Consider the following 248592-nt stretch of genomic DNA (forward strand, 5'->3'; position numbering starts at 1 on the left):
AAATGATTTGCTAATTATTTCAATTTATGCTGAGCTGTGCCTCGCAAGTGCTACACCAACTTAATTTCTTTTTATTTAACCTTTTTAACTAGGTAAGTCAGTTAAGAACATATTCTTATTCACAATGACGGCCTACCAAAAGGCCTGCGGGGACGAGAGCTGGGATTAACAAAAATAAAATAAAAATATAGGACAAAACACATCACGACAAGAGTGACAACACTACATAGAGACGTAAGACAACAACATAGCAAGGCAGCAACACAAGATGGTACACACATTATTGGGCACAGACGAAGGGCAATAAGGTAGAGACAAAAATACATCACGCAAAACTGTCAGTAAGTGTCCATGATTGAGTATTTGAATGAAGAGACTGAGATAAAACTGTCCAGTTTGAGTGTTTTTTGTAGCTCGTTCCAGTCGCTAGCTGCAGCGAAAAGCTCCCTCAAGCACTTTCAGAATGTGACTGGCAGAACGGGTGTTGTATGTGTCTCAGATAGGAGGGGGGAGTGAGGCCTAAGAGGGTTTTTATAAATAAGCATCAACAAGTGGGTCTTGCGACGGGTGTACAGAGATGAAAGAGGACCTATTACGATAGAGGAAACCAAGTCTAGATTTAACTTTAGCCTGCAGCTTTGATATGTGCTGAAAGAAGGACAGTGTACCGTCTAGCCATACTCCCAAGTACTTGTATGAGGTGACTACCTCAATCTCTCAACCCTCAGAGGTAGTAATCATACCTGTGGGGAGAGGGTCATTCTTCTTACCAAACCACATGACCTTTGTTTTGGAGGTGTTCAGAACAAGTTTAAGGGCAGAGAAAGCTAGACTAATAAAGCTTTGTTGTAGAGCGTTTAACACAACATCTGGGGAGAGGCCAGCTGAGTATAATTATTATTCGATTTTTTATTTAACCTTTAACTAGGCAAGTCAGTTAAAAACAAATTTGTATTTACAACAGCTTACACTGGCCAAACCCAGACGACCCAGCCCTATGGGACTCCCAATCACGTCCGGTTGTGATACAGCCTAGATCTGAACCAGGGTGTCTGTAGTGACGCCTCTAGCACTGAGATTAAAAATAAATAAATGTATTTAACCTTTATTTAACTCGACAAGTCAGTTTAGAACAACTTCTTATTTACAATTACGGCCTACCAAAAGGCAAAAGGCCTTTTGGTAAAAACAATTAAATAATATAAATATAGGACAAAACACACATCATGACAAGAGAGACAACGCAACACTACATAAAGAGAGACCTAAGACAACAACATAGCAAGGCAGCAACACATGACAACACAGCATGGTAGCAACACAACATGATAACAACATGGTAGCAACACAACATGGGAGCAGCACAAAACATGGTACAAACATTATTGGGCACAGACAACAGCACAAAGGGCAAGAAGGTAGAGACAACAATACATCACACATAGCAGTCACAACTGTCAGTAAGAGTGTCCATGATTGAGTCTTTGAATGAAGAGATTGAGATACAATTGTCCTGTTTGAGTGTTTGTTGCAGCTTGTTCCAGTTGCTAGCTGCAGCAAACTGAAAAGAGGAGCGACCCAGGGATGTGTGTGCTTTGGGGACCTTTAACAGAATGTGACTGGCAGAATGGGTGTATGTGGAGGATGAGGGCTACAGTAGATATCTCAGATAGGGGGGAGTGAGGCCTAAGAGGGTTTTATAAATATGACCAGTTGACCAGTTTACAGAGTATAGAGTGCAGTGGTGTGTCCTATAAGGAAGATTGGTGGCAAATCTGATGGCCGAATGGTAAAGAACATCTAGCCGCTCGAGAGCACCCTTACCTGCTGATCTATAAATGATGTCTCCATAATCTAGCATGGGTAGGATGGTCATCTGAATCAGGGTTAGTTTGGCAGCTGGGGTGAAAGAGTGATAACGATAGAGGAAACCAAGTCTAGATTTATCTTTAGCCTGCGGCTTTGATATGTGCTGAAAGAAGGACAGTGTACCGTCTAGCCATACTCCCAAGTACTTGTATGAGGTGACTACCTCAATCTCTAAACCCTCAGAGGTAGTAATCACACCTGTGGGGAGAGGGTCATTCTTCTTACCAAACCACATGACCTTTGTTTTGGAGATGTTCAGAACAGGTTTAAGGGCAGAGAAAACTTGATGGACACTAAGACAGCTTTGTTGTAGAGCATTTAAAACAAAATTCGGGGGGAGGCCAGCTGAGTATAAGACTATCATCTGCATATAAATGGATGAGAGAGCTTCCTACTACCTGAGCTATGTTGTTGATGTAAGTTGAGAAGAGCAGGTGACAGGCAGTGGCTGAGACAGCAGATTTTCTGACTTTATACACTGCACTCTTTGAGAGAGGTAGTTAGCAAACCAGGCCAAAGACCCCTCAGAGACACCTATACTCCCACAAGAATGGAATGGTCTACCGAATCAAAAGCTTTGGCCAAGTCAATAAAAATAGCAGCACAACATTGCTTAGAATCAAGGGCAATGGTGACATAATTAAGGACCTTTAAGGTTGCAGTGACACATCCATAACCTGAGCGCGGTGCCTTTGATCGCTGCGCCACTTGGGAGCCTGTATCATCTGCATATAAATTGATGAGAGAGCTTCCTAATGTTTGAGCTATGTTGTTGATGTAAATTGTGAAGAGCAACTGATCTATATTGTTATCAAAGCTCGAGTTTTGAAATATAATATGGTCTGAGAAGGACAATATTGGCAGGCTAATACACTATCTATGATAGTGTATTAGGCCTACTGCACAAACCTCATTCCTACAGAACATGTTTTATTAGGTTAATGTTAAAAACATTTTTAATCATGTTTTTAAAAAAAATCTGAGCGGTAGTTCTTGGCTTGCTTTTTGATTGCGAAAGTGATCTTGACTCAAGAGGTTGGTGACCACTGGAATAGATTATTGTTGAGTTGCGACTGTCATTGAAAGCAGAGAGCCAGCCAAGCATATCACAATATTTTAAAACACTATCGTGGGAAAACTGTTTGGAAAGCAAATGGTTATTGCTGTAAAGATATGACAATGAAAAGACTCCAATCTGTCTTTTTAGTGATCAAAATTCTTAACTTAATTGAGCAAATAGTAGCCTCTCTTATTGGCACCAGCGGAGAACAAAGGCCATATCTACGGTGATTGTGCATATTCACTGTCTTTATCATTGGGTCAGTGCCACTTTTAGATGTTTTTGGACAATAATTTTCTCCTTGAGGTTAGATGGGTGTCATATTGTATTTGTGTCACCCCTTTTCGTAGGCCGATTATATGGATCAGACAACATTGTTTTTATTGATCTGTTTGTCAGTGTCAGCAGATTAGGCCACCCTGTAATTTTTGTAGTATTAACAAAAAATGTCCTGTACCGGTAAGAAATTAAATCTACTTTCACCCCTGGTTTTACATGGAACCCATAAATGTTCTACCTGGATGTGACCAAAAGGGTTATTTCTACCTGAAACCAAAAAGGGGTCTCTTATGTGAATAGCTGAAGAACCCTTTTAGGTTCTACATTGAACAAAAATATAAATGCAAACTGTAAAGTGTTGGTTTCATGAGCTGAAATAAAAGATCCCAGAAATGTTCCATATGCACAAAAAGCTTATTTCTCTCAAATATTGTGCACAAATTTCTCCTTTGCCAATATAATCCATCCACCTGACAGGTGTGGCATATCAAGAAGCTGATTAAACAGCATGATCATTACACAGGTGCACCTTGTGCTGGAGACAATCACATAACACAATTCCACAGATGTCTCAAGTTTTGAGGGAGCATGCTGACTGCAGGAATGTAAACCAGAGCTGTTGCTAGATAATTGAAGGTTCATTTCTCTACCGTAAATCACCTCCAATGTCGCTTTAGAGAATTTGGCAGCACATCCAACTAGCCTTACAACCGCAGACTATGTGTATGGCGTTGTGTGGGCGAGGGGGTTGCTGATGTCAACGCTGTGAACAGAGTGCCCCATGGTGGCGGTGGGGTTATGGTATGGGCAGGCATAAGCTACAGACAATGAACACAATTGCATTTTATCATAGCAATTTCAATGCACAAAAAAACGACATGAGATGCTGGGACCCTTGTGAGACCCATTTTTATTAAAGTATCTGTGACCAACAGATGCATATCTGTATTCCCATTCATGTCAAATCCATAGATTAGGATCTAATGAATTTATTTCAATGGACTGATTTCCTCATATGACCTGTAACTTTTTTTGTTAAAGAGTGTAGTAGGCTATTCATGTGTCTATGAATAGCAAGTCGAGCGGAATGTTTCAGATATTCTACTGGAACAAATAAAGAAAGAAAGGGGTTTAGACCTATGGGGTCAAAATGTGGATTTGAGAAACAATACACAGCATACAACAATTATTTTACAACTGTTAAACGATACAGTGGCAAAATTCACCAATGAGTTGTGCCCATACAACGATTTTCAGTCGAACAAAACGTACATAGGCTCTGATTGGCTAAGCGTCGCCTCGCCAGCCGGGTGTACCACCGACTTGCCATCCTCCAAGACGCATGGTCAATATCACAACGTTGGCGCGCTGCAAAGGTAGGTGGTCGTTGTTTTCTATGTCGTGTTTTTACGATAGATTACTTCAGAAAGCTATTAATGCTTCATAGATGAGACTATTCAACGCCTTTATCTAACTTGAAATACCGGTATGCCTCAATGACTAAATGGAAACGCTGTTCAGCAAATGTATGCAAATATTAATAATGCCAAAAATATACAATGGAATAAACGTTGTTTATAATTGTAGCTAGGAATGATGGCAGATTGTAATCGCCTCATTATATGCATTTGTTGATTTATGGCTTGAATGGATCGGATCCATACGTAATGTAATAGCTAGATAGAGCTACACACGCTAGCGACAAAGCCACGTCTTGGTAACAGTTGTTCATAATGCTATGTCAATGTGTTAGTTAATAGTAGGCTTGCTACTCCTATCCAGATTAATTAGCAGCAAAAACAATGTACTTCGCTATTTATCAATTAAGCGTGTCTCACACTAGATTAAACCAAATCAATGGGCTAAAGTGTATGTGCCTTGGCGGTTATAGCAGTTTTTCTGATTGTAGTTAAACTTGGTAACTAGCAGTAGCTAGCATTTCCTAATGTATTTCGGTTGTGCATTCCCTACTGTGAGTTTTAAAAGTGACAGCACGCCCTTGCCTGCTCACCCCATGGCTGCATCGGAAGCAGTCGGTCTTTTCTCTCCTCTCTCTACGATAGGTATTGAGGTGAAAGGTGACACTCCCTCATTGGATGGCTCAACATGTCCCAGCTCAGCTGTCACTTTGGTTCTTGCACGCCCCATTAATCCTCCCTTTCCCCTTTGTGTCTCCACACACACACACACACACACACACACACACACTTGCAATGTCTTGTCATTTCACTCAGTGCTCTAGGAGAAGTTTTAGTGAGACCAGTTAAACTCCTTTACGGTGACATTGGAGCATCATGTTGATTGTTTTCATTGTGCTCAGGTACAAAAACCCCCCGAAGCCTATTATTGTGAGGACATTGTTTTCCCCATTGCACTTGCCAAGTTGCTGGGTGTATTGTTTCCAATATACCTATGTTTGCGTATTGAAATCTGTACAACCTGCACATTTGAACAAATTCTTGGTCAATAACAAGTTGCCTGGCCTGGTTGCCTGTCTTGAGACAATGTAAGGAACAGATGTCAAACTCGTTCCATGGTGGGCCGAGTGCCTGCGGGTTTTCGCTCCTCACTTGTACGTGATTTATGAATTAAGGTCACTATTTAGTTAGGAACTCCCCACACCTGGTTGTCTAGGTCTTGATTGAAAGGAAAAAGCAAAAACCTTCAGACAATAGACCCTCCATGGAATGAGTTGGACACCCCTGGTGTAAAGGGAAAGGTCTCTGAGAGGTCTGTTCTGCTGCAACCTTTGGCCAAGTGAACCTAGTTCACCTGGGTGGGCAAAGGTAATCCAAGCTTATCCAGTGTGACCACAAGTAGCCGAGACTGATCAATGGGGTTGCTTCATTAACCAATAAAGGGGCGGCAAGTAGCCTAGTACAGGCGGCAGGTAGCCTAGTGATTAGGGCGTTGGGCCAGTAACCAAAAGGTTGTTCGATAGAATCCCTGAGCTGACAAGGTAAAAATGTGTCTTTCTTCCCCTGAAGACGGCAGTTAACCCATTGTTCCTAGGCCGTCATTGTAAATAAGAATTTGTTCTTAACTGACTTGCCTAGTTAAGTAAAGATGCTTTGGAGTGGTTTCTACACTGTCCAATCTATGGCATTCATGATTTAGGGGTCTAGCTGATGAGATGACATTCTGGGTGTTAATGACATTGTAGAACAGGAACAGATGCATTCATTCTGTCATTTGAAAGCCATTAACCTAGGTTGTATTTATAATGTAGATTCTTCTGTTGCTAAATGTTTTGCAACAGAAACGGTTTACTCCAAACAGAAACCAAAATGTTTCTATTGGACAAATTCAGGTAGGTCCCGTTTCGTTCTGTTTGGTTGGTAAACGGTCTCCGTTGCAAGACATACTGAATACACCCCTGGACATACTGACGGTGTCCTAAACCTCCTAGAATGTAGCTTAACACGTAGCATAACTAGGACTCTGAGTTTAGAGGGCACTTCTTCCACTCATCCCCCCCCCCATTACTGCATACAGAGCTGTCCAGAGACATTGGCCTCCGTTGTTGTGACCTTGCTGAAATTATTTTCATTCATGTTGTTACTACTTTAGTCCATTTGGCATGTATACAAAGGGGCCTCATGTTATGAAACACATACAGTTGTGACAATAGAGTAATGATCATAGTGCTGTAATTCCTCTAATAGAGTAATGATCATAGTGCTGTAATTCCTCTAATAGAGTAATGATCATAGTGCTGTAATTCCTCTAATAGAGTAATGATCATAGTGCTGTAATTCCTCTAATAGAGTAATGATCATTGTGCTGTAATTCCTCTAATAGAGTAATGATCATAGTGCTGTAATTCCTCTAATAGAGTAATGATCATAGTATTATACTGTAACGCCTCCAAGTTTTGGATGTGTTCAGGTGTTGCATTATTGTAAACACTGCAGTTTAGGAGGAGCTTTTGAGTGAACCAAATGCAGTGAGTTTGTCCCCCTTCTTAATCCTTAGGTTAGCTGCCTGAAGGGGGGTCTGTCAACCCCAGACACTCTGCTGCTGCTTAGACTTGGCCACAAGTAGTGAAGTGAGTATGTGTTTTGAGAGTGACTGTGATATAATCTGAGCCTGAGGTGTAGAATTTACCATGTAGATAAGCCCAGTCAGTGAATGAAAAGATTTGGCTTGAAGGACGCACACATCACTCACCACCAGTCACGTATGAGTCACAACGCCTCTGAAACAAGCATTGCTCTGGATATATGTCCAGAAGTAAAGAAGATGATGTAAATGACTGATGAGATTAACCAGGACTCCATAACTGTGGGGTTGTAGATTAACCCATGTGTTTATGCAAAGGCTTTGACATGAGTCTCCAGTTGAACTTCAGTGTCTCTCTGTCTTGACGTCTGATGGCTCACACTCCATAAATTGTTCTGCGTGTTAATGGGAGTTGCTCCCCCTATCCAACACACACTAACACACAACATACCCCCTGCCCAGTATTTTCCGTTCAAACATCATTTTGTTTTAAATAGCTGCACTCCCGCTCCTCCCTCCCTTCCCTCAGTCTGCTTGGCTGATAGGGCATGGGGTGATCCTTTACTACCCAGTCTTGCCAAGTTTAGAGGTCGGGCGGGCTGCTGTAGTAGGTTTCAGGTTACCTTTTGGTTGGAAGGCAGAAAAACCTGGGAGGGCAAGCAAGGCTATGATGTGACTGGATGCATGGCTTCCCTGGCCAGACCTTGACTGGTGTTCTTGGCCTGGTAGTGGTACTACTTGATCTATGTCCTCTGTCACCATCAGGATGTATCAGATTATTCAAAGTTCTTGTTACCTCGAGTAACCTCACAATAATATGCCTACACATAGTGGTACATGGCTGATTAACCTGCCCATCCATTGAACAGCAGCACATTCCTTCTGTCCTTTCCACTAATATTTTCCCAGTAAAAGTTGCTGTTAAAAGATATATTTAACCATATCTTCACCCACTCAATCACCACTTCCTGTAATCATTCAGCGGATATCTGAGGGGCTTCTGGCCAATGGGGTTGGACCATTGAGTCTGACCATTGAGTCTGACCTTTGAGACATTACATATTACCTGTCCTCTGGTCACTGTGAACTGTCACCTTATCAGATAGACTCCTGCAATATTGTCCACTGGCCAGCCACCTGTGAGGACAGACATATTGACCTGCTAAGAAGACCTTTGTCATTCCCTCATTCTGGTTAGCTAGAGACGTGTGTGTGTGTGTGTTTTAATTTATTATTTAACCTTTATTTAACTAGGCAAGTCAGTTAAAAACAAATTCTTATTTACAATGACAGCCTAGGAACAGTGGGTTAACTGTCTTGTTCAGGGGCAGAACAACAGATTTTTACCTTGTCAGCTCGGGGATTCGATCTAGAAACCTTTCGGTTACTGGCCCAACGCTCTAACCTTTGTGTGTTGTACAGTGACACATTTGTTGTTCTTTTGGCTCTGTACTCCAGCACTTTTGAAATTATACAATGACTATGAGGTTAAAGTGCAGACTCGCTGTCAGATTTAATTTGAGGGTATTTTCATCCATATCGGGAGAACCATTTAGAAATTACAGCACTTTTTGTACATAGTCCCCCCCCCCACTTTAGGGAACAAAAGTATTTGGAAAAGTTCACTTATGTGTATTTAAAGTAGTCAAAAGTTTTGTATTTTGTCCCATATTCCTAGCACGCAATGACTACAAAGCTTGTGACTGCAAACTTGTTGGATGCATTTGCAGTTTGTTTTGGTTGTGTTTCAGGTCATTTTGTGCCCAATAGAAATGAATGATAAATAATGTATTGTGTCATTTCAGAGTCACATTTATTGTAAATAAGAACATAATATTGTCTGAACACTTCTACATTTATGTGGATGCTACCATGATTACGGATCATCCTGAATGAATCATGAATAATGATGAGTTAGATAATAAAAACATGTAAAGATCACTGTTGAAATATGTTTGGGCCAGTATGCCACTGGCTAGCCACCATTATGTTGCTGTTATCTCTGCTATTTATAGGCAACATGTGGCTTCTCTGAATCAGTGACACTTTGGATCAGCTAGCTACTCTTGGAGGCACTAGCCTTGTAGCTCACTACAGTACACTTCCGTTTGCTGAAAGTGCAGTAGTTTTGACCAGTTTTGAGACCCCAGTATTGTCTACCTGTTTTGTTTGGTGGCGGGTTGTGGATCAGAAGGACACTCTTGGTTGCATATCTGCTGTGGAGAAAGACACCTGAAGGACGTCTGAGAGTACATCACACTATGGTGCTTTCTTTAAACCTCTCCACGCTGCTTGTGAAACCTGGGGAAGGGAAGCATGTAGACAGAGCAGAGGTTTATGTTTGTTAGGCTTTTTACTGAAATTAAAGTACTTGAGTAAGGCTTGGTTATAAATTGGTCAGTTTGTTATTGTGCCACTTCCACCACACTGTCTCCAAATTCTATCAAATAGCCTAGTTGACAGGAAATTGTGGGGCCTGACGTAAGACTTGTCCTCTTGTGTTGTGTATCTTTCTAGCAGCAGGTGATGTGTCTGCGTGTAATAGTCTGAGAATAAATGCATGGGACAGTAATAGACAGAAGAACTAGGTGAGAAGTCACGTTGGTCCTATAGGGTTACGTCAAAGGCCCACATTTCTCCTGCCTGCTAGGCATGGTCCACTGCTGGCACTGCATGGGGGACATCACCTCCATATCTTCAACCCAGGGCTTTAGCAGGAAACATCTTTATCTAGATAAAGCAGTTATCTATCTAACTGATGTGGATTTAATCACTTATTTGACTCGATATGATGTGTAGGCCAGAGGTTGGCAACAGGTGGCCCACAATTTATTATAATTTTTTTTGGCCCCCCAAAGTTAAGTAAATATGTGTGTGTGCAGTGCAGTGCATTCGGAAAGTATTCAGACCCCTTGACTTTTTCCACATTTTGTTACGTTACAGCCCCCCTCATCAATCTACACGCACTACCCCATAATGACAAAGCGAAAACAGGTTTTAGAAATGTTTGCAAATGTATTTAAACCCTCCCCCTCCGGAAATATCACATTTACATAAGTATTCTGACCCTTTACTCAGTACTTTGTTGAAGCACCTTTGACAGCGATTACAGCCTAGAGTCTTCTTGGGTATGATGCTACAAGCTTGGCACACCTGTATTTGGTGGGTTTCTCCCATTCTTCTCTGCAGATCCTCTCAAGCTCTGTCAGGTTGGATGGGGAGCATCGCTGCACAGCTATTTTCAGGTCTCTCCACAGATGTCCGATCGGGTTCAAGTCCGGGCTCTGGCTGGGCCACTCAGGACATTCAGAGACTTGTCCCTAAGCCACTCCTGCATTGTCTTGGCTGTGTGCTTAGGGTCGTTGTCCTGTTGGAAGGTGAACCTTCGAGGTCCTGAGCACTCTGGAGCAGGTTTTCATCAAGGATCTCTCTGTACTTTGCTCAGTTAATCTTTCCATCGATCCTGACTAGTCTCCCAGTACCTGCAGCTGAAAAACATCCCCACAGCATGATGCTACCACCACCATGCTTCACCGTAGGGATGCTGACAGTTTTCCTCCAGACGTGACACTTGGCATTCAGGCCATAGAGTTCAATCTTTGTTCCATCAGACCAGAGAAACTTGTTTCTCATGGTCTGAGAGTCCTTTAGGTGCCTTTTGGCAAACTCCAAGCAGGCTGTCATGCCTATTACTGAGGAGTGGATTCTGTCTGGCCACTCTACCATCAAAGCCTGATTGGTGGAGTTGTGCAGAGATGGTTGTCCTTCTGGAAGTTTCTCCCATCTCCACAGAGGATCTCTGGTGCTCTGTCAGTGTGACCATCGGGTTCTTGGTCACCTCCCCGACCAAGGCCCTTCTCTCCTGCTTGCTCAGTTTGGCCGAGGTGGCCAGCTATAAGAAGAGTCTTGGTGGTTCCAAACTAATTCCATTTAAGAATGATGGAGGCCACTGTGTTCTTGGGGACCTTTTGGTACCCTTCCCCAGATCTGTGCCTCAACACAACCCTGTCTCGGAGCTCTACGGACAATTCCTTCAACCTCATTGCTTGGCTTTTGCAATGACATGCACTGTCAACTGTGGGAACTTATATAGACAGGTGTGTGCCTTTCAAAATCATGTCCAATCAATTGAATTTACCACAGATGAACTACAATCAAGTTGTAGAAACATCTCAAGGATGATCAATGGGAACAGGATGAACCTGAGCTCAATTTCGAATCTCATAGCAAAGGGTCTGAATACTTAGAAATACCTTATTTACATTATTTTTTTCTTTTGTAATACATTTTTGCTTTATCATCATGGGGTGTTGTGTGTAGATTGATTAGGGGGAAAAAATAATTTAATTCATTTTAGAATAAGGCTGTAACGTAACAAAATGTGGAAAAAGTCAAGGGGTCTGAATACCCCCCCTCCCCCAGTCAGGCAGGCTTAGACTCTAGAGGGTTAATCTACCTTTGTCAAAGACCAAGACACTGGGATGTAGGCTAAAGAAAGACCACTATCTGGTCCAAAGTTCAATAGAGCCACAACCTTACACTCACTATTACTAGAGAAAGAAAGAGAGTGGGTAATTGGAGAGCATAGTCAATCCATTGTTCTACAGACTAGTAGTTCACACAGAGGATAAGACTAGCTATTAGTGAATGAATGCTGAAATCATGCCATGGGAATTTCAAACCTGAGAATGTTTACAGCAACAGTATGATCTTTTAAATATAGAGAGCAACATATGGATATCTACATGTACATACTACCTCAATCAGCCCGACTAACCCGGTGCCTGAATGTAGCCTCGCTACTGTTATTTTTTTACAGTTAAAAAAAATAAATAATAATCTTTACTTACCTATTGTTCACCTAATACCTTTTTTGCACTATTGGTTAGAGCCTGTAAGTAAGCATTTCACTGTAAGGTCTACACCTGTTGTATTCGGTGCACGTGACAAATAAACTTTGATTTGATTTCACAACCAATGTTCCCTGCTTAGTACTTGTTAAGCTAGTAGCTAACTAACATAGAAAATCACCTTTTTAGGATACAGGTTATGATTTGATTTATTAATGATTTGATTTCCCACCAGGAGGAAATTCGTTTGATGGTTTAGGACATAGTCACGTACTATGTTCATTTAACAATGCCTCTTTTTCCCAACAGACAGACAGAGACGCTAGCAAAGGCCCAACCATGCAAGCCCAGCAGCTCCTGAATCAGCTGCGCTTCCCCGAGCTGGATGAGGTGCGGCAGTACCTGCGCAGCCTGTCCACACACACGTTGGTGGGTATGGGGGCATTCGCTGCTCTCACAACCTACTGGTACACCACCCGGCCCAAGGCCCTGAAGCCACCATGCGACCTGAGAATGCAGTCCGTTGAGGTTCCGGTAAGGAGGGTCGGCACCGACCTGCTATGATAAAGGACATGGCATGCTTTCTGTATGACGTGGCAATGCCTGAAAGTATTGTTATGTGTAAATAGGTACACGTTTTTTCTCGTTACTTTCAGTCCTGCCTCTTCAAGTAAAACCTCACTTCATGAGTCATAGTAAGGGCTGTATATGCCAGCTAAAGATATAGGCTACTATCCTTAGTGCAGGGCTGTATATGCCAGCTAAAGATATAGGCTACTATCCTTAGTGCAGGGCTGTATATGCCAGCTAAAGATATAGGCTACTATCCTTAGTGCAGGGCTGTATATGCCAGCTTAAGATATAGTACTATCCTTAGTGCAGGGCTGTATATGCCAGCTAAAGATATAGTACTATCCTTAGTGCAGGGCTGTATATGCCAGCTAAAGATATAGTACTATCCTTAGTGCAGGGCTGTATATGCCAGCTAAAGATATAGTACTATCCTTAGTGCAGGGCTGTACTATACTCCCACAGTGAGGTGCCTGAGGCTGTTTGAGTAGTGGCCTGCCTAGTCTCTAGTGCCCTTGGTTTCACATTTGTGGCCTGAGAGTGGCATTATGTTATGGGTGGAGCGTACCCACCACACTTGGCCCAGAAAAGGCGTTGGCCAGCTAAGTTAGATGCATGTGTAGCTATACTTGAGTGAGTAAACACAATGCCTCACACAAACAGAAATGACTCGGAAAAGAACAGGATGGATGAGCACAATGAACAACCCTGTTGAAATGGCTTCTCCACAGCTAGTCATTAAACCATTAGCACACAGAGGACTTCCTCACTTTTAAATCTTGGTGTTTGTGCCGACGTCTTTGGGTCATACCTATTGTAGTCAGACCGTGAGCTAGTCGCCTGTATGATGGCTGTTTACTGTATTTCCTGTCAGGGAGGAGAGTATGCCCGCCGGTCAGCGCTGATGGACAGCGACAAACACATGACCCACCTGTACAACGACGCCAAGACCATGTATGAGTTCTTCCTCAGGGGCGCACGGGTCTCCAGTGAGTGTCTCGCTAAGCACCTTATGTAGACTTGACGTACTAGGACATTGAGGTGATTTGAAATGTTCATTGTGTGTTTTCCACTAGACAATGGTCCCTGTCTTGGAGCAAGACAACCAAGCCAGCCCTATGAGTGGCTGTCATACTCCGAGGTAGGACAACAACATTAATCTGTCACTTTCTCTTTTTCTAGTATGATTAATATATTTCTGCTTAGATGTTATACCAAATGTAGTTTTAGGCAGTAAAATATTGTTTGGTGCACTATTCTATCATAATTAGACAGTCTACAAGGCCACGTGGTGTGTCTGAGTGCTCTATTTAAACAGAAAGCCAGCCACTCCCATCTAAACCACAAGGGATTCCCCTCCCCCTCCCCCAGTGAGGAACTTCTAGTCCTCTGTCACTCTTCCTAGTGTTCCCCCTCTCCTCTGAGACCGCAGGGTCGTATTCACTAGACACCAAACGGAGGGAAACGGAGAGGCACTACCTGAACTTGTCCAATAAGAAACTGTTCTTGCAAAATAATTTTCCGCTGCAAAATGTTTTGCTACAGTGTGTACTAATGAATATGTCCCAGGTGTTCTGCTGAGTCATCCATCCTGGAGTGTGTATCACTAACGAGCAGTTTGCCCTCCACCCCACCCTCCCCTGGGGCGGCAGGTAGCCTAGTGGTTAGAGCGTTGGACTAGTAACCGAAAGGTTGCAAGATCGAATCCCCGAGCTGACAAGATAAAAATCTGTCATTCTGCCCCTGAACAAGGCAGTTAACCCACTGTTCCCAGGCTGTCATTGAAAATAAGAATTTGTTCTTAACTGACTTGCCTAGTTAAATAACGAGCTGTGTCCCCTCCACCCCCAGGTAGCAGAGAAGGCAGAGAACCTGGGCTCAGCGCTGCTCCACAGGGGACACAGTCAAACCAAAGACCAGTTCATTGGCATCTTCGCTCAGAACCGACCAGAGGTGAGCAGCACGTCATAAACCGACTTGAAGAGCAGCACGTCATGAAATAGGACACAGTCACATACAATGTTAACCACGTTGAACTGGTTCATTCTGAATCTGCTACTTGTGGGGTAAATACTACACAGGCACACAGCTCTTTCTATAGAAGTGATATAAGACTGGTTTGAGTCTTGTGCTCTGTGTGTCTGCAGTGGACCATCGCTGAGCTGGCCTGCTATACCTTCTCCCTGGTGGCTGTGCCCCTGTATGACACTCTGGGCACTGAGGCCATTGCCTACGTCATCGACAAGGGTGAGCAACAACCAAGAGAAGCTCTCAAATAAGAATACATTTAAATTTAACTGCTTTTATATGCCCAGCTTATCTCATTGAGACAGAATTTCTTGTGGGTTTGGTGGTTGACCCTATTTACCTCACTTTGTCTCTCTCTCTCCTCTCTGTGTGTGTACGCGTGCGCACAGCCACCATTTCCAGCATACTGTGTGACGTCCCTGAGAAGGCCAGGCTGGTCCTGGAGTGTGTCTCTGGCAGGGAGCACAGTGTCAGAACCATCATCCTCATGGAGCCCTTTGACGATGAGCTGGTGGCCAAGGGGAAGGACTGTGGCATCGACATTCTCAGCCTGAGCCAAGTGGAGGTGAGGGGAGAAACTCTGACTTATAACTGGGCTGTCTGTTTTACCACTTTCGTAACTAAACTCGCTTCAAATTCTCAGAGCTTTTGTTTTTGTGTGCTAAACCGCAGACTTTAGGTAGGTGCAGTCTAGAATTGCGCTGTTTTGCGTCTGTCTTTACCACAAGTGAAGTCCTAAAATCTGGTGTTGTCCCATGAGACTAGCTAGTGCTACTACATATTCATGCTACGTTCATGTTGTCTTCTTCTAGACTATCGGCAAGGCCCACCACCACCAACCAGTTGTGAGTAAAGATACCTCTCTGTCCCTCCCTCATGCCCCATATTGATTGGAGTTGATTTTGCCTTAATTCATGCAGTTCTTTGACCTGTGACCCTTTGCTCTCTGCAGCCTCCCGGTCCTGAAGACATGGCTGTCGTCTGCTTCACCAGTGGAACCACAGGTACGCCATTGTATGATCCAATGCCAAACGGAGCACTGTGCTAAGATGGCCTCTATGGCCCTCTTGTGTGGCTCTATCTGTAGAGTGCTGTTTAATGTGTCCACATGTATGAGGCTAGTCTCTCATTTTTGTGTTGTCTTCCTCAGGGAACCCAAAGGGAGCCATGCTGACACATGGGAATGTCGCTTCCAACTGCTCTGCCTTTATCAAAGTCATTGAGGTAAAACGATAGAACAGTGTTGTTTTACGACTAACACATGATGAACAAACCTATTTGCTCACATGTCTTCTCCACAGTTGAACTCCCACAGTTCAGGATAGAGTCACTTCAGCCCCTTGGTATTCAAATGTTTCCTGTAGTTGTGAACCATACGAGCTAATGATTGTAAGGAAAGATGGTGTCAAATATCATGTTTACACCCAACCTAGTCACGTATAAACACTGTCTTGCCATCTAATGTGATACCCACATGCTCATGAGGACTGTCTGTTGCTGTCTGAAAAATTGTGCTGTGAAACCTTGTCTCTATTGTGTCTGTCTTACTCAAATCTCCTTTCTGCAAGTGCCAAGATTTACTGCTAAGCTATTTGTGCTGTAACTTATTTCTGAACCTCTTTCTCTCCTCTCCGCTAATGCCAGTGTATCTGTTTCAGCGCTAACATGCTAACCGGTGTGTCTCTGTCTTTCTGTGCTGCTCTGGCCCGCCTGCCTCTGTCCTCTCGTCTACTCGCCTCTGGTTCTGTGGGCTCCAGGCCTGTTGCCTGCCTAACCACGAGGATGTACTGCTGCCATACCTGCCTCTGACACACATGTTTGAGCAGGTGGTGGTTGTAGGGGGTCTCATAATCATTATCTCCCCTTGTTCTGTATGTGTTTGTCGTGCGTATGTATCCTTTAGGATCACCTCATATTAGACCACCACGATGTTCATATATCCTACCTGCCCCTTGCTCATATGTTCGAGAGGGTTGTAGAGGTATGTCTCCATGCTTTTCTATCTTTGTGCTACTGTAAGTCCTCTGACCTTCAAATTCTTCTCCTACAATGTAAATGCGTGATGCTTTTTTGCCAGATATGGTCCCATATCTACAGACCTGTTTGAGTTTTTACACATCATTTGTCCTCTCCACCTCTGTGCTATTCTGACCTCTCACCCCAGGGGGTCATTCTGGTGCATGGGGGTCGGATTGGTTTCTTCCAGGGAGACATCCGCCTGCTGATGGATGACCTCACCACCCTGAGGCCTACAGTGTTTCCTGTGGTGCCACGCCTCCTCAACAGGATGTTCGACAAGGTGAGAAACACTGACTCTCCGAACTACGTTTCCTGTAATGCCCTGCTGCCTGCTACAGCTCTCGTGTTGACTACAGTTGTTGCTTTATTTTGACCTCATAATGCCCTGTCTTCAGATCTATGGGCAGGCTAACACCTCTCTGAAGAGGTGGGTGCTGGACTTTGCCTTTAAAAGGAAAGAGGCTGAGCTGCTGAGTGGCATCATTAGGAGGGACAGCATCTGGGACAAACTCATCTTTAGGAAAGTGCAGGTACTGTATCTCCTCCCTGACTGAGAGAACCACTGTGCTCCACAGATCACTGAATGGCACATAGTAAAACATGTCCAAAACTTGTCCAGCCATCTTAATGACCTCCTGATTCTTGTCTCTCTGGTGCCCCCTGTAGGCCAGTCTGGGAGGACGGGTGCGTCTGATGATAACAGGTGCTGCCCCTGTGTCTGCCACGGTGCTGACGTTCCTGCGAGCCGCTCTGGGCTGCCAAGTGAGTCTGTCTTAGGGTCTCCACTTGTGCATTCTGGGATTGGGTAGCTCCAGCGGAGGTTGTAGTGTGGTGGTATACTGATGCCCAGCTGTAGGATCTCATGAGTGTTCCAGGCCAGTAAAGTAGATTGTAGGGGCTATATGTTTGTGTCGGACTAGTTAGTGCAAGGTCCAGGCTCTGAAAGTCACGTGATGGGTAAATGGTTAACATACCATTCAAGACTATTAAAGTTTCTCAGGTAGAAATTTGCCTGTCAGTTTGGTATTGATATGATTGAAATCCAGCTGTATATTATCAATATAAGACTCCCATGCAATGTCTAGGACAGACCCAGTCCTGCATCATACATAAAAATCATGGAAACAGTGCAAAAAAAGTATATTTTCCTTTAACAGTTGTATGAGGGGTATGGACAGACTGAATGCACAGCGGGCTGCACAATGACAGTACCAGGGGATTGGACAGCAGGTAATGAACACACTGCCCCACCGATGCATTAACCGTCACACATTAGTCATCTCGTTTATAGAGAGAGGTTGTATACTATAGCCAGTCACTAACTCCCCCTGGGGGTCCTGTGAGGGATGGCACCATATTCCTTAAGCCTCTGGTCAAAGGTAGTGCACTATATAGGGAGTAGGGTGCCATTTGGGACATAGCCTAGTTGTGTTTATGGAGGCTAACTCTGCTGTTTCTGTGCTTCCCTCCCCAGGTCATGTTGGAGCGCCCCTGCCATGTAACTCGGTGAAGCTGGTGGATGTGGCTGAGATGAACTACCTGGCTGCCAATGGAGAGGGAGAGGTGGGTGGGTGGGAGCCTTGCATTGCCCTTGGTACCCAGTGGTGTTGTTTAACATGAAGCTGTTACTCTACTGAAGTCTGTCACAAATGGCACCTTACTCCCTTTATAGTGAACTACTTTTGACCAGGCCCTCTGGTCATAAGTAGTGCACTATAAAGGGAATAGTGCCATTTAGGATCCATCCAGAATGTTATGTAAAGATTGTGTTTTTGCAGTGTTTACCTCATCAACATTGAAATAGGTCATATCCCCTTTACACTCCATGCACTAAGTCTATAGGATGTGTGTGTGTGTTTTTCCAGGTGTGTGTGAAAGGAGCTAACGTGTTTCTGGGCTACTTGAAGGACCCAGAGAAGACTGAGGAGACCATTGATGCTAACGGCTGGGTCCACACAGGGGACATTGGCAAGTGGTTACCGGTGAGTGTGTAACTCACTCACACACCGGCCAGTTTATTAGGTACCTATCTAGTACCGGTCGGACCTCCCTTTGCATCCAGAACGTCCTGAATTCTTCGGGTCTTGGATTCTACAAGCCGGAAATGTTCCACAGGGATGTTGGTCCATGCTGACGCAATGGCATTACGCAGTTTCTGCAGATTGGAAAGTGGTACACCGTCACCAGCCTGTACCATTGACACCAGGCAGGATGGTCCATGGACTCATGCTGCTTACACCAAATTCTGACTCTGCCATCAGCATGACGCAACAGCAACCGGGATTCGTCAGACCAGGCAATGTTCTTCCACTCCTCAACTGTCCAGTGTTGGTGATGGCGTGCCCACTGGAGGGGCTCTTCTTGTTTTTAGCTGAGTGGAACCCGCTGTGGTCGTCTGCTGCAATAGTCCGTCTGTGACAAAGACCGACGAGTTGTGCGTTCCGAGATGCCGCTCTACACACCACTGTTGTAATGCTCCGTTATTTGTCCGCCTGTTAGCTTGCACAATACTTGCCATGCTCCTTCAACCTCTCATCAACAAGCGGTTTACGTCCACAGGACTGCTGCTGAATGGATGTTTTTTGTTTGTCGCACCATTCTCGGTAAACCCTAGACATTGTCCTGGGTGAAAAGCCCATGAAGGCGGCCGTTTCTGAGATACTGGATCTGGCACGCCTGGCACCGACTATCATAGCACGCTCAAAGCCGCTTGAATTTCTGTTTTGCCCATGCTAACGTTCAATCAAGCAGTAAGTGGATGCCGGTATGCCTGCTTTTATATATAGCAAGCCATGACCACATGACTCACTGTAGGAGCGATCCATTTTTGTGTACCTAATAAACTGGCCAATGACTGTGTATACAGCCTCTATATCCGCCTACTGTTTCTTAACACTCTTATTATGATCTCTCATCTGTGTGTACAGAACGGCACTTTGAAAATTGTGGACAGGAAGAAGCACATCTTTAAGCTGGCCCAGGGAGAGTACATTGCACCGGAGAAGATTGAGAATATCTACACCAGGAGTGACGCAGTGGCACAGGTCTTTGTGCACGGGGACAGCCTACAGGTAAGGAAGGATTGATACTGTGTCCATAAGGAAAATGGATATACTACTGGGTCATATTCATTAGAAAGTTAATGGACTGAAACTGGGAGGTACTACCTGCGCTGTCCAATAAGAAACACCCTTTTATTGAATTGTTTTAGATGCAAAACGTTTTGCTACCTTTAGTCCTAATGAATACAACCCTGGTATCCACCTCATTTTTGAACGCTTTTAAAACACTGCAGCCATACGCAGAACCTATGGATACAACTTTCTCCGCGCTTGAGCATTATCATAATTAATATGTGACCCGCTAGAACCCTGCATTAGCATGTTTCTGTTAGGTGATACATCATGACAAAATACACCATATTACTGTCCTGCTAATGTGCCTGGACCTTGTAGGCTAAACTGATGAGAAAAAAAACATGAATTGTTCCCAATAGTTGCCCAATCAGGCAGGCTAGATGCAGTTATTTCTAAATGAATAGGAATTTAAAATGCCAGGCTTTTGTCGTGGTTATTCAAATAACATAGGCTAGTCACTGCAGTTTACAGCCTAGACTACAGTTTGGCACTCACTTGAAAACAATAACGTTCTTCATTACATTGTGTTGTAGTCTAGGTAGGATAGATTTCTTGTCCCTAAAAAACTGAAACAATAAGGTAGCTTTTCAAGCTGATTACCCGGCACGCCGCAGCCTCGGCGCCGAACATAGGTTAGATAGCCTACACTATGATTTCGTTATCCGATAAAGTATTTTTTTATTTTGCTGTGTAAATCGACTGGATATTCACTGCAGTATTAATCTTAACATTGAGTTTATGAATTATGGGCTAATATGTATATGCTTCTAATTTAGGCGAGAGGCTACATCTCTAGCTTGTCTGTCTTCATTGTTCTGTAGTGCAGTTACGCACCTGGCCTCTCCGCTGCCATGGCGAATCCTCTTACATCTTGTGGGGTCCCAGGAAAACCCACACTAAAAAAGCTTGTTAGACACTTATATCGACTTATTTTCTTCAGCCTGTTGGAGGAGAGATGCAGGCTATTCTGTAGTAGGCCATATTATCCTATAGTAGGCCTATCTTAACACTGGGCTGAATCCTGACAACATACACCTTATGAGTGTCCTAATGTACCTTTCTGACCTTCTAAACTGTCCAGAATAGATCAAAACTGATCCAAATGGTTACATGACCAGGTCTAAGCTGTTTGCCTATGCCTTTATTTTGACATGAAACATAACAGGAGGTGTGAGCGGTTATTCAAGTTAGGCTGTAAACAGAAGTGAGGTAGGCTATGGACAATACATAATGACAAAGCGAAAACAGGTTTTAGAAATGTTTGCAAATGTATTTAACCCCCCCCTCTGGAAATATCACATTTACATAAGTATTCAGACCCTTTACTCAGTACTTTGTTGAAGCAACTTTGTTAACGATTACAGCCTCGAGTCTTCTTGGGTATGATGCTACAAGCTTGGCACACCTGTATTTGGGGAGTTTCTCCAGTTCTTCTCTGCAGATCCTCTCAAGCTCTGTCAGGTTGGATGGGGAGCATCACTGCAGAGCTATTTTCATCCCCACTGTATGATGCTGCCACCACCATGCTTCACCGTAGGAATGGTGCCAGGTTTCCTCCAGACGTGACGCTTGGCATTCAGGCCAAAGTGTTCAATCTTGGTTCTCATGATCTAAGTCCTTTAGGTAACTTTTGGCAGAATCCAAGCGGGCTGTCATGTGCCTTTTACTGAGGAGTGGCTTCCGTCTGGCCACTCTACCATAAAGGCCTGATTGGTTGAATTCTGCAGAGACGGTTGTCCTTCTGGAAGGTTCTCCCATCTCCACAGAGGAACTCTGAAGCTCTGTCAGAGTGACAATCGGGTTCTTGGTCACCTGTTTGGCCGGGTGGCCAGCTCTTTGAAGAGTCTTGGTGGTTCCAAAAGTCTTCCATTTAAGAATGAGGGAGGTCACTGTGTTCTTGGGGACCTTCAGTGCTGCAGACATTTTTTGATACCCTTCCCCAGATCTGTGCTTCGACACAATCCTGTCTCGGAGCTCTACAGAAAATTCCTTCGACCTCGTGGCTTGGCTTTTGCTCTGACATGCACTGTCAACAGTGGGACCTTATATAGACGTGTGTGCCTTTCCAAATCATGTCCAATCAATTGAATTTACCACCGGTGGACTCCCAAGTTGTAGAAACATCTCAAGGATGATCAATGGAAACAGGATCCACCTTAGCTCAATTTTGAGTCTCATATCAAAGGGTCTGAATACTTGTGTAAATTAAAAATGTCTGAACCTGTTTTTGATTTGTCATTATGAGGTATTGTGTGTAGATTGAAGAGGGAACCAATTATTTAATACATTTTAGAATAAGGCTGTAATGTAACAAAATGTGGAAAAAGTCAATGTCTGAATTCTTTCCTAATGCACTGTACATTGAAGTATTATTTGCAGTTGTCACTGACAATGAACACACCATGAAAGCACTGAAGGGTCTGAACCAGTATCTGTGGTTCAGACCTCATGAATGGTCTGTTACCACCGTATTAATAGGAAGTGTGCAGTAGGATGCGTTGATCAGTTGATTGACCGGTGTAGGAATGTAAAAGGATAAACCTTCCTCAAGTGTGGATGCTCACCAAAGTTTTATAGTTATGTAGCCTGTAGTTTAACGTTAGTTATCGTTATTACCTTGGTGGATGGCCCGGGCCTTAACTCTGACACAACTTACGTTATCACAACAGAACTAGCCTACTAGTAGGTCTAGCTAACGTTAACGAACTTGAATTAAAAAAATATGAATTTACACTTGTTTACTTTTATACTCTATAAATTGACTCTTTCAAATAACTTACTCTGGCAAGTTTGCCACTGGCGCACTGCAGTAGGGAAGTAAAGTGGGAGTTGAATCCTTCACTTCCGTGTTTGGCTGTGCTCATGGCAACATTGGGAAATGAGGTGGACAGAGTGAGAATGCACAGCCCTCAGCTATAATGTTGTGTTCTCCTCCAGGCATGCCTAGTAGCCATCATTGTACCAGATCCTGACTTCCTTCCTGGCTGGGCCAAGAAGAGAGGACTGGAGGGATCCTACGGAGACCTATGCAACAACATGGTAGGACCACTGACCATCTGCACCGATTCACAATTTAGACTTGATATATTTTCAAGAGGGATGTCAATGTGGGCCCCCCGGTCTGTAGTTGGACCATGATAGCTGGCTAGACTAACTTAACAATCAAAAAATGTTAGCTGACATGGGCTAATTGAGTGACTGTCCGTGACTGACATGGGCTAATTGAGTGACTGTCAGTGACTGACATGGGCTAATTGAGTGACTGTCAGTGACTGACATGGGCTAATTGAGTGACTGACATGGGCTAATTGAGTGACTGTCAGTAACTGACATGGGCTAATTGAGTGACTGTCCGTGACTGACATGGGCTAATTGAGTGACTGTCGGTGACTGACAGAAGAGAAACTTCAGATTTCTTAATTTCTTTCAGGGGGGGGGTTGAGCTGCGGACCGACAAAAGGGAGGGTTGCAGGCCGCTAGTTGCCCATCCCTGATATAGAACATCGACTTGAATATGTTGGAGAATTCACACCATTTGAAATGAAGTGTTTTTGTCTCTGTAGGATGTAAAGAAGGCCATCTTGGAAGACATCTTGAAACTAGGAAAAGATAGTGGTCTGAAATCTTTTGAGCAGGTAAAGGGTTAATCTTAGACAAAATATTTGAGAGAATATTGACAGTCTGTTTGATTACATATCAGGTCTTAACTAGAGAACATAACTATTATCTGTTTCATGTCTCTTGTTTTGATCAGGTGAAGGACATCACCCTGTTCACAGAGATGTTTTCTATCCAAAATGGACTTCTCACTCCCACCCTGAAAGCCAAGAGAGCAGAACTCAGGAACTACTTCAGGGAGCAGATCGACAAACTGTACTCCAAGATCAAGATGTGAACAGTGGGAAGACGGTAGGGTGTAACCAGAGCTGGTAGAAGAGATCTTCTATGAAACTGATTGAGGACATGTCTGTGAGGCCTGGTCTATGGATACACTTTACCCTGTATGACCAGTTGCTCTCTGTCTGAATAGGAACAAAACACAATAGGATCATTTGGGAAGAAGAAACTGTTCTTTATGTCACTCTCAACTGTCAGTAAATGATACCACATTGCATCAGTACTGTAAATAATTCCATATACTGGTATATAGCAACTGTCAGTAATTGATACCATACCTCATTAGTCTTCTCATGTACAGAACAAACGACACACCCAGCTCTCATTTTTCAGGGCTTCCTTTTCCAAAGCTTGTCTATCTATCCTGCTACTAGTTGAGTATTGTGAGCACGTCAATCATCTTAGTTGTCAATTGGTGACGTTCAATAGGTCAAGTGAATGAGGTACCAGTAAACCACCACCGTCCAGTGCCATCATGTATATTACGAATCAAATCACGTTTTACATGCGTCAAATACAACAGGTGTAGCTAGATCTTACTGTGAAATGCTTACTTACGAGCCCTTAACCAATAATGCTACGTTTTTTTTAAAGTATGAAAACTTTGCTAAATAAACTAAAGGAAAAATAGTAACACAATAAAAATAACAATAACATGGCTATGTACAAGGAGTACGGGTACCGAGTCAATGTACAGGGTTAGTCCAGGTAATTAAGGTAATAGGTATGTTTAGGTAGGGGTAAAGTGACTATGCATAGATAATAAACAGAGTAGCAGCAGCATGTGTGCGCGTGTGGCGTCTCTGTGTTTGTGTGTGTGTTGTAGTGTGTGTGTGTGTGTGTGTGTGTGTGTGGATAGTCTCGTGAGTGTACATGGAGCCTGTGCAAGAGAGTCAGTGCAAAAATAGTAATAAATAAGGGGGTCAATGCATATTGTCCAGGTAGTCATTTGATTGAACTGTTTAGCAGTCTTATGGCTTGGGGGTAGGATCTGTTAAGGAGTCTTTAGGTCCCAGACTTGGCGCTCCAGTACCGCTTGCCGTGCGGTAGCAGAGATAAGTCTATGACTTGGGTGGCTGGAGTCTTTGGCAATTTTTAGGGCCTTTTATTTATATATATATATATATATATATATATATATACTGCAAACATACAATGTATTCCAATGAAGACTTTTGGATGTTATCATAGGTTTTAAGGGATGGTGAAACCGTGTAAAGGGGAACTATATCTTAGGATACATGCCTGCCTGTAGAAAATCTACCACTCTATAGGGCTGGGTAACCCCAATAGGCGGCCCGCCAAGTTTTCTGAGCAAACAAATACACATTTCTACAATTTTATTTTTGGGAGTGGGGTGGGGGGCAGAATCATCTCCAAAGTGATTTTAATTTAGAAAAGCCATCTCGGTGATTTGAATTTTTTTTTAGAACAGCTGTTTCTAAGTATTACCATGAATGAATGAATAAATAAAGGAATATGTGATCATATTCCTATGTAATTAAGGGTTTAATTTTTTTTTTTTTTTGTCTGTTTGGGATTCTCCCAGTCAATTTGCATTTTACTAATTATTTGTAATTATGTTCTGGCACCCCAACCATCCGCTCAAGAAAAAAATTGGCATGTGGATGAATGTAATTGGAGACCCCTGCTATAGGGTAATGATTTGTATTGCATAATAAATATTTTCAGGAATGTTTTTTTCAGGTTAAGATGTATCAATACATGAATGTGTGTAATCCTAAGGAGTTTTTTTTTTTTTTTTATTGACTCCTGCAACTATTGCAGAATGAAGCATCAGCATCAAATGAAGTAGTGGTTTGTGCTGAGTTCTCAGGCATCTCCTCCTTTTGTACTGCAACTCTCAGGGCTACATGTTCTCACTTTCCACAACACCCTCAAAACACAAATACCTAAACACTAAAGCCTAAATGTGATTTTTTTTTTCTTAAATGGATATATATATATAGGCAATGTGTTTTTGTTTGCACTGTTCTTCAGTGGTTCAATGATGTGAAAGCTTGAGATCGAGAACCATGATTGTGAAAATGTTCAATGTAATCTTGGGAAGGACTATAGCATCTTATTTCATTCAACACCATTACTTTAGATGCATTTGAATTTAGACTTTCTACAGACAATCTTTGTAAGGTATAGAATATGTGTAAATTATTTGTGTGGGGGAAAAGTCATTCAAATTAATTATTTTATTGAATTGTTAGCTGTTTTTATTAGGTTGTGGTGTTATTTGATTCATGTGCACAACTTGTTTCACATGTATAATCAGATGATATGTGATTTACAGTTTTCAATCAATTTGGCCAATTTTTTAGATGTAAGTGGTCTATTTTCAAAACACTTGTAAGGTTACCTATCTTATGTTCAGAACCTTTGATTTTGCATTCATTGGGGGTTCACACATCTTTCACCACTGACTCATTTATGCAAAATCAAAGTTTTCCATTAAATAGTATGAGCACATTTAGTTTAGTCTCCAATACATCAGATAATGATATACTCACAATTGAATCATTTTAACAACCATTTAATCAAATGGCAAAAAATACAAGATACACATTTCTAATTTTAACCAGTTATCAAACTATATATGTTAACTACACATTTTTGGTTCAGTTGTTTGTGATCGTTTGTTAACGAATGACAAAAAAATCTGATCAAAAGTAAAGTGAATATTGCATTTTGAAAAGCAGATGCTTAGATTGAATATGTATCTCAATTGAAAGAGTGATTTGGTACAGTGAACAAGTAACTTTGGTAATGTTTGTTCTACTCAGTCAGTTGAAAATGTTCTCAGAGTTTTCAAAATGTACCACATAATTGTGAAAATTGCACGAGTGATACATTTTTTTTTTAAAGTGTCGCTAATATGAAATATTGCATAGTTTAAACTTGGTGTTGATGTGTTATTTCGACTACTATGTTGTCTTGGATTTGTTTGTTTTGTAAAAAATAAATACAGATTTTCGGAGGAAAACTGTTCCCCATAAACAGATTTGTGTATTCATTTAAAATGGCAGAGAGTAGTTCTCTCCATCCGTATATGAGTGTGTTGTGTGATGGATCCAGTCATCCGACCCAGCAGAGGGCACCATCCGTACATGAGTGTGTTGTGTGATGGATCCAGTCATCCGATCCAGCAGAGGGCACCATCCCATCAAGGTCATATGAGTATGGAGTTGTCTGACTAGTCTCGCGAGAATGTTCGAATACATTTTTTTGCGGGAAAGAAATTCAGCTGATCCGCTAAAAAAACATCACAAGCAGCTGGCGTGCAAACTCGTCGTTTGCTACTCTTGCATAGCCATTTACTATGTTTTGAGTGTTATTTTGCAAATTGTATGTATACAACTAGCTAATAGCTTACATTTTCATCTTGGAACGATCAATCATCATGAGGTAACAAATAGTAATCAAGCTACAAAAAAAAGCAATGACGTTAACGATATCAAGTTCACATGTTTCACATGTCTGCTCTCCTCCACACAGTAAGAAGAGCCAAATGGCGAAGATGCTCAAACTTGTGCAACACGAGCTTGTTGAGGTTTGTTACAGTACCCATTTGCAAATGTCTCACTAAGTTGTATGTTAAATGTCAAAGACATACCTAGGTAACTAACGTTAGCTCGCTACAAGGGATTGAAAAGGGGCAACATTGGGTACTGTAACGTTAGCTAGCTATCTTCTATGTTTTCACCTCAGAAGGGTCCATCAAAAGATACACAGAAATCTAAAGCAACGGACAGTCATATTTCCCCAAATGTTTCTACCATTGAGAAAGCCAGTTTCTTTGATGAGTGCGATACTTATGGTGAGTTGAAAACAAACCTAAATCGTTTTTTATGGGTATGAAAAATCATTAATGGCAAGATGTTTTACAACAAATCACTATATTTGACCACCCAGGTAACCCTCTGCACAGTACTGCCCTTGAGGAAGATTTCAGCCCAAACTTGGATCAAAACAAAGAGGAAGTGGTGAAGGAGGGGGCAGCTAAGAGAAGATGGGGCCCATCCAAAAAGGTTAATAGTGCGACCCCAAAAAGACCCACACTGTCTGGGAGAGGTCAGACCAAACGGAGAGCTAGCAAAGTGGTCCAACCAAAGGGATCTCAACAGAAAAATGTCAAACCAAAAGCCAGGTAAACCTGCTTGTCACAATGTGGGATCTTACAAGCCCCTTTGCTCTCATTCCTTTATGAAGTGATGGAGAGGGGAAATAAGAAAATATCCACTAACGATGGAGCACAAGTTCTAATTGTAAAGTTATTCTGTTCCTTTTCCTCCATTTTTATAATGGTCAGGCCCCAAAAAGAAATTGCAGAAGGGACAGGAGAAGAGGATTTAACAGAAGCTCAGAGCGGGCCTTCTGCATCACAGAAAAAGGCACCAGTCAGAAAGGAACAGGACACAGAAGTGGATGACTCGGTATGACATTATCCCCTCTCTCAGTAACATAAGACAGGGCACTGTTGCTAAGAGCAGTGTTACATTATGTTGCCTATGATGAGCTTAATGTCCTCTAATCACTGCTTACTAACAGAGGTCATCGGGCGAGGAGGAGGAAATTGAAGTGTCTGCTCCGGGCTCCAGTCCTCAACCTATTCATAAGAAACGTAGAACATCCCTGTCTTCAGAGAATCTGACGGATGAGGACATTAGTTGGGTAAGAACAGCCACTGCTCTTCCCAATGAGTGACTAAATGTGAGATGTTTGGCACCTTTTCCTTACATTTTTTGACATATAATCCTTCCTTGTCATCTGTGACTTTTTGTTTGGATATGTTGCCTTTTTCCTGACCACATCAACCCTTCAGATTACAAAGGAAAAGGGGAAACTCAACCAGTTCTCTCACCCACAGAATCCAAGTCAGAAGAAGGCCAAACCAGTCGATGTGCGAAAGCAAAGGAAGTCCTCAGTTGAGATGGGTTCGCAGGGTCTGAGGGGGAGTTCGCAGGGTACGAGGGGGAAGTCCTCTTCAGGTAACAGCTAGATCTCTATTCAGCACCACATCCTCCCAGACAGACATATATATATATATATATGAGTCTCTCTCAAAACCACCAGAGTGAATTACCACACTGCATGACTTAATTAATTTGTGTAAAATATACACCACAGAAATTAATCCATGTGTTGTTTTTCCAGGAAGTGCTGGTCCTTCCAAAAGAGACGAGCAGAAACGAAGGAATGTAAAAAATCCCACTGATCTTGATGTGGTGTTGGACTCATTTTTGGAATTCGTGTCAGAGTATACGTGAGTTCCCATCAGTTTAGCATGGATAGACACATCTTTAAAGTAATCATTATCTCAAGTAAAAAATGTTCTCCCTGTTTTTATTCAGGGATGCAGTGGATTCTGTTGCAGTATTGGAGGCTATAGATGCTCTCTCAAGCTCTTTTGAAGATCAACTCACAGAGAAGGTAACTCATTTTGGGTGACCAGTTGTCATACTTTGCAAAACCAATATTGGAAAAAAAAAAACATATTTATTTGATTATTATAGTGTTGTGCATCTTCAGGATGCCCAGGCCACATGGGCTTATAAGACACTTTATTTGCTGTAGCAAAATAAAATTGTGTGTATATATACAGTACCAGTCAAAAGTTTGGACACACCTACTCATTCCAGGGTTTTTCTTTATTTTTACTCTTCTACATTATATAATAATAGTGAAGACATCAATGCTATGAAATAAAACATGTAATCATGTAATAACCAAAAAAGTGTTACACAAATCAAAATATATTTTATGTTTGAGATTCTTCAAAGTAGCCACCCTTTGCCTTGACAGCTTTGCACACTCTTGGCATTCTCTCAACCAGCTTCATGAAGTAGTCACCTGGAATGCATTTCAATTAATGTGTGCCTTGTTAAGTTAATTTGTGGAATTGATTTCCTTAATGGTTTGAGCCAATCAGTTGTGTTGTGACAGGGTAGGGGTGGTATACTGAAGATGGCCCTATTTGGTAAAAGACCAAGTCCATATTATGGCAAGCACAGCTCAAATAAGCAAAGAGAAACAACAGTCCATCATTACTTTAAGACATGAAGGTCAGTCAATCTGGAAAATTTCAAGAACTTTGTGCAGTCGCAATAACCATCAAGCGCTATGATGAAACTGGCTCTCATGAGGACCGCCACAGGAAAGGAAGACCCAGAGTTACCTCTGCTGCAGAGGATAAGTTCATTAGAGTTGCCAGCCTCAGAAATTGCAGCCCAAATAAATGCTTCAGAGTTCAAGTAACAGACACATCTCAACATCAACTGTTGAGAGGAGACTGTGTGAATCAGGCCTTCATGGTGAAATTGCTGTAAAGAAACAACTACTAAAGGACACCAATAAGAGAGACTTGTTTGGGCCAAGAAACACAAGCAATGGACATTAGACCGGTGGCAATCTACTTTGGTCTGATGAGTCCAAATTTGAGATTTCTGGTTATAACCGCCGTGTCTTTGTGAGACGCAGAGTAGGTGAATGGATGATTTCCACATGTGGTTCCCACCGTGAATCGTGGAGGTGTGATGGTGTGGGGGTGCTTTGCTGGTGACACTGATTTATTCAGAATTCAAGGCACACTTAACCAGCATGGCTACCATAGCATTCTGCAGCGATACGCCATCACATCTGGTTGGCGCTTATTTGCTTTTCAACAGGACAAGGAATCAACACACCTCCAGGCTGTGTAAGGGCTATTTGACCAAGGAGAGTGATGGAGTGCTGCATCAGATGACCTGGCCTCCACAATCACCCGACCTCAACCCAATTGAGATAGTTGGACAGCAGAGTCAAGAAAGAGCATGAGTAGAAAAGAATGAGTAGGTGTGTCCAAGCTTTTGACAGGTACTAATATATAAAGTTGAAGTCGGAAGTTTACATACACTTAGGTTGGAGTCATTAAAACTCGTTTTTCAACCACTCCACAAATTCCTTGTTAACAAACTATAGTTTTGGCAAGTCGGTTAGGACATCTACTTTTCACATGACGCAAGTAATTTTTCCAACAATTGTTTTGACAGATTATTTCAGTTAACAATTACTGTATCACAATTCCAGTGGGTCAGAAGTTTACATACACTAAGTTGACTGTGCCTTTAAACAGCTTGGAAAATTCCAGAAAATTATGCCATGGCTTTAGAAGCTTCTGATGATAGGCTAATTGACATCATTTGAGTCAATTGAAGGTGTACCTGTGGATGTATTTCAATGCCTACCTTCAAACTCAGTGCCTCTTTGCTTGACATCATGGGAAAATCAAAAGAAATCAGCCAAGACCTCAGAAAACAATTGTGGGCCTTCACAAGTCTGGTTCATCCTTGGGAGCAATTTCCAAACTCCAGAAGGTGCCACGTTCATCTGTACAAACAGTAGCACGCAAGTATAAACACCATGGGACCACGCATCCGTCATACCGCTCAGGAAGGAGACGCATTCTGTCTCCTAGAGATTAACGTACTTTGGGGTGAAAAGTGCAAATCAATCCCAGAACAACAGCAAAGAACCTTGTGAAGATGCTGGAGGAAATGGGTACAAAAGTATCTATATCCACAGTAAAACGAGTCCTATATCGACATAACCTGAAAGGACGCTCAGCAAGGAAGGAACCACTGCTCTAAAACCGCCATAGAAAAAGCCAGACTACGTTTTGCAACTGCACATGGGGGCAAAGGTTGTACTTTTTGGAGAAATGTCCTCTGATCTGATGAGACAAAAATAGAACTGTTTGGCCATAATGACCATCGTTATGTTTGGAGAAAAAAGGGGGAGGCTTGCAAGCCGAAGAAAACCATCCCAACTGTAAAGCATGGGGGTGGCAGCATCATGTTGTGGGGGTGCTTCCCTGTGGCTCAGATGGTAGAGCATGGTGTTTGCAACGCCAGCATGGTGTGTGCAATGCCAGGGTTGTGGGTTCGATTCCCACGGGGGACCAGTACAAAAACAAAATGTATGAAATGTATGCATTCGCTACTGTAAGTCGCTCTGGATAAGAGCGTCTGCTAAATGACTAAAATGTAAGTGTGCTTTGCTGCAGGAGGGACTGGTGCACTTCACAAAATAGATGGCATCATGAGGTAGGAAAATTATGTGGATATATATTGAAGCAACATCTCAAGACATCAGTGAGAAAGTTGAAGCTTTGTCGCAAATGGGTCTTCCAAATGAACAATGACCTCAAGCATACTTCCAAAGTTGTGGCAAAATGGCTTAAGGACAATGAAATCAAGGTATTGGAGTGGCCATCACAAAGCCCTGACCTCAATCCTACAGAGAATTTGTGGGCAGAACTGATAAAGCGTGTGTGAGCAAGGAGGCCTACAAACCTGACTCAGTTACACCAGACCTGTCAGGAGGAATGGGCCAAAATTCACCCAACTTATTGTGGGAAGCTTGTGGAAGGCTACCCGGAACGTTTGACCCAAGCTAAACAATTTAAAGGCAATGCTACCAAATACTAATTGAGTGTATGTCAACTTCTGACTCACTGGGAATGTGATGAAAGATATAAAAGCTGAAATAAATAATTCTCTCTGCTATTATTCTGACATTTCACATTCTTAAAATAAAGTGGTGATCCTAACTGACCTCAGACAAGGTATTTTTACTTGGATTAAATGTCAGGAATTGTGAAAAACTGAGTTTAAAAATATTTGGCTTTGCTGTATGTAAACTTCCGACTTCAAGTGTATGTATGTGTATGTATATATATGCTTGTACAGTTTATAAGATGCTTGTTTAAAAAAATACAAGTAATATGATTATTGTGGCAGATGTTTATGTATATAGCACATTTTATGTTTCGGTTTTCAATATACCACAAACTGTTTCTGCTTATATATATTTATTTATTATTACGTTCATACGGCAGTGAAAGACTATAGAAAACAAAAACCTTTCAAGTATACAACTTATCTTGTGTATGTTGAAAATATTAACGTTTTACATAAACACATTTTCTTAATTTTTTATTTCCTTAGATAACTGCTTCAAAGGAGCTAAAATTCCTGAAAAGGGACAACGCAAAGGTAAGCTTTTCTTTAGATATGAACACTACAAACACTAGATCTCAGGAAGCCTGTGGGCATGAGTGTCTGTGGTTATACACTCGTCTCATGTTCTGTAGTTCTTCTAGGACGACTAGGATATTCACTGTGTCCATCATAATAATTTAATGATATCAGCCTATTGTTGTTTTCTCAGATGAATGCTGCCATTAACCGTAAGAGAGCCAGGCTGCTCGAGGCCAAAAATGAACTTATAAGGTATGAGGTTTTTTTTCTTGCCAATGGGGCTAAAGCAAGGTTAACTGCTGAAGTAACGCAACGATTACTGTGATGTGTTTTATTTCTATATTATATGGCATGTTTCTCAAACCCAACAACACTACATCACAAAACAGAATAGAGAATGTGAAACATCCCCTTGTTCTCTGCCAGGAGTGAGGCCCAATTGAGGGCCCTGCAGAAGGACCAGTCTCGACTTGAGCAGAGGCTAACAGACATACGGAAGGGAACCACTTTCTTGAAAGATCTGGGTCACCTGCACAAGAGCTACCTGGACCATAGAAAAGCCCACCCTAACCAGGTGGAGGAGGTGAGGACGTCAACAACAAGCCTTCTGTTCTTGTTCATCTAGTTACAGTTTAGGATTTAACCTAATGCTGACATCCAGTCACTTACAATGTTTCTTAGTTATGGCCAAAGACTTATGGATGTGTCTTCAGAGGGCATGAATCAAATAAAATGTTATTTGTCACATGCGCCGAATACGGCTGGTGTTGTCTTTACTATGAAATGCTTGCTAACAAGCCCTTCCCAACAATGCAGTTAAAAAAAGAAAAAAAGAATAGCAACACTAGAGGAATAAAATACACAGGAATTGAGCTATAAACTATGAACAGAAGAGGCAGTGATAATAATCTATTATAGTAGCTTAAAGTGAGTTAAAGCACTGTTCTGTTGACATCCGTTTCCATTCCACAGTATGGCCCCTCCAGTCTACCAGCTCTTCTCCTGGAGGCCCGTGATGTGTTGGGGACTGAAGATCAGCTGAAGACTGTCAACGAGAGGCTGCAACACGCTCTGGACAGAGTGGCTCACAACAAGTGAGCTCCAAGTTGAGAATTATGCTACACTCTTTTAAAGTGTTGATCAAAGGTCCTTTTGAGATTTGTATATTAAATCTCAAGTAAGGTATGCGTTTCAAAATAAATGTTTCAGTAATGAGTACCTTTTCTGGAAGTTATTTGTTGATCAGCACCTTGCTGGAGGGTTATGTTGTCTGGTGGAAAAACTGCCATTTTAACTTACATTAATGCTTATACAGTGAGCTCAAAGTATTGGGACAGTGACATTTTTTTGCGGGTGCTTTGTACTGTTTGAGGATATTTTCATCCATATCAGGTGAACCGTTCAGAAATTCTAGCACTTTTTGTACGTAGTCCCTCTATTTCAGGGGACCAAAAGTGTTGGGACAAATTCACTTGTTTATTAAAGTAGTAAAAAGGGAAGTATTTGGTCCCATATTCTTAGCAGACAATTATTAAATTAAGCTTGTGACTCAAGACGTGTTGGAAGCGTTTGCTGTTTGTTTATGTTTCAGATTATTTTGTGCCCAATAGAAATTAATGGTAAATAATGTATTGTGTCACTATTGTAAATCGGAATAGAATGTTCCTTAACATTACAGATAATCCTGAATGAATTGTAAATAATGACTGAGAAAGTAAGACGCACAAACATCATACCCCCAAAACCTCTTACCATTACAATAACGGGAGGTTAGCATTTTTTGGGGGGTACGATACTTGTGCGTCTAACTTTCTCACTCAGATTTGTAGTCACAAGCTTGAAGTCATTGCGTGCTATGAATATGGGACCAAATACGTAACTTTTCTACTTTAATACACAGGTGAATTTGTCCCAACACTTTTGGTCCCCTAAAATGGGGAGGGGGGCACAGAAAGTGCTGTAATTTCTAAACGGTTCACCCGATATGGATGAAAATGCCCTCAAATTAAATCTCAGTCTGCACTGTATCATTTGAAATCCAAAGTGCTGGAGTATAGAGCCAAAATAACAAAAAATGTGTCACTGTCCCAATTCTTTGAGTTCACTGTACATGTATTTCTGAGAAATCACATGGTGGCCAATCCCTATTCATAAATGTATGCCTTTCCTACCCAGTTCTCAGTATTTGGTATCAACCTTATTTAGTCATGTAATGTGTTCTGCAGGTGTGGCAACCTGGTCAAACCTGCTCACTTGCTGGCCAACGGAGTTTTCATTCAATGGGGGTTTCAGTTAATGTATTTTAAATCATCCCTTTAAATACGGTGCACCTTTTTTATTTATAATTGTGTAGACAGACTCAATAAAATACATCGCGAGAAGGGGTTCAGAATATAGGGATCAATGAAAGAAAGCCATCTATGTATTTTTGTCTGTTTCAGCAGCAACTGGTATTTTCAAAAAAAAAAAAAAACTCTGATCTTGTAGATTATTTAGGCACATTTTAGGGTTAGGAAAAGTATGAATCATTAAAAGTGTTTTGATTCATCCTGCAAGTTGTCATATTGGAAGGTGGAAAAAAGTGAGAAGACGCTTTTTCCACTTGGAACCGGTAGGTTCGCAAGACATTAATGTTTCCTCTCGCTTAAAGGTTTTTTAATTATTAGGGAATTACGCCATATTCTGATCTTGATTTATCTGTAGACCCCTCTGCCACATCATTTATTCGACCACCTCAAACGAATAGGGGGCGAATAACATGCTATGATCGTGCTTAAATTCAATGTTACAAAGAACACCATAAAATAAGGGAATTACGTTCCATTTTCACGCGCATAACTCCGGTTTCAATTTGGAGAATAGCTTTTACAGGAAAGTATATATTTTTTATTTTATTGCAGAAACACCAGTATACATACAATAAGTATACAAACAGACAATGATAACATATGCTAGGGGGTACAACAAATTACAGATTATACAATGACCTTAAAAGATACATGTATTGATTGTTTTAACAGCTTTCTTTTTGGGAGAATGTAGAATGTTCTTAATGTATTGCTACAATTCCTAATAGAAAACATGGAAGAGTGTTTATTTATTAGTGAATTTACATTTATGAATCTGAAATTTGGTTTCTAAGGAAACCGAGCAGCACATTCTCCCATAATAAACAAAAGTCATAAAGAATATTAACAATGATAAAACTATAAATATCTTTCCATAATTTCTTTACATGTAGACAATGCCAAAATAAAAGCAAAACTGCTTCTGGATGTTCAACACAAAAAGTACAGTTAATGTATTCTTTTGAGTTTCTTCAGGTAATGATTCGCTGGGAAATACTGATCAGGTATTTATTTGTGTGGTAATAACCAGACTTTTTTCCAACCGATATTATTGACAAACTTATTCCAGTAAATGGTGAGGTAAGGAATAGAAATAAAGCACATATATATGTCTGTTGTTCTGAGGGAGCAAGGATAAATGCATTTTTTTTCTATTGAAAAGTAAACTGGATTAAGAGAGGGTAGCTCAAGAAGGTGAGGTCTGGTTACACCTCTAAACAACATGAGAGTTCAAGATGGAATAGTATCTAGGACTTGGTGTAACAGGGATATTGTTACGAGATAATTGCGTAACAATCCTTCTGCATTAAAAAGTTGACTCACCAGCAGGATATGATTATTAAACCAGTTCATAAAAAATAAAATCACTGGAAGTTTCTCTGTAGGCTTCTTTGGAAATCCCGTCCTTAGTCAAGGTGTGTACTTTAGGCCCGCCCACACGGGTCGTCACTAGTTACCACAGACACAAAGTCATAAACCCCGCCTATTTCTACAATTTATCTTCTAAACATCTGATTTCAACCTTAACCACACTACTAGTCTTACGCCCAACCTTAAATTAAGACCAAAAAGCACATTGTTGTTTTCATGAATTGTTACGATATTGCCAATGTTGACTTTGGGGTTGTGGTAACAAGTGGGGAAACCTGCCCACATACTAAACTACGGCGTTTGATTGGCTGCGTTTGCCAAATGACGCGGAAACTAGTTTTTTTAATTGAACACTTCTCAATCTCATGAACAAGTCGCAGTGAAATTGGGAAATCTTGGCGTTTACGCTGTCACCTGTGTATTTCAACGGTCTAACGCAAGTAAGTTTGTTTTACCCTTAACATTGATAAGGTATGTATTTCCATTTATCAATCAAACTAGCTAGCTAACTATAGAACCAAGCTTGGCTCCTGTGTGGATTAAACTTTGGAAGCAACCACCGGTGTGTGTGTAATAAACTACTTTTATTTTTCACTTTCAGTACAACTATAACGCTAGGCGTTGTAAAGGGTGATTGTACAACTGAGATTGGCACCATGTCTGATTTGGTGGATGCCAAATGCATAGCTGCACAAGGGTAAGGCACTGCATTTCTCCTGTCAACCCTATCAGCTTCACAAAGAATATAGAATAGCAAGCGACAAAATGAGATGTAGGCATATTGAATGTAGGCCTACTCTATGATTTTTAATTTATAACCCCATTGGGACGGTATGAGCTGGGCCATTTATAACCCCATTGGGACGGTATGAGCTGGGCCATTTATAACCCCATTGGGACGGTATGAGCTGGGCCATTTATAACCCCATTGGGACGGTATGAGCTGGGCCATTTATAACCCCATTGGGACGGTATGAGTTGGACCATTTATAACCCCATTGGGACGGTATGAGCTGGGCCATTTATAACCCCATTGGGACGGTATGAGTTGGACCATTTATAACCCCATTGGGACGGTATGAGTTGGACCATTTATAACCCCATTGGGACGGTATGAGCTGGGCCATTTATAACCCCATTGGGACGGTATGAGTTGGACCATTTATAACCCCATTGGGACGGTATGAGCTGGGCCATTTATAACCCCATTGGGACGGTATGAGTTGGACCATTTATAACCCCATTGGGACGGTATGAGCTGGGCCATTTATAACCCCATTGGGACGGTATGAGCTGGGCCATTTATAACCCCATTGGGACGGTATGAGTTGGACCATTTATAAACCCCATTGAGATGAGTTGGGCCAGTGAGCCTCTTTTTACATAGTTATATCAGCTCTCACATACCGACACAGTATATTTTAATGCTATAATTTGCCCATGAATCGTGTTGGACAAATGATTATCTCAGCTCCATGAGCATGCAGCGTGACGTCTGATCATAAACCAAAAACATTCTGGTCGTATTCCTCTGATTAGACGTTGCTGACGCATGCCAGATCTTACAACGCCAGGATAGGTATTTTATGTATCAGCTAAACACATATGTTATAGCAATCTGGTGCCCGACGCCACAGTCGATGACATGGCATATAACCGTTGGTTGATGCATGCATTTAAGCATGTCATCTGTACAGTCTAGTCGGTATGGTTTCGACTTGAGGTTCACTACATTCTCCTTTTAGTATAAATGATGCGGTGCCATTTGGTTTGAAAATGTACCTCAATCCAGGTATGAAGGTGTCGCTGTACTCCTCGATTACGCAGCTGGCATAATGGGATATTTAGAAGATTGAAATACTGCAATTTTTTTTCATAAAACTGCCCTTTTTGACAGCAGGTTAGGTTATCTCATTCTAAAGCTGCAAAATCCAGTTACTTACCCCAATGCTAGGTGTTGCATTTGAATTGAATCCAATGTGGTGCTTTATTCAAATAAAAAAACTGGCAATATTTCAATCTTTGCGACTAAGATAATGGAATAATTAGGAGTACAGCGACACTGTCCATCCCTGCATTAAGGTACGTTTTCAAGCCATATCCCTCATTCGTCACCGTGGTGCAATATATTGGCCTAGTATCATTTCAACTTTAAAGAGATTTCAGTGAACCTCAAGTCGAAACCATTCTGGCTAATGTTCAGTCATGTTAGAGGTTTCAACCCCCTGGCTCTATTAGCCAAACAACATGGATTTTCAACATGGGCTACCTGTGGAACCAGATTAACATGGACAATGAAAATTGCACTTTTAAATGTTAAAAGGAACTTCTTGGTCTTTGTTCCAGGCCAGGGAACCCCTCAGTGCCAAGGTTTACTATTGAGCATCATAAAGTAGATGCTAGGCCTCCAGCTGACATGTTCACATATAAAATGAACTATCCCAGCCTTGGACAATGTGTCATCATCAACAACAAGAACTTTGACAGGAGAACAGGTAGGCCTAAGTGTGTATTATAGAAGTTTTATTTTTTTCCCCTGTTCAGGTTATGATGATATTTCAGATGTTATCTGCACTTAATTGGTAATTTCCCTTTTAAAGGAATGAGTTCTCGCGAGGGAACCGATGTGGACGCTGGCTATGCAAGGAAAGTGTTTGAACGTTTGGGGTACAACGTGAAAGTTGCCAATGACCAGACGGTGCAGCAGATCCGACAGCTGCTTTACACTGGTAAGTTCACCAGTCTGGATGTGAGTGTGTTAGATTTTTCTTCCGTTCCGGAAGCTTTTGAGAAGTTCTTCTGATCGTCTACAAATAAATTGCAATAATCATGGTAGTAGTGATGTGACATCTGGCTAACTTTGATAAACTTTAGGAAGTCTCTCTGAATAAAAAATGTTGATAGACTTTAAGTTTAAACTACATGTGGGTGTATGACATTTTTCAGTGTCTCAAGTTGACCACAGCCAGTCGGCCTCCTTTGTGTGTGTGATGCTGAGCCATGGAGGCGAGGGGGTGTTCTATGGCACAGATGGACATGTGGAGCTCCAGAAGCTCACCGGACTCTTCAGGGGCGACCGCTGCAAAACGCTGGTGGGAAAGCCCAAACTCTTCTTCATCCAGGTACTGTAAGGTTTTAGCTGCCTGCTCTAAATTTCCCCTTCCACAGCTCAATGATTCTGTAGGTATGTTTGTTGAATCAACTATAAAGACTGAGGAATGAGGATGCAGTGTAACTACATGACTTTGTAAATATGTTGTGTACTAAAGTGATGAACGTGTATTCTGAATGACTGATATTCAGTTATACAGTGTTAAGAGTAGCCTCTCTTCCCCTGACCCTTGACCCCTAATCCTTCCTGTGGACCTGGTGAGTAGGCGTGCCGTGGCACTGATCTGGACTGTGGAATAGAGACAGACAGTGTTGCTGGTGGAATAGAGACGGACAGCTTTGCTGGTGACTATCCAGTGAGGATTCCAGTGGAGGCAGACTTTCTCTATGCTTACTCTACAGCCCCAGGTAATAAACCCTGTTTATTAATAGTTGTTTTTTTCCCCCGCCCTCTCCTTACATACTTAACATATTTAAAGCTAGAATCCTTAGTTGCTACATTATAATTTTTTTAATTCTAAATGAAATATATGTGTGTCTGTGTTTACATACACTTAGGTTGGAGTCATTAAAACTCGTTTTTCAACCACTCCCCAAATTTCTTGTTAACAAACTATAGTTTTGGCTAGTCGGTTAGGACATCTACATTGTGCATGACACACAAGTAATTTTTCCAACGATTGTTTACAGACAGATTATTTCACTTATAATTCACTGTATCACAATTCCAGTGGGTCAGAAGTTTGCATACACTAAGTTGACTGTGCCTTTAAACAGCTCAGAAAATTCCAGAAAATGATGTCATGGCTTTAGAAGCTTCTGATAGGCTAATTGACATCATTTGAGTCAATTGGAGGTGTACCTGTGGATATATTTCAATGCCTACCTTCAAATTCAGTGCCTCTTTGCTTGACATCATGGGAAAATCAAGAGAAATCAGCCAAGACCTTAGAAAAACATGTGTAGACCTTCAAGTGTGGTTCATCCTTTGGAGCAATTTCCAAACGCCTGACGGTACCACGTTCATCTGTACGCAAGTATAAACACCATGGGACCACGCATCCGTCATACCGCTCAGGAAGGAGACGCGTTCTGTCTCCTAGAGATGAACATACTTTGGTGCGGAATGTGCAAGTCAATCCCAGAACAACAGCAAAGGACCTTGTGTAGATGCTGGAGGAAACAGGTACAGAAGTATCAATATCCACAGTAAAACGAGTCCAATATCGGCATAACCTGAAAGGCCGCTCAGCAAGGAAGAAGCCACTGCTCCAAAACCGCCATAAAAAAGCCAGACTACGGTTTGCAACTGCACATGGGGACAAAGATTGTACTTTTTGGAGAAATGTCCTCTGATCTGATGAAACAAAAATGGAACTGTTTGGCCATAATGACCATCGTCATGTTTGGAGGAAAAAGGGGGAGGCTTGCAAGCCGAAGAACACCATCCCATCCGTGAAGCACGGGGGTGGCAGCATCATGTTGTGGGGGTGCTTTGCTGCAGGAGGGACTGGTGCACTTCACAAAATAGATGGCACCATGAGTATGGAAAATGATGTGGATATATTGAAGAAACATCTCAAGACATCAGTCAGGAAGTTAAAGCTTGGTCGCAAATGGGTCTTCCAAATGGACAATGACCCCAAGCATACTTCCAAAGTTGTGGCAAAATGGCTTAAGGACAATTAAGTCAAGGTCTTGGAGTGGCCATCACAAAGCCCTGACCTCAATTCTATAGAACAATTGTGGGCAGAACTGATAAAGCGTGTGTGAGCAAGGAGGCCTACAAACCTAACTCGGTTACACCAGCTCTGTCAGGAGAAATGGGCCAAAATTCACCCAACTTATTGTGGGAAGCTTGTGGGAGGCTACCCGGAACGTTTGACCCAAGTTAAACAATTTAAAGGCAATGCTACCAAATACTAATTGAGTGTATGTAAACTTCTGACCCACTGGGAATGTGATGAAAGAAATAAAAGCAGAAATAAATAATTCTCTCTGCTATTATTCTGACATGTCACATTCTTAAAATAAAGTGGTGATCCTAACTGACCTCAGACAAGGTATTTTTACTTGGATTAAATGTACGGATTTGTGAAACACCTTTGCCAAACACATTTAAACCTAGTTTATGTTAACTTCTGACTTCATCTGTATATACCTGTTGATTCTTGAGGCATTTAGAAGTTAACTGTCGTACCCCATTAGAACCCAACATTGTTATACTCCAATGTTTGTAAACTAAATGTAAACCAACACTGTATAGCCTCTCAACATGGTTAAAACTGTCATTATAATATCATGGATGGTCAGTCCTTGCATACATATCCTTGCTTTGAATTTGAGTGGTTAGGTTTCTCCAGGCCCATCCCTCAGCTTTTCACAAACTCAGGCAGGGTGTCCGCTTTGTTTCAATGAAGGTTTCCAGCTTTTAATACTATACGTAATTTATTCATGCATACTACATACGTTACCTTTACATGGTACAATGTAGGCACCCATTGTTACATAGTACTTACAACTGATATGTCTGAACTTTCACCCATTTGCAGTTTGTGTGTATCACAGACTATAGGCCTACTAAAATAAAAGTATGGTAATTGCACTGCACCTATGTACAAAAATGACCATGTACCACTTTAGAAGTTTTAGCAATGGTTATCACTGCTATAGTGTTTGACTGATTTGGTTTGTGAACTCCATAGGCTACTACTCCTGGAGGAACATCGACAAGGGCTCCTGGTTCATCCAGGCCCTCTGTGAGATGTTACAAAGGTACGGAAAACAGCTGGACATTATGCACATCATGACACGTGTCAACCACAAGGTGGCACATGACTTCGAGGTTTCTGTCAATGCCCACAAGCAGATCCCTTGCATTGTGTCTATGTTGACCAAACATCTCTACTTTCCACATTGATTCTATATCCTGTGGGACCATTTGACATATTTGCAGTGTCTGCTGGGGTTCTAAAGACCATTAAATAATATAGAGGGATTCTCTGCACTGGACCAAATACCACTGTGGATAATCACTTATTCAAATATTTCTGTTTGGGGAAAGTCTAAAAGCGAAAAGGTATGAGATGTTTACCCTTGAGGCCTAAAGGGCATTATGTTGGATCACAGAAAATGGCTTTTTAATGGGGAAAGGCTGGCATTAAGTAATGACTGCAATAGCAGTACTTGCTATTGATTTGTTGTTCGTGTATTTGGGATGGAACTAAGAATTAAAATGCCCTGAAATGTAGGGTAAACACATTTTTAGATAACATGGAATGAAAGTCACTCAGGCTTTGAAAGTATTGTAAAGTTGTGCCATGTCTCTATATAAATAATCTCTCACCTGAGAGGGTTTTTTACGTCATTTGCACATTGTACATTCAAAGAGGGTACTACATGAAATATGAATAAAGGAGCTTTTATCCATGGTAAATTGTGTTCCCAAGAAACAACATTTTATGTAAATAGGATTGTGAGAAAATACCAAAAAATTCTGTTGATTCATGGTGCAATTTCTTGCATCCCATTGTTAACTAACTGTAAAATGTTTGCAATTTCATTGTGATAGTATTCCATATGAAAATCTAACATACCATGGTTATTCAAAAGTTGAAAACTGTCTTTATCCAACACATGATGGACATCTGAATGGGTGGGACTTGCAGAGTGTTTACCCTCAGATAAGATGTCTGTTCTGCACGGCCAAGGCCCTTGCATTTCCTGTGTTAGGGGCCAGGGAAACCACACTGCCTCTGCTTTGCCTTTCTGACATTACTGACGAGAAACTACGAGGTTTTACTTTCATCAAGTTAAAATAACAAAGACGGATCATTAATAATGGGCAAAAATTACATTGTTTTCTCATATTGTATGTAGGGTTTACAGTACACTAGTTGTCTGTCCACATTGTCAGAAATCAACTATGCAAAAAACACTGTAGCAAGTTTGGAAACAGAGAAACTGGTTTCGTTTCAAGCAGGAAAGGCAAGCTGGAATCCAACCAGATGGGTGTTGAGGAAGTGAAAATGAAATTGAGTTGTCCGTTGTAGAGGCGTAGACCAATGAGAAGACTTCCGTGCTCTCCAGAACCCTGTGCAACGCCATCTAGGCTCAGGGGACGTGAGACAAACAAATCGGGAGGGGATTTCCACGCCAAGCACTTCCTTTACTTGTTTTGCTTTCGATCTGGACACTGAAATAGGCTAAATTCACTTTTCGTTTGATATACAGAAACTCGAACTACACGAGAATATTGTGCAACTGACAAGAGGACTGTCGATTAATCAAGCTGAATAGAACACTTTATCGCAGGTAACGTTTCCGCATGTTATTATCGCTGAAGTTCTGTATCTATAGAATCACGAAGCGACATTGTAAACCCTAATCGAAAGTAATAGAATGTTGATCCATTGGCCAACCGACTTGGAATGAAGTTTATTTTCACTTTTGGGTTGATATGTCTGGCAGCTTTCTTGTGAACTTGAATTAGCACAGCTGTCAGTTTAGACGACAACGTGACTTGACAAGACGGAGCGAAATGTTTCTTTGTGGCGCATTGCGCACCAAAATGTCTACAGGCAATTGTTGCGGTATAAACATTTACAGGTAGTTGTCTGTTATGTTGTGTATGTTATCAGACTAAGACAGAAATGGGCAGTATAATGGAATTGGAACACGCTTGGTAAATTACATGACTACTAGGCTACAACTGCAGGGTTTATTAAATGATAACTAAGTTATTTTACTGCTTAATTTTTAAAGCAAACCAGAATATGTATGATAAACCCAAGATGCATGCATATATATTAAAGTAACATTCTAATATCCTGTTACTGAATATTGGTTTAGGAGTTAGTTGCATTTTGTTGAAGTGGACTTTGATCACTACTTGATTACTCTACCTCTACCTGTAGCCAATCATTCTCAACTCTACGATACCGGATGAAGTTTGGTGGCGATGAGATGACTTGGCGGAGTGTAGCCTACCTCCGACTACATCGAGTCGGTATCTGTAGATGGTGGTAAAAATGTCAATTATTTCATGCATACCTTGTACGTATGTTTGTCCTGTGTAACTGGGTTATTTTCTTTGGGTGCTGCAATCACTCGTGTATGAAAAATAGCATTTTACGCAACCTCCGCCAAGAGAGCCATTGTTTGTTAAAGTAGGAGCAGCCCTGCACCGCGCAATTTGACAGTCACATAGAATTACGTTTTTATCAAGACCTTCGGATTGCAGCAACTGAAAGAAAAGAACACAGTCACACATGACAAACAAGTACAAGGTACGCATGAAAGAATGGACATTTTTACTAGTATCGACTGATACTGACTCGATGTAGTCGGAAGTAGGCTACACTGCCAAAACTCAGCGCCTCGCTGCTCAACTCCATCGGGAAACGTGGATTTGAGAATTCTTGGCTGCCGTTGCATGCAGCAATAACTAAGCAGCTTGCATGGTCATCACAAGCTTATGTGCACCTTTAACCATTAACACCTTATTACACATCAACAAAGTAAAGCTTGACGTGTGCTAAAACACAACTGCGCCTTTTCGCGTTTTGTTGTAATCCCTCTAAAATATTTGTTGTGGCGCAGGGTTTCTGCTCTGTTGTAAGAGAATGAAATCAGATGTTGCTGATGGGCTCAGGGAATGATGTCATCCCCTAATGGGCCTCTTTGCCACAGAGATTTTCTGACCTGTTGCTGTCTACAGGAAGCTAAGGAAAGGGATAATTCATTACATTTACTGTTTATCTCCTCCTTGCTCTGTGTCTGCAGGCGACCATGCCCGTGGAGAGGATGCGAATGCGGCCATGGCTGGTGGAACAGATAAACTCTTCCCTAATCCCTGGCCTGATATGGATTAATAGAGTGAGTGAAATGTGTCTTTTATTGAGACATTCAGTTTTCTTCAGTATGGAAAATCAACACATTCTAAGATTATTCTGTACCAGGTTTTCAGTCTTTGCTCAAGTAATTTGCTACCAAACCCAACAACTTAACCCCTCCGTCACACAAACAGGTTTACACTCCTATCTAAACAGTCAACCATATTCTGTCAAACTTCTGTGTTTTTAAGTTGTGTGTGTTTTTGTTTGCTTGTTATATTCTCTAAATCCTCACTGGCAAGTACTGTATGTAGAAACAGCAACCACACACGTATGTGCTGATGATGTGTTAGCCAAGTTATAAAGTATGTCTGAATCATTGTTGTGATGAACCTGCAGGAGAAGAGGATCTTCCAGATTCCATGGATGCATGCTGCAAGGCATGGCTGGGATTTGGAGAAAGATGCTCCTTTATTTATGAACTGGGCCATTCATACAGGTACAGTAATGAACATGTGAAATGATAATGGCCAACAATACACAGTTCTACATGACCAATGCTACTGTTGTGTTATGACTTAAGTTGATGCAGCAGTATGGCCTTCCCATAATAAGTGATTTTGTCTAATCAGGAAAATACCAACTAGGGATCGACAAACCAGACCCGAAAACATGGAAGGCCAATTTCCGCTGTGCTATGAACTCTCTGCCTGATATTGAGGAGGTGAAAGACAAGAGCATCAAGAAGGGGACTAACGCTTTCAGAGTATACAAGATGCTGTCTGCTTCAGAGCGCCAGACCAAGAAAGGCAAGTGGTTCTCTGAGTCTCTGGCTGCAGGTAGACAGGCAGCCTAATTCTGATATTTTTTTTCACTAATCGTTTTTTTGACCAATCAGATCAGTTCAGAAAAATATCTGAAAAGATCTGATGTGATTGGTCAAAAGACCAATTTAGTTTAAAAAAAAGAAAAATAAGACCGAATTGGGCTGCCTGTGTAAACGCAGTCTCTGGCTCAGCGAGAACAGTGGTTGAATTCAAATCACATTTTATTTGTAACGTGCTTAGTCTACACCTGTGGTTTACCAACAGTGAACTGCTTGGTAAACAACAGGTTTTGGCTAACAGTGAAATTCTTACTGACGGGTCCTTTTCCCAAATGTAGAGTTTAAGATAAATAGAAATAGTGACGCAAGGAATAAATACAGTGAATAACAATAACAGGTAAAACTAACATGGCTATATACAGGGAGTACCAGGTAGTAACATGGCTATATACAGGGAGTACCAGGTAGTCACATGGCTATATATAGGCAGTACCAGGTAGTAACATGGCTATATACAGGGAGTACCAGGTAGTAACATGGCTATATACAGGGAGTACCAGGTAGTCACATGGCTATATATAGGCAGTACCAGGTAGTAACATGGCTATATACAGGGAGTACCAGGTAGTAACATGGCTATATACAGGGAGTACCAGGTAGTCACATGGCTATATACAGGGAGTACCAGGTAGTCACATGGCTATATACAGGGAGTACCAGGTAGTCACATGGCTATATACAGGGAGTACCAGGTAGTCACATGGCTATATACAGGGAGTACCAGGTAGTCACATGGCTATATACAGGGAGTACCAGGTAGTCACATGGCTATATACAGGGAGTACCAGGTAGTCACATGGCTATATACAGGGAGTACCAGGTAGTCACATGGCTATATACAGGGAGTACCAGGTAGTCACATGGCTATATACAGGGAGTACCAGGTAGTCACATGGCTATATACAGGGAGTACCAGGTAGTCACATGGCTATATACAGGGAGTACCAGGTAGTCACATGGCTATATACAGGGAGTACCAGGTAGTCACATTATAAATGGCAGACTGAAGGATATCCGCTTTCAGAGGGTCACACTTATGACTGTATTAAGGCATTATGATGTGGCCAGTTTTGCATTCAACTTCAATTCATGTGTAATATGTGCTCTGAGTATTCATTTGGTATATGATGTAATAACATGTAGAAAACTGATCCACATTTGACACACTGAAATAGATTGTGTGTAACAATGGACTGTCTATTAACAATGCACTGTGTGTGTTTTCTAGGAAAGAAGAGGACTGAGAAAGGAGGAAAGAACAAGGTAATAACCATCATCAAATTGTTATGTTGTCACAACACCTCCGTGTGTAAGTCTATAATCAATTTCACATTCAAACTATTATTTTAATTGAATAATTTGCATGTAAAATGGTATGAGCATGGATAACAGACCTTCAATGAGGATGGAGAGAGATGCCCACACCCCTCTATCTCTGTCACCCGAGCAGCAGGTGGAGCCCGGGTTCCCAGCCATGGAGAGCATGAATGGGTCTGTTGGAGACCATCGTGGGCCGGTGTTGAAGGTGGAGGTGAAGGAGGAGGTGAAAGAGGATTACTTTACAGACTGCACAGGTAATAGCTGGCATTAGTGTGTTTTTTTTGTGTCCCCAATTGCACACGAATCCCTATATACTTCACTTCTTTTGATCACTTTCCATAGGGCTCTGATCAAAAGTAGTGCACTTTACAGGGAACACAATGCCATTTGTGACCACCTTGTGTCTACAACATACCTCAATCAATGTAATTGATGTTGATTTTGAAGGTGTGTGGTAAACATGCAAGACTGCACAGCTATAGTAGTTAATTATGCTCTTACTAATGTCTTATATGCGTACATCTTGTTTTGTTCGTGTATTTATTATGGATCCCCATTAGTTCTGCCAAGGCAGCAGCTACTCTTCCTGGGGTTTATTATGGATCCCCGTTAGTTCTGCCAAGGCAGCAGCTACTCTTCCTGGGGTTTATTATGGATCCCCGTTAGTTCTGCCAAGGCAGCAGCTACTCTTCCTGGGGTTTATTATGGATCCCCGTTAGTTCTGCCAAGGCAGCAGCTACTCTTCCTGGGGTTTATTATGGATCCCCGTTAGTTCTGCCAAGGCAGCAGCTACTCTTCCTGGGGTTTATTAAGGATTAGAGGTCTACCGATTACGATTTTACAACAGCGAAAAAAAGCCGATATTGATTAATATCTCTCTCTCTCTCTCTCTCTCTCTCTCTCTCTCTAGAGAATTACAACAATACTGAATGAACACTTATTTTAACTTAATATAATACATAAATAAAATCCATTTAGTCGCAAATAAATAATGTAACATTCAATTTGGTTTAAATAATGCAAAAACACAGTGTTGGAGAAGAAAGTAAAAGTGCAATATGTGCCATGTAAAAAAGCTAACGTTTAAGTTCCTTGCTCAGAACATGAGAACATATGAAAGCTGGTGGTTCCTTCTAACACGAGTCTTCAATATTCCCAGTTAAGTTTTAGGTTGTAGTTATTATAGGACTATTTCTCTCTATACCATTTATATTTCATATACCTTTGACTATTGGATGTTCTTATAGGCACTATAGTATTGCCAGCCTAATCTCGGGAGTTGATAGGCTTGAAGTCATAAACGGCGTAATGCTTGAAGCACAGCGAAGAGCTGCTGGCAAACGCAGGAAAGTGCTGTTTAAATGAATGCTTACGAGCCTGCTGCTGCCTACCACCGCTCAGTCAGACTGCTCTATCAAATCATAGACTTAATTATAATAACACACAGAAATACGAGCCTTAGGTCATTAATATGGTCAAATCCGGAAACTATCATTTCGAAAACAAAACGTTTATTCTTTCAGTGAAATACGGAACCGTTCTGTATTTTATCTAACGGGTGGCATCCATAAATCTAAATATTCCTGTTACATTGCACAACCTTCAATGTTATGTCATAATTATGTACAATTCTGGCAAATTAATTACGGTCTTTGTTAGGAAGAAATGATCTTCACACAGTTCGCAACGAGCCAGGCGGCAAACTGCTGCATATACCCTGACTCTGCTTGCACAGAACACAAGAGAAGTGACACAATTTCCCTAGTTAAAAGAAATTCATGTTAATAGGCAATATTAACTAAATATGCAGGTTTAAAAATATATACTTGTGTATTGATTTTAAGAAAGGCATTGATGGTTAGGTACATTGGTGCAACGACAGTGCTTTTTTCGCGAATGCGCTTGTTAAATCATCACCCGTTTGGAGAAGTAGGCTGTGATTCGATGATAAATGAACACATACCGCACTTATTATATGAAACGCAGGACCAGCTAGATAAACTAGTAATATCATCAACCATGTGTAGTTAACTAGTGATTATGTTAAGATTGATAGTTTTTTTATAAGATAAGTTTAATGCTAGCTAGCAACCTACCTTGGCTCCTTGCTGCACTCGCGTAACAGGTAGTCAGCCTGCCACGCAGTCTCCTCGTGGAGTGCAATGTAATCGGCCATAATCGGAGTCCAAAAATGCTGATTACCGACTGTTATGAAAACTGGGGCCGATTTCAAGTTAATCGGTCGACCTCTATTATGGATCCACATTAGTCACTACCAAGGCACCGGCTACTCTTCCTGGTATTTCTTATGGATCTCCGTTAGTTCTGCCAAGGCAGCAGCTACTCTTCCTGGGGTTTATTATGGATCCCCATTAGTTCTGCCAAGTCAGCAGCTACTCTTCCTGGGGTCCAAACACATTAAGACACTTACATTACATTTAAAACAAAATATAAAACATTACATCATATAACATTATTACACCACAACATATCTACAATACAAAATGTATAATACCAACATACAACAATATTACAATGTATGTGTGTGTAGAGTGCTTGTGTGCGTATGCGTGTCTTTCCTCTGGATGACCGTTTAATAACCAGGGATCATCCTCTCTTCCTCAGAATATCTTCATCAGAGCAGTCACAGTCCTGGGTACGACCAGTTGATCGTCGACGACCTGCCTTGTGTCTGCCAGACCATCGAGGTGACCACGGAGAATGAGGAGCAGTCAGTCAGCTCCAGCCACCCATACCCACTCCAGATCTCCCCTGTGTCCTCGTATGGAGGTCAGTCCACCCCCCCACCCCCTAAACACTCCCATCCCAACCCATGCCTTAACACAACAGACATGGGTGCTTGCCCTTGAATTTGGTATCCCAATTGGCATGTAGAATTGTGCCTTCAACTCCTCCACCCACGGTGAGGACATTGGCAGCTACAATCTTTCCTGCAGAAGACCTGCAAGTCACATCAGTACCCATCATAGGTTTTAATAGAGTGATAGAATCCTTGTCAGCCACATCAAAGTTAAGCTAGAGTTGAATGAGATCTACAATCAAATAAGACTGATAGGTGAATCATTTATTTGGTGATTGGAGGTATTAATTACTAGATTTTCAACACCATTCTATGCTTGTGGCTTCAAAGGGACAGTATCAGCTCCATTTCAAAATACAAGGTAAAATGGAAACCTTTGAACATTTATTTGAGCCAGGTAGTGTAGTACTGTGTTGTATTGCTTAATGTATATTAGGGTTTATGGCTTTGCTGTTGCAAGCTCAAGGCCAGTGTGTCATCATAAAGATGGCTACATCTCCACTGTCATTCAACCTGCTTCTGTTATTACTGTAGAGTAAGTTAACGTGTTGTAAAGTGACATACAGTACAACTACTAGTCCTGCATGTTTAGTATTTGGTGAAGCATTAAACGATCAATGATTGTTTAGCGGCTGCCGAGAGTATGTCACTGATAGTAGCAGATCATCATCCCTCTCTAACCTGTTAGTCTGGAAATCCCTGACTGTGTTTCATGCTTCTTCTTCCTGGTCTGCTTAACAGAGAGTGACCCAGACAGTGTGCACAGTGAAGAGGACTCCAAGGAGGTAAGGCCTGAGCTCTGTCTACACGTATTATACCAGTCTGTGTACACACTAAAGGACTCTGAACAATAGAATACATATCTGTATCAGAAGCAAAGCACATCATTTAAAACTGGTTGTCCTGGTAATTTAGTAATCACTCAAGACAGACAGATTATTTTGTAAGATTGTAAAGGTACCCAGAAGCCTTTGATTTTAAGCCTGTGCATTAGAGCTGGCCGACACTGATAAAAATCCATATCATGATAAATGTAGTGAATTATCTCGATAAAGATAAATTGAACACTAAGTTCATAACATGAATGCACCAGTTACTCTTTTATATTACCCTTAACTACTGCTGCTACTTTGAAAGTTGTAGCTATCAATTGTCCCATCAACAATCAGCAATATAAGCAAACTTATCCCGTGCCAAACTTAACATTTCTCTAGTAGGGCCCTATAGGTTATTTATCTTAATGAAAGATATCAGCAAAATTTCCACGCTAAGTGGTCGTTAATTTTCAGCACCTTTAAGGAGCGGTTGTAACACGGAGCGATAGCTTTGTTTTATGGTGCCACTGTAGATGGCCTGTTTATGGTGCCATTGTAGCTGGCCTGTTCGCTAAGGCAAGGGAAGGGCACTTCGCTAGCAACATTCGCTTATTCCAATAGGGCTGAGCGGCATGGCTGGGCCTGCCTGGGAACACAGACACATACAGCTGAAACATCTGATAAACAAGCCTTAACTTGAAGCCCACCATTTTGAATTCATGACATTAGCCAGTTCTACTGCTTAACAGCTGAGTACAGTAACTGTAGCATGGTAATACTGTCACTCTACCTCTACCTGTACCACTACCTCTAGCTTATATTGTCAGTTCCTGTTCTAGAGTGCTCTGATGTAAAGAAAGACAAAACAACAGAAGGCAGCTCTCTGGTGAATACTGGATTCACTTGTTTCCCATGGCTAATGATTCACCCTAATTTAATATCTTGAATTGTCCTCAAAACAAGCCCAATCACAAATCAAACACGAACAGTGTGTTTGATTTGTGATTGGTAAGTATTTGTAATTGGAAAGTATTCATACCCCTTCACCTGTTCCACATTTTGTTGTTAGCCTGAATACAATTTTTATTAAATATATATCCCTCACCCATCTACACACAGTACCCCATAATGACAAAGTGAAAAGATGTATTTAGAAATGTTTTATGTTTTTGGGGGAAAATTAAATACAGAAATATCTCTTACATATGTATTCATACACCTGAGTCAATACTTTGTAGAAGCACCTTTGGCAGCGATTACAGCTGTGAGTCTTTCTGGGTAAGTTTGTAAGAGCTTTCCACACCTGGATTGTGCAACATTTGCCAAGTTTCTTTCTTTAAAAAAATCTTCAAGTTCTGTCAAATTGGTAGTGGTTACTTGCTAGACAACCATTTTCAGGGCTTGCCATAGATTTTCAAGCAGATTTAAGTCAAAACTGTGTCTCGGCCATTCCTTGGTAAGCAACTCCATTGTAGGTTTGGCCTTTTGTTTTAGGTTATTGTCCTGCTGGAAGGTGAATTCATCTCCCAGTGTCTGGTGGAAAGCAGACTACCAGGTTTTCCACTAGGATTTTGCCTGTGCTTAGCTCCATTCTGTTTATTTTTTTATCCTGAAAAACTCTCCAGTCCTTAACAATTACAAGCATACCCATAACATAATGCAGCCACCACAATGCTTGAAAATATGGAGAGTGGTACTCAGTAATGTGCTGTGTTGTGTTTGACACAAACATAACACTTTGTATTCAGGACAAAAAGTTAATTTCTTTGCCACATTTTTTGCAGTATTACTTTAGTGCGTTGTTGCAAACAGGATGCACGTTTTGAAATATTTTATTCTGTACAGGCTTCCTCCTTTTCACTCTGTCAATTAGGTTAGTATTGTGGAGTAACTACGTTGTTGATCCATCCTCAGTTTTCTCTTATCATAGCCATTAAACTCTGTAACTGTTTTAAAGTCACTATTGGCCTCATGGTGAAATCCCTGAGTAGTTTCCTTCCTCTCTCTGGTAACTGAGTTAGGAAGAACACCTGTATCTTTGTAGTGACTTGGTGTATTTATACGCCATCCAAAGTGTAATTAATAACTGCACCATGCTCAAAAGGATATTTAATGTCTACCAATAGGTGCCCTTTGCGAGGCATTGGAAAACCTCCCTGGTCTTTGTGGTTGAATCTGTTTGAAATTCACTGCTTGACTGGGGGACCTTACAGATAAGTGGATGTGTGGGGTACAGAGATGAGGATGTCATTAAAAAAAATCATGTTAATCTCTATTATTGCGCACTGAGTGAGTCCATGCAACTTATTATGTGACTTGTTAAGCAATCTTTACTCCTGAACTTATTTAGGCTTGCCATAAAGGGGTTGAATACTTGTTGACTCAAGACATTTCGGCTTTTAATTGTTAAACTTTTGAAAAAAAACCCATTCCACTTTCATATTATGGGGTATTGTGTGTTGGCCAGTGACACAAAAAAAAAAATCTCAATTGAATCCATTTTAAATTTGGCCTGAAAAAGTCAAGGTGTGTGAACCATTTCTGAAGGCAATGTACATACCGTTACAAAACAAGGCCAATAGCAAATCAAGCACATGCATATCGTTACAGAATGCATTATTTATATCTTAAATGTTGCCTTTGTGTTGTTTGAATACATATTGACATGCCCACTGGAGGAACAGAGAACTAGTATAACACCAGGCTGTTTTTCTGTGTCCAATGAAGCCCTGGGTGGAGAGATGAGGTCCCTTTTTAGTATGAGATCCCTTAGTATAGCTAAATCATGCAGAGCTCAACAGCAGGAGGACAAGCATGTTAGAAAGTATTAAGAACAAGTTTGACAGTGCTCATAAACATGACAATATATGTGAATGTCAATGTGTTTCAGCCACGTTTTGCTAGACTTGCTATGTCAATGAAATTCCCTCTTCTAATGCTTTAAATTATTTATGAAGATTCTGCAAACAGACCACTATACATGTTGAGAAATATGCTAGTAGCCAAGTCTATATTCATGTATATCCTGAAATGAGTGTTTGAATGGTTATGGTGTTGGCTGAGTTAAACCTACCTTCTGTGTGACTTGCAGGATCTTCGTGGCGGGCTGTGGGAATCAAGTTTCACTTCCTCTGTGCTGAGAGTTCCCTCGTGCTCACTACCCAGCATGGCCACCTTTGTCACTGGTGGAAAGGTAACCAACTTCAAAGTGACCAGCACCAGGGACCCCATGCCCCTCATTAGCTACAGCAACAGCCCCTGGACCAGGGACATGCCAGCAGCCCAGCACCCTCCCTCAGAGGAGGCTTCCTCCAGCCAAGCCTCTGCTGCCGAGACCAGAGCCAGCGTTATCATGAAGACACCAGACGTCTCCTCTGTCAAGACCTGCTGAAGCCCTGGCAGTGCAGTGACTCAAGACCAGATACAGGCCAGTCAGTGGCAGGCTTGGCGTTGAAAAGCATTGATCACTGCTGGGCTTGTTGTTCGACCAGAGTGCCTACTCATAGGAATGACTGGGACTATGTCAATTGGACATTCAGTATAGGGGCTCTGTGAGCTGTAGAATATGAATCGATGCCCAAACTGAACCTGCCAAGATCTCAGGGCCTTTTAGATGGGATGGGAGTGAGGGGATGAATCTACAAACTGTTGGGCATATGTCCCACTCTCCACCCACTGTTAATAATGTATATACTGATATGTCTGTGTAATGGCATACCGCTTCTGCACCTTATGGAAAACACTGATGGGGATGTGTGTGGCCACCCTGGCTGTGTGTTTACACTGACAGCAAGGCTGAAGCCTGGGAAAGGCCTTAAGAGGCCTTGCTGATCTAACTTTCCAACCTTGTCTTTGACCTTCAAGGTGATGCCATCCATTGGTTAGAAGGATGAAGTGAGTAAATGCACCTGGTCATTTATCTTGATGCCTTTTAAGCACGCTTATATATATATTTTTATATAAAGGGACATTTTAATCTAAGGTGGACAATTTATTTGATTTGTATATTTTTTACTCAATGAAAGATTTGATTCTTTGTTAGATTTGTTTTTATTGTTATTTACATGACACATTATGAAGAAAAAAAATCATTTTTATCAACAAGTCTGCATTTGTGACATCTCATGTGTGTGAATTTGTATAGGCTTGTTGCTTATGTGTGTCTAAATGTAATGGTGTGTTTTTAAATTAGTTACTAAATCCATTTACACACGTTTGAGTGTGTCACACATTCATGGCCAACTCTTAATCCTGTGGATCAACATGCAAATCTTAATAAAAATCTTGTTTTGTAATCTTGTGGTACTACAGTGTAGTAGACGGTTTTTCAAGTGACAGATTACCAGAGGTCAGCAATGTCTGTTTCTGACCATGTGTGAAACGTTTATGTAGTTGTTTGTTCAGCTGTTGGATTCAAGAAATTTGTTTCACTGTTCTTTTCCTGCTGTCCTTTCTCAACTCTGGAAGATTTTTAAAGAAAATGGTGCCAACAGTGAGTGTTTTGCCTCTGTATGTTGACTCATAGTATTACTTGTTTCAACAGGCATGAATGCAGTGATATTCCAGCTATTGCATAATGGCTCTTAAAAGTCTACAAATACTAGTGATTTGTAAACTGAAAATTGAGGGGTTTTTCTTCTTCCTTTTTTATTTTATTTTTATTTTATTTTTTATTTTTTTTAAACCTGGTTTCCTCTTAACAATCCTTTCACATTCTATTGGGGGGGAGCTCTTCAGCAGCACACCAAATGGGCCTGCTTTGGCTCATGCTCTGGCTGCCTTTTAGTTTCGGTTGCTGTTCTTAGCCTCTTAACTTCCTGTTTGTGCCTGAACACACAGCCAATTGGTGCCCGGGTTGCTGTGACAACCACACACCAGATAGGTCATTAATCAATCCCAGAGTAAACAGTCTCAACCACTCCACAGGATAGTCCAGACAGAGCAAATAACAGCACGCAAATGCCAAGCATTATGAATTGGCAATGCTAAAGGACTGGACCATCAGACATCTGCAGATCTTAAAATGCATTGTCCAGCCCAAGGACTACATGCACTTTTGTTTGAATGAAAAGCGGTATATAATACAACTATTACATTTTCATTTTGTTTCATTCATGTCCTTGGTTTGGTTGAATAGTCTCTGGGCAAATGGTCAAGTTCATGACTACTGTAGTTACAGTGCCTTCAGAAAGTATTCAAACCCCTTGACATACCACATTTTGTTATGTACAGCCTGAATTCAAAATGTATTAAATATATTCATTTTCTCAGCCATCTACACACAATACCCCATAATGACAAAGTGAAAACATATTACAAATGTTTGCAAATTTATTGAAAATGAAATGCATTAATATATTACATTTGCATAAGTATTCACAACCCTTGGCTTTGACACTACCAACTGAGCTGAGGTGCATCCAATTTCCTTTGATCATCATCCTTGAGATATCACTACAACTTGATTGGAGTCCACCTGTGACCAATTCAATTCTTTGGATGTGATTTAGAAACACACCTGTCTATATAAGGTCCCAAAGTTGATGGTGTATGTCAGAGCAAAAACTATACCATTAAGTCCAGGGAACTGTCCACAGATCGCCGAGATTGAATTGTGTTGAGGCGTATATCTGGGGAAGGGTATAAAACAATTTCTAGAGTGTTGAAAGTTTCCAAGTGCACAGTGTTCTCCATCAAGTGGAAAAAAATATGGAACTACCCAGAGCTGGCCGTCGAACCAAACTGAGCAACCAGGCAAGAAGGACATGGCTCAGGGAGGTGACCAAGAACCCAATAACCACTCCAAGAGAACTACAGAGTTCCTTGGCTGAGATGGGAGAATCTGGCAGAGGGACAACAGTCTCTACAGCACTTTACCTATCTGGGGCTTTATGGGAGAGGGGCCAGACAGAAGCCAGTCCTGAGAAAGTTCTGGAGTTTGCAAAAGGCCTGTGAAAATTTTAGACCATAAGGCAAAAGATTCTGGTCTGATGAGACATAAATGTAACTCGGGCTTGAATCCGAAGTGCTTTGTCTGGATAAAAACCAGGCACAGCTCATTACCCATCTAACACCATCCCTACCGTGAAGCATGGTAGTGACAGCATCATGCTATGGGGATGCTTTTCAGTGTCAGAGACTGGTAAGGATAAAGGGAACAATGAATGGAGGCAAATCCTTGATGAGAACCTGCTTGACTGCAAATGACCTTAGACTGGGGGCGAAGATTTATGACCCCAAGCATACAGCCAAAGCAATGTTGGAATGGCTTCAGAACAAGAATGTTAAAGTCCTTGAGTGGTCCAGACTTGAATCCCATTGAAAATCTGTGGAAAGGCTTTAAGATTGCTGTTCACTGCTGTTCCCCATCTAATTTGACAGAGCTTGAGAAAATCTACAAGGAATAATAGGAGAAAATCCCCAAATCCAGATGTGCAAAGCTGATACAGACATACCCAAGACAACTCAAAGCTGTAATCGCCACCAAAGGTGCTTCTACAAAGTATTGACAGGGGTGTGAATACTTATGCAAATGAGATTTCTATATTTCATTATCAATAAATTAGCAAACATTTTTACAAATATGATTTTACTTTTTCATTATGGGGTATTGTGTGTAGATGGGTGAGGGGTAAAATGTATCTTCAATCCATTTAGAATTCAGGCTGTAACAAAATGTGGAATAAGTCAACGGTTATGAATACTTTCTGAAGGCACTGTATCTCTGGTGAATCATGCAAAGTCTGAATACATTGCACCATCTAGTGGCTGTAGTAATAACTGAAATATAAATCAAAGTATTCAATAGTTTAGTGTGTGAGCTCTCAAAGCAATTAAGTGGGTAGGAATGTAGCAGTTTTGTGAACAATGTAAAAACATCACATTTTTCTTCTCTGTGTCTTCTCTGTGTCTACATCACAATACTAAGTTCAAGTATAATTTTTTACCATGCATCATGAAAGTTATTTTTATTCAGTTGGACTATGAGCCTGGATATTTGGGTAAATTGATGATTATTATGATACTGTGTGTACCAAAAGGCCAGTTACCTGTAAGGTTCCTAGTTCAAATCCCCGAGCAGACACGGTGAAAAATCTGTCATTCTGTCCACGAGCAAGATAACAACAGCTCCGCGGACGCCTAATGTGGAAGCCCCCCGCACGTCTCCAATTCAGAGGGGTTGGGTTAAAAGCAGTAGTCAAGTTTCAGTTGAAGCTTGTGTGAATTGACAATAAAAATAAATGCAATCCTTTAATTGAATCCCCTTGTCTGTAGAAATGGTTGTCTTCGAGATGAACACATAGTGGCAGTAGAATACTGTAACATTTTTGCATTGGAATTTCAGAAAAAGTCCTTAATATTTTTACAGTAATGGTGGAATGATAGTGCTTCACAATATTTTTCCACGCCCAAAATGATTGGGCCCAAACAAAATTGCATTTGAATGGTATAATAATATAATAATATATAATTATAATAATTATATATAATTAAAAGACAAAAGTGTATTATCCCCTTATAATATCTTAATGATTATCTCCTTTTTCACTTTGTTTAACCTTGTGGAATGTTGAAAGGTCACTGACTGATTGTTCCACAGTGACCCCTCTGACAACTTCCCCTGGGGGCTATTCGTTACGTCGATTCTGTTGTAAAACTACCAGAATTTGTTCTATAGAAACTTGTTTTAATTTGAAACTGTTTGGACTAATGAATACACCCCTGGGGTTCATTATGCCGATTGTTTTGCAAAATGTTTCGTTTGTTGCAAAACGTTTTGCAACAGTTAACTCCAAACGCTGTTGAGTTCCGTTTTGTTCTTAAACGGAAGTTGTAGTTCAGTTGTGTCTCGCCCCCCAAAAATATTAAATAAAATAAATGGCTGGAAGAAGTTAACTCCAATTTAGAGCATGGTATAATTGTTAATTTATTGATGTGCAGATTGGAAAGGCAAACTGTAGAATCCATAACATTTAAATGAACTAGAACTTCCGTTGAGGAACCCAACAGCGTTTATGTCACGCTGAAGAGCGGTTGGAGTTAACGGTTTCTGTTGCAAAACGTTTTTCAACAGACAAAACATTTAACAACAGAACGTAATGAATACACCCCTGATTTGGTTTGTGCGGTTGACACCGCCACGTTGATTGGTCGGCAGATTTCACGTGTAGAAAGAAATGTGTCAGTCAAGTTAATAACAGGAAACAAGACACTCAGCTGAAGATAGAGGGCAATCGATAACAAAACGGCCTGCCATCGCCTCGCCTACACAGGTGTCATCATCAGCTGTGTCGATGCATACTCAGGAATACGAATTTTCCAACCAGAGGCATTTTGCTATTTATTTTCTTTAGAGATAAAATATTGAGAAAGGTCTGTTTCAGGTAGCACGTAAGCTAGTTAGCTAACTAAAGCTAGCTTGCATTTACCTGCACATAGTTGGCTGCTAGCTAGCTAGCTAATTGCTGATGGAGTTTGTTAGCAATTAGCAAGCTTGCTAACGTTAGCTGCGGACAGAGCCTGTTGGCTATATAATGTAACGTTAGCTATTTAGCCAAAGAAGCCTTATCCACCTTTCGGATTTTGTCGAGTAAACGTAACGTTAGCTGGCCTGCTAAGTAGCTAGTTAGGTAATTGAACTGTAATGAACTTACATGCTCGCTGCTTTCTTGCGTTTGGTATCTAGCTTACCAACCCAGCTAGCTAGTTGTGAGATATTGTTTACATGGAACACCGGAAACTTGCTTGCTTTGCGATGCAAATCTGATGGCACGAGAAACATAGACTAGTTAGGTTCATAGGATGACGTCAATGCCCAGACCTTTACATGGACATAGGAAGCTAACAACAGCAAGGGAATGTTTTTTTTTTCATCTCTAAGGTCCAATATCCCATGTCAATATTTGGGTGCCGTCTCTCCCAAAATATGGTAAATGCGTTTGAATGAAGATCCAACTGCGAGGAACACAAAGCCTGTTCTCTTGTCGGTGTTGAGGAGATGTCATTGACAGCAGCATGCATTTTGCTGGCAGGAGCAGCAGCAGCACCGATGCCCCCATGTCTAGCGCCGCCTCCATCGGTTCCTCTTTTCGTTTCTTGCCCGTCATCTGCTTGGGAATCGCCGCAGCATTACTTTTTCAGTTTGGATATGGGGGGCTCACCATAACGTCATTTTTTCTGAAGCTTTTTATTTATATCTCCTTTGCATTGTTCTGCTTCTTGTTGGGAAGCTTTGGTCTCCTCGTTAAAAAGGGTCCTCCTAAAATCAGCCGATTTGAAACTTCAAAGAGACAGTCTACTTACCTGTTGGACTTGTTTAACAAATTAATGGTAAGCATCCTGAATAGTTTTTATTCATGTTAATGTCATGGACCTTTTCATTGTTCTCCATGTCATCCTTGTTATGACCACTGAGTTGTGTGTCAGTGAGACATTTTAAATTCAATACAGTAGACCTCTATAGGCATTCATTATTGTGCTCTTCAGTCCTGCGTGATGACACATTATCATGTTGTGTTATAGCCTATAGCTTCAACAGTCTGCCAGACCTTTGAAGCATAGGCAGTGTTTATCTCAGTCTTGTATCTCCTGCATGACACTGTGTGGGTGTTGCTCAATACTACCTCAGTCACTTCCCTGTCTGGGTTGGACAACACTGCCCATTCAACTATTCCATTATTTATGAATTTCTGTTTTGAGGTTGTTAGATTATGTCCTTTGTCAATGATCTTGTTTGTATGCATGCAATGGGCTGAGAGAGCGTTATTGACCTTCAGCTGGGACTCCATCCTTTGTACTTGTGTTATGTTTGCAGGGAAGGTTCACCGTGCCACTTTTGGAGTCTGCGCAGACAAGAAGAGTGGTGGTATCACACAATGTGGACAAGGCCCTTAAAGAAGGTTAGTGTTTGGTGGTTAAAACCCCAAATATAATGCTGCACAAACATCATCATTTGTGTGGAGTTGGCAGTCCTAGAATAGGCCTACCTTTTCTCAGGAAGAGCTTGTGAGATCAGCAGCTTCCTTTCACTTGGTGTAAGAAACATGGAAAAGATTTCAATTGCATACTCCTCGATCCTCGTCTCCTTCGCAGAACCCATTGGATGAGAAAGCCAGAGGTCCCTCCCCTCTGACCTCCTCCAATGGGGTTTAAGGAAATGAGGAGAGAGCACGCAAGGAGTATGTAGTTGAGATCACTACATTGTCATTCACTAAGCACCACGTCTGCTCACATCCCAAACAACATCTCTCATTTACATTTTACATGGTGAAGATAGCCTTTCAAATAACTTTCCCTACTGGCAAACAAAAGCTATCCCCTGGTAATGAGATCACAATTACATGTGTATTACTGTATTTAACAAGCTGCTGTGTGTTACTGTATTTAACAAGCTGCTGTGTGTTACTGTATTTAACAAGCTGCTGTGTGTTACTGTATTTAACAAGCTGCTGTGTGTTACTGTATTTAACAAGCTGCTGTGTGTTAATGTATTTAACAAGCTGCTGTGTGTTACTGTATTTAACAACCTGCTGTGTGTTACTGTATTTAACAACCTGCTGTGTGTTACTGTATTTAACAAGCTGCTGTGTGTTACTCTATTTAACAAGCTGCTGTGTGTTACTGTATTTAACAAGCTGCTGTGTGTTACTGTATTTAACAAGCTGCTGTGTGTTAATGTATTTAACAAGCTGCTGTGTGTTACTGTATTTAACAACCTGCTGTGTGTTACTGTATTTAACAACCTGCTGTGTGTTACTGTATTTAACAAGCTGCTGTGTGTTACTCTATTTAACAAGCTGCTGTGTGTTACTCTATTTAACAAGCTGCTGTGTGTTACTCTATTTAACAAGCTGCTGTGTGTTACTCTATTTAACAAGCTGCTGTGTGTTGCTGTATTTAACAAGCTGCTGTGTGTTACTGCATGGATGGTTAATCACAAGCCCCTTATCGAAGATAGCATTAGCCCTAATGACTGGCACTTATTATACCCACCAGGCAGAAACCAATCAGAAATGGTATTATTGAAATGTTGATTACAGAAAGGAACAACGTGGGAAGTCTGACCCAACCTCCCCCACCTTGTTCAGCCCATGTTGGATAGGATTACTGAATCTGTTGAAGCAGTGTGATGGAGGGTCTCACATGATTGGAGGGGAAGAAAGGCCCAGTGTTCCCTTTATAGTGCATTTTGACCAGGGTCCATGGAGGAGAGCATGGTGGCCCTTGTAAAAAGTAGCGCACTATAAAGGGAACATGGTGCCATTTGGGACAGGGCCAGAGATGTTTGCTGTCCTCCCTGGCCCTGCGTTTAACCAACATGCTGTTTACTTTACACACCACTCCTTTCATTCATACAGCAGGAGATTGTTCTCAGGCAATTTAGATTTATCAATACACTCGTCTCTTGCAGCTATTAGCCTCGCTTGAGCATTGAACTGCTTACTTCATGGCTGGGATTTGGTAGCCTACACTTTGGCTCTACAGTGATATATTGTCATGTATTTGCAGTAAGTCATGCAGAAAGGCATTACTGTCTTGTCTACCCCCTCTGGTATTGTGATGAAAATGTTATATCATATCAGAGATCTGTATATACTGACAAGATGGCCAGGTCCCCGCCCTAACAATAAGAGTTGTTGTTCCAAAGGCGGGAAGACAGGCGGTCTGCTTATTGTGGACAGATTTTGACTGGAGTGAACTCTCTCGCTTCACCTCTTCCAGTATATACAGATCTCAAGACGTCCGCAGGGAGTCGCTAGAGCGCGATGAGCCAAGTAAAGCCCCTCCGGCCAAACCCGGATGACCCTGGGCCAATTGTGCGCTGCCCTATGGAACTCCCGGTCACTGCCGGTTGTGACACTGGGATTGAACCCCAGGCTGTAGTGATGGACCTTAGGCCGCTGCGCCACTCAGGAGGCCCCGCCTCTTCCCTTCTGATCATTTCTGAGCAGCGCCATAGCAAGGTCCATGCTGCCCTCTGACCTGTCACATGTTGGGTAAGGATGGGTCATTGAGGAGGAGCTCACTAGGCTTAATGCAAATGAATTACCAAGGTGGTTGGCAGGTCACCCCATCACTGGCATTACCATCATGTGGTTCTTATGTAGGGATTGATTGAAGCCATCCAGGAGATATAAACTGATCTTCTTCACTGACTGTTAGCGTTTTCAACAAGAGCTCAACCAACCTCCCACTTCTCGCCACACTAAGGGAGTTTAAGTTATTCACAATATCCTGTAGAGGGCTCACTGTGGAGTCGGGCACTGTCAGTCTGAAGCAAAGCAAATTAAAGGCCTTTTTTGGGATATGTCTGACTAGGCTATAGCGCCCGACTCTACCTGGGTTTGTGCTCCCTACAGTGCTGTCTGGCTCTCTATAGAAACACAGAAATGTAGCTGCAGTCAGACATTGGCATGCTTTGGGTTTAGTGTCTTGAGACAAGTCTTTCCATACAGTATGTTCTCATTGATATGGAAGAGGTTCTGTATCATGGCAGACAGTGGCACTGTCTGTATGGAGTGGCTGCCATCTGTTACCTGGCAGCCAGCATTGGTACTGTGCTGAGGTCCTCCCAGAAGAAGGGTCTTTACTGTCTGTATGGCTACTGCCTTATGCTGATGTCACAGAGAGAGTACCACTGAAGAAGTACATCTCCCCAACCAGGAGAGTAAACTGTAGCCTAGATGGCTAGGACACAACTGGCTTAAGGAGCAATCAGAAAGGGTATAGGGTTGGCTTAGGCACCATAGAGGTTAGTCTGTTGGACCAGACAGGTGATATAACAAGCAGATCCACTGTCTGGGAGAACCCAGTGTTTAATTTAGGTCCTTTCAGGCCCTCTACAAGCTGGAATGTTGAATACAATTTGAATCTACTCTACTGGTTGTCTGCGGGGTTGGTCCTTATGATACTCTGAGGTTTAGATTATATATCCACAAGAAAGTGTTATTAAACTAACTTTTCAATATGTTGCTAGTGGATTAAGGTTTTGTCACCTGAAGCATTCGCACAGCCATGACCTCGGCTAGTGTGCATGACCTCGGCTAGTGTGCATGCATCACTATTTACATGGTTGTGCGTATGCTTCAGGTGCTAGAAATTAGAGGTTGACAGATTCAACTTTTTATGACAATCGGTAATCGGCATTTTTGGACGCCGATTACATTGCACTCCACGAGGAGACTGCGTGGCAGGCTGACTACCTGTTACGCGAGTGCAGCAAGGAGCCAAGGTAGGTTGCTAGCTAGCATTAAACTTATCTTATAAAAAAACTATCAATCTTAACATAATCACTAGTTAACTACACATGGTTGATGATATTACTAGTTTATCTAGCTGGTCCTGCGTTTCATATAATCAGTGCGGTATGTGTTCATTTATCATCGAATCACAGCCTACTTCTCCAAACGGGTGATGATTTAACAAGCGCATTCGTGAAAAAAGCACTGTCGTTGCACCAATGTACCTAACCATAAACATCAATGCCTTTCTTAAAATCAATACACAAGTATATATTTTTAAACCTGCATATTTAGTTAATATTGCCTATTAACATGAATTTCTTTTAACTAGGGAAATTGTGTCACTTCTCTTGTGTTCTGTGCAAGCTGAGTCAGGGTATATGCAGCAGTTTGCCGCCTGGCTCGTTGCGAACTGTGTGAAGATAATTTCTTCCTAACAAAGACCGTAATTAATTTGCCAGAATTGTACATAATTATGACATAACATTGAAGGTTGTGCAATGTAACAGGAATATTTACATTTATGGATGCCACCCGTTAGATAAAATACGGAACGGTTCTGTATTTCACTGAAAGAATAAACGTTTTGTTTTCGAAATGATAGTTTCCGGATTTGACCATATTAATGACCTAAGGCTCGTATTTCTGTGTGTTATTATAATTAAGTCTATGATTTGATAGAGCAGTCTGACTGAGCGGTGGTAGGCAGCAGCAGGCTCGTAAGCATTCATTTAAACAGCACTTTCCTGCGTTTGCCAGCAGCTCTTCGCTGTGCTTCAAGCATTACGCCGTTTATGACTTCAAGCCTATCAACTCCCGAGATTAGGCTGGCAATACTATAGTGCCTATAAGAACATCCAATAGTCAAAGGTATATAAAACACAAATGGTATAGAGAGAAATAGTCCTATAATAACTACAACCTAAAACTTAACTGGGACTATTGAAGACTCGTGTTAGAAGGAACCACCAGCTTTCATATGTTCTCATGTTCTGAGCAAGGAACTTAAACGTTAGCTTTTTTACATGGCACATATTGCACTTTTACTTTCTTCTCCAACACTGTGGTTTTGCATTATTTAAACCAAATTGAATGTTACATTATTTATTTGCGACTAAATGGATTTTATTTATGTATTATATTAAGTTAAAATAAGTGTTCATTCAGTATTGTTGAACTTTAATCGGAAACTGCTTTTTTTGGTCCTCCAATAATCAGTATCGGCCGTTGAAAAATCACAATTGGTCGACCTCTACTAGAAATGTGAACCCACTACCAACGTGTTGAAAAGTTGGTTTAACCAGAGGAACCGAGAGTAATGTCAAATGTAATTTTATTTAACATTACGGCTTGGCGAGGCTCTGAAAGGACCATATCCAAATGAGCACACAGCAATGTTTCCAATAGTACCTAGTAAGCATTAGTTAGCTATTAGTGGCTGATGCATTAGGCTAGGATTGAGTAAGAATAGGAGGTGGGGCTGATGGTCCAACATGCTCAAGTCTTAATGTTAACCTACACCGTGAAATAAAGACGGATTGTGGCTGAACAGAGAATTCAGAGTTTTGCTACTCTTTACCTGCAGAGATTTCTATTGATGCTTCTGCTTAAATTTACCCTTTATTTTGCCAAGCAGTGTACCAACCACGTCTTGTTCTCTGTGTCTCCAGTGTTTGACTACAGCTACAGGGACTATGTCCTGTCGTGGTATGTGCCGCTGAGCCGCGACGAGGGACAGCTCTACCAGATGCTGTCGGAGGACTTCTGGGAGATGGCCAAGCAGCTGCGGGGCCGCCTGGCAGACGTCGACATGGTCAACGTGGTCTGCAATGACACCGTCAAGACCCTCCATGCACACTTCTGTGACCTCAAGACGGCCAATACCAGGTACAGGAGGGTGTGGGAGGAGGAGATCTGTTTGTGCTGTCTTGACAACCATAGGAGTTAGGACAACACAAACCAATTGGGGAGCAGGCAGCAGGCTAGAGGAGAGGTTCAGGGGCCCTAACGTGGGCCTCTCTGGTCTGGTGAGGATGTAGAGGTGGTCATCATCACTCTGTAATACTCGGTATTACCCAGCTTCCCCCTTTCCTCGAGAGGAGAGCAGCCTTGCTTATTTTAGTCTGTGGCCATGGAGCAAAGCTTGGGACAGGGTTCGTAATTTAACTTATGCTACTGGACTGGAGAGGATGCTCCTTCACTGTCTGACTGTTTTAGCTGTTTACCCCTTTTGGAAATTGGATATTGTCACCAACCGGCTCGAAGTCCGTAACAAAAAGGGAGACGACGTGGAGATTAGGAATAATACAAATATTTTTCGTTAACTGAAGTAACGTAAATACAATTAACAATGGTGTGTGTAGTCAGTAATCAGTAGCGTAAGTGAGTGGTTGCGTGCATTAATATGATAATGAGGGGTGTTGAAAGGTGCCAAAGCAAACAAACAAAACGGCCACAAAGATGCCACAACCAAAATCCATCAGTGTGTCTGCATGGAGAGAATCCAACAGTGTGTCTGCATGGAGAGAATCCAACAGTGTGTCTGCATGGAGAGAATCCAACAGTGTGTCTGCATGGAGAGAATCCAACAGTGTGTCTGCATGGAGAGAATCCAACAGTGTGTCTGCATGGAGAGAATCCAACAGTGTGTCTGCATGGAGAGAATCCAACAGTGTGTCTGCATGGAGAGAATCCAACAGTGTGTCTGCATGGAGAGAATCCAACAGTGTGTCTGCATGGAGAGAATCCAACAGTGTGTCTGCATGGACAGAATCCAACAGTGTGTCTGCATGGACAGAATCCAACAGTGTGTCTGCATGGACAGAATCCAACAGTGTGTCTGCATGGAGAGAATCTCCTCAATGGGCCCAGGTGTGTCCCATGTCGCTGACGACCTTCCCAGCTCCCTCCGCCGACATCCTAATAAGGAAAACGAGCAAAGAGAGAATACGGAAGACAGAGTGGGAGGGTAGTCACAATATGGATGGGGCCAGATGTAAATATTTCTAACAGAACAACTATAAAAAGCATATGCATGACCATGGTAGCAATTGAAAGAGAACACTTTGGACATTATGGGGAAATGATCAGGACACAGCAGTTCACGTCACAAGACTTTAACCAAACATTACACTGATTTTATGTGCATTTTACATTTACTGTACTTTTCACAGCATTTGTCAACAAAATATGAAAGTACGTTTTGGAGTAGGTGCAAGATGAGAAAAAAACGATGACAAGGGTTTGCGTGTGAGGTCTAACTGGTTGCCACACACCTCTTCAAACTGAACAGTTCCTAAGTCATTTCAATGAGCTTTAATGACTCAAGGAAAGAGCTCTCAGCTATCAGGTGCTTTTTTTAAGCTCTACTAGTTTTGCCATTGATGAACAGAAGCAAACGCACGTGTAGTTTTTTGTTTGGAACACAGCCCTGCATCCCCACTGTCACACAATTACTGTTGATTCTGTCAGTCAAACCCCATGCAGCCCTGTGAAGCAGAGAACGTGACCTCTGGCTTCATGTATAGCATGTTACTTTACAGCCACTGTGTTCCAATTTTGGCGCTTATCAATGACAAAATCTGCCGTTTTCAACCGTAAGGGATGACGGGCTGTGAGCGGAAAGAGCTACTGATCAGTGTTTACGATGCTGTAAAGTCTCTGTTCCATTTGCCCCGGACATGTACACGTAGAAGTGGAGCTCACTCGTAGGAAAGCAAGGACAGACAGGGAAATGGGGAAAGTATTCAGACCCATTGACTTTTTCCACGTTTTGTTACGTTACAGCCTTATTCTAAAATGGATTGAATATTTTTTTTTTAAATGTCCTCTTCAATCTACACACAATATCCCATAATGACAAAGTGATAACAAGTTGTTTGACATTTTTAGAAAATGTATTACAAAAAAAAAAAATGCCTTATTTACATAAGTATTCAGACCCTTTGCTATGAGACTTGAAATTGAGCTCAGGTGCATCCTGTTTCCATTGATCATCCTTAAGATGTTTCTACAACTTGATTGGAGTCCACCTGTGGTAAATTTTAATTGATTGGATATGATTTGGAAAGGCACACACCTGTCTATATAAGGTCCCACAGTTGACAGTGCACGTCAGAGCCAAAACCAAGCTATGAGGTCGGTAGAGCTCCGAGACAGGATTGTGTCGAGGCACAGATCTGGGGAAGGGTACAAAACAAATTCTTCGGCATTGAAGATCCCCAAGAACACAGTGGCCTCCATCATTCTTAAATGGAAGACGCTTGGAACCACCAATACTCTTCCTAGAGCTGGCCGCCCAGGCAAACTGGGCTATCAGGGAGGTGACCAAGAACCCGATGGCCACTGACAGAGCTCCAGAGAACCTTCCAGAAGGACAACCATCTCTGCAGATCTCCACCAATCAGGCCTTTATGGTAGACTGGCCAGACGGAAGCAACTCCTCAGTAAAAGGCACATGACAGCCCGTTTGGAGTTTGCCAAAAGGCACCTAAAGGACTCTGACCAAGAGAAACAAGATTCTCTGCTCTGATGAAACCAACATTGGACTCTTTGGCCTGAATGCCAAGCATCTCCTCTGGAAGAAACCTGGCACCATCCCTAAGGTGAAGCATGGTGGTGGCAGCATCATGCTGTGGGAATGTTTTTCAGTGGCAGGAACTGGGAGACTAGTCAGGATCAAGAGAAAGATGAACAGAGCAAAGTACAGAGAGATCCTTGATGAAAATCTGCTCCAGAGCTCTCAGGTCCTCAGACTGGGGCGAAGGTTCACCTTCCAACAGGACAACGACCCGACGCACATAGCCAAGGCAAAGCAGGAGTGGCTTCGGGACAAGTCTCTGAATGTCCTTGAGTGGCCCAGCCTGGACTTTAACCGGATCCAACTGTAGGAAGAGTCTGTAGAGACCAGAAAATAGCTGTGCTGCGACGCTCCCCATCCAACCTGACAGAGCTTGAGAGGAACTGCAGAGGAGAATGGGAGAAACTCACAAAATACAGGTGTGCCATGCTTGCAGCGTCATACCCAAGTAATCGTTGCCAAAGGTGTTTCAACAAAGTACTGAGTAAAGGGTCTGCATTCTTATGTAAATGTGATATTTCATCGTTTTGTTTTGCTTTGTCATTATGGAGTATTGTGTGTAGATTTGAGGGGGGGGCAATTTGATCAATTGTAGAATACGGCTGTAACGTAACAAAAGTCAAGTGGTCTGAATACTTTCTGAATGCCCTGCACTGTCTGAGCAGCGGAAGTCAGAAAAAACACAATTTAAATGTGTTCATTATGCCTTTTTAAAATAAGTTACTCACTGTGTGACTGTCTGTTAGTTCATTTTTCTCCTGTAATGCATAGTGTTACTTACTATACAGTGAAGCAACCAATTAAAATAGAATTTTCTATAAGCAATCCATTAGATACATTTTAACAGTAGGCCAGTTCCAAACAGTCAACATTGAAGCAGGATCTCTGCTCTCAGCTAGGTAACCAGTTGAAATGTACAGCAAAATGTCACTATTTTGAAACCCTGAAAGACTTTCAGCAGGTATGTCCTCACAGTGAGCAAGCTGCTTCCCTTGGTTTTTATACTGTGTGTCTCTGGCTCTGCATCCCACATTGACTTTGAAAGAAGAAAGAAAGAGGTCCTCATCCATCAACTGATAGTTTTATTGGATGCTTCCCAAATGCCGTTTGGGATGCATCCATTGTGTAATCTTCCTGTGCTAGATTAATATTGTGTATTATGGGGTTTAATAATGTATGTTGCCAGTGCCATATTCTGTGCTCAGACAGAGCTAATCTAGCAGTCTGTGTAATGTCAGAGGTCCCTCTTGAACTTTAAATGAGGCTTTTCAGAAGTTCAGTCAGTCCTTCTCTCCCGAAGACTTCCAGCTGGAGATGCTGCTCATTATTTAGCACAGATTCAGATGCACTCGACCAGAACTGCTGGGCTACCTCTGCCCCCCCTCAGAGCTCTCTGCCCCCCCCCCCAGAGCTCCCATGACGTTGTTCTATGATGGGTTTGTCACCTTTAAGACTGCAGCTTTATTTACACAAAGATGATGCTCACTTTGACAAACCCATCATAGTGAATGGATAGTCTTCAGTAGGGTTGAGTGTATTTTGTTCAAAGCACACGTCTGAATTGTAGGCTTTCCAGTAAATGCACACTTCCTCTGTCATGCCTGCTGTCATATCTCAGAAGCCATGATGTCATGCCTGCTGTCATGCCTCATTAAAATGAAAGAGCTGTGACTGCAGTATGGATCAGTATCAGTTATGTTCTCTCCAGCCCCTCTGTACAGAGATCTGTCATGAGGACAGATTGCCGTCTAAAGCTGAATACCACATCTCTGATGTCTGGACTGCCTTTATCCTGCCTGGAGTCTGACTGGGAAAAAAACTAAGCACTACAATTAATTCCATTGATTTGACTTTAAGTTTATCAGCAGTAATCAGCTTACACAAAGATACTGGCATTGCCTGTGCAGTGAGGAATCGCTCCTCTGTAGCGTGCAGAACAAAAAAGTAAATGTAGGAGCCCCACCCTTCTCTCACTCTCTAACCCCTCTCCCAGGCAGGAGGAGTTGCCCAAGCCCTTCCCCCTGCACCAGTGTCTGCAGAGCCCTGAGGAGGAGCTACGGTTCCTGCGCTGCTGTGCCCGCCTGCTCATGCTGTGCCTGCTGCCCACACGAGACGCCCGCTCCTACAGCCTGCGCGTGGTTCTAGTGGAGGTTATCACCACCAAAGGTACACACACAGCCAGGGACACACCGTCCTCTCTAAAGCTCATCCATTATTCGTTCAACACAGGGACTGACTCACCATGTGTTCCAAATTGCACCCTATACCCTTTATTGTGCACTACTTTTGACCAGGGCCCAAAACCTATCGGAAATTGTGTCCCAAATGGCACCCTTACTCAGTGAATTGGAAATCTATTTCATGTAACACTGGCATGATGAGCAATGATGTGGGCTGGATGATGTGACAGCTCCAACTGAATGACTTGTCAGCTACTGTATTTATGCTGTTAGGAGGGGGGAAAATGCTCTCGCATGCTCCTCGCTGTACTAACCAAAAAACAACGGGGAACAACCAGATATTTGCTGGTGTTAAAATATGAATGACTATGGACTGTCTCTGAAGACGCCAAATGGAAAAGCAAAAGGCAACACCAATCAGAAAAGGGCTGTGTTTCACAACAGGGTTTTACTTCCTTGTGAACTGACTTGCTGTGCCATCACAGATGTGGTGCTGTTAATAGCAGTGAAGGAAGGCTGCCTGACTGCAGACCAAGGAGGCAGAGCTAAATGGGCTGTCAACAAGGTGTGTGGGCGATTTGTTTATCTTGCAGGCACAGATGGATGACAAAAATATACTTCCACACCCCTAATTATATCTTCATTACAACCGTTACTTAGCAACATCCCTCCTTCAAGGTACTGAACATGTTAGATTTGCTCAGTTTTACCCCCACTCTCCTGTCATGGTGTTGGGGAGGTTCAGTTATACCTCCACTCTCCAGTCATGGTGTTGGGGAGGTTCTGTTATACCTCCACTCTCCTGTCATGGTGTTGGGGAGGTTCTGTTATACCTCCACTCTCCTGTCATGGTGTTGGGGAGGTTCTGTTATACCTCCACTCTCCTGTCATGGTGTTGGGGAGGTTCTGTTATACCTCCACTCTCCTGTCATGGTGTTGGGGAGGTTCTGTTATACCTCCACTCTCCTGTCATGGTGTTGGGGAGGTTCTGTTATACCTCCACTCTCCTGTCATGGTGTTGGGGAGGTTCTGTTATACCTCCACTCTCCTGTCATGGTGTTGGGGAGGTTCTGTTATACCTCCACTCTCCTGTCATGGTGTTGGGGAGGTTCTGTTATACCTCCACTCTCCTGTCATGGTGTTGGGGAGGTTCTGTTATACCGCCACTCTCCTGTCATGGTGTTGGGGAGGTTCTGTTATACCGCCACTCTCCTGTCATGGTGTTGGGGAGGTTCAGTTATACCTCCACTCTCCTGTCATGGTGTTGGGGAGGTTCAGTTATACCTCCACTCTCCTGTCATGGTGTTGGGGAGGTTCAGTTATACCTCCACTCTCCTGTCATGGTATTGGGGAGGTTCAGTTATACCTCCACTCTCCTGTCATGGTGTTGGGGAGGTTCTGTTATACCTCCACTCTCCTGTCATGGTGTTGGGGAGGTTCAGTTATACCTCCACTCTCCTGTCATGGTGTTGGGGAGGTTCAGTTATACCTCCACTCTCCTGTCATGGTGTTGGGGAGGTTCAGTTATACCTCCACTCTCCTGTCATGGTGTTGGGGAGGTTCTGTTATACCTCCACTCTCCTGTCATGGTGTTGGGGAGGTTCTGTTATACCTCCACTCTCCTGTCATGGTGTTGGGGAGGTTCTGTTATACCTCCACTCTCCTGTCATGGTGTTGGGGAGGTTCTGTTATACCTCCACTCTCCTGTCATGGTGTTGGGGAGGTTCTGTTATACCTCCACTCTCCAGTCATGGTGTTGGGGAGGTTCTGTTATACCTCCACTCTCCAGTCATGGTGTTGGGGAGGTTCTGTTATACCTCCACTCTCCAGTCATGGTGTTGGGGAGGTTCTGTTATACCTCCACTCTCCTGTCATGGTGTTGGGGAGGTTCTGTTATACCTCCACTCTCCTGTCATGGTGTTGGGGAGGTTCTGTTATACCTCCACTCTCCTGTCATGGTGTTGGGGAGGTTTTGTTTTAAGAGCATCCAAAATGCTCAATGTTATTGTTTCATGTTATCAGTTTTTTGGGGGGGCATTTGTTCATATTTTGTAATTTGTTTATTTGATTTGATCTCACAACAAAGTAATGCGATTTGAGGATAGATTTGATTTCTTGAACAATGGGCCGTTGTTTTCTAACTGAGCTCAACCTGAGGCCAGGCTGTAGTACTTCTATGGGTTTCCATGGAGGACTGACTGGGTGGAGAGAGGTGGGCCTCCCAAATGGCACCCTATTTCCAATGTAGTGCACTACTTTTGAACAGGGCATTGTTCAAAAGTAGTGTACTCTGTAGGAAACGGGGTGCCATTTGGGACACAACCAGAGAGGGTGAAGTCTGGGGAAATGTACTGCCCTCAGTACCAAGGCTGGGTGCTGCCTGGAGTGGCCAGTCTCTGATTCCATTTGCCAGAGATTATCTATGAAATCGCCATTAGAAAGCCATTCCACCAGCTATGTGTGAGGAATCTGATAGTTTGCTTTGCATCACAGCAGCACAGCGCTCGGAAATGTTTGAAGTCACACATAAAGCATATCAGATCTTTCAGTGTTTGGCTGAAAAACCTGTGAAATGGAATAGAATCCAGCCCTCTAAGCCACACACTCAAATGCTCCCAACACACATCAGCAAAGCTTTCGTCTAGTGCACAACGTCTAGCTCGGTGCAGATGCCTGCTCTCAGTATTAATCAGAAGCAAGCAAAAACACAGGGATGTCTGCAGCTCTTTCCGCTCTAAATATTAGGGCCTTGAAGGAAATATGTGGGGGGGGTGTAGCAGCAAGAGTGGAGGATGAGGGGAGTGGTTCTTGTACCAGCCCATAGACCCCCCCCCCGGTGCTGTAGCCATCCAACCAGCTGTCAGAATGATGAAACCCCTGAGGCACCCTATTCTATACATCAGGGTTTCCCAAACTCCATGACCCCATGTTTTGTTTTTTGCCCTAGCGCTACACAGCTGATTCAAATAATCAAAGCTTAATTATGAGTTGATTATTTGAATCACTTCTGTAGTGTTAGGGCAAAAACCAAAATGTGCGCCCAGGTGGGGCCCCAGGACCCAGTTTGGGAAACCCTGCTCTACAAAGTGCACTCCTTATGGGCCCTGGTCAAAAGCAATGCATTATATATTGAAAAGGGAGCCATTTTGGACATAGCCCTGGCCTACTGCCTGCCAGCCTCAGCTTTTACCAGTTCAGCTGTTTACGGCTTCTTGTGTAAGCATGTATGAGTCACCCCTTCCCTTATAAAACATTTATCTCCTCCATAAAAATGAAATGTGAAGAAGCCCACTAAGAGCCAGTGACATCTGAAGGCAGCCCAGAAATGCCACACTATAAGCCTGTTTTCTACTGTGTGTGTGTGTGTGTCTAAATGAATAAGCTGGAGCATGCCACACTATAAGCCTGTTTTCTACTGTGTGTGTGTGTGTGTCTAAATGAATAAGCTGGAGCATGCCACACTATAAGCCTGTTTTCTACTGTGTGTGTGTGTGTGTGTCTAAATGAATAAGCTGGAGCATGCCACACTATAAGCCTGTTTTCTACTGTGTGTGTGTGTGTCTAAATGAATAAGCTGGAGCATGCCACACTATAAGCCTGTTTTCTACTGTGTGTGTGTGTGTCTAAATGAATAAGCTGGAGCATGCCACACTATAAGCCTGTTTTCTACTGTGTGTGTGTCTAAATGAATAAGCTGGAGCATGCCACACTATAAGCCTGTTTTTTACTGTGTGTGTGCAGTGCTGAAGCCGCTGGTGGAGGTGCTGAGTGACCCAGACTTCCTGAACCTCATGCTGCTGTCTCAGCTGGAGCACCGCGAGCAGCTCAACGAGCACCACAAGAAGGCCTATACCTACGCCCCGTCGTACGAGGAGTTCATCAAGCTCATCAGCTCCTCCTCAGACATCGACTTCCTCAAACAGCTCAGGTACAGACAGAGCAGCCTAACCCTAGTCCTACTAGTGCTTCTGCGTGCGGGTCGTCTGTGTGTCCATGTCCTGACTGACACAGAAGATCTCCAGTTTTCTCATTAGCCATGCCGACACGTACACCTCAACCACTCTGTCCATGTCATACCAACACGTCACACCGTCTCTCCCCTTTAGTGCTGAGAGATGAGTGCTTTTTGTAGCCCGTCGGGTTTTGATTCGGTTTAAAAAATATATATATATATATATATATATATATATATATATAAGTGTTTTAAACAATACATGCATTATGTAGGTTCAATGCTGTAACAGCACAAAACAAGATGGTAGTGAGTGACTGCGCTTTACTATCACTTATTAGGCTCTAACCATCATTTATTCACATTACTTTAATAAAATATTTCAGTTGTGTATGTTATTTTATTCCAAGTCATCATCTCATCTCTGCTCAGGCAGTATCAGCCAGACAGCCTTTTATCTCAGTGCTCCCAAAAGAGTCATCAATAGAGTCATCCTGGCTAGCTGCCTGCTGTCTGACAATCACTATTTCAGTAGTACTTCAAAGTAGATAAGTCATACTTTTTAAAACTGCTAAATAACAACTATCAATCAATTAGATGTATTGTCGGGTAGAGATGCCTAACAACCGCTCTCTATCCGTATCTATCTTTCTTCCTCTGTCTGCCAGCCCCACGGGCATGCTTGCCCAGCAAGAACCAATGAGAACAGGCAGCTATAGGCACAATGGATTCTGGTCATTGTAGTTAATTACCATGTTTTCTGCTCTTAACTATGATGAGTTGGACAACATGTCCCAGAGAGATCTCTCTAGAGAAAAGGCGCATTGAGCGCACAGAAAAAAGGCCAAACTAAATGGAATTCAAATAATTGAACCGACTTCAGTCAATTAGTTATTAAAAAACCTCTATCATTTAATCGCTGAGCATTACTCACCTTAAGCCACCCTGAGTGACAAACCTGTGTGTTTGTGAGCCTCTCTGTACCTGCTTCTGTGTCCTGAAGAATAGATAGCTCTCCTGTCTGACAGCCTCATTCGTGATTTTCTCTCCCCTTGTCACTGCCCTGTGTTTCTCTGTCATTGACATGCATCGCAGCTTTTCATGAAATGACACTAGGACCCAAACAATCCCTGGCTGCTGCCTCTGATCAGGGTGCTTTACCTCTTGGTGTTGGGCCGTGCTGTGTTCAGCTCTCCTGCAGGCTACAGTCATTACTCCCTCCCTCTCTCCCTCCAGTGCCACACTCTTATGAGCCATGCCAACCTGACGAAGATCCTTGTAGGATCTAAACATTGTTTGTTAGTGAATAAAGGTACGTGGTGGAGCTTGTGAGTGTGCAGACTTTATTAAGTCAGCCTGTAGACCTAACACCACGACGCTGACTGGGTCAGCCTGTAGACCTAACACCACGACGCTGACTGGGTCAGCCTGTAGACCTAACACCACGACGCTGACTGGGTCAGCCTGTAGACCTAACACCACGACGCTGACTGGGTCAGCCTGTAGACCTAGCAGGTGTTCCTAATGTTTTGTACACTCGGTGTACGTACATACACTACCGTTCAAAGGTTTGGGGCCACTTATAAATGTCCTTGTTTTTGAAAGAAAAGCACTCTTTTTATTTTAATTTTTTTTTTTTTTTTTTTGTCCATTTAAAATAACGTCAAATTGATCAGAAATACAGTGTAGACATTGTTAATGTTGTAAATGACTATTGTAGCTGGAAACGGCAGATTTTTTTTTATGGAATATCTACATAGGTGTACAGAGGCCCATTATCAGCAACCATCACTCCTGTGTTCCAATGGCACGTTGTTCACTAATCCAAGTTTATCATTTTAAAACGATAATTGATCATTTAGAAAACCCTTTTGCAATTATGTTAGCACAGCTGAAATGGTTGTTCTGATTTAAAGAAGCAATAAAAGTGGCCTACTTTAGACTAGTTGAGTATCTGGAGCATCAGCATTTATGGTTTCGATTACAGGCTCAAAATGGCCAGAAACAAATAACTTTCTTCTGAAACTCGTCAGTCTATTCTTGTTCTGAGAAATGATGGCTATTCCATGCGAGAAATTGCAAAGAAACTGAAGATCTTGTACAACGCTGTGTACTACTCCCTTCACAGAACAGCGCAAACTGGCTCTAACCAGAATAGAAAGCGGAGTGGGAGGCCCCGGTGCACAACTGAGTAAGAGGACAAGTACATTAGAGTGTCTAGTTTGAGAAACAGTTGCCTCACAAGTCCTCAACTGGCAGCTTCATTAAATAGTACCCGCAAAACACCAGTCTCAACGTCAACAGTGAAGAGGCGACTCCGGGATGCTGGCCTTCTAGGCAGAGTTGCAAAGAAAAAGCCATATCTCAGACTGGCCAATAAAAAGAAAAGATTAAGATGGGCGAAAGAACAGACACTGGACAGAGGGACTCTGTCCTGCTTGATTTTTGCTCTGACGTGCACTGTCAACTGTGGGATTTTATAAAGACAGGTGTGTGCCTTTCTACAGGTTGACTCCAAGTTGTAGAAACATCTTAAGGATGATCAATGGAAACAGGATACACCTCAGCTCAATTTCAAGTCTCAAAGCAAAGGGTTTGAATACTTACGTAAATAAGGTGTTTTTGTTGTATTTCTATACATTTGCAAAAATGTCTGAACCTGTTTTTCGCTTTGTCATTATGGGGTATTGTGTGTAGATTTGACGAGGACATATTTTTTTAATCGATTTTAGAATAAGGCTGTACCGTAACAAAAAGATAAGAGGTCTGAATACTGTCTGGCCCATACACCGGTTAAATCATTATTTTTAAGCCTTGAGACAATTTGAGAGCTATATTGTATGTGTGCCATTCAGAGGGTGAATGGGCCAGACAAAATATTTAAGTGCCTTTTGAACAGAGTATGGTAGAAGGTGCCAGGCGCACTGGTTTGTAATCAAGAACTGCAATGCTGCTGAGTTTTTCACACTCGCACACGGGAAACTTATCAAGAAGGGTCCACCACCCAAATGACAACCAGCCAACTTGACACAACTGTGGGAAGTATTGTAGTCAACATGGGCCAGCATCCCTGTGGAACACTTTCGACACCTTGTAGAGTCCATGTCCCGACGAATTGAGGCTGTTCTGAGGGCAAACGGGTGGGTGAAGCTCAATATTAGGAAGGTGTTCCTGATGTTTTATACACTCAGTGTACATGCATACATACAGTGCCTTCAGAAAGTATTCATGCCGCTTGACTTATTCCAGATTTTGTTACAGCCTGAATTCAAGTTTTATTAAAGCACTTCTCACCCATTTACACATAATACTCCATGATAAAGAAGTGTAAGTATTCACACCCCTTTTCTATGACACTTCAAATTGAGCTCAGGTGCATCTAATACATTTTTTAAAATCATCCTTGATGTCGCTGCAACTGAATTGGAGTCCACCTGTGACCAATTAAATTGTTTGGACATGATTAAGAAAGGAACACACCGGTCTACACAAGGTCCCACAGTTGACAGTGCATGTCAGAGTAAAAACTAGACCATGAAGTCCAAGAAACTGTCCGTAGTTCTGAGAGAATTGTGATGAGGCATATATCTGGGGAAGGTTTTAAAATAATTTGTAAAGTGTTGAACGTTTCCAAGAGCATGGTCTCCATCATTGGGAAATTGAAAAAAGAAATATGGAACTACCCAAACTCTGACTAGAGCTGGCCGTCTGACCAAACTGAGCAACCGGGCAATAAGACCTTGGTCAGGGATGTGACCAAGAACCCAATGACCACTCTGACAGAACTAAAGAGTTCCTTGGCTGAGAGACCTGCCAGAAGGACAACAGTCTCCACAGCACTGCACGTGACCGCTGCTCCCCATCTAACTTAACAGAGCTTGAGAAAATATGCAATGAAGAATGGGGGAAAATCCAGACATACCCAAGGCGACTCAAAGCTTATACAGACATACCCAAGGCGACTCAAAGCTGTAATCACCACCAAAGGTATTCTACAAAGTATTGACTCTGGTGTGAATACTTATGCAAATGATTTTTGTATTTGATTTTAATTAAGTTTGCAAACATTTCTAAACATGTTTTTACTTTGTCATAATGGGGTGTTGTGTGTAGATGGGTGAGAAAAAAATCTATTGAATCCATGTTGAATTCAGGCTATAATACAAGATGTGGAACAAGTCAAGGGGTATAAATACTTTCTGAAGGCACTGTGCATGCAGCTGGTGTTCAGCCTGCCGTGTGCCTGACGATCAGAAACTGCGTTAGAGGACGGCTGAATGCATCCCAAATGGCACCCTATTCCCTATAGTGCGCTACTTTTGACCAGAGCCCTATGGTAGTGAACTATATAGGGATCAGGGTGCCATTTGGGATGCAACCATTGAATGCCCTGTAGTTACTAGTGTATGATGAATCAGCAAAGCATCTTATAATACCAGATCCATCGCAACTGTGGATCAGTCCAATCTTTCTGTATGGCACTCTCAAAGGCAACGGTTTCATACGCTTTAATTGTTAAAACCAGTCATGTTCTCCACATCGATCAAAAGATAGACCCTTTTGTATTTTTTTCATTGCTAATTTGAAGCTATATTGATCCAACTGTAAACAATTTTTTTCTTAAGCTCTCTGAGCCTTGGCAATGTTCCCTTGTATTAAGCATCTGGCTAAAATGTTGCAAGGACATTATCTAAGTATGACTCTTATGTATCTACTGTTGATAGTCTGTTTACCAGAGGTGTCTGATCTGATTCTCAGTTACGGAAAACATTTTGGCTGAAGTGTTTGTTCTCTTGCCGTGTCCAACAGTTAAAACCTGTGGATTTACTTTTTAGGCATTTAAGAGGCTCTTATCAGAGTCGACTTACAGGAGCAATTAGGGTTAAGTGCGTTGCATAAGGGCACATTGACAGATTTTTTACCTAGTCGACTCAGGGATTCGAACCAGCAACCTTTATGTTACTGGCCCAACGCTCTTAACTGCTAGGCTACCTGCCGGATATAAGGCTTTTCACTTGCGAGATAATTGCAGTATCCAGACAGCTAAATGAGCTAGCTTAGCATGGTAGATGTAACCATAGTTAAGCCCACTGATGACGAAGACCTCTAGCTTAAATTACACCGAACCTGCCCTGTCCGTATACCTTAATGCTGGGTTTCCATGGGAACTGAGCTTCAGTAAGATGACATGTACTGTAGCAGAGCACTTTATCAGGGAATCAAGAACAGGCTTTTATATCAGTATAACAGGTCTCTAAAACAGGGGTGTTTTATATCACTGTAACGGGGGTTTTATATCACTGTAACAGGGGTTTATATCACTAACAGGTCTTTAAAATGGGGGGGTTTTATATCACTGTAATGGGGTTTTTATCACTGTAACAGGTCTCTAAAACACGGGGGTTTTATATCACTGTAACGGGGGTTTTATATCACTGTAACGGGGGTTTTATATCACTAACGGGGATTTATATCACTAACAGGGGGGGGTTTATATCACTGTAACGGGGGTTTTATATCAGTATAACAGGTCTCTAAAACAGGGGTGTTTTATATCACTGTAACGGGGGTTTTATATCACTGTAACGGAGGTTTTATATCACTGTAACGGGGGTTTTATATCACTGTAACGGGGGTTTTATATCACTAACGGGGGTTTATATCACTAACAGGTCTCTAAAATGGGGGGGGTTTATATCACTGTAACGGGGGTTTTATATCAGTATAACAGGTCTCTAAAACAGGGGTGTTTTATATCACTGTAACGGGGGTTTTATATCACTGTAACAGGGGTTTATATCACTAACAGGTCTTTAAAATGGGGGGGTTTTATATCACTGTAATGGGGTTTTTATATCACTGTAACAGGTCTCTAAAACACGGGGGTTTTATATCACTGTAACGGGGGTTTTATATCACTAACGGGGATTTATATCACTAACAGGTCTCTAAAATGGGGGGGGTTTTATATCACTGTAACGGGGGTTTTATATCACTGTAACGGGGTTTTTATATCACTGTAACAGGTCTCTAAAACACGGGGTTTTATATCACTGTAACGGGGGTTTATATCACTAACAGGTCTCTAAAATGGGGGGTTTTATATCACTGTAACGGGGGTTTTATATCACTGTAACGGGGGTTTTATATCACTAACGGGGGTTTATATCACTAACAGGTCTTTAAAATGGGGGGTTTTTATATCACTGTAACGGGGGTTTATATCACTAACAGGTCTCTAAAACACGGGGGTTTTATATCACTGTAACGGGGGTTTTATATCACTGTAACGGGGGTTTTATATCACTGTAACGGGGGTTTTATATCACTGTAACGGGGGTTTTATATCACTGTAACGGGGGGGTTTTATATCACTAACAGGGGTTTTATATCACTAACAGGTCTCTAAAATGGGGGGTTTATATCACTGTAACAGGGGGTTTTATATCACTAACAGGTCTCTAAAACGGGGGTTTTATATCACTGTAACAGGGGGGTTTTATATCACTAACAGGTCTCTAAAACGGGGGTTTTATATCACTGTAACAGGGGGGTTTTATATCACTAACAGGTCTCTAAAACGGGGGTTTTATATCACTAACATTTTTTTTTTTTTTTATATCACTGTTAACGGGGGGGGTTTTATATCACTGTAATAGATCTCTAAAACAGGGGGGTTTTATATCACAATTTTTTTATTTATTGTCCAAGTGTTTTAATGGCCTTGATTGTTTATTCAAATATGTAATACAAATCTCAACTTCTTTTGGTTATGTTTTATACCGCTATAATGCTCCAGGGCTAATTTTGTTAACATTTTGGCATGTTTTTATAGAATTGGAAAATAAAACATTTATAAAGCTGACATCCCTTATCACTACAACATGTCTCTAAAACAGGGGTGTTTATATCACTGTAATACACAACAAATACTTCAATTGTTTAAGCATATGTTGCAGAACAGTGAATATTGACAAAACATTGCTCTTAAATGGGTCAGGGGTTAGCCAACATACTCAAAACAGACATATTTTCAAGTTCAATGCAAACATTTATAAAATAAGGTAAATGATTCATTTAAATCAGCCTATTCCCTATATAGTGCACTACTTTTGACAAGAGACATGGGCCCTGGTTAAATGTAGTTTACTATATAGGGAATAGTGTTCCCATACAGGCAGTGGTTGATGATGCCTTCACTGACTATTTTGTGCTGTATTGTGTCAATACCCCGTAATTACAAATCAAAAACTGTTTTTTAGAAATTTTAGCTAATGTATTAAGTGATTACAGCCTTGAGTCCTCTTGGGTATGATGCTACAAGCTTGGCACACCTGTATTTGGGGAGTTTCTCCCATTCTTCTCTGCAGATTCTCTCATGCTCTGTCAGCTTGGATGGGGAGTGTTGCTGCACAGTTATTTTCAGGTCTCGCCAGAGATGTTCAAGTCCGGGCTCTGGCTGGGCCACTCAAGGACGCCCCAGTCTGAGGTCCTGAGTCCTCTGGAGCAGGTTTTCATCAAGGTTCTCTCTGTACTTTGCTCCGTTCATCTTTCCCTCGATCCTGACTAGTCTCCCAGTCCCTGCTGATGGAAAAACATCCCCACAGCATGGTGCTTCCACCACCATGCTTCACCGTAGGGGTGGTGCCAGCTTTCCTCCAGACGTGACGCGTGACATGGAAGGTTCTCCTATTTCCACAGAGAAACTCTAGAGCTCTGTCAGAGTGGCCACTGGGTTCTTGATCACCTCCCTGACCAAAGCCCTTCTCCCCCAATTGCTCAGTTTGCCTGGGCGGTCAGAATCTTGGTGATTCCAAAGGAAGAATCTTGGTGGTTCCAAACTTCCTCCAGTTAAGAATGATGGAGGCCACTGTGTTCTTGGGACCTTCAGTGCTGCAGAAGTCTTTTGGTACCCTTCCCCATATCTGTGCCTCGACACAATCCTCTCTCAGAGCTCTACGGACAATTCCTTCGATCTCATGGCTTGGTTTTTGCTCTTTTTATGCAATATCATCTGTGGGACCTTTTATATAGACAGATGTGTGCCTTTCCAAATCATATCCAATCCATTTGAATTTACCACAGGTGGACTCCTGTTGTAGAAACAGATGAAGGATGATCAATAGAAACAGGGTGCACCTGAGCTCAATTTCGAGTTTCATAGCAAAGGGAATGATGTAAATAAGGTATTTCTAAAAACCTGTTTTTGCTTTGTCATTATGGGGTAATGTGCATAGATTGAGAAATGTTTTATTTAATCAATTTTAGAATAAGGCTGTAACGGAACAAAATGTGGAAAAAGTCAAGGGGTCTGAATACTTTCTGAATGCACTGTATGTATGAAGCACTATGTCTAATGCTCTATGTAATGTTAGTGACGTGTTGCATGTGTGTCTACATCAGTCTTAAGATGACATGCTGTATGACGCAAATATTATTTCCTAATGGATACAATGGTTATCATCCCAAACATCATATTTACCCATAGCCAAGGTCACATGGCCTTGAACTACCATCTGCATTACTTGTAGTTGACTGCAATGAGGTAATTACATGCAAACCAGTCTGTCTGTGAGTGCCGGAGGGAGCAATATTCCATGCTAAATATTCAACACCATTCTATGGGGCCCTGCCGTCTCTTGCATTTATTTGACGTCTCTGGTCATTTGAGGCGAGGCATGGTATGAGGCAGTGAGAACGCAAAATGATTGCAATTGGTGTCATCTCCACTTGGTTGGAGTCATCGTTTCATTGGCACTTAAATGGCTTATTTCACCTGTAATTGGGATGTGAAATTCAAACTAAATGTTCTCTGAACCACCATGGCTTTCCTACCTTCTGATACTTAACCATACATTACATACATCTTACTGTTGTGACGTCCTGTTTTCAATTATACTAATGGTACGGTAGTCCAGCTGAAACAACTCCTTTTTGTTCTTTCCGTCTCTTGTCCCTTCCTAACTTCTTCCTCTCTCTCCTTCTGTAGGTACCAGATCGTGGTGGAGATCATTCAGGCCACCACTATCAGCAGCCTCCCCCAGCTGAAGAAACAGAAAGGTATGCCATGAACAACTCCTCCACTGCCTCTTGTGAACAACCTTTAGCTACAGGCTGTGTTCTAGACCGTATTCACAAAGCGTCAAGAGTAGGAGTGCTGATCTAGGATCAGGTCCCCCCCTGTCCATGTAATCTTATTTAATGTGAACTAAAAAGGAAAACTGATTCTAGATCAGCACTCCTACTCTGAGATGCTTTATGCGTACGGGTCCAGGCCTATAACATCTCTGACATCAATGGAGTTTGATGTTGCATCTATGACTAAGAGCTATGATTGACAGCTGGGCAGTTACCAAGGCGTCGTCACAGTGATTACCCAGAGAAATTAACCGGAAATTTCCCATGAGGCAAAGGTTCTTTATGAGCCAGTGAATGCATTAAAATGTTTCTCTCTCAGCAAGCTGCGACACTTTAATATTCTCTCTTTCTCAGCGAGCTGCGATGGGCAGTGGACTGGAAACTGACAGGCTAGAAGCTAAATGTCATTCACTGACTGATCTCTCACACAGCAGAAAGGAGAGGCTGCCGTTGTCAGTCTTCACCTTTTCTCATGAATTGAGCGATACGATTCAGAGAAAGAGGGGGGATGATTTGTATGTGATGAATGAGAAAGACATTGTGGCAACTCCAATGTGAGCTAAGAGCTGTTCACTTGATCCTCTGTCTCACCCCATCTGCCTCCCAGCCAGGCTTTCATTACCTCTGTACAGGGGGGAAATTGAGTTATGTTTGGAGAAGGGCAGATGATGTTTCCTCCACAACGTAGTGCGTCATGTTCTCATTCACCCTCCTCTGGTCCATCCAGAGACGTCATGTTGAAAATGGATGTAACATGAGTTGTCTGAATCATCCTAACACAGTAATGGGGATGGTGTGGAACTCAATAGTGTCAATTTGTCTGAAGGATTCATGTCCCATCTCCTGTCTGTCTGAGACCTGCAGGGTTCTCTTGTTCTCTGTCTGAGGGAGCTAGTTTTATTGGTCTCAATACAAGGTTGATAAAGAATCTATTCTCTCATCACTATGTGAAGGGCTGTGTCTTTGGTGTTCGCTTTGATTAACCTATCAAATCTTTGGATTAAAGTGTCTGTGTCCTCGGTGGTGGTGGTATTTAACTGGTCAACCGTATAAATATACTAAGATGTCCTCCAACAACTCGTCCCTACAGACAGTAAAGGGAAGGAGACTGCAGCCATGAAGGCTGACCTGCTCAGAGCACGCAACATGAAGCGCTACATCAACCAGCTGACTGTGGCCAAGAAGCAGTGTGAAAAACGCATCCGTCTCCTGGGGGGCCCCAACTACGAACAGCAGGAGGAGGGCTGCACGGACGAGGGAGAGGGACCCCAGAGTCAGAGGGTATGACTACACACACACAGTGCCCAGTGTTGATGTTTGGCTGGGGTTTATGTCAGTCTGTCTGCAGTCCTTCTGCTCTAAACCCTCTAAATCTAAAAAATCCTCAACTCTCTAATCACAAAAAAATGATATTGCTACGTGCGCTGAATACAACAGGTATAGACCTTATGGTGAAATGCTTACTTACAACCCCTTAACAAAGTTTTTTTTAAAAAGCAACACAATAAAATAACAGTAACGAGGCTATTTACAGGGAGTACCGAGTCAGTGTACAGGTTAGTCGAGGTAATATGTACATGTAGGTAGGGGTGCATAGATAATAAACAAAGAGTAGCAGCAGTGTAAAAAAAAAGGGGGGGGGGGTCAATGATAATAGTCTGGGTAGCCATTTGATTAACTGTTCAGCAGTCTTAGAGCTTGGGGATAGAAGCTGATCAGAAGCCTTTTGGACCTAGACTTGGCGCTCCGGTACCCCTTGCCATGCGGTAGCAGAGAGAACTATCTATGACTAGGGTGGCTGGAGTCTTTGGCAATTTTTAGGGCCTTCCTCTGACACCGCCTGGTATAGAGGTCCTAGATGGCAGGAAGCTTGGCCACAGTGATGTACTGAGCCGTACGCTCTACCCTCTGTAGTGCCTTGCGGTCGGATGCGGAGCAGTTGCCATACCAGGTGGTGACGCAACCAGTTAGGATGCTCTCAATGGTGCAGCTGTAGAACAGTATTCTCACCTATGTGTTCCTTTTGTCCAGGTGGGAAAGGGCAGTGTGGAGTGCAGTAGAGATTGTGTCATCTGTGGATGTGTCGGGGTGGTATGCTAATTGGAGTGGGTCTAGGGTTTCTGAGATAATGTTGTTGATGTGAGCCATGACCAGCCTTTCAAAGCACTTCATGGCTACAGACGTGAGTGCTACGGGTTGATAGTCATTTAAGCAGGTTACATTGGTGTTCTTGGGCACAGGGACTATGGTGGTCTGCTTGAAACATGTAGGTATTACAGACTCAGTCAGAGACCGTTTGAAAATGTCAGTGAAGACACTTGCCAGTTGGTCAGCCATGCTTGGAGTACACGTCCTGGTAATCCCTCTAAACCAGGCGTGTCAAACTCATTCCATGTAGTGTCGGCTGGTCTTTGATTTTTTTACTTTCAATTAAGAACTCGACAACCAGGTCTGGGGAGTTCCTTACTAATTTGTGACCTTACTTCATCAATCAAGTAGAAGGGAGGAGTGAAAACGTGCAGACAGTCGGCCCTCCGAGGAATGAGTTTGAGTCATGCTCTAAACACTCTAAACTCTGACAAAGTGCCAGTAGCAGATCAAATCCTGTTTTATCACACGGCAGAACAGCCAAGACGGCAGAACAGCCAAGACGGCAGAACAGCCAAGACGGCAGAACAGCCAAGACGGCAGAACAGCCAAGACGGCAGAACAGCCAAGACGGCAGAACAGCCATGTGTTTGTTTGACAGTGTAATATCTACAGCACACACATACACTGAGCCCTTTGGCATTTCACAGTGAGGACTGTGTTGACATGCCCAGAGGTTCCCTATAGAGGATAATTACAGCAGGGAGAGGAAGACCTTATTGCCTCCCAGTTCATTACATTAGTTCATATTGTAACTGTATTTGAGTGTCATTAAACATTACTTTGACTCCTTTGCAGTCCCAGATGACTGAGCTTTAATGAATGTGGGCCTGGCATTCCCTTATCTGGAGTTCAGTGACTGATCGGATGGGGCTCTGGTCAAAGTAGTGCACTATGTAGAAAATGGGGTGGCATTTGGGATGCAGTCTGTGTCAGCCCACCCTGAACACCCCGTTGGAACATTGGCCCATTAGTCCCGTAACGACATGATGGCTGAGCTCGCAATGTTTTTGACGAGCACAGTGTCTGTATCTGGCAGTGCTGAATAACCCCAGGTCTCCTCACCACATTGAGTGATGCTCCACTCTGTACATTTTTGTTGTCACCTTTAAATTGGCTGGCTAACCTTCAAATCAATGGCATTTATTGACTGGCTGCCACCCTATTCTGATTGAGGGGTTGAGTTAAATGCGGAAGACACATTTCAGTTGAATGCATTGATGTACAACTGACTAGGTATCCCCCTTTCCCTATTCCCTACATAGTGGACTACTTTTGACCTTAGCCCTGTGTTTAAAGGTAGTGACCTATATAGGCAATTGGGTGCCATTTGGGATGCAGAGTCTGCTGTACTCTGGGGCCAGTATACAGGGTCCCTATGGTCATGAAAATCCTGGAAAAGTCATGACATTTTACAATTGCGTTTTCCAGCCCTCAGTTTTGGAATTTTATTTGAAGTATTTGTTAATGTAATTTATTTAGGCACAGTTTAAAAATGTATTTTATCAATCAAATAAAAATCTACATATCGGCATGATGCTTTGGCGCATGTGTGTTTAAGCGCATCACTTGCATGTGTGCACTACGAGTGGGATGTTTCCCAAGGACAGAGAGACTGCAACAGGTAGGCCTATCCTGTAAAATATGATCGAGAACAAACTAATAACTAATTAGGTAGCCAATTCAAAACATATTGTACCCTCTAGTTAATTTGAGCTATTATTATTATCATGTTTTAATGTTTTTGTCATATCCCCAAAAACCTTCCACAGACACTCGCGACTAAGGCCATACAAAGTTGATTAACATTTTTGAATGATTCATATGATTCTTTTCAACTGTTCTTTTTGACGAAACAAAGGATTCACTTCGCCGTTGTATTAGTTGGGATTCAGTTCAATCGAATCATGCGTCCCAAAATATTAATTTGTGAATCGCAAACAGTAATTTTAGGGGAGGTTGTTTTTATGTATCCTTTTGAATTATGTCACTTCAACTTGTTTTGTAGATACTTCTAGTCGATTTAGGCATCCAATGTAAGGGACATTGCAACAGAATACATTGCTAGTCAGCCTGCAAAGTAAACGTATCTAAGACTATGGTAGAAAATTTTAAATTAAATTTTTTTTATTTAACCATTATTTAACTAGGCAAGTCAGTTAAGAACAAATTGTTATTTACAATGTAAGCCTACCAAAAGGCCTCCTGTGGGGATGGGGCCTGGGATAGAGATATATATATAACGTTTTAATACAATATAAATATAGGACAGAACACACATCACAACAAGAAAGAGAACAACAACATAGCAAGGTAGCAGCACAACTTGGTAGTAGCACAAAACATGGTACAAACATTATTGGGCACAGACAACAGCACAAAGGTCAAGAAGGTAGAGACAACAATACACCACACATAAGAGTAAGAGTGTCCATGATTGAGTCTTTGAATTAAGAGATTGAGATAAAATTGTCCAGTTTGAGTGTTTGTTGCAGCTCGTTCTAGCTGCAGCGAACTGAAAAGAGGGGCGACCCAGGGATGTGTGTGTTTTGGGGACCTTTAACAGAATGTGACTGGCAGAACGGGTGTTGTATGTGGAGGATGAGGGCTGCAGTAGAGATCTCCAGATTTACATTTACATTTTAGTAATTTAGCAGACGCTCTTATCCAGAGCGACTTATAGTAGTGAATGCATACATTTCATACATTTTCTTCCTCCGTACTGGTCCCCCGTGGGAAACGAACCCACAACCCTGGCGTTGCAAACACCATGCTCTACCAACTGAGCCACACGGGACCAGATAGGGGGGAGTGAGGCCTAAGAGGGTTTTATAAATAAGCATCAACCAGTGGGTCTTGTGACGGGTTTATAGAGGAGTATTGAGTGCAGTGATGTGTCCTATAAGGAGCATTGGTGGCAAATCTGATGGCCGAATGGTAAAGAACATCTAGCCGCTCGAGAGCACACTTGCCTGCTGAGTTATAAATTATGTCTCTGTAATCTAGGATGGTCATCTGAATCAGGGTTAGTTTGGCAGCTGGGGTGAAAGAGGAGCAATTACGATAAACCAAGTCTAGATTTAACTTTAGCCTACAGCTTTAATATGTGCTGAGAGAAGGACAGTGCACTGTCTAGCCATACTCCCAAGTACTTGTATGAGGTGACTACCTCAATCTCTCAACCCTCAGAGGTAGTAATCACACCGTGGGGAGAGGGTCATTCTTCTTACCAAACCACATGACCTTTTGTTTTGGAGGTGTTCAGAACAAGGTTAAGGGTAGAGAACTTGTTGGACACTAAGAAAGCTTTGTTGTAGAGCATTTAACACAAAATTTGGAGATGCCAGCTGAGTTTAAGACTGTATCATCTGCATATAAATGGATGAGAGAGCTTCCTACTGCCTGAGCTATGTTGTTGTGAATTGAGAAGAGCGTGGGGCCTAGGATTGAGCCTTGGGGTACTCCCCTGGTGACAGGCAGTGGCTGAGACAGCAGATTTTCTGACATTATACACTGCACTCTTTGAGCGCGTTAGTTAGCAAACCAGGCCAAAGACCCCTCGGAGACACCAATACTCCTTAGCCGGCCCACAAGAATGGAATGGTCTTCCGAATCAAAAGCTTTGGCCAAGTCAATAAATGGTCAGACAGCGACACATTCTTCCCTGCATTTAGCTGATATAGGGTGTAATCAGTTTCTATTGGACAACTTCAGGTATGTTTATCCCAGTTTCGCTCCATTTGCTTCCGTTTAAGAAACTTTTTCAACAGAATCGTTGGAATGAATACACCCCTGATCACACGTAAACACAGTTCACTTTTGTAGCAGCCACGTTGGATTCCTTTTTGCACCTATACACACTCCTCTCACCTTGTCCCTTCGCTTGTGGACTTCAAATAATGAAAATGTCTCTTGCTTCTCCATTTTGAGAAAAAATGAATTTGTTCAAAACTGTTGTCTTTCTCTCTGAGACAACTACTCACCACATTTTATGCGCTACAGTGCTAGCTAGCTGTAGCTTATGCTTTTCAGTACTAGATTCATTCTCTGATCCTTTTATTGGCTGGACAACATGTCAGTTCATGCTGCAAGAGCTCTGATAGGTTGGAGGACGTACTCCGGAAGTTGTCATAATTACTGTGTAAGTCTATGGAAGGGGGTGAGAACCATGAGCCTCCTATTTTTTTTATTGAAGTCAATGTACCCAGAGGAGGACGAAAGCTAGCTGTCGTCTGGCTACACCATGGCGCTACCCTACAGTGCTGTTGCAGCTACTGTAGCCCATCATTGCAAAATAGTGTGTTTAAATCAATTATTTGGTGACAAGATTATATTTAGTGTAGTTTTATCTAAAATGTTTGAGCAGGGCTGGATCAAAAGCCTCTATGTAAACCCCCTGTGTTCTGTCTGTTCACTGTAGATCCTCCAATTTGAAGAGATCATGTCTAACCCAGGGTTCCGGGAGCACTTCCGTGTCTACATGGAGCGAGTGGACAAGAGAGCTCTCATCAGCTTCTGGGAGCTAGTGGAGATGCTCAAGACTGCCAACAAGGTAAAGTTGTCACATCCTCCAAAAGCAAACGTTAAGCCAGTGTTAGTGACAACTGACATCATGTAAAATATCTCCGACAGGTAACATTACTCTGAGACTTGTGGTGAAACTGAATCTGTCTATTAAAGCTGAAAACCCAGTGCACATCCTGACTCGTTTTTTCCCAGAACGAGGTTCCCCAGCTGGTGGGGGAGATCTACCAGAACTTCTTTGTGGAGAGCAGGGAGATCCCGGTGGAGAAAGCCCTGTACAAGGAGATCCAGCAGACCCTGGTGGGGAACAAGGGCACGGACGTGTTCCACCGGATCCAGGGGGATGTGTATGAGACCATGAAGGAGCGCTACTACCCGTCCTTCCTGGTCTCTGACCTCTACGAGAGGCTCATCAGGAGAGAGGAGCAGCAGTGCAGCTCCCAGTCCAGCAGCGAGGACAAGGACGAAGGGGTAAGCTGGGAAGGGGACACACACTGGCGCAGATGTACACATACCAGCCAGCATATACGCCTGTGTGCTACAGTGTTGTCCGCAGAGTACCACAGTACGAGTCATAACCATAAAACCTAGCGGTCAAACAGGGAAATGGTTCCAATCATTTTTTGCACCATAAATGTTTTCTATAGGGAATTTTAGAAACACTTCAAATAAGAGCTGTGTTTCATGTAGGCTTACCCTGGCGTGACGTTTTGATAACCGTGTTAATCTCTCTAGGACAAAGTGACTTATCAATACATTCACATGTATTTACCACCCAAAAATGAAATGCTAATTATCAGCTAATATGGCTATCATAAAGAACTACAAATGCCATAATGATCTGGACGAGACTGCCGAATTGAGGCAAAGTTAAAAAAATATATATCTGGATTAACTATCTAATGTTAGCTAAATTTAGTAATGAATAAATTGGGAACATTTCTTTAAATAGACAATTCTGTGAACTGTCTTGTGCAAGTTTTAAATTGACACAATAACTGTTAGCAAAGGTGTCAGCTAGAGAGGATGTGCAGGAGCTTGCAGGGATTTGTAGTTTTACGTGATGTCTACTCTGCTAATTTGCTATTTCGAATCTGAGAGTAAATACAGGTGAATATATTGATAAGTCACCTTGTCTGAGAGAGATTTACATGGTTATCAAAACGTCACGCCAGGGTGAGCCTACACAAAACACAGCCCTTTTTTTAAGTGTAAAGTCCCCTATGGGTAGAATTTGTGCTGGAAAAACAATTGGAACCATTTCCCTGTTTGACTGCTAGGTTTCTTGGGGTATTATGACACCTCCACTGTGGGGCTCTATTAGCATTGTGGCAAATTCATCCACGTATTATCACCATCATCTAAACCTCCACCTCTGCACAGCTCCAGGTTCTGGAGGGAGGGGAGGAGGCGCTGGACGAGGGCACTAAAGGCATCAATGAGCAGGCCAGCTACGCTGTCAACAAGCTGCGCCAGCTCTACGACAAGCTGGAGTACAAACGTCAGGCCCTGGGCTCCATCCAAAATGCCCCCAAGCCAGACAAAAAGGTATCCCACTACACCGTTCAGCTGCTATTGTTTCAATGCATGGTGAATGTGTTTTGGAAGGTGTGTTTTTATGAAATCTGATATTGAGTGTACCCTCAAGGTTGCATCCTCTCTATTTATGGTTACTTGACGAATACAAAAGCCCATCATTGACTGTGCTGCTGTCATTTACCTGCAGGCCAAGCACACTTTTTCTACCTCTCTGTCTGTGTGTTGGCATTCATAAAGAACCCATAAATTTTTCCCTGAAAGAATGTCTGCCCCTGCCTGTAAAACAAGCAGCCCTTGACAACTGACATTGATTGAACAGCCACCTTTAAATCAAATGTATTTGTCACATGCTTCATAAACAACATGTGTAGACTAACAATGAAATGCTTACTTACGGGTCCATCCCAACAATGCAGAGAGGGAAAAAAATAAAGATAAATAATATATCTTGTATTAAATCAAACTTTATTTGCCACATGCCCCGAATACAGCAAGCGTAGACTTTACCGTGAAATGCTTACTTACAAGCCCTTAACCAACAGTGCAGTTCAAGAACATATTTACCAAGTAGGCTAAAATAACAATAACAATAACGAGGCTATATACAGGGGGCACCGGTACCGAGTCAGTGTGCAGGGGTACAGGCTAGTTGAGGTAATCTGTACATGTAGGTGGGGGCGAAGTGACTATGCATAGGTAACAAACAAACAATGAGTAGCAGCAGTGTACGAGAGGGGGGATGTGTCAATGTAAATTGTCCGGTGGTGATTTTTATGAATTGTTCAGCAGTCTAATGGCTTGGGGGTAGAAGCTGTTGAGGAGCCTTTTGGTCCTAGACTTGGCGCTCTGGGACCGCTTACCGTGCGGTAGCAGAGAAAACAGTCTATGACTTGGGTGACTGGAGTCTGACAATTTTATGGGCTTTCCTCTGACACCGCCTATTATATAGGTCCTGGATGGCAGGAAGCTTGGCCCCAGTGATGTACTGGGCCGTTCGCACTACCCTCTGTGGTGCCTTACGGTCAGATGCCGAGCAGTTGCCATACCAGGCGGTGATGCAACCTGTCAGGATGCTCTCGATGGTGCAGCTGTAGAACCTTTTGAGGATCTGAGGACCCATGCCAAATCTTTTCAGTCTCCTGAGGGGGAAAAGTTTTTGTCGTGCCCTCTTCACAACTGTCTTGGTGTGTTTGGACCATGATAGTTCGTTGGTGATGTGGACACCAAGGAACTTGAAACTCTCGACCTGCTCCACTACAGACCCGTCGATGTTAATGGAGGCCTGTTCGACCCGGCCTTTTCCTGTAGTCCACGATCAGCTCCTTTGTCTTGCTCACATTGAGGGAGAAGTTGTTGTCCTGGCACCACACTGCCACTTCTCTGACCTCCTCCCTATAGGCCATCTCATCGTTGTCGGTGATCAGGCCTACAACTGTTTTGTCGTCAGCAAACTTAATGATAGTGTTGGAATCGTGTTTGGCCACGCTGTCGTGGGTCAACAGGGTATCTGGGAGGATGCTGTTGATGTGAGCCATGACCAGCCTTTCAAAGCACTTCATGGCTACTGAAGTGAGTGCCACGGCGGTAATCATTTAGGCAGGTAACCTCCGCTTCCTTGGGCACAGGGACTATGGTGGTCTGCTTGAAACATGTCTGTATTACAGACTCGGTCAGGGAGAGGTTGAAAATGTCAGTGAAGACACTTGACAGTTGGTCCGTGCATGCTTTGAGTAGATGTCCTGGTAATCCGTCTGGCCCAGCGGCTTTGTGAATGTTGACCTGTTTTAAAGATTTTGTTCACATCGGCTACCAAGAGCGTTATCACACAGTCATCCAGAACAGCTGGTGCTTTCGTGCATGCTTCAGTGTTGCTTGCCTCAAAACGAGCATAAAAGGCATTTAGCTCGTCTGGTAGGCTCGCGTCACTGGGCAACTCGAGTCTGGGTTTCCCTTTTGTAGTGCATAATAGTTTGCAAGTCCTGCCACATCCGATGAGCGTCAGTGCCGGTGTAGTAGGATTCAATCTTAATCCTGTATTGACGCTTTGCCTGTTTGATGGTTCGTCTGAGGGCATAGCGGGACTTCTTATAAGCGTCCGGATTAGTCTCCCGCTCCTTGGTACTGTGCATGAGACACAGTTGGTACTCTGTTTGGGTTAGATCCATCTTTTGAGGTGTGTGTGTGTGCGCGCTGTCCTCTCTCAGATTGTGTGTAAACTGAAGGAGGAGATTGGGGCCATGGAGAAGGAGCACAGTGACCTGCAGCTGCACATCTCCCGCACAGACTGGTGGTGTGAGAACTTGGGCTCCTGGAGGGCCCTCATCACAACAGCTGAGGTGAGTGAGACAAACACACACACAGCTCCATCCCAACTCTTAGTCATTGACTGTGTTCCAGTGATATGGCAGCAGTGAGCTCTCTGGTCTCCTGTGTCCAGGGCTCCAGTACCTCAGGCCAAACTCGAAACAGATAAAACCCTGATCTGAGAGCAACGAGCCAGAGAGAAATGATAGCATCTGCACCTTCCGGAACCTTTATTACACACCACACTAATGACAAAGCTTATGTCTAGTCTAGATGGATGAGAGAGAGGTAGGAGCTCAGACTGAGGAAGAAAATACAAAACTGAAAGGAGGGATAAAATGGTCCCAGTCATCATTTGTATGGTGTTATTGATTGGACTACAGATGTAGGATCTTAATTTGATCATCCGGTTGCAGAAGAACTGGCCTGCAATGCAGGAAATGTAAAACGTTTAGTGTATTTGAGGTTTAAAAAGGCTTCTGAAGTTTTTAATTTCCACTATGACATTTGAGACTTAATTTTTTTCCCCTTAGGAAAAAATATATGAACCCCTACAAAAATCTCCACGAATGATATTATTATTCACATTACCTGTTGCTGTAGGATTATTTTCCCGCTGTAGCAAACTGGCTCAAATATAAGGTCCTACATCTGTACATTGTATGAGATGAGATCGCCTTTTATCGCCTTCAAATCACATTGTATTTCTCACATGCGCCGAATACAACAGGTATACAACAACCTTACTGTGAAATCCTTACCAACAATGCAATTTTAAGAAGGTGAGAAACGTGCTAAAAGGAAAAATGGCAACACAATAAAATAACAATGACGAGGCTATATACAATTTAAGCTGTTCGGGTATGTGGAAGGACGAGGGCCTCATTTGCATATTACTCCTCACGCTTCATTTAGTCTGGGAGACACGCTTTGATTAATGCTTTGTCTGTTAATTGGCTGTGAAATGTCTAAACACAGGAGGACGGAAAGAACACCACTCTCCAAAGTTCACTCTGAACAATCCCCCTCCAAGGCCTAATGCTATGCTGCTAAGCTAATAGCCATGTCGGATTCTGCTCAGCCAAAAGCAAATTTGTGTTTGTAGTGACGTTCAATTAAGCATGGTAGTATTGTCTCCAATTCTTCATTATGGTAATGAGCTAGTCAGCCAACCTTTTAAAGATGTCCTTTAGTCAGAGTTAATTTGTTCTTATCATTGGAGTGTTTTCTTAGCATGCCCTCACTGATACAGTATATTAAATTGTATTTGTCACATGCGCCGAATACAACAGATGTACACCTTACAGTGAAATGCTTACTTACAAGCCCTTAAACAACAATGCCGTTTAAAAAATACAAAAATAATTAAGAATAACAAATAATTAAAGAGCAGCAGTAAAATGGCAATAGCGAGGCTATATACAGAGGGTACCGGTTACTCGAGGTAATATGTAGGTGGAGTTATTAAAGTGACCTATGCATAGATAATAAGAGTAGTATACTAATTGATACAGTGACTGTTCTTTAGGGATGGGAATTGCCTGGGACCTCAAGATACAACATTATCACCATACTTAGGTGCCGATACGATATGTATTGCGATTCTCCCGAAAGTGTGGAGGCGGCAGGTAACCTAGTTGTTAAGAGCGTTTGAATCACCAAGCCGGCAAGGTGGAAAAATCTGCCCTTGAAAGGCAGTTAGTCCCCAAAAACTCCGCCCCATCTCTGATTCAGAGGGTTTGGGTTAAATGCGAAAGATACATTTGGGTTGAATGCATTGTTGTGCAACTGACTAGGTATTCCCTTTCCCTTCACTATTCAATATGTATTGACAACTGACTAGCTATCCCCTCTCTCTTCACGATTCAATTTGTATTGACAACTGACTTGCTATCCCCTGTCCCGTCATAATTTCAATATGTATTGCGATTTGATACTGCTATTTCTAGTTCCAAACATGTTGCTCACTATATGTCGTCTGCAGAGAGACGAGAGCCATGATAAAAACAAGTTTTGATCGTCATCCAAAAACATGACAGACATTGGATGAGTATAAAATTGTAATATCTTCGGCTGTGAGTGATGGGGAAAAAATCTGCCTCACCTACAATTATTTGAATAACTCAATGGATGTTTTGTGCATTAAAGTGAGGACTAAAGTGTCTGATTGGGAATTTTCAAATCTGACATCTATGTGACAGTGTATGGAAATGGTGTTTCTTGGCTGGGCGTCAGTTAAACTGCAGTACCGAAGCAAAACTGTAGGAGCTTCTAGACCAGAACCCTGGCCCCTTGGTTCAGACAGATCCATCTCAGAGAGGCTCAGCTCATGAGTTACATGAGCAGAAGATTTTAATTTAGAATGGAAAATTAATATGTTTATGAAACAAATGTTGGTACATCGATTCGTTCTCTAATCAAATTGCATCTCACCGAATCGTTTCAAACTAAAACGTATCGTTCCTGTATTGGAGCTCATGTTTCTAGATATTTATCGAATCATCTTGAAAGGGAAAGATGCACATCACTAGAACACTGGTTCCCAACCTTTTCAACTGTGACACACCTTGATGTGATAAAAGATTCTCTGGTGCAATTTATTTGATTTTTTTTGAACATTTTATTTAACTAGGCAAGTCAACTTCTTTGGGATCGGTGTCCCTTCCACAGGACGGTTGAGCTAACGTAGGCTAATGCGATTAGCATGAGGTTGTAAGTAACAAGAAAATATCCCAGGACATAGACATATCTGATATTGGCAGAAAGCTTAAAGTCTTGTTAATCTAACTGCACTGTCCAATTTACAGTAGCTATTACAGTGAAAGAATACCATGCTATTGTTTGAGGAGAGTGCACAATTTTGAACATGAAAAGTTATTAATAAACAAATTAGGCACATTTGGGCAGTCTTGATACAATTTTTTTTAACAGAAATGCAATGGTTCATTGAATCAGTCTAACACTTTGCATATATACTGATGCCATCTAGTGGCCAAAATCTAATTTGCACCTGGGCTGTAATAATATATTACGACCTTTCTCTTGCATTTCAAAGAAGATGGTACAAAATAACTTTTTTTTTTTTTTTCTCTTTGTATTATCTTTTACCAGATCTATTGTGTTATATTCTACTACATTCCTTTCACATTTCCATAAACTTCCGTGTTTCCTTTCAAATGGTACCAAGAATATGCATATCCTTGCTTCAGGGTCTGAGCTACAGGCAGTTAGATTTGGGTATGTCATTTTAGGCGAAAATTGAAAAAAAATGGGCTAATCCTTAAGAGCGTCCCGCAAATATCCAATAGAAAGAAAAACATAAAATAGGTCTTACTTTTGAATGGAAAGGTCTAGAAATAAGCAGTTTTCTACTTTGTAAAGTTGGAAGCCACTCCGTTTGTTTCTATTGCAGAGGTTGGGGTACTGCTAACACTAATCCGAATTGCCTGTGCTAATGGAAAAGTAAAATTGTACAAATTACTTTACTCATGATGCACACCCCTCAAATGTAACAACAGCTGGAGCGCACCTGACTTGAAGCAACCATCCAGATGTAACCATGTGCCATTCAATGTATGATTTGATTTTCTTTCTGCACGGGTGTTTCTAAGTCAACCCAGCACACTGGTTCAAAAACCACTGCCCTAGAGAACAAGCTATAGGAGGAAAAATATTGGAGTTTTGGCTCAGGTACAGCCGACTAACGCTACCTACCAAAAAGTCTTGATTTTTTTTTTTCACATTTTGTTCAGTTAGACTTTTTCTAAAATGGATTACATGTGTTTTTTTTCTCATCAATCTACACACAATAGCCCAATAATGACAAAGCGAAAACATGTTTTTATACATTTTTGCCAATGTATTAAAAATATAAACATCTATTCAGACCGTTTACTATGAGACTCAGAATTGAACACCGGTGCATCCTGTTTCCATTGATCATCCTTGATGTTTCTAAACTTGATTGGAGTCCACCTGTGGTAAATTCAATTGGATTGCACATGATTTGGAAAGGCACACACCTGTCTGTATAAAGTCCCACAGTTGACCGTGCACATCAGAGCAAAAATCAAGCCATGAGGTCCCCTGCCCCCCCAAACAAAAATAAAAAGCACCATTCTGCACTAACTGTAATTTTTATTCTGACATTTGGAACAACACAAATAAATAATTATAACATTTAAAACTATGTAACAAAGACAAATAGAAACAGATTTGTGTTGATTTGGTACTCGAGCATCAATACATTACCCATCCCCCAACACTGTCAACCAAGAGTCAAGACTAAACCAATTCACCTTGGTGGTGTGCAGACTGGTTTTATATTATTCTTAACAATTTCGCACAAACCAGAAAAAAATGCAACAATATGTCTGTGAAACTACATATTCACAGTATTATGAATGAATTGTGGTTTATTTGGTAGAATTTCGTAGTGTGACTGATTTTTACTAGTACTGCATTAGTTGCATTAGTAGTGTACAAAGTTAGAGGTGCGCTATTTGATAGATTCCCTACCTCAGGCTTCCATTGGGGAGACCTGTGGTCAACCTACCCCGCCCCCTCGCCATCTCATACTTCTGAGTGGGAGACCTTCCCAGGAAGTAGCCTGCCTAGCTCACAAACTAGAAACAGGGCGCCCACTCCGACAAGGTTAATTGACCCACAGTCCCACATGGTGACATGATATTATTGACGTGACGTGCAAAGTACACCTTGCTTTCAGTACACCTTGCTCTCACCCTACTGTAACCATTGACCATTGTCTTGGAATTATTCTTACCATAAGATAGACTTTTAGATTTCTTTAATTATTACAATAATGGAGCATTAACGGTCACTCAATGGTGATTGTTGAAAGCCCAACGAGCAGAGTTGGGTTACAACCTTTATAGCAAAGTACATCCTCCTGAGTCTTCGTGACAAACAACAGATGTGTGGATTGGCTCTGGAGGTGAAGTTTTGTATGTCAGAAAGGAGTAACCCCCCAGCCAGATTGCATTTGCTGTGAAGACTGTTCTAATTGTATAGGATCCAGGGTTTGGCCCCAAAGACAAGGTTATTCTTATCAGCTGTGCGTACCGGAGACCTCTCCTCCCTGGTACCTCATAGTACACAAACACCAATTCATTCTTTGGAATGCAGGCTGTAGGTTTTTTCACCAAGACATCATAAATCAATTGCCAGTGCCAAGCCCCAGAGGCCCAACTCCACAGATGAGAGAGTACTGAGAAACCTTATTCGATGCATAAACAATATTAAAACATAATCTTGTAATTTTCTACCATACCACACTCTGACCACTTGGTCTCACTCTACTGTAGCCATTGACCATACTCTCTGACCATGTTGTGACTCTGTGTCCACAACTCATTCTTTGCAGTGAAATAAAGGGAAATGATTCCCACTGTGCCCCCTATCCCCCACCAGGCAGTAGAGGAGAATGGAGAGCAGATGCCTTGCTACTGCGTCTCAGTGAGCCTGCTGGAGGGAGATGACTCTAAGAACAGCCGCTGGAGCGTCACCAGGAAGCTCATAGAGTTCCAGGCCCTGCACCGAAAACTGACTGAGGTAAAGGATCCTCCATGCTAATGTTGCTGCCTGCCTAGCTAGCGTCTCTGACTCACCCTCTGTCTGTCCCCCAACAGCCTTTTAATTACCACAGTCCTGCATTGCTACATCACAGCTGTTTGTTTCAAATATCACTGCCTGCCATCAGATAATCACCCTAACAATGCTTCCACCGGCCGGTTGCCGTGGAGATGGAGTGAGTCACCATGCCACTGCATTTCATGAGGTGCTACAAACAACGAGACTTGAAGACTGAACATAACCCCTCTTGTTCTCTCTCTCTCTTTGATTTTATATTCTTTATGCAGTGTTTCCCTACCTTGAAAAAAGTCCAGCTTCCCTCCGTCAGTAAACTGCCATTCAAGTCAATTGACCAAAAATTCCTTGAAAAGTCCAAAAACCAGCTCAACAGCTTTTTACAAGTAAGTCACTCTCTGCCAACACGGGTTCAACCACACATCATAGTGAAAACGTCACTCAAATCAGTGTTTTGTTTATGTGGAAGGCATTTCTCCGTATCGGTCTCCTAAGGGCATAATTTTTCAGAACAGGAGATGTAATTTGAATTGATGATGTCACATATAGCTACCATTGGGAGCTCAGGTAGTTTGTTTCCTCATTTCAAAATTGTTCTGTCTGATAGGAAATGAAAATGTATTATTGGAATGGCTCGTTTCTGCTGTTCTCACGGCATGTCGATTGGCCATCAGGATTTCAAGCTAGGCTCTTTCAATGTCGGGAGACTGAAAAATGAGACAACCACAATGTACTCAGTTTGGAGATGAGTTTGAGATGAAATTGAGCACATTCTTTAGAAGCTTTTACAACAATGTTAGTTATGATGGTGATGGAAAGGCTTTACTATTACAAGAATGATGAGGATTTTGTTTGTTTGTCTCATTGATTTGCACTAGTCAGGTTCCAATGTTGTTAGTATCGATTGTGTCTCAAATGGCACCCTATTCCCAAGATATATACTTTTTAAGCGTTGTTTCCATTGAACGTGCCATACAAATGAAGACATTTTAATTCATTATATGAAGAGTGCCTTGGTCCTCCTTTCTTTTTGATGACCAATATAGTGCACTACTTTTGACCAGAGCCTTTGGGAATAGTATGCCTTTTGGGATGTAGCCCAGACTCCAACTCTGGCCCTGTCATTTGGGACACAGCTGTTTTCTCCACCGTGTATAGAAAATGCTGACAGACGAGCGGATGTGTCAGAGTGAGGCGCTTTATGCCTTCCTCAGCCCCTCCCCAGAGCACCTGAAGGTCATGGACATCCACAAGAAATCCTCCTTCTCCCTGGCCTCCTTCCTGGAGAGACTGTCTGGAGACTTCTTCTCACACACCGAGGTTAGTAAGCACCATCACATCAGGTGACCTGGCTGGCTTGGGTGGTGGGACTAACACGGTGTGTGTGTGTGTGTGTGTGTCTACAAACATGTCTATATCCTTTTAGTCTCTCTCACAAAGCGAGACACACACACACTAACTCCTTTTTCCCCACCAGGAGGAGGCGGAGGATGACAGTGACCTATCTGACTATGGAGACGAGGCTGATGGGAAGAAAGACGCTCTGGCTGAACCCTGCTTCATGCTCATAGGAGAGATCTTTGAGCTCAGAGGAAGTGAGTGGAACCTCTACGCTATGGCTGCATCCCAAATGACACCCTATTCCCTTTATAGTGCACTATTTTTGAGAGGGCCCTGGTCAAAAGCAGTGCACTGTAAAAGGAATAGAGTGCCATTTGGGGGACACTACACTGTAATTTTCACCTCAGTAGACTGAGTGTGTGGTTTGTGTATGTTATGAGGAGTTATGTCTGTGTTTTTTAAATCAAATGAATTGCCCAAAGCAATTTTGAAAGGGATAGATTATATCCTTGTTTGTTGTTATTGGAAACTAACTTTGTTAATGGATCTGTTATTTAATCCAGTCACCTCTTGCTATCAGCCTGGCACTCTGTGATATTGTTTGTCTTCCTTTATTCTCAGTGTTTAAATGGGTACGAAAAACTCTAATTGCACTAGTTCAAGTCACGTTTGGAAGGACCATAAACAAGTAAGCATCACTTTCTTTTTATAAAAATGTTTTCAGATTTCTGCTCTTATTTCCTGCCAGTGTGTGAAGCAAAGAGCACACACAGATCTGGGAAGAGGCTAGGTTTGTTAAGGTCTATATCAGTGGGCCCCACGGACCGGTCTCATATAGACAAAATTTTCCCGGACCGGCTGTCGGAATATCAATTAGGCCTAGAAGTTTAGTATAGCCGCTTTTTCATAACATATTAGTTTAAGTAGAAACATAAAAACATAAAGTGCATATTTTTCTCTAATCATATAATAAAAACATTGCAACTCACCATGTTGCTGAATCAGTGGGAGCCCTGAGCTTGTTTCCCAGCAACAAGATGGTCCCATCTAGGGGTGATGGGAGACAGTGACACCCGAAGGGTGTTCCATATGTCCAGTCTACTCCGTAATTTTGTTTGTTGCCATCATTGCGGAAAACCCCGCTTCGCAGAGATTGGATGTTGGAAATGGAAGGAACGTTTTCAGTGCTTTTGTGGCTCTCTCAGGATATTCAGCCTTGATTTTAATCCAGGAGGTCGGCAGAGATGAAGTTATCTCAAACATACTTTTAAGGCCACCGTCATTTACAACCTCAAGGATTTGATCTACTTCCTGCACGGACATGGACGATTCACCTGGGACGTTCATAAATGGGTCGCTGATCCATTCCTTCGCACTTCGTGGGTCTTTGGTGGTTGGGAAGTAACGCTCAAACTCCATTGACAGCAAAGCTAGGTGATCTCGCACCAGCTGGGAGAAAGACGTCTCAGTCGCTCCCAAAATCCCTGCTAATGTTTGGAACATGTTAAATATGCCCCTGTCCACTCGCCGTCCCCACAGTTCCAGTTTGGCTTTGAATGCAGCCACTTTATCTGCGAACTTCAAGACAGTTGTCCTTCTCCCCTGAAGTGACAGATTGAGCAAGTTGAATATGTCGCACAGGTAAGCCAGTTTTGCGACCCATTCCTTGTCATTGAAATGTGCTGCCAGTGGTGACTTTTGTTTTCTAAAAGAAATCTCTGCAGCGGCTCTCGTAACTCAAACACTGGCAAGCGATCTCCCCCTGGATAGCCATCTGACTTGTGTATAAGAAAAGGCATTTGTGCTCTGCGTCTATTTCTTCACAAAGCTGCCCAAACAGATGTGAGTTAAGGGCGTGTGATTTGATAACTTGAATAACATAATTCAGTACGACATTAAATTCAGGTGCCATTTTTCAGCTAGCCAGCATTTCTCTGTGAATGGCACAGTGCGTAGACTCACATTCAGGCGTAACCTCTTTAACACGGGTAGTGAAACCAGACAGCTGTCCAGTCCCATCCGTGTGTACGCCAACACAGAATGACCAATCAAATTTTCCTGACATGTACAGTCGTGACCAAAAGTTTTGAGAATGACACAAATATTAATTTTCAGTCTGCTGCCTCCGTTTGTATGATGGCAATTTGCATATACTCCAGAATGTTATGAAGAGTGATCAGATGAATTGCAATTAATTGCAAAGTCCCCATTTGCCATGCAAATGAACTGAATCCTGTATTTCAGCCCTGCCACAAAAGGACCAGCTGACATCATGTCAGTGACTCTCTCGTTAACACAGGTGTGAGTGTTGACGAGGACAAGGCTGGAGATCACTCTGTCATGCTGATTGAATTCGAATAACAGACTGGAAGCTTCAAAAGGAGGGTAGTGCTTGGTATCATTGTTCTTCCTCTGTCAGCCATGGTTACTTGCAAGGAAACGCGTGCCGTCATCATTGCTTTGGACAAAAAGGGCATCACAGGCAAGGATATTGCTGACAGTAAGATTGCACCTAAATAAACCATTTATCGGATCATCAACAACTTTGAGGAGAGTGGTTCAATTGTTGTGAAGAAGGCTTCAGGGTGCCCAAGAAAGTCCAGCAAGCGCCAGGACCGTCTCCTAAAGTTGATTCAGCTGCGGGATCGGGGCACCACCAGTACAGAGCTTGCTCAAGAATGGCAGCAGGCAGGTGTGAGTGCATCTCCACGCATAGTGAGGCGAAGACTTTTGGAGGATGGCCTGGTGTCAAGAAGGGCAGCAAAGAAGTCACTTCTCTCCAGGAAAAACATCAGGGACAGACTGATATTCTGCAAAAGGTACAGGGATTGGACTGCTGAGGACTGGGGTAAAGTCATTTTCTCTGATGAATCCCCCTTTCCGATTGTTTGGGGCATCCGGAAAAAGCTTGTCCGGAGAAGACAAGGTGAGTGCTACCATCAGTCCTGTGTCATGCCAACAGTAAAGCATCCTGAGACCATTCATGTGTGGGGTTGCTTCTCAGCCAAGGGACTGGGCTCACTCACAATTTTGCCTAAGAACACAGCCATGAATAAAGAATTCTCCAACTTTTGGCCACGACTGTAATCATCCAAAGGCTTGAATAGTTCTGTGGCCGTTGTTAGTCGGCAGGGACAGCACACACAACATATCCTCATGCACAACATCCTGAAATGTATATTGCACATAAACAAGCAGTATTGCCTTGTTAACATCGGTAGATTCGTCAACCTGGATTGCATACCACGGTGACTCGTTAAGCCTCTAACAATTGTGCCTCAACGTCCTCCGCTATTTCATCAATTCACCTAGTGACGGTGGTAGCCCGAATGAGGAACCTGCTATCTTTTTAGCTGCAGCCTCTCCCAAGAGTTCACGGCAAATGTCCTTAGCAGCAGGTAGAATCAACTCCTCGCCAAGAGTGAAAGGCTTCTTGGCCTTAGCAATACGGCTAGCCACTAAGTATGACGCTCTGTGCAGCCACGTTTGTTGACGTGGCTTTCAAGACTTGCTTCTGTTCTTGTTCATGTTTTCTTTGCTCAAAGAATTCAACGGGTATTTTATTTTACCGATTTAAAAACAAAAACAAATATTTATATTTATCCTTTCCGTGCGGCCCGGTTTTTGGGGACCGCTGGTCTAAATGACAGCGAGTGGTATTGTACTAAAACACCCCAGCGATCTGTAGAGCGAGAGCTCATCAGTTGGTGAGTGACAGGACTGGGAGTGGTCTCATCAGAGGACAGGCAGGGCTCTGTTATTGTCTTATTCTGTTATTGTCTTGTTCTGTTATTGTCTTGTTCTTTTATTGTCTTGTTCTGTTATGCTGTTATTGTCTTTTTCTGTTATCATGTTATTGTCTTATTCTGCACCCTAACCCATGGCTCTAAATGGTGCGTAGACACTCCCAGGCTGTGTCCCAAATGGCACCCTTTTCACCCATAGGGCTCTGGTCAAAAGTAATAATAATAATTAGGTGGGGGATTTTATATTTGTCATATTATATGCACGTGTGAATTGGAAATTTGTGTTTTTCATATCCCAACTCCCCCTGAGATGTCCTCTGAGTAATGTCACAGCCAGGGTCTGCCATTATCAACGGTGACCCTGGAGTATTTAGGTTTAAGTGCCTTGCTCAAGGGCATTTCAGCAGATTGTTCACCTCGTTGGCTTGGGGATTCAAACTAAACCTTTCAGTTACTGGCCTAACTCTAACCGCTAGGCTACCTGCCGCCGTATGTAGGGAATAGTGTGTCATTTGGGAAGCTGACTCTGACCCTGCCACGTTTCACACACTGATGCAAGGGGCTTGTAGACTCTTGGATCAGTCTCCTTCTCTCTGTGATATCCCTCTGGTTGAGATCGTTGAGCTTATTTAACAAGTCAAACTGCACAACTAGGGTTACTTTTACCACTGCTATCAGACTGGGTGTTCCAGATATGCACTGCAATGCGTTGTTGTGGCTGTGCTCTGAACATGTGTGGAGTAATGTTAGCTAGTACTGTAATGTAGAGGCTTTTGTCAAAACGTTCCCTCCCTACCCCCTCAGGCAGATTCGAGACACTGTCAACTGGATCTTCAGTGAGCAGATGATTGTTTGCTACATCAACATTTTCCGCGACACATTCTGGCCCAACGGAAAACTGGCCCCCCAAATCAAGGCTCGGTCCGACACAGAACGCCGGGAGACCAAGGAGAGAGCTCAACAGAAGCTGCTAGACAATATCCCAGGTAGGTCTTCCCTCCTGCCATACAGGTGTCATCTCTGCACATTTATTAACAATGTTTTGGTCAGACCTTTTTCTTCAAATACATGTTATAATTCGTTTGCAGAGGTAAAATCGTGTGTGCAGGAGTTAATTGTATTTATTTTACATTTTAGCAGACGCTCTTATCCAGAACGACTTACAGTAGTGAATGCATACATTTCATTTCATGCATTTAAAAAAAAAAAAAATTGTACTGGCCCCCCGTGGGAATCGAACCCACAACCCTGGCGTTGCACACACCATGCTCTACCAACTGAGCCACAGGGAAGATTTATTCTACAATGTTGATTTTGGGGCTGTAACTCCCTGTTCCACAAGGGTGTGCACGTTAACCCTGCTAGAGATGATTGATATCTGACATGGATCAGTACTCTAGGATGGGGGGTGGAGTCTGGCGTTGGTCTGGAAACAAAAGTTTCTGGTTCAATTGGATTATTGGATCCCTTAGTTTTAGTTTAGTTTATTCATTCGACCATTTTAAAAAACAAGCACACATACAACTTAAAAGCCATACATACACATGAATAAAATTATGGAGGATAACACACAAAGTCTGGGACTTATTTCCATTGTGGTCCTCTTGACACAAGATGTCTAGACAAGATCGAACACAGTATGGCAGTGAAATAATAAAACATAGAAGTTCATCTATCTCATCATTCCAGTTACATCATAGGGGTTATTCATATGGGCACAGAATACATCAAACATATTTTTACTTCATTTTTAAAGCTGTCCAGAGAGGACATTGTTTTTATAGGCAGAGGCAACTCATTCCATTCTGAGGCTCCAGTATACAAGAAAGTACCTTTCCCAGCGTTACTCCTGAACCTGTATAAGCATACATCAGCAACACCTGATCTGGTGCTGTGATTGTGTGCATCCCTAACACAAGGAAAGTAATCACTTAGATATCTGGGTGCAGGACCATAAATACTCCTGTAAACGAAACCTAGTCTAATCTGGGACACCCTAGCCTCAACAGGCAGCCAGTTTAGTTCCTGAAAGCAGCTCCTGCCTATGTGAGTATGTGGACTCACCTTCAATACTACCCTGATCAGCTTATTCTGGGCTATCTGGAGCTTCCCCTTCATAAGTTTAGATAAGCCTCCAAACCAGGAAGTACTAGCAGAGTCAATAGCATTGAATGAGGGCAGTAGCTAGCACTTTCATGGAGTCCTTATCAAGCAGCTTGGACTTTCTAGACAGAAACGTAGTCCTGGCATTAACCTTCCCTAGCACCTTATTGGCCATGCTCACACCTCCCAAGCTTCCATCAAGGATACATCCCAAGTAGCTAACAGAGGTTTTAGTAGTCAGCACCTCACCCCCTAACTCCACTCTGATTTCAGACGACCTACACAATTTAGGTCTGGATCCAAAAATAATTGCTTCAGTTTTCATTAAGTGCAGAGAGCTTATTATCTCCAAGCCATTTGCTAATGTTAGTAAGCTCTGTGCTAATTATGCTCTCCAACATATTTTTACTTTTGTGAGACACCAGAAGTGTAGAGTCATCCGCATAAAGAAAAAGACGGCAAGAACAAGCATCTTTGATATCGTTAATATACAATAAAAACAGCAGAGGCCCAAGCACGCTCCCCTGCAGAACGCCACAACTCATTGGTTTTGCCTGAGACAGTGAACCATTAACCTCTACTACTTGCTCCCTCCCTGATAAATAGGACTCTACCCAGCCTAGAAGGACACTGCTTAACCCCAGTGCCTCCAGTTTGGAGATTAGGAGACAGTGGTTAACTGTATCATAGGCCTTCTGTAGGTCAAGCAGTACCATTCCACACAGATTTCCCTCATCAATCTCTTTCCTGATGAAGTCAGTCAAGTAAACTAGACATGAATCAGTGGAGTATGTTTTTCTAAAACCCGACTGAAAATCATACATTAGACCCTGTTTGTTAACATATTCATTAATTTCCTCATGTACAATTCTCTCCAGGATCTTTGAATTTACACAGAGGATAGATACAGGCCTATAATTCCCAGGGTCAGACTTTATCCCCTTCTTATACAGAGGTATAACTTTAGCTTGTTTCATGTCCCTGGGAAAGGTGCCTTGTTCAAGAGAGAGATTAACGATATGCGTAATACAAGGGCCAATTTGCTCAGCAGAATCTATTGATAAAGATGAGCAAAACAGACCTGGTAAAATAAATAATACAAATACTTCGCTAACAGCAACTGCCAAAATAAACCTCAACATAAAGTGTCTTAATAGGGCGTTGGGGCATCACCAGCCATAATAGCTTCAATGCACCTTGGCATAGATTCTACAAGTGTCTGGAATTCTATTGGAGGGATGTGACACCATTCTTCCACAAAAAAATCCATAATTTGGTGTTTTGTTGATGGTGGTCGAAAATGCCGCTTTCAATATACTTTGTATCCGTCCATTATTTTGGCAGTTACCTGTATATTCTATGCTCCATTCCATTTCACACCACACACTGGTACATGTGTGAGACAGGGGAAATATAAGCACCCCCTATTTGACTTTTTTTGCGGACATGTTGCTCCTAGACCTGACGGGTATCTGTGGCTGGATCTCTGAATGTGGACATTTTTACAATTTGGTAATTTAGCATCTGCTAAATGCTCTTATCCATGGTGACTTAGTCAGGTCATTCGACTAAGGTAGGTAACACAACCACATACAGCGTGCTAACTGTGTCTTTCAGATGCACTACAGAACCTGGTGGGACAGCAGAACGCCAGGTATGGGATCATCAAGATCTTCAACGCACTTCAGGAGGCCAATGCCAACAAGCATCTGCTTTATGTAAGTTCACCTCACCCTCTGTGAAATGGCAAAGTATCCTAAAACGTGCTGTTGTGGTGCAGTTTGAAAGAGCCACCCCCTGATTCCATTAGGAATTTCACAAACACATCAAGCTGAGTCACCTAGTGGCTCAGTTCAGAACAGCATCTCATTACTGGCAGGTCAGACCACAAAAAGAGAGGGAGAATAGGTTTGAAAGGGCATGTGTACATTCCAAAATCTTTCCCATTTGCACTATGCCAGTTATTTGTGTGGAATACTCTGTTATTTGTGTGGAATACATATTCTATGGTTGCCTCATTCCATCTAATAGGGGAAGATATCAGTGGGTCAAAGAGTCAGTCATTCTCATACATGCCTGCATAGGAACAAAGTGCACAGAACAAACTCTCCTTCACTTGAGTCCAGGCTGAAGGGATGTGTTTAATGGCCTCCTGACATGTTTCCTCTGCCCCTGTTTCAGGTTCTGATGGAGATGATCCTCAAAGAGCTGTGTCCAGAACTCAACGTGGAGACGGACCAGATCTGATGGGGCGAGGCCCATATGTACGCAAAACACAGGATAGTGTGGTTAATGTGGAGCAGTACCCTAGGGCATCCTATTCCCTCCCTCAAAGGGAATAGGGTGCCATTAATATAGTGTACTACTTTTGACCAGAGGGCATAAAGTTGTGCACTATAGGGAATAGGGTGCCGTTTGGGGACCCAGCCTAACACACACACATTGAGTGAAGGAAATGGAGGTGCTCCTGGAGATCGACATGGCTTTAGTTTGGTCTTGGTTTTCAGGGGAGAGACACTCGTTGAAGGATTATGTATTATCTTTTGTTCAAACTAGATTTTTTTTATTTTAACTCAACAGATAGATCATGAAGACAAATGTAACATCAACACAGAGGTACTATAATGTTCCAGCATGGTACAGTAAACAATGAGATTAAACTGAATGGATGATGTCTTTTCTGTTATTCTGCGGTACTTTTATCTGAATGCATTTGATTATGTAGTGCTCAAACTAGGGAGACAAGCTTCTGTTCCTGTTACTACCTTACATTTCTTTGTTTTGTTCAGTAGCTGAAAATGACAAATCAGTCCCACTGCCAAGGTCTGTTGCAGAAAGCCAGGCTATTGATTGATTACTTTGTTATGGATCCAAAATGTGAATAGTTGTGAAATGAGTGTTGTGCTCATATAATGAAGAAACAAGCTGTATACCGACCTCAAATACATTCCCCACCAATGTTACATTATGTTCATTGTAGAACGGCTTCATTGTGCAATATGTCATGTAAAGTCATTGTGACAATTTTATTTGTGACTTATTGATAGATTTTATTTTTACCCAAAAATTGTTTAGAGCATTTATAAGCAATAAATTGCAAAAGAAAAATGTATGACTTGTTAACTATTTTTTTTGTTATTTATCCACTTTAGGCAAATTCCTTGTCAATGTAAGCTTCTCAAAATTGTATGAAATTGAAACCATCTGAATTTGGATGCTACAAATGTATATAAATTGCATCTGAATTCAAGGACCCCCTGGTTCATCTGAATTCAAGGACCCCCTGGTTCATCTGAATTCAAGGACCCCCTGGTTCATGCAGAGTAGTACCGGTAACACCGTTCTAATGTGTGGAGTCTAGTTATTAAACAGTTGTTCCACTGGGCACACAATCGCCGGACTCCTATCCATACCAAACCCACACACTGAACACAAAGCATTCAGCTCTGATGTTATTTACTCAGGTAACCTCAAAGCAACAGAGGAGACTGCTATCTGGACTCCCTAACTAAGGTCATGATGGTAGATCTCTACATTCTGCTAAAGATGATGTCCCTCTGGAGGTCCTGGCACACTTCTGGGTTTAGCCGAGCAGCCTAGTCAAAGAGAATCCAGTTTCCAGTATGAGATTCAGAATGGAGATAAAATCTTACTCAAATCTTAGTTGGCCTTCACTGATACTTATGTTGCTTTTTCAGGCAAATGGGTCAAGCAGAATTTGATTTGATTTATTAGGATCCCCGTTAGCCGATGCCAATGGCGACAGCTAGTCTTACTGGGGTCTGACACATAATGAAAAAGACAGACATTGACATACATTTGAATGTGTGTGCCCACCTTGGTGAAGTATTGCCAGGCCTTCTCCTTGCTCTGAGGAACCCCCTTTCCCAGTTCCAGACAGCGGGCGTAGTAGAATAGAGCAATGGCCACGCCCTTAATGACGTATTCAGGCAGGCAGTCGGTGACCATGGAGATGGCAGCAATGTCATCGTAATTGGTAATCCTACATTTTCATTGTGGGAAGATGACTTCTTGGGCACACAAATAATACTTTTCTTAAATATGCTCAGTTGGCTGACATGTACATTGGAATATATATTTTTCCATTGAGGTGTCACTCCGGAACATTACAGCCTGCAATTTAATAATGGCTTCAATCATTTCCCTTGTGGAAATAGAGGGTAGTAGGTTAGCCTTAGCCGCAGCATATCTTTTTTTAACCTCTTATCTAATAAACCATACATATTTATCACTGCTTTAGTGTTCTACAGAGGGTAAGTGTCTTATGTATTTAACTGCCCTTTTTTTCCAAGACATTTACATTTTCAATTCCAACAAACAAAAGAGCTGCCGTGGTATTTTGCGGGCTGTGTCTCGTCTCTCATACCGACATGAACAACACAACCACGCTACACTGCTTCCAAGGACTCTTTGTCTTACTGGTGGTTGGACCGGCTCTCTATGGGGTATGTTACCAGCAACAGCATAATGAATATGGTTCAAAGGGAAATCAAATTGCTGTTGGTTAGGATACTATTATACGTGTCAAAGGGAGATAGTCTTTTTCAATCAATCACACTTAACTGTCATGATTGTGGTGGATTGACTTCTACAAAGGTGGATAATCAACCTGTGGACAGAACAGGGAATTTACTGTATGATATACCCTATGAAGGTACCTTTTGGCAAGGGCTGCTGCTCTGGAGTAGAGCTTCCTGTGGTAGTAGTAGGCAGCCAGGTGGGCCTGGGCATACACATTCCCCCGCTCAGCTGCTTCCTTCAGGCACTCAATGGCAGCCTTGGGGTCCTGCTGGATGCCCTGACCATACAAGTACATGATCCCCAGTGCGCCCTGGGACTCCAGACTGCCGTTGCCGCAGGCCTCTGAGTGCCAGAAGAACGCCTGGAGCACAGGGCATGCACACAGTGGGGAAACAGAGTTATGAAAGGAAATAGTTGAAATAGAATCCTGAATTATTGATCAAGGTGAAACATCTCATGGGTACAGTAAACACATCATACCCTTTTGAGGTCCTGTGTCTCCGGTCTAGAGTAGAACATACCCAGAGAACTCTGAGCTTTTACACAGGCTTTGGGGTTTCCCTCATCAGCAGCAAGGAGCCAGTAACTGGGTGAGGAAAACAACACGGTCACTGCCAGAACAGTTCTCCATGAGTCAGCAAACATTGTGCGTGTGCTTCTGCTGACCTTTCTGCTTCTGTATTGGATTGCTGGACCCCATAGCCCTCCAGGTAGGCTATGCCGATGTGATACAGAGCCGTATATCTGATGGAGCCTGCCTCTGGGCTGTTCCACTGGACTACTCTCCTCATGTAGTCCACTGCCCTTGGCTGGAGCAGAGTACAACACACTGCACTTGTCAGACTCAGACTACTCAACATGTACTCCCAGAAACCCCAGACCAACGCAACAAATAGGTTACATTGTGGAAGGCAACCCATCTGCCTAGGGGACTACTCAACATGAAGTATGTTTGGTAGACTTACAGTAGTTTGTATTTATAACATGGTAGTAGCAGGCGTGACAGTGAGCAGTTTTTAAAGATGCTCCATTGGGTTCTTCAGTTACCCATTATAATTTATTATGAGGTGGAAACCCAGCAAACCAAACAAGGAAGAATGCACAACACTATCAATACCGTGACTCACTTGATCCATAGCAGTGCCCAGGCCATCATAATACATGACAGCTGCCTGGAAGAGGGCTCTGGGGTCGCTGTCCTTAATGCCGTCAAAGACTCTCTCTGCCTCCTCATAGCGCCCCTGGCCCAGCAGTAGAGTACAGTCAGAAAACCAGGGCATCAACGCTCAAGATCAGTATACCTCACTGGTATTTCTGCACGACTGAAATGGCTCCTATATGGCTCCATTATATCAGAGGAAACCACATGGCTAGCTATATTTCTCAGTGCAGAATAAGGGCATATGATATATGAATGGGAGAGCTGTTACCTCATAATAGTACAGCTGTCCCAGCAGGAAAAGGGCCTGCTTGTCTCCCCCTTCAGCTCTACCCTTCAGCAGCCTCTCAGCCCTCTCCACCGGAGTGGCAAGGCTCTCTGAGGAGAACAAATCATGTGGTTCAACTGGCAGGTTGTGTGTTTCTGTGCATTATTTTTTTACCAGGGCCCATTTTCCCAGACTTTTGTGGATCTGAGGCAAACAAACAGAATATTTTAGAGAATAGAAGGAAACCAAAGATTGTGGAAAATGAACTTTATATTTGTTGAGTGATTTCACTTCTGCTGTGGGTCGATTAAAGTTTGATCTACAAAGGTTCATATTTGCAATGGTTTTCCTTCACTTTAAAGTCACTCCCTAACTCACCTCAACAACAACAGCTGTGGTGCGTCATAACAGCTGATCTGAGGTCATGAAACGTCCCAGTTCTAAAGTTACTGTCTGTTTTATCTTGTGCTGAATACCTTGGTGTGAAGTCGGTTTCACTCCATCTCGGTAGACATCCGTGATGGCACGAAACACCTTTCCTTGGCTGTGTTTCTTTGGAGCTTCGATTTTATAACCCGACTTCATACCCTTGCCTCAAAGCCTGCAATACATCCCTATATTTTTACAATCTGTTTTCCAGGATACACCTACACTTTAAAACATCAAATAATGACCCAAGTTGATTGTTTTTACTGACTTACCTTTCACGCAGTTTGTTCATTTTGTGTGCATGAAGTCTGCAGTGCGCTTTATGCTACGACACAATATAATCTGTTACTAAGCAACTACTAAACAAATACTGTGACGCGTATACTGTGCGTTCAGTAAATCACACTACTCTATTGTTGTGTAGATGTTGGCAACTAGTATGTGCTAACAGTAACAATGACAATTATCATTATCACAGCGCAACGTTTGATTAGGCCTGTTTGAATATTCGCCTACTGGATTATTAGAAAGGAATGATACTTGGTCTGAAAATGAATTTGAAAAATACATTTCGTCTGATCAATAAACGTTGACATAAAATAACTGATTGCCCATATTTTTGTTGTTGTTGCTGAAACTGTGTAAACCCTGGTGCATTTACAAATGATGTCTAGGCTATGTTGTAATTCCGTTTATGTTTAGTTGGAAACTCAACTATTTTTTGCAAGTGAGACAAAATAATTGCGAAATAATTGATTAATTATATTACCAGGTGGTGGTGCAGTGAGTTACCATTGCAGTGGAGAAGAATTTATAGTTAAGAGTGTAGAGAGATACCCCGCAACCCCACACGGGATGTTTTAATATTGCCACATGCCAAGTGAGAATGTAAATTATATTTTCCTTTTACTGACAAGTAAAAAGGCGTAGGCTACATGGCTAGATAGAATCCGAATATTCTCCGCAAAGACGATAGCTACAAGCCCTCCTCTCGCCCGCTTGTGCACAACGGACGCCAAGGTAACACAATGTACACAGATACAGGAACGAGAGCAATTCATAATTTTATAAACCAAGCTGCGGATCGAAGACCCGCGAATTAAAGGTAGATTTCTGTTTTAGAATAATACGGAATTTTAAAGTTCAGTTATTTATTAAAGATTATCTATTGATTGATTATTATTATGGAATTTCCAACGGTGTCATCCCATAATAGATAAACCTAGGAGAGTTCATCAAGGGCTGAGAATATAATCCATGATAACAATTGAAGAGAATACAAATGGTCAACATTTACTTTACAGAGGTAGCTGTTAAATTGAATAGTAATTGGTGGTTGGGCTCACTGTTATTCCCTAAAGATGCCCCCAGAAGGAGGGAAGTCAGATATGGAGAGGATTGGAGTCTTCAAGGAAATGGGATACATCTCCATTGGAGATAAATACACCCCTTTTATTCAGCGTAAGTACACCATGTCTAAATAATGACAGTGGGCAAGGGATTTCAATTAGATGATATATATTGCACACTATTGAAGTATATACAGACAAGTAAGGCCAGATGAGATAGTTGGATGTAATATTTATGGTAAAACAATGTAACGTTAAATCCTATTTCACCTACCATTTAAGGTCCCTGCAATGAGTCTGCTCAGAAGGGTAAACAAATACTAACTGGTGGGGCCACCAAGAAGAAGTCAGGGTTACAAGTGGGCTACTTTGACACTCACTTTAAGCGGGTCTTTGAGAAAGAAGCCCTCACAGACCCTGTGAGGCTCGCCCGGCAATACAGGAGTCAGCAGTCCAAGAAGAACATAGGCAGCGCCTTCCTCCCCAGCAATGGAGAGAAGAAACCGTAAGCCATGAGATCATTTTTTATTTTCACAGACGTGCTAAATGGCAGAGCACACATCTACTTGAGGTTTAGGCTTTACAAGACTTTAAAAGGCTGCATTAGAACAGATGGTGAATAGGCATGATCCTCTTGTTTTGGTGATGATCTTGATTACGTTAAGAGACTTAAACATTAAAACAAATAAAGAATTGTTCTCCCTGACCAAAACAGACAATGTCATTTATATGAAATAGTTGAGGTTGACATGGTTACAGGCTTAATTTGAGTCAGCGCATGAGAAGGACCTCCAGAGCTCCGTTTCCATTCCATCATGCAGTTTGTTCCACAGCTGCATAATGCATTATGTATTCCTCTACCATTCAGAGTCATATTTTTTCTGTTTGGCCCTAATCAACTCAGAGCCAGGGCTGTGGCCCAAACGACACCCTATTCCCTATATAGCCCTATGGGCCCTGGTCAAAGGTAGTGCTCTGTATAGGTAATAGAGTTCCATTTGGAACACAGCCCAGGAAACAGGGACCAGTCACTCAGCCAGAGAGCTGAGACCATGGAAATTACTGGGGGCCCAATTAAATTAGACCTGAACAAACTATACTGCATTTCTTAGACAGTCTGCTTGCTCCAGGGGCATGCAGCGATTGATGCCAGAACTTGGCTTACTCCCATCATTCAAGGTCAGGGGTTGGCAGCTACTACGGAACTCTGAGTGGTCCCATCCAGGCCATGAGTCCTATGAAGGTCCCCAGGAAGCCATGCAAACCATCAGGCAAGAACATCCTCACCAACCCACCCAAGAGGGGAAGTGGATACAGGTTCAGTATGTCTGTAGATGATGGGATGTGTCCCAAATGGCACCCTATTTCCTATATAGTGCACTTTGTAGAGATTAAGGGACCATTTGGGATGCAACCATTGTGTTGTTTCACTATACTTAACAGTACAGTATTCTGTTTTCATGCATGGATAGTGATGGAACCTTTTGTCCCATAGCTATCCGAATGTCACCCTGTCCAAAGTTGTCCCTTACTCCTCGGACCCCTATGACAGAGCAAATGAGATGTTGAAGGTGAGAGGCCAGGAAAATAGTAGTGTTGAAACCACAGATATCTAAATGTAATTCTATGGTTGAAACAATGTCCAAGATAATCATTTATATCCAGAGGTGCATGCATTCTCTATGTTCTCTATGTTTTTTCAGAAAGAGACAGTAAGCCATAAAGCTATGCTGAAAGGTGGTGCTTTCCACTTGAACCTCCACCCAAAGGAATGTTTCGACAACAACCCGTACAAACTGGACAAGCCTCTGCCCCCTCTGAAGAGATTGGAGGAGAAGAAGAGATTTGTGGTTCCCTTCAAACCCAGCTCACCGAACAAAACAGTGAAAGTGCAGAGAGGATACAGACATCAGACCTTATGATTTATTATTACAAGTGTGTGTGTTATGTGGAGATTTTATGAGGAATTTTCTCTGTTTTAGATTGGCGGCATGAAAGCAGGTACATTTGACATTTACCCCTCTCACTCTGCTGACCCCTACATCACCCGGAGATCCAAATCTGTGACCGTGAATAAGGAAGGAAAGGTATTCCACCCATCTCCTGGACCAAAGAGCACCCCCGTGAAGAGCATCATCAGTGTTAATGTGAACAGGTGAGACTCCATTTCGGCCATCCATATCCTCTCAGACAGAATAATAGTTTGAGGTCACTGTGTTTGACTGTTTGGGTCTTTGGTTTTTCAGGGCAGTGCACTCTGCAAACTACACCATGAATATACCATCTGTGATGGCATACTGATGTGAATACTTGCTATCTGAGGTTGTACTGAATTTATGTTGTTCAAATATCAATATATTTTTATGATCTTTCACATTGATATTCTAAGTTTTAGAAAAATCCAGAATAGCACTAAGGAATGTTGCTGTCCTGTTGAGTGTGTAAGCTGGAAGCCCCACCATGATGCCTGACCTGCACTGAATGATTAATGAGTCTCCATGGAAACTCCTAACAAATAGACAACTGGCTCTGTTGGACTTTATTGACATATTAAAGGCATACTTTGAAATTCTGATGAGCTTTTTGTTGACTGATTTAACTGATTTTACAGTGTAGTTCAATGCAGACGATCTTGAACGTGGTAATAATAGAGGACATGACACAAACAAGATAATACGCCTTCTTTTTTTATTACCAATGGTAACATATTCAGAAAACCTTTAAATCACAAGGCACAGTTGGTATTCACAAGGCATAACAAACATATTCCTTTTTAAAAAGATAAATGGTTGCATTTTTGACGGTGATAAGCAAATTCCCAATTGCAACATAATGTCCACAGATATTGATATGTTCAGTTCAGGGTGTTAATTTGATGAACGCCACTGCAGTATGGCTTATCCACTGTGCAGCTTGTGGAACCATATATCATGTATTTTGTCCTGAAATATTCTGTATGAGAAGGGGAGTGGCAAGTTACAGTTCTTGCTCCATTTGGACAGGTCTGTGCATGTCTCGGTCCACTGGTCTCAAGCCGTGGGGTAAACGGTGATGACATCGTGTCCCTCTGGAGGTATCGTCCGGGCGCGAGCGTGGGTCTCGCAGTACAGCTGCCCCTCCACAAAGAAGTAGCCCCTCTGCTTCAGGTTGACTTTGCAGTCGGAGCACACGAAACATCCAGGGTGGCGGAACTTTTCTCTGGCCTTCACCACTGTGCCTCTGCAGGGGACAAGAGAGAGTTGACTGTCTTACTTTGGGAGCAGGGGATAAGAGATAGAAGACTGTCTTACTTTAGGAGCAGAAGAGCAGGGGACAAGAGAGAGTTGACTGTCTTACTGTGGGAGCAGGGGATAAGAGAGTTGACTGTCTAACTGTGGGGGCAGGGGACAAGAGAGAGTTGACTGTCTTACTTTGGGAGCAGGGGATAAGAGATAGAAGACTGTCTTACTTTAGGAGCAGAAGAGCAGGGGACAAGAGAGTTGACTGTCTAACTGTGGGGGCAGGGGACAAGAGAGTTGACTGTCTAACTGTGGGGGCAGGGGACAAGAGAGTTGACTGTCTTACTGTGGGAACAGGGGACAAGCGAGAGTTGACTGTCTTACTGTGGGAGCAGGGGACAAGAGAGAGTTGACTGTCTTACTGTGGGAGCAGAAGACAAGAGTGTCGACTGTCTTACTGTGGGAACAGGGGACGAGAGAGTTGACTGTCTTACTGTGGGAGCAGGGGACAAGAGAGTTGACTGTCTTACTTTGCCTAATCTTGTCTACCAGACACTTCCTCCCAATGCTCTGAATTATTGTTATTACGCGCTGTGTGCAATTAGCCAAGGCAGGAGGTTATACTTTGCCATCCAGATAGATTTATGGATCCAAAACCACCATAGCTCTAACCATACCTCACTTAGACCTTGGTCTTATGCAACAGCAGATGTGCCCCACCACATCAAAAGTATCAGAGGCAGGTATATTCCCTTACTCATCCCTTTCATGTACTTCTTACTTTCATCCCCCAAAACCAAAAGATGAGAGAGGACAGATCTGGCAAGGTAGACGCTGTCATCTTGTGTTTCCTCACCGCAAAAACATTCCTGCCATGGTTTCTCATTACCTCCCTGTTCACATGTGTATAATGTAGCGGAGGTCCTTCGTGGTTTATTAATACATTCTTTTTGGTTTAGTCATTATCCGGAACATGAAGAGGGTAGGATCAGACAGGTCATTGGGCGATGGCAGGATCAGACGGGTCATTGGGCGAGGGCAGGATCAGATGAGTCATTGGGAGAGGACACTCCAGTGCCTTATTTCCTGTCAGCCTGGGTAGTGGGTACTCACACTATGCCGTTTCCACACTTGTCACAGAGGGGTAGTTTCTGTAGCGATCCCGCCGGTGTAGGAAGCTTTGTCACTGGAGCTCTTACACTTTTAGTAATCAGCGGCTTTGCTCCTATTAATGCACAAAACATTGGTTTACTTTTGGGTTAAGGTGACAATCCCTGCTACGTGTAATCCGTTTCTACCCAACCCTGCTCATTCTACCTTTTATCAATAAATAATTACATGTGTACTTTGTTATTAAGTGCCGTCAGAATGGATAAGTAATCTGTATGCTTGGATTTAGCTCACCATCAGTCTCCACGTGTTCCTGCAGAGCCTTAAAGGAGCCTGACTGACGTGGTCCATGTGGCCTATCCTGGTCATCCTGGAGCATCCGGTACACATGAGACTCCTTGATGGAGGACAGTGTCTTACCACTAGGATGCAAGAGGGAGAGAAGATAGGATTTTATCACATGGTACCTTTTTCTGGAATTCCTCTGGCCTTCACCGTAATATACAGTAGCAGTCAAAAGTTTGGACACACCTACTCATTCAAGGATTTTTATTTATTTTTACTATTTTCTACATTGTAGAATAATAGTGAAGACATCAAAACTATGAAATAACACATATGGACTCATGTAGTAACCCAAAAAGTGTTAAACAAATCAAAATATATTTTATAATTTAGATTCTTAAAAGTAGCCACCCTTTGCCTTGATGACAGCTTTGCACACTTTTGCATGCTTCAACCAGCTTCAACCTGGAATGCTTTTCCAACAGTCTTGAAGGAGTTCCCACATATGCTGAGCACTTGTTGGCTGCTTTTCCTTCAATCTGCGGTCCAACTCATCCCAAACCCTCTCAATTGGGTTGTGTCACACCCTGATCTGTTTCACCTGTCCTTGTGATTGTCTCCACCCCCCCCCCCCCTCCCCAGGTGTTGCTTATTTTCCGCAGTGTATTTATCCCTGTGTTTCCTGTCTCTCTGTGGCAGTTTGTCTTGTCTGTTTCAAGTCAACCAGTGTGTTTTTCCCATGTGCCTGCTTTTGCTATTCTCTCTTTTGCTAGTCCTCCCGGTTTTGACCCTTGCCTGTTTTCTGGACTTTGTACCCGCCTGCCTGACCAGTCTGCCTGCCCTGACCTCGAGCCTGCCTGCCACTCTGTACCTCCTGGACTCTGATCTGGTTTTGACCTTTTTCCTGTCCACGACTATTCTCTTGCCTACCCCTTTTGGAACTAATAAATATCAAACGCTCAAACCAACATCCTTCCGTGTCTGCATCTGGGTCTGGCCCTGAGTCCTTATAGGTTGATGTTGGGTGATTGTGGAGGCCAGGTCATCTGATGCAGCACTCCATCACTCTCCTTCTTGGTCAAATAACCCTTACACAGCCCGAAGGTGTGTTGGATCATTGTCTTTTTGAAAAACAAATGATGATTCCACTAAGCGCAAACCAGATGGGATTGCGTATCGCTGCAGAATGCTGTGGTGGCCATGCTAGTTAAGTCTGCCTTGAATTCTAAATAAATCACAGACATTGTCACCAGCAAAGCACCCCCACACCATCACACCTCCTCCTCCATGCTTCACAGTGGGAACCACACATGCGGAGGTCATCTGTTCACCTACTCTGCGTCTCACAAAGACACAACGGTTGGAACCAAAAATCTTAAATTTGGACTCCTCAGACCAATGTCCATTGCTCGTGTTTCTATGCCAAATCAAGTCTCTTCTTCTTATTGGTGTCCTTTAGTAGTGGTTTCTTTGCAGCAATTTGACCATGAAGGCCTGATTCACACAGTCTCCTCTGAACAGTTGATGTTGAGATGTGTCTGTTACATAAACTCTGTGAAGCATTTATTTGGGCTGCGATTCCTGAGGCTGGCAACTCTAATGAACCTATCCTTTGCAGCAGAGGTAACTCTGGGTCTTCTTTTCTTGTGGCGGTCCTCATGAGAGCCAGTTTCATCATAGCGCTTGATGGTTTTTGCAACTGCACTTGAAGAAACTTTCAAAGTTCTTGAAATTTTCGAAATTGACTGACCATGTCTTAAAGTAATGATGGACTGTCGCTTCTCTCTGTTTATTTGAGCTGTTCTTGCCATAATATGTACTTGGTCCTTTACCAAATAGGGCTGTCTTCTGTATACCACCCCTACCTTGTCACTACACAACTGATTGGCTCAAACACGTTAAGAAGGAAAGAAATTCCTCAAATTAACTTTTAACAAGGCACACCTATTAATTGAAATGCATTCCAGGTGACTAACTCATGAAGTTGGTTGAGAGAATGCCAAGAGTGTGCAAAGCTGTCATCAAGGCCAAGAGTGGCTACTTTGAAGAATCTAAAATCTAAAATATATTTTGATTTGTTTAACACTTTCCATATGTGTTATTTCATAGTTATATTGTCTTCACTATTATTCTACAATGTAGAATATAGTAAAAATAAAGAAAAACCCTTGAATGAGTAGGCGTGTCCAAACTTTTGACTGGTACTGTAATGTTCTGGAAATGTAAGCAGAGGTTGTTAAATTTGTAACTAAGGAATAACACACACACACACACACACACACACACACACACACACACACACACACACACACACACACACACACACACACACACACACACACACACACACACACACACACACACACACACACACACACACCTATGATTACCTTAGAGGGACCTGTTCCTCTAGTGATGTGATCTGAGCTAGCTGCTGAGCGGCTGAGACATTGGCCTCAGAGTACAGGTTAATGGGGGAGTTATACTGAGCACTGGGGGCCAGGGGTTGGTTTGTGCTGGAGTTAGCAGACAGGGGAGGGTCAGGGGTGGCGAGGGTGACCACCATCTGATGGCCATTTCCCATCAGGCCTTGAGGAGGGTACTTGCTGAGGGCGGTGGTCAGTGATTGCAAAGCCAGAGGTAGGGCAGGGAAGAAGAGACACCACAACACATGAAAGAGACAGGAAAGATGGAAGATGAGTTATTGCAGCTATATGGAAATATTCCAATCAGTAAGTATGAGATCATTAACTCTGTGACTGAATAAAACTGATTATGGTAATACTGCATCAGTAAGGAGATGTTGAAACTAGTATTACTGTATTACTACGTCAGTAGGGAGATGTTGAAACTAGTATTACTGTATTACTGCATCAGTAAGGAGATGTTGAAACTAGTATTACTGTATTACTGCGTCAGTAGGGAGATGTTGAAACTAGTATTACTGTATTACTACGTCAGTAGGGAGATGTTGAAACTAGTATTACTGTATTACTGCATCAGTAAGGAGATGTTGAAACTAGTATTACTTTATTACTGCATCAGTAAGGAGATGTTGAAACTAGTATTACTGTATTACTACGTCAGTAGGGAGATGTTGAAACTAGTATTACTGTATTACTGCATCAGTAGGGAGATGTTGAAACTAGTATTACTTTATTACTGCATCAGTAAGGAGATGTTGAAACTAGTATTACTGTATTATTACGTCAGTAGGGAGATGTTGAAACTAGTATTACTGTATTACTGCATCAGTAGGGAGATGTTAAAACTAGTATTACTGTATTACTACATCAGTAGGGAGATGTTGAAACTAGTATTACTGTATTACTGCATCAGTAGGGAGATGTTGAAACTAGTATTACTGTATTACTACGTCAGTAGGGAGATGTTGAAACTAGTATTACTGTATTACTGCATCAGTAGGGAGATGTTGAAACTAGTATTACTGCATCAGTAGGGAGATGTTGAAACTAGTATTACTGTATTACTGCATCAGTAGGGAGATGTTGAAACTAGTATTACTGCATCAGTAGGGAGATGTTGAAACTAGTATTACTTTATTACTACGTCAGTAGGGAGATGTTGAAACTAGTATTACTATATTACTGCATCAGTAGGGAGATGTTGAAACTAGTATTACTGTATTACTACGTCAGTAGGGAGATGTTGAAACTAGTATTACTGTATTACTACGTCAGTAGGGAGATGTTGAAACTAGTATTACTGTATTACTGCATCAGTATGGAGATGTTGAAACTAGTATTACTGTATTATTACGTCAGTAGGGAGATGTTGAAACTAGTATTACTGTATTACTGCATCAGTAGGGAGATGTTGAAACTAGTATTACTGTATTACTACATCAGTAGGGAGATGTTGAAACTAGTATTACTGTATTACTGCATCAGTAGGGAGATGTTGAAACTAGTATTACTGTATTACTACGTCAGTAGGGAGATGTTGAAACTAGTATTACTGTATTACTGCATCAGTAGGGAGATGTTGAAACTAGTATTACTGTATTACTGCATCAGTAGGGAGATGTTGAAACTAGTATTACTGTATTACTGCATCAGTAGGGAGATGTTGAAACTAGTATTACTGCATCAGTAGGGAGATGTTGAAACTAGTATTACTGTATTACTACGTCAGTAGGGAGATGTTGAAACTAGTATTACTGTATTACTACGTCAGTAGGGAGATGTTGAAACTAGTATTACTGTATTACTACGTCAGTAGGGAGATGTTGAAACTAGTATTACTGTATTACTGCATCAGTAGGGAGATGTTGAAACTAGTATTACTGTATTACTGCATCAGTAGGGAGATGTTGAAACTAGTGACCTTTGGCCTGCAGGTAAGAAGAGCTTTGGCCTGACGTTAAACTTGTGTTCAAAGTAGCCCAGGTCCTGTAAAAGACAGAAGAGGATGAGGCAGAGGAGGAGTTAGAGAGGCGCTCTGAGGTTATAGAGTGAGAGAGGAGAGAGGAGCAGCCAGGGGGGAGAAGAGAAGCAAGAGGCAGGTTTAGTGACACCAGGTGGAGGAGGGGAGAGGTGGGGTCCACGAGGCATCAGGAAGGCTGGCACTTACACCAGGCTGGCACTTACTCACCCCTCATGCTTATCGTGAACAAGGCCTGGGAGCTGTCTGTGCAGGGCGTCCTGGATGTTGCCTGAGGAGTAGAGGCCTATGGGGGTGTTGTAGGAGGAACTCACCACCTGGCGACCGTTGTCTATGGTGGCCGCAGCCATGAAGGGCTGGGCGCGTCGGTTGTGACCTGTACCGATAGGTTTCAACTCCTACATGTGGAGCCAGACAGAGACACACACTGCATGCAGCTATACAAGCTACACAGTACACACACTGCATGCAGTGGTCAAAGCTATACAAGCTACACAGTATGTGTCTGAAGAACCACTATAACCCTAGAATTGCCTGAAGGGGACAATTTAATTCAATTTAATTGAATACCAGCTATACCGTAACTGTACACAACCACACAAACACCAGGAGAGGGATTGATGTGAATCGGAATGTAGTCCTTAACCTAAAACCATTTATGCCTTCGGCTACTTACTTGCTGTTCTGCCTCTAAATTGAGCTTGAATGGGTTTGCTTTCCCATCTTCTGTGACTTGGGGTGACCACAGTTTGGTCTCAGGCCTGCAAGATAGACAGAGAAAGAGTCCACGGTCAGTCAAACCCTGATATACAGCAGCCTTCCTTCCTTCCTGCCATTAAATAATAAATCCAGATCAAACTGTAGCCAGACAGGCCAGCTGCTTAGCATTTTGACCCAACCATGCCCTTGCTGCACTCGTAATTTACATCAGCGTCTCGAGCATCTCTGACCCCACGCGAGCATCTCTGACCCCACGCAAGACTCTCAAACAGTTTCATGAGGTTATGAATCAAAGAGATGGAATGCAGCCCTGGCATTTTGACTGAGCGCCGTGCACCCGGCAACCACTCATAAAGGCCTAGCAAGTTCACTATAGCTCAGCCACAGAGAGACAGTCAATGTTTCCCCTTGACTTACTATTTTTGTAACTTTTAAAAAACTTTGCATCATTGGGAAGGGCTCGCAAGCAATCATTTCATGGTAAGGTCCACACCCGTTGCATTCAGCGTATGTGACAAATAAAACGTGCTTTGATTTCCTTTTTATTTCTGTTAACTTGTTGTGTGTATGTACTGACAAGTATGTGTAACTGATAGATGCACACACACTACATGTTCAAGTTTTTAAATGTATGTAAATTGTAAAGTCTGTAATGTATTTTTCGTTATATGTGGGAAGTAAGACTAACTGTATCTATCGGCGACTGGTAATGGGGATCCTGATAAAAAAGCTTGAAAGGAAGAACATGTCATGACTGCTAGAGTGTTCAACATTGTGTGGTGTGTATTTAAATGTCATGACTGCTAGAGTGTTCAACATTGTGTGGTGTGTATTTAAATGTCATAACTGCTAGAGTGTTCAACATTGTGTGGTGTGTATTTAAATGTCATGACTGCTAGAGTGTTCAACATTGTGTGGTGTGTATTTAAATGTCATAACTGCTAGAGTATTCAACATTGTGTGGTGTGTATTTAAATGTCATGACTGCTAGAGTGTTCAACATTGTGTGGTGTGTATTTAAATGTCATGACTGCTAGAGTGTTCAACATTGTGTGGTGTGTATTTAAATGTCATGACTGCTAGAGTGTTCAACATTGTGTGGTGTGTATTTAAATGTCATGACTGCTAGAGTGTTCAACATTGTGTGGTGTGTATTTAAATGTCATGACTGCTAGAGTGTTCAACATTGTGTGGTGTGTATTTAAATGTCATGACTGCTAGAGTATTCAACATTGTGTGGTGTGTATTTAAATGTCATGACTGCTAGAGTGTTCAACATTGTGTGGTGTGTATTTAAATGTCATGACTGCTAGAGTGTTCAACATTGTGTGGTGTGTATTTAAATGTCATGACTGCTAGAGTGTTCAACATTGTGTGGTGTGTATTTAAATGTCATAACTGCTAGAGTGTTCAACATTGTGTGGTGTGTATTTAAATGTCATGACTGCTAGAGTGTTCAACATTGTGTGGTGTGTATTTAAATGTCATAACTGCTAGAGTATTCAACATTGTGTGGTGTGTATTTAAATGTCATGACTGCTAGAGTGTTCAACATTGTGTGGTGTGTATTTAAATGTCATGACTGCTAGAGTGTTCAACATTGTGTGGTGTGTATTTAAATGTCATGACTGCTAGAGTGTTCAACATTGTGTGGTGTGTATTTAAATGTCATGACTGCTAGAGTGTTCAACATTGTGTGGTGTGTATTTAAATGTCATAACTGCTAGAGTGTTCAACATTGTGTGGTGTGTATTTAAATGTCATGACTGCTAGAGTGTTCAACATTGTGTGGTGTGTATTTAAATGTCATGACTGCTAGAGTGTTCAACATTGTGTGGTGTGTATTTAAATGTCATGACTGCTAGAGTGTTCAACATTGTGTGGTGTGTATTTAAATGTCATGACTGCTAGAGTGTTCAACATTGTGTGGTGTGTATTTAAATGTCATGACTGCTAGAGTGTTCAACATTGTGTGGTGTGTATTTAAATGTCATGACTGCTAGAGTGTTCAACATTGTGTGGTGTGTATTTAAATGTCATGACTGCTAGAGTGTTCAACATTGTGTGGTGTGTATTTAAATGTCATGACTGCTAGAGTGTTCAACATTGTGTGGTGTGTATTTAAATGTCATGACTGCTAGAGTGTTCAACATTGTGTGGTGTGTATTTAAATGTCATGACTGCTAGAGTGTTCAACATTGTGTGGTGTGTATTTAAATGTCATGACTGCTAGAGTGTTCAACATTGTGTGGTGTGTATTTAAATGTCATGACTGCTAGAGTGTTCAACATTGTGTGGTGTGTATTTAAATGTCATGACTGCTAGAGTGTTCAACATTGTGTGGTGTGTATTTAAATGTCATAACTGCTAGAGTGTTCAACATTGTGTGGTGTGTATTTAAATGTCATGACTGCTAGAGTATTCAACATTGTGTGGTGTGTATTTAAATGTCATAACTGCTAGAGTGTTCAACATTGTGTGGTGTGTATTTAAATGTCATGACTGCTAGAGTATTCAACATTGTGTGGTGTGTATTTAAATGTCATGACTGCTAGAGTATTCAACATTGTGTGGTGTGTATTTAAATGTCATGACTGCTAGAGTGTTCAACATTGTGTGGTGTGTATTTAAATGTCATGACTGCTAGAGTATTCAACATTGTGTGGTGTGTATTTAAGCAATAAGGCCCGAGGTGGTGTGGTATATGGCCAATATACCACGGCTAAGTGCTGTTCTTGGGCACGACGCAACGGGGAGTGCTAGGACACAGCCCTTAGCCGTGGTATATTGGCCATATATCACAAACCCCAGAGGTGCCTTATTGCTATTATAAACTGGTTACCAACTTAATTAGAGCAGTAAAAATAAATTTTTGTCATACCTGTGGTATACCACAGCTTTCAGCCAATCAGCAAACAGGGCTCGAACCACCCAGTTCATAACTATCTATCTTTCATGAGTACACTACTGTAAAGAAAAGTTGACCATAGATGGCTGGTGTCCTTGTACTTGTGTTATCATCTTATTACCAGTGTGCATCCCAAATACACCCTATTCCCTATATAGTACACTACTTTTGACCAGGGCCCTATTTTGACCAGGGCCCAAAGTAGGTCATTACAAAGGAAATAGGGTGCCATTTGGGACACAGACCAGTCATTCTGCTTGCTCACCTACCTCTCAATCTTGAGGCCGAGCTGGGAGGCAGGGTCTTTGATCTTGTTCTGGGCCTCGCCGTGAGTCATGCACTCTGTACTCACACCCTCTATGGCCAGGATGATGTCACCGGGGCACAGGTTGGCCAGCGAGGCTTTGCTGCCCGGCGTCACCTAGAAACCAAGTACCACTTCAGTTTGAACAGTTCTAACGGGGCACAAATGTGTGGGAGAAGTGACGTGGAAGCACAGTGGTTGGTAGACATTGCAGTACACTGGCTGTTTCAACATAATGGCTACACCCAGAGTGTGAATAGGAGTCCATTCTGTGTTTTACATGCCCTATAAATAAAGCCGTGTAGATGATCTGTCCATCACTGTGTGGTGCCAGACTACAGTACATGGGATAGGGGATTACACTATTGACAGCCTGCTGACCTAACTGCTTAGGCATCCATTCTGTCTCCAAGCCTAGAACCCTCCCCTTCTCACCCCCCCCCCCTCTCTCCACTCTTCTCTCCCCCTCTCTCTCTCTCACTCTTCTCCCCCCTCTCCCCCCTCTCTCTCTCTCCACTCTTCTCCCCCCTCTCCTCCCTCTCCCCCCCTCTCTCTTCTCTCTTCACTCTTCTCCCCCCTCTCTCTCTCCACTCTTCTCACCCTCACCCTCTCCCCCCCTCTCTCTCTTCTCTCTTCACTCTTCTCCCCCCTCTCTCTCTCTCTCCACTCTTCTCACCCTCACCCTCTCCCCCCTCTCTCTCTCCACTCTTCTCTCCCCCCTCTCTCTCTCCACTCTTCTCCCGCCTCTCCCCCTCCTCTCTCTCTCTCCACTCTTCTCCCCCCTCTCTCTCTCCACTCTTCTCTCCCCCCTCTTTCTCTCCACTCTTCTCCGCCCTCTCCCCCCCTCTCTCTCCACTCTTCTCTCCCCCCTCACTCTCTCTCTCTCTCTCCCCCATCCCCCTTCTCTACTCCCTCTATCTGCCTCTAATGGGACCTGACATCATCCCCTTGCTTCTCTCCTACCTGGTCAGTGTTATTCCAGAGGTAGTCACCTCACCTCTCTGCCTCCAGGTTCTTATCTCAACCCTTCACCATGCCTGGGTCTCTCCACCTGCCCACACTTACCCCCCCTTCTCTCACTACTTTTCCTCCCCTGTTGTTCTGTTGAAAAGGCAGATTAATGCAAACTGGGGTAATCTATCTGGCTATTTATGGCTGGATGATTCATTATGGCTCTGTTGCGTTACGCTGCCTGTATCATATATCTTCTACGAGGGAAACAACTTGATAACAGCTGCCTCCTTTACGTTCCTGTTTCATATTACTCCTCATTTCAACGTGGTGTACAAGTCCTAACTCTAACCTGTATAAACCAAATACAGTACATGAACTTCTTTGGTATGTTATACTGTATGGTATCAGTAGCCATGTCCTCAATATCAGGTCACATACGGCAGACTGTTGTCTGTTTGTGGTTTCATACAACTCTGTTGTCTCTAACAGACATCTGGAGTTACTGAGTGAGAACCAATCAGAGATGATTGCTGAGAGAATGGCCCCTACTGGATTTATAACGGGCACAATGAATGCAGATCAGATGTTTCCCATGGCACCACTCTGGCAGGCACATGGTGAATTGTTAATGTTTGTTTTGAATGGAAGAACAAAGTCAGTCTGTGTCTTGGTGCTCAGTACCTGTTTACACCTCTCATACAGAGGAACCACCATGACACCTCTCACACAGAGGAACTGCCATGACACCTCTCACACAGAGGAACCACACCACCATGACACCTCTCACACAGAGGAACCACACCACCATGACACCTCTCACACAGAGGAACCACACCACCATGACGCCTCTCACACAGAGGAACCACACCACCATGACGCCTCTCACACAGAGGAACCACACCACCATGACGCCTCTCACACAGAGGAACCACCATGACACCTCTCACACAGAGGAACCACACCACCATGACGCCTCTCACACAGAGGAACCACACCACCATGACGCCTCTCACACAGAGGAACCACATGCAACAGAGGAACCACCATGACGCCTCTCACACAGAGGAACCACACCACCATGACACCTCTCACACAGAGGAACCACACCACCATGACACCTCTCATACAGAGGAACCACCATGACACCTCTCATACAGAGGAACCACCATGACACCTCTCACACAGAGGAACCACACCACCATGACGCCTCTCACACAGAGGAACCACACCACCATGACACCTCTCATACAGAGGAACCACCATGACGCCTCTCACACAGAGGAACCACACCACCATGACACCTCTCACACAGAGGAACCACACCACCATGACACCTCTCACACAGAGGAACCACACCACCATGACGCCTCTCACACAGAGGAACCACACCACCATGACACCTCTCACACAGAGGAACCACACCACCATGACACCTCTCACACAGAGGAACCACCATGACACCTCTCACACAGAGGAACTGCCATGACACCTCTCATACAGAGGAACTGCCATGACACCTCTCACACAGAGGAACTGCCATGACACCTCTCACACAGAGGAACCACACCACCATGACACCTCTCACACAGAGGAACCACCATGACGCCTCTCACACAGAGGAAAACCACCATGACACCTCTCACACAGAGGAACCACACCACCATGACACCTCTCACACAGAGGAACCACACCACCATGACACCTCTCATACAGAGGAACCACCATGACACCTCTCACACAGAGGAACCACCATGACACTTAACAGAGTAACCACCATGACACCTCTCACACAGAGGAACCACCAACTAACAGAGGAACCACCATGACACCTCTCACACAGAGGAACCACACCACCATGACACCTCTCACACAGAGGAACCACACCACCATGACACCTCTCATACAGAGGAACCACCATGACACCTCTCACACAGAGGAACCACCATGACACCTCTCATACAGAGGAACCACCATGACACCTCTCACACAGAGGAACTACCATGACACCTCTCATACAGAGGAACTGCCATGACACCTCTCACACAGAGGAACCACCATGACACCTCTCATACAGAGGAACCACCATGACACCTCTCACACAGAGGAACTGCCATGACACCTCTCACACAGAGGAACTGCCATGACACCTCTCACACAGAGGAACCACCATGACACCTCTCACACAGAGGAACCACCATGACACCTCTCATACAGAGGAACCACCATGACACCTCTCATACAGAGTAACCACCATGACACCTCTCACACAGAGGAACCACCATGACACCTCTCACACAGAGGAACCACCATGACACCTCTCACACAGAGGAACTGCCATGACACCTCTCACACAGAGGAACTGCCATGACACCTCTCACACAGAGGAACCACCATGACACCTCTGCATGACAGGACAGGAAGTAAGAGCCATTTGGGAGGGAGGGGCTTAAAATACGTCAGCCACACACACAGTCTCAGTTCCATACTAATACACATCCTCATGAAATCACATAAACACTCATTCTATTAAAACCTATATACATACAGAACACAATTAGATAGCAGCCATAACCACGCATTGTTACAAGATAAAAGCAGACTGGCATACAGTACAAGCAGAAGCAGACTGTTTGCAGTTTAGTCACATACTGGAACACCTGTTTCCTGTTTAGACGTAGGCATCATCAGTAATGGCTTTGACAACGTTGTGAAAAACATGCCATATAGACCCAGAGGCACCTCTCAGAGAAGAGCACTGCACAAGTAAGGACATGCTACCCACATGAAGATATCACTACCAGCCAATTCCCGGCACCTTATGACCAATCCTTTTCAGACAGATGGGACTCATATTATAACACTAATCCCTATGGGCTCTGGTCAAAACTAGTACACTATAAAAGGAATAGGGTGCCATTTGGGACGTATATCAATAGTATATAACCATGGTCTTCCATTGCTTATCAGTTATTTTTGTATGAGCAATACACCAAGATTGTTGGGTGGTTGGTTTTAATGGAATAACAGCTGGGATTTGAGCAGTAACATTGCAGAATGTTGTTGTTGGATAGACGTCACAAACCTAATCAGCAGAGGAAACAATTAGGCATCACTGAAATAACCATGGTTATGATAAGACACATTGGGCCTAAAGTGTAGATCACTATTGTATTCCCAGACCCTGACTATGGCATGGGTATGCTTTCTGCTTGGTTTTGGTCTTAATTAGAAAGTAGGTTCTGGTCTTAAAGGGATTTAAGTTGTGGTCTTAATCAGAATTTAGGTTCTGCTCTTAATCAGAATTTAGGTTCTGGTCTTAATCAGAATATAGGTTCTGGTCTTAATCCGAATTTAGGTTCTAGTCTTAATCAGAATTTAGGTTCTGGCTTTAATCAGAATGTAGGTTCTGGTCTTAATCAGAGCGATGTGGAGCAAAATCAGGCTGGTTAGCAGGAACCTGTGTCATTTTGGGTCATATCTGTCTCTAACTCTGGACTGCTCTCTTCTAGCCCATAGTTAATGTTAACGTTATCCAGCTAATGATCATTCAAAACCTCCAAGAAGTAGCATTGGATCACAGTTAAGTAATAAGGACATGAACTTGAAGGGAGGAATGAAAAATAACCAGCTTTTCATTGGTCCCAATTACTCTGGGTTACAATGCTGGGTTACATTATATACCATTAGCACCATTCCTGACAAGTATTCACCAAGTCTTGCTGCATGACTCTTAAGTAAACCTGTAACATCCCCATCCTAGCTCTAGTCAGCCTCTACACATTTGTGTCCTAAATGGTACCCTATCCCCTACACAGTGCATGGTCTAAAATAGTACACTACAGTGAGGGAAAAAAGTATTTGATCACCTGCTGATTTTGTACATTTGCCCACTGACAAAGAAATGATCAGTCTATAATTTTAATGGTAGGTTTATTTGAACAGTGAGAGACAGAATAACACAAAAAAATCCAGACCAACGCATGTCAAAAATGTTATACATTGATTTGCATTTTAATGAGGGAAATAAGTATTTGACCCCCTCTCAATCAGAAAGATTTCTGGCTCCCAGGTGTCTTTTATACAGGTAACGAGCTGAGATTAGGAGCACACTCTTAAAGGGAGTGCTCCTAATCTCAGCTTGTTACCTGTATAAAAGACACCTGTCCACAAAAGCAATCAATCAATCAGATTCCAAACTCTCCACCATGGCCAAGACCAAAGAGCTCTCGAAGGATGTCAGGGACAAGATTGTAGACCTACACAAGGCTGGAATGGGCTACAAGACCATCACCAAGCAGCTTGGTGAGAAGGTGACAACAGTTGGTGTGATTATTCGCAAATGGAAGAAACACAAAAGAACTGTCAATCTCCCTCGGCCTGGGGCTCCATGAAAGATCTCACCTCGTGGAGTTGCAATGATCATGAGAACGGTGAGGAATCAGCCCAGAACTACACGGGAGGATCTTGTCAATGATCTCAAGGCAGCTGGGACCATAGTCACCAAGAAAACAATTGGTAACACACTACGCCGTGAAGGACTGAAATCCTGCAGGGTCCGCAAGGTCCCCCTGCTCAAGAAAGCACATATACATGCCCATCTGAAGTTTGCCAATGAACATCTGAATGATTCAGAGGACAACTGGGTGAAAGTGTTGTGGTCAGATGAGACCAAAATGGAGCTCTTTGGCATCAACTCAACTCGCCGTGTTTGGAGGAGGAGGAATGCTGCCTATGACCCCAAGAACACCATCCCCACCGTCAAACATGGAGGTGGAAACATTATGCTTTGGGGGTATTTTTCTGCTAAGGGGACAGCACAACTTCACCGCATCAAAGGGACGATGGACGGGGCCATGTACCGTCAAATCTTGGGTGAGAACCTCCTTCCCTCAGCCAGGGCATTGAAAATGGGTCGTGGATGGGTATTCCAGCATGACAATGACCCAAAACACACGGCCAAGGCAACAAAGGAGTGGCTCAAGAAGAAGCACATTAAGGTCCTGGAGTGGCCTAGCCAGTCTCCAGACCTTAATCCCATAGAAAATCTGTGGAGGGAGCTGAAGGTTCGAGTTGCCAAACGTCCGTCTCAAAACCTTAATTACTTGGAGAAGATCTGCAAAGAGGAGTGGGACAAAATCTCTCCTGAGATGTGTGCAAACCTGGTGGCCAACTACAAGAAACGTCTGACCTCTGTGATTGCCAACAAGGGTTTTGCCACCAAGTACTAAGTTATGCTTTGCAGCGGGGTCAAATACTTATTTCCCTCATTAAAATGCTAATAATTTTATAACATTTTTGACATGCGTTTTTCTGGATTTTTGTTGTTGTTATTCTGTCTCTCACTGTTCAAATAAACCTACCATTAAAATTATAGACTGATCATTTCTTTGTCAGTGGGCAAATGTACAAAATCAGCAGGGGATCAAATACTTTTTTCCCTCACTGTATAAGGGATTTGGGTCAAGCAGCCCAGGCACTTCCAGTCCTACACTACTAACAGTCTGCTAAGAGTCTCAGTCCTACACTACTAACAGTCTGCTAAGAGTCTCAGTCCTACACTACTAACAGTCTGCTAAGAGTCTCAGTCCTACACTACTAACAGTCTGCTAAGAGTCTCAGTCCTACACTACTAACAGTCTGCTAAGAGTCTCAGTCCTACACTACTAACAGTCTGCTAAGAGTCTCAGTCCTTCACTACTAACAGTCTGCTAAGAGTCTCAGTCCTACACTACTAACAGTCTGCTAAGAGTTTCAGTCCTATCCCCTCTACTCCTTCAGCAGCTCGTTACGGGCCCGGGATGAGGGGGGGGGGGTTCCTGGGGGACGAGGGGGGTTCCTGGGGGTCGAGGGGAGTTCCAGGGGGCTGAGGGGTAAGAAGATATGTTCTCCTGGCTGTGACAGGTGTGACTGGAGATCTCCATGGTGACTCACTAGACATCCAGGCCATTTGGCCATGGTGGGGAGGGTAGCCGTCATTCATAGAGACAAGCATATACAGTACATAAAATGTTCCTCATTTTAAAGTCTTATCGTTTGCTTGAACACGCAACAGCTCACCTTACACATTCTAGTGTACCGCCCTCCTCAACATAAACCTAATAGTTTGTTCATTGCAGGATTTCTCTGACCAGCTGGCTTTGGTCATGTTTAAATATGACAGAGTTATTTAAAGAATGCACTAGCTGGGGAGAGTTAGAATCCTTGAAGGTTGTGCTACATACCACAGGGCTTACACACTACCAAGGCCATAGTGTTGATCTGCTGCTGTCCTATGGTCTGAATATTGATCACTTGGAAACTATTGATGTGTTTGTCTCTGACCATCTCATTATTGTATTTAAAATGCTTTCTCCAAAAATGTCTGCCACCTCTAACCTCCTGAGTGGTGCAGCGGTCTAAGGCACTGCATCGCTACAGACCCGGGTTCGATCCCAGGCTGTGTCACAGCTGTCCGTGACCGGGAGACCCATGAGGCGGCGCACAATTGGCCCAGCGTCATCCGGGTTAGGGGAGAGGTTGGCCGGCCGGGATTTCCTTGTCCCATCGCACTCTAGTGACTCCTTGTGGTGGGCCGGGCACCTGCAAGCTGACTTCGGTCGCCAACGAGACGGTGTTTCCTCCGACACATTGGTGCGGCTGGGTTGTGGGTTAAGTGAGCAGTGGGTCAAGAAGCAGTGCTACTTGGCAGGGTCGTGTTTTGGAGGACGCATGGCTCTCGACCTTTTCCTCTCCTGAGTCCGTAGGGGAGTTGCAGCGATGGGACAAGACTGTAACTACCAATTGGATATCAAGAAAAGGAGAAAAAAATTAAATGAAAGTCTGCCCCGATCGCTCTCGCATCATCAACTGCTAATACATTTACCACTGCTTTTATATCCTCTCCTAATGATCCTGGTCTTTGTCGTCATACCGCTGATTTGCTGAACAGTTTCAATAACATACAGTGGATTCGGAAAGTTTCAGACCTCTTGACTTTTTCCACATTTTGTTACGTTACAGCCTTTTTTTTAATTGATTAAATCGTTTTTTTCCCTCATCAATTTATACACCATACACCATAATGACAAAGCAAAACAGGTTTCAGATATCTTTGCAAATTTATAACAAATAAAAACTGAAATATCACATTTACATAAGTATTCTGACCCTTTATTCAGTACTTTGTTGAAACACCATTGGCAGTGATTACAACCTCGAATCTTCTTGGGTATGATGCTATAAGCTTGGCACACCTGTATTTGGGGAGTTTCTCCCATTCTTCTCTGCAGATCCTCTCAAGCTCTGTCAGGTTGGATGGGGAGCGTTGCTGAATAGCTATTTTCATGTCTCTCCAGAGATGTTTGATCGGGTTCAAGTTCGGGCTCTGGCTGGGCCACTCAAGGACATTCAGAGACTTGTCCCAAAGCCACTTCTGGGTTGTCTTGGCTGTGTGCTTCGGGTTGTTGTCCTGTTGGAAGGTGAAACTTCGCTCCAGTCTGAGGTCCTGAGCACTCTGAAGCATGTTTCCATAAAGAATCTCTCTGTACTTTGCTCTGTTCACCTTTGCCTCGATCCGGACAAGTCTCCCAGTCCCTGCCGCTGAAAAACATCCCCACAGCATGATGCTGCCACCACCATGCTTCACCGTAGGGATGGTGCCAGGTTTCCTCCAGACGTGAAGCTTGGAATTCAGGCCAAAGAGTTCAATCTTGGTTTCATCAGACCAGACAATCTTTGTTTCTCATGGGAGAGTCTTTAGGTGCCTTTGGCCACTCTACCATAAAGGCCTGATTGGTGGAGTTCTACAGAGATGGTTGTCCTTCTGGAAGGTTTTCCATCTCCACAGAGGAACTCTGGAGCTCTGTCAGAGTGACCATCGGGCTCTTGCTCACCTCCCTGACCAAGGCCCTTCTCCCCTGATTGCTCAGTTTGGCCGGGCGGCCAGCTAAGAAGAGTCTTGGTGGTTCCAAACTTCTTCCATTGAAGAATGATGGAGGCCACTGTGTTCTTGGGCATTCAATGCTGCAAAAATGTTTTGGTACCCTTCCCCATATCTGTGCCTCGACACAATCCTGTCTCGGAGCTCTACGGACAATTACTTCGACCTCATGGCTTGGTTTTTGCTTTGACGTGCACTGTCAACTGTGGGACTTTATATAGACAGCTGTGTGCCTTTCCAAATCGTGTCCAATCAATTGAATTTACCACAGGTGGACTCCAATCAAGTTGTAGAAACATCTCAAGGATGATCAGTGCAATTTCGAGTCTCATAGCAAAGGATCTGATTTATCTTTAATACACTTGCAAAAATGTCTAAAAACCAGTTTTTGCTTTGTCATTATGGGGTATTGTGTGTAGATTGTTGAGAATTTTTCTTTATTTAATCCATTTTAGAATAAGGCTGTAACGTAACAAAATGTGGAAAACGTCAAGGGGTCTGAATATTTTCCGAATGCACAGGCTACTTTTGACTCAGTGACACCAGTTAAAAACAATAATAAACTGTCTGCCAGTCTCACTTTGGTTAAAAGACCACAGTTGTGCCTTAAAAAGTGAACTTAGAAAGGCTGTATGTAAATTGAAGGCATGCAAATTTCAAGTGTTCTATGATGTACAATGATGAAGGATCTAATGAGAAATTACAATGTTGCTGTTAAAGATGCAAACTATTTCTCTACCCTGATCTCTGAGAAGTGCCACAACTCAAAAATTCTGTTTAAGACAATTGAGTATGTTGTTGGTGGCCCCCTTAACAATGACATGCTTGCATCCCCTGGTCTCGGCGAACAGTTTTTACGATTCTTTTCAACAGAAAATATAGAACATTTTAGATCCCAGATTGACAGTAGCCACCCCCATACCAGCATTTCTGGTCAAGAGGCAACTACTCTGAGGCTGTCTACTGCTTCCTGTTACTCCTTTGACCAAATATCCTTTGAGTCCCTCCTTGGTACTGTTCCTCACATGAAGACCTCCCCCTGCCCCTTGGACATGGTCCCTACTACACTACTAAAATAAGTTATGCATACTGTTGGCCCCAACATTCTGTGTATTGTAAATAGCTCCCTGACCTCTGGATCCTTCCCAGCCTATTTTAAAACTGTTCTGGTCCAACCTTTCCTTAAAAAGCCCAATCTAGACCCCTCCTCATCTCTAAACTTCCTTTTTTATCCAAGATGTTAGAAAAAGTTGTTTGTAAGCATTTGGTGGGTATGAGTACGAACAACAAATCACTTCACAGCACAGAAACGTCTTTCCTGAAAGTCAGTAATTACTTTCTGTTGGCTGACGATGCCGGTGAATGCTCTATCCTAGTTCTCTATCCTAGTTTTTTGCATCTCAGTGTCATGTTTGATACTATTGATCATAACATTCTCATCGACAGACTGGAGAGGTGGGTGGGAATCTACGGCAGTGTCCTCGACTGGTTCAGGTCATATCTATGTGGCAGACATTTCTCAGTGACCATGGGTGGTTCAGTATCGTCCCCAGCACTTATTTACTATGGTGTCCCTCAGGGGTCAATTCTGGGCCCATCCTTTTCTCCCTATACATGAGTCCCCTGGGTGACATCATCCGCAATCATAAAATTCAGTTTCACTGCTATGCAGTTGACATGCCACTTTATTTGCCAATCAGACCCAGTGATCAAGCTAGCGTAGCAAACCTTTCACCAGTATCTTGCTGACATCAAATGTTGGATGTCTGACAACTTCTTCCAGCTCAATGATATGAAATCAGAGGTTGTTTTATTTGACCCCCACCTTGCTCGAACCTGGACTGTAAATAACCTTGGTCATTTGTCCACCAGTGTAAAGCCTACGGGCAGAAACCTTGTGTCTTACTTGACTTTTGCTTTATATATAGATAATAATAAAAGCAGGACTGGACAACCTTTACATGCAGCTCAAGATTTAGGTCTGTGTTAAAGATTTTATTTGTCACTGATCTACAGAAAGTTATACATGCTTTTAATTCCTCAAGCCTAGATTACTGTAACTCTTTGTAAGCCTGTCTCAGTCAGAAATCACTCCATTGTCTACAGTTAGTTCAAAATGCTGCCACTCAGCATTTAACAGGCACCAGAAAATGTAACCATATCACACCTACGAGTCAATTTTAGAATATATTTTAAAATGGTATTAATCACGTTTAAGGTGGGTCAGTGGTCACTCACCCTGGTGATAGTCAGGGGCTGGTTGAAGTCCTTCCCTCCAGTAAGCCTGAAGCCCCAGGGGGCTGGCCCATCCAGGACCACGTTCTGGGGCATTATCTTCCTAGCTGTCACCCTGTTTCTGGTAGAGCAGTAGTCACAGCAGCAGTAGGCTAATCTACAGTATGCCTCTCCCCCCACTCTCTCTTTCTCTTTCTCTTTCTCTTTCTTTCTCTCTCTCTCTCTCTCTCTCTCTCTCTCTCTCTCTCTCTCTCTCTCTCTCTCTCTCTCTCACACACACACACACACACTGCTCTGCCTCTTCTCTTCCAGAGCTGATTGGCAGCCTCTCTCTGGCCAGGAGCCTTTATAACAGGCCGCTGGGCATGTTAGGAGGATGCCCCGCCCTCAGAGTGAAGTCATCCGGCTGTCTGAGGACCTCTGAGGCAGAGTGCTAGAACTTACCCTGTCAGTTACTCTCTCTCTCTTTTTATCTCTCTCTCACTCTATTCCCCCCTTTCTCTCTGCTCCTTGTTGGTTGGGCTCGACAACTCCTGTGTGATGACCCACCCTCATCAGTCAGCAGGCCAAACCAGTGCCCAAATAGAGACGCAGGCAAATATTACATAGATGACACAGGCATCCAGACCCGTGTGGCTGACGGAAAGATCCGGCTCTGGAGTTGATAACAGTTGTACCACAACACCTGTCTGCCAAGACACGCGCTGCAAGGGAAGGAGACAGGCTTGATCATGTCCTGATCTTTACCTGGTCTAGTCTGTTCACACTTATAAGACCTGATCACAATCAGATCACAATGTGACTTTTAATGATCTACGCTTGTCTAAAAATGTGGGCACAATCAGAATGTGGACAAGATTAGGACATAGGCTGCATGTTAGAACCAGGTATCAACAGGGCTCATGAGTGCCTGCCTGGGCCTTGCTTTAAGCAGATGTTCTTCTGTGCAGATGCAGAAGGCTGACTTTTCACTCTGTCCAACAGTCCATTTACAGTTTGAGTGCAGTCTGTGCTTGTCTCATTAGAGAGCCAAAGCAATCCGTCAGAAATCACCTGTTTTACTTGGCCTGCATGCTTTGACAACTTGCCCCCTTATTTGGTGGGGACTTAAAGCTTGGTTGAGCCCCTGAGATTGAGCAGGCCTTCATTGCACAAGGAAAAGGCTATATGAACACTCCTGACCTGCAAACTGATATTACATTTCAGAATTTGTTAAAATTAGGTTAGAGTTAGGGTTAGGGTCAGAGTTAAGGTCAAGGTTAAGGTTAGGGTCAGTTTTTTATAGTCTCTTTTTATAGCCCTGGAGGAAACCCGCAGAGCCCTTTCCTTGCCCAGCTCAAAAGGCCTGTTGGGAAACCAGAAAAGTATGTTTCTCACTGTTATATTCTCTCTCTATTCTTTAGTCTTACTCTCATCACTCTTCCCAGGGATGACCACACCTCTGATGCATTCACACAACTGTCAGTAGCTTTCTAAGATAAAGTGCTGTCTTTGAGAGTCATTATGTTATTATATTATGCACAACCTCTAATAGTGCACAGCACCGCTGACTAGAGACCAGCTGGGAGGATTTGTCTGGGGATTTATAAATCATCCGATAAATAAGGGAACACAATTAAAAAGGCTTTAGGAGGTCTCCCCTGGCTTTGTTTTAGAACAGCACCAGGGGAATACTTCTGATTCCTTCATTCTGAAAGAAAACACAGCAGCCTGTCTGCCCCGAGGTCCAGGATCGTAATTCTAGAAACCTCGGACTGCCCTGGCCTGAATGCTGGCTGAACCAGGGGCTTTATTTTTGCAGTTGCCATGGAGGCGCCAGGGAAAACTTGAGGACACGGTGTGGTCAGAGCCTTCTATTTATCATGGCTGTTTATATAGTAGGCAGTCTGGGAGGATCGGGCCAGCAGCTACCGGCTGTTTATATAGTAGGCAGTCTGGGAGGATCGGGCCAGCAGCTACCGGCTGTTTATATAGTAGGCAGTCTGGGAGGATCGGGCCAGCAGCTACCGGCTGTTTATATAGTAGGCAGTCCGTGAGGATCAGGCCAGCAGCTACCGGCTGTTTATATAGTAGGCAGGCTGGGAGGATTGGCCAGCAGCTACCGGCTGTTTATATAGTAGGCAGGCTGGGAGGATCGGGCCAGCAGCTACCGGCTGTTTATATAGTAGGCAGTCCGTGAGGATCAGGCCAGCAGCTACCGACTGTTTATATAGTAGGCAGGCTGGGAGGATCGGGCCAGCAGCTACCGGCTGTTGATATAGTAGGCAGGCTGGGAGGATCGGGCCAGCAGCTACCGGCTGTTGATATAGCAGGCAGGCTGGGAGGATCGGGCCAGCAGCTACCGGCTGTTGATATAGTAGGCAGGCTGGGTGGATCGGGCCAGCAGCTACCGGCTGTTGATATAGTAGGCAGGCTGGGTGGATCGGGCCAGCAGCTACCGGCTGTTGATATAGTAGGCAGGCTGGGAGGATCGGGCCAGCAGCTACCGCAGTAGGTTACAGGATGAAGCCTGGTTTCACATTTATTTAAACAGCCAATCGTTTGGGAGCTGAAATAACCAGGCTATTTTCACAATACCAGAACTGTAATGGAGAATTGTGGTGGACCTTCTTCACATTGCACACTGTAACTGTGTCAGTGGTAATGTTATTACCATGATAATATTGGGCTGATTGCAGGACTAAAATTATTAAAGAATAATACAGAGAAATAAAATCCTCAGACAATGAGCACAAAGGAAGGGAAACATTCAGGCAGAATTTATTGGATAAATAATATTACACAAAGAAAAAACAGACATATTGTCATTGAGGGTGAATGTGCCTCCACACCTCATCCTGTGTCCCGTGGGGAGAAGGTGGTCTCCAGGTATTGGAAGGGTGGTGACTGTGTATGGCAGACATGGTGTTAGAGTGGTTCAAGGCCCAGTGTTAGCAAGTCGCACTAACGCTCTGGACCAGAGCTAGTTGACGCCACACACCTCCTTGATGAAGATCCTTGATCACCATATCAATAGTTCGCTGTGTTTGTGTATACTTACAGTACATACTTCCTACTGACTTTCTGATGTACTGATTATATACAATTACATTTCATATTTCTCTCCTTTTTGCTGATATTGCTAGAGGTTTTCCTTAGACAATGACTTCACATGTTGACAAAATGCTAGTTTGCAAAGTTATGCACCTCTCCAGCATACCTGCTATTGCTGAAATAATGCAAGAAATGGAAATACATGCTGATGACTGATCGAGGCAGTGGATGTTTTTTAATCACAGGGACATACACTGTGCAGGACAGACTATACGGTATGGTGTGTTTAGGCAGTAGTGAACACAAAGTTACATGATGACTTTATTACATGTCATCATCATCAACAACATCATCACTTCCAATCCTTCTGTCATTTTGTTGCCCTGTGTTCTAGAACAGAAAGGCAGGTATTTGGGAGAATGGTTATTGCATAAATCAAAAGCTGATTTAGAGTCAGCTGAATGCATCCAGACAGTAAATTAAATTACATCAAATATGTTTAACACTTTTATACAGGATTTGTGGCAGGTGAGTTGTCCCTAAGATATTTAAATAATTTCAAATAATTTGACAGTTCGCAATAAGAAGAATATTGTAAAATGATCATATATTTAAGAACGATCTTAAATAACAGATCACTCTACCCTAGTTGTAAAAAGAAGACATTGCTTTTAAAAAATATATATTGTCCAATTACATAAAAGTCTTCTCTTTCCTTTTATTAATACTTATAGGAATGTCAGGAGAGAAAAACAAAACCGGACAAGTCAACAGACATTAGCTCCAGTCGGAGGTAACGACCTGAATACATGAACTATGTGTCTGTCCAAAGCCATGTGCTAACGGGTGCATTTAGGAGGAACTCTAATCGCCTGTATAAAACTAACACGACAACACTGTCATCTCTTTCTGCCTGCCTGTGCAGATCCAAGCTCAGGTCCTGTGCACTTTAACTGTATGAAGCAAGAGGACAACCCCTCTCCAAAAATGTTAATAACACACTCTCCTAATGTAAATTAGCATAATCAATTATAGAGTACTTCCAGAACAAGAAAAATATATATTTATGTATAAATAAATACATGGTAAATAGGGCACTTGGTTACTTCATTATTGTGAAACCCATTAGTCTATAAGGCATCCCTTCACTGTAAATAACACTCATTACGCACGAATAACTAACATTTGTTTGTGACCAAATCTGCTTGAAACCTTATTTGTTGCATCCACTGTATACACTGAGACATCATCACAGTTAGTAGAGTAGAATACCCTTAAATCAAACATGAAATATATTCCTTCAAGGCCACTGGGTTCATATCTTCTCCCATTCATCAAATTAGGAAATGCATTGTCACTCCTGGAAAAGTTTTTTTGAATGAAAATAACTAGTCATAGATGAATGTAACGTTTTTGTGCAGTCTGAATATATTGGTTATTCACCCACTGAGTTATACAACCACTGCAGTTTTGCTGGACATCATGAGAATTCTGTATGAAAAGGTTATAGCTGCTTCACGTAGTTTCCAGGAAAGGTTCCAAAAAACGTGCTTCTTCTGGATGTGCCTTGAAAAATAACAAACATATAGCGGTATTAAAGGAAATATCTCAACGATATAGTTTGTTTCAAGCATTTTCAGTGGAGTAGTGCATTATGTTTTTGTTTATGGAACAATGGCTGAGGATATGTGACTATTGACACATCAAAATAAGGACAACTTCCACAGTGCACTGATTGGTTTAATGACTCAATTCAAGGCAAGGAATGCCATCTGTTGGCAGCAGCTAAGTAGTACAACTTTTAAATGCTCTGAATGACTGGCGGAACAGGGGTGGGCAATGGCCATGCAGAGCCCCTACACAGGAATTATTGTATAATTAATGTCTATATCTTTTGGATATTAATAGAGCAAATAAATACAACGTCGGACCCACCTACAAACCAGCCGTCGTCACACCTCTCCATCACATCAACAACGTCCCCTTCCTTGAGCTCCAACTCATCCTCATTACGTGGAGCATAGTTATACAGGACCTGGAACCTACAGACCATAATAACTGTCATCAGTGAGGATTATACAGTCACATCATCAGATTCATTTACACATTGCTACTGCTTATTTAAGCAATAAGGCCTGAGGAGGTGTGGTATATGGCCAATATACCACAGCTAATGGCTGTTCTTAAGCACGACGCAACGTGGAGTGCCTGGACACAGCCCTTATACCACAAAATTCCGAGGTGCTTTATTGCTATTATAAACTGGTTACCAACGTAATTATAAATGTAAAAAGAAATGGTTTTGTCATACCCGTGGTATACGGTCTGATATACCACGGCCGTCAGCCAATCAGCATTCAGTGCTCGAACCACCCAGTTTATAATACAAATTAGACACATTCAATCTGAGACTTAACTTCAAATAAGCTTTAAAGCTCTATATAACGTTGAGGAAATAAATCGATGTGGAAATAGAAGATAGACTTACGCCTCTCCACCACAATTCAGGGCATCTTGGGTAAACAATGGCCGCTGAGAAGAGAGAAGAGAAATGCAGTGTTATACAGTAGGCATGTCATGTTTCTATCTGTCTCCCTCTGCCGTATGTTTTACCACCATCAGCGTCCATCACTGTAGCAACAATGTGCTAGAGCCAACACAAAACCATCTTTGCTTTAATTAATGTGCTAGAACCACAATGCTGACAAAGAGCTGACTGTACTCTGCTTGGTTGAAGGGGATTTGGGGACTAAGTACTTCCTGGGAGGTACACAGTATTTATTCAACATCACTCAGAGACAGAATAGAAGACAGTGAGCAACGAAGCATTTCAGATCCTAACATTCATTCCTAAATTCCACCTGTTCCACAGCACACAAGCCTAGACTGGTCCCAGATTAGTTTGTGCTCTTGCCAACTACATTGGCAAGACAATGAATGACAATGAGTTGGCCTGATAGCACAAAGAGACTGGCACTCAGGCTAACACAAGCCATCCTAGCAAGCAGCAAGTCCACAAGCATTGACTGTTTTGCTTCCACACTAACAGGTTGGGAAGGCAATTATGGGTCAAAGGGGGAGTCCATTCCATTCTCCTGAATTAAACCGTCAGTCGTCAGGCATGCAGTAAAACCACAGACGATGCTGTCAAGGGGGCACACTCCAAAAACCAGACACTATGATTACATCCCAAATGGCACCCTATTCCCTAAGTAGTGCATTCTATAGGGAATAGGGTGCTCTTTGGGACACACACTTTGCCACAGGGAAACAGGGACCCATTGTCAGTTCATCAAACACAACTGGGGATTCCTGTTCCCGCACAATGCCAAGCTGCAACGCACACTGGACAGACAGTCAGGAATTAAAGTCGAAGGTATTCCTCTGGTGTTTGATGACATGGTTGGCATGCTTCTGCTTACAGCGGGCATTCTTAACACATCTGTTGTCTCCTAGATATTAATCTCTTCATATCTAGGAGGTTGTATTTTTACAGACCATATGTGTGAGAGTGTTGTATGTTATGTGGTAGATATGTTGATGAAATATGGACAGTAAGAAAGGGATACATTAACTTTAAAGAGAGGACTTTGTTTCCTAGTAACCCAAACGTACGATGATGTCACACAAGGTGCATAGTGGGTAGCAGCCCTACCCTATGAGACGGGGAATAGCTCTGGGCTCTACTGGGCGAGCCGCAGGACCTCCGAGACATCACAGGGCTACGAGGGGGCTTACCCACAACAACAACCTCACGCTTTACAGGCTGAAAGAACCACAACCAGGATTTACAATTAGAGAAGAGTACTCAAACATACTTTACCACTCTGATCACGCACACACTCACACAAAAATACATACCAGGTGATTAACAGGGAACAACTGGGCAACCAAACCTGTCATCAAAGTTAAACACTAATTGTAGAAAATTATATTGGGTATTAAACCAGAGCATATCGATCTTACTGTGTAAGTGGTAAGTTTGAAATGTAACCATCTTTGGTGATCTCTCTCTCCCAGCTTTGTATAAAGCAGCAGTATATTTCGTACGTCTGCCAGGGTTAGGGTTGCAAAGGGTCGAAACTTTCCGGTAAATTTACCTAATTTTTCCGGAGATTTTCCATGGGAAGTTAAGCCTGGGAATTTGTGGAATTTTGCTTAAATTCATCAAAAAAGTTAGTTTATAACAGTGAACATTTTTTGTGGGAAACACATAAGGCAATTCTAGGTCTTGTGGCATATTTTGGTTAAACTATCCCCAATTCAATGGAATTGCAACCCTCTGCGAGCACAGTGCATTCTTCCATCACATGTACAGCTGATTCTCAAGATCTTGCACACTAATGAGATGCTACTGAGCCCACACTACTATACTGTCTGAGCCAAGGACTACATGCTTTCTGGTAAGTTTTGATGACAATACTGGGTGGGGTGAATATATTTTATATGACATACATTATTTTATGTTAACTAGTAAATAGTAGCCTACAGCAAAGTGTGTTTAAATCATTTCGAACTTGTTAACAATTTCTGCTACTTAGTTTTTGCTACCATGTGGGTTTTAGCTTGCATGAGCCTGCTAACTGATGAGTATTAATTCACTTGTTTCCAAACATGTTTCATTTTAAAACATTTACCTTACAAAGGAGTTGTTTAATCTAACTGCTTAACTATTTATCTGTACATTGAATTGTATTTGGGTTTTTTTTACTCATTTTTTTCTAATCTTTACAGGAAAATGCCACGGGCATTATCTGATGTGTGGAGACATTTCACTGCAGCTAATGTAGAAGGAAAAGCTGTGTACATTTGCAAATACTGTGCCAAATCATATGTGAAGAATGCAACAAAGATGCAGAATCATCTGGCCAAGTGCATAAAGTTCCCTCAGCGCTCACAACAAGCAACCTCTGACAAAAGTCCCTCAACATCTATCGAGGTGAAAATGATGAATCAGACACCTTATCGATAGCAACAGCTCATGGTCCTCCTGGAATCAGAAGTTTTTTTGACTCAATGGAGGAACTTAGTCAGAGAAATGCTGATGAATGTCTTCCTTGAGCTGTGTATGCAACTTGTTCACCTCTGATGCTCACAGGCAATGTGTATTGGAAGAGATTTCTGAATGTTCTTCACCCAGCATACACACCTCCAACCAGATATGCTTTATCTACTCATTTGCTGGATGCAGAGTTCAACAGAGTTCAACTGAAGGTCAAGCAAATCATAGAGAAAGCAGACTGTATTGCAGTCATCTCTGATGGGTGGTCGAATGTTCGTGGGCAAGGAATAATTAACTACATCATCTCCACCCCTCAACCAGTATTCTACAAGAGCGCAGACACAAGGGACAACAGACACACCGGTCTCTACATTGCAGATGAGCTGAAAGCAGTCATCAATGACCTTGGACCACAGAAGGTATTTGCACTGGTGACAGACAATGCTGCGAACATGAAGGCTGCTTGTTCTAAAGTGGAGGAGTCCTACCCTCACATCACACATGGTTGCTCATGCATTGAATCTGCTCCTCAAGGACATCATGACACTGAAAACAATGGATACACTCTACAAGAGAGCCAGGGAAATGGTTAGGTATGTGAAGGGTCATCAAGTTATAGCAGCAATCTACCTCACCAAACAAAGTGAGAAGAATAAGAGCACCACATTGAAGCTGCCCAGCAACACCCGTTGGGGTGGTGTTGTCATCATGTTTGACAGTCTCCTGGAGGGGAAGGAGTCTCTCCAAGAAGTGGCTATATCACAGTCTGCCGATATGGACGGCCAAATCAAGAGGATCCTCCTGGATTATGTATTTTGGGAGAGCGTGGTAAGCAGCCTGAAACACCTGAAACCTATAGCAGTAGCCATTGCACCGATTGAGGGAGACAATGCCATCCTGTATGATGTTCAGACTCTGCTTGCAGATGTAAGAGAATAAATCTGTACTGCCCTGCCAACTTCACTGTTGCTCCAAGCAGAGGAAACTGCAGTTCTGAAATACATCAAAAAGCGTTTAGACTTCTGCCTGAAGCCCATACACGCCACAGCGTACATGTTGGACCCCAAGTATGCTGACAAGAGACTCCTGTCTGGTGCAGAGATCAACAAGGCTTATGGTGTCATCACTACCGTGTCTCGCCACCTTGGCCTGGATGAGGGCAAGGTTCTTGGCAGTCTGGCAAAGTACACTTCCAAGCAAGGGCTTTGGGATGGAGATGCAATATGGCAGTCGTGCCAACATATCTCATCAGCCTCCTGGTGGAAGGGACTTTGTGGATCTGAGGCTCTTTCCCCTGTTCCCTCCATCATCCTCCAAATCTCACCAACATTAGCCGCCTCAGAGCGTAACTGGTCCTTGTTTGGGAACACACACACCAAAGCACGCAACAAGCTGACCAATACAAGGGTTGAAAAATTGGTGGCCATCCGGGAAAATTTGAGGCTTTTTGAGCCTGACAACGAGCCATCCTCAACAAGATTGGGAAGTGACAGTGATGATGACGCCTCAGAGTTTGATGTTCAAGAGGTGGACATTGAGGAGGTCCAGGGAGAAGACATGGAAGCCTGAGAGGAAGACAACCAAAGCGTTAGTTTCTAGACTATCATTTTACAGATCTATGTTGAAAACGTTTTTGGGAGATGCGATGGATCATTGGGGATCATTCAATATTCCCTTTATTTTGTTGTTCAGTGAAATCATCCCATGTGAAGAGTCAACACATTTAATTAAAGTTCAATTCGTAACTTTTTACATTTCTATTGGAAGGATTTCATAATTTGCAATTATGTCAATTTATGACAAGGTAAAAGGTTTATGTTCCTGTCTCCATATGATATGGTAAATATATCCAATGCAAAAAACATCTACATTTAAATGGTATTAATATTAATTTGCATATATTTCCATTAATTCCAATATATTCCCGTTAATTCCCATATATTCCCGTTAATTTCCACGGCAAGTTTCCACCTCTGAATATTCCCCAAAATGTGCAACCCTAGCCAGGGTTGAGAAAAGAAAGCTTCTAAAGCTAGAGAAATGACGTTGCCAAGAGCAGCACTGCAGATATTGAGATGAGCGAGATGCAAGACTTCGCTCTCAAAAAGTCAAACACAGTATCTGCGCATGTGCACATGTTCGCTTCACGCTGTTAGAGTGTGATAGGTATGGGACCAAACGCTTGTAGTTGTTGCGGAAATTGACCCACTATGCTGGTTACTTTACGCATCTACTTCATAATGCTGAGTCTACCTTTAATGACAGTAAGAGTAATATCTATGCTAGGAGGAGACTGGCATAAGACCTGGGCCCGTATCCACAAAGGGTCTCAGAGTAAGAGTGCTGATCTAGGATCAGGTTTGCCTTTAAGATCATAATGAATAAGATTATATGGACAGATCCTAGGTCAGCACTCCTACTCTGTGTCGCTTTGCGGATACTGACCCTGGAGACAAGGGTAAATAAAAAATAAAAAAATTCCAAGAATACAAGGACTATCTGGCAGCCGTGTTACTTAGTTATCAACCATTTAATAGTCCTGCAATTGTTTAAAAATCTGTTACCTAACCTACAGTGATTCATTTATCTAGACTAAGCATGTTACAGTAGTATTGTAACATAGTACTGTATCTATGAACCAACCAATAGCAGTACTGACCAAAGATGACTGTGTGAAGTAAACAGAACAAAAAACTAATGACAGTATCAGTACCACAGTGAATAGAGTGAAGTAAGGGTTAAAGGAGTAGTCAGTAACTTAGCGAAGACGTTACAGTAGGTCAATGTTAGAGAGGAGAATTAGGGGCAGGGGAGGAGTTAGTTGTCACGACATGATGTCACACAGGCACCTGGTCTTTACCTTGACCTTGGAGGACCTAGACTCCAGGCGGGGGTACTGTTTGTTGTAGGGAGGGGGAGAGTGTAGCACCCCTGGAAGTGGAGGGGTGGTGCAGGGGGAGATGAGAGGAGACAAAGGTTTGGGTGAGGTGGTCGAGGTGGAGAGAGTGGGGATGGTGAACTGCTGGGAGGGAGGGGAGGTGAGGCGTACAGAGGAACCCTGGTGACAGAGAGACCAAAAGGAAAAGTGTGTTATGGGCTACACACACAGCCCCATCTGAGGGATCTTTTGAGAGTGGCAAACAAACCAGAAATAACAATCTGGCTAACCAGACATAACAAGAATCCGTTTCTCTCAGAAAAAAAATCAGTTGGAAAAAAGTTGCCTCAGATTTCAAATAAGTTCATGTAGGGTTAGTGGAAGCAAAAATGTTTGCACAGCAGGTGTCAGGTTAGGACACACAGATCACACCAGGGAGGACTCTACCTTGTCCTGTTCTGCCCCATCCCTACACACAGGGGTAAAGGTATTATAAGGTGGGGTCATCTTCCTGCTCTCAGCAGGCTCCTCCTCTATGAAGAGCTTGGGAAGCTCCTCTGTCACGTCTGATGCTTGTCTGTAAAACTCTTCCCCTTTGGATTGGTCGCCCCCCTGAATGATGGACACCAGCTCCTCACAAAGGTCATCTTCCTGTTCTTGGTCCACTACCTGGTCTTTAGTTGAGTCCTCCATGAACTGATTCCTCTCTTTAGAGATGAACTGATTTAGCTCTACTATGTTCTCGTGTTGAGATGGGGGGTCGGTGTGAGACAGGGGGTAGCTTTGAGATGGGTGGTCACTGTGAGAGGGGCAGTCGCTGGGCTCATACACCACCAGATCGATGGGACTGCAGGCCTTTGGTGAGGTGGGCGACAGGGCCACTGTGTCTGAGAAGGGGTTGAACGGTTTCTCCTGTTGTGAGTCTATAATGGGCTTGATGCTAGTGTTGTTCTGAATCTGAGACAAGTCGACCACGCTGCCATACTTGGGGCTCCCAAACATGGGAGAGATGGGTGATGAGGTGAAAGAGGTGCCGCCAGAGGTGGTGGGGAGGGAGGATAGTGGGGAGGGTCTGGGTTCTGGGGAGCAGGGGTAGATGGGAGCCTTGGGGGAGGTGATGGGGATAAAGTGGCCCTCTCTGAAGGAAGGAGTGAGGTTGCGTGGTGTCGAGGTTAGGGTTCCCAAGGTGGGGGCTGGGCTGGGGGAAACCAGGCAATGGCTGGGGGCTGGATAGGGGGAGGGGGACACCAGGGTGCTGAGGGCCTCCAGGTCAGCCAGCAGACTGCTGTTAGGGTATGGGGGAGGAGTGGGGGCCGGGGTGCCGGAAGGGGATAGGCCCAGCGTCAGGTTTATCCAATCATTGGTGACAGCCTGCAGGTGGGCCCTCTGGGTACTTGGGGAGGGGGATGGGAACAGGGAGGAGCGGGGTGTCCTGAAGGAGAGGGAAGGCGAGGGTGGACTGAAGCGAGGGTGCGTGGATGATGACTTGGGAGAGAAAGAGAGAGAGTACAGAAACATACGGCAGAACATAAGTGAGGGGAATGGCCAGGTCAGAATGCATAGGACAGAGACTGTTGTTGTTTCTGAAATCTATTTACCAACGTTGACTCTGCTCCAGTCAGATTATTTGAGATCACTAACACAGAAAAGAGACTGGTGCTAAAGATACAGAGGCTTTACCTGGGGGTTAATGGTATGCGAGATCCTTGGGACGTCCTTACCAGCAGCGGCTAGTCAATGCCCAAATTTGACCCAAAATAAATAATGAAGATCAATCCCAGAAAACACTGTATCCCACTCCGCTTTCACCACTGTAGCGTTGAGATTCTCTCCTCCAGAGCTGCCACACACACACACACACACACGTTTTTTACATGTGGTCTTTGGATTGGAGGACCAAAATGCTCTGTGACCACCCGCCAACGTGGCTGGTAAACTAGATATTCTACCAGCCAAATGCTCTGTGACCACCCGCCAACGTGGCTGGTAAACTAGATATTCTACCAGCCAAATGCTCTGTGACCACCCGCCAACGTGGCTGGTAAACTAGATATTCTACCAGCCAATGCCAAAATCTACCAGCATTTGGCTGGTGGCTGGTGTTAATTTCCCACCCTGGTCCATACCCTGAACCCTAACTTTAAATCATACCCTTACCCTAATCCTTACCTTAACCATAACCCTTCCCTAACCCTAACCTTAACCTTAATATTTACCTTAACCCTTACCTAACCCCAACCTTAACCTTAACCATTTTAAAATGTCAACTTCAATGTGGTTGGGATTTCCCAAGGATCATGGACAGCAATGACAGTGTAACTAAACTAATGCAACCTGCCCTGTTGCTGCCAAGTCTGTAGATGAAGTGTGAAATGTGAACTGGGCCTGGCACGTCTTACTGGAGAAGCAGCAGCTGGTAGCTCTCCCACCCACAGAGGTCTCTATTAAACAGGTTAATGGAAAACAAGGCTTCTACAATGAATGCCATAGTGTCGGCATCACAATTCTCTTCCGCTCAACCTATGGCCCTTTAAACATAGAGAAACTCTGTGTGTGTACAGTGTGGGTTTGTCAAGGATTGAGTTAGACTAAGCCTTACCGATTGGTGGCAGGTGTAAGAAACCTTACCGATTGGTGGCTGGTGTAAGAAACCTGATGGATTGGTGGCTGGTGTAAGAAACCTGATGGATAGGTGGCAGGTGCTAGAAACCTGATGGATTGGTGGCTGGTGTTAGAAACCTGATGGATTGGTGGCTGGTGTAAGAAACCTGATGGATTGGTGGCTGGTGTAAGAAACCTGATGGATTGGTGGCTGGTGTAAGAAACCTGATGGATTGGTAGCTGGTGTAAGAAACCTGATGGATTGGTAGCTGGTGTAAGAAACCTGATGGATTGGTGGCTGGTGTAAGAAACCTGATGGATTGGTGGCTGGTGTAAGAAACCTGATGGATTGGTAGCTGGTGTAAGAAACCTGATGGATTGGTGGCTGGTGTAAGAAACCTGATGGATTGGTGGCAGGTGTAAGAAACCTGATGGATTGGTGGCTGGTGTTAGAAACCTGATGGATTGGTGGCTGGTGTTAGAAACCTGATGGATTGGTGGCTGGTGTTAGAAACCTGATGGATTGGTGGCAGGTGTAAGAAACCTGATTGATGGATTGGTGGCAGGTGTAAGAAACCTGATGGACTGGTGGCTGGTGTTAGAAACCTGATGGATTGGTGGCTGGTGTTAGAAACCTGATGGATTGGTGGCTGGTGTTAGAAACCTGATGGATTGGTGGCTGGTGTTAGAAACCTGATGGATTGGTGGCTGGTGTTAGAAACCTGATGGATTGGTGGCTGGTGTAAGAAACCTGATGGATTGGTGGCTGGTGTAAGAAACCTGATGGATTGGTGGCTGGTGTTAGAAACCTGATGGATTGGTGACTGGTGTAAGAAACCTGATGGATTGGTGGCAGGTGTTAGAAACCTGATGGATTGGTGGCTGGTGTTAGAAACCTGATGGATTGGTGGCAGGTGTTAGAAACCTGATGGATTGGTGGCTGATGTAAGAAACCTGATGGATTGGTGGCTGGTGTTAGAAACCTGATGGATTGGTGGCAGGTGTTAGAAACCTGATGGATTGGTGGCTGATGTAAGAAACCTGATGGATTGGTGGCTGGTGTTAGAAACCTGATGGATTGGTGGCTGTTGTTAGAAACCTGATGGATTGGTGACTGGTGTAAGAAACCTGATGGATTGGTGGCTGGTGTAAGAAACCTGATGGATTGGTGGCTGGTGTTAGAAACCTGATGGATTGGTGGCTGGTGTTAGAAACCTGATGGATTGGTGGCTGGTGTTAGAAACCTGATGGATTGGTGACTGGTGTAAGAAACCTGATGGATTGGTGGCTGGTTTTAGAAGCAGGACAACAGCTCCCCAATGCTAATATATGCATAACAAGACAGCTGAGAAGACCACCCTTAGTTCTAGAATGTTTTAACTGAGACAAAGTACTCTACTACAGTACGCCTCTCTTCAAAACCGATCACCTACTAAAAGACACATGCAGTATATTCACCAGCCATATAGACCTGACAGTAGATTGTAAATGCCAAGTGGATATTTTGTGTGCCTTCTAAATGGCACCTCATTCCCTATACGGTGCACTACTTTGGACCACGGCCTATAGGGTTCTGGTCAAAAGTAGTGCACTATATACAGAATAGGGTGCCATTTGGGTCAGGTTATGTGGGGTCCGATGGGGTCATCGTACCTTGGCCGAACCCACAGGGTGAATCCTGTCAGCGGATAGGCTCTGGGGTAAAGAGGAGGGTTCTTGGTTGGGGTGGGCGGGGTTCTTGGCAGTGGGGAACTTCTTGACCACTACATCTACGTAGGACACGGGGAAGATGCCCTGCTTGTTGCTCCCTGGGATCTTCCCTTCATACCAGTTCTGGTCCACCTGGCTCAGCAGAATCACCCTCTCACCCTGTCAGACACGCACACGCACACACACACACACACACACACACACACACACACACACACACACACACACACACACACACACACACACACACACACACACACACACACACACACACACACACACACACACACACACACAGGTAGAAGTCAGTTTAATTGTAGACACTGAAGGGATGAGAACTATATACAGTCAGACTATTTGAGAGTGAAAGTTATGCAGTGACAGCGGAGAGGCTCTTGCCTTTCTCAGTGAGAGCTCCACGTTGGTGTCAGCATTAAAGTTGTAGCGAGCCACTGCTTCACCAATCTCTCTGACCTGGGCTGGCGGGGGAGGTCTGGCTGGCTGCTGCTTCTTAGAGACAGGGATTTTCTAAAGAATAAAGAGAGTGAGGCTGTGGGTTCAGGATAGGGAACAAATGTAAACTCAAAGTTATTCAATACTGTGCATTGAAAACCCAGATTGAGACAGCCAGAAGTGGAGAGAGAAAAAGAGGAGAGGAGAGAGGAAGAGAGGAGAGATGCGAGAAGGGAGGAGAGATGATAGGAAGAGAGGAGAGATGAGAGAGATGAGAAAGGAGAGTAGAGAGCAGACACTAACCTCCACATAGGAGATGGGGAAGATCCCCAGCAGTCCACGGTGCTCTCCTTCATACCAGTTGTTGTCAATCTGCCTGATGATGTACACCGTCTCCCCCTTCCTGAATGTCAGCTCCCTGCACAACACATGGACCATTAGCGTCATGGCTGAGGGATGTGTCATTGTTGTCTTAATCTGAAATACTAGCAAACGTTGGGTTTGATCTGTACTTACTTCACTGTCTGTGCCTTGAAGTCATATACAGCTCTGGCTGGCTGTTTCCGTTGAGGGCATGGAAAGAAACAATCAATCATGGCATCCCTCTATCAGTGTTCAGTACAAGTGTCAAATATAAATCGGAGGCCAAATATAATTATTTACCTCTCTGACTTCAGGAGTTGGCATCCTGATCTGGGGGGTGTGGCGGCCCCCATCAGTGTAAGAGTGGCCCCTGGCGGGTTCCTGGTCTGTCAGAGAGGGAGAGAAGGCCACAGTGAGGAACAGAGAGGAACAGTCCCTACAGACACTTAACATGCAAAGGAGGAGTCGATGGCAAGGGTATGAGAGGAACAAAAAGAGGGATTTTAGCTAAATAATGTGAAGAATCAAAATAAAACTACAGAAAAAATCGAAACACTTATCTAACCTAGTGTATGGTGTGGGAAACAGACTCAACTTCACCACTCCCCACTTTAGAAAGGTATAGAGCCCTGTACTGTCCTGGATTCCCTACAGCTCGCTTTAAGACACGTAGACCATATGTAGGAAATAGGGTGCCATACAACTGTATCCAGTTATATTTTCCGTAGCGAGCCTGTCTCTCTCAATGACTCCAAACAAGAACATTTATATCCAGCAGAAACAAACACCCTGGATGGAAATGTACATTTTTGTGATTTAGCAGACGCTGTTATCCAGGGCGACTTACACCAAGTGACAAAACATTAGGAACACATGCTCTTTCCATGACATAGACTGACCAGGTGAATCCAGGTGAAAGCTATGATTGTGTATGTGTGCCATTCAGAGGGTGAATGGGCAAGACAAAATATTTAAGTGCCTTTGAATGGGGTATGGTAGTAGGTGCCAGGCGGACCGGTTTGTGTCAAGAACTGCAACGCTGCTGGGTTTTTCACGCTCAACAGTCCTGTGTGTATCAAGAACGGTCCACATCCCAAAAGACATCCAGCCAACTTGACACAACTGTGGGAAGCATTGGAGTCAACATGGGCCAGCATCCCTGTGGAACGCTTTCGACACCTTGTAGAGTCCATGCCCCAACGAATTGAGGCTGTTCTGAGGGCAAAAGGGGGAAGGTGCAACTCAACATTAGGAAGGTATTCCTGTTTTGTACACTCAGTCCAAAGGAGCAATTGGGGTTAAGTGCCCTGCTCAAGGGAACATCAACAGATTTTTCACCTATTCGGCTCAGGGATTCAAACCAGCAACCTTTCAGTTACTGGCCCAAATCTCTTAACTGCTAGGCCACCTGTCACCCACTAGTATTTATACTGCAGGTCAGCACTGGGTGCTGATGTGGTCTTAGTGGGGACTGCTGCCAGAAAACCTCTCTTTGCTTGGGGTAGTATGTCAAGTAAAAGGGGGCTGCATACTCTGGTCAATGGTCCTGCAACTGGAGTTTCAATCATCAGCCCAACAGCTACTAGATATTTCTCCCACCAGTAGGAACAGACACTATATGCTGTGCCAAGACCACAGACAGGATACAGACATAAATACTCCTACTACTTGCTAAGAAGCAGACACAGATTGATATACCCATCTCTCCTCTGAGGAAAAACACATTTATAGGAGAGGGGTATCTGTCTCTGTCTCTCCCCATGCCAACATCCCACAGAACCCTTTTTAGACTGCCCACCTCAGCTGCTCTCCAGTCATATGCCCCCTGCTATGTCTATTAACAGAAGCTTTTAGACGAGACACACACACACACGGCTGCATCTCTATAGAGTAGCGTGGAGACACAGGTCCTGTGGTGGGCTTCATGTTGACTGAGCTGTGGACAAAGACTCAAGCACACGAATGCCTTATAAACATTTCTTTTCACACATTGTATCGCCTGTACCGACTGGTAAGGCATTCCAGATTCGAGATTAGCCTTCGGTGACGAGAAAGGTTTATCAGAAATAGGTCAACCAGAGGGCTGGTAAATATGGTTTTGGTGTATGGGTGTGTCGCCCTCAGCGATGGGAGACCAGACCAATGTGTACACGTCTCACGGAGTGAAGAGGCTAACTTCCAATGAAAACACAAATACATAAATAAATATAAAAATAGACTAATGTTGGGGAGACAAAATAACCAACATCATACGAGAAAATATGAATAACCTGCAAGAATGAATACAACAGAGTTAGGAGGGTGACTTGATGAATACAACAGAGTTAGGAGGGTGACTTGATGAATACAACAGAGTTAGGAGGGGTGACTTGATGAATACAACAGAGTTAGGAGGGTGACTTGATGAATACAACAGAGTTAGGAGGGTGACTTGATGAATACAACAGAGTTAGGAGGGTGACTTGATGAATACAACAGAGTTAGGAGGGTGACTTGATGAATACAACAGAGTTAGGAGGGTGACTTGATGAATACAACAGAGTTAGGAGGGTGACTTGATGAATACAACAGAGTTAGGAGGGGTGACTTGATCAATACAACAGAGTTAGGAGGGTGACTTGATGAATACAACAGAGTTAGGAGGGTGACTTGATGAATACAACAGAGTTAGGAGGGTGACTTGATGAATACAACAGAGTTAGGAGGGTGACTTGATGAATACAACAGAGTTAGGAGGGTGACTTGATGAATACAACAGAGTTAGGAGGGTGACTTGATGAATACAACAGAGTTAGGAGGGTGACTTGATGAATACAACAGAGTTAGGAGGGTGACTTGATGAATACAACAGAGTTAGGAGGGTGACTTGATGAATACAACAGAGTTAGGAGGGTGACTTGATGAATACAACAGAGTTAGGAGGGTGACTTGATGAATACAACAGAGTTAGGAGGGTGACTTGATGAATACAACAGAGTTAGGAGGGTGACTTGATGAATACAACAGAGTTAGGAGGGGTGACTTGATGAATACAACAGAGTTAGGGGGGTGACTTGATGAATACAACAGAGTTAGGAGGGTGACTTGATGAATACAACAGAGTTGGGGGGGTAACTTGATCAATACAACAGAGTTAGGAGGGTGACTTGATGAATACAACAGAGTTAGGGGGGTAACTTGATCAATACAACAGAGTTAGGAGGGTGACTTGATGAATACAACAGAGTTAGGAGGGTGACTTGATGAATACAACAGAGTTAGGAGGGGTGACTTGATGAATACAACAGAGTTAGGAGGGGGTGACTTGATGAATACAACAGAGTTAGGAGGGGGTGACTTGATGAATACAACAGAGTTAGGAGGGGGTGACTTGATGAATACAACAGAGTTAGGGGGTCGGGTGACTTGCTGGAGGGAATCATGCTTCTCAGACATTCCAGAAGATGGAACCACTCACAGGTCACTACTCAAGAACAATGCTCAGAAGACGGGTGGAGAATGGTAGTGGTGCAGGGAACAGGAGGGGAAATGGAAAGAACTCAAACTACAACACTCCACGGCGACCCATAAGGTGAGAAAGAGGTGGGTCGGGGGAGATGGGAAGGGACTGGTGGGTGTGTTTATGAGAACCATCCACCTTGGTAGTAGTCGTCTTCACAGACATGGCTGTTGTTGTTGGGGTCTGTGAGGTGATAGGAGGCACTGTGTGAGAGGCGGCAGTACTCAGGCTGGTAGCAGGTTGGGCTGGGCATGCCGTCAGGCTGAGAGGGGTATGGCTGCTCCTGCTCCAGGCTCTGGGGCCCAGGGACGGTGCTGGGTTCCGGGCTGGGGCTGCGTCTGCACAGTGCCCTGAGGGAGGAGCTCCTCTCTGGGATGTCTGGCAGCAGCTCATCCAGGAGCCTGTGGAGGATTCTGTTGTCGGGCAGGCTGCCCCTCCTCCTCTCGGCCCGGATGTGTTCATAGATGTCCCTCAGGGCTTCGTCCAGCGCCTCGTACATGGAGCTCTTATAGCGGGGAGGGGGCCTGCTGTGGGTGGAGACGGCCTGCATGTGGCTGTGGGGAGGGGAGCCCCTCTTCCTCCTGAACGGTACCGGACTCACAAGGAAGGCCAGCTTGGACTGGGCTGACTCTGGGTCCTCAGCTGTCAGCTGCTTGGCCCTCTCGTGTTTGAGCATGGTGCTGAAGCGTGTATAGGAGGCAGGGCATCGGCCCTTACAGTTGCTGACCAGGTGCTTCTGCTGGTTATGGTTGAGGTTATGATGACGGTGGTGGTGGTGATAGTGGCCTGAGCCGTAGGGGCTCTCAGACGATGTCCGAGAGCAGCGGTCGTAGTCACTCTCACTACAGAAGGAAGATCCCTCTATCTGGATGAAGTCACTGAGGTTGGACCTGATGGCGTCGTGATCACTGTCTGAGTAGACTTCCTGCTGGGATGCTGGTCTCTGGGGGTAGACGTGGTGGTGGTCTCCAGTGATCTGGATGTGGATGGGCACACAGTTGTTGGTAGTGGGGGCATTGATCCTGGGGTAGTGTGGCTGGCCCTCAGGGGGGTTCCTGGCAGGGGGGTCCTCGTCTAGCAGTGACTCGATGGAGAAGCGTCGCTGGGGGCTGCTGCCCCTCCCGGACGGGCCCCCTGGGGTAGCCTCACCCTCACCCCCTAGGTTGGGCATGGACTTAGACTTCTGGATGAGGCTCTCAAACTCAGAGATCCTGTTGTGCACCATGTCCTGGGGCACCTCTTTGCTGAAGCCCCTCCAGCCAGCCAGCCGGTCCTTGTGGAGCTCGCTCTCGTACTCCAGGATCCGGGCTTTCACAGAGCAGATGACCTGGGAGCTTTGAGAGCCTATCAGATCCTGCCTGTTGATGTGGTGCATCTTCTTGTACAGCTTGAGGAAGCCTGGTGCATCGTGGGCTGAATGGTGCTGTGTCCGCTCTCTCCGGGGGCTGTCACAGATGCTGTGATCTTTGCCCTGCTGCTCATGTGACAGGAAGTCTACACTCTCGGAGCGAACCTGTGAACCTACAGAACCTCCCGGACATCCTCTATCTTCTGCCAGGAGGTCGTCACAGCTCCAGGACTTGAGTTTGGGAGAGGCTGGCTTTTCCTCGGCAGAGCTCCAGGCCTCGGCATTCTGGCTCTGGACATGAGCCTGCCAGCCGTTCTTCAGACACACATCAGGGCTCTCATCAGAGCCCTCAGGAGGCTCAACACAGTCAATAGCCTCATCATTAAGACAAGGAAACACTGAGTCATGTGAGGTATTGTGGTTGGGACCAGGGGAGGGACCTGGACAACTGAAACGGGCTGAGTATGTGCTGCTAATATCCCCACCTTAAGGTATATCCACCAAGAGCAGCATGGTAAGAGAGAGACATGAGAAGACATTAAAAGGTTCACGTGGAAATCAGCCAGGAAGAGCTGAGGACAGAGGGGGGTTAGAGAGACACACAATAAAAAAAGCTGCTAAGAATATCATATTTATACATAGCTGTGTGGCAGACCGTTGTTAGCCACAGAGAGGAAATAGTACACAGAGGAAATAAAGTATTCTATAGCACTCATAGATTAATGCACAAAGCATGCACTACACTTTAAAACTTCTCATTCCAAGCCAAACGTTACACTGCTTTTTAAATTGAAATAAATAAGTCTAAGCAACTGTTGATGCTGTCTGTTTCAGTATCTGTCTTCTCTCAGTTCTACCAAACCAGTGAGGTTCAGAGGTGGGCCCTACCTTTGGCTCTGGAGGGGGAGGCAGGGAAGGAGCTTGCCACAGGCTGGCGTAGGCCGCTGCTGTAACTGCTGCTACGTGGGGGTTCAGAGGGCCGTCCTGAGGAGTTGAGGCCGCTGCTGTAACTGCTGCTACGGGGAGATTCTACAGGCCAGGAGACTGGGTTGTGGCTGGTGGTGCTATTGGGCCCTGACAGGCTGCTGGATGTACTCTGGCTTGTGGTCAGGGTGCTGGCTGGTCTGGGCTGCTGGGCTGCTACCTCGGACTTCCTCCTCTTCCTGTAGTCACTGGTTGAGCTGTGGACACATAGATAGGTTAAGTCCTGAGTTTGCCACGCATTAATTCAAGCTACAGTGAGGGAAAAAAGTATTTGATCCCCTGCTGATTTTGTACGTTTGCCCACTGACAAAGAAATGATCAGTCTATAATTTTAATGGTAGGTTTATTTGAACAGTGGAGAGACAGAATAACAACAAAAAAAACAGAAAAACGCACGTCACAAATGTTATAAATTGATTTGCATTTTAATGAGGGAAATAAGTATTTGACCCCTCTGCAAAACATAACTTAGTACTTGGTGGCAAAACCCTTGTTGGCAATCACAGAGGTCAGACGTTTCTTGTAGTTGGCCACCAGGTTTGCACACATCTCAGGAGGGATTTTGTCCCACTCCTCTTTGCAGATCTTCTCCAAGTCATTAACCTGTTAGGGCTAGGGGGCAGTATTGACACGGCCGGATAAAAAACGTACCCGATTTAATCTAGTTACTACTCCTGCCCAGTAACTAGAATATGCATCAGTTTGCGCTGTTCTGTGAAGGGAGTAGTACACAGCGTTGTACCAGATCTTCAGTTTCTTGGCAATTTCTCGCATGGAATAGCCATCATTTCTCAGAACAACAATAGACTGACGAGTTTCTGAAGAAAGTTATTTGTTTCTGGCCATTTTGAGCCTGTAATCGAAACCACAAATGCTGATGCTCCAGATACTCAACTAGTTTAAAGAAGATGAGTTTTATTGCTTCTTTAATCAGTACAACAGTTTCAGCTTTGCTAACATAATTGCAAAAGGGTTTTCTAATGATCAATTAACCTTTTAAAATGATAAACTTGGATTAGCTAACAAAACATGCCATTGGAACACAGGAGTGATGGTTGCTGATAATGGGCCTCTGTACGCCTATGTAGATATTCCATAAAATATCAGCTGTTTCCAGCTACAATAGTCATTTACAACATTAACAATGTCTACACTGTATTTCTGATCAATTGTATGTTATTTTAAAAGGACAAATAAATTGGCTTTTCTTTCTAGAACAAGGACATTTCTAAGTGACCCCAAACTTTTGAACGGTAGTGTAATCAAAATAGACCAACAGTAAATTGCTTACATTTGTATTTATTTTCATACATCATCAACTTCGGTTTAGTGTTATTTTGCCCAACAACAGCATGCCTCCTAATGGGTCTTTAAAATGACCAGTTGTCCACACACAAACCAATCCTCCTCATGGGATGAAACATAATTCTCCAGTACGAGGCTGTGAATGAGAGCCTCATCAACAACTCTTCTTCAGATAACAGTTGTCTACTGACTGTATCCATACCATTACAGTAGGCTATAATGTTTATTACAGTATGCCCACTTGGAAGACAGAGCTGTGAGGAGTGATGACAAGTATAGATTTGCCCTAGCGGGTCACAGTGGAAGAGGTGGGTGGTGGGGGGGGGGGCTGAGATTCATGGCTGAGTTGACAGGACTCAAGGGCACGGCTATTCCAGCTGTCCCACTCAGAGCACACCGCTCCATATATACAGTACACTGAGTAAGGTGTTGCCTGACAAACTCCACATAAAGCAAAGAGTCTGGGCCATTTTGTTTAAGACGTGTCAACGTAATTTGCTATAGACTCTTGAGAATCAATGGTTGTTTAATAGAGAGGGAGGGATCTGACTTACCTTGACGGCCTGTCTGTGTTCCTGTCTGCAGAGGCCTGTTGGAGGGAACTCTGAAAGTGAGCAGAGAGCAGCTTGAGTGCCAAGTGAACAGACAGACTGTAAACAAACAGAGCTCCTTCAGAAAGCTACTATAGCCAGCACCCTCTCACAGCAACCTCTGTCTGAGAGCACAAGGCTTTGGAAACATCCTTGAAATACTGAATTAAATACCTTCCAACGTCAACCTTTAACATTTTTCCTTGGTTTCTGTCACTGTGAAAAGGGTATGTTTCCCTGTCAAAAACCTACAGCGATGATTCACTTACGAGAGTTTCAATGTCGAACAAGGCAGGGAACTCCTTGTACACCTGGCTGGAGAAGATTACCATTCTCCCTGCTACTGAGGCAGAAGCCTGGTAATAGTTCATTAGTAGCCTCTTTCTCTCTCTGCCCAACAGAGCCCCGCACATTTTTTTAACCCCTCTTTAAAAGTAGACCTGATGACGGTTGCCAGGAATGGAGTGTCACTGTGACAGACTGGTGACCGGTAAACATAAATACTGTTCTAAGCGACAGCTACCGCACAGGCAAACACGTCATTGGACGGGCCAAGACCCCCCATGACGATCTGTCTCAGGTCCAGGAAGCTCTAAGGTTGATTAAACGATATCCTAGCTACCTACCTCCTGCCATAACTTCTACTGTGCCTTCCTCCAATATATTCATCATATAATTAATTTAATGACCACGTAAAGTTGTAACTTACTCTTATAGTAAAATAGCTACTTTGCAAGGTATGAGATACATAGCAAACTTGGTCTATAGACGGAAAACAGACAGCGCTGTATCATCAGGAGTGATATTCATCACACTGCCTGTGTAGTACAGATATTGTATATGGCAAATCAACAATGTACAGTACCTATGTAGTACTTTTCCCATTACTGACAATTCAAAGAAACAAATCCTACCTTACAGTCTTTAAGTCCTTATTTGTGATGTTATCTCAAAGAAGTTACTGTAACATTCACTGGCAGACAAAAGATACTTTACCTCGTCAGTAAGGGGAAAAGCTACTTTAAGCTACTTTACCTCGTCAGAAAAAATGTGGGTGAAACTGGATATATGTTGAACAAAAATATAAAACACAACAGGCAACAATTTCAGTTCATATAAGGAAATCAGTCAATTTAAATAAATAAATTAGGCAATAATCTATGGATTTCGCATCACTGGGCAGGGGCGCAGCTATATGCACAGCCACTTGGGAGCCAGGCCCAGCCAATCAGAATTTGTTTTTCCCCACAAAAGGGCTTTATTACACACAGAAATAATCCTCAGTTTCATCAGCTGTCTGGGTGGCTGGTCTCAGACGATCCCGCAGCTGAAGAAGCCGGATGTGAAGGTCCTGGGCTGGCATAGTTACACATGGTCTGCGGTTGTGAGGCCGGCTGTATGTACAGTACTGCCAAATTCTCTAAAATGATGTTGGAGGCGGCTTATGGTAGAGAAATTAACATTACATTTTCTGTAAACAGCTCTGGTGGACATTCCTGCAGTCAGCATGCTCCCTCAAAACTTGAGACATCTGTGGTATTGTGTCATGTGACAAAACTGCACATTTTAGAGTGGCCTTTTATTGTCCCCAGCACAAGGTGCACCTGTGTAATGATCATGCTGTTTAATCAGCTTCTTGATATGCCACACCTGTCAGGTGGATGGATTATCTTGGCAAAGGAGAAATGCTCACCAACAGGGATTTAAACAAATTTGTGCACAAAATATGAGAGAAATAAGCTTTTTGTGCACATGGAAAATGCCTGCGATCTTTTATTTTACCTCATGAAACACGGGACCAATACCTTACATGTTGTGTTTATATTTTTGTTCAGTATGTAACATGATACTCTAGTAAACATGTCCACATAAAGGTCTCTGTCAGAGCCTTTTGAACCAAAGCAGAGGTCCTAAATGCTGAGCTAAGACTAATACTGTCTCTAGCTAAGACATATAGACTATACACATTATCAAATGATATAATGTAATACTCTCAAAAGCAAACATGGCAGTTGACAATGGCTGTTGCCTCAACAGCTGACTTGCCCGTTAACCTACAGCTATCAATCAATGACATGACAATGAAACACTATGAAAAAGAAAACAAACAATGGTGACTGTGTTCTGGGGAGTAAAAGAGACGTTCAGTAAACTTTCAGCCTTTCCTGAGAGTAGTTTCAGCCTTTCCTGAGAGTAGTTTCAGCCTTTCCTGAGAGTAGTTTCAGCCTTTCCTGAGAGTAGTTTCAGCCTTTCCTGAGAGTAGTTTCAGCCTTTCCTGAGAGTAGTTTCAGCCTTTCCTGTGAGTAGTTTCAGCGCCAGGTGGGGCACTACTGCTGCTCTACTGCTGCTGTACTTCTACTGATGTTGCTATACTGCTACTACTGTACTACTACTGCTGTACCTCTACTACTACTACTGCTGTACTTCTACTGATGTTGCTATACTGCTACTACTGTACTACTACTGCTGTACCTCTACTACTACTACTGCTGTACCTCTACTACTACTGTACCTCTCCACATAAACAGAGGGGCTGAATAACAGGCATGTAGTGGCATGGTGATTACCTCAACTATATAATCCAGACGTTTTTTAGGAGGCTGAACCCAGAGGCAGAGGATGAGGAGATGAGAAGGAGGAAGAGGAGGAAGAGAAGGCAGGGGCATCATGAGAAGGAACATGTGGAGAGAGTTACATGGTTAAAGATCACTCACACACTCAGCCGTGCACCTACACAACTCTTGTGTGTGCAAAGAAATAAACACTTGTGAATGCTTGTCCAAACGTGAACACAACACACACCAAACACAGCAAAAGCAAGAAAAGGAAGGATGAATAAGCTCTATCAAGAAGCTACTGTCAAACATGCATAAGCAATCAAATGAAAATGTGTTGAAAGCTCTCAGAGTGCTCAAGCGGTTGCTATGAGGCAGGTCCAAAGAGTATATGGCAAGCAGTCTTACACACCATAGATCATGTGATTCACTCTTGTGTCATCATTGCAAACATGCGTTCCACATCAGTGAACTGTGTAGCCTCGACCCTACTGCTGTGAGGTCCAAACAGTCAAGCATGTAAAACAACAAGCCTAATCACACCACAGGTCTGTGACAACACGTTGCCTAAATGTTGGATGAACTGAGCAGAAATATTACATTTTCAGTCCCCGTCAGTGACCTCATCATTGTCAATTATTATATATTTTTTTGCCCATTTCAGCCAGTTATTTCTGGCCTCTCTTCAGACAGAGGTCAAGCATTTTCCTCATCAGTGGGACAAACACAACCACTGTGGTTGCTTCCCAAATGACACCCTATTCCCTGTAATGCAATATAAAGGGAATAGAGTGCCATTTAGGACACCTGTGACATGCTATTATGCTAATAGTGCACAACACGTTCATCCCACTGGGGCACATGCTTAACACATGGCCACACATTCCCCACCATGGGGCTGCAGTGCTAGCAGCCGCAGCCAGGGGGCGATACATTAGCACCTTATGGCGCTGGCTAACAGAGAGAACCACAGAGGCCCTCACTTACCGGACGTCCAAACTCCAGCTCAGCAAAGAACTTATACCAAGGCTCATCCTCTAAATCTACCTCAGTAAGGTTTGAGTTACTAGTATTCTGGATTGACAGGGTGGAGAGGAGAGAAGAGAGGGAAGGGAGGAAGGAGCGGAGGAAAATCAACACAGAGTATGGGTGAGAATGATCCATGATAAACAGCAGAGTAAAATGGATGCAAATGAACAACAACATTGGGAAAACAATTGCACAAATGTACTAAGTAATATATAATTAGAAACAAAGTAGGCATTGGTTTCAAGCTGAAAAAGAAAGGAAATTCACATGAGCACCAAAATGCCTACTTCACCCATGCTCTACCAAGGGTTTCCAGCACACAGCTTTGACCTACTGTAGCTATGTTGGTCTATTGTACTTCAAACAATTGTAGGCAGGTTGCTTAGGATTTAAACCATCGTAACCAGCCGAATTCATTAATTCACAGGGTAACCTCAAGAACACACCAGCAGAGGGCAGTAAGTCACCACAACATGAACCTTGATCTATCCACAGAGCAGTACAGTACACTTTCACTGAGAAACAGAGCCTGAATGCAGTGCAGCAACACTCATTGGGAATCATCTCAGCCCTCAGAAACAATACATTTAAAATACACTTCTTGTAAGCAATAACACAGACCCTCAGTCTGAACTGCAATGGTATTTGTCTGCAGTCTCAAGCAAGCTTTGAGGTAATATAGCTTAGGGGAGACTGGGGTTAGTTGGGGGTAAAGGGTTCGTGGGGTACAGGGTTCATTGAGGTACAGGGTTCGTTGTGGTAAAGGGTTTGTTGGGGTAAAGAGTTAGTTGAGGTAAAGAGTTAGTTGGGGTACAGGGTTTATTGGGGTAAAAGGTTCGTTGGGGTAAAGAGTTTGTTGGGGTACAGGGTTCATTGAGGTACAGGGTTCGTTGGGGTAAAGGGTTTGTTGGGGTAAAGGGTTTGTTGGGGTACAGGGTTCGTTGGGGTAAAGGGTTTGTTGGGGTAAAGAGTTAATTGAGGTAAAGGGTTTTTTGGGGTAAAGTGTTCGTTGGGGTAAAGGGTTCGTTGGGGTAAAGAGTTAGTTGGGGTAAAGGGTTTATTGGGGTAAAGGGTTCGTTGAGGTAAAGGGTTAGTTGAGGTAAAGGGTTAGTTGAGGTAAAGGGTTAGTTGAGCCACCCTTGTTTCTAGGAATACAAAATCAATAATTTGACCAAATACTTAGGAAGAGATCATCATTTCATGGAGTCTGTGAAGGAAAAAGCCACATGGAAAAAGTAGAAAGGAAGTTAGGTCCAAAAACCTGATTTTGATCAAGTCAACTGAATTTATTGTGTTAAGAGGTTTCATGATGCTTGTATCTAAACCAATGTAGGTAGTTTTAAGATTGTTCTATACATCAGTTGGGGTCACTATAAGCTTCAATATGAGGTCCTAAACCTAGCATGAAAGTGCAGCTTGTAGCTTTGTGGGCTAATATAGTCAAAATGTTTGCTTTGGGGTAAGTTGAGCCTATGGCCATGTGGTAAAGCTGAGCCAATGGTGGAGCCAACGGCAAATTGAGCAAATTGAAGCGTTTTCTTCTCATGCGTAATGCAAGGCATTATCGCTGGGATATTTAAAAAAATATATTTCACCTTTATTTATACAGGTAAGTCAATTAAGAACATATTCTTATTTACAATGACGACCTGGCTATGAGGTAATGACAGGGCCTGGCCTATGTTTTAAAGTGTTTAAAGTACAAAGTGTTTGTTCGGTATTAAGCCTTTGTTAATAAACAATGCTTAAAATTATTAAAAGACAAAAACAGTGATTGTGAATGTGCTGAATTTTGTTTGGGAAATAAAGACAGATATGTTTTAAAAAAGGTAGTGGTAATATTTCATTCAGTAGAGAAATGTGTAGGCAGCTTAACTTACCCTGTCCTGCGGCTCAACTTACCCCATACCCGGAGTAAGTTGTCCCAAGAGACCACTTTATTGGACAAGCTATGTTTTAAAAATGGTAATGTTTACATGAATTCTGAATTATTTCCAAGGATAGACAACATCCTGAAATATATGTAGATATCATTGTTGGAAATAATATTATATTTCCCTTGATGGAGTGATGCTGAATATAAAAAATGGCTAAACGTACCCCACTCTCCCCTACTGGAAAGAGGAAAACAGTAAATACCTTTGGTAGTCTAATTACACTGCCACTGAAATGAATTACTGCCACAAAATAAATGATGTGCGTGTTCCACGTAAGTGGCTCAGAACAATGTTGCATTTCAAACCACTCAGCTAACGAGATGAAACCTGCAGGGCACATGGTCTGCTGCTGATTACCTGCTAGGAGGATATCAACAAAGGTCATTTAGGAGAGTTCAAATGTCATCCCAGGAAAACAGGAACCTTCCCTAAACATTAGCTAAGATCCCCATTAAGTTCTAGTTAGGGTTTTATCTAACATTAGGATGACAACATCCCAAAAACATTCAAATAATTGATTATGTTAGAGGTTTCATGATGCTTGTATCTAAACCAACATAGGTAGTTTAAAGATTGTTATAACACTTTTTTAAAATAAGTTTTGAATTAAATATCCTTGGAATGTTCTCCTAACTTTCACTAAAATGTTGTACACAACATCTCTAACAACCACCACAGAACACTCCCCAAATGTTTCCAGGTAAAGAACAGACAACATTTGTTATGGGAACGTTCTTGCAACATCAGCCGAATGTTTTATTCAAACATTATATAAATCATTAGCACAACTAGACAATATTTGTGTTATGAGAACATTTACAGCAACCTAACGAATGTTCTGGGAACTTTCACAGAACCAATTTGGGTTTGCTGGGATTAGTTTAGTGGCGAGTGACTGGTCTTACCTGTCTCTCCTGCTCCAAAATAGAGGATTTCCCAGGTTCATAGTCGAAGATGCTCCGAGGTTCTGCACGATATTTTCTGGTGTCCACCTTTCTGTCAGGGGGTCCATATTGGTTTCTTGTTAGAGGATACAGAGACATTTTATTATGCAGTGGCCCACTTGTTCCAAAAGTTACCATGCCAAATAATTTCAATTAGTGTATTGTAACCCCTTTTTCTCCCAATTTCAATCTTGTCTCATCGCTGCAACTCTCCAACAGGCTAGGGATAGGCGAAGGTCGAGTCATGCGTCCTCTGAAACATGACCCGCCAAACCACACTCCTTAACCAGGAAGCAAGCCGCACCAATGTGTCAGAGGAAACACCGCTCAACTGGCGACCGAAGTCAGCCTGCAGGCGTCCGGCCCGCCTCAAGGAGTCGCTAGAGCGTGATGAGCCAAGTAAAGCCCCCCCGGCCAAACCCTCCCCTAACCCGGACAACGCTGGGCCAATTCTGCGCTGCCCTATGGGACTCCCGGTCACGGCCGGTTGTGACATAGCCTGGGATCGAACCCGGGTCTGTAGTGACGCCTCAAGCACTACGATGCAGTACCTTAGATCGCTGCGCCACTCGGGAGGCCCTTGAAAGGAATTTTTAAATAATTTTGTCTTACTTGTCTACCGTGCCTCTGTCTATTGTGCCTCTGTCCCTCTCGCGCTCCCTTTCTCGAACATGTGCCGATGAGAGTATGGGAGGGGGTGTGGGGGGCATGGGTGAGGGCGAGGTTAAGGAATTTGTGTTCCTGAAGACATTGCACGTGCCGTTGTCAGACACACTCTTGGTCATTGGCCGGTACGTGTGGGTCTGGGGCGGAGCATGGGTCTGCAATGACTTGGCTGGCCGATAGTCTGGGGCTGAGCGATGATGGCTATCTGTAATAACAACAGATGCGTGTGACAGATGCATCCAACAGATGCAATCCAGAATGTAGGCATGAATTCAAAGGTGAAATTTGTATGACATATGTATCTCTATCATATTCCAGGCACTCAGCACACAGACTAATGATTCATGTGTGATTCATGTGATGAAATAATACATTTCTTACCGGTATTCACTACTGTGTGGGTGGTATTATATGGGTCCATATTTTCATTTTCTGTGATAAACACCAAAGTAGGATGATTAGCAGTGCACTCCAACTCATCGTGTAAAAGCAATGACTGTTCAGTTTGTTTTCATACAGTGATTCATTTCTTAAGCTATTCTCTTTGTAAGACAATTCTACATGTGGTCAAAGATAATGGTAACACCATCTATGCGTAATGCATTTTGAATATATTACAAGAATGATCATATTTGTATAGGCTGCTATAAGGAGCCAATGACTGCCCATAACACATCTTCAAATGCAATATGGGTATTACAAAAGGCACCACCAATGCAGTGTGTGCAGGTGTTGCTGAAATAATGAAAACAAATATGAAGCATATGGTTATATGTCATTGTTGTCAATGTGTGTGACCCCTGACCTGTGTAATCCCTGTGGGTTCAGTACTAGCTGGCTCACATTATGCAGGAACTGCACTGTCAGATTCCCAGTAATGACATTTCTCTAAGCTGCAGACTGCTGAGCAAAGCTGCTCTATTGTCAAATCGTCAGCTGTTGTCATCTCTCTCCCCCACCGTCAAACATGGAGGTGGAAACATTATGCTTTGGGGGTGTTTTTCTGCTAAAGGGACAGGACAACTTCACCGCATCAAAGGGACGATGGGCCATGTACCGTCAAATACTTATTTCCCTCATTAAAATGCAAATCAATGTATACAATTTTTGACATGCGTTTTTCTGGATTTCTTTGGTGTTATTCTGTCTCTCACTGTTCAAATAAACCTACCATTAATATTATAGACTGATCATTTCTTTGTCAGTGGGCAAACGTACAAAATCAGCAGGGGATCAAATACTTTTTTCCCTCACTGTATGTATGTATGTATGTATGTATGTATGTATGTATGTATGTATGTATGTATGTATGTATGTATGTATGTATGTATGTATGTATGTATGTATGTATGTATGTATGTATGTATGTATGTATGTATGTATGCATGTAGTTCAATGTAGGCCAATGTCACTGTAGCACTATAACTATCCCATTTAGAATCCTTTCTCCTCAGGGACTGGCCAAGTGGAGAGATGGATAAGGTGGAAATACATCCTGAAGTTATTATGGAAATGAGCTCTTACCTGGTTTGTGTACCACGTGAATCTGCTTGAACATGGACTTATACCAGTCCTTTGGTCTGTCCACGGTCTTTAAGAAAAACATACAACGAAATCATAAACCTCCACTGGACCATTTTACCAAAAACAACACCCACAAAACACAGTAGTGAGATGTGGACACATAGAGACATCCACAGTATGAGTATACATATCAATGTATTAGATCAGGTTACCATTACACAATGAGATATAGGATGTGTTCCAAATGTCACCCTATTCCCTCTACTACAGGGCCCCGGTCAAAAGTAGTGCACTATGAAAGGAATAGGATACAATTTGGGATGTATACAAAGTGATTGTTTGCAGGCTGGCCAATGTATCTGACCTCAGTTGGCATGCTTTTCCCAGGGTTTCATAAAACACACCAGGGACAGAAAATCTATTTCTCCTCCCACAATACAGTCCTGGGACGGACAGGCCTGGCCCAGATGGCCTGCATTGATTGGAGATTAGGAACACAGTCATGATTTATAGGGCCCAGCCACTTACCTGTACGCTATAACATTTTACCTTTTGAGTTTTATACCAACATAAGCCTCTATTCATCTATGCAAAAATCTCTCTGGTGGTGGTAGAGAAGCAAAGCTACACTGTAGCTCAGAAGATAGCTTTTTTCCTGAAATATCCTTAACCACAAGCTGACAGAGAAGTCCTTAAGGATTATCAATAGATAACAAGCTATAAGCCCAAAGCACTAAGCTCCCTCTTGGTAGTCTAGTCTAATTAAGCAGCATAATACACCTTACATCATGACAATGCAGAAAAACGCATACAAATAAATACAGTATACAGGGTTCATACAGACAGTGGCAAATACTTTTTCAAGTACTAATGTTTATTTTCAAGGACCATCAAGTTGTTATAGTTCCTATTATGCAATTGTTTCTAGTCGCCACCAGATGGCAGTATATCGCCACAACCTCATGAAAAAAACCAACTACTTACTATTCATCACTACCTCACAAGTTCTACTCAATATTACGTGTTTCACTACTTATTTACTACATACATGAGTGGTAAGTCAGGAACGATGATGTTGACTGATTTCTTTATAAGAACTGTAACTCAGTTAATCTTGGAAATTGTTGTGTGTTTTTGTTCAGAGTAAATAATAATATTAAATTGTCTTTATATTGAAATCGTCTTCATATTTCACAAAATGTTAGGTCCCACAGGCTGTCCCAACACATAATGACATGAAAGTGAATTCCGACAGAGGAAAAGGCCCTTAGTTGATTCTCAAATGTTGTATTCTACACCCATTGGAAGAGAAACAGGTTATTAATGTGTTTGATAAGATTAAAGACTCTCTTTACATTTTAGGGGACCCCACATCAGTCTCGGACCCCAAGTCTGGGAACCACTGTACTACTAACCTCTCTCCCTGCTTGCTTCAATGCTTCCCCTCTCTGTGTATCTCCTTTGCCTCTTTCATTGCAGCTTGACTCGCCACTGTCTGTCTCACTACTCTCTATAAAGAAAAGGTATTTTGTTATGAGAACTCTTTTGATTATAGCAAGCTTAATTTCAGTCAACTGCTCCTGCTCAGGTCTGCTGAGGTCAGGTTCCGTTCAACGTTAGCTTCTAACTTCATCCTTCTAGCCACTTAGTTATAGCTAGCTACCCGGCTAATAGACAGAGCCCTTGAGCTATCTAGCTAGCTAGACATCTGACTGAAATATCAGTGACTATTTAACGGTTGTACAATCATTCTCCGAGAGTCGAGGGGGGAGGGTCTGTTGACACGGCAGGAGTCGAGGGATGTTAAAAGAATTCACACTGTCAGCGGCATCTCTCTGCTACTTTCCTCTATAGGTCTGGATTGAGGTAGTTCGTTTCACCTCTCGGTCTATGTCGTGTGCGAAGTTTCCCATTGGACAGAGTGGCGAATGAATGCGCTGCTAACAAGGCAAATCCGGGGGAGCAGGCGAACATAATGAGCATGCATTAATCATTCATGATTCCACTCGTTCGCAGAGGTAGGCGCAATTAGAACTCAGATCAAGAAGCATTCTGAGCGTTGATCAACGATTAGAACTCAGATTAAGAAGCCTTTTGAGCGTTGATCAACGATTAGAACTCAGATCAAGAAGCCTTCTGAGCATTGATCAACGATTAGAACTCAGATCAAAAAGCCTTCTGAGCGTTGATCAACGATTAGAATTCAGATCAAGAAGCCTTCTGAGCGTTGATCAACGATTAGATCTCAGATCAAGAAGCCTTCTGAGCGTTGATCAACGATTAGAACTCAGATCAAGAAGCCTTCTGAGCGTTGATCAACGATTAGAACTCAGATCAAGAAGCCTTCTGAGCGTTAATCAACGATTAGAACTCAGATTAAGAAGCCTTCTGAGCGTTGATCAACGATTAGAACTCAGATTAAGAAGCCTTCTGAGCGTTGATCAACGATTAGAACTCAGATTAAGAAGCCTTCTGAGCGTTGATCAACGATTAGAACTCAGATCAAGAAGCCTTCTGAGCGTTGATCAACGATTACAACTCAGATCAAGAAGCCTTCTGAGCGTTGATCAACGATTAGAACTCAGATTAAGAAGCTTTCTGAGCGTTGACCAATAATAATAATAATAATAATAATAATAATAAGTGAGTAAATGATAATTAACAAAATAAAAAGGTGCGTAAACGCTATTTCACAAATAAAAAGGTGTGTTTACCCCCACTACATCCCAGGCTGGGTCTGGCAAAACCCATTCATAAACATCAATATCTTGCCAGGCAGGCTTGTATCTACATTTGCCTGGCATTTTAGCTATCGATGTGACATTTGGTGGCGCCTAATCAGTCAGTTCTGTACCTGCCTGGGGCTGAGTGGCAGTGTGGGTGGAATGAGCGAGCTCGCCTGGCAAACACAGCACAATACACATGAGGAAATAAAACTCTGTAGTCTGCCTGGAAATATATTCACAAGACCAATACATTTTTGTAATGTTTTTCATATGAATATATTTGATCATTTCCTGTTCTCCTCCTATTCCCTATATATCCTATTCCCTATATAGCCTATTCCCTATATATCCTATTCCATATATATTCTATATAGCCTATTCCCTATATATCCTATTCCCTATATATCCTATTCCCTATATATCATATTCCCTATACATCCTATTCCCTATATAGACTATTCCCCATTTAACCGATTCCCTATATAGCTTATTCCCTATTTAACCTATTCCCTATATAGCCTATTCCCTATATATCCTATTCCCTATATAGCCTATTCCCTATATATCCTATTCCCTATATAGCCTATACCCTATATATCCTATTCCATATATATCCTATTCCCTATATATCCTATTCCCTATATATCCTATTCCCCACACAGCATATTCCCTATATATCATATTCCCTATATATACTATTCCCTATATAGCCTATTCCCTATATAGCCTATTCCCCATTTAACCTATTCCCTATATAGCCTATTCCCTATATATACTATTCCCTATATAGCCTATTCCCTATATACCCTATTCCCTATATAGCCTATACCCTATATATCCTATTCCCTATATATCCTATTCCCTATATATCCTATTCCCCACACAGCCTATTCCCTATATATCCTATTCCATATATATCCTATATATCCTATTCCCTATATATCCTATTCCCCACACAGCCTATTCCCTATATATCCTATTCCATATATATCCTATATAGCCTATTCCCTATTTATCCTATTCCCTATATAGCCTATTCTCTATATAGGGTTCCATTTGGGACACAGTCTTTGTCAACTCACCGTTCTGATGGCGATGGGGATGCCAGACTCATCCACAGGGCCAATGCCTGCGTGGTGAGGGGCTTTCTCCCCCTCGCCTCCCCTTGGGGCTCCTAGTACCTCCTGGTACTCCTCCTCTGCTGGGGTGGCTTGGGGCGGGCGGCTCATACGGGGGTAGCCTGGGGAGCGGACCTCTGCCAGACAGGAGAGCCATGGGGAAGGAGATAGACGGTGAGGAGGAGGGAGGAGTGGGAAAGAAGAGACAAACCATGCCTACTGTACACTATTGCAGACCAGGTCACCTCACAGACAGACAGACAGACAGACAGACAGACAGACAGACAGACAGACAGACAGACAGACAGACAGACAGACAGACAGACAGACAGACAGACAGACAGACAGACAGACAGACAGACAGACAGACAGACAGACAGACAGACAGGGTCCCAGAGAGCAAGGTTGATAAACAGTAAACACTGGTGAGTAAAGGTAAACCTCCTCTCCACACACAAAGAGGAAAACACATATCTTATTTCTTCTAGGACCTATACTGATTAGAAACATGCTGAACTAGATCCTTCCCAGGAGACTATAATAGTGAAGAGAGAAAGAAAGATAGGACAAAAACAAGAGAGAGCCTGGTCTCAGCCACTCTAATCCCCTCCCTCAGATTAGAGCTTTAATCTGCGTCACTTGGCCACTGGGATTTCAGAGATCACTGGACGCAGACGAAGGAGCACACACCACCCCTCTTCTCTCTTCCCCTCTTCCCCCTCGCGCTCTACCCCACACTAGACACTCCAGCTAGCGTCGGGCTGTGATTCTTCTCTAGTTAGAGCTCTATTAGTGCATGGGAGCGCTAGCAGGACTGACACACTCAGTTAGCAATGGGAGTGAGTGAGAGGCTGTGAATTTACTAGCGCCTGCACAGGCTACACTCTGCTGCACTGTCGACTGAAGCTCTTTTGCCAAGGGGCAAACGACCTTGGAGAGTTGTGTGTGTGTGTCTGTGTGTGTGTATGTGTGTCTGTGTGTGTCTAAGTCGATCACTGATTTACAGCAGGTTTCAAGACGGGAAGTAAACTGATAGAGCTATCAAGCAGTACTCACCTGCACTCCTGGCCTGTGTTAAGAGGCCAAGGCTGGGGCTGAGTGGGGGAGGAGGGGGGTAGGACATGGGGGAGAAGGGCCTCTGGAGGTGACTGTAGGAGCTGCCCGTGATCCCGCCATTCCCATTCACTGCCATGTAGTTCTGAGAGACACAGAGATAGCGAGAGAGAGAAAGAGAGAGACAGAGAGAGAGAGCGAGAAAGAGAGAGACAGAGAGAGAGAGAGAGCGGGAGAGAGAGAGACAGAGAGAGAGAGAGAGAGAGAGAGAGAGCGAGAGAGAGAGAGACAGAGAGAGAGAGAGAGAGAGAGAGAGAGAGAGAGAGAATGAATATACAATATAATCATCACCAGTAGGTCAGTAAACAGACAAAGAAAGAAAGAAAGGAATGAAGAGACTGAAATTCATCGCCGTTTAAGAAGTCAGGGACAGAGAATCTGTCATGGACAAACAGTGTTTGGTTATCTGTCATATTGATTAGAAAGAAGACAGCATTAAACATGCTACCAACACTGTAAAGGGACAATAGAATAACCAGCCACAAACATGGAATTGACAAGGTTTTCAGAAGGGAAGTTCACTGAAAATCACTGGGTTGGGTTAAAACACAAGCTCTGGATTGATTAAAAGGAACTTGGCTGGTGTAACTATGGTTTAGTTACACTGTAGTTGACTTGTTTTCCACCTACTCTAACTGTTGGGTAAGGTAAAATAAGGGAAGATGTAACATAATGGGGCATAATAAAACCATGATATGAACCCATAGTGTCAGGCACATTCAGATATTGTGTTAAAACTTTTAACAATTATTCTAAGTCGAGAGAAGCTGTGGAACTAATGTCATTAGTCGTTAACCTAAGAGCGTTAAGCACAGTAACACAAAACAGAGGAGCTGTTCAGCTGCTGTTTAGGATGGAGGCACAACAGTTCACATCAGGTGAAGAGGGGAGAGAATATCAATCAATCAACTCAAGAGGATGGAGTCTGGTTAGTGTCTCAGGACTAAACTCAGGCCCGTTTCAGAAGAAAGATTTGAAACAGTCAGGGAGGAGAGGTTGCAGGGAGAGGGGTGAGCTCAGGTCAGGTAGATAGCAGGTGAATAGTTACATTAGCGACGGCGGTGGTGTAGGTAGTGGCAGTGAGCGCAGTGTCGTCGGTGATGGCCGACGTCTGGCTGAGGGTGGGCGAGGGCGTTTGAGAACTCCTGTCGGTGGCACACAGCAGGGCACAGTGCTGCAGCTCTTCCTCCAGAACGGCAGTGGACAAATCACTGTAGGAGCAGCTGAGGACCGAGCTGGCCCCGCTCTGGCTGGGCTCGGGGGTGGAGGAGCCCTGAGGGGGCAGGGAGTGGGTCCGGGGACCCATCGGGACTGGTGGGGGGAGACTGGGGGACTTTGAGGGGTCAGATGAGAGACGGATATGAAAGGGCCTGTTTAGGGGGGGCTGGTAGGCTGGCAGTGTCGGTTCAGGAGATGTCTTTCTGTGTGGCGGTATCGGAGGGACCTGAAGTTAGAGTTGAACGTGGAGAAAAGACTTTAGAGTGAAACATAGCACACACACTGCAGTGGCGGCTCGTAGAGGGAGATAGGAGGTGAAGAGAGAAGAGGTTATGTTTGAGTAAAGCCAGGTGGACCTCTGGTTCCTGAGAGAGATAGGAGATGGGAGGTGAAGAGAGAAGAGGTTATGTTTGAGTAAAGCCAGGTGGACCTCTGGTTCCTGAGAGAGATAGGAGATGGGAGGTGAAGAGAGAAGAGGTTATGTTTGAGTAAAGCCAGGTGGACCTCTGGTTCCTGAGAGAGATAGGAGATGGGAGGTGAAGAGAGAAGAGGTTATGTTTGAGTAAAGCCAGGTGGACCTCTGGTTCCTGAGAGAGATAGGAGATGGGAGGTGAAGAGAGAAGAGGTTATGTTTGAGTAAAGCCAGGTGGACCTCTGGTTCCTGAGAGAGATAGGAGATGGGAGGTGAAGAGAGAAGAGGTTATGTTTGAGTAAAGCCAGGTGGACCTCTGGTTCCTGAGAGAGATAGGAGATGGGAGGTGAAGAGAGAAGAGGTTATGTTTGAGTAAAGCCAGGTGGACCTCTGGTTCCTGAGAGAGATAGGAGATGGGAGGTGAAGAGAGAAGAGGTTATGTTTGAGTAAAGCCAGGTGGACCTCTGGTTCCTGAGAGAGATAGGAGATGGGAGGTGAGAAGAGAAGAGGTTATGTTTGAGTAAAGCCAGGTGGACCTCTGGTTCCTGAGAGAGGAAGAAAAGGTGCTGTCTCCTAGTTAGTTTGAGTTCAAATCTAATGTTGGGGAACCGATCCAGTTGTAATAACAACAATACAACACATTTGGTTTCCTACAAAACCCTTTGCTGCAGACATATAATAATGGTGCATTAATGCAAGGACTAGGTCTCAGACACAGACATGCAAATCATTTCTTTGCATTTCCTAAGGCTTATCATAAATAAATCCATAGTTTTCAAAGGCGCTATTGCATCAGGTCTAATTACCATAATCACTATGAAATTGCAAACTCGCTAACGAGCTATTCAAACCTCAGTGTGCTCCAGGGCAGACGTGATAAACTACTTGTCAGACACAAAAGGAAGTCCAGTGCTGGAGAAACTAGCTACTATGAATTAGTGATTAGTGAAGAGTGTCTGGTACTGGTTCGTTGCATGGTTGTGAGTGAGAGAGCATTAGAGGAAAATGGGATGGTTCAGTCAGTAAAAACTAGAAAAGGTTTATACCACTTGTTGGCCTGCAGGGGGCGAGAGCAGGAGAGCCATCCCTGTGTCCTGGGTTCCTGTCCACGGGGGCCCTGCTGAGGGGACGGTGTACTGGCAGAGCAGGGGCACTGTGACCACCTGGGGAGTGGGTGGGGTGATGCGGATGGACAGGGAGGAGGTGTGTCTCCCTCTCTGGGGGAGGGGTGGCTTGTCTTTAAGGACAGGCTCATGGTGGGGGTATGTACCAGGGGTGTAAGGGCTCTCAGTAACTTGCAACGGGGTTAGTCTTGGGGAGAACATGCCGGATCCCTGTGGTTGACTGTAGACAGATTGGGAGGAGCTACTGGTGCTTGGTACAGTTAACCTGGTGTTGGGGTTGAGAGAGGTGTTCTCTGGGTAGTGTGAATAGGAGGACATGGTTCCTGAGGAGTGGGACCGGTGCCTAAGGACCAGTGAGCTAGAGGAACATTCACCAGGGCCAGGCAGAGGAGGGCTGTAGGATGAGGGGGAACTGCCAACAGAGCTCAGGTGAGAGCTATGACTGGGAGGAGGTGGGGCCTAACTCAGCCAAGGCATTCCAAAACATTCACAGAAGAGAGACAGACAACAACATACAAATACATTATTAAAGGCAATGTAATGTCTTCTGTTGAGACACATAATACCTGTACCGTGACTATCAGTGTTTCTATAAAGAGAAAGCTTTTTCTCAGCGATCTGAGTCTGAGTCAGAATGTATTTTATGGCAGCAACCTGCCCTTTAACCTTAACAGGTTGGGTGGTTATACAGTGCATTTGCCCTTAAATGTCAACAAGTAGTCCATTTGAAAGAGTGGTTTTGTAAACAAAAACTAGCTCAGTTTAGCAGCGAAGACTGGCCTTGACCAGCTAAAAGCACCAGGCAGTACAGAATACACAACAGCTTCCAGATAAAACAGAACCTTTTATCAAGGGCCCCTCAGAGCCTTTCTGATGCCTCTGTAGATAATTCAAGCTCAGCAATGGAAAACTAATATCAGTGCTGACAAAAACCAGTACAACACATAAGAAAAAGACTATCAGTGTTCTTCAAAGAGATCAATGAATGAGTTAAACCATTAATTAACCAGGGATGCGTCCCAAATGGCACCCTATACCCTGCACTACTATTCCCTATACAGTGCACTACTATTCCCAATACAGTGCACTACTATTCCCAATACAGTGCACTACTATTCCCTATACACTGCACTACCATACAGTGCACTACTTTCCCTATACAGTGCACTACTATTCCCTATACAGCGCACTACTATTCCCAATACAGTGCACTACTATTCCATATACAGTGCACTACTATTCCCTATACAGTGCACTACTATTCCCTATACAGTGCACTACTATTGACTATACAGTGCACTACTATTCCCTATACCCTGCACTACTATTCCCTATACAGTGCACTACTATTCCCAATACAGTGCACTACTATTCCCTATACAGTGCACTGCTATTCCCTATACAGTGCACTACTATTCCCTATACAGTGCACTGCTATTCCCTATACACTGCACTACCATACAGTGCACTAATTTCCCTATACAGTGCAGTACTATTCCCTATACAGTGCATTACTATTCCATATACAGTGCACTACTATTCCCTATACAGTACACTACTATTCCCTATACAGTGCACTACTATTCCCTAAACAGTGCTCTACTATTCCATATACAGTGCACTGCTATTCCCTATGCACTGCACTGCTATTCCCTATGCAGTGCACTACTATTCCCTATACAGTGCACTACTATTCCCTATACAGTGCATTACTATTCCCTATACAATGAATTACTATTCCCTATACAGTGCACTACTATTCCCTATACAGTGCACTACTATTACTTATACAGTGCACTACTATTCCCTATATAGTGCATTACTATTCCCTATACAATGAATTACTATTCCCTATACAGTGCACTACTATTCCCTATACAGTGCACTACTATTACTTATACAGTGCACTACTATTCCCTATACAGTGCACTACTATTCCCTATACAGTGCACTACAATTCCCTATACAATGAATTACTATTCCCTATACAGTGCACTACTATTCCCTATACAGTGCACTACTATTCCCTATACAGTGCACTACTATTCCCTATACAGTGCACTACAATTCCCTATACAATGAATTACTATTCCCTATACAGTGCACTACTATTCCCTATACAGTGCACTACTATTACTTATACAGTGCACTACTATTCCCTATATAGTGCATTACTATTCCCTATACAATGAATTACTATTCCCTATACAGTGCACTACTATTCCCTATACAGTGCACTACTATTACTTATACAGTGCACTACTATTCCCAATACAGTGCACTACTATTCCCAATACAGTGCACTACTATTCCTTATACAGTGCACTACTATTCCCTATACAGTGCACTACTATTCCCTATACAGTGCACTACTATTCCCTATACAGTGCACTACTATTACTTATACAGTGCACTACTATTCCCTATATAGTGCATTACTATTCCCTATACAATGAATTACTATTCCCTATACAGTGCACTACTATTCCCTATACAGTGCACTACTATTCCCTATACAGTGCACTACTATTCCCTATACAGTGCACTACAATTGCCTATACAGTGCACTACTATTCCCAATACAGTGCACTACTATTCCCAATACAGTGCACTACTATTCCTTATACAGTGCACTACTATTCCCTATACAGTGCACTACTATTCCATATACAGTGCACTGCTATTCCCTATGCACTGCACTGCTATTCCCTATGCACTGCACTACTATTCCCTATACAGTGCACTACTATTCCCTATACAGTGCATTACTATTCCCTATACAATGAATTACTATTCCCTATACAGTGCACTACTATTCCCTATACAGTGCACTACTATTACTTATACAGTGCACTACTATTCCCTATATAGTGCATTACTATTCCCTATACAATGAATTACTATTCCCTATACAGTGCACTACTATTCCCTATACAGTGCACTACTATTCCCTATACAGTGCACTACTATTCCCAATACAGTGCACTACTATTCCTTATACAGTGCACTACTATTCCCTATACAGTGCACTACTATTCCCTATAGAGTGCACTACTATTCCCTATACAGTGCACTACTATTCCCTATACAGTGCACTACTATTCCCTATACAGTGCATTACTAGAGTAGTGCACTACTATTCCCTATTCAGTGCACTACTATTCCCTATACAGTGCACTACTATTCCCAATACAGTGCACTACTATTCCTTATACAGTGCACTACTATTCCCTATACAGTGCACTACTATTCCCTATACAGTGCACTACTATTCCCTATACAGTGCACTACTATTCCCAATACAGTGCACTACTATTCCCAATACAGTGCACTACTATTCCTTATACAGTGCACTACTATTCCCTATACAGTGCACTACTATTCCCTATACAGTGCACTACTATTCCCTATACAGTGCACTACTATTACTTATACAGTGCACTACTATTCCCTATATAGTGCATTACTATTCCCTATACAATGAATTACTATTCCCTATACAGTGCACTACTATTCCCTATACAGTGCACTACTATTCCCTATACAGTGCACTACTATTCCCTATATAGTGCATTACTATTCCCTATACAGTGCACTACTATTCCCTATACAGTGCACTACTATTACTTATACAGTGCACTACTATTCCCTATCTAGTGCATTACTATTCCCTATACAATGAATTACTATTCCCTATACAGTGCACTACTATTCCCTATACAGTGCACTACTATTCCCTATACAGTGCACTACTATTCCCTATACAGTGCACTACTATTCCCAATACAGTGCACTACTATTCCCAATACAGTGCACTACTATTCCTTATACAGTGCACTACTATTCCCTATACAGTGCACTACTATTCCCTATACAGTGCACTACTATTCCCTATACAGTGCACTACTATTACTTATACAGTGCACTACTATTCCCTATATAGTGCATTACTATTCCCTATACAATGAATTACTATTCCCTATACAGTGCACTACTATTCCCTATACAGTGCACTACTATTCCCCTATACAGTGCACTACTATTCCCTATACAGTGCACTACAATTCCCTATACAGTGCACTACTATTCCCAATACAGTGCACTACTATTCCCAATACAGTGCACTACTATTCCTTATACAGTGCACTACTATTCCCCTATACAGTGCACTACTATTCCATATACAGTGCACTGCTATTCCCTATGCACTGCACTGCTATTCCCTATGCACTGCACTACTATTCCCTATACAGTGCACTACTATTCCCTATACAGTGCATTACTATTCCCTATACAATGAATTACTATTCCCTATACAGTGCACTACTATTCCCTATACAGTGCACTACTATTACTTATACAGTGCACTACTATTCCCTATATAGTGCATTACTATTCCCTATACAATGAATTACTATTCCCTATACAGTGCACTACTATTCCCTATACAGTGCACTACTATTCCCTATACAGTGCACTACTATTCCCAATACAGTGCACTACTATTCCTTATACAGTGCACTACTATTCCCTATACAGTGCACTACTATTCCCTATACAGTGCACTACTATTCCCTATACAGTGCACTACTATTCCCTATACAGTGCACTACTATTCCCTATACAGTGCATTACTAGAGTAGTGCACTACTATTCCCTATTCAGTGCACTACTATTCCCTATACAGTGCATTACTAGAGTAGTGCACTACAGGTAGGGTGCTATTTCAAACGCAGTCCAGAGACCAGGGGCGTTTCCATTTCCATTTCCTGTTGAAGGAAAAGGCCAGGCAGGGACAGGAGACAGGAGACATGAAACAGGAGACAGCCGTGCTGGGAGGGAAACAACTGTGGTGTAAACAAACACTGAACGCCAGCCACAAGACTCACTGGTGTAGGAGACCTCTTGTCCTGTAGATTGGGCCTGACGCTCCTGAAGCCTTTGGCGGCCAGGGAGGAAGTGGTGACGTCGCCGTTCCTCAGGCTCTCCGTGGCGCTGTATGACTGCCACGTATCTAACAGCCAATCACAGAACAAAGAGCATGTGAGTTTCCGTTTCCTACCGCCCTGTGCCTTTTCCTGCTTTTTGTAGCCATGGCAACTGGACCAATATTAGTTATTTGATCCCGCCTTTGCTCTATCCTGAGGATTTCACAAATCAAGTCAAGTCATGACAAATCATTAAATAATGGAGTCCTTACATGAATCTGACAGGTGAGATTCATTACCTAGATGGAGGAAATAAAAAAGATGGTATTTCATGTGTGTGATGGAACTGATTAAATAATTTGAGTAACATATCTTCCTCAAGGCAGGAACGAATTAAAACGTGTCAAGAAAAACATCAAATATGATGACTGATATAACTTCACCTTGCCTCATGTATAACAAGCTAGAGAATGAACACATCCACTTAAAGCCCCATGAATCAGAGAGTAGAGGGTGATGAAGAAGCTGATATGGAGGGTGATGAAGAAGGGACACATAAAACGACAGAGATCAAAGCAGCAGCACTCATAACAGAAAGCAAGTCCTAACAGCACCGTGAATAGAAACTGTCTGTTTAGCCAGATCCTAAACTCTTAACCTAACACTGTGGTACCTTGCAGTCCATGGAATGATAAAACAATGGCTCTATGATTGGGTAAGGTCACAGGTCAAAAAGAGGTCATGCTCAAGAGGAAACTAGGCTGAGAATAAGTACACAATCATTTCCATGTAATCAACATGACTGCTGCTTGAGCCAGTAAGAGAGAGAGAGAGAGAGAGAGAGAGAGAGACAGAGACAGAGACAGAGAGAGAGAGAGAGAGAGAGAGAGAGAGAGAGAGAGAGAGAGAGAGAGAGGGGGGGATGAAAGACATGTGAGATGAAGGATGGAAAGGCTGTGAAGTTTGACGAGAGGGAGACATCCCAGGTGGGAGGAATATTGAATCTGGAATGCGGGCATTTTCAAATGGTATTATTATATTAGAAGAAACTAGAAGTGTATATTAGAAGAAACTAGAGGTGTATATCAGAAGAAACTAGAGGTGTATATTAGAAGAAACTAGAGGTGTATATTAGAAGAAACTAGAGGTGTATATTAGAAGAAACTAGAGGTGTATATTACAAGAAACTAGAGGTGCATATTAGAAGAAACTAGAGGTGCATATTAGAAGAAACTAGAGGTGTATATTAGAAGAAACTAGAGGTGTATATTAGAAGAAACTAGAGGTGTATATTAGAAGAAACTAGAGGTGTATATTAGAAGAAACTAGAGGTGTATATTAGAAGAAACTAGAGGTGTATATTAGAAGAAACTAGAGGTGTATATTAGAAGAAACTAGAGGTGTATATTAGAAGAAACTAGAGGTGTATATTAGAAGAAACTAGAGGTGTATATTACAAGAAACTAGAGGTGCATATTAGAAGAAACTAGAGGTGTATATTACAAGAAACTAGAGGTGCATATTAGAAGAAACTAGAGGTGTATATTACAAGAAACTAGAGGTGTATATTAGAAGAAACTAGAGGTGCATTTTACAAGAAACTAGAGGTGCATATTAGAAGAAACTAGAGGTGTATATTAGAAGAAACTAGAGGTGTATATTACAAGAAACTAGAGGTGCATATTACAAGAAACTAGAGGTGCATATTAGAAGAAACTAAAGGTGTATATTAGAAGAAACTAGAGGTGTATATTAGAAGAAACTAGAGATGTATATTAGAAGAAACTAGAGGTGCATATTAGAAGAAACTAGAGGTGTATATTACAAGAAACTAGAGGTGTATATTAGAAGAAACTAGAGGTGTATATTAGAAGAAACTAGAGGTGTATATTACAAGAAACTAGAGGTGTTTATTAGAAGAAACTAGAGGTGTATATTAGAAGAAACTAGAGGTGTATATTAGAAGAAACTAGAGGTGTATATTAGAAGAAACTAGAGGTGTATATTACAAGAAACTAGAGGTGCATATTAGAAGAAACTAGAGGTGTATATTAGAAGAAACTAGAGGTGTATATTAGAAGAAACTAGAGGTGTTTTTTACAAGAAACTAGAGGTGTTTATTAGAAGAAACTAGAGGTGTATATTAGAAGAAACTAGAGGTGCATATTAGAAGAAACTAGAGGTGTATATTACAAGAAACTAGAGGTGTATATTACAAGAAACTAGAGGTGCATATTAGAAGAAACTAGAGGTGTATATTACAAGAAACTAGAGGTGTATATTAGAAGAAACTAGAGGTGCATATTAGAAGAAACTAGAGGTGTATATTAGAAGAAACTAGAGGTGTATATTACAAGAAACTAGAGGTGCATATTAGAAGAAACTAGAGGTGTATATTACAAGAAACTAGAGGTGTTTATTAGAAGAAACTAGAGGTGTATATTACAAGAAACTAGAGGTGCATATTAGAAGAAACTAGAGGTGTATATTAGAAGAAACTAGAGGTGTATATTAGAAGAAACTAGAGGTGTATATTAGAAGAAACTAGAGGTGTATATTAGAAGAAACTAGAGGTGTATATTAGAAGAAACTAGAGGTGTATATTAGAAGAAACTAGAGGTGTATATTAGAAGAAACTAGAGGTGCATATTAGAAGAAACTAGAGGTGTATATTAGAAGAAACTAGAGATGTATATTAGAAGAAACTAGAGGTGTATATTAGAAGAAACTAGAGGTGCATATTAGAAGAAACTAGAGGTGTATATTACAAGAAACTAGAGGTGTATATTAGAAGAAACTAGAGGTGCATATTAGAAGAAACTAGAGATGTATATTAGAAGAAACTAGAGGTGTATATTAGAAGAAACTAGAGGTGCATATTAGAAGAAACTAGAGGTGTATATTACAAGAAACTAGAGGTGCATATTAGAAGAAACTAGAGGTGTATATTAGAAGAAACTAGAGGTGTATATTAGAAGAAACTAGAGGTGCATATTAGAAGAAACTAGAGGTGTATATTAGAAGAAACTAGAGGTGTATATTACAAGAAACTAGAGGTGCATATTAGAAGAAACTAGAGGTGTATATTACAAGAAACTAGAGGTGTATATTACAAGAAACTAGAGGTGCATATTAGAAGAAACTAGAGGTGTATATTAGAAGAAACTAGAGGTGTATATTAGAAGAAACTAGAGGTGCATATTAGAAGAAACTAGAGGTGCATTTTACAAGAAACTAGAGGTGCATATTAGAAGAAACTAGAGGTGTATATTAGAAGAAACTAGAGGTGTATATTACAAGAAACTAGAGGTGCATATTACAAGAAGCTAGAGGTGCATATTAGAAGAAACTAGAGGTGTATATTAGAAGAAACTAGAGGTGTATATTAGAAGAAACTAGAGATGTATATTAGAAGAAACTAGAGGTGCATATTAGAAGAAACTAGAGGTGTATATTACAAGAAACTAGAGGTGTATATTAGAAGAAACTAGAGGTGTATATTAGAAGAAACTAGAGGTGTATATTACAAGAAACTAGAGGTGTTTATTAGAAGAAACTAGAGGTGTATATTAGAAGAAACTAGAGGTGTATATTACAAGAAACTAGAGGTGCATATTAGAAGAAACTAGAGGTGTATATTACAAGAAACTAGAGGTGTATATTAGAAGAAACTAGAGGTGTATATTAGAAGAAACTAGAGGTGTATATTAGAAGAAACTAGAGGTGTATATTAGAAGAAACTAGAGGTGTTTTTTACAAGAAACTAGAGGTGTTTATTAGAAGAAACTAGAGGTGTATATTAGAAGAAACTAGAGGTGCATATTAGAAGAAACTAGAGGTGCATATTAGAAGAAACTAGAGGTGTATATTACAAGAAACTAGAGGTGTATATTACAAGAAACTAGAGGTGCATATTAGAAGAAACTAGAGGTGTATATTACAAGAAACTAGAGGTGTATATTAGAAGAAACTAGAGGTGCATATTAGAAGAAACTAGAGGTGTATATTAGAAGAAACTAGAGGTGTATATTACAAGAAACTAGAGGTGCATATTAGAAGAAACTAGAGGTGTATATTACAAGAAACTAGAGGTGTTTATTAGAAGAAACTAGAGGTGTATATTACAAGAAACTAGAGGTGCATATTAGAAGAAACTAGAGGTGTATATTAGAAGAAACTAGAGGTGTATATTAGAAGAAACTAGAGGTGTATATTAGAAGAAACTAGAGGTGTATATTAGAAGAAACTAGAGGTGTATATTAGAAGAAACTAGAGGTGTATATTAGAAGAAACTAGAGGTGTATATTAGAAGAAACTAGAGGTGTATATTAGAAGAAACTAGAGGTGTATATTAGAAGAAACTAGAGGTGCATATTAGAAGAAACTAGAGGTGTATATTAGAAGAAACTAGAGATGTATATTAGAAGAAACTAGAGGTGTATATTAGAAGAAACTAGAGGTGCATATTAGAAGAAACTAGAGGTGTATATTACAAGAAACTAGAGGTGTATATTAGAAGAAACTAGAGGTGCATATTAGAAGAAACTAGAGATGTATATTAGAAGAAACTAGAGGTGTATATTAGAAGAAACTAGAGGTGCATATTAGAAGAAACTAGAGGTGTATATTACAAGAAACTAGAGGTGCATATTAGAAGAAACTAGAGGTGTATATTAGAAGAAACTAGAGGTGCATATTAGAAGAAACTAGAGGTGTATATTAGAAGAAACTAGAGGTGTATATTAGAAGAAACTAGAGGTGTATATTACAAGAAACTAGAGGTGCATATTAGAAGAAACTAGAGATGTATATTAGAAGAAACTAGAGGTGTATATTAGAAGAAACTAGAGGTGCATATTAGAAGAAACTAGAGGTGTATATTACAAGAAACTAGAGGTGCATATTAGAAGAAACTAGAGGTGTATATTAGAAGAAACTAGAGGTGTATATTAGAAGAAACTAGAGGTGCATATTAGAAGAAACTAGAGGTGTATATTAGAAGAAACTAGAGGTGTATATTACAAGAAACTAGAGGTGCATATTAGAAGAAACTAGAGGTGTATATTACAAGAAACTAGAGGTGTATATTACAAGAAACTAGAGGTGCATATTAGAAGAAACTAGAGGTGTATATTAGAAGAAACTAGAGGTGTATATTAGAAGAAACTAGAGGTGCATATTAGAAGAAACTAGAGGTGCATTTTACAAGAAACTAGAGGTGCATATTAGAAGAAACTAGAGGTGTATATTAGAAGAAACTAGAGGTGTATATTACAAGAAACTAGAGGTGCATATTACAAGAAGCTAGAGGTGCATATTAGAAGAAACTAGAGGTGTATATTAGAAGAAACTAGAGGTGTATATTAGAAGAAACTAGAGATGTATATTAGAAGAAACTAGAGGTGCATATTAGAAGAAACTAGAGGTGTATATTACAAGAAACTAGAGGTGTATATTAGAAGAAACTAGAGGTGTATATTAGAAGAAACTAGAGGTGTATATTACAAGAAACTAGAGGTGTTTATTAGAAGAAACTAGAGGTGTATATTAGAAGAAACTAGAGGTGTATATTACAAGAAACTAGAGGTGCATATTAGAAGAAACTAGAGGTGTATATTACAAGAAACTAGAGGTGTATATTAGAAGAAACTAGAGGTGTATATTAGAAGAAACTAGAGGTGTATATTAGAAGAAACTAGAGGTGTATATTAGAAGAAACTAGAGGTGTTTTTTACAAGAAACTAGAGGTGTTTATTAGAAGAAACTAGAGGTGTATATTAGAAGAAACTAGAGGTGCATATTAGAAGAAACTAGAGGTGCATATTAGAAGAAACTAGAGGTGTATATTACAAGAAACTAGAGGTGTATATTACAAGAAACTAGAGGTGCATATTAGAAGAAACTAGAGGTGTATATTACAAGAAACTAGAGGTGTATATTAGAAGAAACTAGAGGTGCATATTAGAAGAAACTAGAGGTGTATATTAGAAGAAACTAGAGGTGTATATTACAAGAAACTAGAGGTGCATATTAGAAGAAACTAGAGGTGTATATTACAAGAAACTAGAGGTGTTTATTAGAAGAAACTAGAGGTGTATATTACAAGAAACTAGAGGTGCATATTAGAAGAAACTAGAGGTGTATATTAGAAGAAACTAGAGGTGTATATTAGAAGAAACTAGAGGTGTATATTAGAAGAAACTAGAGGTGTATATTAGAAGAAACTAGAGGTGTATATTAGAAGAAACTAGAGGTGTATATTAGAAGAAACTAGAGGTGTATATTAGAAGAAACTAGAGGTGTATATTAGAAGAAACTAGAGGTGTATATTAGAAGAAACTAGAGGTGCATATTAGAAGAAACTAGAGGTGTATATTAGAAGAAACTAGAGATGTATATTAGAAGAAACTAGAGGTGTATATTAGAAGAAACTAGAGGTGCATATTAGAAGAAACTAGAGGTGTATATTACAAGAAACTAGAGGTGTATATTAGAAGAAACTAGAGGTGCATATTAGAAGAAACTAGAGATGTATATTAGAAGAAACTAGAGGTGTATATTAGAAGAAACTAGAGGTGCATATTAGAAGAAACTAGAGGTGTATATTACAAGAAACTAGAGGTGCATATTAGAAGAAACTAGAGGTGTATATTAGAAGAAACTAGAGGTGCATATTAGAAGAAACTAGAGGTGTATATTAGAAGAAACTAGAGGTGTATATTAGAAGAAACTAGAGGTGTATATTACAAGAAACTAGAGGTGCATATTAGAAGAAACTAGAGGTGTATATTACAAGAAACTAGAGGTGTTTATTAGAAGAAACTAGAGGTGTATATTACAAGAAACTAGAGGTGCATATTAGAAGAAACTAGAGGTGTATATTAGAAGAAACTAGAGGTGTATATTAGAAGAAACTAGAGGTGTATATTAGAAGAAACTAGAGGTGTATATTAGAAGAAACTAGAGGTGTATATTAGAAGAAACTAGAGGTGTATATTAGAAGAAACTAGAGGTGTATATTAGAAGAAACTAGAGGTGTATATTAGAAGAAACTAGAGGTGTATATTAGAAGAAACTAGAGGTGCATATTAGAAGAAACTAGAGGTGTATATTAGAAGAAACTAGAGGTGTATATTAGAAGAAACTAGAGGTGCATATTAGAAGAAACTAGAGGTGTATATTAGAAGAAACTAGAGATGTATATTAGAAGAAACTAGAGGTGTATATTAGAAGAAACTAGAGGTGCATATTAGAAGAAACTAGAGGTGTATATTACAAGAAACTAGAGGTGTATATTAGAAGAAACTAGAGGTGCATATTAGAAGAAACTAGAGATGTATATTAGAAGAAACTAGAGGTGTATATTAGAAGAAACTAGAGGTGCATATTAGAAGAAACTAGAGGTGTATATTACAAGAAACTAGAGGTGCATATTAGAAGAAACTAGAGGTGTATATTAGAAGAAACTAGAGGTGTATATTAGAAGAAACTAGAGGTGCATATTAGAAGAAACTAGAGGTGTATATTAGAAGAAACTAGAGGTGTATATTACAAGAAACTAGAGGTGCATATTAGAAGAAACTAGAGGTGTATATTACAAGAAACTAGAGGTGTATATTACAAGAAACTAGAGGTGCATATTAGAAGAAACTAGAGGTGTATATTAGAAGAAACTAGAGGTGTATATTAGAAGAAACTAGAGGTGCATATTAGAAGAAACTAGAGGTGCATTTTACAAGAAACTAGAGGTGCATATTAGAAGAAACTAGAGGTGTATATTAGAAGAAACTAGAGGTGTATATTACAAGAAACTAGAGGTGCATATTACAAGAAGCTAGAGGTGCATATTAGAAGAAACTAGAGGTGTATATTAGAAGAAACTAGAGGTGTATATTAGAAGAAACTAGAGATGTATATTAGAAGAAACTAGAGGTGCATATTAGAAGAAACTAGAGGTGTATATTACAAGAAACTAGAGGTGTATATTAGAAGAAACTAGAGGTGTATATTAGAAGAAACTAGAGGTGTATATTACAAGAAACTAGAGGTGTTTATTAGAAGAAACTAGAGGTGTATATTAGAAGAAACTAGAGGTGTATATTACAAGAAACTAGAGGTGCATATTAGAAGAAACTAGAGGTGTATATTACAAGAAACTAGAGGTGTATATTAGAAGAAACTAGAGGTGTATATTAGAAGAAACTAGAGGTGTATATTAGAAGAAACTAGAGGATTTTTTTACAAGAAACTAGAGGTGTTTATTAGAAGAAACTAGAGGTGTATATTAGAAGAAACTAGAGGTGCATATTAGAAGAAACTAGAGGTGCATATTAGAAGAAACTAGAGGTGTATATTACAAGAAACTAGAGGTGTATATTACAAGAAACTAGAGGTGCATATTAGAAGAAACTAGAGGTGTATATTACAAGAAACTAGAGGTGTATATTAGAAGAAACTAGAGGTGCATATTAGAAGAAACTAGAGGTGTATATTAGAAGAAACTAGAGGTGTATATTACAAGAAACTAGAGGTGCATATTAGAAGAAACTAGAGGTGTATATTACAAGAAACTAGAGGTGTTTATTAGAAGAAACTAGAGGTGTATATTACAAGAAACTAGAGGTGCATATTAGAAGAAACTAGAGGTGTATATTAGAAGAAACTAGAGGTGTATATTAGAAGAAACTAGAGGTGTATATTAGAAGAAACTAGAGGTGTATATTAGAAGAAACTAGAGGTGTATATTAGAAGAAACTAGAGGTGTATATTAGAAGAAACTAGAGGTGTATATTAGAAGAAACTAGAGGTGTATATTAGAAGAAACTAGAGGTGTATATTAGAAGAAACTAGAGGTGCATATTAGAAGAAACTAGAGGTGTATATTAGAAGAAACTAGAGATGTATATTAGAAGAAACTAGAGGTGTATATTAGAAGAAACTAGAGGTGCATATTAGAAGAAACTAGAGGTGTATATTACAAGAAACTAGAGGTGTATATTAGAAGAAACTAGAGGTGCATATTAGAAGAAACTAGAGATGTATATTAGAAGAAACTAGAGGTGTATATTAGAAGAAACTAGAGGTGCATATTAGAAGAAACTAGAGGTGTATATTACAAGAAACTAGAGGTGCATATTAGAAGAAACTAGAGGTGTATATTAGAAGAAACTAGAGGTGCATATTAGAAGAAACTAGAGGTGTATATTAGAAGAAACTAGAGGTGTATATTAGAAGAAACTAGAGGTGTATATTACAAGAAACTAGAGGTGCATATTAGAAGAAACTAGAGGTGTATATTACAAGAAACTAGAGGTGTATATTAGAAGAAACTAGAGGTGTATATTACAAGAAACTAGAGGTGCATATTAGAAGAAACTAGAGGTGTATATTAGAAGAAACTAGAGGTGTATATTAGAAGAAACTAGAGGTGTATATTAGAAGAAACTAGAGGTGTATATTAGAAGAAACTAGAGGTGTATATTAGAAGAAACTAGAGGTGTATATTAGAAGAAACTAGAGGTGTATATTAGAAGAAACTAGAGGTGTATATTAGAAGAAACTAGAGGTGTATATTAGAAGAAACTAGAGGTGCATATTAGAAGAAACTAGAGGTGTATATTAGAAGAAACTAGAGATGTATATTAGAAGAAACTAGAGGTGTATATTAGAAGAAACTAGAGGTGCATATTAGAAGAAACTAGAGGTGTATATTACAAGAAACTAGAGGTGTATATTAGAAGAAACTAGAGGTGCATATTAGAAGAAACTAGAGATGTATATTAGAAGAAACTAGAGGTGTATATTAGAAGAAACTAGAGGTGCATATTAGAAGAAACTAGAGGTGTATATTACAAGAAACTAGAGGTGCATATTAGAAGAAACTAGAGGTGTATATTACAAGAAACTAGAGGTGCATATTAGAAGAAACTAGAGGTGTATATTACAAGAAACTAGAGGTGTATATTACAAGAAACTAGAGGTGCATATTAGAAGAAACTAGAGATGTATATTACAAGAAACTAGAGGTGTATATTAGAAGAAACTAGAGGTGTATATCAGAAGAAACTAGAGGTGCATATTAGAAGAAACTAGAGGTGTATATTAGAAGAAACTAGAGGTGCATATTAGAGTTGAGTGGGGTGAATAGAGTACCTGCTGCCCCATATAGGTTTGGTGAGCTCTTGACTCTTTTCATGAGAGTTAGAGTGAGAGACAGGGAAGTGCTATGGGAGAGTGAGAAACAGGGAAGTGCTATGGGAGAGTGAGAAACAGGGAAGTGCTATGGGAGAGTGAGAAACAGGGAAGTGCTATGGGAGAGTGAGAAACAGGGAAGTGCTATGGGAGAGTGAGAGACAGGGAAGTGCTATTGGAGCGTGAGAAACAGGGAAGTGCTATGGGAGTGTCCTCCATTATCTGAGAAGCATAGTGGTACACGTACAGTACAAGTCAAAAGTTTGGACACACCTACTCATTCAAGGGTTTTTCTTTATTTTATTTTTGTATTTTCTACAGCGTAGAATAATAGTGAAGACATCAAAACTATGAAATAACACATATTGAATCATGTAGTAACTATAAAAGTGTTAAATCAAAATATATTTTATAATTGAGATTCTTCAAAGTAGCTTCTTCAAAGACACATGCCCTCCCCCCAACAAAGACACATGCCCTCCCCCCAACAAAGACACATACCCTCCCCCCAACAAAGACACATGCCCTCCCCCAACAAAGACACATGCCCTCCCCCCAACAAAGACACATGCCCTCCCCCAACAAAGACACATGCCCTCCCCCAACAAAGACACATGCCCTCCCCCAACAAAGACACATGCCCTCCCCCAACAAAGACACATACCCTCCCCCCAACAAAGACACATGCCCTCCCCCAACAAAGACACATGCCCTCCCCCCAACAAAGACACATGCCCTCCCCCAACAAAGACACATGCCCTCCCCCCAACAAAGACACATACCCTCCCCCAACAAAAACACATGCCCTCCCCCCAACAAAGACACATGCCCTCCCCCAACAAAGACACATGCCCTCCCCCAACAAAGACACATGCCCTCCCCCAACAAAGACACATGCCCTCCCCCAACAAAGACACATGCCCTCCCCCCAACAAAGACACATGCCCTCCCCCCAACAAAGACACATGCCCTCCCCCAACAAAGACACATACCCTCCCCCCAACAAAGACACATGCCCTCCCCCAACAAAGACACATGCCCTCCCCAACAAAGACACATGCCCTCCCCCAACAAAGACACATGCCCTCCCCAACAAAGACACATGCCCTCCCCCCAACAAAGACACATGCCCTCCCCCCAACAAAGACACATGCCCTCCCCCCAACAAAGACACATGCCCTCCCCCCAACAAAGACACATACCCTCCCCCCAACAAAGACACATGCCCTCCCCCCAACAAAGACACATACCCTCCCCCCAACAAAGACACATGCCCTCCCCCAACAAAGACACATGCCCTCCCCCCAACAAAGACACATGCCCTCCCCCAACAAAGACACATGCCCTCCCCCCAACAAAGACACATGCCCTCCCCCAACAAAGACACATGCCCTCCCCCAACAAAGACACATGCCCTCCCCCAACAAAGACACATGCCCTCCCCCAACAAAGACACATGCCCTCCCCCCAACAAAGACACATGCCCTCCCCCAACAGACACAAGCCCCCCACCCAACAAAGACAGACACAAGCCCCCCTCGTCCCCCACCAACAAAGCACATTAATTAAAATACATCCTCATGGCAAAATTATGTTAATGTGAAAAAAGATTAAAGCATATAAAGAAGATTAACCCAAATCATGCCTGATCCCAATAACATTAAATAAAGCATTCTGTCACATAATGCAAGTCATTGTGCATGCAAGGCAGGATCATCTGATGAAAAATGTAATTCGAATTTTGGTACTGAATATACGGACATAAAATATGTACAGCACATTGAAATAGGATCCATTTCTATAGTAGATTTGATGGGCTGATAATAGGAAACATATCCTGCATCATTTAGAGCAGCTCTCGCAGAAAACACATCAGAAAGCATAGCATTGTGGTGCATAGTTTAGGCCTATCTCTCACAGCGGGAGTGACTGCATGCACAATGCATAGATCTGAGTATTGTTCCATAAGAAGCTATGAAGGCCTAATACAGCATCATTTTAATGGGAAAGCTTTGAAAAGTGATCTGCCCGCTTTTATTCCAGTGCTTTAACAAGAGGAATGAGAGGAAATCCCCAAAAATCTAATCACATGCAACTGAGAAAATAGCTTTTATCCCAAATGCCAACATGGACAATGCCTTGCAATAAGAAGAGGCAGAATTATGATTTCCTCATGACTCATACTAAAAGCATCCTGACTAGGGCCTGCCGCTTACAGGAAGAGCTGTCTGGCTTGGACATAGACATGGGTAAACAATCAGTTACTTTAAATGGGGGGTTGTATTCATTGCATATCTGGGGTGTGGAATGCCCAGTTCTTTTGTAAGCCACTGAGCTTCCTTTAATATCTGGGAGAAAAGTCAAGCCCACAAATGAGACTAACAAACAGGCCCGGTTTACCAGAGAGCCATGAGATGAATGCCCAGTCACTTGCAGCTCTGTTGGACAAAGGCCCAGAGAGAGGACCGGTTTGTGTGGCTGTTTTGAATAAAGAAAAGGCTGAACGATTGAATGAAATTCAAAGAGACCTGAAGAAGAAGAAGAGCAATACAACTGTCCACTGGCAGATACACACCTGTATTCATGTTGAAGGTCTCTGGTCGCAGCAGCGCTTCAAACAATCACACTATCCTGTAAAAGAGAAAGACAACGCTTTTGTTTCACCTTTAACAGATTAAAGGCACACATCTGAGGCTGACTGTCCAACACATCCTATTCTATACAGTTCTGGTATTTACAAAACAAATAGTCTCGGTATACACTATACATTTGACATTGCCTGTGTCAGCACTGCAGTAGTATTAGAAACACAGCACAATGTAGGCTGTCCCCAAAGTAGTGTATTTGTCACTGGAGCAGCCAGCTTGGCAGGAAGATCTACCTGAACATCAGTATTGTCACGGGCTGGCTCGAAAAACAACAGGAGAGGTAGAGTCAGGCGCAGGAGACAGAGAGTTCTTGACCACACTTCTTTATTCAAAAGCAACTGGATGTGGTCGCCAAAATTATAGGGGCGCAGCCCTTAAATTATACTGCGGTGGTGTACACAATGAAAATAAACCACAGGCAGAGGGAAAAACCCAGTACACATTCCTCTAGCACAAAAAACCCGGACAAGCAACACAATCACGTACAAACACATACATCCTACGCTAAACTAAATAACCCCCCCTTACTAATGACTAACCCAAAACAGGTGCGTGCCTACCTAGACCTAACCAACAGAAAGTGAAACAAAAAGGGATCGATGGTAGCTAGTAGGCCGGTGACGACGACCGCCGAGCTCCGCCCGGCCGAGGGGCGCCACCATCCGTCACTGTCGTGACAATTATGAATCCCAAATGGCACCCTATTCCCCATTTAGTGCACTACTTTTGACCAGGGTGCCATTTAGGATTCCGAGGCAGGTAGACTGTGAAAGGCGATAAATGAACCGAATTCTACCATAGAAACACGCAGTCAGGCAGCGCTGTATCCAAATCCACCTCCAGCCAGGCCTCAGAAACCTGGTCTATTGGTCTGCCTGCTTTTATCCATCACTACTCTCCGTGCGTCAATGCTTAATAAGGCATGTGATAATGCAAGGCTGTAATGTACCGCTGCACAAGGATTCATGTGAAGGAAGAGATCTCTGCTGCTCTACAACCTTGAGGAAGGATAGGCCTACATACAGAATATTTACCAAATACCTGACGGTACAAACTCTGCTACCTGCTTCCTCCTATGGCGTACGGCTCTTCTAGTCTCCTGGTGACACCGCTTACCTAGGTCCTTTAAATGCTGTATTAGTTCCTTTGTACAACAACGTGATCTCATGACTCACACTATTTGATTGTCCTGCAAAATGTTGGCACAGACCTCATGCAGACAGTACATGTATCATAGCAGACAGTACATGCATCATAGCAGACAGTACATGCATCATGGCAGACAGTACATGTATCATAGCAGACAGTACATGCATCATGGCAGACAGTACATGTATCATGGCAGACAGTACATGCATCATAGCAGACAGTACATGCATCATAGCAGACAGTACATGTATCATGGCAGACAGTACATGCATCATAGCAGACAGTACATGCATCATGGCAGACAGTACGTGCATCACGGCAGACAGTACGTGCATCACGGCAGACAGTACATGTATCATGGCAGACAGTACATGCATCATAGCAGACAGTACATGTATCATGGCAGACAGTACATGCATCATAGCAGACAGTACATGCATCATAGCAGACAGTACATGCATCATGGCAGACAGTACGTGCATCACGGCAGACAGTACATGTATCATGGCAGACAGTACATGCATCATAGCAGACAGTACATGTATCATGGCAGACAGTACATGCATCATAGCAGACAGTACATGCATCATGGCAGAAAATACATGCATCATGGCAGACAGTACATGTATCATAGCAGACAGTACATGCATCATAGCAGACAGTACATGCATCATGGCAGACAGTACATGTATCATGGCAGACAGTACATGCATCATAGCAGACAGTACATGCATCATGGCAGACAGTACATGCATCATAGCAGACAGTACATGCATCATGGCAGACAGTACATGCATCATGGCAGACAGTACATGTATCATGGCAGACAGTACATGCATCATGGCAGACAGTACATGCATCATAGCAGACAGTACATGCATCATGGCAGACAGTACATGCATCATAGCAGACAGTACATGCATCATGGCAGACAGTACATGCATCATGGCAGACAGTCTACCTTCTGTTGGCCACATGCCTGACATACACATGTTTCTGCTGACACACACTGGAGGGGACAGCTGTTGACAGAAACAGAAGCACCTGCTCCATCTTTGTTTTAAAACTGTGAATGATATATCCCTCTCAATGGTGATTACCTGTGTGAACTATTGACTGATTCTTCCTCATGATTAGTGCAAAGCGATTTTTGTGATCATTTTGTTTGTAAATGCAGACAGTTATAGACGGTGCATGATGGAATGATGAGGAATGATGCATCACATGTAGTTCTCCTATCAAGTTTCATGGGGATGCAGCGGCAGATGACTGGAGCACCAGTGGAAGCTTATTGATCAATTCAGAACACTTCTATTGACAAGCAGCTAAATATACCAACAGTACCAATCAATGCTAGAAATGCCTTACAACAACACAAACATGCAACGTGATCAGCTGAACATCTAAAGTCATGTTCCCAGTCGTAGATCTAAACCACAGGAGGGGGGGAGTTACTTAATATGGCGTCCTAATAAAAAAGGGGGCTCCTAAAGTCAGACCCCAAATAAATCTTCACACATCTCCTCTCTCAAAGCCAGTCACCAGAGGGTTCTGTTTCTCAAAGACACAAATGTAGCAGGGATTAAACAGGGGTTGTAAAGGCCTGCCAGCGATAAATGAAGCACAGATGATGATATTATATTTCAAGGGAGCAGACTCATGGCGACACAGGTGCTGGAGGGAGAGGCAAAAGGGGAGGGAGGGTCCCACATACCAACACCAACCAGCCAGCCTGATCAGGGCTGGACCCACACACTAACACCAACCAGCCAGCCTGATCAGGGCTGGACCCACATACCAACACCAACTAGGCAGCCTGATCAGGGCTGGACCCACACACCAACCAGCCAGCCTGATCAGGGCTGGACCCACATACCAACACCAACTAGGCAGCCTGAGAAACCCTGGAGGCTGGAGCAGCCAGCTAACCAGCCAGCCAGCCAGCCAGCCAGCAAGTCAGACAGCCAGCACCCTACGGGCACGGAATATCACAGGACACCCTGTGGATGGTATGGTATAGCCTAGAGGTGAGGCAGTAGATGGTACGGTATAGCCTGGAGGTGAGGCAGTAGATGGTACGGTATAGCCTGGAGGTGAGGCAGTAGATGGTACGGTATAGCCTAGAGGTGAGGCAGTAGATGGTACGGTATAGCCTGGAGGTGAGGCAGTAGATGGTACGGTATAGCCTGGAGGTGAGGCAGTAGATGGTACGGTATAGCCTGGAGGTGAGGCAGTAGATGGTATGATATAGCCTGGAGGTGAGGCAGTAGATGGTACGGTATAGCCTGGAGGTGAGGCAGTAGATGGTACGGTATAGCGTGGAGGTGAGGCAGTAGATGGTACGGTATAGCCTGGAGGTGAGGCAGTAGATGGTACGGTATAGCCTGGAGGTGAGGCAGTAGATGGTATGATATAGCCTGGAGGTGAGGCAGTAGATGGTACGGTATAGCCTGGAGGTGAGGCAGTAGATGGTACGGTATAGCCTGGAGGTGAGGCAGTAGATGGTACGGTATAGCGTGGAGGTGAGGCAGTAGATGGTACGGTATAGCCTGGAGGTGAGGCAGTAGATGGTACGGTATAGCCTGGAGGTGAGGCAGTAGATGGTACGGTATAGCTTGGAGGTGAGGCAGTAGATGGTACGGTATAGCCTGGAGGTGAGGCAGTAGATGGTACGGTATAGCCTGGAGGTGAGGCAGTAGATGGTACGTTATAGCCTGGAGGTGAGGCAGTAGATGGTACGGTATAGCCTGGAGGTGAGGCAGTAGATGGTACGGTATAGCCTGGAGGTGAGGCAGTAGATGGTACGGTATAGCCTGGAGGTGAGGCAGTAGATGATACGGTATAGCCTGGAGGTGAGGCAGTAGATGGTACGGTATAGCCTGGAGGTGAGGCAGTAGATGGTACGGTATAGCCTGGAGGTGAGGCAGTAGATGGTACGGTATAGCCTGGAGGTGAGGCAGTAGATGGTACGGTATAGCCTGGAGGTGAGGCAGTAGATGGTATGGTATAGCCTGGAGGTGAGGCAGTAGATGGTACGGTATAGCCTGGAGGTGAGGCTGTAGATGGCAGTGGGAATGTCTCTGATCTTGTCTGTAAGAGTTATAGCAAGTTTCCTCATACTATCCATTTAATTATCCTACTCCAGGAGGCAACCTTAGGAAGCAGAGCCAGGACCCAGATGGCTGAGTAGAGGCAAATGTCATTACTTACGTTAATGAGGACTGACTGGGGACACAGCTCGTAAACACACAGGAACATCCTGACCTGGCTGACTCAGTGCAGAGTATCATGGGTGATACACACTGTAGATTAGATTAATCAGATACTTTTGTACAGACAGAGAGTTCCCTTTGATATTCAATTAGTACAGCGCCTCTAAGAATCGAATCATGAGTTCTTACATCTCCCAGACAGAGAAGCACCGTACTGTATCACAATACAGCATAATCAAATATTTAAATGCAAGCCCTTCCACCTCTTACTTCTCAACTAGTACAACTTGCATAGAAAATATCTGTAAGGTTCATCCTATTAATGTGGACTGGATTCCCACCCAACATTTTTTCAAATGAGTTAAGTCAAAGAAGGTGATGAATGATGATCATTTTAGCCCCTAGCCTATAACATAATGTGTGTTTTACATTTGTGGCGGTGGTGGTGGCGGCCATCTTGGTGACTCGACTGTTCCTTGTTTGATGCCCATTTATAGTCCTCTTTTGGGTAACTCAGGGTGGGCTTGGCCAGCCACAGAGACAGGAATCGTCTCACACTTGATGTTAAGTCACACTCTTGCCTGGCAAACCCATGAAACCTATGCCTGGCACCTCAATGACAAGGAGCTATGGAGACGAGACAGGGTCTCAATGTTCCAACCACAGAACTAGTATGATTAGAATGACTAGAATTACAATGACTAGATTGGTTCTATTTCTATGGTTCCAACATGGTATTCAGTCAACATACTACTATCTCCACAGGCATGACAATGAGGAGTTCCAGGAGGGGATTTTTCTGTGCTTTCCAGCAAAATGCTTAAAATGTATATAATATGTCTGTAGGAAGTTGGTTACCAGCCACAAACAACTAACATTTCCTCAATGCAGAGTGGCTATTCAGGACAATAAACCATGTATTTACCCATTGGCCCTAATAGAGATGAGAATTTCAGACATTCATAAAATGGTACATAGATTGATAGCTACTTTTTTAGTAATATCCCCATCCTAATCAGTCGGTGCCGTTTAAGATGAGGGAGGACAATACTTTTTTTTTCATGAGCATGGCCTTATTTCTATTACTGCATATTGGATGACTGTCATTCATATTCCATTCACCCAGTTTAAACCCCTATAGGTTCAGGCTACTACATGATACTAAAATGTTCCCTAAACCCATCATGAGGTTGCTACAACCTAGCCTATGAATTCAGCGTAGGTGAAAGACAGTGTCACATGGGCAGACAGTGACACATTCAATACTGCCTTGAACACTCTTGCCTGCATAAAGCTGACCTATGTGTAATCATTAGTCCAACAGTTGCAAACAAGAGTTTCTATTGGACAAATTCAGGTATGCTAATCCCCATTTTGTTCCATTTGCTTCCGTTTAAGAAACGTTTTTCAACAGAATCGGTTTGAATGAATACACCCCTGATCACACGCAAACAGTTTACTTTCATAGCCACATACAAACAGCTCATTGAATTCCTTCTCGCATCCACGCGCTCTCCTCCTCTCACCCCTTCCCTTCGCCTGTGGACTATCTGTGTCCAGACAAAAAAACAACTTTCCAAGCGAAAACTTCATATAATAACTGCTAGCTCACCATATTATCTAAAGTAACATCATAGTCAACATACACTATATATACAAAGGTATGTTGACACCCCTTCAAATTACTGGATCTGGCTATTTCAGCCACACTTGTTGCTGACAGGTGTATAAAATCGAACACACGGCCATGCAATCTCCATAGCCACACATTGGCAGTAGAATGGCCTTATTGAAGAGCTCATTGACTTTCACCATGGCACTGTCATAGGATAACACCTTTCCAACAAGTCAGTTTGCCAAACATCTGCCTTGCTAGAGCTGCCCCGGTCAACTGGAAGTGCTGTTATTGTGAAGTGGAATCATCTAGGAGCAACAACGGCTCAGCCGCGAAGTGGTAGGCCATACAAGCTCACAGAGCGGGACCGCCGAGTCCTGAAGCGCATAGCGTGTAAAAATTGTCTGTCCTCAGTTGCAACACTCACTACCGAGTTCCAAACTGCCTCCGGAAGCAACGTTAGTACAAGAACTGTTCATTGGGAGGTTCATGAAATGGGTTTCCAAGGCCGAGCAGCCGCACAGATGACTAAGATCACCATGCGCAATGCCAAGCATCAGCTGGAGTGGTGTAAAGCTAGCTGCCATTGGACTCTGGGCAGCAGAAACGCGTTCTTTGGAGAGATGAATCACGCTTCACCATCTAGCAGTCCGACAGACAAATCTGGGTTTGGCGGATGCCAGGAGAACGCTGCCTGCCCCAATGCATAGTGCCAACTGTAAAGTTTGGTAGAGGAGGAATAATTGTCTGGGGCCGTTTTTCATGGTTCGGGCTAGGCCCCTTAGTTCTAGTGAAAGAAATCTTAAAGCTACAGCATACAATGACATTCTAGACAATTCTGTGCTTCTAACTTTATGGCAACAGTTTGGGGAAGGCCCTTCCCTGTTTTAACATGACAATGCCCCTGTGCATAAAGCGAGGTCCATACAGAAATGGTTTGTCGAGATTGGTGTGGAAGAACTTGACTGGCCAGGACGGAGCCCTGACCTTAACCCCACCGAACACCTTTGTTTACATCCCTGTTAGTGAGTATTTTTCCTTTTCCAGGATAATCCATCCACCTGACAGGTGTGGTATCTCAAGAAGCTGATTAAATAGCATGAACATTACACACTTGTGCTGGGGACAATAAAAGGCCACTCTAAAATGTGCTGTTTGGTCACACAACACCACAGATGTCTCAAGTTTTGAGGGAGCGTGCAGTTACCATGCTAACTCCAGGAATGTCAACCAGCGCTGTTGCCAGAAAATGAAATGTTTATTTCTCTACCATAAACCACCTTCACCGTCATTTTAGAGAATTTGGCGGTATCTCCAACCGGCCTCACAGTCGTTGACCACCTATAACTACACCATCCCAGGACCATCCCAGGACCTCCACATCAGACTTCTTCACCAGCGGGATCGTCTGGGACCAACCACACGGACAGCTGATGAAACTGTGGGTTTGCACAACCGAAGAATATCTGCACAAACTTTCAGAAACCATTTCAGGGAAGCTCATCTGCGTACTCGTCATCCTCACCAGGGTCTTGACCTGACTGCAGTTCGGCATCTCACTCACAGCCATGTCACCTTCGATAGCCACTGGCACGCTGGAGAAGTGTACTCTTCACGGATGAATCCCGGGTTTGAACTGTACTGGGCAGATGGCAGGTGTGTATGGCGTCATGTGGGCGAGCGGTTTGATGACGTCAACGTTGTGAACAGAGTGCCCCATGGCAGCGGTGGGGTTATGGTATGGGCAGGCATAAGCTACGGACAACGAACACAATTGCATTTTATTGATGGCAATTTGAATGCACAGAAATACCATGATAAGATCATGAGGGCCATTGTCTGGTGATCTGTACATAATTCCTGGAAGCTGAAAATGTCCCAGTTCTTCCATGACCTGCATACTCACCAGACATGTCACCCATTGAACATGTTTGGGATGCTCTGGATCAACATAAACAACAGCGTGTTCCAGTTCCCGCCAATAAACAGCAACTTCGCACAGCCATTGACGAAAAATGAGACAACATTCCACCGGCCACAATCAACAACCTGATCAACTCTATCCGAAGGAGATCTGCATGAGGCAAATTGTGGTCACACAAGAAAATGACTAGTTTTCTGATCCACGTATCTGTGTCCAACAGATGCAAATCTGTATTCCCAGTCATGTGAAATCCATTAATTATGGCCTAATTTATTTATTTCAATTGACTGATTTCGTTATATGAACTGTAACTCAGTAAAATCTTTGAAATTGTTGCATGTTGCATTTCTATTTTTGTTCCGTGTATATACAGCAGTATAACAACCTGCACTTCACCTGTCCTTCAGAGGTCAGAGCCAAGCTGTTCCACACTGTGGAGGTGTCCCAAATGGCTCCCTATTCCCTTGATAGGGCTCTGGTCAAAAGTAGTGCACTTTTTGGGACCGACCTAGAGGGACAGGCTCTTTTACATATGCATCTAGCTGGTTCAGAGCCCATATTAACTTGGCTATAAATCACATCAAATACTGTCACTTGGTGTGATTGGAATAGGCAGCACAGTCAGCAACATAACAAAACCATAATAATATAAAAGTAGCCTATTATGCACAATACACAAAAACTGCTATCAAAGAATTACACATTACGAACCTGTTGTTGTAAAAGTGTAAACGGATTGCCTTGTTTGATGATGTTGTTTGTTGCTCCATAAAATACCTGTCTAGTCTAAATCATGTGCAGTTGGAGAGTTGGAAGAAGTGCAGACAGACTATGACAGGCCTCTTTGGTTTCCAACCAACTAAAATCTATCTTGATCTTCTACACGCTTCTCTCCCAGCTAAAATCACACAGCATCTCAGCCACAGCAGGACTGAGAGAAGAGACTGCTCTCTGCACAGAGAATACAGAAAGCTTTGGAAAAAAGGCATCCAAAATCTCTGCATTCCTACTGAATTAGATTCAGGCTATTTATGTAGAGTATATTTGTGAACAAAGAATGTGAACACAAACAAGTCTTAAGCGACCTAAAAATTGATTTCTGGATCTGGATCCACAATCACATTAAGTGAAGGACAGGCCAGTTTAAGTGTTGTTCAGCTACTTTTTATTAATTCTGGAGGACAGTACACAGGGCATTTCTGGGGATTATATGTTAAGAACCAGAGATAATTCACTTAATTGCTGTGTTTTGGTACTCCGTGTCATTATAAGAACATGTGTTGTTGGGAAAGAGAAAAGACTGAATTGTGAGATAGTAAGATGACAGTTTGACGGCACCGCTCCAAGTGTGTACCTGTGAAAGGGAGATGAGGATGGAGCTTACGCCAACCTTACACCAACCTCTATTACAACTATTTAAAATGGGATCATTCTTTGCCACATTATCTATCTACAGTAGGTAGAGGTACAAAAAGGATAATGCAGAACCCAGCACAGGAGAAAATCTTGCATTTTCAGAACCCTGTCATTCCAAGCAACGAGGGGTAACTGTTAAAGCCCTGCACTGCTCTTTCTGGGCAGGCACTGGCAGAATGCATTCCTTAAAAAGTCAAAGGCTCGTTCAAGATGGATCCTCAAGGAGAATGCACTAGCTCCAATTGGCTGTTTCCCAGCTTGACAGATTTTCAACATACACTCTCACTCACAGCCATGTCAACAGCTCTATATTCTACACAGCCATGTCAACAGCTCTATATTCTACACAGCCATGTCAACAGCTCTATATTCTACACAGCCATGTCAATAGCTCTATATTCTACACAGCCATGTCAACAGCTCTATATTCGAAACAGCCATGTCAACAGCTCTATATTCTACACAGCCATGTCAACAGCTCTATATTCTACATACACTCTCACTCACAGCCATGTCAATAGCTCTATATTCTACACAGCCATGTCAACAGCTCTATATTCTACACAGCCATGTCAACAGCTCTATATTCTACACAGCCATGTCAATAGCTCTATATTTTACACAGCCATGTCAATAGCTCTATATTCTACACAGTCATGTCAACAGCTCTATATTTTACACAGCCATGTCAATAGCTCTATATTCTACACAGCCATGTTAATAGCTCTATATTCTACATACACTCTCACTCACAGCCATGTCAACAGCTCTATATTCTACACAGCCATGTCAATAGCTCTATATTCTACACAGCCATGTTAATAGCTCTATATTCTACATACACTCTCACTCACAGCCATGTCAACAGCTCTATATTCTACATAGTCATGTCAACAGCTCTATATTCTACACAGCCATGTCAACAGCTCTATATTCAACATACACTCTCACTCACAGCCATGTCAATAGCTCTATATTCTACACAGCCATGTCAACAGCTCTATATTCTACACAGCCATGTCAACAGCTCTATATTCTACACAGCCATGTCAATAGCTCTATATTCTACACAGCCATGTCAATAGCTCTATATTCTACACATCCTAACAGATACTGTATGAAGAGGAGTCAGATGAAGACAGGCAGCAGGCAGTAATAAAATGCTACAGTGTCTCTCAGACTGTCTCAGTGAGGGTAGTGGGTTGTGTTCCTACCCCCTGCACAGTGCCAACCAGAGTTAAGTGGCAGCCAGGCAATGCATACACAAGCACCCCTTAGCAGGCATGGTGCTGGAATTTTCTCCTTAATGTTATCAAACAAATATCTCCCGGGGAAGGAGATTCACAGCCGCCTCCGCTCTGCAGCAGGTCAGCACGGCTAACGATGTGTCACAAATGGCACCCTATTCCCTATATAGTGCACTATGTTGGACCAGAGCGCTATGGGCCCTGGTCCAAAGTAGTGCACTATAAAGGGAATAGGGGGACATTTGGTACTCACACTAAATTCCTTCCAGTAGTGGCCAGTCCCTGGGGTCTGAGAAGCATCTGTTAATTGGGTGTTAAACCTTTGGAGAAATCCCCTGCTGATCATCAACTAATAAGCTAAGAAAGATGAGTCTTCTAAGAAGTCTTCTAACACAAGATCATCTCTCAGATAACAGTTTCAAAATGGGAGCTTCAAACAGCCTGCTCATCAGATCTTTGACAGATATAATGATTAGAGCCTAGATGTTTTCTAATTTAGTAGTAAACATGAAACAAATGATAATGCACTAAGACCCATTTAATAGGCAATTCAAAAACACCAACAGAAGATACCAAACACTTCCTCACAATACAACCAAAAACACATGAGACATGAGCTGTGTTTAAAGAAACAGCGGTACTGTCACAGCTAAGTCACTCCTTCAGGGTGGTACAAAGTTAAAAATACCCCGGTCATGCAAGCCCTCCAGCACAGCCTGGAGAGAGAACATCTAGCTGCCAGAGAGTCTGGAGAGAGAGAGCACTAGCTGCCAGAGAGTCTGGAGAGAGAACAACTAGCTGCCAGAGAGTCTGGAGAGAGAACAACTAGCTGCCAGAGAGTCTGGAGAGAGAACAACTAGCTGCCAGAGAGTCTGGAGAGAACAACTAGCTGCAGAGAGTCTGGAGAGAGAGAGCACTAGCTGCCAGAGAGTCTGTAGAGAGAACGACTAGCTGCCAGAGAGTCTGGAGAGAGAGAGACTAGCTGCCAGAGAGTCTGGAGAGAGAACGACTAGCTGCCAGAGAGTCTGGAGAGAGAGAGAGGCTAGCTGCCAGAGTCTAGAGAGAGAGGCTAGCTGCCAGAGAGTCTGGAGAGAGAGAGGAGTTGCTGCCAGAGAGTCTGGAGAGAGAGGCTAGCTGCCAGAGAGTCTGGAGAGGGAGAGACTAACTGCCAGAGAGTCTAGAGAGAGAGGCTAGCTGCCAGAGAGTCTGGAGAGGGAGAGGCTAGCTGCCAGAGAGTCTGGAGAGGGAGAGGCTAGCTGCCAGAGAGTCTGGAGAGGGAGAGGCTAGCTGCCAGAGAGTCTGGAGAGAGAGAGCGACTAGCTGCCAGAGAGTCTGGAGAGAGAGAGGCTAGCTGCCAGAGAGTCTGGAGAGAGAGAGGCTAGCTGCCAGAGAGTCTGGAGAGAACGGCTAGCTGCCAGAGAGTCTAGAGAGAGCGCTAGCTGCCAGAGAGTCTAGAGAGAGCGCTAGCTGCCAGAGAGTCTAGAGAGAGAGCGAGGCTAGCTGCCAGAGAGTCTGGAGAGAGAGAACGGCTAGCTGCCAGAGAGTCTGGAGAGAGGCTAGCTGCTAGAGAGTCTGGAGAGAGAGGCTAGCTTCCAGAGAGTCTAGAGAGAGCGCTAGCTGCCAGAAAGTCTAGAGAGAGAGTGAGGCTAGCTGCCAGAGTCTGGAGAGAGAGGCTAGCTGCCAGAGAGTCTGGAGAGAGAGAGAGTCTAGCTGCCATAGAGTCTGGAGAGAGAGATGCTAGCTACCCGAGAGTCTGGAGAGACGGAGAGAGAGGGAGAGGCTAGCTGCCAGAGAGTCTAGAGAGAGAGATGCTAGCTGCCATAGAGTCTGGAGAGAGAGAGGGGCAGAGGCTAGCTGCCAGAGAGTCTGGGGAGAGAGAGAGGCTAGCTGCCAGAGAGTCTGGAGAGAGAGATGCTAGCTGCCAGAGAGTCTAGAGAGAGAGAGAGAGGCTAGCTGCCAGAGTCTGGGGAGAGAGAGAGGCTAGCTGCCAGAGAGTCTGGGGAGAGAGAGAGGCTAGCTGCCAGAGAGTCTGGAGAGAGAGGCTAGCTGCCAGAGAGTGTAGAGAGAGAGGCTAGCTGCCAGAGAGTCTGGAGAGAGAGAGACTAGCTGCCAGAGAGTCTGGAAAGAGAGAATGGCTAGCTGCCAGAGAGTCTGGAGAGAGAGGCTAGCTGCCAGAGAGTCTAGAGAGAGCGCTAGCTGCCAGAGAGTCTAGAGAGAGAGCGAGGCTAGCTGCCAGAGAGTCTGGAGAGAGAGATGCTAGCTGCCAGAGAGTCTGGAGAGAGGGAGAGTCTAGTTACCAGAGAGTCTGGCGAGAGAGAGGCTAGCTGCCAGAGAGTCTAGAGAGTCTAGCTGCCAGAGTCTAGAGAGAGAGATTCTAGCTACCAGAGAGTCTGGCGTGAGAGAGAGGCTAGCTGCCAGAGAGTCTGGAGAGAGGGGCTAGCTGCCAGAGAGTCTGGGGAGAGAGAGAGGCTAGCTGCCAGAGAGTCTGGGGAGAGAGAGAGGCTAGCTGCCAGAGAGTCTGGAGAGAGAGGCTAGCTGCCAGAGAGTCTGGAGAGAGAGAGGCTAGCTGCCAGAGAGTCTGGGGAGAGAGGCTATCTGCCAGAGTCTGTCTCCTTCTCCTGGGAGGGAGGGTACTGATCTTCAAGGCCACTGACTACATGGGTCCACCACCTTATGAATTACTGTAGGACTGCCTTCTTGACTTTTTTAATGGCACAGGAATGAATGGAACTCGTCCCTGATCCTGGATAGCAATCATTATTTCGCAAAAGTGTATTCAAGGGCTATGAACTATAGGACTATATTCACTGAAGGGTGGAAGCTAAATGCTATTATGTGTATTTTTGCCAAATTATTTCCATACTCTATTTACTTTAATAAAACTATCTGCGCATTGATTATGGATTTTCAGCTTTTACGCATAAATACATACATTAAGCATAAGTGTCAGATATCGCCCTGATATACAGGAATTGAGTCCTGTTTAACTTTTAGTATAATTATGGCTACAATGTGAAACACCAGCTTTTTATAATCGGTACCAGAATTCTGCTTTAAAATAGGTTTTGAAAGGCTTTGCCATGCTCATATAAGGAGCTCTTTCCTGCCCACTGATGATTGACAATCTTATACGTATTGCGCAATCACCTTTTGTACATGGCCTTCTGGCCATGGCCTTCTCGTGGTTTCACGGACTTGAGTAATATGTCTGCCATTCCACCTGACGCAAGCCTGCATCTGTCGGCAGCTCCATTTGTTGTTTTGCACCTTTTATTATTGTGTTGTGTACATCGTGTGCTAAAGTACCAGCATCAAACAGTGGAGCACAGTTTCCATAGATGGAAAATTAATATTGTGAAAGTCAATAGTGATTATCTTTTACAGACTTGCGCAGCACTCCACACTGTAAACTAAGCACTGACTAATCCACTATACCTTACTAAACATCGAAGAGGAAAAGGTTATGCAAACCCTATATAAACCTGGCAAAGTACACTGCTATAACCCAAAATGATACCATCAGAGGGCTAAAGCCCAGACCATACTATTTCAAACTATACTGAACAAAAATATAATGTAAAGTGTAAATATAATGTAAAATGTAAAGTGTTGGTCCCAAGTTTTATGAGCTGAAATGAAATATCCAACACATTTTCCATATGCACAAAAGGCATATTTCTCTCAAATGTTGTGCACAAATTTGTTTACATCCCTGTTGGTGTGCATTTCTCCTTTTCCAAGATAATCCACCCACCTGACAGGTGTGGCATATCAAAAAGCTGATTAAACAGCATGATCCTTACACAGGTGCACCTTGTGCTGGGGACAATAAAAGGCCACTCTAAAATGTGCAGTTTTGTCACACAACATAATGCCACAGATCTCCCAAGTTTTGAGGGAGCGTGCAATTGGAATACTGGCTGCAGCAATGTCCACCAGAGCTGTTGTCAGATAATTCAATGTTAATTTCTCTACCATAATCCGCCTCGAACGTTGTTTTAGAGAATGTGGCAGTACGTCTTACCGGCCTCACAACCGAAGACTGCGTGACCACGCCAGCCTAGGACCTCCACATCCGGCTTCTTCACCTGTGGGTTCGTCCGAGACCAGCCACCTGAACAGCTGATGAAACTGTATTTATGTCTGTAATAAAACCCTTTTGTGGAATCCATAGACTAGGGCCTAATACATTTATTTCAATTGACTGATTTCCTTATATAAACTGTAACTCAGTAGAATTGTTGAAATTGTTGCGTTTCTATTTTTGTTCAGTATATATCACACTACATCAGTGGTTGGTCTGTACTCACCCTGCACTTATCTGGTCTCCTTACCATTATGGAATGATGTCCCCTCTCCTGCCTATATCATCACTGCTCATCACTCATCACTTTTTATGGTAGTTCTCCAAAGGTCTCTCAACTTCAACCCTGAGAGTCAAACCATCCCAGACCTCGCGACTCTTTTGCTTTCCAGGTGAAGAGTCACATTATACATAACCAAGGTGGCATTGATTTCATTTGGGACGCAGCAATGTTTTGTCAGCCACTGCTTCAGCAGTCACACAAAGATGATTTACAGAAGAGTCGCATATCTGTAATGACATATTTTGAGGTCAAAGGAAACCTTGAACATGACTGCTCTTACTTATATAAGACCGTACTAGGCCATGTACCATCATGAAGCGTACCATGTACAGTGAGTCGCCTACATCACATATTCCATAACATCACACCAGTGTTCTCACAGTCTGAGTAGAATTACTAGTAGCTTATTCAAATTCATACATTTAAAAAAGTATTAATAACTCCAATTGGTCAAAGAAAGAGAATTTATCCCCTCCTCATTTAACACAGAAAACCATTAACCATCAGCTGAGATAAAAAAAATACATATTATTAGGTGGGTGCTTATAGCTGTCCTATTTCACACATGTTCAACTGTATATTAATAAACATGAGTGAATTGGAAATGTGTTTTTTGCACATCCCAACTCATCAAAACACCCTCAGAGAGTAATGTCACAGCCAGGGTCTGCCATTATCAACGGCGATCCTAGATCAATTAGGTTTAAGTGCCTTGCTTGAGAGCACGTTGACAGATTTCTCATCTTCTCAGGGATTTGAACTAGCGATCTTTCAGTTACAGGCCCACTGCTCTAACCGCTAGGCTACCTGCCGCGAGCAAACAGCCAGGCAAGCTAACCTGCCATGAGGCAGCAGCATGTATCCAATACATCATTCAAAGAAAGATAGGGAATATCTCACCAGACATGAAGAGCGAGACACACTACGTGATAGAATGAAAACACATCCGTGATGTTTTATGTAGCTCCTCTCCCTATATCTGTTTTCTGGGCGGCGGCACAGCAGATTTCACTGCATTGACTTGCAGGGTTAAGGTCCGACAAGTGTGATCCTGGTTTCTGGAGGCAAAAGACGTGACAGAGTCAACCCCTGCCTGTCCAAGCAGCGCTGCTGCGGTTTGAGCTATTTTCAGATGCAGACATGTACGTCTAGGGGCTGGAAAGTTACTCTTGGGGCTCTCTCTGGGGAAAAGTGACACACAGCATACCACAGAATATACACAGGAACACATTTGTGGGTATACAAACATTTGCGCTATGCAGGTTATGGGGCATTTTTGGTAAATCAACACCATTGGAACCTGTGAAAGATAGTAGCCAAGGTACAGAGAGGGATTTCAAGGTCTTGAGATTCAGGTGCTGAACCTCCGGAGGCAACACACACACACACACACACACACACACACACACACACACACACACACACACACACACACACACACACACACACACACACACACACACAAAAGTGAGGAAATGAAGCAATTAAAAGGAATGCCGGAATGCAGTTTCTTGTCAAGTTCGAAAGGGAAACTTATATGTGGGTGCTGTGCAGCATTTCTTCAAGGCTGACCGTATTACATCAGATCTATTTTTACCAGTGACGTTCATGACTGATGACAGCGGCGATCCGTCAGTGAGACCACCACAGTTCAGGCTACAGGGAGACAGGTTAGACCCTTAAAAACGTGACACAAATGTCAGGAGGTTGACAGCTTTTCAAGCGACTGTTGGCCAGCACTGTATCAAATCATCAAATCAAATGTTATTGGTGGCGTACACATATTTTGCAGATGTTACTGCAGATGCAGCGAAATGCTTATGTTTCTATCTCCAACAGTGCAGTAATACCTAACAATACAAAACAATAAACAAAGACAACAATTAAGAAATATCAGAACAAGCAATGTCCAAATCCAGAATATAAATATAAATGTATATTTATATTATATGACTTTTTCCACATTTTTTTACGTTACAGCCTTATTCTAAAATGGATTAAATAAAAACATTTCCTTAGCAGTCTATTCACAGGTAGCCTAGTGGTTAGAGCGTTGGACTAGTAAACAGAAAGGATGCAAGATCAAATCCCCGATCTGACAAGGTGAAAATCTGTTGTTCTGCCCCTGATCAAGGCAGTTAACCCACTGCTCCTAGGCTGTCATTGAAAATAAGAAATTGTTCTTAACAGACTTGCCTAATTAAATGAAGGTATAATAAAAAAATACACCATAATGACAAAGTGAAAACAGGTTCTTAAAATATTTTGCTATTAAAAAACATCTAAAAATAAATACCTTATTTACATAAGTATTCAGACCCTATGTTATGAGACTCGAAATTGAGCTCAGGTGCATCCTGTTTCCATTGATCATCCTTGAGATGTTTATACAACTTGATTGGAGAACACCTGTGGTAAATTCAATTGATTTGACATGATTTGGAAAGGCACACACGTGTCTATATAAGGTCCCACAGTTGTCAGAGCAAAAACTAAGCCATGAGGTCAAAGGAATTGTCCGTAGAGCTCTGAAACAGGATTGTGTCGAGGTACAGATCTGGGGAAGGGTACCAAAAGATTTGTAGCATTGAAGGTAACCAAGAACACATTGGCCTCCATCATTCTTAAATGGAAGAAGTTTGGAACCACCAAGACTCTTCCTAGAGCTGGCCGCCCAGCCAAACTGAGCAATAGGGGGAGAAGGGCCTTGGTCAGGGAGTTGACCAAGAACCCGACAGTCACTCTGACAGAGCTCCAGAGTTCCTCTGTGGAGATGGGAGAACCTTCCAGAAGGACAACCATCTCTGCAGCATTCCACCAATTGGGCATTTATGGTAGAGTGGCCAGACGGAAGCCACTCCTCAGTAAAAGACACATGACAGCCCGCTTGGAGTTTACCAAACGGCACCTAAAGACTCTCAGACCATGAGAAACAAGATTCTCTGGTCTGAAGAAACCAAGATTGAGCTCTTTGGAATGAATGCCAAGAGTTATGTCTGGAAGAAACCTGGCAACATCCCTACGGTGAAGCATGGTGGGGCAGCATCATGCTGTGGGGATGTTTTTCAGCAGCAGGGACTGGGGAGACTAGTCAGGATCGAGGGAACGGAGCAAAGTACAGAGATCCTTGATGAAAACCTGCTCCACAGCGCTCAGGACCTCAGACTGGGGTGAAGGTTCACCTTCCAACAGGACAATGACCCTAAGCACACAGCCAAGACAACACAGGAGTGGCTTCGAGACAAGTCTCTGAATGTCCTTGAGTGGCCCAGCCAGAGCCCGGACTTGAACCCGATCGATCATCTCTGGAGTGACCTGAAAATAGCTGTGCAACAATGCTCCCCATCCAACCTGACAGAGCTTGAGAGGATCTGCAGAGAAGAATGGGAGAAACTCCCCAACTACAGTTGTGCCAAGCTTGTAACGTCATACCAAGAAGACTTGAGGCTGTAATTGCTGCCAAAGGTGCTTCAACAAAGTACTGAGTAAAGGGTCTGAATACTTATATAAATGTGATATTTTTATATATTTTTATAAATTAGCAAAAATAAATCTAAACCTGTTTTTGCTTTGTCATAATGGGGTATTGTGTATAGATTGATGAGGGGGAAAAAAAGATTTAATACCTTTTAGAATAAGGCCGTGACCTAACAAAATGTGGAAAAAGTTAAGGTGTCTGAATACTTTCCCATAGGTACTGTATATAGTGTTGAGAATAGACAGTATGGACAGTATATGAATAGAAAAGGTGTGTATAACAGTAGTTATATAGGATGAGCCTTGACTAGAATATAGTATATACATATGAAGTGGGTAAAACAGTATGTAAACATTATTAAAGTGACCAGTGTTCCATGACCATGTACATAAGGCAGCAGTCTCTAAGGTTCAGGGTAGAGTACCTGGTGTTAGCCTGCTAGTAACAGTCTCTAAGGTACAGGGTAGAGTACCTGGTGTTAGCCTGCTAGTAACAGTGTCTAAGGTACAGGGTAGAGTACCTGGTGTTAGCCTGCTAGTAACAGTCTCTAAGGTTCAGGGTACAGTACCTGGTGTTAGCCTGCTAGTAACAGTCTCTAAGGTTCAGGGTAGAGTACCTGGTGTTAGCCTGCTAGTAACAGTCTCTAATGTACAGGGTACAGTACCTGGTGTTAGCCTGCTAGTAACAGTGTCTAAGGTACAGGGTAGAGTACCTGGTGTTAGCCTGCTAGTAACAGTCTCTAAGGTTCAGGGTAGAGTACCTGGTGTTAGCCTGCTATTAACAGTGTCTAAGGTACAGGGTAGAGTACCTGGTGTTAGCCTGCTAGTAACAGTGTCTAAGGTACAGGGTAGAGTATCTGGTGCTAGCCTGCTAGTAACAGTGTCTAAGGTACAGGGTAGAGTACCTGGTGTTAGCCTGCTAGTAACAGTGTCTAAGGTACAGGGTAGAGTACCTGGTGCTAGCCTGCTAGTAACAGTGTCTAAGGTACAGGGTAGAGTACCTGGTGTTAGCCTGCTAGTAACAGTGTCTAAGGTACAGGGTAGAGTATCTGGTGCTAGCCTGCTAGTAACAGTGTCTAAGGTACAGGGTAGAGTACCTGGTGCTAGCCTGCTAGTAACAGTGTGTAAGGTTCAGGGCAGGGTGCTGGGCGGAGGCTGACTAGTGATGACTATTTAACAGTCTGATGGCCTGGAGATAGAAGCTGTTTATCAGTCTCTTGGTCCCAGATTTGATGCACCTGTACTGTCTCCACCTACTAGATGGTAACGGGGTGAACAGGCCATGGCTCGGCTGGCATTTATTTGCTGTTTGAAGTGAAAGACAGATGATAATTACATTTCAAAATAGGGCAATAACGTTTCACAATGAGGATGTTATTAATTCATGCTGAATTCCCAAAGGTATAAACTGATGGCTTTAAACCAAATAGTCTCTATGGCAGTGAGGATAATAACCTACAGTTATAAGTCACATCTAAATGTATTGCAACTTGAAATATGATTGCAAGGATACTGTATCACTCACAGTCCACAAAGTAAGTGTGCTCCACAATAAGTCAATGCTGGATAGAAATCTGCCTGGTCAGATCTGGTGTGCGTCCCAAATTGCACCCTATTCCCTATGTAGTGCACTACTTTTGACCAGGGCCCATAGGGCTCTGGTCAAAAGGCTTGCACTGTGTAGGGAATAGGGTGCCATTACAGCAAATCTGTAAACGATTGGCAGGCAGTGGCACCAACAAGCCTGGACATGGTGGGGGCCATGACAGACGTCTCCTGGAAGAGGAACTCCCCCTTCACCCAAGAGGTCACAGAATGTGCCATGACTGAAGGTGTCAGCACAAACATGTTCCAAAGAAACCTGTGCAATAAAACCAACATCACTCATATTCTCCTGCCGAGGATAGCTACACCATTAAAAAAGGACAGACTGATATTTTAGGGATGATCAGGTACAGAGCCATGGAGTAGGCTAGCCTACCAAGAGGTAGGCTAGCGACTCCATACAAGTGGATGGCTCTTTGTAGCAGTAAAGGCATTTGTCAGTTTATACCCTTAGGAATTCAGCATGAATGAATAACATTCTCAATGTGAAATGTCATTATCCTTTTTTACATTTATTTAATTATTATCTGTGTTTGGACTTCAAACAGCAAAGAAATGTAACTTTCTCTACTCGACTACTCGAGCCAATGTAAATGAACCTAATGGCATTCAAAATGGTGGAGGAAAAAATACATCAATCAGCACACAGGTATATGACATTGCTCTTTCCCCTGATGTCCTGTCCATCTACACACCCCATGATCTATACACACACACACTAACTGGCTGACAGCAAGTACCAGGGGAGAGCTACAGTACTGTATATATTATCAAGTGGCAGCTGTTTCATTCCACACAGCCCCTAAGGGAGAAATCCTTTATATGACTTATTGACCATTGACAGTGATGGTCACTTCCTGATGATAATTTTAAAAAATGGACAAAATCGTTTTTACTTTCATGTGTAGGAATATGACAACACTATGAGGAGTTGGATATCTGATAGTTGTCAAAGGCTGATGTGTATCCAGTTCTATGTGTGCCTGTATTATAGGACGATGTATGGCCAAACCTATGAATGGAAGGTATGAATCTGTGGTATGCATTAATGCTTCACAGTGATGAATACCAAATGGCACTGTCACGGATCCCTCTGGAACATTACGCACACCTGGCCCCTATTCCCTGTGATTAGTAATTGTATAAGTGTGCCCTTGGTTTACCAGTGTCCTGTTGATTATTGGTACAATGTCCATTGTTTCGTGTGAGTACCTGTGCTATGTTGTTTTGGCTTTCGTGCCCTTGTGGAATGAGCAGATGATTACGGGTCTCGTCCCGTGTGTGCGTGTGTGTTATTTATTCGAGGTACTCCTCGCTCTTTTGTTTGGGTTTCAACCCTGTGTGTTGTATATGTGTTTGTTTGGTCTTCGTCCCCGTGCCTGTACATAGCACGCTGTAATTTGGGTAAAGAAATCAAAAAAACGATTACACATTCCTGCGCCTGTCTCCCGACCCTTTATACCAAAGTGACAGGCACCATATTCCCTATATAGTGCACTACTTTTGACAAGACCCCTATGGGCCTTTGTCGAAAGTAGTGTATTACAAAGGGAAGAGAGTACCATTTGGAGTTGAAGTAGCTTCACACATTGTGAGTGCTATAATTCAAGTTTTGGTCTAATTTGTTTCTATACATCTGTATACGGTATAATGGTAGTTTAATTCAATGACCTTGGCACTCTATTCTCATAGGGCTTGACATAGAACATGTGTTGGTTAGTCTAGTGTGCTGTATGATAACATATAACATAATATATGTATGATATGATGTCACAATATGACAGTCCTTGATGTAATCTTACCTGGAATAACTCATTCTTGATCGTTGAATATTAGAAATATAACGCAAGGATGTTTGACATGTCTGGCATGTTCTAGTCATAGTTTACATTTTAAACATTTGAATTGAATTCACTGTTATTACATAGGCCTAGCTGTCACTTCACTTTATCACCTAGGTCTAATCTAATGCGTGACCAAATCTAGGCAGTTCGATCATTTTGATGCAGAAGAACACTTGCGAACATAACAAATGAACACGTTTTAAAATGGACCTTTGATAGGGTACAATCCCTTTGTTTACAACACAACAATACTACCGGTGTTATATTTGATCAGCCAAAATGAATTATTTGAAGTCACATCGCTTCAACTGCTCTGAAAATAATGAACCCATTTAATCCCATGTAATAATGGGACAATGCGTCACGTGAATGACCGTATGCTGGAGTTATACAACACTTCCCTTAATGTTACAACATTTTAACTCTGTACAACTGTGTCAGCTTTGAGCACAGTGGTACAGTATACCAGTGCAAAAATAATGTATATTTAGATAACTTTCCAGCGCGTGATTAGTCAGTAGCATAGTTAAATACCCGTGATACAGAACGTTTATCCTACCTCTATCGTGCCCATTGCCACAATAAATATACTTACCAATAATTGCCACCGTGTGTTCCTTTGACCCTGAAATACAATGCGCAAATATTTTTCCACAAATGATTTATAGACTATATGCACCTGTTTTTGAGGAGTCAGTCAGGCAGGCAGGCAGTCCATGGAGCGCGAACACTGCTGTTGGATCAGTTGCCTAGTATGGGATGAGTTCGATATCTATTCCGACAGCATCCCAAACCAGCTTCCGCAAGACAATACGCAGCTCCACAAATACTTCACAGAAGATAATCAGTTTTCCCCAACCGTAAAAGCAGTGCACGGTCGGGAAACTGTGCAACACACAAAATAAATGATTGCTATCCAACCTGTATGCCTGTGTGTATTTCAAGAATAGAATCCTTGTTTTAATACCGCAGTACAATATTCTATTCCCCGGAGAGCAAAAATGGCTGTGTCGCCCAACACAAGATCAGTCATTGGTGCAGCGCTGGTTTTCGTAGTCATGGAAACAACCAACAGTTCAATTTGTAAGGAAGGCATGCATGGCCTATCATGAACACGAGGTCCTTCTGAATGGAGAAAATCCACTTCCTTTCAGGGCATTTAAAGGTGCATGTTTTCTCAACATTTCACCCCCTCAAGAAACCAACGTGTTTGTGTTACTAATTAATGCATGCATGACCGTCACCAACTTTATGAATTAGGCCTAATTAATCCAATTTCTCTCATGCACAGTAGCCTATCAGGCAATCAGATTTACTTTGTGTGCACCATATACCCATACCTTTTCGTTCTTTATTCACTGGGCTTTAGAACAAGGTGACACTGTGCTTGAAAGAGACTAGGGGTAGGCAACTATTCAGCTGTGGGACGATTTTTGTGGAGCAAATGGCCAGGACAGAGCAATATAATAATTATAATAAAAAACCAGGCAACATGAATCATTGCTTACAAAAAAATAAACATAGCTCTTTTCACATGTTGAGCTTAAATTAAATTTAACAAAACATATTTTCCCATGTATTACATTTAGAGTTCACATGTTAGCACCACCTTTCACATGTGAGGATAATAACATGTTTTCACCTCACATGTGAATTGCAGTTTCAGATGTGAAATTTGCAGTTTCACATGTTCAAAGTTCACATGTGAAAATCGAATATGCAGTTTCACATGTGAAAAATGTTCACCTGGAAATCTCACTTTCACAAGTTGAATTGCCGTTTCACATTTAAAACAACTCCACATGTAAGTTCAATAACTTGAAAATTTTTTTGCAGGTTCACATGTAATAAAACTCCACATGTGAAAATCTCAGATTTTTTTTGTCAGAGCAAATAAATTTGTACACTGCAAATTGACCATAACTAAGCTCAAAGAGAGACTGAATTTGAAAATAACAATCATTTCACACCTTCATTACATTGAGGCACCATCACATATTTGTATTTTTTTATTTGTGGGAATACTTTCATAAATATATATATTTTTAATCTGAAATCTTGGTGATTTTACAGTCTTTAAAAAGTAAAAGAAAATGTGGGGGACAAAGAAATTGACTTTAGGGCTGGGCTTAACAATACTTGTATCATATGAAAGAGTGCCCAGAACCCAAAGTTATTTTTTGTAACTCTGTATCTATTCTCCACTCTCCCACCCCTACCCCACCACAGTGTGGGTGAGCCTGTCCTGTCCTGCTGAAGACGTAGTGGGATTGTGATGACGGGTGAGTGATCTGCCATATCACTTAGTGGTTCAGTATCTGGTTGTGTTTCAAAATACAACCTATAATTATGCCTCTCCCCTGGTCCACTTCAGAGCTATTTAACCTGCATATGTGCCAAGTAGCTAGCGGATAAAACGCTATTGAAACATTTCTATGTTCTTATCTTTGCCTTTCTCAGACTCCTAACTGCCACGTCCATCTGATAACAGCCTTTATCACAATTCTAAATAGACTTGTTTTGGAGTGGAGTGATCATGCTGAAATTCTAAAGTCAATCATACATTTTCCTCTTTGTTCTGTTGGATGGCCAACCTTATGGTTCAATTGAAAAAGTATGTAGGCCTGCGGTACTACCTACAGTAAGCTAAGTGGAGGGAGGGTGATGTTGTGACAGCCATGTATCAAAGTGCACAGGACAGTTGTGATAAACAGAAGCCATGTTGGCCAGACCCGACCACACAGCATCCCATAAAAGGTTAAACAATTGTAACACTTGAGACAGGAGATAATGTCCAGTTGAAGAGTAGCTCACTGATCAGAACATGGTGGTTCTGTTAGAATCGGTCTTGTTATGCTCGACTCTTTGAGCCCTTCTCCTTAATGTCAGTATGGGGTCCGAGGTTAAGGTACTCAATATGCATATCTGCTGAATTACACGTGAGAGGCTATGACCTGAAGTGAACAATTGAGTCAATATTTCCATTGATTGTCCTTGACTCCAGGTTACTGAATTTATACAGAGGTTAACAACCCTAGCTACTGAACCTATGAGGACACAATTGGACTATTCAGAACTTCAGATTGCATCAGGTGGATAATTCTGCAATATTTTCTTGTTTCATTACTCTACAAATAATTTGCTCATTTATTGCTAATTTGCATTTTGGGTATACTGTATCCTAGTATCTGCTGTTGCAGCGCCTGTCCAACCACACATCTAAATTTATCCTTCATGCTGTCAACTTTCTCCTGCAACACCATGTCCACAGAGAGGTGATACTATGTACTGCCAAGAGATTGTCTCTGTGAGATCAGAAAATGAAACAAGAACAAAAATACTGAATGTTTACTGTAAGTGAAACATGACTTACTGTAATTTTTCACTTACACTTCAAAGGCTTGTGGAGCAAAGTGTCAATTTAGAGAAGTAAATTATTACATCTGTATTTACTGCAACAAACAGAATGGAGGAGCATCTCTGAAAAATACCCCCTTTTCTCAGTTTCAAAAGCAAGCACTCTAACTCTTTGGCTGGCACAGACACAAAAGTGAAATCTTCAGGCTGAGATAGACGTGGCTGGTGCCAGTTAGAGCCGGGGCCCTGGGCGGGCGGACTTACCTTGGCCAGCTGACAGGTTCAGTGCTGCCCCGTGGTTATCTCCTCTCCATTTCACACCGCCCCTGAAGTGCTAAGCCAGGGATGCATCCCAAATGGCACCCTATTCCCTACATTGCACTGCTTATGACCAGAACTCTATGGGCCCTGGGCAAAAGTAGTGCACTACATAGAGAATAGGGTGCCATTTGGGATGCAGAATGCCACAGACCCCTGGCCAAACAACATCCTATCCATCCACCCTGGATTTACAGCACTCTGTCCCGAAGCCCGTTCACTGTCCTAGCAGATTTTGTGATTTTTCCTGTGATTATATCAAAATAGATGTGATGAAAGTAGACCACGGCAGAAACATGTACATGCACTGATTTTGTTCGTCCTTGTTTAGTGTGAGCTGTGAAAATAGCGCATAAAAGCATAGAAAGGACAGTGTAAATGATATAGACACATTAAAAGTAGAGATTAGCAGCGAAGGGCATTGAAACATAAGCCCCAAATCTTTCTGGGACGTTTTGGGGATGACACAGATCCTTTCTGTGTTAATCTCTCTCACATGGATATGAAACACTTACTTTCTCCCTTTTCTGATGCTGGACATCTAGGTTGGTCTGTCTGCCTGTTTGCCGGAGAAGACATACTGTACAGTTTTACACACACACTTGTGTCTATGTAACAGAGTGTCATTGACTAGGCTATATCACACAAATATATATCTGTATGTGAATGTACAATTTTTTTTATCTAATTAGATTTAAACAGCACAAGAGGGAAAAAAACATTTGATGAAGGATGAATAGACATCTGTCAGTAAAATCAATATTGGCAGTTGAACCAGTGGCACCCTGTGGCTCCCTGTTGAGCCCTGTGGTACCCCGTGGAGCCCTGTGGAGCCCTGTGGAGCCCTGTGCGTGAGAGAGCCTCATCTATCAATTGCTATTGATCTACGGCAAAGGGGAAAACTAAATAGAGAATAACAGCCTCGTACTATGCATTTTTTTCAGCATAGGAGTAGAATAGTGTGGATGTGTGGATGTGCCCATCCACACTGAGATATCTAATATCTAACAGTCATCGGCGTTGTATCAATCAAAGAGCAGAAGATAGTTGAATCTATCTTCTGAAGTCAGCAGGGTAAGAAGTGTAATCTATAACAGTCATTCGAGTTTGTATAAGAATCTATCTTCTGAAGTCAGCAGCGTAAGAAGTGTAATCTATAACAGTCATTACAGTTTGCAAACACACCTATCAGCGTTCCAAAAAGTCCATCTACTTCATAAACTCAGTGCTTTATAGCTGAAGACATTAATCTCTTTTGAGAATTCTCTTTTTTCTCTGGTCTATTACCAAATAATGAGCCTCTGATCGTAAATCGGTTCAGGGGGCAAACTGTGCATTTAATAAAACATAATTTGTGGAGAGATATTATTACATAGACATTTGCATTTTGTCTGCTGCTCTGCTGTACTTTGGTGGGCGTCTTCATGTGTGTCTGTATGGCCAGTAGAGGAAGTGTTGTTGGAGGCAGGTTCCCACCCTTGTACAGTCCTGAAAGAGCAATGGGGGCTCAGTAATCTCAAGTGACCCCCAAAAGAGGATCAAGTTACCTCAGGATAGAGAATCCTCTGTCCACCTCACAGTGTCATGGCTGTCTCCCATTTGTTCGCCCCACCACTCACACACAAAGTCTCTTCAAATGTAATTGGAATCTGGCTACACAGAATACAATGACAATGGGAAGAGCAGCACTACTTTTGGAGCCACTGGCTGTGAAAAGCAGGTCATACCTGGATCTGAATCCACATACACAATGCCCACCCCTACCCATACAGAGCCATGGGAAGGATACACAGGAAACCAAAATCAGTCAAACGTCCTGAAACCTTTCACTGGTGGGCTAGAGTTTCAGAAACGATGACGACAAACGCTCTGTCATGGTTCTAGGGAAGCCCACTGGTGAACATACGCTTGCACTGTTATCTGAAAATGTTCTTCAGGTTTTTAGATAAACAGGATGGTTAAAAGCCCATGTTAATAAAAAAACGGTGTATCAGCTTTTAAATGTTTTGTCCAAGTCGAGATATACAGCGCAAAGAAAAAATGTAAGTTTACTCTACAGATGTAGGATCTTAATTTGAGCTAGTTTGCTACAACAGGAAAATAATCCTGCAGCAACAGGTAATGTGAATTATTATGTGGATTATAATTAATGGACATTTTTGGTAGGGCAAACTTTTTAAAGTGGAAATTACAAACTTTAGAATACTTTTTTAAACCTTGAATACACTACAAGTTTGCATTTCCTACATGAAAATTATCTGCAACTAAAAAGTGATAAAATGAAGATCCTACACATGATTAATGTTAGATGCTGTACAATATCACTGTACTTTGACATCATTAACTGTGCTCACTGCAGTGAGTGAAAACGGTCACTGAGTGGTCTCTCAGATGGGAATACTGTATAGGATTATATGAAAAACACAAAACTATTTACAATGACGTAAAACACACGTCTTATCGTTCTGTGAGTTGTTAATTAGGTTTAAACAGGTAGACATGCTGTCTGTTTGTCATAATGCCTTGATGTTTTAAAAGTGTCCTGTGTCCAGGTCACCCTTTCTGACCTCAATGGGACTTCCTGGCTAAATAAAGGTTAAATAAATAATCAAATACAATAAATTAATAAATAAGCCTGCATCTCAGCAGGGGCAAGTAATCCGGTTATTGATTACTCCTGGCTGCATCTGATTTGCTATTTGTCAAACAAATAAGACCTCTGTTCCACAACCCGCTCTGCACAATGGCTATGTTTATATAGGGTAATCTGAAGTGTCTAACACTGGGAATAATGTAGCCTTGATGGTATGAGTCACTGTAGGCAGGTCACAGAGACTAGAAATACTCCATACACAATCTGCCAAATCTGAAAAGATTTCAGCATGGGCCCTCAGATCCTCAAAAAGTTCTACAGCTGCACAATCAAGAGCATACTGGCTGGCTGCATCCCCGCTTGGTATGGCAACTGCTTGGCATTCAACTGCAATGCGCTACAGAGGGTAGTGTGTATGGCCCAGTACATCACTGGGGCTGAGTTCCAAACCATCCAGGACCTCTATACCAGACGGTATCAGAGGAAGGACCCAAAAATTGTCAAGGACTTCAGTTACCAAAGCTCTGTTCTCTCTGCTACCGCACAGCAAGCCGTACCAGTGTACCAAGTCTGGAACCAAAAGGACCCTGAACAGCTTCTACACCAAAGCCTTAAGACTTCTAAACAAGATGACTTAATAGCTAATCAAATGGCAACCCATGGTGGACATGGTGGCTGGTTCATTCCTGTAGCCCTGCAGCCTGGCAGGAAGGTCATGTTCTGTGATAGGGACATGGTGGCTGGTTCATTCCTTTAGCCCTGCAGCCCAGCAGGAAGGTAATGTTCTGTGATAGGGACATGGTGGCTGGTTAATTCCTGTAGCCCTGCAGCCCAGCAGGAAGGTCATGTTCTGTGATAGGGACATGGTGGCTGGTTCATTCCTTTAGCCCTGCAGCCCAGCAGGAAGGTCATGTTCTGTGATAGGGAAATCAAATCAAATCAAATCAAATTTATTTTTATATAGCCCTTCGTACATCAGCTGATATTCTCAAAGTGCTGTACAGAAACCCAGCCTAAAACCCCAAACAGCAAGCAAAGCATGTGAAAGAAGCACGGTGGCTAGGAAAAACTCCCTAGGAAAAACTCCCTAGAAAGGCCAAAAACCTAGGAAGAAACCTAGAGAGGAACCAGGCTATGAGGGGTGGCCAGTCCTCTTCTGGCTGTGCAGGGTGGATATTATAACAGAACATGGTCAAGATGTTAAAATGTTAAAATGTTCATAAATGACCAGCATGGTCAAATAATAATAATCATAGTAGTTGTCGAGGGTGCAACAAGCACGTCCGGTGAACAGGTCAGGGTTCCATAGCCGCAGGCAGAACAGTTGAAACTGGAGCAGCAGCACGGCCAGGTGGACTGGGGACAGCAAGGAGTCATCATACCAGGTAGTCCTGAGGCATGGTCCTATGGCTCAGGTCCTCCGAGAGAAAGACAGAAAGAGAGAAAGAGAGAATTAGAGAGAGCATATTTAAATACACACAGGACACCGGATAAGACAAGAGAAATACTCCAGATGTAACAGACTGACCCTAGCCCCCGACACATAAACTACTGCAGCATAAATACTGGAGGCTGAGACAGGAGGGATCAGAAGACACTGTGGCCCCATCCGATGATACCCCCGGACAGGGCCAAACAGGCAGGATATAACCCCACCCACTTTGCCAAAGCACAGCCCCCACACCACTAGAGGGATGTCTCCAACCACCAACTTACCGTCCTAAGACAAGGCCGAGTATAGCCCACAACGATCTCCGCCATGTTACAACCCAAGGGGGGGGGCACCAACCCAGACAGGAAGACCACGTCAGTGACTCAACCCACTCAAGTGACGCACCCCTCCCATGGATGGCATGGAAGAACACCAGTAGGCCAGTGACTCAGCCCCTGTAAAAGGGTTAGAGGCAGAGAATCCCAGTGGAAAGAGGGGAACCGGCAAGGCAGAGACAGCAAGGGCGGTTCGTTGCTCCAGCCTTTCCGTTCACCTTCACACTCCTGGGCCAGACTATACTTAATCATAGGACCTACTGAAGAGATAAGTCTTCAGTAAAGACTTAAAGGTTGAGACTGAGTCTGCGTCTCTCACATTGGTAGGCAGACCATTCCATAAAAATGGAGCTCTATAGGAGAAAGCCCTACCTCCAGCCGTTTGCTTAGAAATTCTAGGGACAATTAGGAGGCCTGCGTCTTGTGACCGTAGCGTACGTGTAGGTATGTACGGCAGGACCAAATCGGAAAGATAGGTAGGAGCAAGCCCATGTAATGCTTTGTAGGTTAGCAGTAAAACCTTGAAATCAGCCCTTGCCTTAACAGGAAGCCAGTGTAGGGAGGCTAGCACTGGAGTAATATGATCAAATTTTTTGGTTCTAGTCAGGATTCTAGCAGCCGTATTTAGCACTAACTGAAGTTTATTTAGTGCTTTATCCGGGTAGCCGGAAAGTAGAGCATTGCAGTAGTCCAGCCTAGAAGTAACAAAAGCATGGATTAAATTTTTCTGCGTCATTTTTGGACAGAAAATTTCAGATTTTTGCAATGTTACGTAGATGGAAAAAAGCTGTCCTTGAAACAGTCTTGATATGTTCTTCAAAAGAGAGATCAGGGTCCAGAGTAACGCCGAGGTCCTTCACAGTTTTATTTGAGACGACTGTACAACCATCCAGATTAATTGTCAGATTCAACAGAAGATCTCTTTGTTTCTTGGGACCTAGAACAAGCATCTCTGTTTTGTCCGAGTTTAAAAGTAGAAAGTTTGCAGCCATCCACTTCTTTATGTCTGAAACACAGGCTTCTAGCGAGGGCAATTTTGGGGCTTCACCATGTTTCATTGAAATGTACAGCTGTGTGTCGTCCGCATAGCAGTGAAATTTAACATTATGTTTTCGAATGACATCCCCAAGAGGTAAAATATATAGTGAAAACAATAGTGGTCCTAAAACGGAACCTTGAGGAACACCGAAATGTACAATTGATTTGTCAGAGGACAAACCATTCACAGAGACAAACTGATATCTTTCCGACAGATAAGATCTAAACCAGGCCAGAACTTGTCCATGTAGACCAATTTGGGTTTCCAATCTCTCCAAAAGAATGTGGTGATCGATGGTATCAAAAGCGGCACTAAGATCTAGGAGCACGAGGACAGATGCAGAGCCTCGGTCTGACGTCATTAAAAGGTCATTTACCACCTTCACAAGTGCAGTCTCAGTGCTATGATGGGGTCTAAAACCAGACTGAAGTGTTTCGTATACATTGTTTGTCTTCAGGAAGGCAGTGAGTTGCTGTGCAACAGCTTTTTCTAAAATTTTTGAGAGGAATGGAAGATTCGATATAGGCCGATAGTTTTTTATAATTTCTGGATCAAGATTCGGCTTTTTCAAGAGAGGCTTTATTACTGCCACTTTTAGTGAGCTTGGTACACATCCGGTGGATAGAGAGCCGTTTATTATGTTCAACATAGGAGGGCCAAGCACAGGAAGCAGCTCTTTCAGTAGTTTAGTTGGAATAGGGTCCAGTATGCAGCTTGAGGGTTTGGAGGCCATGATTATTTTCATCATTGTGTCAAGAGATATAGTACTAAAACACTTTAGTATCTCCCTTGATCCTAGGTCCTGGCAGAGTTGTGTAGACTCAGGACAATGGAGCTTTGGAGGAATACCCAGATTTAAAGAGGAGTCTGTAATTTGCTTTCTAATGATCATGATCTTTTCCTCAAAGAAGTTCATAAATTTATTACTGCTGAAGTGAAAGCCATCCTCCATTTGCGAAGGCTGCTTTTTAGTTAGCTTTGCGACAGTATCAAAAAGGAATTTCGGATTGTTCTTATTTTCCTCAATTAAGTTGGAAAAATAGGATGATCGAGCAGCAGTGAGGGCTCTTCGATACTGCACGGTACTGTCTTCCAAGCTAGTCGGAAGACTTCCAGTTTGGTGTGGCGCCATTTCCGTTCCAATTTTCTGGAAGCTTGCTTCAGAGCTCGTGTATTTTCTGTAGCTAGTTTCTTATGACAGATGTTTTTAGTTTTTAGGGGTGCAACTGCATCTAGGGTATTGCGCAAGGTTAAATTGAGTTCCTCGGTTAGGTGGTTAACTGATTTTTGTCCTCTGACGTCCTTGGGTAGGCAGAGGCAGTCTGGAAGGGCATCAAGGAATCTTTGGGTTGTCTGAGAATTTATAGCACGACTTTTAATGCTCCTTGGTTGGGGTCTGAGCAGATTATTTGTTGCAATTGCAAACGTAATAAAATGGTGGTCCGATAGTCCAGGATTATGAGGAAAAACATTTAGATCCACAACATTTATTCCATGGGACAAAACTAGGTCCAGAGTATGACTGTGGCAGTGAGTAGGTCCAGAGACATGTTGGACAAAACCCACTGAGTCGATGATGGCTCCGAAAGCCTTTTGGAGTGGGTCTGTGGACTTTTCCATGTGAATGTTAAAGTCACCAAAAATTAGAATATTATCTGCTATGACTACAAGATCCGATAGGAATTCAGGGAACTCCGTGAGGAACACTGCATATGGCCCAGGAGGCCTGTAAACAGTAGCTATAAAAAGTGAGTGAGTAGGCTGCATAGATTTCATGACTAGAAGCTCAAAAGACGAAAACGTCATTTTTTTTTTTTTGTAAATTGAAATTTGCTATCGTAAATGTTAGCAACACCTCCGCCTTTGCCGGATGCACGGGGGGTATGGTCACTAGTGTAACCAGGGGGTGAGGCCTCATTTAACACAGTAAATTCATCAGGCTTAAGCCATGTTTCAGTCAGGCCAATCACATCAAGATTATTATCAGTGATTAGTGCATTGACTATAACTGCCTTGGAAGTGAGGGATCTAACATTAAGTAACCCAATTTTGAGATGTGAGGTATCACAATCTCTTTCAATAATGGCAGGAATGGAGGAGGTCTTTATACTAGTGAGATTGCTAAAGCGAACACCGCCATTTTTAATTTTGCCCAACCTAGATCGAGGCACAGACACGGTCTCAATGGGGAAAGCTGAGCTGACTACGCTGACTGTGCTAGTGGCAGACTGCACTAAGCTGGCAGGCTGGCTAACAGCCTGCTGCCTGGCCTGCACCCTATTTCATTGTGGAGCTAGAGGAGTTAGAGCCCTGTCTATGTTCGTAGATAAGATGAGAGCACCCCTCCAGCTAGGATGGAGTCCGTCACTCCTCAACAGGCCAGGCTTGGTCCTGTTTGTGGGTGAGTCCCAGAAAGAGGGCCAATTATCTACAAATTCTATCTTTTGGGAGGGGCAGAAAACAGTTTTCAACCAGCGATTGAGTTGTGAGACTCTGCTGTAGAGCTCATCACTCCCCCTAACTGGGAGGGGGCCAGAGACAATTAATCGATGCCGACACATCTTTCTAGCTGATTTACACGCTGAAGCTATGTTGCGCTTGGTGACCTCTGACTGTTTCATCCTAACATCGTTGGTGCCGACGTGGATAACAATATCTCTATACTCTCTACACTCGCCAGACATGGTGGCTGGTTCATTCCTTTAGCCCTGCAGCCCAGCAGGAAGGTCATGTTCTGTGATAGGGACATGGTGGCTGGTTCATTCCTTTAGCCCTGCAGCCCAGCAGGAAGGTCATGTTCTGTGATAGGGACATGGTGGCTGGTTCGTTCCTGTAGCCCTGCAGCCCAGCAGGAAGGTCATGTTCTGTGATAGGGACATGGTGGCTGGTTCATTCCTTTAGCCCTGCAGCCCAGCAGGAAGGTCATGTTCTGTGATAGGGACATGGTGGCTGGTTCATTCCTGTAGCCCTGCAGCCCAGCAGGAAGGTCATGTTCTGTGATAGGGACATGGTGGCTGGTTCATTCCTTTAGCCCTGCAGCCCAGCAGGAAGGTCATGTTCTGTGATAGGGACATGGTGGCTGGTTCATTCCTGTAGCCCTGCAGCCCAGCAGGAAGGTCATGTTCTGTGATAGGGACATGGTGGCTGGTTCATTCCTTTAGCCCTGCAGCCCAGCAGGAAGGTCATGTTCTGTGATAGGGACACCATGTACTGTACTCTGGGAAGAGGAACAGGGAGGGCGCTGAGAGTCTGTGTGAGGGCTGACACATCTATACCTAGCAGGTAATCTTCCTATCTTGACCTTTGAGCATTTTGGAAGCTATATCACAGATTCAACTACAAAAGTTAACAATGCATCACCAATTATTAGTAGGATACTAATCATGCTAATATGAACAATACCTCAATCGCAACAGTTGAACGACCTTCATGACTTTTGTTTTGCATACTGCAATTCGCAACAATTCTATGTGCAAAAAGCACAATACATTCAAAATGGAATTTGTTTTAAAGAAGTGGTACTTTAATGCTGTTTGTTAAGAAGCTGGAACCATTACGTGACGGGGTGACTTTGGCAGCTTCCCTCTCCTTGGCACCAGAAGACTGGCCAGGTCTTAGACCAGGGGTATCAAACTCATTCCATGGAGGACCTAGTGTCCGCGGGTTTTTGTTTTTTCCTTTCAATCAAGACCTAGACAACCAGGTGAGGGGAGTTCCCTACTAATTAGTGACCTTAATTCATCAATCAAGTACATGGGAGGAGCAAAAACCTGCAGACACTCAGCCCTCTCTGGAATGAGTTTGACACGTGTCTTAGGGAGTGAAAGCCGGCTCAGCTGGGTGTAAGAATGCGTCTCAAATGGCACCCTATTCCCTATATAGTGCACCCCTTTTGACCAGAACCCTATGGGCACTGGTCAAAAGCAGAGCACTACAAAGGAAATAGGGTGCCATTTGTGATGTAGCCAAAGAGTCCCAGTAATACCCCCTATACATTCAAGCACTCTCACTCACTCATCCTATAGACTTCAGTTCACTGTGGGCCCGTCTAGACAGTAATAATGTTAGACAGCTCAGTAATCTGAAGGGTAAACAAGTTAGGAATGTACAGAGGCTGGATGATCACTCTCCCTGGATACATGAGCACTCAATAAGCCCCTCTCTCTGTCTCTTCCTTGTTTTGAATACAGATATTAAAGTCTGTTATACACGGAGTGTAAAAAACATTAGGAGCTCTTTCCATGATATAGACTGACCAGGTGAATCCAGGTGAACGCTATGATCCCTTAATGATGTCACTTGTTAAATCCACTTCAATCAGTGTAGATGATTAATGAATGAAGGATGAAGGATTTTCAAGCCTTGAGACAATTGAGACATGGATTGTGTATGTGTGTCATTAAGAGGGTGAATGGGCTAGACAAAAGATTTAAGTGCCTTCGAATCGGGTATGGAAGTAGGTGCCAGGCGCACCAAATTGTGTCAAGAACTGCAACGCTGCTGGGTTTTCCATGCTAGACAGTTTCCTGTGTGTATCAAAAATGGTCCAAAGCACATCCAGCCAACTTGACACAACTGTGGGAAGCATTGGAGTCAACATGGGCCAACATCCCTGTGGAATGCTTCCAACACCTTGTAGATGTCCATGCCTCGATAATTTACATTTTAGTCATTTAGCAGACGCTCTTATCCAAAGCGACTTACAGTAGTGAATGCATACATTTCAAACATTTTTTTTTCCTGTGCTGGCCCCCCGTGGGAATCGAACCCACAACCCTGGCGTTGCAAACACCATGCTCTACCAACTGAGCTACAGGGAAGGCTGTTCTGAGGGAAAAAGGGGAAGGTGTTCTTAATGTTTTGTCCACTCAGTGTATTTGACCTTCATGCCAGTTATCCTCCCCTCAGATATCTAGCACCATTTTAAACCAGGGATGCACCAGCCAGGCAGCACATTCTAACCCAGTACTACTCCACCTGCTGATTGTTATCCTTCATCATGACGAGTGCATTTTCTGATGGGTTACACAACAAGTTCCCATGTTTGGATCTTGAATTGAGTTTCGATTCAATTGTGTAATCACTTCCCAAGGCAGGACCTGCATATAGCCTACACGTCATCTTCAAATCCTAACCTATATATCATCTGAGAGTATTACAACATCTCTAAATATACAACCTGTTTCTTAGCACTGCTGTGTACGTTGGTAACGAAATACAGGCTTCTGGATGGGTATGAGCGCCGCTGAGCCGGCTCCCTACGAATCCAGAATCCAAGGCCCATACATTAGAACATGGTGCAAGCCAAGATATAAAAACAGATTCGGTGTCTTTCTTGTATCTGTTACTGTTGGCGCTCCCGAGTGGCACAGCTCTCTAAGGCACTGCATCTCAGTGCTAGAGGCATCATAACAGACCCTGGTTTGATTCCAGGCTGTATCACATTTGGCTGTGATTGGGAGTCCCATAGGGCGGTGCACAATTGGCCCAGTGTCGTCCGGGTTAGGGTTTGGTCAGGGTAGTCTCACGCCCTGACCTTAGAGAGCCTTTTTTATTCTCTATTTGGTTAGGTCAGGGTGTGACTTGGGTGGGCATATCTATGTTTCTATTTCTTTGTTGGCCTAGTATGGTTCCCAATCAGAGGCATCTGTTTATCGTTGTCTCTGATTGGGGATCATACTTAGGCAGCCGTTTTCCCACCTGTGTTTGTGGGTAATTATTATTTTTCTGTGAGTGTTTGTGTGCGCCACAGTTGTGTCACGTTTGATTTCTGTTTACCTGATTTTTGTGAAAGGTTTCACTTCCATTAAAGATGTGGAATTACATGCACGCTGCGCTTTGTCTCATTTATGACAGGGAGATTGAAGACGGTGATCGTGACAGGTAGGCCGTCATTGTAATTAAGAATTTGTTCTTAACTGACTTGCCTAGTTAAATAAAGGTAAAATTCAAAATAACCTCTTTATAGAATTACAACATAGTACCCTACATACCATTATGTTTAATCTCTGTTGTTGTAATGAACCCTAGAGATTAACTTCTTCTCTTCTAGTTTCAGTATTACTGTAATGAAAATGCCAGATTGTCTGCATAATCAATTAATATTCAGCTCAGACAACCATAAATACCCCATTAGACATGCCACCAGGGGTCTCTTCACAGTCCCCAAGTCCAAAACGAATTCTTGGCAACGCACAGTACTATACAGAGTCATGATCCCATGAAACTCCCTTCCATCTCCAATTACTCAAGCAAACAGCAGAATTACCTTTAAAAAAAGATTAAACAACTTCATGGAACCGTGGGGACTGTGAGGGGACACACAAACACAAACACACGCACACACAGACACACTGTAACACACACTATTTCTTTACATCATTTAATTATTATTGTTTGTATATCGTTGTTTTCAATTTGTGTGACTGTCCTTGTTTATCAATGTATCAGTGTTTTGTTGTTATTGTTTTATGTTTTTGTGTGGACCCCAGGAAGAATAGCTGCTGACTCTGCAAAAGCTAATGGGGATCCAAATAAACAAATAAATATTGACTATAGTCTTACATTAAAATGCATGGTGTCATTCGAACGATAAGTAAACAATTCCTCACGTTCTCAGGCAGAGATGTTTTGCCTACCATGACATCGACCAAACCCTGTACCCTATTGTCACGAGTGCTAGGAGTGGTGGTAGGAGTCAGGCGCAGAGAGAGCAGAGGTAGGTAACAAAATGAGATTTATTTTCTCCAGTAACACGGTCCAAGCCAACACCACAGGCGTGTGAAACAAAACGACCAACCCAATAACCAACGGGCAGACAGTCCGGAAAGAAAATAAATCCAATAGGGTCGCCAGCACATCCAAATAGCAAACTGACGATAAAATAATCCCGCACAAACCTGGGCGGGCTAAACAGGCTTAAATAACCAAAAATCAAGACACACAAAAAGAACAGGTGCAACCAATAAGACATACCAACAGAAAAGGAAAAAGGGATCAGCGGCGGCTAGTAGGTCGGCGACGACGACCGCCGAGCACCGCCCGAGCAGGCAGGGGAGCCGCCTTCGGTGGGATTCGTGACAGTACCCCCCGTCTGACGCGCGGCTCCTGCAGCACGCCGCCACCGACCTCGAGGGCGACCCGGAGGACGAGGCGCAGGGCGATCCCCATGAAGGCGGTGGGAATCCCTCAGTAGTTAGGGGTCCAAAATGTCCTTCCTAGGTACCCAGCACCTCTCCTCCGCGCCGTACCCCTCCCAGTCGATGAGGTACTGTAGGCCCCCCACCCGACGTCTGGAGTCCAGAATGGCGCATATCGTATACGCCGGGGACCCCCCAATGTCCAGAGGGGGCGGAGGGACCTCTGGCACCTCACCTTCCTGCAGGGGACCAGCCACCACCGGCCTGAGGAGAGACACATGAAACGAGGGGTTAATACGGTAGTAAGATGGAAGTTCTAACCGGTAACACACCTCGTTTATCCTCCTCAGGACTTTAAACGGCCCTACACACTGCGGGCCCAGCTTCCGGCAGGGCAAGCGGAGGGGCAGGTTTCGAGCCGAGAGCCAGAATCGATCCCCTGGTGCAAACACAGGGGTCTCACTGCGGTGCTGGTCAGCGCTCTTCTTCTGCCGTCCACTCACCTTAGTGAGTGCATCTTGGACGGCTCTCCAAGTGTCCTTCGAGCACTGCACTCACTCCTCCACTGCAGGAGCCTCGGTCTGGCTCTGGTGCCATGGAGCCAGGACCGGCTGGTAGCCCAACACGCACTGAAACGGTGACATATTGGTGCTTGAGTGACGGAGAGAGTTTTGGGCTACCTCTGCCCATGGAACGTATCTCGCCCACTCCCTGGGCCGGTCCCGGCAATACGTCCTTAGAAACCTACCCACCTCTTGGTTCACTCTCTCCACCTGCCCATTACTTTTGGGGTGGAAACCAAAGGTCAGGCTGACCGAGACCCCAAACCGTTCAATGAACGCCTTCCAAACTCTGGACGTGAACTGGCGACCTCGATCAGAAACGATGTCCTCGGGCACCCCGTAGTGCCGGAAGACATGGGTAAACAGGGCCTCCGCAGTCTGCAGAGCCGTAGGGAGACCGGGCAACAGGATGAGACGGCAGGACTTCGAAAACCGATCCACAACGACCAGGATAGTGGTGTTCCCCTGAGATAAGGGAAGGTCGGTGAGGAAGTCCACTGACAAGTGCGACCACGGCCGCTGTGGAACGGGGAGGGGCTGTAATTTCCCTCTAGGCAGGTGTCGAGGAGCCTTGCTCTGAGCGCACACCGAGCAGGAGGAGACATAAAACCTCACGTCCTTAGCCAATGTGGGCCACCAGTACTTTCCCCTCAGGTTCCGCACTGTCCTCTCGATCCCAGGGTGACCCGAAGAGGGGAGATTATGGGCCCATCGAATCAATCGATCACGGACACCAAGCGGCACGTACTGAACACCTGCTGGACACTGAGATGGTGCAGGTTCCAACCGTAACGCCCGCTCAATCTCCGCGTCCACCTCCCATACCACCGGTGCTACCAAGCACGACGCTGGGAGGATGGGAGTTGGATCGATGGCCCTCTCCTCGGTGTCATATAGGCGGGACAGTGCGTCGGCCTTCGTGTTAAGTGAACCTGGCCGATAGGAGATCGTGAACCGGAAACGGGTAAAGAACATGGCCCACCTGGCCTGACGTGGATTCAATTCTCCTAGCTGCCCGGATGTACTCGAGATTACGGTGGTCAGTCCAGATGAGGAAAGGGTGCTAAGCCCCCTCAAGCCACTGTCGCCACACTTTCAGAGCCTTGACTACAGCTAACAACTCTCGGTCCCCCACGTCATAGTTCTGCTCCGCCGGAGCGAGCTTCCTAGAAAAGAAAGCGCACGGGCGGAGTTTTGGTGGCGTGCCCGAGCGCTGTGATAGCACGGCCCCCACCCCAGTCTCGGACGCGTCCACCTCCACTATGAATGCCAAAGAGGGGTCCGGATGAGCCAGCACGGGAGCGTCGGTAAACAGCTCCTTCAGATGACTGAAAGCTCTGTTCACCTCTGCCGACCAGCGCAAGCGCGCCGGACCCCCCTTCAGCAGTGAGGTAATGGGAGCAGCCACCTGACCAAAGCCCCGGATAAACCTCCGGTAGTAATTGGCAAACCCTAAGAACCGCTGCACCTCCTTTACCGTGGTCGGAGTCGGCAAATTACGCACAGCCTTAACGCGGTCACACTCCACTTCCACCCCCGAGGTGGAAATGCGGTACCCCAGGAAGGAAACGGCTCGTTTGGAAAACACACATTTCTCAGCCTTAACGTACAGGTCATGCTCCAGCAGTCGCCCAAGCACCTTGCGCACCAGGGATACATGCGCGGCGCGTGTGGCGGAATAGATCAGGATGTCATCAATATACACCACCACACCCTGCCCGTGCAGGTCCCTGAGAATCTCGTCGACAAAGGATTGAAACACGGCTGGAGCATTCTTTAACCCATACGGCATGACGAGGTACTCATAGTGGCCCGATGTGGTACTAAACGCGGTTTTCCACTCGTCTCCTCTCCGGATACGCACCAGATTGTACGCGCTCCTGAGATCCAGTTTCGTGAAAAAAACGCGCTCCGTGAAATGATTCCACCGCCGTAGCGATGAGAGGTAGCGGGTAACTAAACCCCACTGTGATGGAATTTAGACCTCGATAATTAATGCACGGACGCAGACCTCCATCCTTTTTCTTCACGAAAAAGAAACTCGAGGAGACGGGTGACATGGAGGGCCAAATGTACCCCTGTCTCAGAGATTCCGTGACATAAGTCTCCATAGCCAGCGTCTCCTCTTGTGACAATGGGTACACGTGACTCCTGGGAAGTGCAGCGTTTACCTGGAGGTTTATCACGCAATCCCCTCGTCGATGAGATGGTAATCTGGTCGCCCTCTTCTTACAGAAGGCGATAGCCAAATCGGCATATTCAGAGAGAATGTGCACAGTGGAGACCTGGTCTGGACTCTCCACCGTCGTCGCACCGATGGAAACTCCTTTACACCTGCCTGAACACTCCTCTGACCACCCTCTGAGAGTCCCCTGTCTCCATGAAATATCAGGATTGTGATTGGCCAACCAGGGAATCCCCAGCACCACCGGAAACGCAGGCGACTCAATGAGGAAGAGACTAATCCGTTCCCCATGATCCCCCTGCGTTACCATGTCCAGTGGCACCGTGGCCTCCCTGACCAGCCCTGACCCTAATGGTCGGCTATCTAAGGAGTGCATGGGGAAAGGTTGGTCCAACGACACCAGGGGAATCCCTAGCCTTAATGCGAGCCCGCGATCCATAACGTTTCCAGCTGCGCCTGAATCGACTAGCGGCTTATGCTGGAAAGAGGGAGAAAACTCAGGGAATGTTACAAACATATGACCGACAAGGAGCTCTGGGTGAGGTTGGTGCTTACTCACCTGGGGTGGACGAGGAGTGCTCTGCCTGCCATCCCGATTCCCAGAGGAGCTCCTCCAGCACCGGTCGGCAGTGTGTCCTCTCCGACCACACCGGGTACAGGAGGAGTCTCCTCCTCCGGTTCCCCTCGATGCGGCCCCCCCTAGCTCCATAGGGATGGGAGCTGGAGGACCTGGAGGGGGTAACAACAGGGCCCGGTCTGGACGCCCGCGGGCAGCCAGCAGGTTGTCGAGACGAATGGACATGTCAATAAGTTCATCCAGGGAGAGGGTAGTGTCCCGACATGCTAGCTCCCGGCGGACGTCCTCACGGAGGCTGCAATGATAGTGGTCCATCAGGGCCCTGTCGTTCCACCCCGCTCCAGCAGCCAAAGTCCGGAACTCCAGAGCAAAGTCCTGTGCGCTCCTCTTCTCCTGCCGCAGGTGTAACAGCCGTTCACCCGCCGCCCGGCCTTCTGGTGGGTGGTCGAACACGGCCCGGAAACGGCGGGTGAACTCGGGGTAGTGATCCCTTGCCGAGTCTGGGCCATTCCACACTGCGTTGGCCCACTCCAGGGCACGACCCGTTAGGCAGGAAACAAGGACGCTCACACTCTCCTCTCCCGAGGGAGTCGGACGGACGGTAGCCAGGTACAACTCCAGCTGCAGCAGGAACCCCTGGCACCCAGTAGGCGCTGCATCGTACTCCCTGGGGAGAGCCAAGCGCAGGGCCCCGGGTCCGGACGCCGGAGGAGGGGTAGTAGGTGGAGGGGGAAGAGGAGCTGGGGACGAGGTAGGGAGGCCACTCCTCTCCCATCGGTCCATCCTCTCCATCTTCTGATCCATAGCTCCACCGATCCGGTGGAGAAGGCTGGTATGATGGAGGACCTTTTCCTCCATCGATGGGAGAGGAGGTGCGGCTGCTCCTGCTGACTCCATAGCGGGTGCGGGATTCTGTCACGAGTGCTAGGAGTGTTGGTAGGAGTCAGGCGCAGAGAGAGCAGAGGTAGGTAACAAAATTAGATTTATTTTCTCCAGTAAAACGGTCCACGCCAACACCACAGGCGTGTGAAACAAAATGACCAACCCAATAACCAACGGGCACACAGTCCGGAGAGAAAATAAATCCAATAGGGTCGCCAGCACATCCAAATAGCAAACTGACGATAAAATAATCCCGCACAAACCTGGGCGGGCTAAACAGGCTTAAATAACCAAAAATCAAGACACACAAAAAGAACAGGTGCAACCAATAAGACATACCAACAGAAAAGGAAAAAGGGATCAGCGGCGGCTAGTAGGTTGGCGACGACGACCGCCGAGCACCGCCCGAGCAGGCAGGGGAGCCGCCTTCGGTGGGATTCGTGACACCTATAGTGAAAAAGAATGGTAATCTGGATTACATCGCCACACCGGAGAACAGGAAGAAAAGAAGTCTGTGTCATGTCAACATGTTGAAACCATACTTCACCCACTACCATTGGGCGGAGAAGTCGGTGGAAACCGGTAGAGATGTTCTCTAAACCTAGAGTCCGAATCGAGTCCTAAGTCCCCTGTGCTCGAGTCAGAGTTCAAGTCGGAGTCATCAATGGTTGAGTCACTAGTTGAGTTATGAGTCCCTATGGCTGAAGTCCCCGTGCTCGAGTCCTGGTCCAAGTGCTCCAGTCTGAGTCACTGGGTCCACCTTAACTCAAAATAAATATATAGTGTAGCGGCAAGAAGGATTTTGTCAATAAATTGTTTGCTATCCATTTTCCTTTTTTCTGTGCCACAAAATGTTTGCATATAGGCAACTGGTAATATTACCAGGGCCACGTTCAGTTGCAAAACGTTCTTGAAAGCGGCAGATAGAAATTTCATGAATAGAGCCAATGTTATTCCATATTCAACATGTCAGAGAGGCATGTTTGTTCTATGTAGAATACTTATTTCTGAACATTCCAAAACATTGCGTCCTGCTGAACACACCCCAGGTTGTTAGCTGTAGCTAGCTAATGAGGTAACATGAACGAACAAGATGTAGCCTAAACAAATGGTTAATGGTGCGGTCTGCAAGTACCCTAGTTTTAGAATGGCCCGGGATATGCTTTATGAATGCAAAATACGACCTGCCAATGCACAATAGAAAATAAAAAAACGTAGCGCCGGTATTATGGGTAATATCTTTTGAACGGTAATGGCTAGAAACATGCCGTTTTCTCAGAGGAAAAGAGGGAGACTTGGCTAGGTCATTGGCTACAGAACCTGGCTATGAAAAGCAGTGGGGAAAGTGTGAGGGTTCATAGAGATTACAACAACAACAACAAAAAATCTACAGTCAAGGGAAAGAAACATAGCTAGACTCGTTTTACTATTAAACCTAATGCTGCTATTGTTTTTAATTTTGTAAGCATCTTGTGTTTTTTAACCAGGCTGCTGGTGACTGGTTAGCTACGGGGAACCAAGAGATTCACCTTCGTGATGTGTATAGAGGCGGAGGAGGCGGAGGCGGAGCCTGTTTGCTGACTCTCATCGCTTGCTCCCCCGTAGCTCACCAGTTGATGTAGGCTAGGCTGTCTGTGCCAAGTGTGGCGCTTCCATCCCACTGCTGAGCAGAACTGCGTTGCGCATCTGTGCTGTTAATATTAATTGTGTTTATCGCTGACAAGCTCTTGTCCAGTCCAGTCAGTAGTCAAATTTTAGTCACAAAGATCATTTCGTCTCCTCCAGTTTTAGTCAACTGAACAGATATTTTTTTTCTTGTTTAGTTATAGGTTTTTCTGGGTCTATTTACTCAGTTATAGTCTTGTCAATTGCCACTGAAAAATAGGCGTTTGACTAATATTTTTGTCACTATTTTTGTTGACGAAATTAACACTGCCCATAGACCTGGGCATAGCTATACGACATGCAATCATCCTGGGCATTGGGCTGCCATATAACAGTGTGAGAAAGAAGGGGGGAAAGCATTGGTTACAAACATAAAGGAACATCCACAGAACACATTTATGGATAAACACAGGACTAGCACTGCTGAAAAACTGCAGCTCGCAGTTATCGGTTATTTTGCGCTAGGATAGAGAGAAGAGCAGGGGGAGAGGTAGAGGTTAGGGTAGGAGAAAGAAGAGAGAGAGGTCGAAGGTGGAGTGGGGGAGTGGGAGCCAGATAGAGAGTAGGGTGGGGGATAGGTGAAAGTTAGGGGATGAATGTGGAGTAAGGGAGAGGTAGAGGGTAGGATGGGGAAGAGAGAGGGTTTTAGACGGTGGAGTGGTGGAGAGGAAGGTCGATGATGGGATGGTGGTACCTACTAAACGTATCAAATCATACTACATAGCTGAAATGCATTAGAAGTGTATGCACAGTTTCTGTTAATGGAGTGTCATGGTAGTCTTGCCTGTACGTGGTGGCACATTTCCTTAATGCATCTGACCAAAGCCTGCACAGTGTAAACAGTATATTTACATTTTACCCAGTGTCCTCTGCAGGCTTGAGACTGAAGCTCAGCTGGTTCTCAACAGCCTGCTTGCCAAGTCACTAAGCTCTCTGTATCAACTGTAACATCCTATGTTTCACCGAGTTGTGGCTGAAGAAGAACATGGATAATATATAGTTAGCTGGGTTTTCAGTGCATCGGCAAGACAGAACAGAAGATTCACCAAATTATATTTTGAAAGAGGATGTAAAGTACTTTAAGCATATGTTTTCGTTTCAGTCTCCACCATCTCCACTAACCGAAGCTAATTGTATGGATTTTTTTGCTATTAATAATGTAAAATTAACATCTGTATAGAAAGACTCATGTGAAGGCCAAATTACAGAGAAGGAACTTCTTGATGCAATTAAAGCCTTTAAGTCTGGGAAAACTCCAGGGCTGGATGGCGTACCAGTGAAATGTAAGAGGTCTCCACATTTTTTTCATGAACTGGATCTTTATATATACTACTTGGATCTTGTTTCAGTAATAATGAAATCAGACCTTCTTGTTGAGTGTTCGATAATATACCATTTATATAGGAGTGGTTAAAATATACTAATAACGGTCCTCTGAGTATATCAAAGAATTTTGGTATACCACCAGTTGTGATGCTAAAATTCTAGCAAAATGCTTAGCGCATAGAATTAAAAAGGTATTGCCGGATATTATTAATCTTAATCAGATAGGTTTTTTACATGGATGATACATTGGAGATAATATAAGACAAGTACTGGAAACAATAGAATACTATGAAACATCTGGGAAACCAGGCCTGGTATTCATAGCTGACTTTGAAAAGGCTTTTGATAAAGTATGACTGGAGTTTATATATAAATGCCTGGAATATTTCAATTTTGGCAAATCTCTTATAAAATGGGTTAATGTTATGTATAGTAACCCTAAGTGTAAAATAGTAAATAATGGCCACTTCTCAGAAAGTTTTCAACTGCCATGAGGAGTAATACAAGGCTGTCCACTTTTATCTATTTATTATTAAAATCAGATCCAACAATAATATCAAGGGGTTAGAAATCCAGTGCTTAAAAACAAAGGTGTCATTGTACAATGATGATTCATGTTTTCTTTTACATCGACAATATGGATACCTCCACAGCCTCAAGGAGGATCTAGATACTGTTTCTTAGCTATCTAGATTAAAACCAAATTATTTTAAATGTACTATGTTACGTATTGGATCACAAAAAAATACAACTTTTACATTACCGTGTAGTTTACCAATAAAATGGTCTGACGGGGATGTGGACATACTCGGTATACAAATCCTGAAAGAAAGAAATGATCTCACTCCAGTAAATGTTAATAGAAAGTTAGCAAAAATAGATAAGATCTTGGAAATGATTAACTCTTTAGTCATATCCCAGTTTACCTATTTGCCTATGGTATTGCCTACACCTAGCAACCTTTTTAAATTATATGAGCAAAACATATTCCATTTTATTTGGAATGGCAAGTCAGACAAAATTAAAAGGGCCTATTTATAGAATGAATATGAATTTGGAAGGCAGAAATGATTAAATATTAAAGCATTAGACCTCTCACTAAAGGCGTCAGTCATTCAAAAGTTATACTTAAATCTGAACTTGTTCTCTAACAAATTAGTAAGAATGTCTGACCCCATGTTCAAGAATGGCCTTTTCCCCTTTATTCAGATTACAACCTCTCACTTTCGGTTATTTGAAAACGAAATCTCCAAAATATAGTTATTTTTAAAACAAGCCATAGAAAGTTGGTTACAATTTCAGTTTAATCCACCAGAAAAGACAGAACAAATAATACAACAAATATTCTGGTTAAACTCAAGTGGAAGGGGGAAAAAGTAAGGAACATGTCTGTCGGCCCTGCATTAAAGACCAAAATTGGTTAAAGAAAATTGTGATAAATAAAAAAATATACCAGTTTAATTTAAGGACAATTTCTTTTTTACAGCTGTGCCATATAGATTGCAAAATAGTTGGGAAGAGATTTTTGATGTACCGATTCCATGGTACATGGTTTATGAACTGATACACAAAACGACACCGGATTCAAAACATAGAATTTTTCTATTTAAATTATTATACAAAATTCTTGCAACCAATAGAATCTTATGCATATGGGGGGATACAACCTTCCCAGTTCTGCAGATTTTGCTGTGAAGAGACAGAGTCATTAGATCATTTATTTTGGTAGTGTCCATTTGTGGCTTGTTTTTGGTCACAGGTCCAGGAATGGCTGAAGAATTGCAACATGTACCTGGAGCTAACGCTACACATAGCAATACTGGGTGTTTTGATCGATCAATAATATAATACTTTTAGCAAAAATATTTATCTTTAATTTACAATCTGTAGAAACTATGAGAATAGAAAGGTTCAGAACTTTTGTGAAGAATCACAGCACAGTTGACAAATATATGACAAATATAAATCCAATAAGGATAGTGTTACGAGATAAATGGGAGTAGTTGAATTGAGCTGAAGGGTGGGACAAATAACAACAAGATAACAAATGTAAAATATACTGTGTCTGTAAATAGGTTCAGAACTTCTGTGAAACAGCACAGTTAAAAATATATGGCAAATTGAAATCAAACTGGATGGACATCAGAAATAGATGGGAAACAAGCTAAATGTCTTCTATGCTCGCTTCAAGGCAGATAACACCGCACCAGCTGTTCCGGACGACTGTGATCACACTCTCCGTAGCTGACGTGAGTAAGACAGGTTAACATTCACATGACTGCTGGGCCAGACTGATTACCAGGATGCGTGCTCTGAGCATGCGCTGACCAGCTGGCAAGTGTCTTCACTGACATTTTCAACCACAAGCAGACCACCATAGTCCCCCCCCCACCTGGCTTGGCAGAAGCCTGTGCTGCCTTTACTATAGCAGTAGGCTGATGGGCTTAATACAACAGCTCAACGTCCCGGTCAAACTGATGACCTGACAGAACAACATTAAGATGAAGACAGAGCAGTATGAAAGGGAGTTGAACAACTATGAAAGATTTTGATAGTTCATGGTGCCAGTGAGAATGCAAACACAGACATACTGTACACACTCAGACATTGATGCATATGTATATACAGTGGTTCTTCCTTTAAAAGTTGTGGCGTACTGCAACACAGCTTGCGGGGTGCCGCAGAATTCTATGGCATGTTATTTAAGTGTCAGCAATTGTTGCTAGAATTTACCACAATCTGCCACCATTTATCACAAACGGTCGCGGCATTAGCTCAAAACTTTTAAAAGAAGAACCACTGTATGTAAAGAAACACACTTACACAGAAGACAGCACAGAAAGACGGTAACTGGAGCATCAATGATTGGCAGCTCGATCTGCATTTTCCGAGAGGAAGAAACCCACACCAAGCTACTATTCAACCAGGGGTGCCCGAGAGGGGGTAGGATAAGCACCCTAGATGAACGGACCAAGGACACCGACTCTTGGCAAAAGAATAATGACTATGAGGACAGAATGTGGTTGCAGCATGGTCTACAAGAACCTGCGTGTCCTCAAGATCCACCAGGCCAGGATAAAATGCGTGCAGGTGGCGCATTCGACAGAGTGCACAGGAACCACTTCTGTTGAGACGCAGGAGGAGTCATGGCCCGAACTCACCCCACAGTGCCAAAACCTCCAAATGCTGAAAGCGGCTGAAAGCGGCTGAAAGCGGCTGAAAGCGGCTGAAAGCGGCTGAAAGCGGCTGAAAGCTTCAACTCCATGCAGACCACCAGAACAGTGGCGGGTTAAGTGGCCTCTAGCCAAAAAGGAGAAAGAGTGGCTCCAGATTCATGAAAAAGCTAACAAAGTCCTTGAAACAACAGCCAAAAGGTGAAGCAGATAGATGTCTCCAGACAATGACAACAATCATTGTTACCCTGGCTGCAGAGAGGTTTGGCATGGAGGAGAAAACAAAAGTGAAGGCCCCACACACCATGAACAACAGAGAGGCAAAGATAAGTCAGATAAGAAATCTTGACGAACCATCAAACAGGCAACATGTCAGTACAGCACTATGTTTGAATCCTACTATACCAGCTCTGACTTGTCCTATCGGGCCAGACCTACCTGGTCGGCCTACTTACCTGACTTCCTATCTGACCTACCTATCTGTCCAGCCAGCCGGACCTATTTGACCTGCCTGGCCGCCCAAACAGGACCTATCTGGCCAGCCATCCTGACCCCACCTATCTGGTCGGATAGATCTGGCAGGCTGGCAGGCCAGCTGGATCTACTATCTGGCAGGCCGGCCGGCCGGACCTACTGTATTTGGCTGGACCTACCTGGCCAGACTGCCAGCCAGACTGCCGGCCATATAGGTAGGTCCAGCCAGATAGGCAGGTAGTTCCGGCCGGCTGGCCAGATAGTTAAGTCAATTAGGACCTTACCTATCTGACCTACCTATCTGGCCTAGCTATCTGGCAGGCTGGTCCTACTTTCCTGGCTGGCCGGCATGACCTAACTATCTGTCCGGCAGGACAGACCTACATATCTGGCCAACCGGCCAATCCTAGATATCTGGCCAGCAGGCCGGACCTAGCTATGTGGCCGGACGGTCCAATCTGTTCCAATTTGGCCTGCTGGACCTACCTATATGGCTGCCTGGCTGACTGGATAAAACTTCAAAGAAGCAGCACATTCTCTTACTTTAAAACTGTGGCTTCACTGCTTAATTTCAGCACCTCTGGCTGTTGCTAATAACAATGCCACACAGCCAGTCCTATGGACACATTTTTTTCAATTGGTCATCTAATATGAACGGGAGCGCATGGTATCCCAAACACTTTTAATGACAGTCAACTAGGCCGGGCTCCTCTCACTGTCCCATAGCAATCCAATCTGCTGCTTCTGATTGGTTTCTACACGACGCCCTGCCGCTCGAATGAGTTTCCTTTCTAGGTCTATAACCTTCAGTGGTGTATCTCCAAAAGGGTGATCAATGTCCAGTTTGTTTGCCTTTTGTTTGGCATGCACACTAGAATAAAAATGCATTACACATTTTGTTAACATTTGTTTTAGTTAATGAGCGCTGTGGCACAGAGCGTTGCGGCTGTGCGGGGGGTGCTGTGCCTAGACTCTGGAGTCTTCAGGTAGCCTACATGTGGTGACACATGCAACACAGCACCAAAACAAAAGTGCTTTTTGTGTCTCATGTTTGACATATACTTTAAGCTGCAGTCAGCGGCTTAGCCCAGTACAAAACCAATCAGAGTCCTTGCCTTGGCTTCCCCGGAATTAAATCAAAGCAGATGGGGATGGCAGTAGAATAGCCTACATTAGGAGGTGTTAGTTATTAGGCCTAATGGCAGTGCTCAGCTCAGTGAAACGCATGGCGACTGGTGATGGTGAAGTAATGCCCAGTCCATTGGCCATTGAGGTAACCCACCTGCCTCTTATAAGACCAGATATTCAGAGAGTAGTGTGTGCGTCAAGGACCACTGCAGAATAATAAGTCTGCATGGACAGAAAGCAGCATGGGATCCTGAGAGGAGAATATCAATGGTAAAAATGTATTTTCTTATAGGCTCTATCTATTACAATGTACTACCAGTTTACTGGACATGACACATTCATCCACTCAATGTCAATCCACTGATCTTGTCATTCCACCAAGAAAGTGTCAGTTGGAATGTGAAACAGGAATCTGATATGATGACACCTCATTGTTTCACAGCCTGGACAGTGGCGTTCCAGGCGGACTACATTGCAGATGTATACCAGATCTCTGAACGCCTTGATAGACATGTGTTTAACATATCAGCTAATCACATCATATGATATAGCAATCTGGTGCCCGACTGTGTAGTCGATGACATGGCACGCAACCAATAGTTGATGCAATACAAAATCTGCAATGTAATCGGCCTGGAATGTGACCAGTAATGAATAATGTCCTGGGTTTCTCAGTTGGTAGAGCATGGCGCTTGCAACATCAGGGTTGTCGGTTTGATTCCCATGGAGGACCAGTATGGAAAAGTATGAAAATGTATGCACTCACTATAAGTTGCTCTGGATAAGAAGTCAAAAGTAAAAAAGTAATACACACCTATTATAGAGTCTGCAGGTGAGCAAGAAGAGGGGTCAAAGAGCCAGTCAGCCCAGTGCAGGGTGAAGTAAGTCTAGCAGGCTCTCCCATGCTAATTCCTGAATAGGCTTAACAAAGATGTAAAAGGGAGGCCACTCGGGCCAGGCAGCAGCACCTGAAAGGGAGGGAGCAGTAGGGATCCTCCCCAGGGCTGAGTTATGGCTGTATTGATTTCACCATGACCTTTCTATACCTCCCCCTCCCCCCCCCCCCCCATGGTGAAACCATCCATCTCACATCTCCACCTCCCTGGCAGGATTCACAGCTAGCTTCAGCCTGGCTCGGCTGGCTTGGACGGCTCCTCTGTCACTATTTATACCTGCCCACATAAATAAGCCTGTCACTTA

General features: G+C 43.1%; 9 protein-coding genes across 26 annotated transcripts; 6 read left to right on the forward strand and 3 right to left on the reverse strand.

The window, feature by feature from the left end:
* The first annotated feature begins 4486 nt into the window (after positions 1 to 4486).
* Positions 4487 to 26720, forward strand: LOC106612015 (long-chain-fatty-acid--CoA ligase 1). Of its 2 annotated transcripts, none has more exons than XM_014212782.2 (21): positions 4487 to 4584; positions 12370 to 12594; positions 13505 to 13619; positions 13707 to 13771; positions 14482 to 14583; positions 14778 to 14877; positions 15048 to 15223; positions 15471 to 15503; positions 15611 to 15662; positions 15809 to 15882; positions 16562 to 16639; positions 16823 to 16957; positions 17073 to 17207; positions 17344 to 17439; positions 17835 to 17907; positions 18152 to 18240; positions 18543 to 18659; positions 19605 to 19748; positions 22752 to 22853; positions 23378 to 23449; positions 23569 to 26720. In XM_014212782.2, exons 2-21 carry the CDS (start codon positions 12400 to 12402, stop codon positions 23707 to 23709), a joined length of 2094 nt encoding a protein of 697 aa, XP_014068257.1. In that variant the 5' UTR covers positions 4487 to 4584; positions 12370 to 12399; the 3' UTR covers positions 23710 to 26720. The 2 variants fall into 2 exon arrangements, with proteins under 2 accessions (XP_014068257.1, XP_045580038.1); XM_045724082.1 differs by lacking the exon at positions 4487 to 4584 and adding an exon at positions 6969 to 7256.
* A 217-nt stretch (positions 26721 to 26937) lies between these two features.
* Positions 26938 to 33956, forward strand: cenpu (centromere protein U). 2 transcript variants are annotated; one of them, XM_014212784.2, is made up of 13 exons: positions 26938 to 27128; positions 27219 to 27273; positions 27432 to 27540; positions 27636 to 27870; positions 28033 to 28156; positions 28272 to 28394; positions 28591 to 28711; positions 28878 to 28986; positions 29075 to 29153; positions 32708 to 32755; positions 32931 to 32992; positions 33167 to 33323; positions 33713 to 33956. In XM_014212784.2, the coding sequence occupies exons 1-13, from the start codon at positions 27124 to 27126 to the stop codon at positions 33836 to 33838; spliced, it is 1353 nt and encodes a 450-aa protein (XP_014068259.1). In that variant the 5' UTR covers positions 26938 to 27123; the 3' UTR covers positions 33839 to 33956. The 2 variants fall into 2 exon arrangements, with proteins under 2 accessions (XP_014068259.1, XP_014068260.1); XM_014212785.2 differs by having other exon boundaries at positions 26939 to 27128; positions 27435 to 27540.
* Positions 33957 to 36612: 2656 nt separating this feature from the next.
* On the forward strand, positions 36613 to 43006 carry casp3b (caspase 3, apoptosis-related cysteine peptidase b). Its single transcript, XM_014212786.2, has 7 exons — positions 36613 to 36899; positions 37061 to 37156; positions 38806 to 38954; positions 39060 to 39188; positions 39406 to 39581; positions 39837 to 39978; positions 42276 to 43006. Exons 2-7 carry the CDS (start codon positions 37116 to 37118, stop codon positions 42488 to 42490), a joined length of 852 nt encoding a protein of 283 aa, XP_014068261.1. The 5' UTR covers positions 36613 to 36899; positions 37061 to 37115; the 3' UTR covers positions 42491 to 43006.
* Positions 43007 to 43872: 866 nt separating this feature from the next.
* On the forward strand, positions 43873 to 55541 carry irf2b (interferon regulatory factor 2b). Of its 3 annotated transcripts, none has more exon segments than NM_001123615.1 (9): positions 43873 to 43884; positions 45355 to 45447; positions 45804 to 45903; positions 46037 to 46213; positions 47519 to 47553; positions 47741 to 47864; positions 50236 to 50400; positions 51173 to 51216; positions 54338 to 54637. In NM_001123615.1, coding segments are annotated over 8 exon segments (1032 nt in total). In that variant the 5' UTR covers positions 43873 to 43884; positions 45355 to 45360.
* Positions 55542 to 59382: 3841 nt separating this feature from the next.
* snx25 (sorting nexin 25) lies at positions 59383 to 110760 on the forward strand. Of its 2 annotated transcripts, none has more exons than XM_014212787.2 (19): positions 59383 to 60576; positions 61061 to 61145; positions 66158 to 66374; positions 71060 to 71232; positions 74988 to 75174; positions 84188 to 84258; positions 85427 to 85617; positions 90905 to 91036; positions 91204 to 91479; positions 92392 to 92556; positions 94752 to 94883; positions 100282 to 100422; positions 100731 to 100844; positions 101617 to 101778; positions 101936 to 102053; positions 102421 to 102487; positions 106350 to 106531; positions 109266 to 109366; positions 109830 to 110760. In XM_014212787.2, the coding sequence occupies exons 1-19, from the start codon at positions 60262 to 60264 to the stop codon at positions 109893 to 109895; spliced, it is 2895 nt and encodes a 964-aa protein (XP_014068262.1). In that variant the 5' UTR covers positions 59383 to 60261; the 3' UTR covers positions 109896 to 110760. The 2 variants fall into 2 exon arrangements, with proteins under 2 accessions (XP_014068262.1, XP_014068263.1); XM_014212788.2 differs by having other exon boundaries at positions 101647 to 101778.
* A 327-nt stretch (positions 110761 to 111087) lies between these two features.
* On the reverse strand, positions 111088 to 114422 carry lrp2bp (LRP2 binding protein). Its single transcript, XM_014212791.2, has 9 exons — positions 114319 to 114422; positions 114094 to 114218; positions 113621 to 113727; positions 113318 to 113431; positions 112857 to 112999; positions 112671 to 112776; positions 112328 to 112551; positions 111486 to 111651; positions 111088 to 111244 (listed from the first exon to the last, which is right to left on the reverse strand). The coding sequence occupies exons 2-9, from the start codon at positions 114200 to 114202 to the stop codon at positions 111179 to 111181; spliced, it is 1035 nt and encodes a 344-aa protein (XP_014068266.1). The 5' UTR covers positions 114203 to 114218; positions 114319 to 114422; the 3' UTR covers positions 111088 to 111178.
* Positions 114423 to 114712: 290 nt separating this feature from the next.
* Positions 114713 to 117970, forward strand: cfap96 (cilia and flagella associated protein 96). The gene is made up of 8 exons (XM_014212795.2): positions 114713 to 115151; positions 115408 to 115507; positions 115678 to 115900; positions 116575 to 116712; positions 116891 to 116966; positions 117099 to 117278; positions 117378 to 117550; positions 117642 to 117970. Exons 2-8 carry the CDS (start codon positions 115408 to 115410, stop codon positions 117694 to 117696), a joined length of 945 nt encoding a protein of 314 aa, XP_014068270.1. The 5' UTR covers positions 114713 to 115151; the 3' UTR covers positions 117697 to 117970.
* A 92-nt stretch (positions 117971 to 118062) lies between these two features.
* pdlim3b (PDZ and LIM domain 3b) lies at positions 118063 to 139738 on the reverse strand. 3 transcript variants are annotated; one of them, XM_014212793.2, is made up of 8 exons: positions 139455 to 139738; positions 128310 to 128461; positions 125089 to 125173; positions 124356 to 124420; positions 122399 to 122614; positions 120018 to 120145; positions 119727 to 119838; positions 118063 to 118614 (listed from the first exon to the last, which is right to left on the reverse strand). In XM_014212793.2, the coding sequence occupies exons 1-8, from the start codon at positions 139545 to 139547 to the stop codon at positions 118425 to 118427; spliced, it is 1041 nt and encodes a 346-aa protein (XP_014068268.1). In that variant the 5' UTR covers positions 139548 to 139738; the 3' UTR covers positions 118063 to 118424. The 3 variants fall into 3 exon arrangements, with proteins under 3 accessions (XP_014068268.1, XP_014068267.1, XP_014068269.1); XM_014212792.2 differs by lacking the exon at positions 124356 to 124420 and adding an exon at positions 124623 to 124810; XM_014212794.2 differs by lacking the exons at positions 122399 to 122614; positions 124356 to 124420 and adding an exon at positions 124623 to 124810.
* A 2457-nt stretch (positions 139739 to 142195) lies between these two features.
* sorbs2b (sorbin and SH3 domain containing 2b) lies at positions 142196 to 220315 on the reverse strand. Of its 11 annotated transcripts, XM_014212797.2 has the most exons (28): positions 219886 to 220315; positions 213181 to 213338; positions 197278 to 197333; positions 184473 to 184597; positions 179506 to 180042; positions 177878 to 178273; positions 176773 to 176914; positions 175681 to 175853; positions 171873 to 171939; positions 170730 to 170780; positions 170295 to 170553; positions 169644 to 169758; positions 166760 to 166846; positions 165785 to 165817; positions 163182 to 163231; positions 161227 to 161519; positions 159129 to 160823; positions 155792 to 155877; positions 155645 to 155685; positions 155432 to 155546; positions 155075 to 155203; positions 154619 to 154834; positions 150812 to 151849; positions 150347 to 150544; positions 146140 to 146250; positions 144973 to 145016; positions 144420 to 144526; positions 142196 to 144050 (listed from the first exon to the last, which is right to left on the reverse strand). In XM_014212797.2, the coding sequence occupies exons 3-28, from the start codon at positions 197285 to 197287 to the stop codon at positions 143989 to 143991; spliced, it is 6180 nt and encodes a 2059-aa protein (XP_014068272.2). In that variant the 5' UTR covers positions 197288 to 197333; positions 213181 to 213338; positions 219886 to 220315; the 3' UTR covers positions 142196 to 143988. The 11 variants fall into 11 exon arrangements, with proteins under 11 accessions (XP_014068272.2, XP_014068273.2, XP_014068274.2 ...); XM_014212798.2 differs by lacking the exon at positions 213181 to 213338; XM_014212799.2 differs by lacking the exon at positions 213181 to 213338 and having other exon boundaries at positions 219802 to 220315.
* Between the last annotated feature and the right edge of the window lie 28277 nt (positions 220316 to 248592).

Source organism: Salmo salar, chromosome ssa09 (assembly GCF_905237065.1).
Source record: "Salmo salar chromosome ssa09, Ssal_v3.1, whole genome shotgun sequence".
In the NCBI taxonomy this organism is placed as follows: domain Eukaryota; kingdom Metazoa; phylum Chordata; class Actinopteri; order Salmoniformes; family Salmonidae; genus Salmo; species Salmo salar.

Excerpts from the sequence above, each read along its gene's own strand:
- LOC106612015 (XM_014212782.2), top strand. The coding sequence starts at position 12,400 with ATGCAAGCCCAGCAGCTCCTGAATCAGCTGCGCTTCCCCGAGCTGGAT. Across the intron at positions 19,749-22,751 it reads TGCACGGGGACAGCCTACAG|GCATGCCTAGTAGCCATCAT; the intron begins GTAAGGAAGGAT and ends GTTCTCCTCCAG. Across the intron at positions 23,450-23,568 it reads GTCTGAAATCTTTTGAGCAG|GTGAAGGACATCACCCTGTT; the intron begins GTAAAGGGTTAA and ends TGTTTTGATCAG.
- cenpu (XM_014212784.2), top strand. Across the intron at positions 27,541-27,635 it reads TGATGAGTGCGATACTTATG|GTAACCCTCTGCACAGTACT; the intron begins GTGAGTTGAAAA and ends TTGACCACCCAG. Across the intron at positions 28,987-29,074 it reads GAATTCGTGTCAGAGTATAC|GGATGCAGTGGATTCTGTTG; the intron begins GTGAGTTCCCAT and ends GTTTTTATTCAG.
- casp3b (XM_014212786.2), top strand. The coding sequence starts at position 37,116 with ATGTCTGATTTGGTGGATGCCAAATGCATAGCTGCACAAGG. Across the intron at positions 38,955-39,059 it reads GAACTTTGACAGGAGAACAG|GAATGAGTTCTCGCGAGGGA; the intron begins GTAGGCCTAAGT and ends TCCCTTTTAAAG. Across the intron at positions 39,189-39,405 it reads CCGACAGCTGCTTTACACTG|TGTCTCAAGTTGACCACAGC; the intron begins GTAAGTTCACCA and ends GACATTTTTCAG.
- irf2b (XM_014212773.2), top strand. Across the intron at positions 46,214-47,518 it reads AGAGCGCCAGACCAAGAAAG|GAAAGAAGAGGACTGAGAAA; the intron begins GCAAGTGGTTCT and ends TGTGTTTTCTAG. Across the intron at positions 47,554-47,740 it reads AGAAAGGAGGAAAGAACAAG|CAGGTGGAGCCCGGGTTCCC; the intron begins GTAATAACCATC and ends TCACCCGAGCAG.
- snx25 (XM_014212787.2), top strand. The coding sequence starts at position 60,262 with ATGCATTTTGCTGGCAGGAGCAGCAGCAGCACCGATGCCCCCATGTCT. Across the intron at positions 60,577-61,060 it reads ACTTGTTTAACAAATTAATG|GGAAGGTTCACCGTGCCACT; the intron begins GTAAGCATCCTG and ends TTATGTTTGCAG. Across the intron at positions 91,480-92,391 it reads GCGAGGACAAGGACGAAGGG|CTCCAGGTTCTGGAGGGAGG; the intron begins GTAAGCTGGGAA and ends ACCTCTGCACAG.
- lrp2bp (XM_014212791.2), bottom strand. The coding sequence starts at position 114,202 with ATGAAGTCGGGTTATAAAATCGAAGCTCCAAAGAAACACAGCCAAGGA. Across the intron at positions 113,000-113,317 it reads TGGGCACTGCTATGGATCAA|CCAAGGGCAGTGGACTACAT; the intron begins GTGAGTCACGGT and ends ACTCTGCTCCAG. Across the intron at positions 112,777-112,856 it reads TCCAATACAGAAGCAGAAAG|TTACTGGCTCCTTGCTGCTG; the intron begins GTCAGCAGAAGC and ends TTCCTCACCCAG.
- cfap96 (XM_014212795.2), top strand. The coding sequence starts at position 115,408 with ATGCCCCCAGAAGGAGGGAAGTCAGATATGGAGAGGATTGGAGTCTTC. Across the intron at positions 116,713-116,890 it reads AAGAGGGGAAGTGGATACAG|CTATCCGAATGTCACCCTGT; the intron begins GTTCAGTATGTC and ends TTTGTCCCATAG. Across the intron at positions 117,279-117,377 it reads CCAGCTCACCGAACAAAACA|ATTGGCGGCATGAAAGCAGG; the intron begins GTGAAAGTGCAG and ends TCTCTGTTTTAG.
- pdlim3b (XM_014212792.2), bottom strand. The coding sequence starts at position 139,547 with ATGCCCCAGAACGTGGTCCTGGATGGGCCAGCCCCCTGGGGCTTCAGG. Across the intron at positions 120,146-122,398 it reads GAGGAACAGGTCCCTCTAAG|TGGTAAGACACTGTCCTCCA; the intron begins GTAATCATAGGT and ends CTTGCATCCTAG. Across the intron at positions 118,615-119,726 it reads AAGTGTGGAAACGGCATAGT|AGGCACAGTGGTGAAGGCCA; the intron begins GTGAGTACCCAC and ends TGTCCCCTGCAG.
- sorbs2b (XM_014212798.2), bottom strand. Across the intron at positions 165,818-166,759 it reads AGCTGGAGTTTGGACGTCCG|CCTCCTAAAAAACGTCTGGA; the intron begins GTAAGTGAGGGC and ends CTCTGGGTTCAG. Across the intron at positions 163,232-165,784 it reads GTCTGGATTATATAGTTGAG|AGTTCCCTCCAACAGGCCTC; the intron begins GTAATCACCATG and ends GCTCACTTTCAG.